Source organism: Schistocerca nitens, chromosome 5 (assembly GCF_023898315.1).
Source record: "Schistocerca nitens isolate TAMUIC-IGC-003100 chromosome 5, iqSchNite1.1, whole genome shotgun sequence".
Classification (NCBI taxonomy): Eukaryota; Metazoa; Arthropoda; class Insecta; order Orthoptera; family Acrididae; genus Schistocerca; species Schistocerca nitens.
In genome coordinates this window covers 170,108,116-170,396,473 of record NC_064618.1, presented here as the reverse complement: position 1 = coordinate 170,396,473, position 288,358 = coordinate 170,108,116, and the positions used below count along the sequence as shown (strand labels likewise).

The 288,358-nt window shown below is 40.2% G+C and overlaps 4 protein-coding genes across 7 annotated transcripts; 3 read left to right on the top strand and 1 right to left on the bottom strand.

Annotated features, from left to right (window-relative positions):
- The first annotated feature begins 10,672 nt into the window (after nt 1-10,672).
- On the top strand, nt 10,673-11,696 carry LOC126260188 (U3 small nucleolar ribonucleoprotein protein IMP4-like). The gene is given in 1 exon segment (XM_049957464.1): nt 10,673-11,696. A coding segment is annotated over 1 exon segment (942 nt). The 5' UTR covers nt 10,673-10,725; the 3' UTR covers nt 11,668-11,696.
- Nucleotides 11,697-91,679: 79,983 nt separating this feature from the next.
- On the top strand, nt 91,680-99,523 carry LOC126260082 (ubiquinol-cytochrome-c reductase complex assembly factor 2). The gene is made up of 2 exons (XM_049957289.1): nt 91,680-91,834; nt 99,253-99,523. The coding sequence occupies exons 1-2, from the start codon at nt 91,764-91,766 to the stop codon at nt 99,521-99,523; spliced, it is 342 nt and encodes a 113-aa protein (XP_049813246.1). The 5' UTR covers nt 91,680-91,763.
- Nucleotides 99,524-99,534: 11 nt separating this feature from the next.
- On the top strand, nt 99,535-100,757 carry LOC126260081 (probable methyltransferase-like protein 15 homolog). The gene has a single exon (XM_049957288.1). The coding sequence runs from the start codon at nt 99,535-99,537 to the stop codon at nt 100,621-100,623; it is 1,089 nt and encodes a 362-aa protein (XP_049813245.1). The 3' UTR covers nt 100,624-100,757.
- A 16,606-nt stretch (nt 100,758-117,363) lies between these two features.
- LOC126259245 (C-1-tetrahydrofolate synthase, cytoplasmic) lies at nt 117,364-288,132 on the bottom strand. Of its 4 annotated transcripts, none has more exons than XM_049955870.1 (20): nt 288,047-288,132; nt 223,534-223,601; nt 209,681-209,879; nt 202,441-202,577; nt 197,434-197,526; nt 183,653-183,794; nt 173,362-173,473; nt 173,004-173,229; nt 172,726-172,899; nt 172,501-172,637; nt 168,220-168,434; nt 166,009-166,126; nt 165,635-165,852; nt 165,061-165,271; nt 164,833-164,981; nt 161,121-161,224; nt 150,245-150,403; nt 136,662-136,788; nt 119,015-119,167; nt 117,364-118,099 (listed from the first exon to the last, which is right to left on the bottom strand). In XM_049955870.1, exons 2-20 carry the CDS (start codon nt 223,590-223,592, stop codon nt 118,010-118,012), a joined length of 2,823 nt encoding a protein of 940 aa, XP_049811827.1. In that variant the 5' UTR covers nt 223,593-223,601; nt 288,047-288,132; the 3' UTR covers nt 117,364-118,009. The 4 variants fall into 4 exon arrangements, with proteins under 4 accessions (XP_049811827.1, XP_049811826.1, XP_049811829.1 ...); XM_049955869.1 differs by lacking the exon at nt 288,047-288,132 and adding an exon at nt 287,193-287,228; XM_049955872.1 differs by lacking the exon at nt 288,047-288,132 and adding an exon at nt 248,156-248,293.
- Between the last annotated feature and the right edge of the window lie 226 nt (nt 288,133-288,358).

The following is a 288,358-nucleotide window of genomic DNA, read 5'->3' as shown; positions in this document are numbered from 1 at the left end:
GCGTCAACAGCCACCCACATTCATGCATTATGGCGGCGGTACTCCAATCCATGCGAAGCGGAAATTTAAATCTGCCATCTTATTAGCCAGTCAACAGAGGGCGACAACTGTGGCAGGGACAGCAACAGCTCCAAGGCGCTGCGCGCAGCCCCCATTCAGTGCAAGCAGGCTGAACTATTACCTACATCCGTCGAAACTAAGTTTGAGCCAATCGAACAGCAGTGCCACTACGCGAGACGACTATTTACGCCTACGCCGCGATGGCAGCTGACAGTCCCAGCGCAGCCACCCGCATCGGGAAGACCTCGGCTGGACAGCACGCTGCCACGATCAACGCCTTTACACTTCGCCATCAACATGGAGTGGGACTTTCCCAACGGGACGCCTCCGAGTGGAGAGGGTTTTTTTTTGTTTTTGTTTTTTTGTTTTTTTAATATCACCCACTTGGAAGGTTTCGGATTTGGTACCCTTATAACAAACTTAATTCATACAGGCTCTAAAGGATTCAACCTGTCACTGTTATTTTGGGAACTCAGTTTATTTGAGCATTCACTCAGTCAAGAAAATTTCTTTGTGTTTCTGTTTTCTTCAGAAGTTAGTAATATGTTAATACGGTATCGGTGTTGTTTTGCAAATAAAACTGTTTAATGATGTACCTGGTGAATGTTTCACATGATATAATAGAAGTAAGGGACAGTTATATGGCCGCATGGAATTTAACTTTGTCACTCTTCATGAGATTGTATCGGTGCCGAATGAACATCAGACTTATTATTCCTATTATAAACTAGTTCAGTGACTCCAGTCATCATGATTCCTTCTTAGGTCCTAAAATTTGACAATCGCTTTCATGGACGGAGACTAAGTGATCTAAATTGATTTGCTTCTCATATACAGGGTGATTCACGAAGCTGTGCAAGTATTTTAAGATGTTATTCTACAAGTAAAACTAAAGAAAAAATTTCAGATAAACATAGGTCCGCAAATGTTAATTACGGAGTTACGGCTAATAAAAGATTTTGCCTGAAATTTAGCAACTTCGCTAATATGAAGCCGTCGCAAACTATACGGGGTTGAAGTAAAGCACGATTTCCGTTTATTTTGTTGTTATTCGTTTGGTGAATGTAATAAAACATGTCCCAGACGTGTATTTGCAGTAGTCTTCCAGAACATGCAGAGAAGCAAAGATTATTATACAAGTAAATTTGTTTACTTTCCATTCAAATGTAGAATCGTTTATGTCATTGTTGTCTATCGTTAGTGAGTTGTTTCAGTCGTTTCCTAACCTTGAAATAAGTTAGTTTTCTGCATTGTTCAGTAAAAGAACAAAACAACAGCAGTGTATTTAAGTGAAACCACATAGTAACTGTTGTAGTTTGTAGATTATTTATGAAATAAGGACGCCTTTCAAATTTACGACATAGGAATACGCCGATATGGTGTTTATTTATGGTAAATGTGATGGTAATACTACGGCTGCAGTTAACGAATAAAGTGTACGTGAAACTGAAACGAGCAACAAAACCTGTTCATACACTTGTAGGTAATGATTGAACTCAGTGGAGACATTTTTGAACATTTATTGTGAATGTATTGTGAAATTATATGTACACTGTACAACTTCCTTAACACTGAGCTTTATTTTTTCCGGTTTAACATGAATTCACGTGTGCTGTGGTATTAATAGAAGCACATTATCTGACACATTCATACAGTTACAGTTAACGTTATTATCACCATTTTTCCAAAATTAAATTATCTGCAAAAAAAATGGCTCTGAGAACTATGGGACTTAACTTCTCAGGTCATCAGTCCCCTAGAACTTAGAACTACTTAAACCTAACTAATCTAAGGCCGTCTGCCGCGTTAGTCTAGCTTACAATCGCGAAGCCGCAGCAGCTGAGCACGGTCCCGGCGGATAGCTGCTATTGCAGGGTTCCATACCGAACTTAAATAGTAGCCCTCGTCACTGTTGACGAGATTGTCATGTAATCTTATTTCCACTGATTACCAGAAGCCACTGGCTCGGCAAAGCATTTTCGTTTCTTGAAAGGCTACATTCACTGACGAAGCATGTCCCCAAATACCCTCTCTCTCTCAACATTTTTTCCCACTTCCGACTGCCCTCTCCCAATTCCCTAGGTACCCAACCCAAGGTGTGGCGCAGCAGAAGATGCGTCGTGAATGGTGCCTCAGCGACATTGAGTGACTTGCCTGACTATTTAGGCCTACACTGCGGTGGGACGCCGCTGGTGTCGACCTAATACATCCACAACTCTTGTGGGACCAAAATGGACAACACTGGAAACAATTAAGAGACTGAGGGACTTGATGTTACCTCAAACACCCAAACATTGGATCTGGAACTGATGGAAGCCGTTTCTGCTACTGTATCAGGTGACTGACCGGTAAAAGACGTGGAAAATGCTACTGAGAAGTTCAACTGAGCAAGACCATACTGGTCTGTTGCTCAGAGGAGGAAACTTCTCAGAGAACAAAAATAAAAGGAGAGAATTAAAAGTTCTTGCACCTAAGACCTCTGAAAGTAGGCTGATTCAGACTGATAAGGGGTAACCAGACCCTTTCTATCTCCACGACGGGGAACAAGAGAACAATGGAGTATACTAGTACCCCTATTTCTCAGGATAATTGGAAACAGAAAAAGCAGAGGCAAGAAATAGGGAAATGGACCTAAAGTACTACAGTCGCAGTTTTTAGGATGGTTGTTTACCAACAAAAATACTTGCTGCCCAACATAACCTCATAGCAAGAGAACCTACTGCAAATGATTCTCTCTGCGAATATTGGAGGGACATAAGTCTAGTCCCATATTGAGGAAGATCTATTTGGACGAAAGTGCTCTAATCTTTGTCTATGAGTGGATGGAAACAATAGACTGCCTTAAGTAGATGGTGTCCAGGATATATCCATGGAGGAGGTGTAGCTGCTTTTCAAGACATCAGTGGAACTATTCAAGACTGCGAAAATTTCTAAATCGAAAGACACTGTTCGAGAAAATATGAGTGCAGAACCAAGCTATCTCGACACGAACTGGAGGATAATCAATTGAATGGTTGTATCTTATGGCCAAACCCTTAGGGTGGAAGTCGACGAGGAATCTCTGAGGGCAGTGCATTAACAGGGCCTAAAACTGTATTTAGGGTTTATGCATATTACTGTCAAGATAGTAAGGATACCAGAAGCAAAGAAAGAATTGTAGATAAACCTGATCACAGTAACACTAACATCACTAACATCACTAACTAACACTAACATCACTAACTGCTAACTTAAGTGACCTTCTGGGACTACCTGAGGTGGATGTCAGCCTTATCCAGGAGCCCTACTTACAAAAAGGAGCTTATGAGGCCTCTGAAGAACTGGAGATAAGTTCATTTATGCCGGTAATCTTACAAACCCCGGAAAATACAGGTCAAGAATGGAATTTCATTCATGCCAATGGAGTCTTGTTGCAGGGACACAGTGACCATAGCATGCTGTTATACCGTTGATAAAGAAGCATATTCAGAACACGTACTGGACTCTTTGCTCTTTGATGGAATTCTACCAGTAGAAACAATAGTGAGATATCTACAAGTAGCTCAAATGGTTCAAATGACTCTGAGCACTATGGGGCTTAACATCTGCGGTCATCAGTCCCCTAGAACTTAGAACTACTTAAACCTAACTAACCTAAGGACATCACACACATCCATGCCCGAGGCAGGATTCGAACCCGCGACCATAGCGGTCGCGCGGTTCCAAACTGAAGCGCCTAGAACCGCTCAGCCACTTCGGTCGGCTATCTACAGGTAGTCCTGGATGCGAAACTGTCATGGGGCTCTCATTATAAAGGGTATATGTTCCACGGCAAAAGGTGCTCTTATGCACACCAGAAGGGCCTGCGGCAAAAACTGGGATCCAGTACCCAGGAGTAGTACTGGACCTACACCTCTGTAATAGGACCTACACTATGGAGGAGAAAAGTAGAATTTATGGTGGCTGCTAAGGAGTTTGGGAAGGTACAGAGACTGGTCTGTCTGCCCATTACAGGCGGAATTAGCAGCACACACAGTGCTGGGATGGAGACCATGCTAAGCATGCCTCCCGTTAATCCTCTGGGTTACAATGGAGCCAATGGAGCTGCGGGGTAGAGGTTAAAAACTGGAAAAATCTGGACACCTTAAGTATATCCAGGAATGACAACAGTATAATGGATGTGGTAAATATTGGAATGATAGGGGAAATGTTGACTGATGATATAATAACATCCAGCTACTTCAGTAAATCTGATGGCCAAACCTTTAGGGTGGAAATAACGAGCAACTAAAGAATGTACGAAGATATGTTCAGGAGACATAGTGTGGTTCATTGACAGGTCGAAAAAGGATGACGTGGCAGGGGATAGGATATTCAGGGTACAGCCTAGAGTAAACAATCTCTCTACAGAAACTGGCCACAGTGTTCCAGGTAGGGAATCAGTTATCAGAGTGTGTATGGAGGAGAACGTGCTTAGATACTACAAGTACCGTGGCATCAACATTCATTTAGACAACCAAGCAGCTCTGAAATCACTATCAGCCTCAACAAAGAGATCAAACTTCGTTTCAGAATGCCATGTACCCCTTATGGGGACAGGATAAAACAACAAAATGAAACTACTGTGGGTCGCTTATCATTCAGAAGTCAGTGGTGATGGTGAAGCTGATAGGCTGGCCAGGACAGGAGCGAAGACTCCACTTGCTGACACAGAAAGTTTCCTAACCATCACTAAGCCATTGGAAAAATCAAAAATATGAAGCTGGATCAATAGACAGCATGTAAAATATTACTCTCAAACCTGAAAACAAAAATATGACAAACTAATGATGCTGAAACCATGATTCAATCCTGGTCTTCATAAGGAGAAAGATTTAACCCATGGTAGGATTAATGATGGGCCATGGGAGCCTTAGGAAACACCTGTACATGTTGGGTATGATGTTTGTCTACCCTAAACATCATAAGTAATATTTGATAAACCAGAATAACATAAATTGTGACCATTTATTGAAGGAAATGAACACATATAACGCCATCAGTTAACATTTATTTAACCACCAGTAACCATTCTTATAAGGACAACAGAAGAAAAAGCAGCTATGGACTTCAAATCAACCTAATGAGAAAAATAAATCTAACATTAACATCACCTCATAAACATAAAGACACTCAAAATAATTAAACCTCAAACTCAAATAAGTAATAATCTTTATTACATGAAAAATACCATATCCACCCAACTTCATTGAGACAACAACAGAATTATTCTACCAGAAATAGGAGGCTCTACATAAGCCTTAGGAAGCCAAAATGAAGTAAAACATTGCCATCTTAACCAAAAAGCCTAAATTGTACAAACATAATACAAAATAATAAGAAATAAATCAAATAATAAAGGAAAGTAGAGAGAATAAACCAATAATAAAGATAATCTAGCAACTAAAGTATAAAAAGTGAAACAAACATTTACTTGTAAATGCTCAGGTTGAAAACCACAACCAAAATCTAAAGTAAGGTATAAATCATCTAGCTTAAAAGAAAATATAAAAAGATTATAAATTATTTTAGGAAAAGAAAAATTGAACATAATTATTAAAATTAAAACCATAAAAATAGGGAAATTACAATGATAAGAAGATAAATATGCCAAACATCTAACACTAATCATTAAAGAACACATTCAAAAACTCAACAAAAATAAACTAAAAGAAAAATAATCAGTGCCAAAACAATATCTAATTTTATTTAAATCAGCATAATAATAAATAAAAATTCCAAAACAAAAGTTGACAGGAACATTAACCAACTATCAATAATTATTGAATAAACAAAGAGGGGTAAAAATAGTTATAAATAAATACTTTCACATAAAAACTAACCAGATGAATTAAAGATATCATTACCATGAGAATGAGTCACTGGACAGCAAAAAAAAACAGAAAAATAACAGGGAAAAAGAATCACAATCAAAGTAAATAAGAATAATACTAATTAATGCAAACAAAGAAAGAGCAATATATTCTAATCAAAAAATCAATAAACTTTTATATTTTGAAGGAAAAAAACCTAAATATCAGCAAAATATACTAATAAAGAGCTAAAAACAGATAATATAACATTCAGTTTTAATAGTTTAAAATATCACTAGTTTTGTAAACAGGAAATAAGTCTAGTTAATGCTTTTAAAACTCTGGAGGTAGGAAACATTTCCTAGCCTTAGTCCTCAGATCAGATATTTTGGTAAACTAATCTCTGAAATGATTATAATAATTACTGTAGCTATATCAGATTAATAAATGCTAATTTTATTAAATTATGTCATCTAATGTCAGTAATACTTTGTATTATTCTTCAAGCCTTCTTTATTGGTTTAATAACATAGAAAACAATACAAAGTTTCTGAATGTCATATATTTTATTTTTAACATTTCTTGGTGGTATACTAGCTTGACTTATCTACATTACAAGAATTGCAGCAAATGAAATATTTCAACCAAAATAAATAACTCTAACCTTTACTTTAACAGTATAAATTATATTTACATTTATACTAATCAGTTTAGATATGCTAATATTTAAAGACTGTTTTAAAATCCCAAAGGTATAGACATTAATAATTCAATTAATTATCTAGAAATAACATAATCTTCAGAAAAATTATGTAATAATCCAACATTCATTATTATAATAATTATTATTATTTATTTATTTCCAACATTATTAGCAGCAGTTAAAAACAAACATTAATCAAGGATCTATCCATTAAAAAGATAATTATACTAATTAATAAGACCTTAGAATTAGATCACACTTTAATTAATATTATTAATAACTCTTTAGTTGACTTACCAGCATCAACGAATATTTCACTTTGATAAAATTGTGGATCATTGTTAGGATAACGTTTCGTAATTTAAATTCTAATCAGATTATTTTTAGCTATACATTACATATGGAATACTGAAACATCATTTAGAAGTAGGTCGGGTCGGTTGGTCGGTTTGGGAAAGGAGACCAGACAGCGTGGTCATCGGTCTCATCGGATTAGGGAAGGATGGGGAAGGAAGTCGGCCGTGCCCTTTCAGAGGAACCATCCCGGCATTTGCCTGGAGTGATTTAGGGAAATCACGGAAAACCTAAATCAGGATGGCCGGACGCGGGATTGAACCGTCGTCCTCCCGAATGCGAGTCCAGTGTCTAACCACTGCGCCACCTCGCTCGGTCATTTAGAAGTACAGTTCATATTTGTTGAGATGTAAATAATGGTTGAATTATTTGAACTTTACATGCAAATGAGTTTCTTTATTTTTCATTTCTATTTATTTACATATAGAATGGGGAATTTATTGTGGATCATATATGTAGATAGACATATAAATAATTGGAACAGCAATTTTATTTTCAGCTATGTTAACTGCATACATAGGATATGTTTTACCTTGAAGTCAAATATGTTTCTCAGCAACAACAGTGACTAGAAATTGAGTATCAGCAATTCCATTCCTAGAACAGATTTGGTTCAGTAAGAATGAGGAGGTTTTGCTGTGGATTATGCAACTTTGAATCGATTTTCTACATTCAATTTTGTATTGCCATTTATTTTTACAGCTATAGCTGCAATCAGTTTAATTTTTCTTCTCAAATAGTATCTAATAATCCTTTATAATTAAATGGAGATATCGAAAAAAAATCCCATCCCATGCATATTTTGCATTCAAGGACTCAGTCACTTTCTATTAATAACTTCATTACTAATTATATTATGCTTAATTAATCGTTACCTTCCAGGAGATCCAAATGATTTTGTATCAGCAAATCCTCTTATAACACCAGTTCACATTCAATCAGAGTGGTACTTCCTATTTGCCTATGCAATTTTATACTTATTTCTAAATAAGTTAGGAGGTGTTACTGCATTATTTGGATCAATTAGACTCTTAATAATTTTACCATTTAAAATAAAAGACCATTCAGGGCAAGTTCTCATGGAATTTCAGTCACCAGCTTTCTCCTCTGAATGTGAAAACATATTGTAGGCGCCCATCTACATCAAGAGATATTATTATTTTAACAAATAAGATGAATCAGAGCTCTCACAGAAAGATTTCTTTTTCCATGCACTGTTCAAGAGTGGAATGGTAGAGAAATTGCTTGGAGGTTCAGTGAACCCTCTGTAGGCACTTAATTGTGAATAGCAGAGTATAGATCGAACTAAGCTGGTTGAGTAGCTAGTTAACCAGTAAATTCGATGACCAGTAGTGTCATGTTAATTTTGATAAATAATGCCTACATTTTAGACAAGGAAATAGTGTAACTTACATCAGTATTGTAAATAACTTTATCTTTTTTTTTGATAAATAATCAAATTCTTTTGAAGATAGCAATAATTTCAGGTCGTTTGGATATTTTCGAAAATGGTGCAAAATTCAGATTGTTCAGGTACTTTTGAACATGACTCCAGTTTACATATTTTAAGTGAAACCTATGTGCTTGTATACATAACACTGGTAGCCGGACCTTTTTAAGAGTGCCCAGACGTCAGCTCTGGGACTAAATTGTGATTGGTTGTTTTGCTTTAAAGGCCGGTAAAATACTGTACTATGGTTGGCTGACTTGTAGGAGTCACAAGAAAGAGGCGTGGATTGTAACATCATGATGATGACGTCATGGATAAGGGGCATGGCTTCCGATGCATGGATAGGGCACTGAAATGCACAAGTGGTCAGAAAAGTAAACATAGTGTGCCAGGTCCGACTGACAATGTCAGCTCAATTGTTACCCTTTATTCTGTTGTTATATACTGTTATACTGTTGTGAAGTTTTACCTAATGGAAATATTTCTATAGGAACTTTTCAATCTAGTAAGTTGTCTTAGAATTTCTTTCGTTGGATGTTCTATAGTTTCCTCAAAGCCATGCTCGGAAGGTTTACCAGAGCCCTCATGGTACGAGTACATATAGGGTGTTTTAGTGTTGCATACTCCTACAGGGCAGCATTGATCAAAACTAAAAGGAAAGTTCCTATAAAGATTTGTCTGTAAACCAATACCTGTTGTGATATGAGCCAGTCTCTCCTCTCATTCCCATCTGTCTGTCATGCAGAAGTAGACACTATAGGCAACGCTATGTGTTGTTACCATGCATCTTGAGACATCTATCAACATTTTCTTGTAGCGAATTACGCACTGTTTCAAATACACCTGGTTCCACTTAGACTGCAGGATGTGCATTGGTCACACACTCCTGTAACCTCTGCACATAGTCGATGGGTTGGGCATACACCAGTGACTTTGCATGTCCCACCAGCCAGAAATCCAACGGATTCAGGTCCAGTAAACGGAATCCACCCTGCTGTACTTCCTCGACCAAATAATCGCCCATAAAACGTTACACTGAGGTACTGCCATACAATCCATACGAAAAGGGATGGTGCCCCATCATGAACAAACCACAGTTGCCTTTCTGCGGTTGTCCTTCTCCAATAGCGCTGATAAATCATCGCACAGATATCAGTGAAAAACAGCATCTATTGGTATATTTGGTAAAGTGTATCCCGCTATAAGTTTGCCTCTGCCCATACATGTGCACTGATGTAATTTACTATGCCACCTTTTGTGATCCCTAGCTCACCACCGAATACTGTATGTTACTCGTCACTAGTAAACAGCCCAGATCTCAGCAGGTATAGGCTCCCGGACACGAAATTATAGGAACTTTTGTTTTAATCCTGACCAGTACTACCTCCTGTAGGAATATGTTACACTTACTAAGCGCCTTCTATAAGGCCAATGTCGTCTTATACCTCTGTTTACCTTTGTATAATATAGAACAGTCTGGAAAATTCCAAATAATTCAATTGATATGAAGTAGAGCAGCTCCCACGGAGATATTTCGTCTTTTTCACCCATCTGGAAGCATGCCGTACCAGCCATTCCAGATCTGATTTACGGCTCTTAAAGCCTCATAAAATCCCTGATACTTAAAGTGGATTTCGTGCATCTGCTTTGCATCTCTGTCACGACCTATCACAAAACATTTTGAATATGTATTTATAGTAACATCTCAGTTTCCAATGTTCGGCAGCTAATGTCTTTAGCCAGTGTTGAGGCAATATTTTGTACTTCGCATTTGAACTGTGAAAACAGCTTTTGTAGCTGTCACGGAACTTATCTCTCCCTGTGGAATAAAGGTTGAGACAAGAGCACTGCATCCACATAGTCAAGCGGCGTGCGCACTACTGATTTCCAACCGATAATACACTCTACATGCGGGCGGCAGTTCGTCCACTCGTCTTCACAAAGACTAGTTCTCATGGTTACGAACCAACATGTGCTTGCCCAGTCACGTAGCTAAGGCCGCGTCCTGAAGCGACAGAAGCGAACGACAGCGCGCGACGGCTTCCGACGACGAAACACAACAGCACTTGTTGTTGTTGTTGTTGTTGTTGTTGTGGTCTTCAGTCCAGAGACTGGTTTGATGCAGCACTCCATGTTACTCTATCCTGTGCAAGCTTCTTCATCTCCAAGTGTCTACTGCACCCTACATCCTTCTGAAACTGCTTAGTGTATTCATCTCTTGGTGTCTGCCCCGATAGCTGAGTGGTGTTGTGTACAGCACGTGGATGTTGTTTGTAACTGCTAGTGCGTGCGGTATGTGTTGTGTTTAGTGGAAATAGTGTCCGAACATGTTACGTAGGCAAGCACGGCTGAGGAGGGAGTGCCTCTACAGAAAGTCGAAGGAGAATATGGTACGAGCTATTCAAGAGAAGAAAGAAAGACTGAGTAGGTGCCTGGATGAAAATTTACCGATTCACACAGATCTTAGGAAGAACGCAATAGACCTGCAGAAGAAGTTGGAATGGGAAGACAAAGGGCAGGAAGTACCCGTTGCAATTGGGACTGAAAGTGATGGTGGTGGAATTTCACATGAAGATGACGAATACCGTTGGGCTGGTGTCGAAGACCCGAAGATCATGATAACGACGTCGCGTGATCCATCTTCGAGATTAAAAATGTTCGCCAAGGAGCAAAGATTAATATTCCCCAATTCCCAGCGTATGAACCGCGGTAATTACGAAATGAAACAGTTAATTAATGCATGTCGTGCGAATGATGTTACAGATTTCGTAGTCGTACACGAGCACAGGGGTGTACCTGACAGTTTAGTGATTTGTCATTTACCCTATGGACCAACTGCGTATTTTACAATGTCCGATGTTGTTATGCAGCACGACATACCAGACATTGGAACAATGTCCGAACAATATCCTCATTTAATTCTTCACAATTTTAAAACTCAGCTGGGAAATCGAGTCATGAATATTTTGAAATACTTGTTCCCTGTTCCAAAAGAAGACAGCCATAGAGTTATAACATTTGCAAATCATGATGACTATATATTATTTCAGCACCACACGTTTAAGAAAGTAAATGGATAAGACATTGAACTGACGGAAGTGGACCCACGATTTCAACTGAAACTGTATGAAATTAAACTTGGGACGTTGGAGCACGCTGATGCAGCAGACACAGAATGGGCATTGCGGCCTTACATGAACACATCGGCGAAAAGGAAATTTCTTTCTCCGGATGATGGCTGGGACCAGGATGACGATGTTGAAATATAACATATTCAGCAAAAACATTTGTATCAATATAAGCCATATTCATCATGTTTTGTACCGTAAACAGATAATTAAAATGTTTAACACAGATTCTCTCTCAGTTATGGACTAACTGCAGCCTTTTAATACCGCTTCGCCTTCTCATAAGCAATCTTCGGTATATGAGTTTTATTTTCCCGACGAACAGAACATTGGAAGAACTTTCGGGTTTGCTTTCGGTCGTCATCTGCAATCCAAGTTATTTCGACTGGCACATGCTCAGTTGCAATATCGCTGATTGGAAACGACGACCGGTGGTATGCTTAAAGCTTCTTTGAATAAACTATCACCATTCAACCTAACCTAGACCCGACTTATACACTGTGGATCAGTTTGTCACCACAATCTACATTCCTAAAACTAATATAGTGTGGGTTCTTTTCCTTTCATGTTTGCACACACATTAAATGACAGTACCATGGGATGCAGCTGACGTCAGATATCAGTAGGTTCAGTTGACCATTGTTTTTCGGTGTAGCTACAACAGTGGACATGTTAGCCACAAAGAGATGTGTTTACGAATGTATCAGTCTGGTAGGGCCTAACTATTGAAACCATAGTGTCTTTGTAACATGCATACACATGTCTTCGCTCGGTATATAACTACAGGTTATTACACAGTGAGGGGAGAACAAAAGTATACTCAGCTTCTTCCACTGTTCCTTCAAAACTGTTCTAATCTTGTTACAAACTTTAAAGTATTAGGTGGGTGCTTCAGACAGAATTTTGATGGCATCTTCTGAACAGCTAACAGAAATAGTAGCTTTCTGTAAGGTAACAATGTTATTGATGCAGGATTGAGCCCTGTCAATAAAGTACCATGAATGGTGAGTATATTTTTATGTATCGCAACCCTTTGACTGTGACAGTTGCCAAAGCATGGTGACCCCGAGTGCCGCAACAGTTGAACGCTGATACGAGGTGATATGTTTGACTACCACAGACTTGTTGAGAAATTAACTTCTGTAGCACATACTCGTTGTTTAATAAGAAATACATTGGGTTGTTGTATTACTGGTTAACTGTGAGCACACTTTATTGCTTGCTCTAAAATCAACTGATGGTATTTCAATCAATACTGCATGACTGTGTAATCAGTTAACGTTAGCAGTTTCAGCAGACTTACATCAGACTCTGTAATTTGCTGTGAACGCAGCACACGGTGTTTTGAGGTCTTGTCAATTTGATGTAAGCACTTTTGGTTAAATTTCACTCTACTATCTAATTTGTTGTAAATCCAGTTTCAGTGAACAGCCCATGATTTCTGCCAATTCTACATCTTGATTCATTGCTTTGGGACTGTATTGTCGTAATAAAATGCAGTTAATATTTTAAATAAATATTCCTACCTATACCAGTAGTAGTTCAAAGCCTGGAAGAGTAAAAAGTAAAAAGCTGAGAACTGAGATGCATGTCTTCAGTGCACAGTGTATGGGCAGAGTTGTGACAGTACAGCACCTGAGCCATGGTCACCAAATCTCACATGTAGCAGTCAGAGCTAAATGCAGTTGCCAACATATAAATATTCCTTACAGTTAAAAAGCAAAGCACAGGTGGTAGTGATAGTAGATTAACCCAGAAAAGAATGTAGGAAAGTGTCTGGTAATGGTGGAGCTGAATGACAATAGGATATAGTAAAATCGCAAGGTTTATAATAAATATGGAACACTATAGTGGTTTGTTAGGTATGAATGTATTGTATCTTCTTGTCTTAGTAAGAGTGACATGAAAAATGCCTCACCGGACCAGTTATAACTACTTTTTTGAAGACCTGCAATTTAACATTGAATTTGAATAGTGATTCATTCCACTTTATTTCACACATTACCCGAAAAAAAAAATAGCCGGCACGGTAGCTCAGCGTGTTCGGTCAGAGGGTTAGCTGCCCTCTGTAATAAAAAACTGAGTTAATTGATCAAAAACGAACTTAAACGGATGTCCTACGACGTCCGCCCCAAGCAGATGTAACGAACAAAAGCGAACAAAATGAGACTTAACAAAAAAAAAAAAAGCTGAGAACTGACAAGCATGTCTTCAGTGCACAGTGTATGGGCAGAGTTGTGACAGTACAGCACCTGAGCCATGGTCACCAAATCTCACATGTAGCAGTCAGAGCGTGACGGATTGCCACCCTATGGGCCCGGGTTCGATTCCCGGCTGGTTCGGGGATTTTGTCCGCTTAGAGACTGGGTGTTGTGCTGTGTTCATCATCATTTCATCCCTATCCGGCGCGCAGGTCGCCCAATGTGGCGTCGAATGTAATAAGACCTGCACCAAGGCGGCCGGACCTGCCCCACAAGGGGCCTCCCAGCCAATTATGCCAAACGATCACTTCCATTTCCATTTATTGGTCTCCCTATACGATTTTTACCCTCCACGCTGCCCTCCAATACTAACTTGGAGATACCTTGATGCCTCAGAAAATGTCCTACCAACCGATCCCTTCTTCTTGTCAAGTTGTGCCACAAACTCCCCTTCTCCCCAAATCTATTCAGTACCTCCTCATTAGTTATGTGACCTATCCATCTAATCTTCAGCATTCTTCTGTAGCACCACGTTTCGAAAGCTTCTATTCTCTTCTTGTCTAAACTATTTATCGTCCAATGTTTCACATCCGTTCATGGCTACACTCTAAAGAAATACTTTTAAAAAAGACTTCCTGACACTTATATCTATTCTCGATTTTAAAAATTTTCTCTTCTTCAGAGACGCTTTCCTTGCCATTGCCAGTCTGCATTTACAATCCTCACTACTTTGGCTATCATCAGTTATTTTGCTCCCTACATAGCAAAACTCATCTACTACTTTAAATGTCTCATTTCCTAATCTAATTCCCTCAGCATCACCTGATTTAATTGGACTACATTCCATTGTCCTCGTTTTGAATTTGTTAATGTTCATCTTATATCCTACTTTTGAGACTCTGCCCATTCCGTTCAAGTGCTCTTCCAGGTCCTTTGCTGTCTCTGACAGAATTACCCCCTGTCATCGGCAAACCTCAAAGGTTTTATTTCTTCTCCGTGGATTTTAATACCTACTCCGAATTTTTCTTTTGTTTCCTTTACTGGTTGTTCAATATATATATATTGAATAACATCGGGAATAAGTTACAACCCTGTCTCACTCCCTTCCCAACCACTGATTCCCTTTCATGTCCCTAGACTCTTATAACTGCCATCTGGTTTCTGTACAAATTGTAAATAGCCTTTTGCTCCCTGTATTTTACCCCTGCCACCTCCAGCATTTGGAAGAGAGTGTTCCAGTCAACATTGTCAAAAGCTTTCTCTGAATCTAGAAATGTTAGAAACGTAGGTTTGCCCTTCCTTAATCAATCTTCTAAGGTAAGTCGTAGGGTCAGTTTGCCTCACGTATTCCAACGTTATTACGGAATCCAAACAGATCTTCCCCAATGTCGGCTTCTAGCAGTTTTTCCATTCGTCGGTAAAGAATTCGTGTCAGTATTTTGCAGCCGTGACTTATTAAACTGATATTTCGGTAATTTTCACACCTGACAGCACCTGATTTCTTTGGGATCGGAACTATTATATTCTTCTTGAAGGCTGAGGGTATTTCGCCTGTCTCATACATCTTGGTCACCAGATGGTAGAGTTTTGTCAGGGCTGGCTCTCCCAAGGCTATCAGTAGTTCTAATGGAATGTTGTCTACTCCCAGGGTCTTGTTTCGACTTAGATCTTTCAGTGCTCTGGCAAATTCTTCACGCAGTATCGTATCTCCCATTTCATCTTCACCTACCTCCTCTTCCATTTCCATAATATTGCCCTCTAGTTCGTCGCCCTTGTAGAGACCCTCTATATACTCCTTACACCTTTATGCTTTCACTTCCATGCTTAGAACTGGTTTTCCATCTGAGCTCTTGATATTCATATGAGTGGTTCTCTTTTCTCCAAACGTCTCTTTAATTTTCCTGTAGGCAGTATCTATCTTATCCCAAGTGATATATGCCTCTACGTCCTTACATTTGTCCTCTAGCCATCCCTGCTTAGCCGTTTTGCATTTGCTGTCGATCTCATTTTTAAGACGTTTGTATTCCTTTTTGCCTACTTCATTTACTACATTTTTATATTCTCTCCTTTCTTCTATTAAATTCAGTATCTCTTCTGTTACCCAGGGATTTCTACTAGCCCTCACCTTTTTACCTACTTGATCCTCTGCTGCCTTCATTATTTCATCTCTCAAAGCTATCCATTCTTCTACTGTATTTCTTTCCCCCGTTTTTGTCAATCGTTCCCTAATGCTCTCTCTGAAACTCTCTAAAACCTCTGGTTCTTTCAGTTTATCCAGATTGCATCTCCTTAAATTCCCACTTTTTTGCAGTTTCTTCAGTTTTAATCTACAGTTCATAACCAATAGATTGTGGTCAGAGTCCACATCTGCCCCTGGAAATGTCTTACAATTTAAAACCTGGTTCCTAAATCTCTGTATTACCATTATATAATCTATATGAAATCTTCCAGTGCGTCCAGGCCTCTTCTACTTATACAGCCTTCTTTCATTATTCTTGAAGCAAGTGTTAGCTATAATTCAGTTACGCTCTGTGCAAAATTCTACCAGTCGGCTTCCTCTTTCATTCCTTACCCCCATTCCATATTCACCTACTACTTTTCCATCCCATCCTTTTCCTACTATCGAATTCCAGTCCCCCATGACTATTAAATTTTCGTCTCCCTTAACTATGTGAGTAATTTCTTGTTTCTCATCATACATTTCTTCAATCTCTTCGTCATCTGTGGAGCTAGTTGGCATATAAACTTGTACTACTGTGATAAGCGTGGGCTTCGTGTCTATCTTGGCTACATAAAGCGTTCACTATGCTGTTCGTAGTAGCTTGCCCGTGCTCCTATTTTGTAAGTCATTATTAAACCTACTCCTGCATTACCCCTATTTGATTTTATGTTTATAACCGTGTATTCACCTGAGTAGAAGTCTTGTTCGTCCTACCACCGAACTTCACTAATTCCCACTATATCTAACCTTAACCTATCCATTTCCCTTTCTAAGTTTTCTAACCTACCTGTCCACTTAAGGGGTCTGACATTCCACGCTCCGGTCCGTAGAACGCCAATTTTGTTTCTCCTGGTGACGACGTCCTACTGAGTAGTCTCCGCCCGGAGATCCGAATGGAGGACAATTTTATCTCCGGAATATTTTACCCAAGAGGTCGCCATCATCATTTAATCATACAGTAAAGCTACATGGTCTCGGGAAGAAGTACGGCTTTAGTTCCGGTTTGCTTTCAGCGGTTCGCATTACCAGCACAGCATGGCCGTTTTGGTTAATGTTACAAGGCCGGATCAGTCAATCATCGAGACTGTTGCCTCTACAACCTCTGAAAAGACTGCTGCCCCTCTTCAGGAACCACACGTTTGCCTGGCCTCTAAACAGTTACCCCTCCGTTGTGGTTGCACCTACGGTACGGCTGTCTGTATCGCTGAGACACGCAAGCCTCCCCACCAACGGCGTGGTCCATGGTTCATGAAGGGAACCGCAGTTATGGTTACGGAAGTATCCTAGGTGGGCGACGTCCGTTGCGCTGCCTGTCCTCTGCTACAACTTGCGACGTTTGCATTCAAATGTTTTTGAATCTTATTATTATTAAATTTAAATTTCAGCTTCCAGATTCATAAGCAAATAAACTTTACCTAGGTTTCGGCTACGTTATAGCTAGCTATTGGCGTAGATAGAAGACATATAAAGTAATGGATTTATCGGATAATAGGTGCCAGTGGAAAAGCCTTAAACTTATAGAAAATAAGAACTATTGCGTGCAATGCGTATGTAAACATAAGGATAAGGGAGCAATGGCATCGGACGACATACAAAGTTCCGCATCATGGTGGTAGACGAAGTAAAGGCTGAAATCCTTCGAAGAAGTTCTTATTTTTCAACTGAAATTGATCATAAGTAAGTTGTATTTATCGTAAAGGAGGTGTTTCAAAATTTGCGGTTCTTCGAGTGAATCCAGCCTGCATCCTTTAGCTTTTTGGTTTAAGAGCTCTGTGTTTGTAAGGGGCATGGGCCATTTGGATTAGATGTTCTGCAAATGTCGAGCCTCGGGTGCCATCTACACTTTTTGTCGGTAAATGCTCTTTGTATGTAGCCGATAAAGTTCTTCCTGTCTGGCCTATGTAAAAACTAGGGCAATCGCTACAGGTAAGCCGGCCGTTGTGGCCGAGCGGTTGTAGGCGCTTCAGTCTGGAACCGCACCACCGCTACTGTCGCAGGTTCGAATCCTGCCTCGGGCATGGATGTGTGTGATGTCCTTAGGTTAGTTAGGTTTAAGTAGTTTTAAGTTCTAGGGGACTGATGACCTCAGATGTTAAGTCCCATAGTGCTCAGAGCCATTTTTGAACTACAGGTAATTTTGTAAACACCTGATCGTGACAATTTATCGTTAGTGTTACTTAGAGAGTGGATTAAGTTCTTTTTAAGGCTATAATTAGTGAAATAGGTGACTTTAAAGTCCCGATTCTTTAAGATGCACCCTACTGTGTAAGAAACTTTGCCTATAAACGGTATAGAAATGAAATTAATGGAGTGCTCTTTATAAGCGGTACCTAGTTTTCTACGTGTTTTCTTGTCATAGATCTGTTTCCCGATATTTGGATTGTAACCATTATTTTGGGCAATATAGTCAAGTGTCCTTAATTCATTCTGTAAATTGTCTGTTTTGTAGCGTTGTACGAACCCATTATCCGATAAATCCATTACTTCATTTGTCTTCTATCTACGTCAATAGCAGGCTATGGCATACAGCCTACTGGTTTTCTTATGTATTAATTGCTGATCACGTACTGTATATCTAACCGCTAACCTGTATGAGACAACTGTCCTTATTATCATTCACAGGCGTTATTTATTAACTGAGTCCCACATATTTCAGACACTGTTAACCTTTAGCTATGGCCTTTTCTTATTAAAAGGTTCCCTATGCTATATAATCTCATTGCATCTCATAAAACTATAACTTCAGTTATTATGGTTTATTTGCAGTAACATTTTTAGCTGTTGTAACAACTAATGTTATCAATTAATGTTTATTCATACTTACGAGGTGCAGTACACTTTTATATGTCTTTTGCCTTTTATGGTACGGCAATTTCAGTCACTTATGGTCTTAATACCATTAATACTCCGAACTATTATAATAAACTATTTTCCATAATCATACCAGTTAACATTTACTGATGTTACTCCGCACGCGCATGCGCGCGACCACCAGCTGAGGTCGCTGCGCTGCCCGCGGCCCCAGCTACGACTCAGCGCCCGCGGCCCACCCGTCTGGCCCATTGGTGTGGCCTATCGGCAAAATATCAGTGAAGTGACGCAGTTTTTGACTATGTACTGTAGTACTAACATTTTAAGTTTGACAAGGCCATTATCTGGCATGTTTTAATTTTAATTTTATATTGTGACATTCTGAAGAAGCCTACATTATTGTAGCCGAAACCTAAGTAAAGTTTATTTTCTTACGCAACTGGAGGCTCAAATTTTACATAGTTATATTTTACGTTTGCTGTCTCTGCTGCACCATGCTAAAAATATTTAAGTTTTTGAATCTCGTAGCTAATCACGTGCGACAATGAGAGCGACGCGACGCGTTTTCTCGGCAAAGCGTTGGGTAGACATGCCGGTTGCTGTAAAATACTTATCATTCGATTTTAAGAAAACTATTCGGGGAAAAAAATTATTCCTCCGCATCTTACAGCTTGGTATCTTCGGCCAATGTAGGACTGAATTTATTTTCGTTCTTCGCAATAGTTACTGTGCTGTACGAAACTCTGTAAATGACGGCACTAAATTCTTAAGACATTGCAGAGCTATAATCACACTCCGTAGGCTTTGCGTATAGTTTATTTTAGGCCACACATTATTGCGTATCAAATGTAGCCACAATATCGAAATTGTATTTAAAGTTGAGTGCGAAATGATATCTCTCTTCATTCCCGAGATATTGGTTCTTATATCCGCGGATGATTCGCTCACGGCGCACCCGAATCGTTTCCTGCGTATCGCGAATGAAGTGGTCGAAAACATCGTCGTATTTCAAGATATCGAAGTGATGTTTGTTGGGAACGATAGCACGCGGAAAGGACATATTTTACAGTATGATTAACAATCGAAACGTTTTGGTCAAACGTTTGAGCGGAGCGAAAACAATAATAATGTCGCTGAATGCTGCAAGCAGAAGAGCTAGAACGAAGAGTTACTCCATCCTCTCTCTCAGTCAACAGACTCCCCGTAAACTACACAATAAGTATTTTTCCGAATTTTCATAGCCAAACAGAGAGTGAGAAGCGGGCAAATGGATATCAAAGCGACCAGCATGAGGTCTGTTAAAGCAAGAAAATGTTCAATTTCTGGAAAGTAACCAGGGTAATTAAGGAATACTTAATTACCTATTTGAGGAAGAAACTGAAACATTTCACAAGCAATGACAAAAAGTTCATCTCTTCAAGGCCTAGCTATCTTGTACATTAAAAAAATAGGATTGTTTGATATTTAACTGTAAAAAAGGCTTCCTTTGAATTAAGTACTAAATTTAGGAATTTCGAGAAAACGCTAGGAATCCAAATGAGGTGTCGATAAGATATCCACTCTCTGACAAAAATTTGAAAATAAAAAGAAATTAAATAAATCGGTCAAATATTTTGCGAAATGATTTCTCTTCAAAGAAAATCAATGAGAGAAACATTTGACATCCCTTTGAACGATGCTCGAAATCATGTACAGAAAATGAGGCTCATCAAATGTTTCTCTAATGTGTTTTATTTCTTAGTTTTATACAACTTTGACTTTGTTTACAACAACATGGATGCTTTACTTATGCAGATCATTTAGATTAACTGAAATGCTTGGCCTTTACATTAATTGCTGATAAATTACGTTCTCAACGACCAAATATCAGTAACATTTCATGGTTGCCGGCTGCTGTGGCCGAGCGGTTCTAGGCGCTTCAGTCCGGAACCGCACTGCTGCTGCGATCGCAGGTTCGAATCCTGCCTCGGGCATGGATGTGTGTGATGTGCTTAGGTTAGTTAGGTTTAAGTAGTTCTATGTCTAGGGAACTGATAACCTCATATGTTAAGTCCCATAGTGCTTAGAACCATTTGAACCACTTGGTTTCATGGTTGCTCATTGTGTTCTATTTCGATTTGAATGTGTGATGTTTTGAGGTAGGTGTGTACATACTTGAAGATCAAGTACTTCGGTGAGGTCTAAAAATATACATTGAGATGCTGTGTAAACACTATAGATAAAACAAGTACACAACATTAGCGACAGGATTGTAACGGAGTCAGAATGTAAGTTGCACTTAGCATCAAACCCAAGACCCACCAAGAGCTCCCTATAGGAACCTACAACGCTACCTTTACACCACGGATACCATCTGCGGAGCGTCACTCATTCTTCCGTATATACCATTGTCAGTAATTTTGCCGCACTATATGGTCGTTAAAAGCTCTTGGTCATGTAAGAATCATTTGTCTTTAATTTCCTGATGAGACAGTCGAACGTCTCTCCTCGTTAAGATCCCTTCGTTCGAAAATTTTATGCACAGTGCTCCTATACCGTCTTATTTTTCTTAGCAAAGCTCATTTTGTTGCCTTATATGTATGTTAACCGGGGATCTAGAAACAACGGAGAAGCTCCGTCCCCGCCGTAGCCGCAGTCGTCCACAACCCCACAACTACTACCGCAGTCCACTTCATCGGCCGGCCGGAGTGGCCGAGCGGTTCTATGCGCTACAGTCTGGAACCGCGCGACCGCTACGGTCGCAGGTTCAAATCCTGCCTCGGGCATAGATGTGTGTGATGTCCTTAGGTTAGTTAGGTTTAAGTAGTTCTAAGTTCTAGGGTACTGATGACCACAGCAGTTAAGTCCCATAGTGCTCAGAGCCATTTGAACCATTTTTGAACCACTTCCTCCCTCCGCCGCCCCACGCCGAACCACTCTTTCAGGGTTATTGTGCGGTTCGGCCGCCGGTGGATCCCCCCCAGGGAACGTCTCACACCAGACGAGTGTAGCCCCTATGTTTGCGTGGTAGAGTAATGGTGGTGTACGCGTACGTGGAGTACTTGTTTGCGCAGTAATCACCGACATAGTGTAGCTGAGGCGCAATAAGGGGAACCAGCCCGCAGATGGAAAACCGCCAAAAACCATCCACAGACTGGCCGGCTCGCCGGATCGCGATAGAAGTCCGCCGGCCGGATTCGTGCCGGGGACCAGGCGCTCCTTCCCGATCAAGAAAGCCATGAGTTATAACTCTCGGCTAACCGAGCGGGCTTTTGTTGCCTTACTCTCGAGCTGCACTATTCTACTGTTTAGGGGCGCCGTTTTACAGAAGCAACTGGTCAGCCCTAGCAGCCATCTTGTAACGGGAGATCGTCGCACGCACGTAGGATGCCCGAGCGTATAGTCCGATGCTGCTGCTTCTTTTTGGAGTGTCGCCTATCCAAACGTCGCTCGCTGTCGGTCGCTTACGTAGGACGCGCGTAATGAAGCAAGGCACTTAGCTACGTATCAGCGAAGCGCAAGGCTCGTTGATGAGAAAGACCAGTCCCCACACGTTATGGATCCATCGTAGAGCAAATTGGACTTTTCGATAGTACCTTTCTAGATGTTTCGTCAACCAACAATGCAGCCCGGCCGAACTCGTAATAGGTATATAATAAAAAGTTTAAAAAACTCGCTTCTGAAACTTGTGACATGTGGTATCTACTTTCCAGCACGCCCCCGTAAGTAATACATTCCTATATTTTTCACTGAAGTCGCTCGGTGCTGTAAGGCTTGTGCTTTTGAGGCCATAACTGCTGCGAGAGATATTATTTTAAGGCTAAACAAACAAACACCGTCCGAAGCCTTGTCATTCTCAGCCCTTAGGCGTCACCGAGTGTGAATAAAGGGTATGTGGTCAGCACATCGTTCTCCCAGCGGTTGTCAATTTTCGTGACCAGTGCCGCTACGCCTCAATCAAGTAGCTCACCAATTGGCCTCAAGGGCTGAGTGCACCGCACTTGCCAACAGCACTCAAAACGACCCGGACGCTGACCTATCCAAGTGCTACCCAAGCCCGACAGCGCTTAACTTCTTTGATCTGACGGGAACCGGTGTTACCACTGCGGCAAGGCCGTTGGCTTTAAGGCTGAAATCAGTCATATTTACTCGTGTTTCCAAGATATGCTAAATAAATATTACATAGTGGAGACATCCCGCATCGCGCCGCTCCATTCTCGAGACTGAAGATGGCCGTATATTTATCTACAACATTTCATCAGAAGTGGCCAGCGGTCATGCCGCAGTGGTAACACCGATTTCTGTAAGATCTTCGAAGTTAAGCGCTGTCGGGCTGGGCTGGCCCTTGGATGGGTGACCATCCGGTCTGCCGAGCGCTGTTGGCAAGCGGGGTGCACTCAGCCCTTGTGAGACAAACTGAGGGGCTACTTGATTGAGAAGTTGCGCCTCCAATCTCGTAAACTGATATGCGGCCAGGAGAGAGGTGTGCTGAACACATGCCCCTCCATATCCACATCCAGTGACGCCTTTGGGCTGAGGATGACACGGCGGTCGGTCGGTACCTCTGGGTCTTCCAAGCCCTGTTCGGACGAAGTTTAATTTAGTTGTTTATTTCATAAAAAGTATTCTGGCACCCATATGTAACAACAAATGGACCACTAGATGCCACGAGAGGTGCATCTGCCGATACAAAAGAAGGCAGGAGTATTGTATTATCAACAGAGAAGCAGTAACAATGGAATGGGTCAGTCAGGAGACTCAGTGACTTCGAATATGGACTAGTTATTGGACGTACAAGAGCAAGAAATCCATCAGCGACATTTTAACTCTTTTAAAGATAACTCGTTGACTGTTGGGGATGTGATCTGTTAACTTGAAAGAACAACCGCAGCTAAAGCAAGACCAAACAGGCCTCATGTTCTGACTGTCAGGGAGCTTCGAGAATGTATACACCTTTTATAACATTGTGTGCCGCGTACAGTAGAGGACGAGTTCAGAGACAACGATTTGTTTATATCAGCTTGACAATACACCCTGTCATAAAGTAACATCTGTGAGGCAATGGTTTGTGAGCAATAATATTCCTGAAACTGACTGGTATGCCCCGAGTTCCGACCAGATGCCAATGGAACACCTTTGGGATGAGTTATAAAGTCGACATCACTACCTTTTCTGGTTACGACTCTTAAGAAAGCATGGGTTGCCATTCCTTCAAAAACATTCAGATACATCTCTGAAAGTCCCCAGCACAGTTCAAGAGGTCGTAGAGGCAAATGGTGGACACACCTCGTATTAACGTCCATTAACAGGTGTCCAAATACTTTTTATCATAAAGTCTATATTACAGGTGTTCCATTTTGCTGCCTGTAGTATGGAAGCTCTATGAAAACTACATCCAGTTACTGATGTTGATAGTAATATGTTAACACCAGTTTAAAGACTTCGTAACTAAAGATGACTTTAATAATGTTCAATACTTACAGTATATAAACTGAAAGAGAAAAAAAATTGTTTCTCTTCCTTTTAGTCAAAAGAGAGGGACATTTAAGACTGTCTTTTTTTGTTGGCGCCTTTAATGTGGGACTAATTCAGCTCACGGTTAAGTGATGGAATATAAACTTAAAGACATGTAAAATAATAGCCAAGTATTTTTTGAGGCTGGCAATTGACGATGATTCATGCCCTGTTCTCAATGTGATTAACGAGATTGTAAACTGATGAAAACGCTGTTCTTCAGTACCTACATATCGCTTCAGAGGGGACAGTAAAGACAAGATTACTTACAGCACACATAGAGGTATTAAACAGCTGTTTTTACTACGTTTCATACACAATTGGAATGGGATGAAATCCAAAATGTGGTATGAGGATAAGTACCCTTTGCTGTGAACTTCTCAGTGGTTAACAGAGTGCTAATGTAGATGAAGACTTATAGCCAACGCTTTGCAACTGCATACCCTCTGGTTCCATAGTCTACGCACTAGACGGCACAGTCAAGTGAGCGTAGCATGGTCATGCAAGCAGCTGTGTACACTTGTGTCAAGGAGAGTGGTCGCCCGTTTTGAATTCACAGTGGAGCTGAGTATCACGGCCACCATAAATGCACAAAGCAGTGGACAGAAGACAATCTCTGGTTTTAGTGTTTCTTCTATGCACCAAGCAACGTGGACATGCAAATCCATATTTCTTAATAGCATTCAGACTGTAGTGTCCTTAACTCACGACTAACCTGTCCTCATCCCTCTCATATCGATCTCCTTCCATTAACCTAATTGCGTCCTCTCCCTCCACTCTATATACTACAGAAGAGAAAGTGAAACTTCTATCATTTTGTGATATAATTATTCCTGTCGTATGTTTTCGTTGTCAGAGATAGACCAGTGTCTCAACTAGCAATAGGAGTGTGGAACATTACGAGTACGTGACCGAGTTATACGTCCACCTAGGGCTGATACTGAGGAGAGCTGAATTTGCTTGTTTGGCTGGGTACGAGTGGCAGGGATGAAGACATAAGACGGACGCCCCAGGGGACAAGGGATACATCACCAAAAATTAAATCCCAAAGCTGGGAATTTGGACAGCTCTTCCTCACATGGCCTTTGTGTAAAACAGACAACGCTCCAAGAAATGGTGAAGTGTCAGACAAGCTGAAAGACGGCTTCTTACACCTCTACAAGAATCTGTAATAATTCGTTGTCCAGTATTGAAGTAAATCTGAATACATTTGTGGTCTCAGAAAAATGAGCCACATCCAAAGTCACGACAATATTTCAATATCTGTAAAACTACAGAAGTTAATATTTCACAGCAAATAAACATTTCCACAATGAATCTCTGAACTGACAACTTTCAAACACTTCTTGTGGTTTAAACTTACTGTATCTCTGATAGTAGCATTGCACAATAGCTACCGTCCTGGAAAACCACTCATCTGTATCCATTTTATTTATTAACTCATGATGTCTTTATGCCTCTTTTATTACGCAAAGATTTGTCAGAACATCATATCCTCCATTACTACATGGCAAAAGAATACAGTATGAATGTATCACATTTTGTCATCCTTGTGTATTTATTTAATGAACAGTTTACTGTTTCGCCAGTGACTTTATTTAAATATTAATTACAACTGATAAAACAAAATCATGGTAATTCAAGAAGTGGTCAACTGCAGGTTTAGCTGACACTACCTTTGCAAAAGAATACCAAAAGACACTTCTGACGAGTAAGCCTAAATAATTGTTTAAACGCTATTAAGCGGCAATCTGTAATCATTTTTCGTGAGTGCACTTGCGCAAGAATACTGGCTTATTTACTGATCGACAAACATTTATTTATATTTATTGTGAATGGTCTGAGTGTGACCAAATGTTTATAACACTTCGATTGTTGTAATATATTAGTTTAGTCCAGGAAGTGGTTGAGTCAAATGATGTCTCGAGAATGCACTAATGACATCTCTTGGTGGGGACAGCAGTCAGACAATGGAAAAGCAGAACACTTGATGACTCAAATGGGACTGGAACTTTTCGAAGGAAGAGCTCAAGGAAGCTTTACATTCGTTCTTAAAGAAGGCAGACCTGCTTGTGATACAGTGTTTTATTCGATAGTGTGGCTATTATATTTTGAATGGTGAACTGCTGTTATAATACTCTTAACTTTTAAAAATAATCTAATTCATAAGAGATCTGAATGTACTGCAGAGTTGGACTTTAACTTTTTCCACTTGTATTGTGGAACTGGGGATACATAGCGTATGAGTTACAATTCTTTGTATCACATGTGTTATATGGGAATGTAGGCTTTCTCGGCGTATCTCGACGATGTTCTCCAGCAACGTTTCAGCAAGTTTCTTAGTTGCCATCTTCAGGCGAAGTGTCAGGTTCGCTTTTTCTTTTTTTTTTGTTTTTTCCTTTATTGATTTTCAATTCCCCCCGAAGGGGGGCGGGCTGGCAGCAGCTTAATACGCTGCTCTACAGCCTACAGACTTTTATTTTAAAGAACGGAAGAAGAAAAGAAACAAGAAAAACAGGCGATAAAATGGTGACGTCAAGTGAAAAATGGCGGAAAAATGCGGAAAGTTAAAACAGAAAGCAAAAAGGGTTGGCAACGTTAATAAAAGCCACAGGAATCAAACAAGTAACATAGTACACACACAGTTTAAAAAAACACGGCGACAGTCTGGTTTCTGTTCGCAAGAGACAAAAGGCACACCTAGCGACAGTATGATGGCCGTTCGCAACACTTCCCAAAAAACAGAACACGGAACACTCACTGTAAAACACGCACTGTAGGACACTCACTGTAGAACACTGCACAAAAGTGGCGGCACAAAGATGACACTCCCGAGCCAAAGGCAGATGGGGGAGGGGGACCTGGAGGAGGGGGAAGAACAAGGAGGGAGAAAGAAAACAACGAAAAAATGGGGGGAACCAAGGAGGGAGAGGATTAAGAAAGGGGGAGAAGGGCAGACGCGAGAGGGAATGAGAGGAGGCAGAGGAGGGAAATGTAAAAGGACTCCGGGGAGAGAAGGGGGCAAAGAGAGGGGAGGTGGGGAAGAAAGAGGATGGAAGGGGGGGGAGAGGGAGCACGGGAAAAGGACAGAGGAAAGGAGGGGGAGTGAGGATCAGAGTTGATAGGAGGGATAAATGGAGGGAGAGAGGGTTATCATCCGGGAGGGGGAGTTGATGGAAGCCACCTTGGGAAAGGAGATGTAGGGTGTAGAGATGGAGGGTAGGGGGACACAACAGTGAAGACGTGGCAGGGGGTCAGGTTCGCGTCTCATCCAGAACTTTATAGCTGCTGAACCACGGGCTTCTCTGTATCTTCAGCGCCGGTCGGCCAGTGAGGTGCGAGCGGAATCGGCGCAGTGCCGCCGTGAGGGGGGGGGGGGGGGGAGCCTCGGGCGACGGGTCCTGGCGTCTCGTCTCGGTGCGGTCTGATTATTCCATCCGCCAACACCGACGTGCCTCCGTCGGTGCGCTCTCGTCTTATTCTTGACAATGTTGTGTTCCACGTGGTGCTCAGTTGGAAGCCACTACCCCGATTGACCAGTTTATCACTGACCTGTATCTCCACTGCCTCTTTAAAAATAGAGTCCCTGAAAAATTTCGCTGTACAAAGTCTCTTGGTTTTTTTCAAATTGAAACTTGTGTTCTCCTCTGAGGTTGTGCTCCGCTACTACGGATTTTTCTTTTTGTCGAGGCGAACGCTTCTCACATGTTCAGAGATGCGTTGTGTTACACAATCTGTCCTATATACCGTTTCCCACATTCGCAGGAAATGCTATGGACACCAAGTGTTCTTAGACCCAAGTTCTCCTTAATTGAGCCCAGCATATTTCTGATTTTTGCGGGAGTATGGAAGATGGTTTTTATCTTGTTCTTCTCCAGTATCCTGGTAATCTTTACCGTGGGCGGCGCTGCGTACGGGAGGAACGCCAGACCTTTGTTGTTCTCTTCTTCCTGAAGGTCCTCCTCTTTCTTCTTCTTGCTCATCTTGAGCACGCGTCTAATCTGTGTTTCGGTGTATCCATTCTTCTGGAAGGTTTTCTTCAGGTGCTGTATCTCAGTAGGTAAACTGTCCTTGTCGCATATATCATGAGCTCTGAGGACAAGGGTAGTGAGCACGGATTTCCGTTGTGCTGGGTGATGGTAACTGTTGGCCTACAAACAAGTGGTGAAGGACCCTACAACAGCTGTGACTAGAAACACCATCGTACTTCTCAACAACTAAGGTCTGAACAGGACCTGAGAAAAAGGCTTTACACCAGAGCTCCGGTTCCACCACAGTTATATGGCCTCCCCAAGATACACAAGAGGGAGATACCACTACGCCCGATAGTAGACACATTGTAAATGTAGCACAGATGCCACCAACTAGCCTGCAGTGCTATATTACACGTCCCGATCGATGCATTTGGGTCATAACTAACTCAGCGGTAAGAGCTTGTGATGTGCTGCAATCCCTGTGTACAATTTGCCCGACTGATGCGCTGTTTACAGAGTTAGTGACGGAATGATTTGTAATTTTCACATGTCGGACGCTGCTGATATGCGTTTATCTGTTTCCTTGTAGGATGTATCCCTCGCTACTAGCTATCATTTTATGTAGGCCTTATGCAGGCATATTATAATTTCTGAACCGTGATCGGATGTGAACAGTGAACACCATACGTCTCTGCAAAGTTATATTGTGCTCGTATCATGCAAAGCAAATGCTTTACGATTCGATAAGATAGTTCAGTGTAGAGAGACTTTGAAGAAGGATCTAAAATTATAGCCCATTTTTAAGTGCAGAACGTCGTAGTCTTAGGAGTATGTGTGTTTATGTTCTCTATCTTACGAATACCTTCCAGGTACAAATCCTAGACTCTAGAACAATAATTTAGAGTTGATAGCTTCGTTGATTTAGGTAAAAATGTGTCCAACTCAATTCGTCTCGAACTCCATTGCGTATAAAAATAAGTCTTTTCTTGGTCTTCTTCATTGTATGCTATTATATTAGGGCACTTTGAAATCTGTTACTATACATCGATAAGGAGTGCTAACCTCCTCGACATGGTCACATCTCGAGAAATCTCGTGCACTTGGATGAGTTGGGATTTGGAAAGCTATATACATTCACGAGAAGTGGGGTGTAGTGCTCTTCTTCTGATCGCTTGGAGATTAATACTCTAACGGTGCTGCAGGGTGGGTTGGTCAATGACTGTGTGAGGTTGGTCTTTTACCCTAAGACGGGGAGAAAGCTCTATGACTCCCATACGCTGAGAGAGAGAGATCATAAATTAAACATTATGCTCTAGGTGATAGAAATATGTGGAGCACTGTCTCGTATACTTTGATGATTTATGTGTTCGAGAATTAAGAGTTAATGGACGTACTGCTCAGTCATTTATCAATGTTCGCAATGATACTCGCAACGTGGAGAGGGCGTGGTTTAGCTGTGATACTGAAATTGGGGAAACGTGCTGTCACATCGTTGGTCGGTGCTGAACTTAGTGTAAAATTCTTCACACTATCAATTCTGTTGCTTAATATTACAGTACATCGACGGCGTCTTTTCCACCACATCCGCGCATGGGCACCACATAATGATTGAGTGGCATAGGTTGTTTGAGTTGGGGAAGAAGTTTTGTGGATGGATGACAACTCCTAGGGGTTGCCAGCAGCTAAACAGCGATTACGTACATGAGTGCAAAATTAGGAATAACTCGAAATGGAACGCCGAGCCATCATCTATTCCGTCACTGTGAGATATGAATTTAAATGTAGAGGTCATGAATCACTTTCGGACGGTAGTTTGAAACTCTCCACAACGCTGCCAAACTCCTCTAGTTTCCTTACGTTGTAAGTGCGTTTTATTTAAAAATCATTCAATGTTATGCTATCTGCGGCAAGAATATGATTTACATCGTGTGATGTCTAGTTTTCTGTGAGATTTAGTTGTAAGTATAATGATAGAAGAAATACGTGAGGGGTTTTCTAAAATGTGTTCGTGTATGCAAAGTCTGTGGTGGTATTGATTTGCGTTCCCATGTTACTGGTAGCGGACTTCCGAATACAGAGGTCTGATGGAGTGTTCAGAAGCTGACACAGACTTCAAAGTCGTGGCAGAAAACGAAATCTTTGGCAATGTACAAAAGCGTGCTAGAAAACAGTGTTTGAAACAGGAGCAGAGGGAGCGCCTCATACGACAATTCGCTTAGAGCAGGGATATCCAAACTTTTTAGTCCGCGGGCCACATTGACTCCTCCACGAAGTCATAAGGGCCAAGATCTACCTAGTGGGATTAAAGCACCCTAGCACTCCATGATCACCGTAATGTAAGACTAAAGGAAATATGAAATCGCAAAAATCTAAAGTTGTTGAATAGCTAGCACTGAAACGAACTACGATTTTTATTTAATTACATAATTTTGATTGGTGGACGTACCTGACCGAAATTCTGGCGTATTTTACTCTGGCGAATTTCACCGGCAAAAAAGTATTTCACTGCACATTCTTCACGAAAGCGTCCTGCAAAGTTAACGAAATCTCAAAATCATTGTTAGCAACACTATTACTGCAAGACGTAACAGAGGTGGAGTATGTCAACGCATTGTTATTTCAAGCGGCGCAACAATAAGTTTAGTTATGTAGTCTTGTAGCAAGTAGCAGAGCCAATGTCGCGGTGTATTGGTCGCGATAGGCCTCGAAACTCAATTGTTGGCAGTATAGGTACCACCTCAAATATTTGGAGGGCCGGATACCGGGGATGTCCGGCCAGCTAACGCGGGCCGGTTTGCCGGCACTCGCGGGCCGGTTTCGGCCCGCGGGCCGTAGTTTGGAGACCCCTGGCTTAGAGTATAGGTGATGAAAGCTTAAAGTGGTCTATGCCGCGTTTGTGTATTTACTATGATCGTCTTCACATAGGCAGCTGTGGGACTTGGTGAACCGTTAGGAATGCCGGGATGGGTGCACGCTGCGCTATTCTGGGGATGTATTGTGAAATGTCTTTCTTCTCGCTGGAGGCCCACCTTAGCTATACGTCACTGCGCTCACATCGACACCTAGGTGACTTGTAAATAGGATGAGCTTTTATAGTTAGTAATTTTTCTATGTTGGGGTGGGTATAGAATAACGAAGATAGCATGTTGGGGATCTAGTTTGGGTACGCACCACATTGCGCGCATTTCCACCGAATGCTCAAAACACGGTCCTGTTGCAGTAACTCAGCTCGAACTGTTTCTACAAGGGTTGCAGAATGTGTTGGATATGTCTTTCTCCGACTTAAATCGGAACTAGTACTTGTGGAAAGCTGTAGAAATGGGTGCGACTGGAGGACGTGTAGGGTGTACTTAAAAGGAGATTGTAATTTTACTGTAGCAGACGGATTCGAGGAAGGTGACTTGTTTAGAGATATGAGAGTGCATGAAATATGGTTGACTTGTGGGTGTGAGTCTATCCAAGTATGTGTTTGAATGGACGTAATTTATAATATATAGCGTAAGGCTAAGGATCTGAGAAGTTAGTGTATATTTTTCTTCTTAAGACCTCAATCAGCACATCATCTACTACTACTGTTTGTCATCGCCTATAACTCAGCGGATATATCACGGAACGTCTGATATGATCTCGAGACAAAATGCGTTGCAAAAACTAATGAATTATGCAGTTGCGTGCGGTGTGATGAAGTCGCAAACAGCGCTTGCATACGACGTTGCTTAGCCGAATGACTTTAAAAGTTCATTGAGTTTATCGCGAGGTTTCATCGTTGGCTCTTAATGCACACATTTCTACAATCACTGTCATGGTATTTGTCCGGAAAACACCAACTCATTCAGAGGTAATATCGTGCCTCGATTTGTAAAGCGGTTATAGGTTTTAACATGGATACTTGGGTGCACCTGTAGTACGATTAGCGCTTGTGAGAGTAACATGCAGTAGTTGCTGGGATCGGGATTTTTTCTTTAACATGTGCTCGATTACGCCTATGGCATAGTGGTATGACTCGCAGGAAAAACGTAAGAGACATGCACACACATTGTTGATTTTTCGTCGGTATTATGTGGTATCGTATGCATCCAGCTATTGAGGAGGTAATATTATAGTTAGTACTAGTGCTGGGTGTGTGATATGTTCGCATTTGAGCATCAAGTTTATAAAGTATATCTGTTTGTGTAAAGTAAATGTCTATGTGCTGTTGTAGGGAGGGTATGGATTTGACTTGGAGTACTGTAATAGCGAAGGGAAGAGTATGTCTAGTGGTAAGGAAGGTACAGGTATTTCCAGGGCCACAGTGGTCAACAGAGTGTATTTCCGATACTTCGCTCATTGCCGATTACCGTACAGTTGAGACCTAGATCGTAAGATTTAATTTTAAGTATAATGATGGAAGAAATACGTGAGGGGTTTTCTAAAATGTGTTCGTGTATACAAAGTCTGTGGTGGTATTGATTTGCATTCCCATGTTAATGGTAGCGGACTTCCGAATGCAGAGGCCTGATGGAGTGTAGGAATGTATGTTAGTTAACTTTACCATCTTCTAGACGATCGACTAGCGAACTAAGTATGTGCTGGGCGGCTTTCGTGGTCAAGCGTAACTTTGAGAAGATGGTGCATTTGCGGTGGAGCGTTATTCCCTCCCATGTAAATTGTTCGGTCGACAGCTTCTACACATTTGGTGCCTTCATTTAGTTGAGGGAATATCGACTGTGGTGTGTTGGACACACGTTTGCCTGTTCTCTAGAAATGGGAAAGAACCTAGTTGGTTTGTAAACAATATTGATCAAATGGCTCTGAGCACTATGGGACTTATCATCTGAGGTCATCAGTCCCCTAGAACATAGAACTACTTAAACTTAACTAACCTAAGGACATCACACACATCCATGCCCGAGGCAGGATTCGAACCTGCGACCGTAGCGGTCCCGCGGTTCCAAACTGCAGCGCCTAGAACCGCTCGGCCACAACGGCCGGCAAACAAAATTGATCATCTGGAATCTCTTAGATCACCGACTTCGGTATTCGAGAGTGCGAATATCAGTTTACTCTACTTGTTTCTAGTTAGTCAATGGTTTACAGCACGCTGCTCCTCGCTAAAGTTTGGTGTTTGTGGAGAAATAATTTACAGTCTACATCTTGCACATTATGTTGCGTTAGCGATCGGGTGGCTACTGCTGTGTGCTTGATATCGAGAAGTACGGCGAAAATTGTATAATATTATGGCGAAAATACGGGTGTTCTTGTAATCGACGAGTCTGGAGATGTCTGTAGAAACGCAAGCAAGAAAGCGGAAAGAGTAACGCGTTTGTGCCAGGGGGAAACGAGCCTGTCTTTGAACATCAGTTCTGAGAGTGACTTCGGTTCGCTGATGTAAAGGGGATGATTTGGTATGGTGGGGGATATGAATTGCATGTTTACTAGATCGAGACAGTACTCTGTGATATATTCCCTGGTTGGAGATCGGTTTGATGCTCCAATATTCTTGCTAGTATGGTATGCATTTGATGACTTCTAGACAAATTTCCCATATTTAGTTGTTGGCGCAAAATGGTGGTCAGTGTAAAATAGTTTATTACCACTGAGTGTAGCGTCTGTAGAAATAAAGAACAGGTTGGGGGTGTATAGACTGAAGGAACTGTTTGTGCAATTTAGCAATCTTTGCAAAATGATGACAGAAAGTCTCAGAAAGAAAAGGTGGATGGTGCTTCGATACTGACGGAGTTAGTAATTCGACTGGTAAATTCCATAAGAGCCATTGAGAATGCTCGATTGATTGTGGTGGGATATAGGAGCGGTGAGAACATTTGCGTATGTTGAGAGCAGGAAGGCTGTCACGTTATGTCCGTGAGGAAGACTGGATTAGGTGATATTTTGGTAAATAGGTTCTGTTAGGGTAAGAATTTCCGTGCATACAAGCTGAGGCATCAAGAAAGCAAGCGTTAACTATTTCTGGGACGCTACACAATTCCCGAGAGGTCAACTTGGCTCTTATTTTTTTACAAAGCGATGTGAAGTAAAAATAAGATTGAGAAGGTTGTTAGATGAGTTTGTAATTATGCACGTGCACTTAGCAGCGTTGCGTCGGTCACGCTGGGGCGGGTACGTGCTGTTGAGCGCGTGTCTCAACATGCTCTGTGCTATTCTGTCTTCAATGGTAAATTGGCGCCTGGAGATGCCTCGAATATGAGACTGGTGTGAACGCGCTTTGGAATGCTGTGACAGTATAACAGTGACTGTATAAAGGCACCCAACTTTCACCGGTGTTCGGTGGCAGCAGCTGGCAGGTGCGACAGAGCGCGTGGGACCTGAGCTCTGGCTGCCTCACTTCATGGGGGTTGTGGCACGCACGGCCCTAAATGGATGCCTGTGAGTGCTTTGACAGCTGACGGCCACGTCGACCATACGTGCAATCATGTCATCATTGGTGTCTAGCGGATCGGAATTTCTCTTGTGTTACGTATGAATTGGTATGCCGCCACTTCATGCTTGCGGAAGCCAAGCAAGGGGCTGTGCGCGGTTTGACATCTGACGGATGTCACTTATCGCTACCTCCTGGGTACAGGAGGCGGTGGACTGTGCTTGCGCCCAAAATCAAATGGCTCTGAGCACTATGGGACTTAACATTTATGGTCATCAGTCCCCTAGAACTTAGAACTACTTAAACCTAACTAACTTAAGGACATCACACAACACCCAGTCATCACGAGGCAGAGAAAATCCCTGACCCCGCCGGGAATCGAACCCGGGAACCCGGGCGCGGGAAGCGAGAACGCTACCGCACGACCACGAGCTGCGGACGCTTGCGCCCATTGATTGCATTATTTTGCGAGCGGCTCTGTAGGCTGTGCCATGCGCTATTTGGACAGTTTACGAGTACTGAGCGTGTCTACACATCAGTGTGAAGAATTATTTAGGAGCAGTTTTCTATTGTGTACTGAAATTACAAGTTGTTTGCGTGTCTGTGGGCTGTGCAACATGACCCCTGACACATCTGGGTGGATGTTTTGTATCAGTGTGATAGATATACTCTATCATTAAATAAGTTGTTTGAAAATAAATAGAGTGCAGTCAATCGTTGCTGTCCCCGGAAGCCCAGAGTAGGCTGAGTCGTTTTCCCTCACCATCTTGGTTTACGTCATGAAAGGGACGACAGCATTCTCTGCTGGTGGTACTGAGTACTAGACCTCGTGGAGAACACACTGTTTGCCGCCATCAGGGATAACCGTACTTGCGTCATCAGTTGGTGTCACAGTGGCGTCCTCTGGCGGCGACGAAATGTACTAAGACAGTTGGGGTCTGGAGTTCGTGGTGAACACACTAGGTGGCGCCATTTTAGATTACGGTACTTGCGTCATCACCTGTCGACACTACAGCGTCCTCTAGTGGAATCGATATGAACTACGTCAGTTGGGTTATGTACTCAGTGGCGAATACAATTGGTGGTGGTGCTACCTCTAATTGTTTAAATAAAGACTGTTGTATGATTTCGACAGTTGACAATTAGCAAGGAGAGTCTTTTAGATGGATTATTACTTAGACAACTTAAGAGTTGTTTGGCTATCTCGACGTAAATTTATTGCATTATTTAGGAGTGGTTCGCACGTCTGTAGGCTGTGCAATGCGTTATTTTTGATGGTTTACAATTAGCAAACGTGTTTGCAGAGACTTATACATGAGTTGTGTAGGAGTAGTTTGCAGGTCTGTATGCTGTGGGACATGTCAGAACATGTGTTCTGTGATAAATATCCTCCATCCCTAAAAAAATTGCTCCCAAATAAATAAAGTACACTCCTTCCTCTCTCCATCAGCCTAGTGCAGGTTGAGTCCTTTTACCACCTGCCCCTAGGAAGAGGTGGCGGCCTGGTGACTTAGGTTAGTGGTGGTGGAGAGCTTCGTTTGCAACAATTTTCTTACATTGGTAGCGAAAGCCCAAGTGACCTTTCTTTATTGCCAGAATACAAACTCGGCGGTGGTTCCTAGGAAGAGGTGCCGGTATGGACCTTGAAAAGTAGTTTAAAGTATAGTGAACACCTTTTCCTACCTATATAAAGTCGAATCACGTGACCTATTAGTCACGCATTCTAGGGTTGGGGGGCTGGGGGGGGGGGGTTGGTGCTGATAGTGGGAAAATGTGGAACTTATCATTTGATCATTGAATATTGAAATCGTAAATTGAATTATTGAATATGATTATAATTGAAATGGAATTAAGTACTTAGGTAATTGATAGGATAGATGCGCGATTTGGGTGTTACTTTAGTTAGCATATTTACAGAAGAATATGTCCGGCGCATGTATGGAGGTGGCAGCCAATGGTGTGTGACGTAAGCAGTCGGACACCCGCGGGCTGGTGGCACAACACGTGTCCGGTTATAACGGGCATGCACGCGAGAGAGCAGAGGATCTTGTCATCAAGCGACATCATGCTAGCATCCTCTGGTGGCCACGATATGAACTAAGCCACTTGAGCTCTGGAGCTCATCGTGGATACATCGGTTGCAACCATCTTGAATGGCGGTACTTGCGTCATCACCTGACGTCAGGAAAGTGCCCTCTGCTGGCATCGAAATGAACTAAGTCAGTTGCAGTCCAGCTGCAGTGGCGAACACACCTGCCTGAAATTCGTTAAATAATAATGACAAGTCCTTTTTTCGCGTCATTTTCTTTGCTTAGCAGAGATAATGGGGGTGTGATGCATTATCATGTTGGAATTTGAACTTCCCGCCATTTCCTGGAGGGAGGGGGGCTAGGTTAGTGGAGGTAGCCCAATTGTCGTATCTTCCCGCCAAAATCCACCACCTTGGATGGTGCTGCAGTGGCGCTCTCTGGTGGCGATGATATGAACTAAGTCAGTTGGAGTCCAGACCCAGTGGAGAACACACATGCTTGAAATTGGGTACATAATAAAGACAAGTCCTTTCTTCCCACCATTTTCTTTGCTTAGTAGAGATAACTGGGGTGTGACACATTATCATGTTGGAATTTGAAATTCGGGCCATTTTTCTGGGCGAGGGGGGCATGGCACTTTCCCGCCAAAATTCAAACTTCCCACAAAAATCCGTCATCTTGAGTGACGTCACGGCCGCCCTCTTGGATGACGTCATATCCGCCATTTTGGATGACGTCATCGCCGCCATCTTGGGTAACAGTACTTTGTTCCAGTACTCTCCTTGTCCCAATACTATGCTGTCTTCACAGCCAGCAGTTCATGTGAGCAGAGATACACGTCAGTGGGAAGCAAGTCCAGGCTGTACGGTGAGTAATCACACATACCATCGATAATGCTGCATGGGCGGCTGCATTGCCCCTGCAGTTTGCGGACGAAAATTGACATTATATGTATACAAAGATTATACGGAACACGAAATTGGATAAATCGGAAATGAAATACACAACAACCAAAGATAATCGTGACAAAGTTTAGTTAGCCCGCCCAGTTAGTTGTGTGGTCTACCGCACGGCTTTCCGGTCAGGAAGGAGCGCCTGGTCTCCGGCAGGAATCCACCTGGCGGACTTGTGTCGAGGTCAGGTGAGGCGGCCAATCTGTGGAAGGGTTTTAGACGGTTTTCCATCTGCCACAGCGAATACGGGCTGGTTCCCCTACACTATGTCAGCTACACTATGTCAACGATTGCTGCGCAAACAAGTTCTCCATGTACGCGTACACAACCATTACTCTAGCACGCAAACATTGGGGTTACACTCGTGTGGTGTGAGACGTTCCCTGGGAAGAGTTCACCGGGTGCCAAACCGCACAATAACCCTGGGTTCAGTGTGGGGCAGCGGACAGGTGAAGTGGACTGTGGTAGGCGTCCTGGGGTTGAGGATCACTGTGGCTGCAGAGGGGACAGAGCCTCTCCGTTGTTTCTAGGCCCCCAGTTAACATACAATACAACACAATACAATACATACAAGTTTAGTTGGTTCATTTCAATAATCCTTGTAAACATTGACCACAGATAACGTTGACTGCCCGTGACATCGTTACACTGAAACCAACATCTAAGTCACGTGACTCGGGGCAGCACACCGAGATTCCGTTATTGCGCACTGTGTGGGAAGATTTGGCTCAGTTTTTCCCATGTATATCTGAAATGAAGTATTGATTTTAACACGAAAATAATTTGTCTTGTTGCTATTACACATGTCGTAGCGCAGTTAATCCGATTTATCCGAAATTCTAACATTAATGAGATGGTTATCGTTTTCACGTGCGGCCAGGCGAAACGTACTGACAGTTCTGTCTACAAGCAACAAAATTACACTTATTCAGTGAATATATGCCCAGAGTAGTCTTGTTTTGATCCTAAACACTTCAAAAACGGGTGAAAATCTCAATTGTGAAAGGGAACTATTTCAAAATACTTCCAGAGGGATTTCCATGAGTTGAAAGTTAGGATGGCTGCTGGTCCTTGGATGCAAAACTTGATGAAATGACTAAGATTTTAAGATGACATATTGTTAATATCTAGCTCACTACACAAGTGTAATCAACGTTTTGTAATATATTACGCTTCATATTTTGATACGGTTTCGGTATCTGTATTGAATTAAGCAAAAGTCAGAAATTATTTGCGCTTATTTTGCGTAAGTATCTGACATTAATGCACATAAATGAACTTCCTTTCTTACAAAAGCTTATAACATTTCACACAGATTCTTGCGGAATCGTTAGAAAACTAGTGCTGCGTGCGAAATTGTTATTTTGTTTTCCACTCCTGTGGAAGCGGTGAACTACAAAATTCACAGCGCAAAAAAAAGTATTCACTAAAAAACAGTGAACCGTCGCTTGTTACGTTTCGGTTTGACCACGTATAAAAACTATAACCATTGCTTTATTATCAGGAAATTCGGAGAAACTAGGTGTACTGCACTCCTGCATGCGTAACAGTAGTATTACAGTTCGCTGAATTGATAAAATCAATGCTGTAACTATCAGCTCCACCTCACACAACGCATAATGATAGGAACTCGGCTTTCTGCCCCGAGTCACGTGACTTAGATGTTGGTTTCAAGCCTAAACACGGCAGAGAAGGGGAAATGCGCCGTCTATGTTATATATGGTCTATGATTGTAAACTTATAACGTCGTAAAGTAGAACTGTCGAGCTACTGTAAAACCGTAATTAACGCATAATTTCGATAAATTTACGTCGGTTACTGTCTAATCAGAAGATTGACGGTTATAAGACACAAGAGATTGATGAAATGTATGATGAGTTAAAAGAAATTATTCAGATAGTGAAGGGAGACGAAAATTTAATAGTCATGGGTGACTGGAACTCGACAGTAGGAAAAAGAACAGAAGGAAACGTAGTTGGGGAATATGGAATGGTAGTAAGGAATGAAAGAGGAAGCCGCCTGGTAGAATTTTGCACAAAGCATAACTTAATCATAGCTAACACTTGGTTCAAGAATCATGAAAGAAGGTTGCATAAATGGAAGAGGCCTGGAGATACTGGAAGGTATCAGATAGATTATATAATGGTAAGACAGAGATTCGGGAACCAGGTTTTAAATTGTAAGACATTTCCAGCGGCAGATGTGGACTCTGACCACAATCTAATGTTTATGAACTATAGATTAAAACTGAAGAAACTGCAGAAAGGTGGTAAACTGAGGAGATGGGACCTAGATAAACTGAAAGAACCAGAGGTTGTAGAGAGATCCGGGAGAGCATTAGGGAACGATTGACAAGAATGGGGGAAAGAAATTCAGTAGAAGAAGAATGGGTAGCTTTGAGAGACGAAATAGTAAAGGTAGCAGAGGATCAAGTAGGTAGAAAGACGAGGGCTACTAGAAATCCTTGGGTAACAGAAGAGATATTGAATTTAATTGATGAAAGGAGAAAATACAAAAATGCAATAAATGAAGCAGGCAAAAAACAATACAAACGTCTCAAAAATGAGATCGACAGGAAGTGCAAAATGGCAAAGCAGGCATGGCTGGAGGACAAATGTAAGGATGTAGAGGCGCATATCACTAGGGGTAAGATAATACTGCCTACAGGAAAATTAAAGAGATCTTTGGAGAAAAGAGAACCACTTGCAAATCCAGTAATAAGCAAAGAAGGGAAAGCAGAAAGGTGGAAGGAGTATATAGAGGGTCTATACAAGGGCGATGTTCTTGATGACAATATTATAGAAATGGAAGAGAATGTAGATGAAGATGAAATAGGAGATATGATACTGCGTGAAGAGTTTGACAGAGCACTGAAAGACCTAAGTCGAAACAAGGCCCCGGGAGTAGCCAACATCCCATTAGAACTAATGGCAGCCTTGGGAGAGCCAGGCCTAACAAAACTCTACCATCTAGTGAGCAAGATTTATGAGACAGGCGAAATACTCTCAGACTTCAAGAAGAATATAATAATTCCAATCACAAAGAAAGCAGGTGTTGACAGATGTGAAAATTACCGAACTATCAGTTTAATAAGCCATGGCTGCAAAATACTAACACGAATTCTTTACAGACGAATGGAAAAACTGGTAGAAGCCGGCCTCGGAGAAGATCAGTTTGGATTCCGTAGAAATGTTGGAACACGTGAGGCAATACTGACCCTACGGCTTATCTTCGAAAATAGATTAAGGAAAGGCAAACCTACGTTTCTAGCATTTATAGACTTAGAGAAAGCTTTTGACAATGTTGACTGGAATAGTCTCTTTCAAATTCTGAAGGTGGCAGGGGTAAAATACAGGGAGCAAAAGGCTATTTACAATTTGAACAGATACCAGATGGCAGTTATAAGAGTCGAGGGGCATGAAAGGGAAGCAGTGGTTGGGAAGGGAGTGAGACAGGGTTGTAGCCTATCCCCGATGTTATTAAATCTGTATATTGAGCAAGCAGTAAAGGAAACTAAAGAAAAATTCGGAGTAGGAATTAAAATCCATGGAGAAGAAGTAAAAACTTTGAGGTTCGCCGATGACATTGTAATTGTGTCAGAGACAGCAAAGGACCTGGAAGAGCAGCTGAACGGAATGCACAGTGTCTTGAAAGGATGATATAAGATGAATATCAACAGAAGCAAAACGAGGATAATGGAATGTAGCCGAATTAAATCTGGTGATGCTGCGGGAATTAGATATCTGGTGATGCTGCGGGAATTAGATTAGGAAATGAGAGGCTTAAATTAGTAAATGAATTTTGCTATTTGGGGAGCAAAATAACTGATGATGGTCGAAGTAGAGAGGATATAAAATGTAGACTGGCAATGGCAAGGAAAGCGTTTCTGAAGAAGAGAAATTTGTTAACATCGAGTATAGATTTAAGTGTCAGGAAGGCGTTTCTGAAAGTATTTATATGGAGTGTAGCGATGTATGGAAGTGAAACGTGGGCGATAAATAGTTTCGACAAGAAGAGTTTAGAAGCTTTCGAAATGTGGTGCTATAGAAGAATGCTGAAGATTAGATGGGTACATCACATAACTAATGAGGAGGTATTGAATCGAATTGGAGAGAAGAGAAATTTATGGCACAGCTTGACCTGAAGAAGGGATCGGTTGGTAGGACACAATTCTTAGGCATCAAGGGATCACCAATTTAGTATTGGAGGGCAGCGTGGAGGGTAAAAATCGCAGAGGGAGACCAAGAGATGAATACACTACACAGATTCAGAAGGATGTAGGTTGCAGTGCTGGGTGATGAAGAACCTTGCACAGGATAGATTAGCATGAAGAGCAGCATCAAACCAGTCTCTGGACTGAAGACCACAACACACATAACAACACAAGACATTTCACTAACGACATAATATGGGCGTCGCATCATTGTAGATAGGAGTACATTTAGTCACTTTAACATAAATGACATCCACATCCATCTACGTTCTCACCAAAATTGTGTTCGTAGGGACTTGACAATGGCGATAAATGCCGAAACAGGCTGTCGTTAACAAAGATTAATTATTATAAGCAGCAATTCTGGTTCATCTATCTAATAATCATTTAGGTGAAATGCTTTTATATCGTTATTATTGTCTGATTACGTTTATACATGAAACACAGAGCAGAAATAAAATTTTCGTTAAGTGTCGATAAACTGTGACAGATAGTAGTTTTGGAAAGTGTATTTATTAATTCTGATAAGCATAATGGTCGAAATGCAGCAATATTGAGGCCAAAGGTGGAAGGCACCAAGTTCTAAGCTGCACGCCATGTATTTATTACCCTGTGTCAGAGTGACTCTCGTTTTTTCTTTTTAAGACTACGTGTTCTCGGAGGCCGCTATCAGCTAGCCTGCCTAGAGACTGTTGGAGCGCGCAACAACAATTACGGTCGGCTGGCGCGGTCCCCGGGCGGTGCTTAATATATTCGGCACCGTCAACAGCAACAGCGGCCAAGTTGTCGGACGGCAGGCTGCCAGCGGCCGCTAACCAAAGTCTCGCTAAACACGATAAATTAGGCGGTTATCGCGCGGCTGTTGCAGCTGCGGCCTGCGCCGGCCAGATTAGGCACACAGAACACACAGAATAAAACACGGCGCGCTATCGCGCCCCCTATGCAGATTGCCTGTCGAAAGGCGGGCGCGGTAAATTAGCTGCGGATTCCGCGACAGCACCGGTGGCGGCGCCACCTGCAGCCCCCCCCCCCCCCCCCCGCCGCACCTCTGCGTCCTTGTTTGAATGTGAAAGGGGTGGGGGCCCAACCAGGCTGCACCGCTGCAGTTAACCGGCAGGTAGTGCAGGGCTAAGTAGCCGTACGATATACGCGAGCGAGACGAGCTGGATGGAGAGGACCAAAAAAGAAACAGCTTCACACGATCGGCGCTACGGGAGAAAGTGCGAAAGGTTCAATCATTTTCTGTGCAAGTATTTGTATTTTGTCAAATCTACGTTACCTGGTCACAATACATCAACATCAGTTCGACAAATCAGTCATAGAATTTGAATGTTTGATCTGTCAGATACCACGTATTCATGTTTAACCTTGATGCTTGCGGATCCTTGGCCACTACGAATTTTCTGACTTCATGGTATTGCAATTCAAAAATGGTTCAAATGGTTCTGAGCACTATGCGACTTAACTTCTGAGGTCATCAGTCGCCTAGACATCACACACATCCATGCCCGAGGCAGGAGTCGAACATGCGACCGTAGCGGTCGTTCGGCGCCAGACTGTCGCGCCTAGAACCGCACGGCCACTCTGGGCGGCGGTATTGCAATTGGCTGAGTTTGTAACCTTTATTTGTAATGTTGCAGTTTTAGTTGTTATGCCGTTTTCAAAGACCTGGAGGTACACACCAGAATAACACATAATTTAAATATTTACAAGGTTAGCTAAAAACAAGATGAATACATAGACTAGCTTGAAATGAAGTAAGCTCCGTAAACACGCTGTCTGTGCAAATTACACAGAATCAAAAATAAAAGATAAATATAAAACGGACTAACTTTAACTGAGACTTGTCATAGAATACCAGTGCTTGTGTCCATGATCAACCACATACTTAGAATATATAGTCATTTCGAGAAACCATGACTACTCAGAGGAATAAAGAAATTATGGCGCTCGCGTAAGTTTGCTGTTTACTGACATGTGGCACTGCAATTTGTAGTTCTGATAGGAAGGGACGACGACAACCTTTGAAAATTTGTGGTAAGTTCCATGGGACCAAACTGCTGAGGTCATCAGTCCCTTAGCTTACATACTACTTCACCCAACTTAAACTAACTTACGCTAAGGACAACACACACACACCCATGCCCGAGGGAGGACTCGAACCTCCGATGGGAGGGGGGAGCCGCGCGAACCGTGACAAGACGACCGAGACAGCACAGCTACCCCGCGCGGCACGATAAGCTTTGCTTTACGTCTTCATCACAAATGTCTGTTGGAGAAACTCGTTGGTTATCTGATTATGCCTTTGAATAATTAAGGTTTCTCTAAATGTCTATGCCGTTGATCATGCTCACAAGCATTGTTACTGTACAGATGTCATACATATTGCGTTTTGAAGAGAAACTCAAATTTTTTTTTATATGGGAACCATGAGTGACACGGCAGACGTCAATACGGAACTAGAATTGTCTCTCATACGCTCTCCACATTCACTTCACTCACACTGAGACGTCCACATCTCTTTGCCAGGCACAAGCAACCCGTCGTAACAAATCTGCTTGCCAGTGGTAAATGGCCTTCCTTATTGGTGGCTTCTTACCGTACTTGGTTCTAAACATCCGTTGAACAGCTGTAGCACACTTGTTTTTGTCGAACTCCAACACACAGAAAGGTCGCGCCGCACCTGAACTCGCCATGTTTGCCACCAGCGTTGACTATCGGCAAATTACCAAACTACGCTGTGGCGGTAAACATGAAAAAAAAAAACTTTCAGGGTTTCTCTTCAAAATGACATATGTATGATATCTGTACAATGTTTGGTTCTTGTGTAATAAATAATTTAACCTGTTCCCAGACTTTATGTACACCACAAATCTATGTGTTGACAGAGCTTACTTCTGTTCAAGTCAGTATACGTCTTCATGTCGTTGTTGGCTGCCCTGGTAAGTATTAATGTATTCTGACAAACCGCTCCAAGTGGCCTAACAACCGCACCTGCAGTAACAAAAATAAACGTTACAGATTCAGCCAATGCTGTAACTATGTCCTTATTTAGAAAATACTGATGTTTATTAAATACGTTTTACGAGATCAGTCAAAAAGTAATGCTTCCTATTTTGTCTCTGCTTAAATAAAGTTTGTTAAGTGAAAAATTTGAATTTGACGCTATTCCGAAATGATGCCTCTCCAAACCACTGTAGCAGTAACTTTCTGTGTCAACAGATGCCAGTACTGCAGCCGCTTGCAAAATGACCGATGTCGATGTTTCTGTTAGTGAGCGTGCTGTGATAAATTTTTTTTAATTCAGAAGGTGAAACGCCCATTTGCATTCATGAATGACTGAAAAATGTGTATAGTGATGCAACAGTACGTATGTTAGACGAAGGGTTCGTAACGAAGTTGAAAGGCGAACATCGTTGGTGGCCAAAACCTGGAGCGGCCGTGCAGTGACTGCAGTGGCTCCACACAACATTCAGCGAGTCCATGACATCACTCATGGTGACTGTCTAGTAACTGCAGATGATTTGTGTCGCACTACCTCCCTCAGTAAAGGCAGTGTGATGGATGATGATGATTATAGGTTTGTGGAACCTGGGTACCAAGAAATTAACCAAACTAGAATAAAAAGACAAGAAAAACTATTGCAGCTCTTCCATTTGGAGCTAGAGGAGTTTGTGGAAAAATCTGTGACAGAACTCGAAATATGGGTTCATTTTTTTGAGCCAGAATCAAAGAGGCAGTCATCAGAATGGTATCACAGAAACTCACCAAACAATAAAAAGTTCAAAACTGCATGATCGGCGGGTACAGTTGCAGCTATAGTGTTCTGGGATGCAGAGAGTGTGGTTATGGTTGATTTTTTTGCATCAGGGAGGCACAATAAATTCAGTTCAGTTTGTCAGAACAATCAAGCAACTTAAAGCACACCTTCAGCAATTTCGCTCAACAAAAGCTATGATGGATGGTCTCCTTTTGTGTGACAGTGCAAGACCACACACCAGCCGTCACACCACTGAAGAGATTATGAAAAGTGGATGGGAATGTTGCCTCATCCCCACAAGGTGAAAGAGACTCATCATAGGATTCACTTTGAAGATGAGGATACCATGAAAACGACTGTGCATCATTGGCTTTGGTTGCAGGACAATAAGTTTTACCACACTGGAACAAATGCCCTTATTAAAAGAGTGAGCAAAACTTGCAAATGGATGGAGATTATATTGAAAAGCCAAAAATTAATCATCAGTTTTGTGGTTCAACCTGTGTAGCTGCATTTTGGATTTAAATAAAAAAAATGAATAGGAGGCATTACTTTTTGACCAACCCTCGTACCGTTATGAGCAAAATATGAACATTTCCACATGCTTTACTGTATGAATGTAAACACACAGTGTGAAATTGTTTGAACTTGACGATGATCCTATGTAGCTGACACTGGCTGCAGGCAAAATATTTGACACAGCAGCAAGTTAACTTAATTGTTCCAAATGCAGCGAAGCAATTCAAAGAAAATTTCCAAAGAGGAGTAAGAAAAAGGAAACAGGAACCAGCGGTATGGTTTTGCAGATGACACAGCCGGTAAGGCCTGAAGTAAGCAAGGCTAAGGCATTCTAAAACGGGAAAAATATGAAACCATCTTCAACATCAAAGATGGCTTTACTACAGTTGAGATGGCGTAAGAAGTTCCCTGACAGCTCGCATCACTGTTGCCAGCTTTCAGCTGTGAAATGCTAACAGCTGCTGGCGAAATCAGTATCTTTCTATAGAGCTGTAACAACAATGTGGCGTTCCCATAGAGATGTTTACAAAATCTCATTATGTTATTGGTTGAGGCAGGCACACGAAACTGCCATGCCCAGCCCACTGCAGCTGTCAGCCAACTATAGTCATGTCCACCTGCGGAGCTGAGTGGTCAGCATACCTGACCACCATGTGGAATGGTCAGATTCGATTTCCAGTACTGCCATGGATTTTTCTATGGTGGGAGGACTGGTACGGGGCACACTCATCCTCACGAGGCCAACTGAGCAGCTACTCGACCGATTACTAGCACTTCCAGGATCAAGAAACGCAACAACGACCAGGAAAGTGGTGTGCTGGCCACATGTCCCTCCAAACCGCGTCCAATAATACCAATGGCACAGGATGGCATGGCGTTTGATCGGGCAGAATTGGTCCATCTAGGGCCAGAACGCAGAACTTTACTTTTTACCTTCACTAAGCATGGCCCTATAGGAGGTGGTATGTTCCTGCCTTTTTCGACCTTTAAAATTATTTATCTAACCGGTTTATACAATGATTATGAACGCTACATGGTGACATTGATGGCACTTTGTGGCTTTTTGGGTATGTGAAGCAATAAGGAAAGTATGTTAGTGGAGCAGCGACAAATAGGGTATCATTTTAGCGTCGATACAGGCTGCAGATTAGGAAATCCACTACCATAGTGATTTTAACACAGGGCAGATCGCTAGGGCATTATGTCTGGGAATGAGCACATCGGAAGTGGTGAATCAGATCGACTGTTTGCATGCTGATGTCGTGAGCTTCTATGGGAAGAGGTTGAAGGACAGTGAAACCAGGAGAAGGTGACAAGGCGTTGGACGTCCACAACTCATCACAGAATGCGCAGGTTGGAAGCTTGCCTGCTCTGTAAAGGAGGATAGACTAATGTGATGACAGAGTGTGATGATGGTACAGGCACATCTGTCGTAGAGCACACCGCTGAGTGCATATTTTTGAAACATGGTGCTCCACAAGAGATGACTCCTACGTGTTCCCACGTTAACCTCTCCGATGACGTCAATAACCATTGCAGTGGACTCAGACTTGATGACCGTATCTGGATTGCTGTCATTCAGGCGAACAGATGTTCGAATTATTACGGACTGAGGTTGGTGGGGGCAATGTTATGCTTTGAGGGGACTTCCACCTGGTCTTCTGTGGGACATGATAGTTGTGGGCTACATGAAAATTATTTCTCACCACTTGCATCCCTTCAAGCTTTAATTCGTCAACAACGACGACGACATCTTCCAGCAGGGTCAGAGTCATGCTAGTGTGGTCTGAGGAACATGACAGTGAACTCACTTTGATGTCTTGGCTTCCAAAGTTGCCTGATCTGACCGCAAGGGAATATATCTGGGATGCTACTGAGCGCCGGCTCCAAGTGCACAAGACACAGTACTGTAAATCTTAATGAATAATGTTTAACTCGATAATTGTGGTTTACGCTATGGGTTCCACGACCCCATCCTGACAATGCAGAGGTGTCTCCGCTTGGCACTCCTACATCATGTACAGCACACTTTGCCACACAATATGGGTTGAGGTAAACAGAGAAAAGAAGAAGGTAATGCTGAATAAAACATTGATGACTTGACTGCATTAAAATGGACTATACCACAGCAATAGAGGTAGTGAAATAATTATCTTGTTTAAAAAGTTGTGCCTTTTGCACTAGTTCATTGAACCTTGCTTTGAAACTTTTATCAGTTTGTCCATTGTAGAAGCTTCGACACTAGTTGCAAATGAGTTTGGTCGCATCTGACTTTTGGAAGTGTTGCATAGTAGTTTTCGCACTCTGGATGATTTTATTTTTATTTTGGTGTAGGTAAAGAGGCTTATTGGCTCTGAGCACTATGGGACTTAACATCTCAGGTCATCAGTCCCCTAGAACTTAGAACTACTTAAACCTAACTAACCTAAGGACATCACACACATCCATGCCCGAGGCAGGATTCGAACCTGCGACCGTAGCGGTCGCGCGGTTCCAGACTGAAGCGCCTAGAACTGCTCGGCCACCAGCGGCCGGCAAGAGGCTTATTCTTATGTTGTATGACCAAAAGAGATTGGTAAATTTGGTAAGAAATCTTCCATAGGAAAGGTAGATTTAAAACTATGGTTTTGTTGTTTGTGGGTGATTCTTGAGCAATTGGGTGATTTAATTTTATTGTATGGTTTAGTTGTATCTGTTATAGCATGATTGCGTCCATTATTGGAGACAACTGATTTTATAATTGTGTTTCACGTGAATTCTTTGGATTCATAAGCGTTAGATTAACCATTGATCTGAAGACTGCTTTTTCTGTGTTAGTCTGGATGGGAAGAAGAGTTATGAATGTTGGGTTTACAGATGTGAACTTTCTGAAAATTGCGCTTTTTATTTATACCAGAGATTTTAAGCCAAGATAGCCAATGCCATCCCGTGTTTCATGTTCTACAGTGAACTGCATTTTTGTAGTGTAACTTACTAAGTTCTTTTGCCAGATGTTCTATTTCTTCTGTTGGTTCAGCATTAAACATAATAAGGGTGCCATCGACTATATATATATATATATATATATAAGCAAGCCTACAAGACAACTTTTCATATATTTCTGTTCTATCTATTGTGCTGTGTTTTAGTATGTCGATTCTTATTATACTGACTTTGTCAGCAGGTTAACATAACTGTCAAAAAAACACACTGTGAAATGGTTTTTCCTCATCTGTCATCTCAGTGCTCACATTGCATCAGGCAAATACCATCAGCCAATTGCAGTTGTGACCAGAGTCCTCGCACTCTGGTGCCATGTCGTACATCAGATAAATTCATGGGATGTGTTTCTCCATAGATGTTTATTGGCAGGTGTGAATTAGTTCTGTGTAGAGCTGCACATAAATTATCAATCTAAATAAGGGCCCCCAGCTGCGCAAGACGAGATTAAAATACTAAATGATGCAACCATTTTAAAACGACCGCAGGCTGTCAGTTTTATTATGCTAGATGCCTTTGTTGCACCATTTATGCAATGTGGACGAAAAGTTTCTCCTTTTTTGTTAATGGAGCCACCGAAGTTTTATGCTCGGAGGAGATAGTGCCGTTTTGCACCAACAGATGGTGCTGGCTCTATCAGCTTTATGCCAGACTGTATTACCTAATGTACAGAGCTGCGCTCGACCAAAACTATGGTTTGGTAGATTACTAGTAGTTACCGGCAGGAAAAGAAATGGTTCAAATGGCTCTAAGCACTATGGGACTCAACATCTGAGGTTATCGGTCCCCTAGACTTAGAACTACTTAAACCTAACTAATCTAAGGACATCAGATACATCCATGCCCAAGGCAGGATTCGTACCTGCGACTGTAGCAGCCTCATGGTTCCGCACTGAAGCGCCTAGAGCCGTTCGACCATAGCGGCCGGCAGGCAGGAAAAGAAAAATAAATGAATGTGTGAGAGAGAAACTGGGAGCCGACGATTTTTTGTTTATTTCATTGTTTGTTTTGCACGTAAGTACAACTGCGCTTGTGCAGTTGTTCAATGAACTAGTGCACTTTTGTGAAATCAAAGCAATTACTTTTGATGCAAGTACAATGTTTACATGCACAAACTTAAAAAAGTCTGTATAGTTATTGGTGTTGTTGAGTACTTCATAGAGCATTGTTCATCATGATCAGAGGCAAGAGTTTCCTATTATTGTTGATAAGTGTGAAAATTGATTATGAATAACTAAAACATGTTTTGTATAAGCTCGACGAAGTGTTGAAGATATGTTTGATATATTTTTGTTTTGCAGTTCTTTTTAATTTTACCTTTTTTTCGAGAAAACTGCGTTTTCTTCCTCAATATGATAAATGTGTAATTTTATTTATTTTTATTACAACATCACTCTGTTTCACGATACAAATCAATAATTTTCAAAGAAAACCTGAATTAAACATTGAAAATTTCAGTTTTGCTATACATACTGTTTATTTTTAAGCAAGAGACAGGAAACTAACTATGTAAAACAAAAGTTTTACATGGGTTATATGATCCTTTATACATCCTCACTAAGCTTCTAGACAGTTCACTGCTTCCAGTTTCTAGGGGAATCTAATAAGACACTGGTTGCATAGGCAAACAAAGAGATCGAAATAAGGTAAAGCCTCATAAATATCCAACACACCTAGTGTACAGGTAATGCAGTTACGATCGTAACTGACCAAGGCTACTAAGAAAACTATCATAGTACGACAGTCTGCTGCAGCCTACATTAGTTTTCAACTCTATCGATGAATCATAGTAAACACATTCCGACTGTTGTTTGTCCCCTGCTGACAAGTGGTGCACTTCTTTCAAGCAAATTATTTTCCGAAATTTAACACACCTATACTTGATAAGTTACTGAAAATTTTTTGTTCAGTATTTTTTTGCGTATTCTTGCGTTTTCACCTAATAAAAGAACTGAGAAATAATTAATTTTATGTCTAAGTTCTTGTTAGAGAGATAAAAAAGATAGTGTTGTAAAAGTTTAATTTTCTTCAATTTAATAGATTTACGCATTCCTCATTTAAATTAATTTTTAACTTTTGTCTGTATACTGCTCTGCGTTTATTTGCATTCTTCGTCATTTTTAAGAGAGTAATTAAAAACTGGGACCAAAACGTGAACTAATTCGTTGCCAGAATCAAGACCCCAAGCCAATGGGAATGTTTAACATCAAAATTACTTAGTGATTGCATGTTTATCCAATAACCGTTTGACTTAGTGTTAATAGGGTTGAATGTAATGTAGGGTTGAATGTAATATTAGTGATAGTATCAGAGTTGAACACCAACAGAACTCACATCAAACACTAAAAACAAAATTAGGGGTATGGTATAGGATAAAAATGGATTAGGAATGCAGGTTGTTGCCAACTGTCTGTATTTCTCAGGTGACTACGAATAAAGACAGAAGACCACTGGCAGAACAGTTGTAAAAACCTCTGATCGTAGACAATCCTACTTATGTCCAAGCAATAAAACCCATGCCATCAGAAAAAATACTATTGGGCGTCAGACATTTTGTGAAAGATGGTCTCTTTTCCTGAAGGAAAGAAGAAAGACAAGTCTCCAATAGAGCAGAGCTTTATCCAAAGCACAACAAATAAAACATCCAAAACCGTACAAAAGAACCAAAGAAAATTTCCCCAGCCCACACACCACACCAAGGATTGAAGATAATGGTCGCTGCTGGCATCTGTGGCTATGGAAAAATTACACTGCATGTGGTTGATGCAAAAAAGGCTCTCATTGGTGTTTATTATCGGGAAATAATTGTTCCTGTCTATCCTCCAAATCTGGCCTGGAAGTAATCCATAAAGTTCAAATGTGTGTGAAATCTTATGGGACTTAACTGCTAAGGTCATCAGTCCCTAAGCTTACACACTACTTAACCTAAATTATCCTAAGAACAAACACACACACCCATGCCCGAGGGAGGACTCGAACCTCCGCCGGGATCAGACGCACAGTCCATGGCTGCAGCGCCCTAGACCGCTCGGCTAATCCCGCGCGGCAGTAATCCATACCTAAACCCTATAGGGCACCTGTGGAACAGATTACGGGATGCAATCGTCAAACAACGTTGTCGACGCAACGGAGACCAACTTATTGCAAACGTTCAGGCGGAAAAGAACTCAGTCACTCCTGAAGAGACAAGAGCCAGTACTCGCGGATAGTTTTATCAGATGAGATGAAGAATGTCTTCATAATCACGGGCGCCATATAAAATACTAAGAAGTGAGGAGATGACTGCCCAAATCATTCATTCACATGTCGACGTATTTTTGCGAAAAATTCTGTGTAATAAAAATATTCTAAAACGACTTTACGAAGAAACTTTCTGTCTACTCATTATAAATCACATTACTGGCCAGTTTCAGCCTCTGGCCATTTTCAAATGCCTGCAAATACCAAAAGAACGACCAACATGTAAGATACACTAGCGAATATCATTATATTTACATATTATAATTGTTGCTAAATTACTTACATAGAGTTGCCGATATGTGTGTCACATTTAAAGCCTGTTTCTTGCTATGTAAGGACAGGCGCACACACACACACACACACACACACAAAGTTTACATACAACATTTTGCTCATCACAACCTGCTTCCAGACACCCATTATACACTACTGGAAAGTGAAAAGAGGACATCATGTACTTTGTCAGTCCAGCAAAGCGATATTTTATTGACACACTCTTGAGGATGTATACAACAAACAATCACATCAGCAGAGCCACACGCACCTGAGTACAGTCAACAGGGCGTGTAAAATGTTAGCGCTAGTCTATCTACATCCACATCCACATAATGCTCCGCAAGACAACGTACGGTGTGTGGCGGAGGGTACCATGTACAACTAGTAGTCGTTTTCTTTCCTGTTCCAGTCACAGATAGACCGAGGGAAAAACGACTGTACATATGCCTCCATAGCAGTTCTAATTTCTCGTATCTTATCTTCATGCTCCTTAAACGAAATGTATGTTGGCGGCCGTAGGATCGTTCTGCAGTCAGTTTCAAATGCCGGTTCTCTACATATTCTCAACAGTTTTCTTTGAAAAGAACGTCACCTTCCTTCCAGGGGTCCCTATGTGAGTTCCCAAAGCACCTCCTTAACATTTCCATATTACTCAGACCTACCAGTAACAAGTACAGCAGCCTGTCTTTGAATTTCTTCAATGTCCTCCTGTAATATGACCTGTTACAGATCAAGGATAGGTCGCACTACGTTCTTATATGTGGCCTCCTTTACAGATGAACCACACTTTTCTGAAATTCTTCCAGTAAACTGAAATTGACCACTCGCCTTCCCTACCACAATCCTAACACATTCCTGCCATTATCTATCGCTTTCCAACGTTACGCCCAGATATTGAAACGATGTGACCATTAACGCTGTATCCGAACATTACAGCTTCTTTCGCACTCATCCACATTAGCTTACATTTTTCTAAATTTGCAGCCAGCTGCCATTAATCACAACAACTAGAATTTTTTTCTAAGTCTTCGTGTATAATCCTACATTCACTCGTCTCCAACACCATCCTGTAACTACAGCATCATCAGCAAACAACTGGTAATTCACGCCCGCACTGGCCGCCAGATCATTTATGTATACAGAAAATAATAGTGGTCCCAATACACTTCCCTGGAGCATTACTCTCGAAACCCTTGTCAACATTAACAACGGGGTGATGGTGGTACTGGGAAACATTTGTAGTCAAATCGAAATTCACATTACTTAAAATGATCAATTAATTATCCCCCACTCCACCCACACCCCTGGATGATGTCATGGGTTTTGCCCCAGCCAGCAAGTGGGACCCGCTCCCTACCCCCCCCCCTACTCTTCCCCCTCCCCCATCTGTCCTACTCGGGTTAATTTCGAATTTTCGTGAGAATTTCGAATTTTAGTGGAAAATTCAACCGGCCAGAGTGGCCGAGCGGTTCTAGGCGCTACAGTCTGGAACTGTACGACCGCTACGGTCGCAGGTTCGAATCCTACCTCGGGCATGGATGTGTGTGATGTCCTTACGTTAATTAGGTTTAAGTAGTTCTAAGTTCTAGGGGACTGATGACCTCAGGTCCCATAGTGCTCAGAGCCATTTTTTTTTTGAAAATTCAAAAAATGATGGAAATTTTAAAATGATGCGATTTTCTTGGTCCAGAGGCTTCGCTGATGACCTACCTCGCGCAGGAATTCACGGGAAATTCAAAATGGCAGCTGCCCTTACTGAAACGTGAAACCCGATCCTTCTGGATGGGAAGCCCAAGTGCGACCTCCTACACAGAGAAACTGTCCAGATGCAGAAGAGGAAAGCTAGGTTAGTGTACTTTATTTACTTTGGGTAGGAAACTGAGGTAAAGAGTGGTCCTAATTATGTAATTAATAATAAAGATCGAGCCGAATTACACATCAATATGCACAATGTTACACATGGAGCGCCTAAAATCGCAATACAGCCCAAAAATTGACGATCTCATACAACTGGTCTTACCCTGCTTGGAAAAGAATTCACAGTACCACTCGAAAATAGTGGCTGATGTCCACAAACTCTACATAGAATGATCCCTCTTCACCTAAAAGGTGGTGGGAATAAGGCTGGAGTGGAAGATTCTATTTTCACTAGTAAATATGTGCAACTGACGAGATGTTGTTGCTGAACAGAGAGAAGTTTAATCAGTGTAAAGATACTTTGTCTATCGCTGATTGACGTCGGAGGTCGCTACAGACGCCTCCAACTGCATTGCTCGACAATTACCCTGCATCCCTGGTGTTCGAAATTCAGGAAGGCCGATACACGCTACCACAACTGATAAAAACTGCTTCACTGCTCTAATTACACATCAAAATTGTCGTGAAAAAACCAGCACTCGAAAACAACATGTCATAATGCAACACATGTACTTGGGGATTGAGAAAATCATTATAATAACGCAACTATCACAAAAACCGACCCCAAAAGATTACACTAGGAGAGAGAAGTGGCAGTTGCATATGTGTTCTCCTCGATTTGTGGTCACTAACTAACCAGCTTACAGCGAATATTACCTCCCCCTCCACCACCACTCAACACTCCCTATTCTCACCGTAGGTAGGGATACAGGTATGTTCTATACTGTCGCTGATAATCCGAAAAGAGATCCAACTGGTAATGTTCATATACTGTCTCCAGTCTGTGGAAATCAGTCACAGAAGGACAAAAAGAATGTGATGCTTCCTGCAGTCTGTTAAACGTATTCCTCGAAAACATGGCTCCCACCACCTAGAACAACAGCGAAATTCTGGATAACTCTGCAGAATGCTTTTTCAAACGTCTACTGGTTGTGAAACAGGCAGCTAGCACCACCATCGACCACGCGCCACCACCTGCCATAGCTGAGTGCAGTCTCCAGCAGGCAGTGTCTTCGATCAGCCTTCCCAGTGGAGCACAATGTGGTCCAGGATGTCAGCACTATCGATGACGGTATAAGCTGTACAAATACAATAGACCGCAACGCCGGCTGGCCACAGAACAAAGCGAGACAAATGACGAGCTACCCCAATCATGAGTCGTTTCTCTAAAAGTGCAACTGCAGCCGCCTATAAAGCACGCCCCATGATGCCAGCACCCGACCTTGCAAGCGCTCGCCATTCTGAGAACGAAAACACTTCAGTGTAACAATTGTATTTAATGTCAATGTACCTCTTATGAGTAAGCAACTGTTAAAAAGGAAAACACAATCACGACGATAATAAATGTCCTGTAGGTGCAGTCCAAGTTCTTTTAGTTTTATGAGCAAAATCGGTATAGTTTGAGAGCATTCCCCATGTTCAAATTATAAATTGTCATGCACGAGGGCATTACATTGTTAACAGACGATTGAATTTTCTATATAGAACGGCATCTATACAGTCATTCTTTTATGTTCGAATGCTGGATACTCCCTCCCCCCCTATCTCTCTCTCCACATCCCGTTATTCTGCGATGCGACATTCAAAGATATGTAAAAAAATAAAACAAAAACGTTACAGCTCTCCTGCCCATTACAGATGAACAAACTGCAGAGGACGAAGCTCTATAGTGATACATCTGACAGATGTATTAGCTTATCCCACATGTCCTATACAATATCCACCCTGCGTAACATTGAAAAAACTTTTATTATCTTTCTGCAAAAACTACTAATCCCTACAGAATGTCCTCTTTATTTCGAAAATTTCGTCGGAGTAAAGAAAAAGCGAGAATTTAAACTCCGAAGAACAAGCGATTTCTTTCAATTTGACGGACAAAATTACATGGTTTGAGAGTGTCCTGGCATTCAAATAAGTGTCCATAAATAAATTATCATGCATGTATGTACTACGAACATTTCAGACACATGGAATAACATTACAGAATACAGCCTTTCACAGCATTTGTTAACATGTCAGAAAAAAGCAATCATCTTACGTCTGGCAACAACAGCAACAATTCAAGATAGACATACAAAAAATAGAGTAAGTGTTCTGCATCTGTAGAATATATGGTTGTAAGTTACTGGGTGCATTCAAGTACAGTGCTATACTATACCATCAGACTGATGTGCTGTTTTATCTCATACAAAAGTATAATACTCATTAAGGACTGTCTCACTCCATCCAATGTATACCATGCAAAATAGCGGAACTGAGATGATCATATGTAATTTTTAAGAGTATAGAAGGACGTATGATGGGCGCAGCATTATGCCTTGGTTTGTTGTTATTACTGGAGAATCTAAACAATCTTGTTACGAAATATTTGTAAAATACCTTGCACCGAAGGTGTTATGCTCTTTAGCAGGAGGAATTTAAATGTGCTTACATGTATGAGACAGGCGAAATACCCTCAGACTTCAAGAAGAATATAATAATTCCAATCCCAAAGAAAGCAGGTGTTGACAGATGTGAAAATTACCGAACTATCAGTTTAATAAGTCACAGCTGCAAAATACTAACGCGAATTCTTTACAGACGAATGGAAAAACTGGTAGAAGCGGACCTCGTGGAAGATCAGTTTGGATTCCGTAGAAATGTTGGAACACGTGAAGCAATACTAACCTTACGACTTATCTTAGAAGAAAGATTAAGAAAAGGTAAACCTACGTTTCTAGCATTTGTAGACTTAGAGAAAGCTTTTGACAATGTTAACTGGAATACTCTCTTTGAAATTCTGAAGGTGGCAGGGGTAAAATACGGGGAGCGAAAGGCTATTTACAATTTGTACAGAAACCAGATGGCAGTTGTAAGAGTCGAGGGGCATGAAAGGGAAGCAGTGGTTGGGAAAGGAGTGAGACAGGGTTGTAGCCTCTCCCCGATGTTATTCAATCTGTATATTGAGCAAGCATTAAAGGAAACAAAAGAAAAATTCGGAGTAGGTATTAAAATCCATGGAGAAGAAATAAAAACTTTGAGGTTCGCCGATGACATTGTAATTCTGTCAGAGACAGCAAAGGACTTGGATGAGCAGTTGAACGGAATGGATGGTGTCTTGAAGGGAGGATATAAGATGAACATCAACAAAAGCAAAACGAGGATAATGGAATGTAGTCGAATTAAATCGGGTGATGCTGAGGGGATTAGATTAGGAAATGAGACACTTAAAGTAGTAAAGGAGTTTTGCTATTTCGGGAGTAAAATAACTGATGATGGTCGAAGTAGAGAGGATATAAAATGTAGACTGGCAATGGCAAGGAAATCGTTTCTGAAGAAGAGAAATTTGTTAACATCGAGTATAGATTTAAGGGTCAGGAAGTCGTTTCTGAACATATTTGTATGGAGTGTAGCCATGTATGGAAGTGAAACATGGACGATAACTAGTTTGGACAAGAAGAGAATAGAAGCTTTCGAAATGTGGTGCTACAGAAGAATGCTGAAGATAAGGTGGGTAGATCACGTAACTAATGAGGAGGTATTGAATAGGATTGGGGAGAAGAGAAGTTTGTGGCACAACTTGACTAGAAGAAGGGATCGGTTGGTAGGACATGTTTTGAGGCATCAAGGGATCACAAATTTAGTATTGGAGGGCAGCGTGGAGGGTAAAAATCGTAGAGGGAGACCAAGAGATGAATACACTAAGCACATTCAGAAGGATGTAGGTTGCAGTAAGTACTGGGAGATGAAGAAGCTTGCACAGGATAGAGTAGCATGGAGAGCTGCATCAAACCAGTCTCAGGACTGAAGACCACAACAACAACATACATCCCCTATAGAGCAGTTTTGCGTGAATGGTTCAAATGGCTCTAAGCACTATGGGACTTAACATCTGTGGTCATCAGTCCCCTAGACTTAGAACTACTTATACCTAACTAACCTAAGGACATCACACACTTCCATGCCCGAGGCAGGATTCGAACCTGCGACCGTAACAGCAGCGCGGTTCTGGACTGAAGCGTCTAGAAACGCTCGGCTACATCGTCCGGCAGCAGTTTTGCGAAGAGTATTTCGCTACTTGCGGGGCTGTCGAAAATGACATAATAAGTTTAAATCGAGACTTAGCGATTGGTAATATGCCTGCAGAGTCTCTTTGTATATGTGCTTAGAGCTATCAGCGGCAGACGATTGCGGTTGGAATGCATAACTTGCTTACTGTTCGTCTATAAATTACGCTGCCAGGGGGACGCACTCTGTAGGTAGGGGGGAAGGGAAACTCTTATGCTCCAGGATGCTAAATGCAGTTGACACACTATCAATTAACGAATAACGTAATACTAGGGTAAAAAAAATACCCGAAATCTACAGTTTGTAGATGTCCTGACAGGGTTGTGGCAATGTAACATAGTTGTAGTATAAATAAAAGTAGCGAAGCTCATGTGGTAAGCAATAAGAACATATACGTATGGGAAAAATTTCAGAGCAGCTCCCTGTTGCATATCCCTACACAATAGAGTGGAAGTCAAATAAACATACAGAACTGTTTCCAGACTTTGGGTTTCCATCAAGTGCATTACTACGTGAGTCTACAGAGATGCTCTCTGACGTGTTGCAGCAGTACATGGAATTGTTTCCAGACTTCGAGTTTCCCATCTGCGCTACACAATGAACCTCATCTAGGTACGAAGTGAATGTTACTATACCTTTCATACCCCGCCCGACTAGCCGCACAGTCTAACGCGCTGCTTCCCGAACGAGAAAGCATGCCGGTCCCCTGCACAAATCCGCCTGGCGGATTATTGTCGAGCTCCGGTGTGCCGGCCATCCTGTGGATGGTTTTTAAGGCGGTTTTCCATCTGCCTCGGCGAGTGCGGGTGGTTCCCCTTATTCCGCCTCAGTTGCAGTATGTCGGCGATTTCTGGGCAAACAGTCTCCACGTACCCTACACCATAATTACTCTACCACACAAACATTGGGGTTACCCTCGTCTGGTACGTTCCCGTGGTGGGTGGGAGGGGGGGAGGGTCCACTGAGGGCCGAACCGCACAGTAACCCTGGGTTCGGTGTGGGGCGGTGGTGATGTGGGTGGACTGCTGTTCTGTGGCCTGTTGTGGGGTTGTGAACCACTGAGGGCTATGGCGGGACAAAGCCTCCCATGACACAATACACAGTACCTTTCATGATCGTCCTGTCCAAAATTCATGCATCTAGATCATCGGGAAGAGGGGACTTCTTACAATTTTTTAGTAGGCTGGTACATAAGACACGCAAATATCCTCGTATCAAATGAAACAATGCATAGGTATGTCAGCAACATGGCCACATGCATATGGAAAACTGTAGAAAAAATATGAAAAATGACATAAAATAGGTAAAAGTCGAGGAACGCTTAATATAATTACGAGAAACTGACGGAAAATATGTAAAATTGAGGGAAAGACGACGAAATATGTAAAGTCACGAAAATCTTGCAAAATTACGTAAATTGACTGAGAAGACATCGAATTAAAGAAAAAATACCATGAAATGCGGGGAAATGATGTGGTTTGGGGCTACTTGGACACTCATTACGGAGAAAAACTTAAACGTTATGCTATGTCTGCAACCAGTTTTAACCCTCCCCCTCCCCCCTGTAAACTACGTGGGTTTTCCTGACATGTACTTCAACAAAGGGGGTGTAAGTACTACACAGAAGTGCTACATTGAAGCAGGCGAAACATATGTATCCCAAACCAGGACTGTATTCTCACATATGCAGTCAAATATAGATATTACCGAATCACTGTTGGTTCTCACAAGCAATTTTATTCTCTAACTGTCAAGGAGAAGAACCAGTGTGTTTAACATACTTAAGCCATTCCCTAGCGTGATTTGTAGGAAAGTGGACTTGTGCCACATATATCTGCCTTAATACTATGAGGAGGTTGTGTTCTAGAGATGTGGTGTTTGGACGAAAATGCTATGTTATCCTGATGATGATGAGGTCCCATACTCTGACGAGCGTAGGGAACGATGCGGGAGAACCGCACCGCCATAGGTCCTAGTGGAGGTGGTTAGCCATTGCCTTCCTGGGGAAGAATGATGATGATAAGACGACACAACAACACCCAGTCATCTCGAGGCAGGAAAAATCCCTGACCTCGCCGTGAATCGAACCCAGGACCCCGTGCGTGGGAAGCGAGAACGCGACCGCAAGACCACGAGCTGCGGACGATGTTATCCTACACATGAGCAAAACTACCTAACGTCAGACCATGACTTCTGTGTGAAAGAGGAGTGCTGTCAGGGTCATGGTGACGCTTCTGTGAACAGCAGCAAGACTGTTACATCTCCTTTGGTTACTGACCGTGGTGCTTACTCCCTCATAAGAAGTCTCTGCTTCTTCGTGTGTAGCAGGGCGTGGGTGGTAACTCAGTATATCAACTATCGAAATATTCATGTCGATTATCCTCGCTCTCTTTCCTAGTGAGGCATGGCCACATTCGTCAAAATCGCTACTACTAATACTAACAAGCATGACTGACACAGGAAATGTGACTGAGGGTACGTACGTTTCCGACTTAAAAAGACGTATAAAATCCGTCCATTTTCTAAGAGACAGAACAGCAGTCTCCCAACTTCGTTCTAGTTCGAGCGGCGGATGTACACTGACGATACCTTCATAGTGATGAACAGCTAGGTCACTTCCTGGGACACCAGAACAGTGAAAAAGGAAGTAGTTGTATCATCTTAAAGTTGGTCGCCGTAGTGATTGAGGTAGAAAACTTGCCAGGTAGTTGTATTTCAGACGATGGACAGATATGCCCTGCATTTGAGTATTAAAAGTGTAGCACTCTACACGGCTAATACTTCGGAAGCCATGGCTTTAACAATATAGCGTTTTTAGGTACAGAACCGTGTAGCCTTAGGCTAGGCGCGCACTGGCGATTTTCCGTCGCGCGATTTAATTGTCGCAAGAATGAAACACAGTGACTCGAATAGGAGCGCGCGCACGTGCGACAAAAAAGTAGCGGCGATTTAAAAGACGCAACCGGCTCTATTTCACGCGCGACGCGATTGTCGCAGGTGTGGAATGATTCTCAGGCACTGGCATGGGCCCGCGCGCACTAGCGACGAGATTTCTGTCAGTCGCTCTCGCTCTGTGTTGCAGACACACGAGTTCAGTGCGCCAGCAGCAGGTCTGATAACGGGAGTTGCGCTACGGATGACATTGTAGGTTGTGTTGTCGATTCAGAAAGACTAATTGCAGAAGTAGAAAAGCGACCAGCTCTCTACAACAGGAAATTAAAAGAATACAGTGATCGCAATTTGAAAGAGAAATTATGGGGAGAAGTATGCCGCAGCCTAATTCGGAACTGGACTGAACTGCCTGGACCAGAAAAGACTAACAAAGGTATTTCATGGTTCACTTATTTTATTCATTCATGTAGACATCACAGTTACAACAATTTAAATTTTTTCATAGTGCCAAGATACTAATCCTTGTGGAGTCACAAAGTAGTTTGCATCAATAAACCCGTATCTGCATACCACACGCATCAGCTGTTATTCCTACAGGCTCACAGGCTTTCAGATGGCATTCGTACGACTCGTACTCAGTTCGTACACCGTCATTTCGTCTTACGAAATTATGCAGAATACAACATGCTTTTATGATTAAGTCTGAAAAACCAACATCCACATCCATAGGTCGATGAAATATTCTCCATTTGTTAGCCAAAATCCCCAAAGTACATTCCACCATTCTACGAGCACGACAACGTCTATAATTAAAAACACGCTGTTTCATTGTCAGTACGGCCGCAGAATATGTCTAGACAGTGCAAATGCTTCATCTCCTACAAAATTAAAAGGTTGAGGCTCTCCTTCCTCGTCGTGTGGTAATTTTTGAGGATTTGGAATGTTTAACTGATTAGATTTCAGTTTTTGATATAAGTTGGATTTCTTGAACACATTAGAATCCCCATTGGCTCCGTACAAGCCCACGTCTATCACAGTGAAACAACAGTCAGCGTCCACTACGGCCAAAAGTATTGTCGAAAAATAATTCTTGTAATTATAAAACTCTGAGCCACTGTCAGCAGGCTTCTTCAGTCTCACATGTTTCCCGTCCACAGCACCAATGCAATTTGGAAAGTCAGTTCTGTCTAAAAACTGTTTGGTAATAATCTTCCAATCATCTTCAGTTTTTTCCGCCATATGAATAGACTGTAGACATTGCCACAACCGCTCGCATGTATCCTTCACAATTTCTCTGATTGTAGTGGCTCCCAATAGATATTCGTAGTGTAATGAGCGAAAGCTATTTCCAGTTGCAAGGTATCTGGAAGAAATAATATTCAGTAACAGCATTAATATTTACTCATAAAAGTATTACGGTAAATACTTACAATAAATTATATACAGTGATAATTTCATTTATGACAGGTAAAGAAATTCAAAGGAAGTGGAAAAATCTGAAGGACTGCTTCGCGAGAGAACTGGCATCACAGAAAAAATCGTCGTCTGGCAAGGCTGCAAGAAAACGGAGGAAATATCTATACTTCGATGCAATGTTATTTCTGCTCCCTCAGATGGAAGACAGACCGACCACCAGCAACATCGAAATCATGCCCAGTAGCAAGTAAACAAGGAAGTAGTTTCTCCCCCCCCCCCCCCTGTTTGTCTTCACAAAACAGCAACGATACTGCACAGAGCACAAAAGTACGACATCCTACGAAACGAGAGGCCAAGAAGGTTACGTCCTACGAGGAATCTCTATTAAATATATTAAAAGACAGACAAAAAGAAGAAGTTAACGAGGATAAGAATTTTGCATTAATGCTTGTCCCCATGCTGGCGAAGTTAAACGAAGAACAGAAACATTACGCGAAAATAGAAATACTGAATGTGATGAGGAATGCCAGATATTATCAGCTTTCACCGATTTTTCCACAGCATCCGAACATGTGCTATAACACCACTCAAGCAACTTATTCTCCAGCATCTTCATTCGTTCAACCGTATTCTTCAAATGTCCTAAATGAAAGGGAATCTCCACAAAATCTGTTCGTGTGCCCCTCTCCTGACAACCGCAACAAGACCACAGAAACCTCTATGCGCAACATGGTTTTGCAGTTCTCTCATGAAACAAGTTCGCCAGTTTCGACTTGCAGTAGCGATTTTCTTGATGTATCTGATCAGTAATGTAAAATGGCAACAACAATTGTTGAATGAAACGATTCTCTTGATGTATCTAATCAATAATGTAAAAGGGCAATAAAAACTGTTGAATGAAATAATGTGTGCTCACCTCAAAGTCACTGTCTGAAGCAGTGTATCAAAACTATTCTTATTCATTCGATAGTATTGAAAGAATTTATTTGGGTGATTTTGTAACTGTTCGTGTAATTTGTAAAACTGCCCTTTCACTAGTCTTTGACTTACAATCGGATGCACCCAGTAACGACATTTGCGCTGTTTTCTCGCTCTTCGTAGTAAAAGCGCCACCAAACAAGCTGTTTCGATGAAATCCATGCTGGTACTGAGAGAAGTTGCGATTTTCCTGCCGCTGTGTGCGCACCACAATGTACTTCCGCGACAGCGATTGTTCAGTCGCGCCGACTGAAAAATCGCCTGTGCGCGCCTAGCCTTAGGAGTGTATGTGTTTATGCTCTACGCCAAAGAAACTGGTACACCTGCCTCGTATCGTGTGGGGCCCCCGCGAGCACGCAGACGTGCCGCAACACAATGTGCCATGCACTCGACTAATATCTGAAGTAGTGCTGGAGGGAATTGACTCCATTAATCCTGCAGGACTGTCCATAAATCCATAAGAGTAGGAGAGGATGGGGATCTGAACAGCACGTTGCAAGGCGTCCCAGATATGCTCAATAAAGTTCATGTCCGGGGAGATTGGTGGCAAGCGGAAGCGTTTAAACTCAGAAGAGTTCCCCTGGAGCCACTCTGTAGGAATTCTGGACCTGTGGGATGTCGCATTGTCCTGTTGGAATTGTCCAAGTCCGCTGGAATGCACAATGGGCATGAGAGGATACAGGTGATCAAACAGGATGGTTCAAATGGCTCTGAGCACTATGGGACTCAACTGTTGAGGTCATCAGTCCCCTATAACTTAGAACTACTTAAACCTAACTAAACTAAGGACATCACAGACATCCATGTCCGAGGCAGGATTCGAACCTGCGACCGTAGCGGTCGCGCGGCTCCAGACTGTAGCGTCTAGAACCGCTCGGCCACTCCGGCCGGCTCAGACAGGATGCTTAAGTACGTTTCACCTGTCAGAGTCGTACCAGGGGTCCCATTTCACTTCAATTGCACACGCCCCACACCATTACAAAGCCCCCACCAGCTTGAACATTGCCCTGCTGACATGCAGGGTCCATGGATTCATGAGGTTGCATGTCCATCCGCTCTATACAATTTGAAACTAGACTTGTCCGACCAGGCAACATGTTTTCAGTCATCAACAGTCCAATGTCGGAGTTGACGGGTCGAGGGGAGGCGTAAAGCTTTGTGTCGTGCAGTCATCAAGGGTACACGAGTGGGCCTTCGGCTCCGAAAGTCCATATCGATTATGTTTCGTCGAATGGTTCACACGCTGACACTTGTTGATGGCTTAGCATTGAAATCTGCAGGGTTGCACTTCTATCACGTCGAACGATTCTCTTCAGTCCCGTTCTTTCAGGATATTTTTCCGCCGGCAGCGATGTCGGAGATTTGATGTTTTGGTTCAAATGGCTCTGAGCACTATGGGACTCAACTGCTGTGGTCATAAGTCCCCTAGAACTTAGAACTACTTAAACCTAACCTAAGGACAGCACACAACACCCAGCCATCACGAGGCAGAGAACCCGGGCGTGGGAAGCGAGAACGCTACCGCACGACCACGAGATGCGGGCATTTGATGTTTTACCGGCTTCCTGATACTCACGGTACACTCGTGAAATGGTCGCACGAGAAAATTCCTTCATCGCTACCTTGGAGATGCTGTATCCCATCGCTCGTGCGCCGACTATAACGCCACCTTCAAACTCACTTAAATCTTGATAACCTGCCATTGTAGCAGCAGTAATCGATCTAACAACTGCGCCAGACTCTTTTGGTCTTATGTAGGCGTTTCCGACCGCAGCGCCGTAGTCTGCCATTTTACATATCTCTGTATTTGAATACGGACGCCTATACCAGTTTCTTTGGCACTGCAGTGTATGTAGCATCAATTTTGAAGGGTTTGCAGCGAAGAATGTGGTCTCTGGTTACATACATTACGTTTTGCTTGTCTTAGAGGGCACACTGCTACCTACTAAACGTAGTTAACATATCGAAATTATTTTTAAAGTTAAAATGAAAGCCGTACATCGCTACAGTACTGAGAAAATAGAAGTTAAAGTATTATATTTGTGCGTGCTGACGCCGAGCACGCAGCCTGAGTACGCCACTGATAAGCATTGTAGCCTACAGTTTAGTCATGAGCAGTTCTTACAAGTAGTTGCACGTTTCTCAAAACGAGTGATCGCGATTTATTGTTGTATTTACTGCAGTACGAAAATGATGCAGAAGATATTCTACTCCAAAAGCTGCATAAGGGAAAATCTGAACTACAGTACATCCCATCTTTAAGGCAAGGCTTGACAAAAGTGTTTTTACAACACTTATCAATCGTCATTTATTAAACGAAGACAAAGTTTTGTGACTTTTTCATGATAAATATTTTCCAGTTAACTATGTCCTAACCAAGCACGACTCACGCCCCGTCCCCACAGCTTTAATTCCGCCAGTACCTCGTCTCCTATCTTCCAAACTTCACAGAAGCTCTCCTGCGAACCTTGCACAACTAGCACTCCTGGAAGAAAGGATCCTTAGCTACAAATAACTCTTACAATTTTAACACGCACCGGAATGTACCAGAAGAAGTTGAAAGCGGAACAGTTAGTAAAAAATGATAAAACAGCGCTGTCAAAAAAGCAGATAAAGGAAACCTACAGTACCCTGTCATGCCATACATGGGAACTATTTAAGATAAAGTATAACGTGTGTTTCGTTAGGCTGTCATGTTAGTTTCAGTACCGCCAATATGCCGAATAAAATCATCTGTCATAAAACACAGAAGGACCTGACTTTCAACGAATTTGCAAGAACCAGTAAGTTTGTCGTTAGTAGTGTTTTTACTTGTACGATGTACTGTGTAATGTGTGCTTGAAAGCAGATTGTCATATGCAAGACCATATATATGTAAACGACGCGCGCGCGCGTGTGTGTGTGTGTGTGTGTGTGTGTGTGTGTGAAGGGCAAACACCAGGAAACAGGTTCTGAAGTGACACACACATCACCAGTGCTACGTAAGTAATTTAGCAATAACAGTACTTTGCAACCAAAATGATGTTCACTAATGTGTCTTATGTGTCTGCCCTTTTCTGGTATTGTATTCGCAGACATTTGAAAATGGACAAATGCTGATTGGTGTTCATGGTGCAATAAAGGCGTCTTGCATAATAAAACTGAGAGCCTGCAGTACTTTTAAAATGGCTTCATCGTTTAGAAGTTTCAGTGAGGTTTCGAAGTTACAGTCAGGCTGTGGACACGTACATAAAGAAATCAATGGGTTTAAAATAGTCACTGCTTCCATACCAATAGTCAGTGCCCTGCATCAATACAACTACCTGCAAAAGACTCCTACATGCGACAACTAGACTGGAAAACGAGCACCACAAACAGTCACTACACTGTGATAAACCAGCACTGGATCACAGTACAAAGTCAAAAAGGAAAATGACACAAACGAACTGCACACTTCAAATTTCCATTGAAGCAAAACGGATTTTACTATCTTCTAATAACTCCCGCCAAGTCCGCTTCGTTCGGTAAACATCACCTCGAACCAGCTGGTTGCCCCACTCTCTTCTAGGAGTCATCTTACTACAAAGTCGTTGTACGCCCACTGGACAGCAACCCCTCTCTCAAAATGGACAAACAACTGAACCAGTTCCTATGCCAGCACACCAGAGCACATTCATGAACTCTTCGAAAACTGTCCTCACGCGGAAACGTCTTCGTTGACCACTACCAACTTTCAATACACAGTAGGCAACACTGCCTCCGCCCCAGAGGGCACAAAACTCGCATCGTGTCCCCACGACCCTTGCCAGCCGACACTTGCTTTGTGAGCTACCAATACCGCTCCACCAAATTATTTTGTCATGCAAATCAGCCCCCAGATCAGAAAGTAAGCACCTGGCCATGTCTTGCTAATGTTCATAATTCTTACTGCAAGATGCTTCCTGACGACCGTCGGAGTTGTTTCTTTTCCAAAAATCATTCGGAAACACGGCCCATTCCAATTAAATCATTCGCCTTTTAAAACAGCGTGGTCGGTTTAGACCACTCCCATTTAGCCAATTAAGAGATCAGTAGTCCCGAACCTGCACACCAGGAGTTGCGTCTTTGAGTAGTCGTCAAAACGTCCTGGATCCCAGGTTCGAACCCAACCACTGCTTAAATTCTGAATAAAGATCATCAAAAATGGAAGCCGAAGACTCCGGCATAACAAGTCACTCTCATTCTGCCTACGACCTAGTCAAAGAGGGCGGATGATCGAATAGAGGTTGAGAGCACTCTCTTGCCCCGGGGTTGGGAAACCGCAGCTAGAAGGTGGAAAAATCAGCAATGTTCAACAGCAAGAGGATGGAGAAGGCAATGAAAATCGCTGCATTAAAGACACATAATCTATATCCACAGGAGGCCTGTAATTTAAAATGTGTCATAATGATCTGTCCAATGGAAAAAGATTCCAGATTAGTCTCCCATTCAGATCTCTGGGAGGGGACTGCCATGGGGGAAGTGATCATGAGCAAAAGATAGAATAACCAACTACGGGATAACATTCTACATGTCGGAACTTGGAATGTCAGTAGTCTGAACGTAGTAGGAAACCTAGAAAATCTGACAAGGGAAATGCAAAGGCTCAGTCTAGATACAGGGAGGGGAGCGATCTTGGTGAAGTGAACTGGAAAGAAAATAAGGATGGATTTCTAGTCAGACGAACAACATGAGCAGGGAAAAAGGTGTAATGAGAGAAGAATTCGTTATTTATAACGAAGGTGGAGCAGAGAGTGAGCTACTGCGAACAGTTCAACGATGAGACTGTTCTCCTCAGATTCGACAGCAAACCAAGACCACCAATGACAGTTCAGTTCCACGAGTTAACCTCGCAAGCAAAAGATGAAAAAAATTGAGAAAGTATATGAGGATACTCAATGGGAGATTCAGTATGTAAAGTGAGACGAAAATCTAGTAATCATGGAGGACTGGAATGCCGTTGCAGGGGAAGTAATAGTAGAAAGGGTTATGGGAGAATAGGGGATTGACAGCAGGCATGGGAGAGGAGAAGGACTAATTGAATTCTGCAATAAATTTCAGATAGTAATAGCGAATACTCTATTCAAGAATCACAAGAGGAGGAGGTATACTTGGGAAAGACATGGAGACACGGGAAGATACCAGCTGGATTACATCACGATCAGACAGAGATTCCGAAATCAGATACTAGGTTGTAAGACGTACCCAGGTGCAGATATAGACTCATGTCACAAGTGATGAAGAACAGAATGAAGTATAAGTGAATCATCCAGAAGAATCAGTGCGGGAGGAATCGGGATAATAAAGTACGAGGTGCAGTCAAGTTCTAAGGCCTCTGATTTTTTTTCTCCGGACTGGAAAGAGATAGAAACATGGGCATTGTTTTAAAATGAGGCCGCGTTCATTGTCAATACGTCCCAGAGATGGCAGCACCGTACGGCAGATGGAATTTTACCGCCAGCGACGAGAATGAGAACTGTTTTAAATACTTAAAATGTTGATGTTTTCCTTACTTGAACAGCATGCAGTCATTCGTTTTCTGAATTTGCGTGGTGTGAAACCAATTGAAATTCATCGACAGTTGAAGGAGACATGTGGTGATGGAGTTATGGATGTGTCGAAAGTGCGTTTGTGGGTGCGACAGTTTAATGAAGGCAGAACATCGTGTGACAACAAACCGAAACAACCTCGGGCTCGCACAAGCCGGACTGACGACATGATCGAGAAAGTGGAGAGAATTGTTTTGGGGGATCGCCGAATGACTGTTGAACAGATCGCCTCCAGAGTTGGCATTTCTGTGGGTTCTGTGCATGACGACCTGAAAATGCGAAAAGTGTCATCCATGTGGGTGCCACGAATGCTGACGGACGACCACATGGCTGCCCATGTGGTATGTTGCCAAGCAATGTTGACGCGCAAAGACAGCATGAATGGGACTTTCTTTTCGTCGGTTGTGACAATGGATGAGACGTGGATGCCATTTTTCAATCCAGAAACAAAGCGCCAGTCAGCTCAATGGAAGCACACAGATTCACCGCCACCAAAAAAATTTCGGGTAACCGCCAGTGCTGAAAAAATGATGGTGTCCATGTTCTGGGACAGCGAGGGCGTAATCCTTACCCATTGCGTTCCAAAGGGCACTACAGTAACAGGTGCATCCTACGAAAATGTTTTGAAGAACAAATTCCTTCCTGCACTGCAACAAAAACGTCCGGGAAGGGCTGCACGTGTGCTGTTTCACCAAGACAATGCACCCGCACATCGAGCTAATGTTACGCAACAGTTTCTTCGTGATAACAACTTTGAAGTGATTCCTCATGCTCCCTATTAACCTGACCTGGCTCCTAGTGACTTTTGGCTTTTTCCAACAATGAAAGACTCTCTCCGTGGCCGCACATTCACCAGCCGTGCTGCTATTGCCTCAGCGATTTTCCAGTGGTCAAAACAGACTCCTAAAGAAGCCTTCGCCGCTGCCATGGAATCATGGCGTCAGCGTTGTGAAAAATGTGTACGTCTGCAGGGCGATTAGGTCGAGAAGTAACGCCAGTTTCATCGATTTCGGGTGAGTAGTTAATTAGAAAAAAATCGGAGGCCTTAGAACTTGAATGCACCTCGTACTGATGAATGTTGAGATGCGTTTGAAGTTCACCAACGATGTGGGTACTACGATAAGGAATACTAGAGTATGCAGCTCAGTTGAAGAGGAGTCGACGTCTTAGAAAAGAGCAATCACAACTTGGACAGACAAGCATAGGTGCAAGAAAGGTAACCATGAAGAAGCTTTGGGTAACAGAAGAAACACTTCAACTGATCTACGAAGGAAGGAAGTACAAAAAAGTTCAGGGAAAGACAAGAATACCGCAATATAAATCCCTTAGTCATGAAATCAATAGTAAATGCATGGCAGCCAAGGGAAAATGGCTGCAGAAAAGATGTGAAGAAATAGAAAAAGAAATGATCGTTCGGAGGACTGACTCAGTATACAGAAAAGACAAAACAACCTTCGGCGAAATTAAAAACAATGTTGGTAACATTGAGAGCGCAACGAAATTCTACTGTTAAACGCAGAGGAGAGAGTTGTAGGTGGAAAGAGAACAATGAATCTATGACGTGATGGAGGAAGAAACTGGAGTCAGTGTGAAAGACTTCGGGATCCAGTATAAGAGAGAATTTTTGAGCTCAGGAAGACTTGAGATCCAATAAGGCAGACAGATAGATAACACTCCATCAGAATTTCTAAAATCATTGAGAAAAGTGACAACCATACGATTGTTCAAATTGTTGTGTAGAATCTGTGAGACTGGCGACGTAACATCACACATTCGGAAAAATATTATCCACACAATTCCAAAGATAGCAAGGGCAGGTAAGTGGGAGAAATAGCGCACATTCAGCTTAACAATTCATGCATCCAAGCCGCTGACAAGAATAACATACAGAAGAATTGAAAAGAAAAATGAGGATCTGATAGATGATGATCAGTTTCGCTTTACGAATAGTCGAGGCACCAGACAGGCATTACTGCTGTTTAGCTTGATAATGGGAGCAAGACTGGAGAAAAAGGCAGGGAGCAGTCTTTCATTCCTACTTTTCAGTTTATACATCGAAGAAGTAATGATGGAATTAAAAGGAAGGTTCAAGAGTGGAATTAAAATTTAGAGTGAAAGAGCGTCAAAGATAAGATTCGTTGATGACGTTGTTATCCTCAGCGAAAATGAAGAAAAACTACGGAATCTATTGAATGGAATGAACTGTCTAATGAGTACCGAATATGAATTGAGAGTAAACCCAAAAAAGACAAAACTAACGAGATGCAGTAGAAATGAGAATAGCGAGGTAGGCGAAGTTAAGAAATTCTGCTATCTTGGAAGCAAAATAACGCATGACGAACGAATCAATCAGGACATAAAAAGCTGGCTGGCACATGCAAAGAGGTCATTCCAGGCCAAGAGAAATCTAGTGGTATCAAACAAAGGCGTTAACTTGAGGAAGAAATTTCTGAGAATGTACAGTTGGAGCACAGCATTGTATGATGGTGAAACATGGGTAGTGGGAACACCAGTACAGAAGAGAATCGAAGAGGTTGAGACTTACTGCTACAGAAGAATATTGAAAATTAGATGGACTAATAAAATAAAAAATGAAGAGGTCCTCTCGAGAATCAGCGAAGACAGGAGCATGTGTAAAACACTGAGAAATAGAAGGGACAGGATGATAGGACATGCGTTAAGACATCATGGAATAACCTCCATTGTACTAGAGGGAACTGCAGAAGGTAAAAACTGTATGCATATATAAAGGTTGGAATATATCCAACAAATAATTGAAGAGATAGAGTGCAAGTGCTACTCTGAGATGAAGGGGTTAACGGAGAAGAATTTGTTGTGGGCAGCATCAAACCAGTCAGAAAACCACACCTAACAATTGGTTATCAGTTTCTTTCATTCCAGATCTCGGATTCACCTTTTAATTCTGACTTCGGTAGAGAATTTATTTATTATAAACTGTCGTTGCCAACTCTTCATTTATACCGAACTGTGACGTAACTATTTCAGAACCTGGTATCGTCCCTTTAAATACACCCTCTGGGTCTGGTGGATCCCTCTCTTCTTCGGTTTCCAAACCTTTAATATTCTAGTCTAGAGACAGGTCTTCATCCAGTTTTTTGTGGGTATAAAACATTATCTTTCTCCAGATAATTTTCGGAAAGATCATCACCTTTTGGGACATAATCATTATTGCCTTTTACAACAACTGATGTAGAATTTCTGCTTCTAATTGCTCCCTTTTCATCCCATTTGTTATTTTAGTCCCTTTTAACACACTTCCTGCCCTAATGTGAACTGCTATCAATCCCTTCAAGCCACTTCTTTCTTTCTTCTTCCCATTCCTTCATCTTGTGCTCTTTCTGGAACACCTTCTCACCTCGGATTCCTTTGTTTTCAGCCTCCTTCTGTGTCCTCCTAGCTCTCTGTTTCTTATGTGCCCAGAATTGTGCCAGTAATTTTGCTATTAGGTCCTTTTATCTGCACCAATTTCTTTCGGTCACCCCCCCCCCCCCGCTCCCCCAATCAGAAAAATAAATAAAATAGATATCCTTAGCTACGTATTTCAACATTTGTCGTTTAAATGGTACATCTTTGAAACAAATTCCACCAGTTGTTCATACTACAGAGTAACAACTGACAAAAACACAACAGTGAGAAACGACACCCAACAAGTGCTCAAAATGGTGCCATAGGATATATTTTTCTGGGTTTCCTCCATTGTATAGCCAACAGTCGTTACTTCTAGCTGGTAAAGATGACATTCTAAGCAGTGATTCCAATCCTGGCAGTGGTTACCAAGTGAAACTTTCTATTCCTCTGTGCCTTGGAGCGTCCATAGCATAGCATCTTGTCACACTCACGTTCGCAGCCTGGATGTACACACTCTCAGCAACGTGCAGTGTGCTGAGCAGATTACGTGACACACTGTTCCTCTGATATGATTGTAAATATTTATTTGTGGACTTGGATTATACACTCCTGGAAATGGAAAAAAGAACACATTGACACCGGTGTGTCAGACCCACCATACTTGCTCCGGACACTGCGAGAGGGCTGTACAAGCAATGATCACACGCACGGCACAGCGGACACACCAGGAACCGCGGTGTTGGCCGTCGAATGGCGCTAGCTGCGCAGCATTTGTGCACCGCCGCCGTCAGTGTCAGCCAGTTTGCCGTGGCATACGGAGCTCCATCGCAGTCTTTAACACTGGTAGCATGCCGCGACAGCGTGGACGTGAACCGTATGTGCAGTTGACGGACTTTGAGCGAGGGCGTATAGTGGGCATGCGGGAGGCCGGGTGGACGTACCGCCGAATTGCTCAACACGTGGGGCGTGAGGTCTCCACAGTACATCGATGTTGTCGCCAGTGGTCGGCGGAAGGTGCACGTGCCCGTCGACCTGGGACCGGACCGCAGCGACGCACGGATGCACGCCAAGACCGTAGGATCCTACGCAGTGCCGTAGGGGACTGCACCGCCACTTCCCAGCAAATTAGGGACACTGTTGCTCCTGGGGTATCGGCGAGGACCATTCGCAACCGTCTCCATGAAGCTGGGCTACGGTCCCGCACACCGTTAGGCCGTCTTCCGCTCACGCCCCAACATCGTGCAGCCCGCCTCCAGTGGTGTCACGACAGGCGTGAATGGAGGGACGAATGGAGACGTGTCGTCTTCAGCGATAAGGGTCGCTTCTGCCTTGGTGCCAATGATGGTCGTATGCGTGTTTGGCGCCGTGCAGGTGAGCGCCACAATCAGGACTGCATACGACCGAGGCACACAGGGCCAACACCCGGCATCATGGTGTGGGGAGCGATCTCCTACACTGGCCGTACACCACTGGTGATCGTCGAGGGGACACTGAATAGTGCACGGTACATCCAAACCGTCATCGAACCCATCGTTCTACCATTCCTAGACTGGCAAGGGAACTTGCTGTTCCAACAGGACAATGCACGTCCGCATGTATCCCGTGCCACCCAACGTGCTCTAGAAGGTGTAAGTCAACTACCCTGGCCAGCAAGATCTCCGGATATGTCCCCCATTGAGCATGTTTGGGACTGGATGAAGCGTCGTCTCACGCGGTCTGCACGTCCAGCACGAACGCTGGTCCAACTGAGGCGCCAGGTGGAAATGGCATGGCAAGCCGTTCCACAGGACTACATCCAGCATCTCTACGATCGTCTCCATGGGAGAATAGCAGCCTGCATTGCTGCGAAAGGTGGATATACACTGTACTAGTGCCGACATTGTGCATGCTCTGTTGCCTGTGTCTATGTGCCTGTGGTTCTGTCAGTGTGATCATGTGATGTATCTGACCCCAGGAATGTGTCAATAAAGTTTCCCCTTCCTGGGACAATGAATTCACGGTGTTCTTATTTCAATTTCCAGGAGTGTATTTATGTACTCTTATACATATTATGTAACGTCGCTAGCCTCTATTTGACCTGTTATACAGGGTTAAAAACGTCAGTTCTTCTATACCACTAATCAAGACTCTGTAGCAACTCAACTACTGTCAAAAGATTCCCTAGTCTGACCACTGGACTGGAGAGCTAGCACTGCAAACAGCCACTACCCCATCTCCAGATGGTTTATAGTATCTTCTGCGTACACAATCCAAGAAAACTAACTCAAAAGATAGAAGAACACAGTGAGAAACGCTGTAAGTTTCCACTCGAGCTAATGGAATTTATTGTGCTGATGGAATTACATTTTCCTGGCGACAAATTGGTCTCAACTTTATCTTCAATACATACTGAAACTTGAGTAATGAATTACATTTTGTGCCAAGCCCACGACTTGAACCCAGGTCTTCTGCGTATTAGGCGGATGTGCTGACCACTATATCACCGTGACATTGTGGCTATCACTGCTGAATCCCCCATTACATACAAAGCTGGCCTGCTTTTCCAGTATCAGAGAGGCTCAGCAATACTGATGATTTAAGAAAGAGAAAATGGGATGAAGGTGTGAACTGATGTTTTTGTTAGGGATGGTATTTGACTAGCTGTGGTAGTCGCAATACCCTGATGATGTAGTGGTTAGCATATCTGGCTAGTAAGCAGTCCTGGTATTGGTACTAATTATAATTCATTACTTCAGTTTCTCTCCTTTGCGAAGGAATTTATTGTCTTCTACAAGACGTCATAAAGTCCTCCACGTTGCTATCAAACAATACCTCCAACTAACTGATGTCTACTCATTGTAATATGAGACGATCTCGCAAATTCTTACGAAGTCGATTCCTTTTCTCAGAAAAATCGAAAACCAACTTTATTAAGCACCGAGGATCACTCACACCTGTCTTCAAACACACAACGCTTTCATAATCTCACCTGTGCCCCACAGGACTCACGATTCCCATGACACCCTCGGAGGACTGCCGGCTGACTCCTCCATTTCGCAAGCTCCCTTAACGCTCCACGAAATTATTTAGGGGTATCAGATATAGTTATCTGGGCTCAAAAAACCTTATTTTCAAAATTTCTTCAGAAAAAAATCTTCGCTGCCTTAGCTTTACACAATGTCTGTGATACCAGCAAAACTGGCGTCCACCTGGACAAGGGCTGCTGTTCATTATATGAGAGTAGATGGATGCTCCTCATCGTCTTGTGATCTCTCACCATCTGTTGGAAACTTCCGCCTATTCTTGTTGCGCCGTTAACGTCTCCACAGCGTGTCCCATGGCGGATGGTCGATTTTTAGAGATACAATACAGACGATCTTTCGAAGTAAGAAACTCCAGTAAACAAGGGTCTTAAAATGCATACCTTAAGAGTATGAACACTTGTTGAACAGAAGAGATGTGTTTCACAGTAGCAAAGATCAACGACTGCTCAAAGCTCTTAAGGTATGCACTTTAGAGACGAATTTCACTGGACATTTTTCTTGTTTTAACCTATACTACCACTTCTCAAAATATGGAAAGGACAGAGCATCCAGTAGATGAGATTTGTTTCTCAGTATCGAAGATGAAGTGCTCATAGCTCTTACACTATGCATTTGAAGGCACATGTTTACGTTTTTGCTTTGAGTTATCGTCCCTGTCATAGCCATGAATATTGACTGTTCCTCCTGGGATAAAACTGTATATCACATGGCACTGTTATATTGTATCTCTCATTTATTGCAATTCTTCCTGGATGTTTGTAGAGCTATTTCGGTGTAATGCCTTGACTACTTTTGTTGTTACTGTTTCCTGTTGCTGTGGCAACTCCGTAACTACTGTTGGTGGATGTAAGAATATTCCCTGTACTAGATCAACAACCTCTGCCTGCATATCTAACGTAAGCTCCAATCTGTGCATGAAGTTATGATGGTTTTCACTGATACTGGCAAGTGGCAGGTGGCAAGTGACACCCAAAGCCATGAGTTTGCCACTGAGGGGGGGATGCACGGTATTTTGTTCCCCATCTCTTTGTGATATAATAACTGGAGTATTTGCTGTTTTACTGATGTAGAGACCTGTTGTATCGATGCTGACTTCAGTTGTTCGCAGTAATTACATGTTTTTTGGGGTGACAGCGATATCTTCCACCACTGATGCGAAGTTTCGATCAAGTTGGCTGACCTCACAGACGAACTTCTGTTATTATTTATTGTTCCATTGCGGAAAAAATTTGCCCTTCTTGTGTGACCCAAGGTTTTGGGTCTGTGGCCAAAACAGCGATAAACAAAAGAGGACTACTAGCGAGAATTAACCTGTGTCTGGTCCACCAATGATACAAGCAGGTGTAGATGAAATTTCGACCTGTGCAGCTTGTATCTCACTGTCTCCTTGTTCCTTCTATCTTATTTATTTATTCATTTACACGTCAAGTTCCGTAGAACCAAATTGAGGAGCAAATCTCCAAGACCATGGGGTGCATCAGTACTTGAAATTACAACTTAAAAGTAATAACAGATAAAAATAACATGTTTATTAATCCAAAAAAGTCAAGCTATAAGTTTCAGTAAAGGCAATCAACAATATAACATAAGAATCAGCTTAATTTTGCAAGGAACTCCTCAACAGAATAGAAGGAGTGATTCATGAGGAAATTCTTCAGTTTCGATTTGAAAGCACGTGGATTACTGGTAAGATTTATGAATTCTAGTGGTAGCTTATTGAAAATGGATGCAACATTATACAACACACCTTTCTACACAAGAGTTAAGGAAGTCCGATCCAAATGCAGGTTGGATTTCTGCCGAGTATTAACTGAGTTAAAGCTGCTTATTCTTGGGAATAAGCTGATAGTGTTAAAAAGAGAAGACAGCAAATATATATATATATATATATATATATATATATATATATATATATATATATATATATATTTGCTGTCTTCTCTTTTTAACACTATATATAGGCAAAGGTGGAAAAATGGGCCCCTGCTGGCATTATGGGCCCCATACATATTTGGAAGTACAGGCCACGAATTCTAGCGGAGAGCACATGAACTACTAAAACTAGTTGCCAAACTTCACTGTACAGTGCGCAGACGTAGTAGCTGTCATGGTTTGTGAGTAGTTGTGCTGTGAATCTTTTCGCTGTCATCAAAAGTTTGAAAGGTTAGTGTTTACTTGAATAAAACTCAAATTTCTAACATGTTATTAGTAGAACTAAGGTAAGGTACGTATTTGGCTTGCTGTTGGGATACCGTTTTACGTTAATTAACGTCGGTTGCGAACCAAACTAACCGTAGGCAAGATCGTTTTCCCCAAGATGGCAAGGGTGGATATATGGGCCCCTTTTGCTGCTGGTATTATGGGCCCCGTAAAATCAATCAGATATTGCTGCTCTTTATGTTTCAGATGCCTCGAACACATCTTGTACTACCAAAAAAATCGAAACGGCAATCGTGGGACAAAGCAAATATGGCAAATGCTATTGTAGCTATGAAAGAGAAAAAAATGGGGTTGAAAAAAGCGGTTAAAGTGTACTCTGTCCCTCGTTCTACGCTCCAAAGGCTTTCCACCGGTTTTACCACAGGGACTTGAGGACGAACTGGTTAAATATCTTCTCATTATGGAATTCAAATCCTACGGCCTTACCAGAAATGACATCAGGCGCATGGCCTACCAGCTTTGCACAAGAAATAAAAAGTTGGTGTTTCTGTCCCTGATGTTGACGACGCTGTATGTCTATTTTGTGAAGGGATTTTTTTAAAGGACACAAAAGGTGAACTTTGGGTCCAGTGTATAGCCTGTGAGATGTGGGCTCAAAACGAATGCGCTGGATGCGAAAAAGATGCTTATGTGTGTGACTATTGCAAATAGGCTAGGCGTAGCTGTGAAAATCATCCCACTAGTAGGCTAATTAACAATGTTCAGAGTGAATCTTTCTTTCATTATACAGAAAAATTAAATAAAATTATATTTTTCAAATATTTGTTTCTTTTTATTTCAAACTACCTTGGGGCCCATATTACCAGCACAAATTCTTGCCGCAACAAAATGCAGAGTATCAGGAAAAAAATAAAATTTTGTTTTAAATATTAAAAAGTTGGACCAAAACATGTCGTAACTATTGCAGGACATACTAGAGAAATGTTTTACGTTAATTTCAGGTGATTATACTAAAAATAAAAGATGTTATATAAAAAAACAGAGTGGGGGCCCATTTATCCACCTTTACCTCTATATATTGAGAAGACAATGTCAAAATATTCAGATTAGTGAACAGGGGTCGACAAGAAGTTCGCAAACTTACCCCACTTATTGCCCAATATGCCTATTTCTGAGTCAAACATATCCTTTTAGAATGGGAAGAGTTACCCCAAATTGTAATACTATACGACATAAGCTAACGAAAATAAGCAAAGCAGGCTAATTTTCGTGTCAAATGATCGATTAATTCTGATACTGTCCAGATAGTCTTTGAATAAGATCCTGAACATGGGCTTCCCGTGACAGTTTACTATCTGTCTCAAAACCTAGAAATTTGAACTGTTCAGTTTCATTAATCATATGCCCATTCTGTGAAATTAAAACATCGCAATTTGTTGAATTGTGTTAGAAACTGTAAAAGCTGACTCTTACTGTGATTTAGCATTAGTTTATTTTCTACAAGCCAAGAACTTATGTCATGAACTGCACTGTTTGAAACCGAGCCAATGTTGCACATAACATTATTTACTACCATACTACTTTGTCATCAGCAAACAGAAATATTTTAGAGTTACTCATAACACTAGAGGGCATATCATTTATATAAATAATGAACAGGGTTGGCCACAACACTGATCCCTGGGGCATGCCCCAATTTACTGTACTCCACTCAGTCCCAACATCTCAGCCATTATCAACACTGTGAGTAATGACCTTTTGCTGTCTGTTGTTAAAGTAAGAGATGAACTAATGTGAGCTACTCCCCATATTCCATTATGGTCCAACTACTGGACCAATATTTTGTGCTCAACACGATCAAATGCCTTCATTAAATCAAAAAATATGCCTAACGTTCGAATCTTTTTGTTTAATCCATCCAGTACCTCACAGAGAAAAGAGAATATAGCATTTTCAGTTGTTAAGCGACTTCTAAAGCCGAACTGTACATTTGATAGCAAATTATGTGATATAAAATGATCAATTATCCTTACATACATTGCCTTTTCAATAACTTTAGCAAACATTGATGTCATAGAAATAGGTCTTAAATGGTCTACATTATCCCTTTCTCCCTTTTTATAAAGTATTGAGTACTTTAATTGTTCAGGAAACTGACCATTCCTAAAGGGAAAACTACAAATATGGCTAAGTACAGAGCTAACATATGCAGCACATTACTTTAATATTCTGCTAGGCACTCCATTATATCCATGAGAGTCCTTAGTCTTCAGTGATTTAGTTATTGATTCATTTCCCCCTCGTCTGTATCACGTAGGAGTATTTCAGACATCAATCTTGGAAAGGCATTTGCCAAGAGAGTTGTATGATTCCCTGTAAAAACTAAATTTTTATTTAATTAACAAGCAATGCTCAGAAAATGATTGTTAAATACTTTATGTATATCTGATTGATCAGTAACTGAAACATTTTTACTAATAACTGACTTTATATTGTCGACCTTGTGCTGCTGGCCAGATACTTCCTTCACAACTGACCATATGGTTTTAATTTTATCCTATGAATTAGCTATTCTATTTGTGCACCACATATTATTTGTCTTCCTAATAACATTTTTAAGCACCTTACAATACTGTTTGTAATGGGCAATTGTAGCTTGATAGTGATTACTTCTAACATTTTGATATAATTCCTACTTTGTTCTACATGATATCCTTATCCAACTAGTCAGCCTCGTAGGCTGCCTTTTACTGCTAGTACCCCATTTAGAATGTTCTACTCGAAAGCAACTCTCAAAGAGCATGAGAAATATGTTAAGGAAAGCATTATATTTATCATCTATGTTATTGGCACTGTAAACATCCTGCCACTCTTGTTCCTTGACAAGTTCTCAAAAACTCTATTGCCATTGAATTAACTTTCCTACATAGGTTGTAATTAAATGTGACATTTGATTGAGTACAAAAGCCTTTTAGTGTTAAAATTTGTGCATCATTGTCTAAAATGCCATTCACCCTTTTACTAACAGAATGCCCTTCTAGTAATGAAGAATGAATAAAAAAATATCTATGGCTGTGCTACTGTTCCCCTGCAGCCTGATTGGAAAAAACATTGTCTGCAACAGATCATATGAATCTAAGAGATATACCAACATCCTTTTTCTGGCACAATCATATTAAAAATTAATATTGGACTCACCACATATAACTAATATTTGGTACTTCCTTTAAAGTGAATCAAGAACCCTCTCTAGCTTGAGCAGAAATGCTCTGAAGTCAGAGTCAGTGAACCTATAAACAACAAATAATAGAAGTTCAGTTTCATTAAATTCAACTGCCCCTACACAACATTCAAATATCTGTTCAGTGCAGTGCCGTGATGCATCTATGGACTCAAATAGAATGCTGTTTTTTTACATACATGGCCACCCTTCCACCCCACAAAGAAACCCTAGAAAAACAGATTCATTAAATTTAACTGCCCCTGTACAACATTAAAATATCTGTATCCTGTTAAAGGAAGCCTCTAAACTTTCAAATTATTTTAGTGGTGCTCTGATATACCAATAATTTCAGAGCCAACATCTATAAGCAGTTCACTAAATTTATCTCTTGTAACTGTCAACAAGGACATTGGTTCAGTTGTTATCACAGTGGTTAGCACATTGGACTTGCTCTCAGAAGGACAATGGTTCAAACCCACATATGACTATCCTGATTTATGTAGTTCGTGATTTCCCTAAATCACTCCTCATAAAATCTGGGATGGTTCCTTTGAAGTGGCACAGCTGGTTTCCTGACCCATCGTTGAAACAATCCAAGTATATGATCCATCTCTAATGACCTCATTGTTGATGAGTCGTTGAACCCTAATCTTACCTCCTTTTTTGTACCAATCTATAAATTCAAGTCTTCCATTGTCGACTTGATTTACATGTGTGTAGTTTATGTTCATAAAACTGGTACTATTTTCATAAAAGTTGAGTCACCAGTAAAGTTACTGTTTTTCTATAACAGTTAATGTAGACTATAAACGCCTTTGCAGAATACTAAATTGCTTTACTAAGTAGTAGCTTTCATAACTTCACTGAGATAAAGAATATTCGATAAAAGAAACTACATTTCCGTAAATATGAAAACTAAGAACAAAGAATGAGATGCCAGGAACACAACTGTACTTCCATGGCTCAATAACAATATGCATTTCACTTAGCATTGATCTCACTAGGTGGAACCATTGTGATTTCCGTGCTGCCACATCAATTCACTGACATATCACAGATCTCAGGCCATTACAAATTCGAAATACAAAAGCTTGCATGAAATTTAGAATGAGGACAAATCATTATACATAATTAAAAATAAATTTTATTCATTGGCAAAGTGTTCTTACGTAATATACAAAAAGATACTTATTTGTAAGAACAAATGGTGGTAGAATTGTGATTCAAATGAAAAATAATTGTCACTGTACTAATGGTGAAATAAGTGTCTTGCATTTAAGATCTTTATTGTGAAAGGGCTCTTTAGTATTTGTTTTGAATGTAATAGTGTGGTAGGTAATTTAAATATTGATTGCTGGATACTGATTAATTTGCATGAGTGAATTTGTTTTAAAATGTGAATCATTCACTTATTCATTAGCCCTTAACACAGCTTACAAGCTGCGTTAGATACCATGTATTATTACATATACACATGTGCATAATGTGTTTTGAATTACAAGCTGTATTGCACATATCAAATTTTATATTACACTAGGTTAAATTTACTTAAGCTTCTATACAAAATTATTATACGCACACTCTTAAGTATAATAAGGATGGAAGCTGTTTGTTTATAATTAAATTAGTGGATAATAAGGATAACAGCAACTTGTTTACACGTAAATTTCTAGATCTCTTATGCCACTATTTACAAATTTATCAACAGTGTAGAACACTCTTTCTTTCAGCCTGAACTTACTAGTATTTAACTTCCTTATTTTACTTTGTCATTTGTTAAAATGAGGCCTTTCTGCATGCAGAAAGTTTTTTTTTAATTTTTGTAAGTTTGTTCCAGGATATATTCAAAAAGTTCCCATGCCTAGTTCTGTAGCTTATCACAATTGTTCTTGGTGTGCATAATGATGTAAAAACGTATAATCTTGGGTCAGTCATCGTCTTGTTATTAACCCTTTGAGTACTGCAGACGCGATATGCCACAGCGCTCCACCTTGGCGCAGAGCCTGCGGACGTTGTTTGCCGCTGAAGTTGGCTTTCCCGTGGGCCCTGCAGACGGCATTCGCCTCGCGGCCTGGCCAGTCCTTGAGACCTAATGACGGCTTATACCGCAGCCGTTTTCACTGCCTGTGGGCCTGCAGACGTCAATAGCCGCTCAGGGCTGCATGCCGGCCCGTCGCAAGTTCTTTTGTCCTGTACACTCCCTGGGATGTATGTACCCTATTTATTGTTCTGTTCCACTGTCCCTGCTATCTGGAAAACACTCTGCTACGAATTTCACATTTGCTGTTCGACATTCGTGCTATCTGGTTCATGTGATCTGCATTCTGATTCTGTGGTGTCGTTTAGCTATCTGCCGTTTCATCAGGATTTTTAGAGTGCTGCCATTTTTGAGTTCCACAGAAAAATGGCACATCGGCGTCGTTGCACTGACGAAGAGATACTGGAGATACCGACAAGGAATGACAGTGACAGTGAGTATGGCATTTTCAGTGAATGTAGTGACGATGAAGATTCATCAGAAGAATCTCGTAGTAATACATCTCCACATACTTCACCTAGTAGAGCTCGCCAGGACAGTTCTTCTTCAGATTCTGAAAGCGAAGACGAATCGATCCGTAAAAGGCCACACCATAGTGAGAATGAGAAATTTGATTGGCAAAAACGTGCTTTTAGTCCAGCACTTCATGCATTTGATGACTGATCTTCAGGACATAATTGCCAACTAGCGCCTGATTCAAGTGTTCTATCCTTTTTCATGCTATTTCTATCAGAAGATCTGTTGAAATTTATAGCACTTGAAACGAACCGATTTCTCACTTTCACCATGGCAAATACGTCGTAATCAGTTCGTTCCCGACAATCCACCTGGAAAGATAAAAATTTTTAGGAAATGTATAGCTTCATTGGTATTTGGCTTCTCATGGCTCGTGTTAAAAAGTTGAGAATAAAGGAACATTGGTCCAGAGATGTAATTCTGAGTACTCGAATTTTTGGCGACCGTTTTATGTCACTTTTGAGAATGTTGCATTTTAGTGACAACTCGGCCAATTGTGGAGGTGACAATTTGTTTAAAATTAGGGAAATAATTGATATAGTTCGTGTGCCGTTCCACAGTGCCTTTAATCCGTACAGAAAACTCTGTGTCGATGAAAGCCTATTATTGTTCAAAGGTCGCTTATCTTTTAATCAATACAGTCTTTCGAAACGAAGTAGATTTTGAATCAAAACATTCGTATTGTGCGACTGTAAAACTGGATACGTCTTGGATTTCATTGTATACACAGGCACATCAACAGAAATTGAACTCCATAATAGGGAAAATCTGGTGATATTGTGGCAACACTAATGAAGCCATACCTTGAACGTGAACGTACCCTGTATGTCAAAATTGGTATACAAGTTGAACCTTGTTCCTCTGGCTTCACAACCAGAGAACAGCAGCATGCGGTACTGTATGTAGGAACAGGCGCAGCTTTCCGAAGCTACAAAAGAAACTGAAACGAGGAGAGGTTGAGTTTATGTGAACTGACACAATGCTTACCATCAAGTGGTGCGACAGGAGAGAAGTGTTCATGCTGACTACCTGCAACACTACAAAAATGTGTCACACGGGAATGACGAAAAAGTAATGAAGCCGCAATGTGTTGTTGATTACAATGCAAACATGGGAGCAGTAGACCACTCTGATATGCTATTAAGCTCTGTTGCATCTGTGCATAAATCTGTTAAGGGGCTCCGGAACGCCCTATACTTGCAATGTTAAAATAACGCTTATAAATTACATCTTTCGTCAAAAAGTATTTGAGGTAGGAAGTTGAACTTTTTACAGATTATTTATTGGAATGTGGGCTACAACTTAACACAGGGATTTTACAAAATTTTAGTTCAGTTATTAAAGATAATTTTTTTCAATTGTAATGAAAATTCACAACATTTTTTTTGCAATTTTTTATTTATATATTCAAAAATATACAGTTTTTTGCAAAAAGGCTGTGTTAAATTATGCAGAAGGTACTGTGTAACATTTACTGAAAGTTTGAAACAAATATGTTTGGAAGATCCTTAGAAAACATGTAATTAGTATGAGAAAATAAAACTTTTGGGAATCGAGCGACAAAGATTGGATTAACTTTTTAGTGCATTCCAGGTCCATAGGATGGATTATCTTCATCCTCTGCAAACTCCTCCTCCAGCTTCCTCTTGTTCCTCCTCCTGTTTACTCTTGCTTGTATTTCTAGGCTCTTTACAGCCCTGTCTGCAGCCCGAAGGCGTTCCTTGTCTAAAGCAAGCATCCCTCGTACCATGTTAGAACCTATCTTCATTCCCATATTTCTAAATACCTTGCACCTTACAATGTTGCCATCATTGAAAGTCGCAACAGCATCATACACACCAAAGTGAAGTGTTTCTATTCCAACAAATACAGTCTTGGGGATTCTCGACCATATAACACTATTTACACTTTCATTGGGGTTTTGAGTTTTTCCGTGAATACTCTTTTTCAACAGTTCAGGTGCTACTAAGTCTCTGAAAATAGGTTTTATCACCTCCATTATTGCATGAGGCAGACTATGCTTATGAGTGTACACTTCACCAGTTAGCAATCCTTTGTTATATTTACACCAACTGTCTTCTTCTTTGGGACACAAGCTATGTTGGGGATTTTCATCGTCTTTATTGTTTACAGTAATAACAAAAGAAATGGCTCTGAGCACTATGGGACTCAACTGCTGAGGTCATTAGTCCCCTAGAACTTAGAACTAGTTAAACCTAACTAACCTAAGGACATCACAAACATCCATGCCCGAGGCAGGATTCGAACCTGCGACCGTAGCGGTCTTGCGGTTCCAGACTGCAGCGCCTTTAACCGCACGGCCACTTCGGCCGGCCAGTAATAACACATACCTTTGGCTTTCCAACATTTCTCCTTTTCTTAACACCCTTCAGAGGATTTCTAATAACTTTACTTTTACTCATTATTATACTTCAACAAAACAGAGACTCAAGAAACAGAATTAATTACGAATATTTTCGAGATAACGACAGAGTAAATAAACATGAAACAATCGACAATCACACCAGCGATATATATTGAACCATCACAGGTTAGCCACAACACATACTTTATCTCACATCACTAAAATGTACCTGATGAACACGGACGTTAATAATAACACCATTTGACAGCAGTTTAACAGCGCCACAGTGGGTCACGCCCATGTAGAATGTGGTGTCACCGCCAGACACCACACTTGCTAGGTGGTAGCTTAAATCGGCCGCGGTCCATTAGTACATGTCGGACCCACGTGTCGCCACTGTCAGGATCGCAGACCGAGCGCCACCACACGGCAGGTCTCGAGAGACGTACTGGCACTCGCCCCAGTTGTACGACGACGTTGCTAGCGACTACACTGACGAAGCCTTTCTCTCATTTGCCGAGAGACAGTTAGAATAGCCTTCAGCTAAGTTAATGGCTACGACCTAGCAAGGCGCCATTAACCATTTGTAACGTTGCATGTACCTCAAGATAGAATCTCACTTGTATCATCCAGAATGCTGTATACCAAAGGACAATATAAAAGTTAAGTGTTCTAGTAGCTACGTTCTTTTCTTTATCACATTCATTACGAATCCTGTTCCAGACTTAACGCCAGACGGCGTGAGTTGACGCGTGCCCTTTCGGCTACTTCACTGTGGACTGGCTGCCTTAACAGTCCACTACATAGAACACATTTCAAAAAAATTTTAAAAATAGTTGTAGTCTTCGGAATTTAATAAATTATATATCTATTAAAAGGTAATAGTCTGCAGATTCAGAAAACGCAAAAAAGTAAAAATTGAACTTTTCATGATTTTGAGCCTTTCCGGAGCCCCTTAAATGATACAAAAAGTTTTTTTTCATGTGTGGACATTGGTGTTTTGAATGCTCACACACTTCACAGATCGGTTCAAATGGTTCAAATGGCTCTGAGCACTATGGGACTCAACATCTTAGGTCATAAGTCCCCTAGAACTTAGAACTACTTAAACCTAACTAACCTAAGGACATCACACACACCCATGCCCGAGGCAGGATTCGAACCTGCGACCGTAGCAGTCCCGCGGTTCTGGACTGCAGCGCCAGAACCGCTAGACCACCGCGGCCGGCCACAGATCGGTGACAGGGAGCAAAATATCATTAGCAGATTTTCATTTATGTCTGGTACCAGAGCTTGTGGAAAAATTTGCTACAGAACAGAGAAGACACAGGAAAGGAAGGCGCTCTGACGACGAGAATCCTCTTCACTTTATTAGGAGGCAATTTCCACATGTCATTCCAATTGACCAGTCCAAGAAACTCGGACTATGGCGTAGATGTGCAGTCTACTCGAAACAGAATGTGCGTCGAGAAACGAAATATAAATGCAAAACATGCAATGTATCTCTGTGCGTTGACCCATGTTTTGAAACATACCACGCAAAGAGGAACTTTTAGCCAAGCCCTTAATTCTGAAAAAATTACTTAAAAATTAAAAAAAATTAAAATAATTACAAAAATTTTAAAAAATATATTTTTAACTTCGCCATTGACGGTCCAAAGCCAGGATGAGAAAGAGGGATGGGAAATATAACTATACAAAAAGAACACGGAATTATCTGAGCTTGAATTGCCTCTCTAGATGAATTACTTTGCTGGCAAACACCTTATGTACGAACAAGTGAAGCATCCAGTCTGTGCTGACAAACACAGGCTGTCTGCTTCAGATGTTCGTACAGAAGGTGCAAAAATAAAAACTTAGTACAAATTTATGGATTCTTCCATAACTTCTTGGTAGAAGTTAAACTTTAACTTAGTGCAAATATCATTAATTGAACAAAAAATTCTAGCATTATTATTACTACAAAATTGTAGCCTGGGGTTGCGGTAAAAGATATTTATTTAAGTGGTGACGTTTTGGGCGAAGCCCATTTTCAAACCATCACGCAAAACAAAGACTGTGAGAACTACATTATAGCCGTTAATAAAACCGTAGAAGATGGATAGCTATCGATATTCCATGGTTTTATTAACAGCTATAGTGTATTTGTCACATTCCTTTTTGAAATGGTTGTCTGAAAATGGGCTTCGCCCGAAACTAGTCACCGCTTAAATAAATATCTTTTACTGCAACCCAGGCTACAATTTTCTAGTAATATTAAGTAATGGATTGCTGTCCTATTTTTTCAGGACACTGGATTCGTGAAACAATTCTAGGCCTACAGTTGGAAAGGGCGCTTCGGCACACGTGGGTCAGTTGCACACACTCGCCTGTTTCTGAAGCACAATAGGTCATTAGGAATTAAAAGTGACGTTTAATTAGGTAGTTCAGAAACTTGAGTATTTCCTTATCTAATTCTTAAACAAAAGTTATAAATCATTGTTTATTTCTACTGTACAATAATGCATCCCATATAAAAAATTCAGAAATGTTTAGTTTTTGATTTTGAAGTTTCCTTGGGGATAATTTATTGGGTTAATCCTATCAAAATATGGTGATTAGCTTCAAAAGTGTGTCTCAGCATCCAGACGCTTCCCTCGAAGATTGTTTGAAGGCAAATTATTGCGCTAGTACAGAAAAACGTCAATGTTTGGTCGTTACAGATTCTACAGCATTTACATCGTAAGTGGCGTACAAGAATCTGATAATTACGTATCAGTATGCCAAACAAAACACAGATGTAGACTGAGACCTTATGACGATTCTCAAGAACTAATTGCAAATGAAAGAAAGCCTTTGATGAGGAGTTACATGTTAGCAGAGTAAGCAGTTTCGGTGTACACTAGGTCTGTCGAATAAATCATCTCCAGATTCAAAGCTATGGAATACGTATCCAGATATCCTGCGTTTATTTTTAACGTCGACGATCACACTAACTGCCATACTGTCACGACCGCCGTGGTTCCAGGAATACTCAGGCCAGGGCGAGGACGGCTGAGCAGAGTGCTCAGGCACACACAATAATCCGTGGAAGTTGCTGCCAGTGCAGTTACACGGATTAGGCGGTCCCAAGAGCAGGCTTGACATGGCCAGCCGCACGTGCTGGTGCAGCCCTCAAAGGGTTAATGAAATACATTTTGCACAGAGTGTGGCTCTTAGACGATACATGGCTCTAATAGCTTTTTTGGCCAATAAATACTCTTCTGTCTCCAGCAGACTACCCCACGCCATCATTACATAGTTTATGTGTGTGTAGAAAGAAGTGTAGTATGCAAGGAGTAGCTGTTTTGCACTAATACAGGTTTTCAGGTTCCTGATAAGGTGCAACATATAGTATAGTTTGCTACATAAATTATCTGTATGTGTGTGTTCCAGTTCATTTTTGTGTTGAGGTAGATATCCAGCAATTTGACAGAGTCTGTGCAATAGCAATCTATCTTTTAGGGGGAAAACTATATTCTTTGTTTTGTTATTGTTTAAATCATTTACCTTAAACCACCAAGGTGTCTTGTCCATCATAAGTTTGTTCATTTGCTTCATAGTATTTCTGTCATTATGGGGAGTAATAAATGTGGTGTCACCTACATACATTGAAATAGCAGATCATTAACATAAAAAAATTAACAAAAATGGCCTGAACACTGATCCCTGAGGCACTCCTCTTAGGATGTTCAGAAAGCCTGACTTTTCATTTCAATCAGTTAGGTCCATTTGCTTCCTACTGGATAAGTATGATTGTAGTAATGGCACTTTCTTATTGTTTATCCAATACTGATGAGGTTTATTTCCTCAAACATACAGCTTATAAGGTAGCACAGGGAAATGCTTATTATTTGTATAATTCGTTTTATAGTACATCAGGAGAGGCGATAATAGTCTTCAGTTTTTGAGTTACAGAGTTTTGCTGCTACATCTACTATGTCCTTAGAGGAGACAGATTTACATTGAAACTCACTATTGCTCTGGTGGTTGATTTCAAAGTCTGCACCCACTTAGGTAACTAAGGCTGCTTCACTGTCATTATTGGTTACTGTTTTCATCATTGACCTTTATTTAGATCTGCTTATTTCCTTTCTATAATATCGCTTCATTTTTACAGTCATTGGCTTGTATATACCACTGCTACATGACAGTTCACAGTATTACTTCAGCTATATTACATTTTTAGTTTATATGGGTAAGGAGTGTACCAATTAGTTATGTGTCAGATTCCTGCCTATGATTCGTACTGACAGTAATTTTTTGTATAGCTGTATCTGTATTCGAAATAAACCCCTATACAATGTTTCTGTTGCTATAGAAAAAAAGTAATATACCATGTTAAGCCCGGTCCACACGCAACGATCTGTCTGCGCAGACATCGGCGCAGATGTCTGTACATGCAAAAGATCGCTGCAAATGTGGTGTGTTCTCACGACACAAACCCCAATCTACTATTCGCCCGCCATCTGTCGGTGTGGAAAACAAATCAGTAGCAAGCGACTACGCTCCCCGTAAACGTCAAAAATTTAATTCAGTTATTTTGAAATATAGAAATTGAGGAAGTTCTATTGTGGCCTGTGTTCGCAACTTGTGTTGCAAAAAACATTCAGACCAACCGCAGGAAACAGAGAAAGCGGTCAAAATGATGTAGACAGTGGCTGCTAAAGCGAAAGCAGTTTTCTCACGTAAACTTACTGCGAGAGTTGCAGGGCGAACCTAACGACTGGTGAAATTATTTGCGGATGGATGTCGAAACTTATAATTATCTCTTTAAAGCTTGTAACCATATTATGAGAAAAAATACTTGTATAGAGAAGGGCAATTTCTCCTCATGAACGGCTGGCGGTAACATTAAGATTCCTAGCAACAGGAAGGAGCTACAAGGATTTGGAATTTTCAACTGCAATATCGAAACAAGAGTTGAGTGAAATAATACCCGCAATTTTTCAATTAGAGCATTGTATGCTGCTGTCTTTTTGTCTCAGTCACTATATTCTTTACTTTAATCTGCCACAAACATGGGTGGTTTCTATATATTTCAATGAATTCACTTACAAACTCTCGAGAACACTGACGACTATCAGCCGTTTTAATGCCCTGTGCGCACAAATACAAACACTAGACTGAACAAACAGCTGTTTCGCGCCAGATTTGCGGCGATCTCCTGTCCACACGCTCCAACTTGTCCGCGCAGATGTGGTTTGAACCCACAGATTTGAGAGGTTTCGCTCAAACCTCCAACTTCCAGTTTTGCACACACCTCATGTTGGTGCAAATCTTCTGTCCACACGCAACGATCTGTCTGCGCAGATGTGATGTGCGCAGACATTTGCGCAGACAGATCGTTGCGTGTGGACGAGCCTTTAGCAAGTCTGGGTAAGAGCACCATGCGTTTGCACCTTTTTGCCTACACATTTTATGACATGCGTTCTTTTGTTAATACTGACAAAAACTGATCTATATCAGTTCCATTTGCTCCTTCATGCCTTATTTGAAATACTTAAATCTTTTTTAAAATAAAACTACAATCTGTAAAATATAATTTCATACACTCGACCTCTCGTGTCTCGGAAAACCATCGATAGCTCGATCTTATATTTTATCGAGAATTGGCGTACTTCGAATTGTTTATTTTGATTCAAGCTAGGTTGTGTAGTAAGTGGAATTATTGAACATTTATAAGGCATGACACGTTGTTGCGATGGCAAATAACTATCGAAAATTTCTTAAGATATTAGAAAGCTGGCCTGTGGACCCATCTAAAACTGAGCGGTCAGTACTTTCACATTAAAAATTTGTTAAGGTGATGCCAAATTATTTACGTAACAAGTACACTTTTAGACAGCGTTATGATTTCAATACTGAAATTTTGTTATAACAGCGATAACTCGCAAGGAAAGTTTGTGTTTGAAACTCGGGAATATTTACGCTACCGTTTACCGATAGTTATCTCACACTCATCACAAAAGCATTTATCTACTTACCAGATTTGATACCTCAGTAATTGTAGTTTTTTTTATTTAGCGCAACAATGTGTCCCAACGATTTCAATTTTCATTCTGGCTATCAAGAACGACACAAAAAGGGATTGTGACTTTTGTATATATGTCGTCATTGTTCGAGTGTGAGTTGTCTGTTCAGGTTTTCTCATCTGTATTTAGCGTTAGTTTTCTATGCACAGTCATTAAAAAAAAAAAAAAAAAAACACGTTTGTTCATAGGCACTATACTACTCCGTATAGCCACAAACTCAAAAATATAGGGCAGGGAAACCTTATTTCTTTAGTGTTGGACCAGTAGGTCAAACCTCGACACCCACTGTATCGCAACAAACAATATGTAGCAAATACCTTAAGGTTTTTTAAAAAAATTATAATAATAAAAATATCATTTGCTCAAATATGCGTTGAACATTTGTGGTTTTTTTATTGGTGCCTTAGTAGGTAAGTGATAAAGTGTCAGGCTACAAATTGAAAGATCCGTGATACAGTCCTCACTTTTTCCAAGGATTATTCATCACCTTTGATTGTGTATGTGAGAATGCCAGATTAACTGAAGTGTTCCATACCGCTTTACAAACTCACAACCAAATTGTTACATCTCAGTCTAACCACTTGCATGGAAATGAAGTCCCATGCTTCTTTACAGAGCATAGGGGAACGATGCGGGAGACCTCTTTGCAGAGCTTAGGGGAATGATGCGGGAGACCGCACCGCCTTACTAGGCAAGGTCCTAATGGAGGTGGTTTGCCGTTGCCTTCCTCCGACCGTAATGGGGATGAATGATGATGATGAAGACGACACGACAACACCCAGTCATCTCAAGGCAGGAAAAATCCGTGACCCCGCCGGGAATCGAACCCAGGACCCCGCGCTCGGGAAGCGAGAACACTACCGCGAGACCACGAGAACCACTTGCATACTTCCAACAAAACTGCCACCTTTTAACCTAACTGAAACCTCGGGCTATGCCACAAATCAGTCTGTCATCACCATCTACAATTAAAAACTGTTTCTATTTGCATACATATGGTGTCATATGTTGCATTGTCATTTTATTACAGCCGAAGCTGACTCTGGTATTGTTAGGTTCAGTTGACCCAAAGTAACAAGCTACACCTTGGTTTGGAGTCCATGTTAATCTGTAGAAACCACTGTAACTGACTAGGTAAAACAGTTTAAAACCCAGAGGCAAAGAAGGGAATAGCAAAGCAATGGTATTCAAATCAACATAAGCTGATTTTTTTTAGGCAAGCTATTTGTTGCAGAAGTCGCCATTCCTTTGCATGCTAACTATGTCAGAAAAGAGCCTTTTTCCATTCTTTATTTTTTATTTCTTGGTGAGTTTATGGGTGTGGCATACAGGAATACTTTGATTAACCTGCATAAAGAAATAGAGGGCCAGCCCAGACATATATTATAAAATAGAGGAGAAGTGATGGAGAACAAAAATAATGTAAGCCTTGGCACAAGGAAAATTAGTAGCGTAACAAGAGACAAGATAAGGTTATGTTAGGAGTGAAATTTCAATATACACAACAGGAATGGTAGTATGAAATAATACCGACATTCCTAATTTTGCACTATATTCGACACTTTAGAGTAGCCACTGATGGAAATTGTAGACCGATAGTGTTTGTTCCTTGCAGTGATAGACTTTGTTCTTTTCAGAATAAATACATCTGTTGTTATAATATTGCTGTTAAAGAACAATATCATTGTTTACAACTGTAAGTAGATATTTTTGATGCATTTTCTTCATTATCATTACATCTAACATGTATCTCACTATGTGACTGTCTCTTATTGTAAACTACTCTCTCATCCATTCCCCCCTCGTAAGTCTTGTCCATACACCTACAGCTAAGGTTTTTTTTATTTGTTCTGTTGATTCTATGCAGTTAATTATTGCAACTGAATCAGTCTGATCAAGTTGACCAATTTTGGTTAATTTTTGGACTTTGATGTCCCAAATTTTTCTTGTTATGACAGTACTTATCCTATTAACAGACAATTCTAACAGCTTTTGCCAATGCCATTTTTTTTCCAAAATATGTAAAATTGCATTTTCAAAATATTTTGAAGAATATATTTTACTACGTAACACAAAATAAATTAATCTTGCAAAGATGCATTTTTTATCTCGAAATCACCCATGTAATCCATATGTACATTTCTTACATATTTCTGATTTTTCTTTAATAAAGTTTGAAGCTGGAGGAAGAATGGGTTGAAGGAAAAATGCATTTTTAAATATAGTACTGCACCACACTTATTTCTCTAAGCAGTTCATATTACAAGAAATAGTTAACTTTAACAAGTATGGAATTTTTGTTTTGTTAAATGAAAGTTTTTTTTACATTGTCTTGTTGACACCTTTTATATTCTGCTCTATATATGACTGATTATTGCCTAAAATTAAAAAAAAAAGATGATACATTTTCTGATGACAGTGCTGCACAATATACAAACAGAAAATTCCTCAACTCATTGATCCACAAGACTGATTACAGAATTGATGCACTATGGCATTATTTTGCTCCAGCACATTGTAAAAGTGTTTTTGATCGACTTTGTGTACACTGTCAGAAGACTTGCTGCTGAACCAAGCTTACAAAGGCCTTTTGAAATTCAAATTGTGACACCCAATAGCTGTACGACTCTACTCAGGAAACCATTCCTGGCATCCATTCTGAATTATGCACAGCTGGGTAATAGCGCTAAAATGTTATTTTCCTTATTCAGTAATTCACAAAACTATTCTAGGGTCTCATACTACCTTCTCTTTTTCTGGTGTCTTATTTTCAGGCTTTACTATTCAAAGACTATGGTAAATCAAGCATGTAAGCCATTTCTTAACAGCAGACTTCCTCATTTGAGCATCACAGAGGCTGGGTTTGTTACAGTTGCCTTAGATAACAGAGCCAGTTCTCAAAGTTGGTAGTAGATTGGTTACATTCTTGACAAGGACAATCAGTGTAAGAAGTTCAGGGTTAGTGTTCATCATCCAAAGGGACGTGCAGCTTCATTATTTATACATATTGAAGACATGCAACCTTATTGTATTCTAAGTAAAGTATAGTCCAGGATGTCTTACTGGAAAAGTTGACACATTGACCTTTGATGAAATCGTAATTATTAGTATAACCAAAGCATTTTTTTAGTTTATTTACATTATTTTCATCCCATGTATCAAAAAAACACCACTTCAAACTGTTTTAATGAAAATGCTGATGATGATCATTAGAGTCAGTCTTGTTAAGTTTTTATTATAAGATTAATAAATATTATTTTAATTAATAGTAAGCTCAATGTCTTGTCTTGTTTCCCATGGGGAATTGCTGATTTTATGGTTTGTTACTAAGATATCTTAGTTCTTTTGCATAATATAATGACCTTAATTTTATACATAGCCTGACAAGAAAAGTGAAGCATCTAGAAGGGAGGGAGGAAACAAAATAAAACTTCATGGGTTGAGAAGCTATGTGTATGCACTGGTTTGGATGGGAGGGTACCATAAAGCCATTGTATCCTCTGCTGAGGCACTCTGGCCTACAAACATTGCAACAGGTCCTTTATATGCTGGATACGGGCACTGGAACAGAGTTGATGTCTGAGCTGGTTCCACCGTATTTTGTCAGAGACAGAATCTTGCTGGCCACAGGAATAGACATACCTCAACATTATGCAGACAGTTCATAGGCATTTGACATATTTGGATGAGCAAATGGTACCACTATACTGTTACACGAGAGGTAGTCTACAAGAATGCAGGAGGTCCTTGACATACCATTGTGCCATCAGGGTTCCTTGAATCACTGTCAGCCATGATCTGAAGTCACATCCCAATTCCCCCCACACTATGACACCAGGAGTAACACCACTGTGCCTCTCCAAAACATTGGAAGAATGGGATCTTACCCCAGGTCACCACTATACTTCCCAATGATGGTCATTTGAGTTAGTGCAGAACTGCAGTTCATCACTGAACGCAATGCGACACCGTTCGTCAGCAGTCTGTGCTTCCTGATCAAGAGCCCGCACCAAAAGCAAGTTTTTGTGTTGCGTTAACTGCACCCTATGCATGGGATGCTAATTCCCAAGTCTGGCTGCTCCTTATCTCTGACTATTGTTGCAGGATGACACACAATGTTGCAGGGAGCCTATTACTTGTTCTGAGGTGGCAGGTACAGAAGTGAAGGGCTTACAGTGTTCTTAGAGTGCAATATGGCAATCACCTGTTGTGGTGGTCGGACTTGGTCATCTGGAACCTTGATGAGTATATCTGCCCTTACTTTTCCACGCAATTCAACATTGGGACACGGTCACATCTGAATGCCCCACAAATCTGGATATTGCATGATTCGACCAGTCAGCTGAACAAACCTCCACAATGAGGTCCCTTACAAGCTCTGTCAGTAGTTGATAACGCTGTGTCACACAAGTATCTCTGTTTCCTTCACAGTGATCACTCAACAGCTGGCACTGTTCATGCCCCTTATACATCCTAACAAGCCTGGTAACAGCATAAATGCACTGTTGTGGCTGTTCTATTTGTTGCAGAAAATTGCAGCTCCATTCAGTTATATACTGATTGATTATGTGTATTTGGTCAAAGTTACATTGACATCCAACCATATGTTCTATGTGCTTCACTTTTATCTGTCAGGCAATGTATCTTAACATACAAAAAACACATTTTTTAGGGAGTACAAAGGGAATGTTTTTTTAGATTTTCCAAAATCTAAATAAATTTTTTTTAGTTCAGTAAAATGAAGCTAATGTTACAGCATTACTGTATCATAGGTGGCAATCAAATGAAAAACAAACAACCACCACAATGAAACCATGGAATGGTTTCATTAAAAAGTAACCATCACATGTGTCAAGACAATCTCACAGGGAAATGAGACAATCAGTTCCGCATAGAACCCAATTGGTCACTGACGGATGCGAAACCACACCCACTTCTGCACTTCCCTGCCCGACTGAAACAGACGACCATGCATGTCTTTCTTCAGGTTGCCAAAGATGTGAGAATCACACAGTGATGGATCCAGGCTGTATGTATCATGTTGCAGTGTTTCCCAATCAAATCACCAAAGCATATCCTTCGACTGATTGGCATTGTGGGGGGTGGTGTTATCATGCAGCAGGATGAATCCAGCCAACAGCATTCCTAATTGTTTTGATGTCATGGCATGTCGCAATTTGTGCAGTGTCTTCATAGCGCTGGGCTTCGATTGTGGTTCCATGCTCGAGAACTAGACAAAGGTCCCCTGCAATCAGAGGAGGTCATGGTGACCTCATTGAATCTGACGTGAACATCTTTGGATTTCTTTGGGGGGGGGGGGGGGGATATGGAAACATTCCATTGTTGACTTTGCCATTTGCCCTCTGGCTGTTGGATTGCTGGATGGAGTCATCCTGTTGCATGATAACACCTCCCCCGAAACTGCCAATTATATGAGGGCTATGCTTCAGAAATTTGGTTGTAAAACGTTGCAACATCCTCTGTTCAGACATGATCTTTCACCATGTGATTTTCATGTCTTTAGCAACCTGAAGAAAGGGATGCTTGGACATTGACTTGGGTCAGGTGAGGAAGTACAAGAGTGGGTGCATTTGTGGATCCATTGGTGGGTGACTATGTTTTATGAAACAGGAATTGATCATCTTGTCTCCCAGTGGGATAAATATTTTAACACTTGTGGTGATTACTTTTGAATGGAAGTATTTCATGGTCCTACTGTGGCGGGCACTCGGTTTTCAGTTGGCAGACCCTCATACAAATAAATTTAAAGCTTAAACCAAACATTTACAGTGACATCAGTTTCAGCTCCATAACATCAATGATTTTGAACTTACAGGTGTTTTTGTTTCACGGCACTACCAGATAAATGAGAAATTTTTATTTCTTGAAATCCGAAAAAGAAACTGCTCCATGCATAAAAAAGTATAAAATTTTGTGCATTTTATTTACTCTGTGGGTACATAAATAGAAAATCAAAATATTTGACTCCACTATGTCCAAAGCTTTGCTTGAGTTGATATGAACTGATCCTACTGTGAATTTGAATCTCAGCTGTGGTCATCATGACCTATTACTTCAGAATCCTACTTTCTCTTCTGACTGAGATTGACAGAGTTGGCAGAAAGTTTAACACACTGTACTCTTATTCAGGAAGGGTGAGGTTTAATTTCCTGTTTCGTCATCCAGATTTATGTTTTCAATAATGTGCCTAAATTGCTAATGATAGTTGCCAGGATGTTTCCTTTGAAAAGCCTGCTGCCTATTTCCTCCCCCATCCTCCTCCAATGTAAGCTTCTGCTTTGTCACTAATGACTTCATCACCAGCAGGGCTTAAAATTAATTTTTTGTTTGCTACAGACCCTCAGCAACATATACTCACTTAAGTATTTTCCATCTGCTTTGTTGGATGAAGCAGACATTTACAAGTATGATTGCAAGGGATCAGCAATAGAAATTTTTGGGTGGGGAGGCAGAAGGATAGGCCACTGACGAAGTCAGTATGTCAGCATTAAAAGATCAAGATCATGACATTTTTACTCCCATGAATTATGAATGATTAATTTATTCCCAAAGGCCGTGTGCTTAATTTAATTAATACTTGGAGATAAGGAAATATTTGCATGAAAGAGTTTATCTGAAGAAGCTTGATTTGTGACAAAGACAGGCGTTGGGTACTTCATTATAACAATGCACCTGCTGACACAGTCATCATTGCGTGCTGCTTCGAGTCCAATTATCTCAAACTGTTTTGCAAATTAAAGTTCCAGGATCACAGCTCATTCTCAAGCAGTCATTCCTGCTATCATGGTGGAGTGCAGAACCATTGCTGATCATAGCCAAACTAACCGTATTCCTCAGATTTGACCCTTTGTGAATTTTTTAAGTAAAGGGTGCAATTCTAAGACAAGAGATACCATAAAGAAACTATAATCCGTTGCACCCTCAGGGGTCCTGAAAGATCAGTTTTGCCCATGCTACAGAGGCTGAAATTGCTTAAAGATTAGGGGATGATTTAAAAGTAGTTTATATCTATCTAGTATCTGTTTTGATAAAAGATTTTTCACACTAGTCCATGATCTTTATCATATTTCATAAGTTATCCTCTGCATTATGTAATAAATTATTTAGTTTAACAAAATAAATCCTTTTTTGCTCCAGTGACATTGGATTTCATCTTAGAGAAAGAGTAAAAAAGGCGTTTACTGCTGGAGAATTGTTTCAAGGAGATGAAGAAAAATGTGCCAGAGAGCACGCAAGCTTGAAAAGACTAGCTGATAATGTATATGGGAAGTTATACAAACGAACAATTTCGTCTTCTGCCACTGGATTGACTGCAGAACAGTGCAACTCTGTGTTGTCAAGTGAATTTCTTGACTTGTTACAAAAAGAAAATCGTAGTATCTTCTCAAGACTATTTAGGGGAAAGTAATTTTGTAAACAATGTATTTCAGACCTGTGTACTGTTATTTGAACTCTAGATGCTGTGATATTGCTAGGAGATACAGCCAAGTATGCAACATCACTGTAAACAATGTTCATCACATCCCAGTAATGAAAAATGAAGTTATTGACTGCTTCCAACCAAAGGAAAACCAGTTGTACATAGACATGACTTTTGGTGCTGGCGGACATACTGAACAGCTCCTTAACTGTGCTCCCAACTTGAGAATATTTGCATTGGATAGAGATCCAGTAGCCTTTGAGATGGCTAAAAACTTATCCATTAAGTATCCCAATCAGGTGGTACCTTTATTGGGAAAATTTAGTGAACTTCCAAAACTTCTTAAGAGACATGGAATACAACAAAACATGGTTGATGGGATTTTATTTGACCTAGGTTGCTCCTCAATGCAGTTTGATACTGCCGAAAGAGGTTTCTCAATAAGTAAGGATGGTCCACTAGACATGAGAATGGATGGCACTCGTTTTCCTTCCTCCCCTACGGCTGCAGATGTTTTGGCTCAGATCGATGAACCTGATTTAGCAAAGGTATTGAAGATCTATGGAGAAGAGAAGCAAGCTAAGAAGATAGCAAGAGCTGTAATAGAGTCTCGGTATCAGTTTGTTAGACTGAAGACAACGAAAGACTTGAGTGATCTTGTGGCATCTGTGTGCAATGAAGAACATAGGCTTGATAAACTTCAAAGGCCTTCCCATGCAGCTACAAAAACTTTCCAGGCTTTAAGGATATTTGTAAATAATGAAATCAATGAGTTAAATTATAGTTTAATTTTGGCTCACAGGTACTTGAAAGTTGGAGGTAAAATTGTAACACTTTCATTTCATTCACTGGAAGACCGTATTGTAAAGAGGCATCTCTGTGGCAATGTTATAGGAAATGCTATAAATCCTTTACCTCTTAAATATACTGATCACTCTTTGTGGTATAATAGAGACGATGTTGACAGTTTGTTACATAGCAATTGGAAGCTTCTTCATAAGCATGTTGTAGTACCAGCTACAGAAGAAGTGGAAACTAACCCGAGAAGTCGTTCTGCCAAACTTAGATGTGCTGTAAAGATCAGTTAAAGCTAATTGTGATGAAATAGAAACATGCAATAAGTCTGTACCCTATGTGTAAAGGACAAAATGTTTAAAACAGTATTTAGTTTTCAAATCTGAAAATATGTAAATTAATGTGTAATAAAGAGTGTCATTATATATCTGCCGTAATTTCTTTACCTGCCTTATCCCAACTTTGCAGTAGATAGAGAACCATCAGCATGTATGTTCTTAATAAGTGACACATTTCCAGAGGAATTTAGTAGTAGTGCTTATTTGGCTATAACTCAATGAAAATTTTTAGTTTATTCATTTGACTGACGCAGATGCTACAGTAATATCATTAGTACAAATTCATATATTCAGTAATTAATATTAAAACTGACTTAAGAATTTAAAAATTCCTTACTGTTCTCTGTGGAAAGTAAAAAGTAGAACTGTATAAAAATTACTGTAACTTGTTTGAGAAATTCAAAATATGAATGTTATACAACTGTAAAATGATGGCTGTATATACAATTTTCATTAGCTATACACTGACAACTAGAAGTTAAGGAAATGTAATTCCTCTTTTGCACAAAAAATGGACAGCTGTATTTTGAACCAGTTTATTAAGTCACTATCAGTTTTGTGGCTTCCATCATCAGGTGCACATCTGAGCAACAAGAAATAAATAATGATAGTGATTGAAGCGCAATACACCAAAGTAATACCAGAGCCTTGAGCAACTAATTATGAGAACAGATGAAAATGCAAGTGTACTTAAAACACTAAAACATGGTGGAGAATACAGAAGGCCCAACCTTCATAGTTAAAACCATAATGCCCATTGGGTGGATAGTCAGTGGATAAAAATATGGGTGACAGAAAACATCTTTTGTTATGTAACTAGGATGTGCCTATAACCAAAGAGCAGAACTGAGGCACCAGACCAAAACCAATGTATCGTCAAAGCAAGAAGCGGAAGGCTTATCAGCAAGTTAGCACAAGACAGAGCCACCCAGGTGAGCCGCAGCAACCATCAATCACACTGCACGTGCGGAGGAAGGCGGTGAGCCGAAGTGTATGGTGCACGAGTCGCTGGCACAAAGAGTGCCACCATGATCTTGGACGGGAGAAACCAAATCCATGTCCCCTATAATCTAAGCATACTGTGAAAGTCAGGCCTTCATTACATCAATTCTGCAAGGTAGGAAATCTAGAGGATAGAACCAGATGCTAGAGCAAATTACATTGCACATACAATGGTGGCATAATAAAATACACAGTAAGGAAAAGAAATCACAAGAGCAAAAAACATGCCTAAGGGTGAACAAGGGAGAAAAACAAAATGTGATAAACCAGGTTTGAGGTACCACTAGGCTCTTGCAATACTGTCAAAATTAGGTAAAATGTCCCATGCCATAGCGTGATGTGGTTGCTTGACATGAGTTGCGGATACGATTTCAAGCAATGCATAATTTCCACCTCTTCTATAATATCAAGGTGCATAATCTCCACCTCTTCTATAATATCAAGGGTAAGACTCTTTTCCTCCATATTTAAAATTCTTAAATTTTTAGGCATACTGACCAAAAAGTGACCATACTCTCGAAGGTGCATTCTCAAGGCAGACCTTGAATTTCTCAAATTTATTTGTTCCCTGAACATCACATCAAACCAACAAATGACTCTGTTCCATGTAACACATAAGGCGATTGTCACACTGGATACAATATATTCCTTTGGCCTGTTATTTTTGACAGGATGTCTACTCTCTCTGTCTCTCACACACCCAATTTCCCAGGGATAAAGAAAGGAGGTCTTGAGATGCTTACCAATTTTTTCTGAAATTAGACTGTAATACGGAATCCTATGGTAGCCTGTATACTTCTCATATTCGACTTCCCTCCGTAATGTAAGACTATCCCCCCCACCCAATCCTTATCCAGCATCAAACATGGTTTTTTGCAGAGTATGCCCAATTGTCAATACCAGTCAAAATTCCTGGGCAATATGAAGGCTGACACAAAGTGTGTTATCAAAGGCCTCACGTGATGGGGAAACATTACGGAGTCCATATAGCATGGACCAAAAAGCCTCCATCTTATATGGAAATGGTGGCTAAAACTCGGATGAATAACTACATCGGTGGTGGAGGGTGTCATGCTGATAGCTCTCGCCTAATATATCGGCAATCCTTCAGGCAGCTCCATCATATGTGGAGCCAACACTGTCCCTGCATGCCTCAGCAGTACAAGTACAACACAACACTGTCAAGACCGGCCACCAGGAGGCAAGGCTGGCACCTGTAAAGGGTGCCGCCGACAAGGAACCTATTAGCATCTGTGTGCCACGTAACAGGGAAATAGTCCCAACAATATTCTGCTGCAGGCAGCTATATAAGCCAGTGCCAGGACAGCATGAGTCTGTCTGGCTGTTGTCAAGAGCATCTCCTGATCCAAGAAATGGGAGCTACTCAGCCCAATAAACATGCAAATTGTGAGCTACAATGTGCTAAACCTCATCAACAGGGATGTTGGTATACATACTCTCAATATCCAAAGAAGCCATGTGTGTGCCTTTTGATGGATAGGGAAGTTAGTTTACAAATGAGCTGTACTCTATTTACTAATGTTGAAATTAAGAGGCTGTACATAATGTTCAGTTAGATACATAGCTGTGTGATAACAACCCTGGGTGCTAACTAAAGGCCTATTCGAATCCCCGTACTTGTGAATCTTAATGGTGGCACATAATGTTGAAGCTGTGGGTGTCATAGGAACCAGACTTTTAAACCTAAACTGACTAGGGAAAACCTTGGTGGCTTTCAGTACATTTTCCAACTGGTCAACATATTTAGTAGTGGGATCTATCATACTGCACACTGTGACTATCTATGAAAAACTAACAAACTTTCTCAATTTATTGGGTCTTCTCCAAAATGAACACTGCCTTTCCTTTATCTGGTGGGATAATTAAAGCTTGGTTGTCTACAATTTTCTGTTTATACTACTAAGTATCACCCTTTCTTGTTCTATACCTAAAGCTCTGCACCTCCCTATTCCATCCTCAGCAGTTTTGTTGAGACTGCAGCTGCTACACCATTATGTTCAGCCTTCATTAGATAGCCCCATCTAAAACTGCAACTGTATGTGCTCTCAACAAAGTAATATGCTGTTTGCATACTGGGACCATGCACATTACGTGAAAGACCCTTTCCCCAAAAGATTCATTTCACCCTTGTTAAAAACAGTATTACTATGGGTTATCTACTCGAGGTGCAAATCTAAAATGACACCCAGACTGCCCCTCATACTTAACCTATGTAAGAGTACATCTTAATAAATTAATTCCCGTGGGTGCAAATAAGTTTATCCTTAAGGAAACTTAAAATAGAATCAATGTTTTCCCTGACCCACTCTCTCAGCTGTACATTTATAAGTTAAGTTAATTCCAGATGGATAAGATACATCCCTTCAACACATCTCTTCTGGAGTATAGCTGGTGTATTTCCTTTCTCATACAGGAAAATATAGCATCACATAAACAACCTATGGATCAAGTCATATGAAAATGGAACATATTTCTAATATATTTAAAAATCACCCTGCTCTTCAAACAGATTTTATTAAATAAAATATGGGCTTTCACTTTAACCATAGTCTTAATAAAATTCAAGAGACGAAATTAAGCTCACGTAGCTCTGCAAGGCAGTTGATTGCAGATGACTCTGTAGTCAGGTCATCCACTGTTGTGATAATTTATTTTGTGGCTAGAACTCTGCAAACAGCTGTATTTTGTATCTGCAACTCAAGTTGAACAACGAGATCAATCTCTGGCATGGGGGTGCAAGAGCCTAGTGGTTTCTTTACCCTGGTGTATTACAGTTTTTTTTGTCTCCCTTATGTACCATTAGGCATTTTGTGGTACCATGTTTTTTCCTTACTGTGCATTTGGTTGTGCCACCACTGTATGTGCAAAGTAATTTGCTCTTGTGTTTGGGTGTATCCTCTGCATTTTCCATATGTGGTATCTGTTGCTCTGTTACTCTTACTTTGCCAAAAGTGATGTAATGAAGCTCAAACTTTCATAGTACACTTAAAGTAAAGGGGACATAGTTCCCGTCTTGCAGCTGGTGGTTGCTGCAGTTCACCTGGGTCACTCTGTGTTGTGCTGACTTGCTGTTATGCCTTCTGCCATTTTCGTCAATAGCATGTTGCTTTCGGTCCAGAGTCTCACTTTCTCTCTTTGTCCTTGATACATAGCACAGGATGTTTACCATCACCCATCTTTTTATTCATTGTCTACCCGGCCTGTGGACATCGTGGTTTTAACTGTGAAAGTTGGACTGTCTGTATTCTCGATCATGTTTTTTACCATGTTTTAATGTTTGTAAGTACAAATGTATTTTTATGTATCCTCATAATTAGGTGCTTAAGACTCTGGTATTACTTTGCTGTAAAGGGTTTCAATCACTATCGTTGTTTATTTCTTTTGTTTAGATATGCAGATGTTTTCCCTCAGCTAACTTTTATCCATTGATTATCCGCCCTACAGATATTACTGTTTTAAACATGAAGGTTGGGCTGTCTGTATTCTTTGCCTTAATGTTTAAGATGCTTTAATGTTTGTAAAGCACTTATGTTTTTATCTGTGCTCATAAATGGGTGCTTATGACTCTGGTATTACTTTCATGTAAAGGGATTCAATCACTATTGTCGTTTATTTCTTGTTGTTTAGAAATTCACCTTATGGTGTGGCAATAAGCCACAAAAGCAGTAGTGCTTTAATAAATTCTTTCAAAATACATTTTCGAAACAGCTAAGTTTGTAAACTGTTCACATGCCATCGTGATTAACATATACCGTGCATGGCAAAATGGCACTATCCAAAACTGGCACCGAGGAAATTGTGGTGCACCAAGCCATAGATGACGGGAGGGAAATATGGCTGCAGAGATGTATAGGGGTGAGTAGACGTGCAACTGTTCAGTAACTGATCACAAAGATGAACCAAGGGGCTAGCAAACATTGCTGTAAATGGGCCTCCACAACAGTCGCTTGCTACATGTACCCATGCCGAGTGCTGTTCATTGGCAACAAAAGCTGGAATTTGCACACCAGTATCACAACTGGATGTCCACTGAGTGGTGACAGATGTAACTTTCCAGTTGAATCACACTTTGTGTTCCTTCGGACAAAATGCCATTGGTGTGTACGGCATGAAGTGTTTGAAAGCAAATACTCTGCCACCAGAAAGGAGCGTTATGGTCTGGGGAATGTTTTCGTGGCATTCCCTGGGTGGTCCCATCATTCTGGAAGGCTCAGTGGGCCAACACAAGTATGCATCTCCCCTTGGGGACCATGTTGTTCGTTGTTGTTGTGATCTTCAGTCCTGAGACTGGTTTGATGCAGCTCTCCATGCTAATCTATCCTGTGCAAGCTCCTTCATCTCCCAGTACCTACTGCAACCTACATCCTTCTGAATCTGCTTAGTGTATTCATCTCTTGGTCTCCCTCTACGATCTTTACCCTCCACGCTGCCCTCCAATGCTAAATTTGTGATCCCTTGATGCCTCAGGACATGTCCTACCAACCGATCCCTTCTTCTAGTCAAGTTGTGCCACAAACTTCTCTTCTCCCCAATCCTATTCAATACCTCCTCATTAGCTACGTGATCTACCCACCTAATCTTCAACATTCTTCTGTAGCAGCACATTTCGAAAGCTTCTATTCTCTTCTTATCCAAACTATTTATTGTCCATGCTTCACTTCCATACATGGCTACACTCCATAAAAATACTTTCAGAAACGACTTCCTGACACTTAAATCTATACTCGATGTTAACAAATTTCTCTTCTTCAGAAACGCTTTCCTTGCCATTGCCAGACTACATTTTATATCCTCTCTACTTCGACCATCATCGGTTATTTTGCTCCCCAAATAGCAAAACTCCTTGACAACTTTAAGTGTCTCATTTCCTAATCTAATTCCCTCAGTATCACCCGACTTAATTCGACTACATTCCATTATCCTTGTTTTGCTTTTGTTGATGTTCATCTTATATCCTCCTTTCAAGACACTGTCCATACCTGGTCACAAGGGACGGCGAAAACCTGGGACACAGCGTGTATCGGAAACTGACTCACACGGACCGATACCTGCACAAACTGTCAAACCACCACCCGAGCCAGAAAAGGGGCATGATTAGTACGCTCGTAACGAGAGCAGGACGAATATGTGAGCCGCAACACCTCAAACGAGAAATGCAACACCTGGAAACAGTCCTGAGGAGCAATGGGTACTCCACAAATTATATTAGAAGTGTAACTGAGCCAAACACTCGGCGAAGTAAGGAACCAGAAAAAGAAATGTCGGGTACGGCCTTTCTGCCATACATTCCCAGAGTGACGGACAGAATCGGCCGTATATTGCGCAAACATGGCGTAAAGACGATCTTCAAACCGACAAGGAAGATCAAAGAGTGTCTTAGATCGGCGAAGGAGAAAAGAGACCCACTTGCAATGTCGGGAATATACCGCATACCATGCACATGCGGAAAAGTTTATGTCGGGATGACTGGACGATCCATTAACACCAGGATCAAGGAGCATAAGCGACATTGCAGGTTGGGGCAGGTGGAGAAATCGGGCGTGGCAGAACACGCACTGAATGAGACCGACCACGTAATAAAATTCGCCGACACGGAAGTTCTGGCTGTAGAGAACCACTATCACACGCGCTTGTTCAGAGAAGCTGTAGAAATACAAAAACACGCGAACAGTTTGAACAAGAAAGAGGAAAGCCTTAAGGTAAACGGATCCTGGCTTCCCGTACTGCAGCGAACGACCGTCGCAGGTAGCAAGAGGAGAACCGCACCGGAAATGACCGCGGAGAAGCCCTCGGACGTTGGCGCGCCAGGTACATATAGTCTGCGCCCGCGAGCTCAGCTCCAGTTCACCACCGGCAATGGAGGGTGAAGCTTTGACAATGCCAGCCACTCGTGCTGGCGAAACGTCAGAAAAATCATTAGATGAACGTCGGCCGAAGAACCCGAGACAGAAGCCAATAGGCAGTTTGTCACTGTCCATACCGTTCAACTGTTCTTCCAAGTCCTTTGCTGTCTCTGACAGAATTACAATGTCATCGGCGAACCTCAAAGTTTTTATTTCTTCTCCCTGGATTTTAATACCTACTCCAAATTTTTCTTTTGTTTCCTTTACTGCTTGCTCAATATACAGATTGAATAACATCGGGGAGAGGCTACAACCCTGTCTCACTCCCTTCCCAACCACTGCTTCCCTTTCATGCCCCTCGACTCTTATAACTGCCATCTGGTTTCTGTACAAATAGTAAATAGCCTTTTGCTCCCTGTATTTTACCCCTACCACCTTTAGAATTTGAAAGAGAGTATTCCAGTCAACATTGTCAAAAGCTTTCTCTAAGTCTACAATTGCAAGAAATGTAGGTTTGCCTTTCCTTAATCTTTCTTCTAAGATAAGTCGTAAGGTCAGTATTGCCTCACGTGTTCCAACATTTCTACAGAATCCAAACTGATCTTCCCCGAGGTCGGCTTCTACCAGTTTTTCCATTCGTCTGTAAATAATTCGTGTTAGTATTTTGCAGCTGTGACTTATTAAACTGATAGTTCGGTAATTTTCACATCTGTCAACACCTGCTTTCTTTGGGATTGGAATTATTATATTCTTCTTGAAGTCTGAGGGTATTTCGCCTGTCTCGTACATCTTGCTCACCAGATGGTAGAGTTTTGTCAGGATTGGCTCTCCCAAGGCCGTCAGTAGTTCTAATGGAATGTTGTCTACTCCCAAGGCCTTGTTTCGACTCAGGTCTTTCAGTGCTCTGTCAAACTCTTCACGCAGTATCGTATCTCCCATTTCATCTTCATCTACATCCTCTTCCATTTCCATAATATTGTCCTCAAGTACAGTGCCCTTGTATAGACCCTCTATACACTCCTTCCCCTTTCTGATTTCCCCTCTTTGCTTAGAACTGGGTTTCCATCTAAGCTCTTGATATTCATACAAGTGGCTCTCTTTTCTGCAAAGGTCTCTTTAATTTTCCTGTAGGCTGTATCTATCTTACCCCTAGTGAGATAAGCCTGTACATGCTTACATTTGTCCTCTAGCCATGCCTGCTTAGCCAATTTGCACTTCCTGTCGATCTCATTTTTGAGACGTTTGTATTCCTTTTTGCCTGCTTCGTTTACTGCATTTTTATATTTTCTCCTTTCATCAATTAAATTCAATATTTCTTCTGTTAACCAAGGATTTCTACTAGCCCTCGACTTTTTACCTACTTGATCCTCTGCTGCCTTCACTACTTCATCCCTCAGAGCTACCCATTCTTCTTCTACTGTATTTCTTTCCCCCATTCCTGTCAATTGTTCCCTTATGCTGTCCCTGAAACTCTGTACAACCTCTGGTTTAGTCAGTTTATCCAGGTCCCATCTCCTTAAATTCCCACCTTTTTGCAATTTCTTCAGTTTTAATCTACATTTCATAACTAATAGATTGTGGTCAGAGTCCACATCTGCCCCTGGAAATGTCCTACAATTTAAAACCTGGTTCCTAAATCTCTGTCTTACCATTATATAATCTATCTGATACCTTTTAGTATCTCCAGGATTCTTCCATGTATAAAACCTTCTTTCAAGATTCTTGAACCAAGTGTTAGCTATGATTAAGTTATGCTCTGTGCAAAATTGTAACAGACAGCTTCCTCTTTCATTTCTTAGCCCCAATCCATATTCACCTACTATGTTTCCCTCTCTCCCTTTTCCTACTGTCGAATTCCAGTCACCCATGACTATTAAATTTTCGTCTCCCTTCACTACCTGAATAATTTCTTTTATTTCATCATACATTTCTTCAATTTCTTAATCATCTGCAGAGCTAGTTGGCGTATAAACTTGTACTACTGTAGTAGGCGTGGGCTTCGTGTCTATCTTGGCCACAATGATGCGTTCACTATGCTGCTTGTAGTAGCTTACCCATACTCCTATTTTTTTAATTCATTATTAAACCTACTCCTGCATTACCCCTATTTGATTATGTATTTATTAACCCTGTATTCATCTGACCAGAAGTCTTGTTCCTCCTGCCACCGAACTTCAGTAATTCCCACTATATCTAACTTTAACCTATCCATTTCCCTTTTTAAATTTTCTAACCTACCTGCCCGATTAAGGGATCTGACATTCCACGCTCCGATCCGTTGAATGCCAGTTTTCTTTCTCCTGATAACTACGTCCTCTTGAGTAGTCCCCACCCGGAGATCCGAATGGGGGACTATTTTACCTCCGGAATATTTTACCCAAGAAGACGCCATCATCGTTTAACCATACAGTAAAGCTGCATGCCCTCGGGAAGAATTACGACTGTAGTTTCCCCCTGCTTTCAGCCGTTTGCAGTACCAGCACAGCAAGGCCGTTTTGGTTAATGTTACAAGGCCAGATCAGTCAATCATCCAGACTTTTGCCCCTGCAACTACTGAAAAGGCTGCTGCCCATCTTCAGGAACCACACATTTGTCTGGCCTCTCAACAGATACCCCTCTGTTGTGGTTGCACCTACGGCACGGCTATCTGTATCGTTGAGGCACGCAAGCCTCCCCACCAACGGCAAGGTCTATGGTTCATGGGGGGAGGTTGGGGACCGTATCTATCCAGAAATGGAATTTATCCATGAAAATAATTTTTGAAAATATAATGTAACTGGATGAATAAAAAATCTACTCACCAAGTGGCGACAGGAGAAGACACATTTATAGGTATTAAAGTATATAAAATGTATTAATCAGCTGCATTGGCAAGGCTATGACTTCCTAGAATCGTGCCATGAAATGAGGCACATTTTTGTCCGACATTTTTCCCACCATACTTAAAACAGCTTTTCATTGCCCTCCCAACCTACATAATATCCTTGTCAGACCCTAGGCTCTTTCTGCACCCATTTCCCTACTCTATGGCTTCCATCCCTGTGACTGTCCCCGCCATAAGACTTGCCCTACGCACACTTCTTCCACCATTATACCATCCCTGTAACTGGCAAAACACATACTATCAAAAGGGATAGCCATTTTTGAAATGACTCATGTCAAATACCAGCTGTTGTGAAAACACTGTTCGGCCTTGCACATCGGCTTGATTACCGTTATGTTATCCTTTATGGGAATAGGCAGAGGGTGTATATTGGCAACACACAATATCCTGTTGCAGGGCATGCTCCACAACTTAATAGTCATTATGTCAATGCCCGTTTCACCACACACGGATTGTTCACCCCGACACCAGTTTCTGGAGGTGGGAACTGGTGTTACAACAAGTCCTTAGTTCTCGCCTCCCACCTGGCCTTAATTTATGTTAATTTTTTTGATCTCGGCATTTCTTCACTCCCATTTAGTTTTCTACATCTTTCATTTTCTGACCTGGCTTATTTTCCCTGCCCGCTCTCCACCCCTCCCCTCCCACCTATATCACATGCAGTGCACTTAGCTTCCCACTCCTATTAACTCATGCACCATGTTTTTGCAGTAATCTCTGTCTTAAGTGCTACCCTGTCTTCCACCTTTAAGCTCTCAGGTTTCCATATATCATCTGGTGCAGTCCCCAACAAACAGTATATTCTCCTCATCCCACCTGGTAAATCTCCCCTGACCCGGTGTTATGGGTGACTTTTCAAAACTCTCCTCATTACCTAAACCTCACCAGATTTTTTTCTTCACCTCTCTCGCTTCTGCTTCAACCTTTCTGCCAGGAGGAGGATCCACTGGCCCAGAAAGCTTTCAAATTTTAATATCTTTATATTTGTGTTTTCCTCCCGCCGCTTTGTGAGAAGCTTTTTTCATTTATCCAATTACATTATATTTCCAACAGGGAATTTATTTTTTCTTGGCATGATAGCACCTACCAGCAGGACAATGCAACGTGCCAGACAGCTTGCAGTCTACATGCATGGTTCTAAGAGCACCAGGATGAGTTTACAATACTCCCTTTGCCACCAAACTATCTGGATTTAAACGCAACTGAGAATCTGTGGGACCACCTAATTGGGCTGTTTGTGCCATGGATAGTCAACCGAGAAACCTGGCACTCCACATACCTCTTGATACCTTCCAGAAGCTCATAGATTCTCTTTCTGCATATCTTGCCAGCAGTCCATGCTGCAAAAGGTGGGTATTCAGGCTTTTGACACTTGGTCACATTAATGTGACTGGACAGCGTAGTCTGAAATTAGAGATGATAATGTTTATTCCATTCTGAAATAAGTGTAGTTGGTACCAGATTTGTTGTGCAGTGGTTTGATAAATTATGGAAAAATGATCAAAGTAACACTTTAGTTGGGAAATCATAAAGCATTACACTAGCGGTAAGTATATCATTTCTACAGCAGTGTTGCTAAAAACTATCACATTCAAATCAGTGACACTGCAATTGACTTGTGTTATAAATACATGACAGTTGACTGCATGGTTGAGAGAAGGGTTGTAGTTGGTTTTGTGAGAAAGAGAGCAGACAGCTATGAAAAGTCAGCTTGGTCCTTCGAGCTGAAAGTAACATTTACTGAATGGAATGCAGTGGAGCCTCTCATAGGTAGATTGGACCAAGTCAAACTGGAACAGAGTTGGCTAGATGGTTAATACATTGTTTCTCTTCCATTTTTCATGGAGCGACAGAGCACTTCAGAAACAGCAAGGAGAATATCGCAATTAAGTTTGCTGATCATGCTGTTGCAGTAGGAGAAAACTTCAACTTGGCAGCTATAGAATGGGAAAATCATTTAAGTAAAATTGGTTTCACAGAAAGGGATTTGTGCGAGATTTTTATGAATGTGTTGCCTAAAAACTACTTTGCGCAGATAGTTAAAGGACCGACGCATGATGGCAATGTCTTAGACCTCCTAGTAACTAACAGACCTAAACCTTTTGAATCAGTTAACATCAAGGAAGGTATCAGTGATCATTAAAAAAAGAGATAGTGTTTATGACTAAGGATATCACAGGGAATGCTAAGAAAGCTAGGAAAATATTTTTGCTCGGCGAGAATGACACGATACAAACTGCTGCTTCTTTTCATGTTGGCAACCTCCAGACCAACTGCACTTTTCTTTTTCCATGTGTCTGGGCCTTAACTTTAGCCCAGTATTCCCACATTGTCTCCTGTATGTTGTCCCTTCCTTGCTTCAGCCTATGTTTTCCGGTTTTTGCTTTTGGCTTGCCCTGGATATCAAAGTGTTCTTGGACTTTCTTCTTGAGTGGATATGGTTGCCTTCCACTGTTACCCCTACTTCTTGCTGGTCTTTTTCTGTCTTGGTAGACCATGCCTCCATATGTAATGAAAGATCCAACTACTCAATCCTGTAGGTTCATACAGACAATGTGGTCACAAAAAATAATCCTCCTCCTTCAAGTGGTATCTGTGATCTTTCCTACTGTGTGTAGATTTCATTTCCTCAAGGTCTGCCTCTGTCGTATCATGACATTAGTTGTTATTTCTTCTTGTAGACACTTTGGGTTAGCTAATACGCTCTTCCCAATTTTCTGGTCTGTGACACTAAGGCTTGTTCCTACGAGGTGTTTGGTTCTAACCACTCTCCTAGATATTTAAACTTCTCCATACATTTGATTTCCCCTTCTTCTACTTGTAGCACTCTGGGTGATGATTTCATGTTTGTAATAAATTCAGTTTTATTGAAGAAGATATGGAGTCCTGCTTTTGCAGCTATTGTATCATCATACACATTATTGTGTAGAATAGAGCACCAATAGTCCTGTATCATAATTATTACTACGCAGATACTGGGCCTGTACATAGTAGCAATGCAGTATTATTCTGGAGAGTCTTTAGTTAAATTCCTGGAAGTCTAAAACAACACATAGCTGGTGTTAGTCCAGCTTTCCAATTTAATGAGCTTATGTAACATTTTGAAATGTTCAAACAATGGAAACTTCAGGTTGTAAAATCAACAATATTAGGAAAAGGATAGTTTGCTATGCACAGCAGAGATGACCCTCTGAATTTCAGACAGGCACAGTGGAAAGACTCATTGTAGCTTTTGGCCAAAGCCTTTAAAAAAAAAAAAAAAAAAAAAAAAAAAAAAAAAAAAAAAAAAAAAAAAAAAAAACCACACTCACAAGCACACGTTGTGCACACATGAGCACTAGCAGCACTAGTAGCTCCAACCGGAATTGTTCATAAGATATACAAAATAACTAAAGAAATAGACTTTGCAAGGCCACAGTCCCTTGCATAGATTGTAAAATTTCACCATCGCCTTATAATTTTCTATTGCTATTATACAGTGTGTCCCAGCTATCTTGTCCACCCAAAATATCTCTGGAACAATAACAGCTATTTGAAAACGACTTTCACCAGTATCAATGTAGGGCTGGGGCCCATGAATGTACATATTTGGAAACATTCTAAAATGAAAGCATATGTTTTTAACACAAACTTATGTTTTTTTAAATGGACCTCCTATATTTTTTCTTCAGCAATCCATAGCATGACAAAGCACATACACAATGGCGTTGATTGCATCGCAATATTCCCATTACATCCCGAGATATTAAGACGCGAAGTTGACGCTTGAAACACCCGACATGCGCTGCTAGCGCACGTCCAGAAGCTCAGGCGTGAACCCCATGCTGCCTGTAATCGCAGCAGACCATATTATTCGTTTCGGACCTCTTGATAAGTATGGAGGTGTGATTACACATGTCAATCACATCACGATTACGGGCAGCATGGGGTTCATGCCTGAGCCTCAGGACGTGCGCTAGCAGCGCATGTCGGGTGTTTCAAGCGTCAACTTCGCGTCTCAATATCTCGGGCTGTAATGGGAATATTGCGATGCCATCAATGCCATTGTGTATGTGCTTTGTCATGCTATGGATTGCTGAAGAAAAAATATAGGAGGTCGATTTAAAAAAACATAAGTTTGTGTTAAAAAACACATATGCTTTCGTTTTAGAATGTTTCCAAATATGTACATTCATGGGTCCCAGCCCTACATTGATACTGGTGAAAGTCGTTTTCCAATAGCTGTTATTGTTCCAGAGATATTTTGGGTGGACAAGATAGCTGGGACACCCTGTATAATAACATTCTTCACAGTCATGTGCTTAAGTTTTTTTCACAGCAGCTAACTCAGTGACATTGAGCGTCATTCAACCACTAGATTGGTGCACCTTGCCCGTGCTCTTTTTGACTGAGACTTTAGTGAGCAAAATATGAGCTTACCCACATCAAACCAGATTTATGACTGCATTCCTTGCAGATAGAATTCAACACATTGTTCTGTTAAGGGAGTGTTACTGGGTCATTCCAGTTTATATTAATGATCGTGGGTAACATTCAATGCTCATGAAGGCTGTTCATGGACAATGCTGTTGTCTATAGGAAGGCTGCAACACAAGAAGACTGTAATGAAATGCAGGAAGACATGCAGATGACTGACTGGCAGTTCAGTTCAGGGACTAGCAGCTGAACATGAACATAAATAAATCTAATGTATTGCACATGAACAGGCAGAGATATCCATTACTGTTCAATTATGCTGTTGGTAACAATTTGCAGGAAACAGTAACTACCACAAAATATCTATGTGTAAGCATTGTGAGTGACCTAAAGTGGAATGACCACATAAAACAAAACAAATATCACAGTAGGAAAAGCAGATGCCAGGCTGAGATCCATTCAGAAAATCTCAAGGAAATGTTATGCATCCATGAAATAAGTGCTTACAAAACACTCATTTGAGTGGTTCCTGAGTACTGTTCTTCACTCTGGGCCTCTCACCAAGCGTGCTTAACATAAGAAGCAGAAAAGATACAAAAAAGGAACTAAGCGTTTCATCACAGGACTCTGCAAGAGGGGCATTGTGCATCATAACAAGTTTACTACTAATATTCTGAGAGTGTACCTCTAAGGAAGAGTCAAGCAGCACGACTTCCTCCCACATATGTTTCATGAAATGAGGTGCCAATTTCTAACCAAGACAAGAAAATCAGATAAATTGGAACTCATATAGAACTTTACTGATATTCATTCCTCCCACGCACCATCTGTAATGAAGCAGAAAAGGGGGAAAAGGATAGTAGTACCAGAAGTGCCCTCTGCCACACATTGAAAGGTGGCTTTGAAGTTCAGGTGCAGATGTAGACCGTGGTGAAAATTTATAACTACGGATTTCGGCACACTAAAGACCAGTTCATAACACTCAGTGCACTAGCTTTTTACACAGGTGGTTGGTCATACTCACATTGAATCTGCTTGGCAGATTAATGAGCATGGTTGGTACACCAGAGAGCCTGAGTGTTTTTAGACACTGTCCCATCCTTGCTTAGGCAAATGCTGGGCTAGTCCCAAGTTCTGACTCAGAAGGTGCAATACACAAATGGTAAAAATATGATGAGACGCAGAATAAAGCCTATACAATCCATAGTCAGGTCACACACATGCTTCCCTCTGTTAGGTAACTGACAACAGTGGCAGCAGGATGAGTACAGGGGGCCACTTACCAGACGGGATTAATGCTAAGAAGAAGAGGAAGATTTGACACATAAAAGATTAAGCCAGGATTTATGATACATACTAACCATCAACATTATTTATTCTCCACTCGGATGTACGGGTTGTCCCAGGAGGAATGGTAAGTATTCAGTGATAGGAGAGGAATGAGCATTCAGAGCAAAACAGTCAAGTAAACATGGGCTGTAAAATGCATACTGTAAAAGTTATGAGCACTTGTTCATCTTCGTTGCTATGAAAGACATCTCTACTACTGGAGAAGAGTATTAATTTTAGAGCCCTTGCTTACTAGACTTTTTTGCTTTGAATAACTGTTCCTGTCACATTCCTGAATATTGACCATTCATCATGGGACACCCTGTGTATATACATGATGCTGTCTAAACTATGGTCTGCCCTTGCTGCAGCTACTGGAAAGCTGCTGTTATCAAATACTGTGAACATGGAAGCCTTATCTACAGTATGCAAAGCAATCATCTATAAATGTACTGTTCATCATAATTGGGGCTGTGTACAGTGGACTGTCCTTTTTACAAATGAGTCTCATTACCCTTCGTCATGTAGCCAACATTTGTGAAAGGTGCATGACTTCCGCCAAATTAATCTCTGTGTGTGATGCATTATATCTTAGGGTGTATGACAGAACTCCATGCCTTTTCATGTGGAACTGTGACTGTGCAACTCTACAATGATAAATGCTCCTAAAACCTTTACCCCAGACCAAAAGGTAATGCACAATTTCTTCTTACATGATAAAATGCTCACCCATTCAGGTCTTGTGTCATAACTACTTTAAACAGCAAAAAATTCACTGTGTGAAGTGGCCAGCTCCGTTTCCTGATCTGAATTCCATTGTGTGTGTATGTGTAATTTTATGTGTCTTCTTATGGAAACTATTTTGGTCCCCATGTTTCACTTTGTGTTTCCACTGTACACTGAACCAACACACTGAAAACTGGAAACACACACACACACACACACACACACACACACACACACACACACACATCGTCCAGTCACAAATAAAAATAAATCACTTCATAGCAGTAATTGTAATGGTTGGCAAATTTTGTTTTTACAGTGTGTTATATGCAGATAATACTTTTTCTTTGATATCCAAACTTCTTTAATCCCACATTGTACTATTTCATAATACAGACAACTCTGGCTAAAAATAGGTAACATAAAATCAGTCTATAGTTAAGTTTCAGTACTCTTCCTTCAGTTTTCCAGGAATATTAAAAAACAATCAATATTTATTTTCTGTTTTGTAGTGCACCATAAATTCTAACAACATTAAAACAAATATTTTTGTAACTTAATTATAGTTTTGTATTACAAAATCATAACAACATTGAGCACTCAGATGTAACAGTTACAGAAATGTGAGCATGGAAAGTAAAATTAATAACCTCAGTCCTGTTTCATTTATTTGAAGTTTCCCACACTTACTCTGCACTAGTACACGCAGGTATTTATTAGATGCTTACACTTTGTTACAGATGCATGAAAACAGTTAAATTATCATTCACAGGATACTTAGGTGGCTGCCATAAGAACTGAAATGTTATTGGTTTAAACACAGAAAAACTTTAAAACATGTTTCGGTGATTTTTATCATTAATGAGCAACTGTATAACATTCCTATATTTTATAAAAATTACTCTCAAGAGATAATAAATGCACTGTCTAAGAACAACAGCTGCATTGACATTACAAAATTCATATGGCACATTTCATTCACCACTTATAAAAGTTTAATAGTTCACTTTTACAGGGTTATTGTCTTAAAAATTTATAATAATTATGTAACATAAGTTGTAGATGTCACTAAAAAATAAATGCAATACAATGTTTTAATGTTTCAATTTGACACTTCCATTTAAAACAGTCCTTGAATTTCTCCTGTCTCAGTGTTTAGGTCCATATCATATATGTTTGGTCTCGTTCCCAATCCTGGCATTTTTGATATCTGCAAAGAAGCAGTAACACAGATTTCATTAGCTGCAACAGAATGATTCCATCTGAGATTTTATAATCTGATGATACACTGTTGGAAGCAAGCTATCTCTCATGACACTGTGGGTCAAATGTTCTTTCAACCTATGAAATACATTGCTGTTGGTTATGAGCAATTGAGAGACCCATCTTGTGCACACCCTCCGATATGCTAACTTTTTGGTCAAAGTCCTATGACTCACTCCCATGTCATTCTTTGTTGTTAATTTCAGTATGACTAGCTGAAAACTTCCTCTACCACTAATCAGGGTTGTTGACAATAGTGCATAAATTTTAATACGTTTCTTTCAGTTTTGGGGAAATTTTGATAGGCTTAATGTCTTTGAAATTATACAGTCATAAAAAAAACACGAAAAAGTGGCTGCATTAGCTTAATAGCTGGAGGTAGTGGCAAATGGGACCTCTGTTACATGAATAATTTACCTCCCATCCCAGCACTTTGTAGACATTATTTTTGGGACTGGCCTTGTATTTAGATCAAAGAAAGGGCGATAACTAGGTAAAATCAATATCTGTATCAAAATAACAAAGTGATTAACAGCAAACCCTGTTAAGGATGGAAGACAGCAATGCTATCCGTTCACTGTCACCTACATGCTCACTATAGCTATGGCAGCAACAGCCATGTGATTCCAGTCTGAATACATTCACAATGAGGTTTCTAATCCACAAGTCACAGTAAACAAATAATTTTAATATTTGCTTTTGTTTTCTATCTGGCTTCACAATGAGGTATGTCTTGCAATAGTTGATTGAAACAATAGTCACCACACAATAGTGGTTAAAAGATATTCCAGCAGTTGAAAGAATATGTGAATTTTAAAAGCAAAAGTCTAGACATGGTAAGTAATTTCTAAGTTTTTCTTACCTCTCCAACAACAGGGACAACAAATCCTGCTCCAGCTGATGCAAATACATCTGTTACAGGAAGAACAAAGCCAGTAGGTGCACCTTTGACAGTTGGATCTCCAGTCAAAGACAACGATGTTTTGGCCATGCACAATGGCAGTTTATCGTAGCCCTGAAAATTTTTAAATGTAATAAACATGTAGTGCTTTTTTTCAGAAAGTTTTGTTGAAAGTCTCATATATTGACAAAATATATATAATAACTTCAGAGAGACTTTGTTCTCATATCCTGAATAAGAGAGTAGAGTAACTACCTTATTCTTTATATTATAACTCAACTCATTTTTTTCCACACAACCACTCAACATTCTTCATTCTACAATTTTTAGCTATTTTCTCTCAGGTGTCTCAATCTTCAATTGATGAAATAGTTATTTCTAAAATATTGTAAATAAATCTGTCAGTTTTTCATTCATCTTATTGATGTTTCATTTTTCAACCAGTGCACTGAAGACTGAATCATCCATTTGCAAAACATCAAGGCCACTCATAGAACAAATGGAATAGTACAGTCATTCTTCACTGAGTAAAACACGTACAGCATAAACTAAAATGCAAGTCTTAAATAAAACAATTTATTCCTGATATGTGGCTGGGTGGTCATGTTGATATGTAGACCAGCACTCTGGCCACTGTTACAAGTGGCTGAACTGTTGCTATATACAACACAATGACACATTCATATACCCGGAAAAGTTTTACTGAAGACGACAACTATGGATACCTACATTCTTTCATGGAAAGCAACTACTTGCCTTTAAATGTAGCACTTAAAAATAAATTCTCATCACAATACTGTGTCTTCAAATTCCGTTTACAGAAATACAGTTTTTTTGAGATAGTTGGTGAATGACAATCTGTTTGAAATCCGTGATTGCATCGGTGCCCACCACAGTGTTTAGGTCAATACCACAGACATTTACCAAACCTAATGGACATGCTGCAGATATGCCAAAACCTTTCGTAACCTACTGTCTGACATTGCCCATGTAGACTAGTGGCACAATGATGCACAAGAACTCATTGGTACTTTCATGAAACGTGTATTAAGCAGATTGGATACAGTGTTGCCTGCCCGTATTGGACACATCACACCATAGTGCAGTGTTCCATTTGCAAAATAATTTTATTTTCATATCTTGTTGCCTATGAGTTTTATAGGTTTTGTACATAGAGACGTAACAATCTTCCACTATACCTGAAAGCCAGTGGCAACTTAAGATAATACATTCTGGGTTTTTACAAATTTTTAGATCCAGATAAATTTGTGAGTGTGAAATTAATAGCATCTGCTGTATAACAGTTATGCTTATCAATAAGTTTATACAACTACCACCACTGCCAATAATAATAATAATAATATGCATAACTGTTCTGAAAAAGAAAGAACTGTTTTGTGGAATTTTGTTGTTTTGTACATAATTAAGTACAATTTAGGGCAAGAATGAAATAATATTTAAGCTTTTGCTACTCCCCATTTCATATTTTTGTGTAAGGGGAGTTTCTGTGCATTTTTATTTTTTCGGACAAAAGTACAAGATCCTTAACATATGTATTAATCCACGAATTAACTTCCGGGACATTCTTACATTGCACCTACACAACAACTTACACTTATTATATACTTCTTCCTAAATGTTCACTTGTAAGGACGCTTATTTGATTTCATTGCTTTCTGGATCAACGGATCTGGTCTGGGAGGCTTTACTTCCTTTGTGACTAACTTATTCGGGTAATTCTTCTTTCTGTTAGCACAAACAGATTCAACAGAGTTCATGCTGACACAGCAAACGAAAGCAGATTCCAGCACAGCAAACAACCAACTCCAAACTGTTGGTTGTGGAAATGATTAAATTCGGGTAGTAATGTCTACCAGCATGGTCACTTGAGTACAATACAAATGAGGCACTGAGAACCATAAGGACCCAAAGCACATATTTTAAGTGAACATCAGACAAAAAAGTAAGATAGCTTTTTGTGAATACTTACATACACTAAAGTACCAAATAAACTGAGTGCAGATTTTCCCTGTATGACGTTTTCACGAGTGTACTATGAATTATCAGGAATCTGGTAAAACATCAAATCTCTGACATCACTGTGGCCAGGGTGTGTGTGTGTGTGTGGGGGGGGGGGGGGGGGGGAACAAACACTGCAAGAAAAGGACAAATGAAAACTGAAGAGAATCATTCAATGTGACATAAGTGCAACCCTTCCATAAATTGCTGCAGATTTCAATGCTGGGCCATCAACAAGTGTCAGCATGCGAAGCATTCCACAAAACATCAGCAATATGGGCTTTCAGAGCCAAAGGCCCACTTGTGTACCCTTGATGACTGCATGACACAAAGCTTCATGCAACGCCTGGGCCTGTCAACACCGACATTGGACTGTTGATGACTGGAAACATGTTGCCTGGTTGGACAAGTCTCATTTCAAATTGTATCGAGTGGATAGACAAGTACAGGTAGGGAGACAACCTCATGAATCCAGTGGACCCTGCATGTCAGCAGCAGACTGTTCAAGCTGGTTGAGGCTCTTTAATGGTGTGGGCGCGTGCAGTAGGAGTGATTTGGGACCCCTGATATGTGCAGATACAACTCTGACAGGTCGAACGTACATAAGCCTCGTGGCTGATCACCTGCATCCATTCATGTCCATTGTGCATCCTGACGGGTTTGGGTAATTCCAGCAGGACAATGTTACACACCAAACATCCAGAATTGCTACAGAGTGGCTTCAGGAACACTCTTCTGAGTTTAAACGCTTCCGCTGGCCACCAAACTCCCCCGACATGAACATTTTGAGCATATCTGGTAGGCCTTGCAACGTACTGTTCGGAAGAGATCTCCACCCACTCATACGCTTACGGATTTATGGACATCCCTGCAGGCTTCATGGTGTCAATTCCCTCCTATACTACTTCAGACATAGTCGAGTCCATGCCACATCATGTTGCGGCACTTGTGCATCCTCCCACTGGCCCTACACAATAGTAGGCAGGTGTACCAGTTTCTTTGGCTCTTCAGTGTGGAGCTACACCACAGATAAACCTGACTCGCCATAAGACCAACAGATTTCAGAAGCAGGAATAAATGCTACTATCCCAGAATCAATGCCTCAAACGGATTACTGTATGGTAAAATTCAATACTTAATATACTACAACGCATTCAGAAACCCACAAAATAGGTTTTTCTGTCAGTATAAATGTAATGTATATGGACATTTGATCTAATTTTACTATATAGTGAGTGAATTGGCATATCAGAGTAGTGTGCTGTCGTCTAGCAGTATTTATGCCATGCGAATGGCGATAAAAGTCTGCTGCAGTGTGCTATCACCTGGTGGCATGGAGGTAAACTTGAAGTTGAGTAGTAAGGGCTAGCTGTGCATGCCATGAATGTTGCACGTTGTTTATCAAATCCGTACGTATTTGGCCCATAGGGCAATTGCATCACACCAGTTTCACATGTGCAAAAGCTCCTTAAAATGTGCACAACTGAAAGTGTGCTCACAACCCTGATGCATCATCCACGAAGTATCAACTGTGGTGCAGCGATTGCAGCTGAATGAACAAGTTGCCGGCCAACCATGTCCTAAACATGTTTGATGGGTAACATGCCAGGCAAACAGGCAGGCCAGGGAAACAGTGGTACCCATCATTCTTCAAAGAAGGCTAGCACATTCCTCACCACATGCGGTAGGGTATTGTCCTGCTGAAATATGGCACATGGAGCAGCCTGCAGGAGGAGCAGTGCCTCAGGCTGTAAAACCTCCCTGATGTTCAGATTGCCTCAAGACATAGGAGGCCAGATTGCATGTTATAGGCAATGGTGCCCCAAATCATCACACTTGATATTTGTTCGCTATGCCACTCAACAATATAGTCTGCCCGATTGTGTTCACCATGACGGTGTCCAAATTGTGCAACCATCACTGTAGGGCAAGTTGAAGTGGGATTTATCCAAAAACACTACATTTTGCCACTCAGTACACCAGTGACAGCATTCACATGCCCATTGCAGTCTGTGGTTTTTGTGGTTTCTGGTCAATGGAAGCCGACGCATCATGCATGCCACCAGTTTAGCCCACAGAATATGTCATCAATCCATTGAAACAGACATGTCCACACTCGTTGCAGTGCTCCAGTGTCATGCCAACACTGTGGACAAAGCTGTTTGTCTGTTATGGCCAAGCAGACAAGATGGTGGTCATCTCAGTGTTCTGGGCACATTGTGTCATCCAGTCACAGATGTGTATGGCCCTTTCTCTCCATGGGTTCCACATATGCCTCACTGTTCAAGCAGCGTGCCCTGTATAAGCTGCAATATCATGGAATGACAGACCCACCACAAGAGACCAATCGTTCTGCCCCATTTGAACACAATCACATGCCGGTCTTCCACCCTGTCATGTCAGCAAGGCATAGTGCCACTTGGTTACACATTTCCACTTCATATGACAGCTCTGCACTGACTGAGCATTGCATAAAACTGACGTTTCTGGCCATATATAAGAGGTTGCTGTTGGGCCTATGTGCATGCTACATCTCTGCCATCTGAATCACTCATTATGGTTCCACTGTTATATATGTTGTCTTATTGTAGCATGTTGTAGACCATTTCTATTGAGTGTTTCACTTTTTACAAAGAGTAGTGTGGTTTTTAAAGCTCAGAACATTAAAGTCTCTTGAGGCAGAGACTGCAACCAGCAACAAATGCCTTTAAAAAGCTAGGAGTACTAGTCTTATAGTTAGTAATGCATCCCATTAAGGTAAGTATTAGTCATCCTTCCTGTAACTTAAACAAAAATGCATGCTAAGAAATGCTACATCTGGTTATGCAATTGTCTCTCATTTTTGTGACTTTCCATGCGGATCACAGCACAACGTCAAATTTGTACATTAACAATTTTGAAATTATATATAATACAAATAGAACTTGAAACTAAACAAAAATAATCAATTTTTGAAAATATAATGTACTCGGATAGATAAAAAACTACTCAACAAGTGGCCACAGGAGAACACGCAAGTAAAGGTACTGAAATTTGCAAGCTTTTGGAGTCAGAGGCCCTTTCTTATAGCCCATAGGTTGAAGGGAAAGGAAGAGGAGTGAAAGAAAAGGACTGGTGAGGTTTAGGAAATGGGGAGAGATTGGAACAGTTATTCTGATCCCTGGGTCAGAGGAGACTTGTGAGACGAAATGAGACTGAAAGACAGACTGTTAGGAACTCTATGGGATGAGATTTGAAAACCTGAGAGCTTAAGGATAGAATTTAGGATCATAAGAAACACACGAGTACTGACAAAACATCGCACAAGAGTTAATAAGAGGGGAAAGTTTAGTGCAGTAGGAAAGTTAAGTGCATTATACATGGTAGACAGGTGAAGGGGACAATGAATATAAAGATCAGAAAATAAAAGATATAGAGAACTAAAGGGGGTGAAGAAAAGAAATAGTTACTGAAAAGAATTGCTGAGACAGTAACGTAAATTTATGCTAGGTGGGTGGCGAGAACCAAGGACATGTAGTGCCAGTTCCCATCTGGATAGTTACGAGAAACTGATATATCAGGGGGGAGAATTCAGATGGCTAGTGTGGCAAAACAGGCACTGATGTCATGACCGCACTACTGTAGAACATGCTCTGCAGCAGAATACTGTGTGTTGCCAGTATACACTTTTGGTCTTTGCCCATTCAACGTAATTGATAACTTGGTGTTACCCACCAAGTTACAAAGTTAGGACCAACTGGCACAGACTATGTATACTGGCAACACAAAATATCTTGTTGCAGAGCATGCTTCACAACAAGGTACTTATGACCTCAGTGCCTGTTTCACCACACATGCCAACAGAATTCTCCCTGCTGATATCAGTTTCTCAGAACTCCACAGGCGGGAACTGGCATTACATGTCCTTGGTTGTTCCCACTCACCTGGCCTACATTGGTGTTAATTTCCTCGTTCTCGGCATTTCTTTCCAGTAGCTATTCCTTTCCGTTGCTCCCTTTCACTTTTCTATACCTTATTTTCTTATCTGTCTATTTTTCCTCACCTGCCTTCCTCCTCACTCCACCTGTCTACCATGTATCATGCACTTAGCTTTCCCCTCTTATTAACTCTTGTGTGACATTTTGTCAGTAAGCTGTGTCTTGCTTACCACCTCATTGTCATCCTTTAAGTTCTCAGGTTTTCAAAAATCATTTGATGCAGTCCCCAGTCAGTCAGTCTTCCCTTCTCATCCTGTCTGGTAAGTCTCCTCTGACCTAAGGTTCTGAACGACTTTCCCTATTTCCTAAACCTCTCCAGTTATTTTCTGTCAGCCTCCTTCCTTTCCCTTCAGCCCTTCCTCCAAAATAAGGTGCCACTGGCTCCAAAAGCTCACACATTTTCGTAACTGTTATGTCTGTTTTTTCCTGCCACTGCTTTGTGAGTAAATTTTCTCTATCTAGTTACACTACACTATTTGATCAAAAGTATCTGGACACTTCCCAAAACATACATTTTTCATATTAGGTGCATTGTGTTGCCACCTACTGCCAGTTACTCCATATCAGCAACCTCAGTAGTAATTAGACATCGTGAGAGAGCAGAATGCGGCTCTCCACGGAACTCACGGAGTTTGAATGTGGTCAGGTGATTGGTTGTCATTTGGTCAAATGTCTGTACCTGAGATTTCCACACTCCTAAACATCCCTAGGTCCACTGTTTCTGATGTGATAGAGAAGTGTAAATGTGAAGGGACATGTGCAGCACAAAAGCATACAGGCCGACATCATCTGTTGAATGACAGAGACCGCTGGCATTGAAGAGGGTCGTAATGTGTAATAAGCAGATATCTATGCAGACCATCAAACATGAATTCCAAATTGTATCAGAATCCACTGCAAGTACTATAACAGTTAGGCAGGAGGTGGGAAAACTTTGATTTCATGGTTGAGCAGCTGCTTATAAGCCACACACCAAGCCGGTAAATGCCAAACGACACCTCGCTTGGTGTAAGGATCGTAAACATTGGATGATTGAACAGTGGAAAAACATTGTGTGGAGTGATGAGTCATGGCACACAATGTGGCCATCTGATGGCAGGGTATAGGTATGGCGAATTCCAGCGTGTGTAGTGCCAACAGTAAAATTCGGAGGCAGTGGTGTTATGGTGTGGTCGTGTTTTTCATGGAGAGGGTTTCACCCCTTGTTGTTTTGCATGGCACTATCACAGCACAGGCCTACATTGATGTTTTAAGCACCTTGTTGCTTCCCGCTGTTGAAGATCAATTCGAGGATGGCAATTGCATCTTTCAACACGATCGATCACCTGTTCATAATGCACGGGCTGTGGCAGAGTGGTTACACAACAATAACACCCCTGTAATGGGCTGGCCTGCACAGAGTCCTGACCTGAATCCTATAGAACACATTTGGGATGATTTGGAATGCAAACTTCGTGCCAGACCTCACCAACTGACGTTGATACCTCTCCTCAGTGCAGCACTCCATGAAGAATGGGCTGTGATTCCCCAAGAAACCTTCCCGCATCTGATTGAACACATTTCTGCAAGAGTGGAAGCTGTCATTAAGGCTAAGGGTGGGCCATATTGAATTCCAGCATTACCAATGGAGGGCACCACAAACTTTTAAGTCATTTTCAGCCAAGTGCCCGGATACTTTTGATCACATATTTTATATTTTCAAAAATTGGTCTGCTTTACCTAGAACTGAGCATAGATGATTGTTCCATTCCTACAAATTGTTACACCCATGTATTTGTAGTAGTTGCATGATTCCAGTAATGACTCATTGATAATGTAGTCATACAAGACTGTGTAATATTTATTTATTTATTTTTTATTTCTTTATTTTGAGTGTTTCAATTGAGCTGGTAGCCTTTGCGACACTTTGAAATGTTATCAATATGACACTGAATATTTGTGCAGCTTTTATGACATGTCTTCAGGGCTTGGCTTTACCTGAGTTTTTTGTTCTCAGTTTGTGATAGTTTATTTGTGAGGACTTTCTGTAAATATATAAGAGTCTTGTGATAGCAGTTATCAGAAGTGTCTACAAACAGCAGCGTGAGTGTACCTGTGAGAGCTGAGAGATCAATCTCCGCAAGGTTTTTCTGTCCTGGTTCCATATGTGAAGGGAGAGGTTGCAATGGAAGAGTGTCGGGCTGCAGCTGCACTTTTAATAGCAAGAAAACATAAACAACCATATTCATGTTGGATAAGAGAGTGGCTCAGGCAATAGGACGATTTTTTTGAGCATGCAGGAATCTCATTGTAGAGCTTGTGATAAAAAATCCACAAAAATATCAAAATTCATGAGAACAACAGTTACAGCAGTGGAGATGGAAGAAATACCTTTTGTAATTGTAACCAAAATAGTCAATTTACACACTATAAAGCATAAATCCATTAGTGTTAGAGACACGCAAATATTTCTAGCATCAGCTACATTTATTCTCTTTAATATTTGGCAAAGAAACAATTATGATGAAATAACATTACGCCAAATTCATCGTGATATCTATAGATGTTCAAAAGTCAAATAGGGCGAACATCTGATAAATGAAACATTCCTGGATATACATTTATTTGAACTGACTTAAGGAACCACTCATGAATTCCTAAGGTCTGTTCTTCAACAGCCAGTACAATAATATAATCAATAAATACCATGTCATGAAAAATTATTGCTTCAAGTTAAATGGCAATTTTGTGAGTTCCAAAATGATTACAGCTATTTTCAAACATAACTTCACTTTTTTCTCTATGCTAATTAATCTCTGTTATAAAACCGTAAAACTACTTTGCCTTATTTCTTGAATTGTGGGTATTCCAGTAAATTTCTTCTGCAGAGATTAAAAATTGTAGCCATTTCAGCCAACAAACTTTGCTTCTGATCTCAGTTCTTGTAGTCCAGTAACTGTACATTGCAAGATGCTGGCCTTTCTTTGTGCAAACCAATGTACAAACTAATTAAATGCACAACTTCATCCTTGAGTCCAATTCCTGACAGCTTTCTTCATTGCTTTTTTTCCCTTCACATTGCTGCCTTTCACTCACAGTGCATATCCATCGTGACAGTACACTCAACTGTCGCAATAATGCTAGTACACATTCATAAAGTGGCTTATTTTAGTGTTGATGTGGTGCAGTGTGTAGCGTGATAGTCTTTCATTCATATTTCCATATTAACATGGAATTGAGTCTCTTCAGTGATTTTTTTATTTTCATTTGTTAATAATAAGGTCACGATGTTTTTACATTTTATATTCTGTGTAGTATTGTTTAAGTACAGATTATTCATTTAGGAGGTAAAATGAGCTATTTCATCACTCAGAAATTTGCAACAGCCATATATTATGGCTCAAAACAAGCAGTTTTGCGGGTAATTCGATTTGATGTATGCATGAGTATGGCAAAATATATTATTAACATGTGGTAGTGTACAAACTGTGACATATGGTAAAAATCTGGGATGCAATAAGGCCACTCAGCACTCTACGAATACTCCTAGCTCTCCCAACAAAGACAGTATAGTTTTTCGTCTCTGAGAACTTCGGTGAGCAGCTCTCGAGAGATGGAGGTTGCCATGTACAGGAGAGGTCTAAACCACAGACCATGACTATGTGAAGCAAGGTGTCCATGCAAAAGATTTTCACTCTCAGAGAGCTTTTGTGAGTAATATGCGTTGCGTAAACTGCACCAAGAGTCAGCTCAACAGCAGTGTCAGAGAGTTGGGCAAGGTTTCTGATAGCCCTACTCTCTCATGTAGGTGGCAACCTCTGTCTTTCGTGAGCTGCTCATAAAAGCCCTCAGACAAGGAAAACTATATCGGCATTGTTGGAAGAGCTGAAAGTCCTTGGAGAATACTGAGCAGCGATATTGCATCCCTAAATTGTGCCACATTTCAAAGTATTACACCTTGGTAATATACTTTACCACACTTGTGTACTCATTAAATAAAAGTACCCCTGAAACTGCTTGTCTTCAGCTGTAATATGTGGCTGTGGCATGCTTCTGAGTGAAGAAATCACCCGTTTTACCTCCTAAATTAACATCACAAGCAGTTAGCCAATTTCAAAAGTTCTAGACTTAAACAATACTACGCAGCAAATAACTTATAAAAACATCATAGATGTATTACATACGATCAACAAATGCAAATTAAAAAACAAAAATCACTGATGATACTCAGTTCCATGTTAATATGAACATGTGAATGTTAATATGTGCTATGCACTGCACCACATCAACAGATCACAGTATCAATGTATACTGGTTTTGTCAGTACAGTTGAGGCTACTGTGAGTGAATGTCAGTGATGTGTCACAAAAAATATAATGAAGAAAGTCGCCAGGAAGTGGACTCAGGATGAAGTTGTGTATTTAATTAGCTTAGAAGAGGAAAGACCAGCATTATAGAATGTACAGTTACTGGACGACAGTAACTGAGACAAGAAGCAAAGTTTGTTGGCTGAAATTTCTACAGTTTTTTTAACGCCCCCAAAGAAGAAATTTACCAGAATATCCACAATTCACAGAATCATGTCAATTGGTTTTACAGCATGGATTAATTAACATAGAGAAAGAAATGAAGTTTGACAGCACCGGTAATCATCATGGAACTCACAAAACTGTCATTTAACTTCAACCAATACAGCTGTATGTACAATTTTATGAGACATAGTATGTATTGATTATATTATTATACCAAGTGTTGAAGAAAAGACCTTCAGGAATACACAAGTGGTTCCCTAAGCCATACAAGTAAAGACATTCAAATAATTGTGTGTCCAGAAATGTTTCATTTATTAGATATTTGCCATATTTGGCTTTTGAATGTCTATAGTATCAAGATGAAATTGGTGTAATGGCATTGCATCGTAATGATTACTTTACAAAATATTAAAGAGAATAAACATAGCTGATGCTACAAATACACTCCTGGAAATGGAAAAAAGAACACATTGACACCGGTGTGTCAGACCCACCATACTTGCTCCGGACACTGCGAGAGGGCTGTACAAGCAATGATCACACGCACGGCACAGCGGACACACCAGGAACCGCGGTGTTGGCCGTCGAATGGCGCTAGCTGCGCAGCATTTGTGCACCGCCGCCGTCAGTGTCAGCCAGTTTGCCGTGGCATACGGAGCTCCATCGCAGTCTTTAACACTGGTAGCATGCCGCGACAGCGTGGACGTGAACCGTATGTGCAGTTGACGGACTTTGAGCGAGGGCGTATAGTGGGCATGCGGGAGGCCGGGTGGACGTACCGCCGAATTGCTCAACACGTGGGGCGTGAGGTCTCCACAGTACATCGATGTTGTCGCCAGTGGTCGGCGGAAGGTGCACGTGCCCGTCGACCTGGGACCGGACCGCAACGACGCACGGATGCACGCCAAGACCGTAGGATCCTACGCAGTGCCGTAGGGGACCGCACCGCCACTTCCCAGCAAATTAGGGACACTGTTGCTCCTGGGGTATCGGCGAGGACCATTCGCAACCGTCTCCATGAAACTGGGCTACGGTCCCGCACACCGTTAGGCCGTCTTCCGCTCACGCCCCAACATCGTGCAGCCTGCCTCCAGTGGTGTCGCGACAGGCGTGAATGGAGGGACGAATGGAGACGTGTCGTCTTCAGCGATGAGAGTCGCTTCTGCCTTGGTGCCAATGATGGTCGTATGCGTGTTTGGCGCCGTGCAGGTGAGCGCCACAATCAGGACTGCATACGACCGAGGCACACAGGGCCAACACCCGGCATCATGGTGTGGGGAGCGATCTCCTACACTGGCCGTACACCACTGGTGATCGTCGAGGGGACACTGAATAGTGCACGGTACATCCAAACCGTCATCGAACCCATCGTTCTACCATTCCTAGACCGGCAAGGGAACTTGCTGTTCCAACAGGACAATGCACGTCCGCATGTATCCCGTGCCACCCAACGTGCTCTAGAAGGTGTAAGTCAACTACCCTGGCCAGCAAGATCTCCGGATCTGTCCCCCATTGAGCATGTTTGGGACTGGATGAAGCGTCGTCTCACGCGGTCTGCACGTCCAGCACGAACGCTGGTCCAACTGAGGCGCCAGGTGGAAATGGCATGGCAAGCCGTTCCACAGGACTACATCCAGCATCTCTACGATCGTCTCCATGGGAGAATAGCAGCCTGCGTTGCTGCGAAAGGTGGATATACACTGTACTAGTGCCGACATTGTGCATGCTCTGTTGCCTGTGTCTATGTGCCTGTGGTTCTGTCAGTGTGATCATGTGATGTATCTGACCCCAGGAATGTGTCAATAAAGTTTCCCCTTCCTGGGACAATGAATTCACGGTGTTCTTATTTCAATTTCCAGGAGTGTATTAATGTCACAAGCAGTCTGTTTTTAACACTAATGGATCCATGTGCATAACAGAATCTAGATTGCAATTTTGGATCGTATTACAGAGTATTTGTTCCTTCCCACCACCTAAGCCACTCTCTTATCCATCAAGAACATGGTCGTTTACACTTTTTCTTTGCCATTAAAAGTATCAAAAGTGCAGCTGCAGCCTGACACACATCCATTACAACCACTTCCTTCATGTACAGAACTATGACAGCGAAATCTCATGGAGAGTGGTCTATCAGCTCTCACAGTTACTCCCACCCTGCTATGTGTAAACACTTCCAACATCTGCACTCACAAGACCCTCAGACACACACGGAAAGTATTTTCAAGGAATTATAAGACAGTAACTATCAGCTAAAATTTACCCCTGGAGTAAACAATTTTGTGAGTACTGTTCGAGCGTACCAAACTGTCGGAGAGCAAAAAACTCTCACGTGTATCCCAGCCCTGAGATCTTGACTCATTCTAGGACCCTGCGGATGAGCTAACTTTGGCCACTGTTCACATGATACGTATTACTCAAAAAAGTTCTTTGAGAGTGAAATACTCTCACATGTACATTTGGCTTTAGAGATAATTCCATCATCTGTGAAAAGTCTGAGGTTACTATTAATATAGTATTAATCCACTTAATGTTGCATGTGGATTAATACTATATTAATAGTAACCTCAGACTTTCCACAGATGCAATATCAAGTGTATTACAGAAATCAAGGAAGATATGGATGAGCTACAGATTACATTGGAGGACATAAGAAACAAAACTGAAAAATATTTCCTCCCTTTTCAGGCAGTTTCTTCCCTACTCTCTTCACATAGTCTACTAAAGATACATTCCACCTACTATTGTTTGTGCAAGATGAAACTAGTGACTGTTAATATAATAAATAAGAGGAAAAATAGCTTTTCCCACTACTTCAAAGTCTTTTGGGCAAATGAGTAATAGCTGTACACTGATCTGCTCTGGGAAAGCCAATTTTGTTCTTACTGTAGTCAATGTTGTGGCATCACCCAAACATCTGCATAAGTTTGCAGTTGGGTATTGCTATAATGCTAGTATATCATTCTGCAACACAGTTGTCGACTGTAGCAGTATAGACTAAATTGCTACAAGTTCTAGCCTAAAACAATGTTTCACAGCTAGGTATGAGAGAGGTGTGATCGCCTGTCACTACACCTTGGCCAAGCATGTATAAGAGGCTTTCAACAAGAAACAAGCTGGAGGCATAACTACAGAAACCAGTACCCGTATGTTACAAGTATTGACCCTGGCTCTTGAGACACCGGTCGCACTGTGACACAAGGTGGTGAATGGCTGTTCCAAAAATTCCCAGGGCTGCATGTTAACCAGTTCCGCACATACAGCTGGACGTCGTCGTCCAAGGTGAATTGTTTGCCCCCTCAGAGTCTTTTTAAGGGGACCAAAAATGGCAAAATCACAGGGAGATAGGTCCGGACTGTATGGAGGGTGAACGAGAACCTCGCATTTGAATTTCTGCAGGAGTGCCGCGACTGTGTTGGCATTATGAGGCTTTGCATTGTCGTGGAGCAAAATGAGCCCATCGGTGAGATTGCCTGGTCATTTTGATCTGATCGCTTGGTGAAGGGTGGTCAAGGTTTGCGCGTAATGCTGGGCTTTCACTGTTGTCCCATGCTGCAGGAAGTGAGTCAGAAGGGGGCCATCTTGGTCAAAGAAGAATATCAGCATAGGGGCAAATGATTCACCTCGGATGACAACATCCAGCTGTAAATGTGGAACTGATTAACATCGCAGCCCCGGGAGTCTTATGAAACAGCGATTCACCACCTTGTGTCACAATGGGACAAGTTTCTCAACAGCCAGAGTCAATACTTCTAACATACAGGTACTGGTTTCTGTAATTTTGCCTCTGGCTAGTTTCTTTTTGAACACCCCTTATATAAATACTTCCAGCGCATTTGCCCAGAGTAGTCTCCGTGCCAGTCATCAGTTTTGGGTGCAACAAAGCAGCTATAGCTTCATCGAGCAACACCATCTGCTAGGTGCAGCCACTGGTCTATGCATCATAATGGACACCACTGATGGTCCTGGGCTTCGAACTGCATCTGCCTACAAAGGTGGTCTGATAAGGATGGTAAATACCCATGAATAATGGCACATTTCTATTGCGCCTTAATGGCTGGTAAGCTTGATTATTCGAAGGATCATATAATTAATCTCAACAATGTACAGAATACAGTTCATTGTTGACAACCATCTGAAATGGTCAATGTGTCATTGCAACCAAAAAATAAGAAAAATGTTACTAAACATTTTCATGTGAAGGATTAAACTGACACACAAATCAAAACAGAATTGGATGAAGTTCACATGGACTCTGCAACATCATTGAAGACCATTTACTTTTGGATTAAAGAATTTAAACATGGTCAGACAAGCACCGAAGACAAAGCATTCTCCAGCCATCCAATTGAGGTCACCATAAGGAAAATCACTGACAAAATCCATGAGATGGTAATACAAAACATCAAATAAAAATTCGTGAGATTTCTGAGACTGTAGGCATCTCAACTGAGTGAGTGCATAATATCTTGCTTGGGGAACTGGCTATGAAGAAGCTGTGCATGAGATGGCATCTGTGGCTGTTCACAGTAAACCAAAAGCGCATCTGGGCACAACATTTCGATGGCTGGTGACATTTAACAGTAAACCAGAAGACTTTCTGCACCGATTTGAGACTGATGATGAAACCTGGACCCATTATTACACACCAGGGACAAAAACAGTCAAAATAATGGAAAAAGGCTGGTGAAAGTACACTGAAGAAGGCAAAGACCATTTTATCAGCTGGTAAGGTGATGGCTACTGTCTTTAGGGATTCTCAAGGAATAATCCTCATAAATTACTTGAAAAAAAGCAGAACCATAACTGGACCTTATTACAATTCATTGTTGGGTTGTTTGAAACATGCTTTGACTGAAAAAAAGACCCGGGTTGGCATGCAAAAAAGGACTCTTTCATCAGGATAATGCACCATGCCACACATCAGTGATAATAATGGCAAAAGTGGGTGAACTGGACTTTGAATTGGTTCCTCATTAACACTATTCATCATAATTAGCCCAAAGTGACTTCTTCCTGTTCCGTAACTTGAAACTTTGGCATGCTCGGAAGAAATTGTCATCACATGCGGAATTGGTACTTGCACTCAACAAGTATTTTCCAGAGTTTGACAGAACCTATTTTTCTGGCAGCACGGAAAAGCTGTAGTATCACTGGATGAAGTGTGTAACCCTTAAAGGAGACTATGTTGAGAATTAATGTGAGTTGTTTACAAAACAAACATTTTTTCTTGCTTTTTTACCAAACTTATCAAACCATCCTCATAGGTGAAGCCACCCATCAGACATCATTGTCTGACACCCCAGGCAGCTTTTGAGAGTCCCCAGCTCAACTTTAGGCGTCTTCTTCTTGTCCCTGCCACTCACTTTGAGCCACTGACAGTGTACAGGACTGCCATACGCTCTCTATACTACAGAGGTACGCACCTATCTTGTATCAGAAAAGCCATGCCGCTGCCAGTTCTACTGCTACTGCAGACCCGCCCACTGCTACAGGCCACAGTCAGTTTACGGGCACTGCCATCTATGTACTATATGAGAAATGACAAATAATAAAGAATGTTTTACTCAGTCAGCATTCTTGAGTTCGCACTCACTGCAATACTGGAAGATTCTATTTCCATAGTCTTCCACAGATGCCCATTCTGTAGGCACAAGTGGTCCAGTGTAGTGATCGGTACAAATGTGACACCGTTACATGTGGTGTCTGGCCATTACATTAATGAAGATGTGTGGCTTTATGACTTATACTGATACTCTACAAACAGTCTTCAATAAAACTGTTGTGCTAGTAACCTTACATTTTCTGGAAAGAGAATAAAAATCTTGATTTGGCTTCACTTCACTGTCAAGGGGTGTTCTATCCTATGGAAAACAATCCAAATCACAACTCACATTTTCATCTGGAAAGAACAAATCTACATCACTTTTATCTTATCTTTCCAGTCCTGTACCTCCTCCTCCTCCTCTCCCCCCCCCCCCTCCCCCAAAAAAAAAAAAGAAATATTAATAATTATTTCAAGTTTTTCAACTCTGTCTATGTTGTAGTTGTATAAATCACCACCAGTGCAATATACCTGGTGAGTTTAGCGCTCTGACAACTGGAACTGATTACACATTATAAGACTAAGTGGCTTCAGTGTAATGCTAACAGTCCCTCAGACAGCAGGTACTGTGTTTTGAGAATGTAGGAGTGTGCGCATTTGCATGATGTATGGGCATGATATTAATATATGTTTCAACCAACTCAGTGTGTTATTTCAAAAACTTTGTTGTTGTATGCTGTCTGTAGCTTCGGTTTGTTTTGGCAGCTTACTAAACAACATATACATTTGACTGACCTCTCATTAATGTTATTTTTTATTACTAAGACAAAAATTACTCAGATACTTAAATTATTATAGCATCCTAGTATAATTTAAGGAGTCAAGTTATATACTGTAAGTGAGGAAAAAATCAAAATCCTAAGTAACCATTAAAAGTTGATGATTAAGAAAAGTAGTAAAGCCTTAAATAACTACCAATATGAGGGGCCATAGGACAAAGGTGTTCATGTGTGCAGGAAGCATTAAGTTGATTACAAACTATGCTGACATGTTTGGCAATGGAGCACCCATAAATGCACAATGAAAATTAAATCATTACAGAACTGATATCAGTCATAAAACAAATTTTACTTTGTGCTAGTCATTGTAATGACATGTTTTAGTTAGCAGTAGAATGCACACAGTACAATGTTAATACTTGTATTTGCAGTGTAGTAATGTAAATATTGAATTGATTGATTGAGTTTTTAATCTGAGGCCCTTGTGTTAATTTACTATAGGTATAATTGTCATACATGTCATAAATGTCTAATACATTTTGTGCATGTACAGATGCATACCAGAAAAGTCTAATATTGTGCTGTAATTCAGTTTATTATGACATGAAAGAGGATGGCTGCTATTGAGAATCAAGTCATAGTCATCAGGTAAAGGAAACTACAAGCACCAGACAACAGCATCAATATGCAACAATACTCCTAGGTAATGTATGTGTGCATATCTGTAAATCACAGCTGCAGTTAAACTATTAAACTTCTACAGGGAGAAGCTTTATTTACCTGTTTAGCATATTTTTCCAGAATTGCCTTTACTTCAGGAGTCAGCTCTACTGATCCAGCACCATACATTTCCCTAGCAATGGTATTAATTTTGTCCTCCAGTGGGATATCCAGTTCATAGAGAAATCTGAAATGAGGAAAAGACTCACTATTTATATTCAGATTTAATAATTTTACACACACACACAACTTGATATAGCAATTCAGTGCCACCACTGCTACTGAAATTGTGATTACAATGAATACTTAGGATTACAGTAAAACAATGAAAATTCCAGGATGAAATAACAATATGGATATTAGAATAGATTGCTACCCACCACATAGCTGAGTCTACTATTAAATGTGACTGTCTGTTATTCTACACCACCTCTTTGTCGTGAGTAGCAATACAAAATTGCAATAATAATTGTTACTTCACTATTTTCAGGATCAAAACATATCTACAACCCATTAAAATTTTAGTCTTAGGACATACTTTATACATTGTGCAATGGAATTACTGGCAAAAAAAGTCAAATCAGGCACATGACAATGAAGATGGAAGGCAGGCATAGGATATAGATGAGATAAATTAACTCAGTAATTAAAGTTCCACACTAAAAGGGACCCCCAAAAACCATGGACCATGCCACAGTGGGTCGGTTTGCATGCCTCAATAATAACAATAGCCATACAATATGTGCCACCACACTGAATGGCTATCTATGGAGAAGCCAGGCTAACATAAAATTCCTGAAAAGGAACAGCAGCCTTTTTACTTTTCAGCACTTATAGTGGTGACAGTATGGATGACTGACTTGTGCTTCTAACATTAGCCAAATTGGACCTGCTACATTAATACTGCAGATGGCTGAAAACAACAGGAAACTACGGCTATTAAATTTCGTGAGGACATGAAGTTCTATTGTATGGTTTAATGATCCTGGCATCTTTCTAGGGTAAACAGTATCACATTCAGATCTTCCAGGTGGGGAACAACTCAGGAAGTAATTGTCAGAAACTGCATTTTGTGAATCGAATCACTGAATTTTATGTTCCTCAATTATGTAGGTATATCTGGATCAGAGTAACAAAGTGATATACAGGTGATCATGGAAGGGGAGGAATCATTGGTTTACTGTTTTGTGCAAGGATAGTATGGCTCTGGTAGCAGCAGCTGTCCAAATTCTGTCCCAAGTACCTTCATACATAAAGAGTTCACTTTGCAGGATCATAATAGTCTTATCACTTTCCTAAGCAGTTTCACAGTGAGAAGCAAAGCATAGAATAACAAATCACAACAGTTATGTTAGACCCCACTGTTATGCACAGCTGGCTGGTAACTGGCAGCTGAGGTAACAGAGCAATATGACAACTCTTTGTAGGACAGAAGGTCTGACCAAACCCATACTCTGGTTCTTGTTGCTATGATAGCTCTCCAGTAAACAACTGTCAGTCACTTTGTTATTCTGATCAAAATGTAGATCACAGAAAGGGAAATGGAGAGGCTGAAGTTAGATATAGTGGGAGATAGTTAAGTGTGGTGGCAGGAAGAACACGATTTCTAGCCAGTTGAGTACAGGATTATCAACACAAAATCACACAGCAGTAATGCAGTATTAGGTCTAATAATGTTTTGTGTGTGAGTGGAGGGATTCTGGAGGGAGGAGGGGGGTATACTACAGTCAGGGGTAAACCTGGACCTTTTATATGTCTGGAACAATTCTACTGATTGAAAATAAATAGATTTTAACAAATCTTACTTAAATTTCACTAAAAGAGGACTAGATCATAGGTAGTTTCATTCTTTTTATATTAAAAAAAAGTGGCAAGCATGCTTAGATCCTCTCCTATACAATTAGAGGGTGTTCCAAAATTATTTTTACAATGTTGATCACTAAATTTCAGAAATGGGGATAGGTAGAAAGGTGCAGTTTGTGTTGTGGCACAATTTTCACACAAACTTAAAAGTTCCTTGCCACCCCACTCTTCCAGCTTAGTGAATCATTAAAATGGCTACCTCCCCTCCAACAGATGGCATAGTGTGTGGAAAGGTTGATGGAGCCTTAATATAACACACAGGTCCGTCAGAAACCCTATTAGATTTTGTGCTGTGTATCAGACTCCAGTGCAGGAACTGCAAGCTCACATCAGAGCAGCAATTGCACACATTAATGACAACAAGCTAGGCCAGACATGGGAGGAACTGGAACATTGCTTAGACACACTATTTGCTACAATTTGAACTCAGTTAAATGGCACTAAAACTTTAGGTGTGAGTGAATATTATGCGGCAAACCCAACCTTTCTACCTATCCTCATTTCTGAAATGTGTGTGATCAAAGTTGTAAAGATCATTTTGGAATACTCTGTATTTTACATACTTCTTTATTGAGAGCAATGAGAAGCCACCGACAATCAATGATTGCATGCACTGTGCCACCACCCCACCCACCAGATAGTTGAATGTTTTAAATGTTGTATGTCTCCTACTCACTTGTCTCCTACTCACTGAGTTGTGTTACAACTGACTTAATTTAAGTTCATATTCATTACTACAAATAAGTACTATCTTTGAACAAGAACATCTCTGTAATGTGATTTCAAAAATCCTTCTTACTTTTCATGCATAGTATGGATCACAGCTGCTGATCAGTACAAGGTGTGTGCATGTTGATGCCATCACTGAAAGACAAACAAGGAAACATGCCCCCCAAAAGGTCCCCAGTCCCACAGGGTACTGTGGCCACTGGCCAACTGGTCTTCAACAGATTGTATATGTTTGGGAAAATAACCAAATTTGACTGAAATGTCTGCGGTTTTTGAAGATTTTATCCCAATTTAAGAGATGGCAAGCCTACTGCCAATGATACATAAGCTTAATTAGTTACATGCTAATTGCAGCTGGAACAACTCAATTCCCTGTTTTGAAGTGAAATGTTTATATTAACCTCTTTACTATGTAGCATATCGCTGTATGCAATGTCTTTTGTTATTGTCCTAAATATATGTGTCATGCTGTGATAACTACACCATTTATGTGCTTTATGTTGTCCCCTTCTCTTTGAGTTTATGGAAAAGGCTACGGGCCCAGTCTGTAGTTGAAGAAAGAATTTGGGTACTGTTTTAGTGCATATTATGACATCCTTAATGCATTTGCAAGTGTTGTGTGAATTGCACAGTTGGTATTATATGCGAACAATTTTGTGCATAATTTTTGCAGCTTTAAATCTGAACTGTTTTATGGGCTACAATGGATTTCCATGGCACTGAGAAACCGTGTTGCACTGAAAATTACATGATAATATGGAAGTTTGCAGTATAAGACATATTACGTGCATCAGACGATGCATACGAGACGTGTATTGGCAATGTGCAAGAACTGACGGCTTTTCCAGGAGATGCTACAAAATCCCAAATAAATGTGTTCAATGCTTTGCTAAAAACATGGGGCAAATCTGATTGTCCAGCAAGACAGATTATTATTAGAAATGTTGAAGCAAAATTCATGCTGTTGTTGGTTGCATGTGAGAGTGTATGAGGTATGTCAGATAGGCTATATGCCATGTTTGAACAGAAAACAAAGCAAGCTGCACATCCTATTCAGGCAGAATTTTTCAATTTTTATATGATTTCAAGTGATGACATGGTGACAGATCTCACTCTTTTCAAAAACTTGGTTCTTTGTATGCAGCAATTCAGCATGAAACCCAATTAATAGTGTGATTACTTGACACACTGCCTGAATTTATCAACCTCTGTGACAGTCATGATGGGCAAGATCTGAAGATCAAAAGGCATTAAAATATTCGATGGATTTGGTAACATTTGATGGAAATCGTTGTGCTTATCACAGGGAGAAATGTGATGAATTAGTTGCACTGTTTGCTACCAAAGCAAATGTTAAAGAAATAAGAAATGCAGACAGTGTCACTATCAGGAATGTTACTTCATAAAATAAGTACAAAAATTTGACAAACAAAATAAAGCCTAAAAGTTTTGATTGTAGTGTATTTGGTCATATTAAAAGAATGTGTCCAAGTGTCAAACAAAAACAAAAAAGTGTCCATAAAAAATGAAAGTGAACTGCCTGACCAGACTTTCCTTGGTGAAGTAATGAGTGTGAAATCAGATTAGGACTCATGGATCGCTGATTGTGGAGTAATGAATCACACGGTTAAGAAAATCGAGTGGTACAAATCACTTACTAAGTTTGCAGACCTACTGCAGATATGTATGGGCAATGATTTGACTATAAACACACTAGAAAAAGGGAATATTTATTTTGAAGCTTTTGTCCATGGACAGTGGAAGTTACGCCATATGGATAATCTTTGGTATACTATAGAAGGGCGAAGAAATATCTTTTCTATGTCGTACTCTGTGGCCAATGGATTAGCCTTTAATTCACTGAAAGGCAAGTGTGAGTTTCAAATCTATGGCTTCATTAAAGCATGTGGGATACACAGGGCCAGTTCATTGAAGACACTGATTCGAGTGGCAAAATGAATTCATCTGTGTTATCCTGAGGTAAATCTTGCATGAAAGGAACCTCTGCAAATTTTGCATGAACACTTGGTTCATCAAAGCAAACGTCAGGTCTAATAATTCTTGAATTTGAAGACTTTGGCGAAGAATTTTGCGAGACCTTTGTTAAGGTGAAGCAGCACTGGACCAGTTTTCAGTCATGATAGCAGCATGCTATCCGACCTAAAGAAGTGATTCACACTGAGCTGTGTGGACCTATAGAGAGTAAATCTCTGGGAGGAGCTGAATATTTTGGATATTTTACCTGTGATTTTTTAAGGCTATGTATGGTATATTTTCTCAAGCAGAAGTCTGAGACTGAAGAGAAGATTGTGGAAACGCTGACCATTGTGAAGAATTTCTGTGGTCAATAGCCAAAAGCATTTCAGTGTCATGGAAGAAGGGAATTTGAGAATACTGGAGTTCAAGATTTGATGAAATTAAATGGTGTTCAACTCTTCATCATAAATATGTATTTTCCAGAGCAGAACAGATGTGCTGAGCATACTAACTGAACTACTGTGAAATTCACTGTAAGCATGTTGCTAGCTCAGGGTCTGCCTAAGCTTTTGTGTGCAGAAGCAATAAATGCAGCTGTTCGCTATTTATTTGTTGAATAGAAGTGGTACCTGGAACCCTACGAGGTATGAACTGGAAAGACAGTAGTGAAGGGACACCATCCTCTAACATTACCTTTATTCAGCAGAAGTAATCAATACCAAAAATATTTTCAAATCTTGTGTAGGTTAATATTAACTCATCTGTTTTTCTAAAATATTTTCATATGATTTTGTACACGATGTGGTATATTTCAGGCTAAAAAGTATAAAAAGACACAATTGATACATAATAGCTCTAAATGTACAGCTAAAATTACTTTTCTTTTAGAAACATTTGAAATTATGAAATGTCTAGCATACTTCAAATTCCTGTTATTATAATTGTCCAATCTGACGATATTCATTAAATTTATTTCTGGATTCATTTATAAAACAATGACATAAATTGGTGGATATTCATTTGTCAACAAAATTTGTAAACTCTGTGGAATACAGTTAGTACTGCAGAATGAAGTAGTGGGCATGCCCCTTGTTTGATTGGATGTGCTTATGTTTAGCAATAACAATGTAATTTTTGAGAATGAAATGGAAATTATAAAGATGGTGTGATATAGAAAAATGTGACACAATAAACATTACTTAAACATTATCATATCATTTGGAACCTACAATGTCAAAAATTTCAGCCTCAAGAACCAATCCCTAGACATGACGAACTGGTGCCAACTACAAGTAAAGAAGATAAGTAAAAAAGTTTATTTGTAAATCTTACTCCTCTCAAAGCTATTAAAAAATTAATTAGGAAATGAGTGAAAATCAAGAGGTGATGTGAAGGAGGGTAAGATTACACAGTACAGCTGAGTAAGCTTCATGTTTTTGTGTTAAAGTATTTTGTTCATATTCCAAAGAATAGGTACAAGAAATGGGATCCAAAAGGAAAACTAAGAATTTTTGTTGGTTGTTCTCATCACACTGAAGGCTTTCAAGTGTGGACTGAATTGGAAAAATGAGTTATTCAGAATAAGAACATTGTCTTTGAACCTGAAAAAAACTGGAGAGAGAATAGCATTAGTCCTAACTGATACAGGTGCTAAGAATTCGAAATTCACCATGAAGATGATGCAAGTGTGTTTAAAGAACCAGCAGAAGCAAGTTCTATTGAAAAATAGGCAATGGCTGAAGTAATAAGTTTATCTAATTGAGTAAATGAGCCTGAAAATTATACAGAGGCTGTTAAATATGTAGACCATGAACATTGGATAAAAGCAATGGGGGGAAGAAATGGCTTCACTGGAGGGGAATGCTCTATGGACTTTGGAACCCTGCCACCAAATAAAATGTTCATTAGAAACTGTTGGGTTTACAAAAGTAACTGTAAATCTAATGATAACATGTTTAAAGCGGGGTTCTCTGTCCAAGGATTTAGTCAACAAGACGTTATTGACTATAATTAAACAATTAGTCCTGTTGCTAAATATGATACAATTTGAGCAATTTTAAGGATTGCTGCTGGTGAACATCATCATTTGCTGCAGTTCAATGTAAAACCTGCTTTTCTGAGTGGATTCCTACAAGAAGAAATACATATGCAGCAGCCTGAGTGATTTACTGATGGGAATGATTGGGTGTGCAAACTTCATAAAAATTTATATGGACTAAAAGAATCTCTGAAACACTGGAATCAATCTTTCAAGGACTTCCCGGTGAATCTTGGGTTTATGGAAAGTAAGGCAGATCTCTTCTATCAAGAAGACTGCAATTATAAAATTGATCTTATTTCTGTATGTCAATGATGGATTAATATCTGCAAGTAAGAAGGACATGGAGTTTTGCTATTTGGGGAGCAAAATAACTGATAATGGTCGAAGTAGAGAGGATATAAAATGTAGACTGGCAATGGCAAGGAAAGCGTTTCTGAAGAAGAGAAATTTGTTAACATCGAGTATAGATTTAAGTGTCAGGAAGTCATTTTTGAAAGTATTTGTATGGAGTGTAGCCATGTACGGAAGTGAAACATGGACGGTAAATAGTTTGGACAAGAAGAGAATAGAAGCTTTCGAAATGTGGTGCTACAGAAGAATGCTGAAGATTAGATGGGTAGATCACATAACTAATGAGGAAGTATTGAATAGGATTGGGGAGAAGAGAAGTTTGTGGCACAACTTGACCAGAAGAAGGGATCGGTTGGTAGGACATGTTCTGAGGCATCAAGGGATCACCAATTTAGTATTGGAGGGCAGCGTGGAGGGTAAAAATCGTAGGGGGAAACCAAGAGATGAATACACTAAGCAGATTCAGAAGGATGTAGGTTGCAGTAGGTACTGGGAGATGAAGAAGCTTGCACAGGATAGAGTAGCATGGAGAGCTGCATCAAACCAGTCTCAGGACTGAAGACCACAACAACAACAAGAAGGACATTGAATTCAGGACTATTATTACTTTAGAGCCAGTACAGTATATCTTAAATATTAACATTATATGTGAAAGAATGTTTCAATAGAGATTAATCAAGAAAATTGTGCTAAAGACATGCTTTGATAGTTAATATGACAGGGGCAAATCCTATGTCAACTCCAATTGATTGATATCTACAACCAGATGAATTGGCTAATGATAAAATAACAAATGCTCCACATGGAGAAGTAGTTGCTGTCTAATGTATTTAGCTTTTGGTACAAGGCTTGATATAGCATGTGAAGTGAACTGTGTGTCAAAATTTTTAGAGAATCATCAGGAAAATCACTGGTTTTTGCTAAGAATTCTAAAGCATACAAGTACCAAAGGTTCAATGTCACTGGGTATTAAGTATGTAGCTAGTCATGCAAATTAAAGACCCGAGATATATACTAATGCTGATTATTCTAGTGATCCTGTAGCTTGACGCTCGCTATCAGAGTTGTTACAAGATTTTGTGGGGAGCAGTTTTACCAGGGCAAGAAAGCAGCAACAATGCATATCATTGTCAACAACTGAGTTGGAATATTTGGCTGCCAGTGAAGGGGCGAAAGAAGCAATATGGCTATACAAACTCTACGAAGAAATTTCACTAGTGGAGAGTGTTCTTATTCTCCTTGTTGATAATGCAACTGGTCAAAAATCCTAAATTTCATCAGAGATTAATGCACACTAATATTCATATGTGCTAAATCAATGAGAAAATTCGAGAAGGCCAGTTAGCCATCAAGCATGTACCGATAATAATCAAGCTGCAGATATTCTCATGAAACCAATACCATATATCTGGCTTGAATATTTAAAATCAAACTGAAATATGTCAAGTGCTGTACTTAGAAACTTTAACATTTACGGGAAGTGTTGAAGTGAAATGTTTATATTAATCTCTTTGCTATGTAGCATATCTCTGTATGCAATATCTTTTGCTGTTGCCCTAAATACATGTGCCACACTGTAAGAACTAAGCTGTGCCTGTGCTTTATGTTGTCCTGTTTCTTTGAGTTTCTACAATACACTGAAATATATGAATCAGTCTTAAATGACAAAAAGAAAATAACTCCTTTTAGTACTTAGTTAAGATGTATTTACTTACCCTGTCAGTATAAGGCTACCTTCTGGGAGTGTGTGTACCTTGATTACATACCATTGCTTCAGTTCAATTAATGAAAGTACAGCAAATTAGTTTTGCACTCAAAAGAATGAAGGATCGCTCAGGCAGTTTAAACACTAAAGAGTGGTTTCAGTTGAAGAAATGACTGCACAGCTCAACCAACAGACAAACTAAAGATTGGTTTCACTTGAAAAGAAAGAATGAATAATTCAGTCAACATAAAAAACTAGAATGGATTGTGTTGGGTGCTTTCATTTGGTTGCTTCCACAGACTGAGTCAAAAGAATGAGTGAATAATTCAACTGATACATACAATGACAACTGAATGAGTTGACCGTCTTCCAACAACTGACTGAATTGATTGTTTTCATTTGGTTGATCCCATTACTAGACAGGATAGTGTGCTGGTAGGTGCAGCATCGATGGAGCTGTGCGGAAGAAGGTAGTGGGGATCATAGAAAGTGTGTGCGAGGTTGGAGTGAGAACAGGGAAGGGTAAGAGGCAGATGGCAGTGACTAGCAAAGGTTGACATCATGGGGAGGGGGGAGGAGGAGAGGAGGGTGGTGTTAAGGTAATGAAGGATGTGTTTCGGGGAAAGTTACTGCATGCGCAACTCAGAAAAATCTGGCGATGGTGTGAAAGCAGTTATGATGCAGCCATTGAAGTCGAGCACACTGTGTTGCATGGCATGCTCAGCAGTTGGTTGGTCCAGCTGTCTCTTGTCCACAGTTTGGCAGTGGCCAATCATGTGGAAAAAGAACCTATTAGTGGTTGTGTTCACACAGTTCACTACACAGAGATTGAAGCTAAGTTGGTAGGCTATATGGCCCACATTTGATGCAGTGGAAATGCCTGTTGCAGAGCTGGAGTAGATGGTAGGCATAGGATGTATGGGACACGCCTTGCATTTAGGTCTTTTATAGGGTTATAAGCCAAAGAGCAAAGAGTTGGAAGCAGGTGTAGGATAGGTGTAACAGGCTGGGCGGATGGCAGAATACCACAGTAGGAGAGGTGGGGAGGATAGTGGAGAGGATATTTCTAATTTCAGGGAATGGCAACAAATAGTCAAAAACCTGGCAGTGAACATGATTTAGCCACTCCAGTCTAGGGTGATACTGAGTCACAAGGAGGGCACTCATTTGTGGCCAATCAGTGGTTGTGTGAGGGGGAGAAAGGGCGCAGGAGTTCTGTTTCTAGACAATGTGATGACAATAACTTTGGTTTGCAAATGCCTCTGCCATAGCCTGAGAGCATTTAGACAGGGACTGCTTGTGACAATACAGGTGGCTAGGCTGTATTAAATGAACTTCTTGGTGTGGAAAGGCTGATAGCTGTCAAAATGGAGGTATTACTGGTGATTGGCAGGTTTGATGTGAATGGAGGTACCATTGGAGCCATCCATTAGCTGGAAGTCAACATTGACGTGTGTGGCTTGCTGGGCTGAAGAGGACTAGGTGAAGAAAATGGGGAAGAAGGTGTTGAGGTTCTGGAGGAATATGCATAGAGTGTCCTCCTTGTCGGTCCTGATGTCATCAATGAACCTGAACCATGTGAAATTTTGGGATTCTGGGAGACTAGGAAGCATTCCTCCAGACTGTCCACAAACACGTTGGCATAGGATAGTGCCACACAGGTACCTACGGCTGAACTATGGATTTCTTTTCACATAATGACTTCAAAGGACAATCAATTATGCGTGTGGATTGATCATGATGACTGTGAAGGAGGGTGTGGGTTTAGAGTCATGGAGTCAGTCAGGCACAGCAAAAGGTAGCGTTCAATGACAGTAAGGCCATGGGCATTATGGATGTTAGTGCAAAGAGAGGTGGCACTGACAGTGACAAGCACAGCATCGGGTGGTACAAGGACAGGAAAGGTGGATAGTTGGTAGAGTAATTAGTCAGTGTGTTTTATGTAGGAGGGTACATTGCAGGAAATAGACTGATGGTCTTGGTCAACAAGATTGTAGTTGCTCTCTATGGAGACACAATATCCAGCTACAATGGGGCTTTCTGACTGGTTGAATTCATGTATTTTAAGAAGCATGTAAAAGGCAGAGTCCTGGGAGTGGTAAAGGTGAAGAGAGAGATAGTCAGAGAGAGGTTCTGAGATGCATCTATGGATGTGACAAGAGACTGGAGATCCTGCTAGACTATTGGAATAGGGTTAATGTGGCAGAACTTGTAGATGGACATAGCTGCTAGCTGGTGGAGGCTCTCAGTCGTGCAATCCCTGCAGTTCATAACAACAGCGGTGGAGCCTTTTCCAGTATGTAGGATTATAAAATTGGGATAAGTTTTTAGGTGGAGGATTGTGATTCTTTCTGCTAATATGATGCTGGTTTTCATAGTGAGGGATTTGGAGAATGCTTATGAGGCAAAGAGGTTCGGAAATTATGGAAAACTCATCAAGGAATGAGTCTGGAGGACTTGGGGTGAATCACTGTTAGAGGGAGGAGAAAATTTAGTGAGGTAGAGTTCGGTATTAGCTTTGGGATGAGTCTGATTCGTAGGATTTGTGGCAGAAAGTGCCTACACTTAAGAAACTAGAAGGAGAAAAGATGTCTAACAAGCTCAACAAGACTGAACTAGGGAGTGGGGTAAAAAGTGATACCTTTGGAAAGGTCATACATCTGTGGGACTGAGGCTTTTGGAGGGCAGGTTCACAACTGTGTTGTTGTGTCTGTTTCTGTTTAAGTTCTGGGTTCTAGGATGGTGACATTAGTTTCTGAAGGTAGAGACTCTTGATTTGGTGATGGATAGTGGTATTCCAAGGTTGAGTATGAGTTGAACAGATTTTTTTTAAGGTGGCATACTTGCTCTAAGGCTAAAGTTTTCAATCACAGTGATGGGATGTAGAACTCTGGGACTCCCAAGCACGAGTATTTTATAGATGAAGTAGAGGCAGTGCAAAGATGATTGGGCCCAAATTACAAGGATTGGAACTTTAACAGTGGCAACTATTTATTTACAGCTTGTACAAAACAGATATGTGTTTCAAAGTTTTACTGACCTTCAAAGTAGTCATGAGCATTGTGTATAACCCACTGCCAGTGATGTGGAAGGCATAGGATACTCTTAGCAGTGCCAGTTGTGTTGACAGTTCAAATGGCGTGGTCTATTGCCCAGCGAATTTGTAGCAGTTCTGAAGCGAATGCCGTGAAGTGTTTCCTTCAGTTTAGAAATTGAGTTGAACTCACGAGGGCTTAAGTCAGGGGAGTGCAGTAGGTGGTATAGCACTTAACAACCCCGTCAGTCAAACAAATCAGTAACAGCTTGTGCTGTACGTGCTTGAGCATTGTCCTGCAAAATGATGGTCAGGTCCTGCAGAAAGTGTCATCGCTTCTATCTCTATGCTGTTCATTTTCGGAACACAACCTATGACCAGCTGGAAAGAAACCTTTGGATGATTGGGTGAAGCTGATCTGGAAGATCAGTTTGGGTTCTGGTGAAGTGTAAGAACATGTGAAATGATACAGACCTTACAAATAGGCTTTGACAGTAGATGGAAGAAAGGCAAACCCACTTTAACATTTGTTGATTTAGGGAAAAAAGATTAAAATGGTTGACTGGATACACTCTTTGTAATTCTGAAGTTATCAGGGATAAAATACATTGGGCAAAAGGTTACCTGCATCTTCTATTGAAACCAGACTGCAGTTGTAAGAGTCAAAAGGAAGACACTCGTGAAGAAGAGAGTGAGTCATTCAGTCTGTACACACAGCAAGCAGTAAAGGAAACCAATGAAAAATTATGAAAACAATATACAGTTCAGAGTCTTTCCTCCTCATCTCATCAGTAAGTCTCTCCTGACCCAGGGTTCTGGGCAACTTTTCCATAACTCTACTCATTTACTAAAACCTCACCAGCCCTTTCTTTCATCTCTCTTCTTTGCTCTACCAGTCTTCTGCCAGAAGAAGGAGCCACTGCCTCCAAAAGCTTACAGATTTCCATGCCTTTCATAATGTGTTTTCTCCTGCTACTACTTGGTGAGTAAAGTTTTTATGTATCCATATTATATTTTCAAACATTGGTAGTTTTCAATGATGTATGTCTGGCAGTGTTGAATGTTAACTGCAATGACATTTTTTGCACTGGCTCCCATATCATTACCAGTATTCTGATTGGTTTACCTATACTACAAAATAATGTTTAATTTCATGTTATCAAACCCTTTTTGCTGAATGGAGCCAGTGAGATTACTAGAAAAAAAATTGAATTTTAGTAGTGGACAACCACATTGCTTCAGCAATAAGTCAATAAGCAACAATAAATGCACGACTGACTGCTGATGTTTTGTGTTTTATATTAGAAAACACTAATGTGATGTATTTGATAAAAATTGTTGATATGTTTAACGTATATTTTTGCAATTCGCTACAAAAGTATGAAATGAAATCAGTAATTTTTCTACCTCTGACAAATGACTTTACTTCTTGTTTCTTTATCTTGACTTCTGATGCCATTCCTGTAATTATTGACTTTTACTATACTATGCTCAGTGGGAGTAGGTGCCCGGTAGAAAATTTTTAAAGCTGATCTCTTTTAAATGAACCATATTGCAAGGCACTATTTTTCTATCAGCTATATTCACAACCTATTGTGATTTGAAATTTGAAACATGTTACCAATATATGACTCGGCTGAAAAGCACTGTGAGACTAGATGTCAGGCAAAAAACTGAATATCTGTCAGAGATAACAGAAATGGACAATGAAATTCAATTAATAGATTATGCTGTGCCCCCTTCCCTCCAAGTATTAAACTCGTAAAGTAAAATGTTCAGTCACATTCTGTATGTGTCAATATTATCATAGTGATGTGAAGGAAAGAGAAATTAAATATTTGTTAAAGTTCACAATGTATGTTATGACAATTTAATATTTTTCAGCTCTGTAACATTATTTTACAGTTTCATTTATAGATAGAAAACAAAACATTATTAAATACCTGAAACTGGAAGGCTGGTCACAAGCTTCAACAACAGCATCAGCCAAATCCAGTGCTCCCAGACCACCAAGGGCCCAGTGGTTACATACTACAGCTCTGAAAGCTCCGCTTGCCAAACTAGCTTCCTTCAGCAGTTGGAGTTCAGCATCAGAATCCGTTCTGTAGAATACAGTTATTGTTAGTGAAAAGTTAGGTTTTCCCAGTGGTTGAAACATAAATCATCAATTCAATCATATGGCTACCAATACTAAGAAAATTCCCTGCTACAATCTCCACTTTACAACATTTGTCTTTACTTATAAATAATGGAAATGTCACTCTGCATAAAATACCAATTAGTGCAATGTAAATAAATATATAGTCAACTAATGCAATACCAGAAATTTCATATCAACACCATTTAAAAAATTTCTCAACATAAATAACTATGATGTTTCAATCAAGTCCATGTCTTTCATAATTTTCAGGTTACTGTCGGTTTTTTTCAAATTCATGTTTCTTTTCTTGCTTTCACATAACATGTGGTTTCTCTGTGCTAAATATTGTCACTAAGTAAGTGAAATGTTTTCAGACAGAAAGCTAGTCCAATACATGCTCTTAAATATAAGTGTAAGAACAGACCAAAAGGCACCACACATCACTTTCCTGCTACCAGTTTAATGTTTTAGGAAGCTGGAAGTAGGTAGGTAGCAGTTCAAAATGGATGGAGAAGTTTGTACAAACTACTACATCATCTAGATATGGGGTGCATTGTTTGCTGCAGATTGTGTCACCATTCTAGGAGACTGGTAGGTGCAAAAACAACTCTAGGATTCATCTAAAAACTTCAGTGTACAATACAGAGTACAGGAAACTGCATGCTTCAAAATTCAATCTCCGATTGATGTCAAAGAACCAAAAATGCTGTGTGTCTTGACCACTCATGGCAGCAGGCCACTGGTGATAGACCTGGGCATGCCACTACACATTCAAAATGAAGCGGGCGCCCAGCATGTGAAAGCATTCCTCTTCTCTAGTATCAAAAGGATTGTAAAGGACATATCTGTAAATTAAGTCCTCACAATTGTGTTCTGAGGCAAAGATGGTGTTCTCTTAAGTATATTTCCTACCATTACTATTTCTTATCAAATAACTTATGTTTTTTTAATCCATTTTCACATAACACTTAGAATTTTGTGTCTTATTTAAAATTCATTTCATGTCCTCTGCAAATTGCAATCTCATACCTGAAAGGAAACATAAGCTTCAAGCACTGTTGCTATCAGTATCACCTGCAGCAATTTTATCACATGGAAAAGAAGCCATAGTAACCTACCTAAAAGGCTGAAAGGAATTATTTCTTCCATTTGCTATCAAGAACTTCAATTCTGCAGAATGAAATAATTGAAATACAAACACAATCAAATCTTTTCACTAAAGTCATTGACATTGTTTTGCATACAATGACTATGCACTGTTGACACCCCAAATACACTCCTGAAAATTGAAATAAGAACACCGTGAATTGATTGTCCCAGGAAGGGGAAACTTTATTGATACATTCCTGGGGTCAGATACGTCACATGATCACACTGACAGAACCACAGGCACATAGACACAGGCAAAAGAGCATGCACAATGTCGGCACTAGTACAGTGTATATCCACCTTTCGCAGCAATGCAGGCTGCTATTCTCCCATGGAGACGATCGTAGAGATGCTGGACGTAGTCCTGTGGAACGGCTTGCCATGCCATTTCCACCTGGCGCCTCAGTTGGACCAGCGTTCGTGCTGGACGTGCAGACCGCGTGAGACGACGCTTCATCCAGTCCTAAACATGCTCAATGGGGGACAGATCCGGAGATCTTGCTGGCCAGGGTAGTTGACTTACACCTTCTAGAGCACATTGGGTGGCACGGGATACATGCGGACGTGCATTGTCCTGTTGGAACAGCAAGTTCCCTTGCCGGTCTAGGAATGGTAGAACGATGGATTCGATGACGGTTTGGATGTACCGTGCACTATTCAGTGTCCCCTCGACGATCACCAGTGGTGTACGGCCAGTGTAGGAGATCGCTCCCCACACCATGATGCTGGGTGTTGGCTCTGTGTGCCTCGGTCGTATGCAGTCCTGATTGTGGCGCTCACCTGCACGGCGCCAAACACGCATACGACCATCATTGGCACCTAGGCAGAAGTGACTCTCATCGCTGAAGACGACACGTCTCCATTCGTCCCTCCATTCACGCCTGTCGCGACACCACTGGAGGCGGGCTGCACGATGTTGGGGCGTGAGCGGAAGACGGCCTAACGGTGTGCGGGACCGTAGCCCAGCTTCATGGAGACGGTTGCGAATGGTCCTCGCCGATACCCCAGGAGCAACAGTGTCCCTAATTTGCTGGGAAGTGGCGGTGCGGTACCCTACGGCACTGCGTAGGATCCTACGGTCTTGGCGTGCATCCGTGCGTCGCTGCGGTCCGGTCCCAGGTCGACGGGCACGTGCACCTTCCGCCGACCACTGGCGACAACATCGATGTACTGTGGAGACCTCACGCCCCACGTGTTGAGCAATTCGGCGGTACGTCCACCCGGCCTCCCGCATGCCCACTATACGCCCTCGCTCAAAGTCCGTCAACTGCACATACGGTTCACGTCCACGCTGTCGCGGCATGCTACCAGTGTTAAAGACTGCGATGGAGCTCCGTATGCCACGGCAAACTGGCTGACACTGACGGCGGCGGTGCACAAATGCTGCGCAGCTAGCGCCATTCGACGGCCAACACCGCGGTTCCTGGTGTGTCCGCTGTGCCGTGCGTGTGATCATTGCTTGTACAGCCCTCTCGCAGTGTCCGGAGCAAGTATGGTGGGTCTGACACACCGGTGTCAATGTGTTCTTTTTTCCATTTCCAGGAGTGTATTTTGAGTTTGAATTTCAACAGATCCCTGACATTTAGGAAACACCTACAAGTAACAGGACAGAAGCTAAAACTGAGTAGCAGTATATATTTCCCATCCAGTAAGCCTTCCAAGACCCATGGTTCTGGGTGACTATTCTGAACTCTACTCCTTTCCCTAAACCTCTCCAGTCCTTTTCTTTCGCCCCCTTCCTCCACCTTCAGTCCTTCTGGCAGAAGAAGGAGCAACTGGCTCCCAAAGCTTGCATTTATGACTTTTCCTAATTTGTCAAGTTAGTCATAATTCTGGAAAAAAATTATAAAAATTTACTTATGGCTTTGTGTTAAAGTGTTGGTGCACATTTCCTCCTGTACGGGCCTCACAGGTCCATGCGGTTAAAAGCAGTTTTCACACAACCAGATGTCTGTCTGTGCAGCATCTGTTATGTCATTTTCCATTTTTGGCTCGCGCTGTTATTCTTTTAGTGTTCAACAGTCCTCCTTGTGAAAAGCACATGTTTATTTTGGTGCAGTATTTTATAACAGCTGTCTGTTCTACAAACTGAAAATGTTACGGAGGACTATTAGATGAGGAGAAAAGGGAATTGTTGGATAGGTGATAATGAGGTAGATGTCACTGAAAACTCATAATTACACAAAGATGAGGAGCATGAAGAATTCCTTTACAAAGATGGAGAAAACAAATTAGTGCAAATTCTGTCGAGTGTGACTTATTCTTTTCTTGTAATGGGAATGAAATATTCCTCAAGCTGGAATTTCTGGTAGGTGGGGCAATAAGGGTGTACTGAAAGAAGACCAGAAACTTACAGGTTATTCAATTAGAAACTGTGATAATGAAGAATCTTGTTTTGTGTTGTTGTTTCATTGACAAAGTGTGTATGTGGACCAACAAAGACAGTCAAATCGTTTAAGAGGACTGGGTGGATATAGATATGCATGAATTCAATATGTTTCTTGGTGTTATGATCCTGGTTGGTGTTTACAAGTCAAGAAATGAAGAAATCAGTCAGCTTCGGAGTGTTGAGAATGGCCAACCACTGTTCAATGAAATTACACCTCACAACCACTTCCATGCTATTCTGAGGGTGTTGCATTTTGACAATGCAGCAGCCTGATGTGAATACAGGTCAAGTGACAATCTGGAACCAATCAGAGAAGTTTCTGAGATGTGGGAAATTACCTTTTGGGATGCCTACATTCCAGGATGGTGCATGGTCATGGATGAGCAGCTGGTCACATTTTGAAGTTACTGTCTATTTTGACAATACATCCCACCAAGATCTGGTAGATATGGAACAAAGTTCTGGGCAATTTGTAACAGTGCAAAAAGCTACTGCTGGAAGATGAAAGTGTATTTGAGAGAGAAGGAAGAAACCAGAGCTATGGGACTTGGAGAGAATGTTGCAAAAACCTTGGTGGTTGAACTTGAAAAGTCTGGACATAATATCATCTGCGTTAATGTTTTTACATCTCTTGATTTAGCTCATTATTTGTTGTCAGGAGATCTGAAGCTAGATAGTACTATCCAAAAAAACAAAGGTGAACTGCTAGCCGATTTTATTACACCATAAGGCACATGAAGTAAACATTATTTGGTTTACAATCAGATGTGATGATAGCCTCTTAAATTCCTTAGAGAAATAAAGTTGTTACCATCCTTAGCTTTCTTCAAGGCCAACCAATGGTGTCATTGTCACAAGTAAAGGAGCCTGAAGTTATAATGAAATACAGTGCCGCAAAGAGTGGCGTTGATACCGTGGACCAAAAGACACAATGCCACAGTGTGAAGAGAAAACATAGGCACTGGTCATTGGTGGTTTTCTTCAATATGATCAGTTTAAGTGTAATGAATGCATACATAATTTGGATGCTGCTGGCTACCAATAAAAAAAAGAGACATTGGACTTTCATCATCAATCTGGGAAAGCAACAGCAGGAGTAAAGAAGTCAGTGAATTCATTATTAGCACCAGTTCAAGGAAGGGCACTGAAACCACCACCTAAGAAAAGGAGATGTGCATATTGTGTACAGAAGAAAGATAGAATAAGTCAAATTACATGTTACATGTGCATCACACCTGTATGCATGGAACGTTCTGCTATTGTCTGTAGACTATGCACACATTTGTAGTAAGAATAAAAGCCACCAGTAAAAGTATAAAAATTGCACACACATACTGATTTATATCATTTTATCTTATCTCATATCAACTTATTTGTCTGTACTTGTAAAACATAAATCTGTAAGCCACACACTAAATAAATTATGCATCTGCTTCTTCTGTCTTCCCAAAGTTTATGTTCATTGTTCCCTTGGTTGAGCTGTTGAAAAGGGGCTACCTTCCCATCCTTATCTGAAATTTCTTCCTCATGTCAGCTTGAATTTTTCAGTTTATGGACTTTATGCTGTTATGTTTCTACCCAGTTACAGTAGTAAACTGCCCTTTAAGAAATTAGTACTAATGAGTTCACTATCTCAGATTAAGTTCCCCATTAATGTGTTACCCGATTTGTATTAGCAACTAAGGGGTTAATAAACCATTTTTGAAATTTTGTGATGTGAACTGCGCAGTCATGTTGCATCACATATTCTTGAAAATTTACTTCTCCCCTATTTCTGAAAAGCTACGATGTTTATTCATTATGATTATTTAAAATGATAGTTCTACTTGAGAGCAAACCAAAATACTGTTAACAATATTTTATTCAAAGTGATTTGTTTATAATTAACTAAGATGTAATTTAAAATGTTGTACTCTAAAGTTCATTGAAATTTTATATGAAATTAAGTAACAAATTGAATATCAGAACAGGTAGGACAATATGTGGCTCATATTTTTATATAAGTAACTAAAATCATCTAATGACTCGCAATCATTATTTTGTAAATCACACATTTAACAATGTGTTTCATTGTTTAGTTTTATGTAAAAGGAAGTGACTATAAGCCATGAAGTCAGTCTGCATTATTGTCTTTCAGAAGCTGTTTGTGCGAGAGAGTTTCGGAGGCTGTCAGATGGCCAAATGTTTATTCCACCAATGTACATGATAATCAGTCACAATATAGGACAAGAAAAGTGTTATACTCTGAGTTTTATTTGAAAATTAGTACAACAGCAACACCAAATTCTGGGACTTCCTGAAGCAACAACCCCTGAGGATATCAAAATTGAGTATGTCATTATATGGAAAAGTTAAGTTATTATGTGAACTTTCATTAACTGTGATTGAAATTTTCTAGTTTTCACTCATCTTCATACTTGTGAATGGTGGAAGACCAAACAATTAAGTTGCTCCAATGATATGACTGAGAATTCACTATTACCACTGTCCAACTATAGACAGAACTAGAGAAAGTGCATGTTTTTTCTCACTCAGCATCAGTGCTAATTAAAATGTTTCCCTCCTCTCGCACATTTAAGGGTGGCATTTTACTGTCTATCTCTCCTTTCTTATGGGTTGTAGTTCAGGATTTTCTTAGGTTTCTTTAATCTCTCCTACTCATATGTTATTTCCACCTGCTGCCACTGTTGAAAAATTCAATTTGTTTCTTTTCCTGTTTAGTGTTCCACAGATTGCTTGAAATTTAGGCAGTTTTTTCATCCATATCATTACCATAATAGTGCATAGAGTCACAGTTCAGATAGTTAAAATGTGACATGTAACACCTTTTCAATTATTTAGTTGCTAGGCCATTCCTTTATCTTATGTAATGAAATTTTTCGACTGTTACTGTACATATTTGGTTTATACAATGTATTGCTAGCTAAAGATAATCTTCACTTCCTTATATATTAATTTGTTACCTGCAAGTAGTAATGCACTGAAATTAAATGGACACTTTAATTCCTTGCTAACTCTCTGATTTCCAGTTTTTATGAAAATTGTTGATATTATATTTTTAAAAGTGGGTCATAGAAAATATCACTCTCTCAGAGCTTGAGTGATTTTTATTCCCCCCTCTCCTTTTTTCGGATGCATTTATTGCTATTTTTGTTTCACTTTATAAACTTCTGGCTGTTCTTATGAAGTGTGATGAGCAGCCACTGTCACTATTATTGTCCATAACTTATTTTGATCAAAGTCTTTCTCAAAATTTATTACAGCAATGTGCATTTTAAAATAAAATTCTCTTTGTCTTTCTCTGTATTTTTTATTGCACTAATATTGTCACTACATATACTCACTTTTCTAAATCCACTTGGATCATTTTGATGTAGTGTGATAGTAACAACTGTTAATCTACTGTTTAAGTTTTTTGACTAGATTTTGTGTGCAACACTCAACAGCCTATTGTTCTTTTTAGATAGAAAGTTAGCTTCCACCATGTTCCTTAAGTTTGGGATCTCATACTAAATCAGCAGAACTTGATAAGATATAGAAATCCTAGATGAAAGGAAGTGCCTGCACATTTTTTTCACTGTACATTTATTCCACCTATTTCTGCAGCTTTCCTATTTATTTTTTCTTTCCTTTTTTGTTACTTTGTAGTTAATCATTTATTATGCTTTCAACATTTACAGGTTTTTTTCTTCATCAAAACTCAGCATCACAATTTTTGCACCCAAACTCTTGATAATGTCTAACCCATTTATCATCCTTAATTATTTTCACTTTACCTATATCTTTTTCCAGTTGGTTTGTATGTCTCCTTATCTGAAATACCAATAATTGTTTTCTGTGTACATCATGTTCAATGATGCGGACAAATTTGTCCAAAGATTTCTCATGAGCCTGTCATACAAGCCTCCTAGCATTGTTTTAGGTTTTGTTTATGCTGGTTTCCTGCCATTTGTACATTCTTCTGCAATAGGTCTTCACATACTTTTTGCTTCTCCTCTCAATAGCTGTTCCCAAATATTCACTTGATACTCTTAATTTTCTTTTGTTCCAAGCTCCTTTTTTTCTTTTCTCCATTGTTTATTTAGCTGTATTTACAATATTGGTTCCCTTTATTCTCTTCACAAATATTGTTCATTGTTAGTTGTAGTAGTTGTCAAGTTAATCTGTTCTGGTATAGTGGTTTTACATCATCATCTTGGAGAAGGTGTATCTTGCATACTACCCAACCATGATATTATTGCACTTGGCCAACTGTGGCCATTATCAGAAACAGGCTCTGACATTACAGTAAACAAGTACAGCGATGACAAAGGAAAACCCATCACATTGGTAATGCTTTCAGGACAGTTGTGTATATAATATCAAGTGGCTCAGCATGTTCCCGTGAAACACCACGATAAAAACTCTCGATAAGCTGACCAAAGTGCCCTCACTCCCTGGTGCAATAATATTGTCCTCAACTAATACTTCCTGAGCTACCGATGAACTGTTCTCCCCCCCCCCCCCCCCCCCGGTAACATAACAGTAGTAGACAGTGGTAGAAACATACGGCACATCCTCTATAAGCATATGCATCTTGAACAATGTTCTGAACATTAATCTTTTTATGACAAAATGATTTTAAATGGCCTTTGTCCTTTTGAACTCTATATCTATTTATGGATATTTTATTTCCAGGAAAAAGTCTTAGGTTAGTTTTAGCTTACTGCATGTTGAGAAGTGTCCTGAATTTTTGTCCATTTGATTTTAATCAAAAGTTCCCAGCACTCCTAGTACTTGCAGAGATCCAACGTGAGCATAGGTTACTTTTCTAATTGCACTTCCTTGTCACTGAGCTGCAAATGGTTGTAATCCCACCTGGCGTATCGATATACCATTCAATAAAATTACGCATGTCTGGTGAGTCCACTAAGCGTGGCACAGACGGATACATCCATGTGCCAGGTCATCCAGAAAAACACCTGTGGTAAATTTTAGGGCTGCCACAGTTTTACTTCTCAACCAGCTACTATTTACAGCAAGCTCTCCATGGTATCTACTGATGATGAACCTGTGCTATGTGGTTTCCTGCTGGACTGTGATTTGAACTTTGCTGCTACACTTGGCTAGCCCATGGACTTTCCCATCTGCCTAAAGTACTGTTTTTGCCCACCACTCAACTGACCATTCTGCTTTCTATGAACAAACTAACAGCATGATATACAGAGTGTCTGATTCATATTTGAGGGATTCCTAGTCAAAACTGCAAACAGTGTTCTCCTGGATTAAAGTGTGAGTCATTCAACAAACTTCCAGAATACTGTATTAACCAACTGGTTCCACCTCCTGATGTCTCTTGTTTTGTGTATTTCCAGAAGAGTCAGTAACTACTACTCCTGTGATTACTCTGTACATAATTTCTGCTTCTGTTTGTTGAAAATATAGACTTACAATGGAAATATTTCTTTTTCTCATTTTATTGTTTAACTTGCCGATCTTTACATACTCTATTATTGCAACATTTCTTCCCAGATTCTAAATATTTAACAATAACGATTTAAGAATTATAATCCAGTTTGAGAAGACTAATAATGCCCATACTTATAGTGTGAGAAGAACAAACAAAAAATGTTACTCATTACTTAAGCTGTCTGTATCTCAGAGCTTCTTAAATAATAGAACCCAGTATGTTGTCCTCAACAGCAAGTGTTCATCAGAGGAGTGCCTCAGGGGAGAGTGATAGGATCGCTGTTGTTCTCCATATACATAAATTATTTGGTGGTCAGGGTAGGCAGCAGTCTGCAATTGTTTGCTGATGATGCTGTGATATCTGGTAAGGTGTCAAAGTTGAGTGACTGTAAGAAGATACAGGATGACTTAGGCAAAATTTCCAGTTGGTGTAATGAATGGCAGCTAGCCATAAATGTGGAAAAATGTAAGTGCGGATGAGTAGGAAGAACAAACCTGTAATGTTCAGATACAGTGTTACTAGTGTCCAGCTTGACACAGTCAAGTCATTTAAATATCTTGGTGTAACATCGCAAAGCGGTATGAGGTGGAATGAGCATGTGAAAACTGTGGTAGGGAAGGCAAATGGTCAACTTTGGTTTATTGGGAGAATTTTAGGAAATTGGGAGAATTTTAGGAAAGAGTAGTTCACCTGTAAAGGAGACTGCATATAGGACACTGATGCGACCTGCTCTTGAGTACTGCTTGAGTGTTTGGGATCTGTACTCGGTCAGATTAAAGAAAGACATCAAAGCAATTCAGAGGAGAGCTGCTAAATTTGTCACCGGTAGGTTCGAACAAAACTTAAGTGTTACAGAGATGCTTCAGGAACTCAAATGGGAATCCCTGGAGGGAAGGCAGTGTTCTTTTTGGGAAACACTACTGAGAGAATTTAGAGAACCAACATTTGAAGCTGACTGCTGAACTATTCTGATGCTGCCAACAAACATCGTGCATAAGGACCATGAAGATAAGATACAAGAAATTAGGGCTCATACGGAGGCATACAGTCATTTTTCGTTTGCTATACTTGTGAGAGGAACAGGAGGAGAAATGACAAGTAGTACTGGTTACCCTCTGCACGCACCTTTTGGTGACTTGAGGAGTATAGCTGTAGATGTAGAGTTCAATGTGTGTTCAGAAAAGTTTTTGATAATTTGCTCAGTACCATGAAATTCTCACAGATAGCAAAGCAAATTTTAAATCTAGTCTAAAATCTTTTTTTTTTTTCTGGACAGTCCTTATACTCCACAGTTTAATATTTGAAAACAGTTAGAACAGTACAAAAATATGCTTACTTTGTTGTTACATCTTTGTTTCACAAGTAATGAGTAGTGATGAAGACTAGTATGCTCATTTTTTAAAAAATTTAAGGCGCATTAGTATTTATTGTTCTATAAATAACCTATACATATTCATACACACACAAAAATTGTGCTTACATGGCCTGTAAATTGACTTGTTTCACACCATTTCAATAGAAATCTTTCAAAGAATCAATGAAAAAATACGTTTAGCATATATGTACGATTTATGTTTATGCGTAATGCAGACATGACTTGGAAAGCAAATCCGAAGTAGTACAGACACATATTCTACACCTATATTTAAAAAAATCATAATAATATTTTATATAACACACAAAAATACTCACGCAAAAGTGTTTATTGCAACGACAACTGGAACACCATGTTTACGACCATTACTAATGTGCTTCTGCAGATTTGGCAGACCTTTTCTCAGCAAGTCAAGATTTTCCTGAAATGTAGTGATTAACTTATAACACCACTTTCTTTAAAAATACTACAATATCTGTATTAAAACATTGTAAGCATTGATTTCTCACTTTCACTTCAGCTACAGCTGTTTTGGTGGGACATTACATTGTGGTGCAGGTCGCTTTTCAAAATTTTATAGGCTTTAAAATCTTCACATTTTCCAAACTGACTTTGGAAACATAGTCCATGACTATTTCTGCAAACTTGTTTATGAAAAGTGAAGTAAATAATGTGCATACCATTTTTAAAAGTAGATGGGAGAGATCATGCAGTTAGTGAAATCCTGTACAGTCTACTTCTACTTCTACATGCTCAGTTTCGACTTAAAAATCAGCAGACCAGTTTTTACCATAATACACATGCTTTATTAAAGGCCTATACTCATACAAATAGTATAGAGAACTTGTGTTTTTCCCCACAGGATAAAAAGTGGTTGTTGTGCCCTACTAAAATTCAAGAGATTTACACATGAAAGAATCCAAATGTCATAACAGCATGCTACTTTATTCAATCTCTAACATCCACCATGAAATTACTTAATAAAGGCTATTTCAAAGCAAATTGTATCTGGATGAACTATATTATCATAGTTTGGAATAGCTTTATTTCCTGCATATACAGGATGTATAAAAAAAACCAATTTTCAATTACTGGTATTAGACACCATCTGGTGAAGCCCAGTTTGGAAAGATTATGTTCGTAAGAACATGTTTACAAAATAAAAAGAACATGACCACTATGACATATCAGTGCTCTCAACGCTCTGGAGCCATGACAATTGTGAGCAGCTCAAGCACCTTAGAACAAGCCCGTTCAGCTAACTGTGTGGTCTAACAAGCTGTTTACCGAGCGGGAAGGCATGCTGCTCCCCAGCACGAATCCTTCTGGAGGATTAGTGTCAGGTCCAGTGTGACGGACAGTCTATGGATGGTTTTTAAGGCAGTTTTCCATCTGCCTCAGTGAATGTGGGCTGGTTTTCCTTATTCTGCCTGAGTTACACTATGTCAGCAATTGCTGCACAAACACTGCCTCCATCATGTACGCGTACACCATAATTACTCTACCATGCAAACATTTGGGATTGCACTTATCTGGTATGAGACGTTCCCAGGGGAGGAGGTGGGGCGGGGGTGTCCACTGGGGGCCGAACCGCACAATAACTCTGGGTTTGGTGTGGGGCAGCAGTGGGGTGGGTGGACTGCTATAGCCTGTTGTGGGGTTGTGAACCACTGAGGACTAAGGCAGGATGAAGCGTCTCCATCATTTCTAGGTCCCCAGTTCAATATGCACAATACACACACAGTACCTTAGAACAAAGAAATGCATGTCTTTGTCCGCTAGATAAAGTTAAGTAGTTCAAGACATGATGGTGACAGGTGTTTCTGAACTGTGGTTGCATCAAATATAAGTACACGTCCTGAACTACCTCATTTCCAACACAGCCAATGTCAGCCACCAATTGCTGCACAGTAACCATTACCAAATGCTTTGTGTAGTTCATTGCTAATTGTTTCCCTTTCTTCATTTGAAATGAGTGAAGAGACTTAACCGTCTTTGAGTTCAGTTATGACCCTCACAACACATGAAGGGATTAGTGAAGCCTGTGACCATGTATCAGTTCTACTCTCACTGAAATGTAGAACACATGTGCATGCTGGCTGCCCTGTGAGAGGGAGATGGGTAAAACCTATCAACAAATTTTGACCAAACAAAAGTTTTTGCCTAATGTGTGAAGAAAGAGCTTTTTCTTGCTTCTTTTTTTGATTTACTTATCCATGAAGTACCTTCTCAATTCTATCTGTAGTGTTGCCAAATATGTGCCACATGGCTATGAATGCCCACAAAAGTTGAAATCGATATTCTGTATATTTTGTAATCAAATAATTGTGTGCAAAAAGAAAAATACATCAACAAACATCTTAAATCAGAGAAGCACTCTCCTTCACCAGCAGAAAAAAGATGCTACTTCTAAATACAAAAAAATCATTTGTTGAAAGATCAAATAAAGACAGAAGATGATAAAAAGCAAAGATCAAAAATATGCAAAAGAAAACAAGCTAAAAAGCTCCCCAATTACCACATTTTTTTGATAGTCAGTTTTGAAGCTTGGAGGCTTCACCTTCAGGCACCTAACTTCACAATCTTTTAAATTTGTATGCTTAAATCATTTCCAAAACAAAACAAAAAATAAGTTTGAATTTCGCCAAAAATAGATGTGAATCTTTCCAACAATAGATGCTACATTTCCAGGTCATCATTATTAAAGGAGGTATTTGGATGGACGGGCTAATTGCGCTCTCTCTCTCTCTCTCTCTCTCTCTCTCTCTCTCTCTCTCTCTCTCTCTCTGTCCAACAAACTTTATCAAATGAAAATGAACATCATCTGTTCCAATACCTTTTTTGAAGGAAATATATATTTATACACAGAGATGTAAAACAAGAGGACCGAAAAATCCAGCCAACAACAACAAAGTGATTTACTGTCCATGAGACCTACAACTGAGAAGTATGGATTTACTTGTAGCATAGAAACTAAAATGAATAATAAATCCTATTCTGAAGAGCAATTCACTAAAAAAATGTATAATAAGGCTCTACAATATTTCCCAACAAGGCTTTTGAAATCACTTGCAATCAAAGCTCTCCATATTTTTCTTTATTTAGTTAGTTACTGCTATTTCAGCAAGATCTGCCCTCCTGAGTCTCTACTGCAGATTTTTTAACACACAAGGGCATTCCATCACAATCCATTTCTGTACAAATGTTGTACGTACATAAATAAAATTCTTCAACATAATATAATTTGTATGATAAAATGAAACGAAACTGGTATAAATACACTATCGATTAAAGAAAAGAAACTAAATTTTACCTGTGTACTACAATTTATGTATATGGTACACACATTAAAGGTTTCATGGGTTTATTAGATATATTTCAGTCTTGTCAGTCTTTTGAGAGGCATTCAAAATTATAATTTATGTCTCCATATAAATATATATCACATATAATATTATATAATATAATTCAGTTGACTGATTCTATAACAGTGATTGACTTCATATGGAAACATTTTAAAATTTGATATCTAAAATTCTTTCTAGCCAAAAATCACTACAGATTTTAATTGCAACATCCAATGCATCAATATTATTTGTGCCAAATGTATTATTCATTCCTGGGAGGGTCTAGTAATTTACAGTATTATACTTTTTACTTACTTGATTCAATATTTATAATCAAAAGAAGGAAGGGTGGGTGCATCAACTGGCTCACATGTCCAATGTTCCATTAAATTATTACAGGGTTTTTAATCATACATGAACTCTGTCTGTTACCAAACTATGGTATGAATGGGGATTCATTTGAGCTAAATACTATTCACACTGACCTCCTCTTTTTTAAGTGGTTGTAAAAACAGGATGTGACTTGTCATAAACTGAATTTTGACCAGTAGTAAATCATTAGCACGCAAGCTGCATACTTATAATTTTTTGGACTTTTATCATTTTTATTTTCTCCAAACAAGTGCAGAATGTCAATATCTAAGGTCATAGGTAAGAAGGTAATTACTGCCATAGTACTTACCTCAACATAAACTTTGTCAAGTGGTATTCCAGGAGTTACAGTCGGTCCTCCTCCGTGCATCTTGAGAGCTCTTACTGATGTGACTAGCACAGCTGCATTAGGAACATCTCTGGACGATCTGCATTTTATGTTGAAGAATTTTTCCATACCTGAAGTATTCAGTTGACACATTAATATGACAACAAATTACGGTATTTCATAAAAACAATATTTTTGTTCTGCCCTTACCAATATCTGACCCAAAGCCTGCTTCAGTAACAACATAGCCATTAGGACCTACAAGCTTGAGAGCTATTTTATCAGCTACTACTGATGAACAGCCATGTGCAATATTAGCAAATGGGCCAGCATGCACTAATACAGGTGTTCCTTCGAGTGTCTGCATGAGTGTTGGATGTATGGCATCTTTCATAAGAATTGTCATCGCACCAGTTGCCCCCTACAATTATATACATCAGACAACTATAAATTACATGGATTGATTATTAGAGATATATTTTATTTGTACTTGTATTACAATGATGTACACAGTCAGTTTATTACAACTACTGTCTAAGCTATCATCTTCAAATTCTTACAGTGAAAACATCCAATATTACTATTTGCTGCACCAGTTATTAAAATAATGATCAAAAGTAAATCCCATAAATAGACTAAAAACCTAGAAAGTAACCTTTTTTTAGTCTTTAAATGCAGTTTGCAAGCAGCAAATAATCAATTTTTCTCAGCATAATTCCACAAGACTAATTATAAATGTAAGTTACAAAACTGGGTACTGAAACACACAAAAAAATTTCAATACCAGATCATCAGCAGTCACAGGATTGCCTTGTTTGTCAAGACCAACAACAATTCTACTTATTCTTTGCTTCATATCCTCCAAATCAGTGGCAAGAGCAAGTATAGCCATTATTTCACTCGCTACAGATATGCAGAAACCGGTTTGCCGAGTGTGCCCCTTTTCTGTTGGTGCTTGCCCTACTGTAATTTTTCTCAGGAATCTGTCATTTGTGTCAATAACTGGAACACAATAAAAACAAATTATAAATAATGGAATTGGTGAAATATCTTCTCATAATTTCAAACCAATCTTGAAAGCAATATTAACAGCAACAAATATATCACCATTATATACATTATCTTAAGCAACATGTATTTCGCAAAAATATTACAAACCTCTAGTCCACGTTACTGTCTCAGGATCTATATCCAGCCGAACAAATTTCCTTATTTCTTCAGGTGTTAAGGAGTCGGGGTCAGTCTTTGAAATTCCCAGTCTCTGCAGCCTTCTCAGCTGCAATAAATGAATCAGCATATTAATTAATTTATATTTTTTCCTACTAATAGTAAATATTAATTACAGTTACAGTAGCACTCTGTTGGTTTTTCATCTCTTTTGAGATCTACGATACTGCCAGCGGAAATTACTACAATATCTCATAATGAATATAGCTGCAGCAAAAGATTATATGTCACTTGGTGAGGAATTTTTTACAGTTAATCTGTGTGAAAATAGAACTACTATTCCTAAATGATTGCAGAAATATTTGAGGTGAACAGCTTAGCTGAATAACTCTGTATAATACAATATCTGTAAATACACAGAAAGACCCAATATGGTGTAACTGCTGAGCAGTTAATTGAATTGGTAACAAATATTAAATACCTAGGAAGACCCAGCCTGAGTGATTTTACTTGGAACCAAATCTAAGGTAGTTGTGGAGAAGTCTAAATGCAGAGTGAGATGCATTAAAAGAACACTAAGGAAGAGTAACTCAAAATGGTTGTTCAACATGTTCTTGTATACTGACTGGCCACTTACCAAGCTGGACTACTGGAAGAGATAGAGGAACAACATAACAAACAATTGTGCAATTTACCGTTGTAAGGAGTTACGAGAAAGCTCAACAATACCCAGTGGTACATACTACAGGAAATAAGACACACAATACATCATATGAAGGATTGGTATTACAATTTCAATGGTGAACATTCCATGAAAACTTAAGAAAAATATTACTTTTTCTTTCTTTTAACAACCAAGATGGCTAAGTCAGAGAAATCTGATATTAGATAAAAGCATACTAAAAACATTTTTTTCCATGCACTGTCCACATATTAAATACAGGGTGACAGTTATTGAACTATCTGAAATAAACTCTCCATAACTTCTGAACAGTTTGCATTAGGATGTTCAAACTGCACGGTTGGTCGTGGGGCATGATGGGGGTTTAGTATGTGTATGCATGCATGGTTTAGCAACAAAGCTCACTTTCATTTGGATGGGTTCGTCAATAAGCAAAATTGGCACATTTGGAGGACTGAGAACCCACATTTTGCGATCGAGAAGTCTCTTTAGCCTCAATGGATGACTGTGTGGTGTGCAATGTCCAGTCACACAATAATCAGTGCGATATTCCTTGATGGTATGCTGACTACTGAATGGTACGTGAAGGTTTTGGAATATTATTTCATCCCCATTATCCAAAGTGACCATAATTTTGACAAGATGTGGTTCATGCAAGATGGAGCTCTACACATTGAAGCAGGAGTGTGTTCGATGTCCTGGAGGAACACTTTGGGGACCACTTTCTGGCTCTGGGTTACCCAGAGGCCGCTGGTCTCAATTGGCCACAATATTCTCTGGATCTGAACAAATGCGACTCCCTTTTGTGGGACTATATTAAAGACAAGGTGTACAGCAATAATCCCAAAACTATTGCTGAGCTGAAAACAGCCATTCAGAAGGTCACTGACATCATCGGTGTTCCAACACTTCAGCAAGTCATGCAGAATTTCATTATTCATCTGCGACACATCATCGTCAATGATGGATGGGTTTGTCAATATGCAAAATTGGCACATTTGGAGGACTGAGAACCCACATTTTGCGATCGAGAAGTCCCTTTAGCCTCAATGGATGACTGTGTGGTGTGCAATGTCCAGTCACAGCATAATCGGTGTGATATTCCTTGATGGTACGCTGACTACCGAATGGTACGTGAAGATTTTGGAAGATTATTTCATCCTCATTATCCAAAGTGACCATAATTTTGACAAGGTATGGTTCATGCAAGATGCATATCAAACATGTCATAAGCTGAATCCAAATATCTGCAGTGACGTTTACATGTTGAATAAAGTGTGTGCACATTGTAGCTTGGAACAAATTTACATTTTTTATTCATATACTTCAATAATTGTCACCCTGGAAGATGGGTATGGAATTTATGTAGATTTTGCCACACAAAATCTGAACATGGTGTAAATATAGCTAATGGTGTCAGGAGCTGCAGAGTATGTTGTATAAAAATTGATACTGAAAAAAAGACAGACACTTAGAAAGTAAGCTTTTTTCTATGTGTATGCTTATTACTATAATTGTACCTGAATTTCTGAAAATGCACGTGATCCTTTAACTCGTGGAACCAGCCGAATGTACAAAGAGTCATCCTTCTGTGTTGTTTCATGAAACATTCTTGCATCCAATTGAGCTGCCAAAAGATTATTAGCTGCAGTGACAGCATGAATGTCACCTGTCAGATGGAGATTAAATTCTTCCATGGGAATAACTTGAGAATATCCACCACCTGCAGCACCACCTGAATAATATTTGAAAACTTAAGTCAGTGTGTTCCATGACACAAACCACACAGTAGTGTGATAAAAACATATTCCACAGCAGCCTTTTATCTATAATAGACAAGTTATTGGTAAGTACATGGTAATAAATACTTATTACTGAATAAGTATCATTACAAAAACAGGTCCCCACAGAAATTTATAGAAGTGGAGGCAAGTTTATAATGTTGCCATTTTGTAAATGAGTCATTCACTGAGTTTGAGAATGTGTCACACTCCAAGAATAAAATTTGACAAGATATACAGGGTGAGTCAGGAGGGAAGGTACGTGTTTTGACGGGTGATAGCATTACTGATTCTGAACAAGAAACTTGATGTGGACATATGCCTTATTCCGAATAGTTTCTGAGATAGAACACTTTTAATGTACATTTCTATTTATTTTCTCTATTATTCATTGTCATTGTTTATAATGTACCACAGTAATATAGAGGAAGTTGAGACGAACATTTTGATACAGGACGGTTGTGGTCTATCAAGTCAGAAAACTATCTCAAACTGGCCTACAAAAAGTACCTAAGCTACAGCGTATGCATGTTGCACAAGATTTTCAACACTCTTGCAATCTCTCTGTGCAAACTGTTAATCCTACACAAAAAATAAATAGGACCTTTTTTTGTAGCAAATTTAATTTAGTTTAATTGTGTACTGAGACATGTTTTCATTGGAGTGTGCGATTTTTGAGTTATTAATGAAAAACATACGAAAGTGATATTAAACGTGTTCTATCTCGGAAACGATTCACAATAGGGCACATGTCCCTATGAAGTTTTTTGTTCAGAATCACTAATACTATCACATCTCAAAGCATGTACCTTTCCTCCTGACTCACTCTGTATATACAAATTTCATTTTATCTCAAATCATTCATAATTATTCACTCAGTATATTTTTTGAAAGATAGATTACTTTTGACAAAAGAAAGGAAAACCTACTTCATTAGCATATGTAGAGTAGAGCTTTTTATATTATTACTATGAATATAGTACTACCTTTTTCATTTAATGGTCTGGTATTACATGTGTTATTAAATCCAGTATATCCAGTGAGTACAGAAATAAAGCTTGAAAATATTCACTACAGATATTTCCAATCATGTAACAATGATGTTAGGTTCACACAGAACATTGGAAATTTGGAACAGAAGAGTAAAATTACCTGTCTGATTGAGGAAACTTTTCCAGATATCAATAAGAAGAACCATCGAAAATAACACTGATTAATAATCCTCTAAGTGGGGAGACATAAAATAATTTTTTAAGTTTATTCAACTTTGATGGCATCTATAATACTGCTTGATTTACCAAACTACTCATCTGATGATGTTAAGGAATTTATTGTGTTATTTTCATGCTATCTACTTTTCTAATGTTGTTTGGCATAATCAAAGTTAAACAGAATGTGGTCTGAGAGCTAATTTTTGAAGGTTAATTTGATAAAGTGTAACCCATAGCTGGATTTGAACCTCCCAAAACAACCCTCAAATTACGTGATAGAACTGACTCTCAGAAACCTAGGACTGATCAAGGTGGTCCTTGTCTCCCAGTTTGACATATTATTGAGCAGCCATGCCAAATGGACTGAAGAATTCGTAACTCTATAGCTGCATGTTGCTCTGTGTTGCACTGAATAGTGTATAATAATGGAGAGAAGATATTTTTAATCTTCAAATTTCAAAATGTTCCCCATTCTCCAAGACAAATGACTGAGGTGTGCACTGAGGAGAGGGTGCTGCTTCTTTGTGGGAATGAGGGATTGATGTCAGCCATCACACTGCAGCCATGTTTACTTTATACCTCAAATCGAGGATCATTGTTTTTTTTTTTTTTTTTTTTTTTTTTTTTTTTTTTTTTAAATTCTCGTTTGTAATAAAAGTATCACTCAATGGCTCAATGAAAATATGACAAAACTGAATATTTGCCATTGTAAAATGTGCTTGAATATAGAAAATTTTCAAGCTGGAATATAGAAAATTTTCAGGAAACTCGACATATCATTTTTCAAGATCCCACAAAAGTCAACTAATATTTGTTTTATATTGAATGGTTGAAACTTAAAACATAAAATTTAAAAGTTAAATTTAATAGCTTTTACACCCTCATGTGTCTACTGTTTGGCAATCACATCACATTCTACAAGATAAAACAATAATTTGCTATGTGTTTGTTGGACAATAATACATATTGTCCCACTTAATTACCTTTCATTTTCAGACATTGTTTTACTACTAGATTAGTAGCTGTAGTAGTACACTCTTGTTAGATCATCATTAGTAAGATGTTAGAACACTCCAAATATTCTGAAACAATTCATGAGGTGAAAAGTGCAGAACAATGTAGGAGTCATCAACGTCAAAAGAGTGCGAACTGCACAATTGAACCCACAAAGGTAACTACATGCAAAGCAGAATGTTTGTGTTTCAATGATCTTATTTGTTTTAGAAATAGCCTGCATATGAATAAATGGATGAATATGAATTAGATGGTTTCTTATAGTAGTCTTTTGCTTGCCAATAAATATGCAAAAGCTGGAAGTAATTTTAATCAATGTTAGGCATCCCAAATAAGATTTAAATGAGTATATGATGATTTCTGGCTTGTGCTAAACTTTTTTGGGCCAAAAAACCACAAAGTTTTTGGATTTTTTCTGTTTTTCATGTAAAAGTTGAAAACAATTCTTCTTACAAAAAATTTCAAAAATACCAGAATGAAAGGGCATAAAATTTTGCATAGAATGACCTCTTAAAAGAGTTAGAATCAGCTCAGCCATTTAGTCACAAACGATTGTCAAAGATTGGGAATTTTTACCAATTCGAAGTAATGTGTTACAAGCCACCAGCAATACTATGAGTAACACAACTTTGTTTCTCTACCAGTTTTGGTCCATAAAACCATCATCACTGGAGGAAAAGCTGAACATCAGTGATTTACACTTACATATCAATACAAAGCCAGTTAACCAGTAGACAAATCAAGTTGTGTTGGTACAACTGATCATTTGCAATGTATTATTTCAAGTACTTGATAGCTGTAGACTGTAGCTTCAAGAAAATTATTACACTAATTTGGTGGAAAAGTGAGTTATGTTCCTGTGCCAACACCCCTAACTCAAAAATAGCTAGTCCAAATGAAAAGTGTTATGCATGAACGTTGTAGAGCATCGATTGCGGCAGGAAAAGAGCTCCCAAATTTTAAAATTCACTCACCCCTTTTCAAAGATATAAATAAAAAAAGTGAAAGTATTTGTAGTGCTAAAGAAGAAACAGGTCAACTAGACTGATGAGTCATGTTACATGCAGATGTTAATGTGTATGTTGGAACTCACTTGAGGTGACAGCATCCTTGCAGCAGAGAACCATTCAAGGCAAGATCGTTCACCTCTGACATCCTGCAGGTGACCTGTGTCTTCTGATAAATACACCCCCAATTCATCCCCAAAATGCATCAGCATGGTTTTAGAAACAAACTACAGATATGAGGGTGCTTGTATGGCCACGTCACCTGGCCTCAATCATATTGAACATCCTTGAGAAACCATCCAGTGAGATTTGTGCACCTAAAATCTAACTGCAACCAATTTCTTTGAGCTGTGGGTGGTAGTTTTAATGGTTATGAAACAAAATCGCACCAAAACATTTTCTGTCTCCCCTGACATGACACATTATGAGAGTGAAGGGGGCGAGACAAACTACAAAGTATGTGTGTCTGATTCAATTGCTCACTAGTGCACTGAACGATCCTAATTTCTTCTGTGGAACTTATATCTTTTGATAGAACCTAATAATAATGCAGCACAGGTAAAACATATTTTGTAAGTAATTTCCTCCCACCATGAATTGCAACTTTCTGGTATCTCACAATGAACAAACTCTACCAGTTTCTTAGCTCCAAGTTGCTCAACCCCTCATTTCATTTCACATCTCATCACAACTTTGCTCAAAGTTGTGTTACTACCTATGACTTATCCACAATTATTAAAAATTACACAAAGCTACAAGACCAATGAACATGACAATTTTTTTCAAACCTTTAATTCCAAATGTTGGTCCCTGTGATGGCTGCCGTACACAGGCAAAAGCATTTTTCTTTTTATGGCCAGAAAGAGCTTGGACAAGACCTATTGTCGTCGTACTCTTTCCTTCCCCAAGAGGAGTTGGAGTGATACTGGAAATAGAGTGAAACAGCAAATCTCAAAATGCTTTGTTAAAATGTTTGTCACAATATGACTTGTCTAAAAATAATCTGTAGTTACCCAGCAACCACAATGTATTTCCCATCTTTCTGATGCTGCAGACGTTTTAAAACATCTAGTGTTATTTTTGCCTTTTTGTGGCCATACTGCTCCACTTCTGATGGGTGCAGACCTATTTCTCTTGCTAGGTCGCTAATATCTTTTGGCTCCTGGGATCTTGCAACCTCTATGTCACTTTCACAAGAATACAGAATACAAGATCAATAATATTGTAAAAATAACTGACTCAGTGAAAAGCATAATGTATAATATGCCACACTACAATTTGTTTAACTTACCTTGGGACAGGTTTCTTTAATGTAAGAGGCAAAATACTTAGATTCCATTGGACATTTAGAATTTTGTTGGCAGCTTTCTGTGCAGAAAGGACAGTGTTTTTCATTAGCATTGCAACAGTCATTGGCCCGACACCTCCAGGAACTGGAGTTATGTATGAAGCCACTAGCTTAGCTTCCTCAAAAGCTACATCACCAACAAGTCTCTGATTGTTTTTCTTTGTGGGATCTGAATCATAAGAGTCCAGTTATTAGGATAACATAAATATAACAATATTAATGCTACTTCTATTTTAGGCATATATCATTTCAGCATTTAAAAAATGTAGACTAGGCTGTTCCACTCAGAGTATTCACTTACCTGGAATTGCATTTATACCACAATCAATGACAACAGCTCCTCGTTTAATCCAACTTCCTTTCACCATTTCAGCTCTACCAATAGCTACCACTAGAATATCAGCATTGGCAGTCTGAAATTAGAGAGTCTGGGAATAATTCTCAATACAGATATGTAGGGATCTCAGAAAGCAAGTTACACATGTCATCCGCAGATAAGACCATTGCATGATAAGAATGGTGCTGTGTCCGAAGAGAATACACGTTCTGGGTTTCCTGTAGTATGGATAACTAGGGCATCACAGTGTGCAAGTGAAGTGATGCAGAAACTGGAAATATACTCCAAAGTTGAAATATGTGTGACATTGCAATTCTTGTGCGCAAAACATCTAAATTGCACATAGATTCACCATGAAATTCCGGTGGTATATGGGCCAAATGCAATGTCATGTATACATGCAGTGAAACGGTGCCAACAGTTTTACCAAGCCAGGACAGACATGAATGACGTTGATCAGGAAGGAAGGCCATAGACATTGACCACAAATGACAAAGGCCAGACAATCTTTATGGCAACCTGAAAAAAACGTGTGAAGGAAAAGAGATTTTCCAACAATGAGGACATTTACAAAGCAGTTCTCGAATCATTTAGTGACCAAGGAAAAAATTTCAGTTGTTGAGGAACTGAACGATTGGTAGAACATTTTGGTTAGGTTAGGTTAGTGTTGTTTAACGTCCCGTCGACAACGAGGTCATTAGAGACGGAGCGCTAGCTCGGGTTAGGGAAGGATGGGCAAGGAAATCGGCCGTGCCCTTTGAAAGGAACCATCCCGGCATTTGCCTGAAACGATTTAGGGAAATCACGGAAAACCTAAATCAGGATGGCTGGAGACGGGATTGAACCGTTGTCCTCCCGAATGCGAGTCCAGTGTCTAACCACTGCGCCACCTCGCTCGGTAGAGAACATTTTGACTATTGATTACAAAGACCTGGTGATTATGTTGAAAAACAATGCCATGGATCTGTGTCACTCTGAAGAGTGGTGCAGCATTCAATAAAGGTTATTTGGCCTACCACAATAATGTGTAACTTACTTTTTGAAGTCCCCTTATAATAAATTAATCTAATGTTCTTATAATTATGATTAAAGGCAGCTGCAAAAAGAAAGTCCATGGTTTACAAATGTGTTACTCATGTTTTGTAGTTGTCTCCCCTGTCGTATACAGTGAATCAATATAATCGTGTGAACATAAACATACCATTTGCAACTAAATATCGCAGCCACACATGACAGAAATATGAGAATTTTGTGGGAAAATAATTTACTGACAAGCCAGAATAAAAGGCAGTTGATTTCCTGAACGAACCTACAGCAGAAAAAGATGTACCAGTTTGCGAAAGGTGATGGTGGCAAAGAGGTACAAACAAAGAATAACAGTTTGAGCACAGATTTACAGCAATAAAAATCAAGCAACCTTCTCATTGAAAGTAAACGTATGTTTTGGCGTATGTAATATTTGTATACAGCACCCCTGCCCCCCCCCCCCCCCCTCCAGTCTCCTTAAATTGCCCTGCAGTGTTTTGCTGTTGGTTGCATTCTTTGTTTGTTGTTGACATGTGATGGGGTCTCCTCTAGACCTCGTCTGGTGTATTGGTTAGTTGGTTGGTTTTGGGGTTTGATGGGGGCTAAACATCGAGGTCATCAGTCCCCTGTTCCAAACAGACATACATGTAAAAGGCCTATACAGTAAAAGCGTAACCTCTGCACCCAGAGGGAGGGAACACCATGGGGTACAGAGCTAAAATGAACACCACAATAACACAAAATAGAGGACACTTAAAAGGAGCAGAGCAAATAGTTGACTAGAGCAAAACAGCCTACAGTGGTTGGTGGATCAGGTAAAAGGTCAACCACTCAACTACAAATGAAGAACCTCCAGCTGGAAAGCGTTGATAGCCAACACAATTTGTTACCAGAAAAGACACTATTTTGGTATCCACGTCACAATTAAAGGTCACTGGAGTGGGTGTAGCCTGAGAAATCAGGCGAGAGCGCCCACACTAGAGTGAGTGATAAAACCCAGTTGCACGGATAAAACGTAAAACTGAGTTAGCTATAGAGGCATCGTCACCTAGGATTAAAGGAAGTGCAGCTGGTAAATTAAAGGACTGCACCAAGGGGGCTAAAAGGGGGCAGTCCATCAGAAGATGGACCACTGTCAGCCCTGCATCACAGCGACACTTGGGCGGGTTCTCACGGTGAAGGAGATAGCTGTGGGTTAACCGTGTATGTCCAATTCGGAGACAGCAGAGAACAACTGAGTCCCTACGCGTGCTCCTCAAGGATGAGTTCCATACGGCCATGGACGACTTTACCATGCGGAGCTTATTTGGCATGTTCAAGACATCGCGGACCTTGCGATGTAGGGTTGACCGGAGGTCTCTTTCCATGAGACGAAGCTCCAGGGGTGGCGAAGTGGTGGCCTGCTTGGCCAATCGATCGACACGTTCGTTTCCTGGAATGCCGATGTGGCCTGGGGTCCACACAAACGTCGCTGAACGACCACACTCGGTGAGAGCAAAAACAGTATCTTGAATACCGCGCACCAAAGGGTCCCGAGAAAAACACTGGTCGAGTGCTTGCAATCCACTCAGGGAGTCACTGCATATGACAAAAGACTCCCCAGGGCAGGAGGAAAGGTGAGCGAGTGCACGATAAAGAGCAACCAGCTCCGCAGTGAAAACACTGCTCCCACAAGGCAGGGAAAGCTGCTCAACATAGTCGCCATAGATGAAAGCAAAGCCAGTGCGTCCTTCGACCACAGAACCATTGATGTAGACTACATCTGCATCGCGAAACGAGGCAAGAAGAGCCAGGAAGACGAAGACTGGCAGGTGGAACGGAGGACTTGGGGTCACAGGACAAATCCAGGCAAAGCCGCAAGAGAGGGAGGGACCAAGGAGGGGTAGAAGAAGAGGGCCGGAAGGATGGAGGAAGGAGAAAGGACTCGAGTGACAAGAGAAGGAAACGAACGCAGACCACGATCGGGAGACCCGACCTAGGCTGCCGTCGTGGGGAGGGGAGTGGAGAAGATGGAAAAAGAAGCCTGCGGTTTGGGTGGTCGGGCGAGGCATGGATGCGGGCGATGTATGACGCAAGCAACTGTTGTTGGCAGAATCGTAGGGGAGGGATTCCAGCTTCTACAAGAAGGCTGGTCACCGGACTGGTGCGGAAGGCACCTGTCGCCAGTCTGACGCCACAATGGAAAATCGGGTCGAGGATCTGGAACATTGAAGGTGCTGCTGAGTCGTACACCCACATTCCCGTAGTCGAGATGGGACTGGACTAAGGCCTTATAGAGCTGTAGGAGGGATGTTCGTGCAGCCCCCCAAATGGTGTGGCTGAGGGAGCGAAGGATGTTGAGGTGCCGCCAGCACCGTTGTTTAAGCTTGCGAAGATGAGGTGTCCAAGTAAGCTGAGCATCAAACAGCATGCCAAGAAAGCGATGCGTCTCCTCAATACGAAGGAGTTCATTGGCAACGTAGAGCTCTAGATGGAGGTGGACTGTTCAACAACGACAGAAATGCATCACTCGGGTCTTGGAGGCTGAGAACTGAAAACCATGGTTAGATGCCCAAAAATGTGCCTTACGGCTAGCTCCCTGCAGCTGCCGTTCAGCAACACTGATGCTTGGGGAACTGTAATAAAGACAAAAGTCATCGGCATATAGAGGGGAACAGACCGATGAGCCCACCACAGCCGCAAGGCCATTAATCGCCACCAAAAAGAGGGGAACACTGAGAACCAAGCCCTGCAGGACACCATTCTCCTGAGTATGAGCAGAGCTAAAATAAGTGCCAACTCTAACCTGAAAGGAGCGATTGGAGAGAAAATTCCGTAGAAAAATCGGAAGTGGACCCCGTAAGCCCCATTTGTGCAGTGTAGCAAGGATATGAAGGCGCCAGGTGGTATCGTATGCCTTCCGAAGATCAAAGAAAACAGCAACTAGATGTTCTCACCAGGTAAAAGCTGTATGAATAGCCGACTCTAGCGAGACTAAATTTTCGATCGTTGAGCGGCCCTGACAGAAGCCCCCCTGTTGTTGGGCTAGGAGGCCCCGAGCTTTGAGGAGCCACATGAGCCGCCGACTCACCATCCATTCCAGGAGTTTGCACATAATGTTGGTAAGGCTGATAGGGTGATAGCTATCAACCATCAGCAGATCTGCACCAGGTTTCAGCACTGGGATGGTAACGCTATCCTGCCAACGAGTTGGGAAAATGCCCTCCGTCCAGATGTGGTTAAAGAGGGCGAGTAATTCACCCTGACAGTGCACTGAGAGATGGTGAAGAAAGTGGTTGTGAATTCGGTCTGGACCTGGAGAGGTATCGGGGCAAACTGTAAGGGCACTTTGAAACTCCCATTCACTAAATGGGGCATTGTATCATTCCCAACGATGCCTGCGAAACAACTGCGTATGCTTAGCCTGCTCTTTAATGGAGCATAATTCTGTGCTATAGCCTGCTGTCAGGGAAATGTGAGTGAAGTACTCTGCCAGATGTTCGGTGATGGCGATTGGGTCAGTACAAAGTGTACCGCGAAGAAAAAGGCAAGGGACAGACGCATGAGGGTGAAAGCCGAAAACGCGCCAAACCCGTGACCACATCTGAGATGGGGAGGTGCGAGAACCTATGGTGGCAACATATCGTTCCCAGCAGTCCTGTTTGCTCCGCCAGATTAACCGCCGAGCCCGGGTCCGCAGCCGTTTAAAGGCAACCAGATTCTCTAGGGAAGGATGATGCCGGTGTCGTCGTAGGGCTTGCCGGCAGTCCTGGATACCTTCTGCAATCTCTGGTGTCCACCAAGGGACTTACTTACGCCTTAGAGTACTTGAAGAGCAGGGGACAGTTGCCTCGTCAGCAGAAACAATGGCCATACTGACCTCGTCCACTGCCAAATCAATGTCACCAGGAAGCGGGGCAATGGCCATAGTAGCTGAAGTGTAGGCTGCCCAATCAGCTCCACGAAGAGACCATTGTGGCAGCTGGTCAGGGGGTTGAGATTGAAGAAGAGAAACCAGGATAGGAAAGTAGTCGCTGCCACAGAGGTCGTCGTGGACCCTCTAACTGAGGTATGGAAGAAGACCTGGGCTACTAAGAGAGAGGTCAATGGCCGAGTATGTGCCATAAGTCAAGCTAAAATATGTGGGAGGACCAGTGTTAAGGAGGTAAATGTCCTGCTGTGCCAAGAGAGCCTCAACGTTCCTACCCTGGCCCGAGATCTGGGCCCCACCCCATAAAGGGTGGTGGGCATTAAAGTCCCCCAAAAGGAGGAATGGCGGGGGGAGCTGGGCAAACAAGGCAGCTAGGTCATCAAGAGGGACAACCTCATCCGGGGGAAGGTAGAGGGAACAGATGGTAAGCTCCATTCCTGCCCGGATTCTAACAAGCCACAGCCTCGAGAGCCGTGTGAAGTGGCACTGGGGCACTAGCAACAGTGGCAAGAACATAAACACAGACACCGCCAGACACCCTGTCGTATTATACGCGGTTCTTTTAGTAACCCCCAGTAGCCACAGAGGCAGGGGGGCCGCCAAACAGGAAACCAGGTTTCCTGTAGGGCCAGACAAGTGGCAGGGAAGTGGCACAAAAGCTGTTTCCAGAAGGTGGTGGAAAAAACCACGGCAATTCCATTGAAGGATAATGGTATCTGACTGTGAAGACATGAAAGAACATGGGGGGGGGGGGGGGGGGGGGGCGCCTGAGTGGACACTAGATGCTCCACATCATCTTCAGGTGCAGTGGTGAACTCCTTTTCTGTCTCTATGTCCTTCTCCTTTAGCTTTTTCTTCTTTTTGGTAGGGTCCCATTTGTCCCTCGGTTTATCAGGCTGAGTGGGCTTTTCCGACACAGCCTCATGACCCGAAGAAGACCTAGAAGCCCTACGGCCCTCAGGTGGTGGCTTTTTCAGCCACTGGCTGACAACTGGAGGGGCAGTAACCATGGAAGGGAGGGCACCAAGCGATCCATTTCGCGGGAGGGGCGCCGGAGGAGGCGGGCACTTCTCCGGCTTAGAGGTGGGGACTGAAGTCCCCAAAGGAGGAGGGGTTGTTACTTCCGAAGTTGATAAAAGGAGAGCAACGGAAGAGGGTGTTCACCCAACTACCTGGGGGGCAGGAATAGACGGCCAGGCTGGAGGGCCCACAAAAAGTGGCTGAGCTTGGGGGCTCATCACCAGGGATGGCGACATCGAAGTTGCTGCAGCAAACGTCGATTAAATGCGCACAGGGTGAAGTCGGTCATACTTGCGTTTAGCTTCTATGTAAGTGAGCCTGTCCAAGGTCTTATACTCCATTCTTTTTGGTAAACCATGCAGACTGACAAGCAAGTTGAATGTTTCTGTCCGAAGTTACACAAACAGGGGGCGGCGAACACGGTACGTTGGGGTGTGAGGCACGTTCACAATCCCGACAGGTAGGGTTGGCGTCACATCTCGATGACATATGTCCAAACCTCCAGCACTTAAAGCAGCGCATGGGAGGAGGGACGTAAGGCTTAACATCACATCGATATATCATCACCCTGACCTTCTCGGGCAGGGTGTCTCCCTCGAAAGCCAAGATGAAGGTGCCGGTGGCGACCCTACTATCTTTAGGTCCCCTGAAGACACGTCGTACAAAGTGGACACCGCAGCATTCCAAATTTGCATGGAGCTCGTCGTCAGACTGCAACAACACGTCACGATGAAAAACAAGGCCCTGAACCATATTGAGGCTCTTATGAGGCGTAAGGGAGACTGCAACATCACCGAGCTTGTCACAAGCAAGCAATGCCTGTGACTGTGCTGGGAATGCTGTCTGTATGAGGACTGATCCAGACCTCATTTTAGACATGCCCTCAACTTCTCCAAACTTGTCCTCTAAGTTTTCCACAAAAAACTGAGGCTTTGTGGTCAGAAATGAGTCCCCATCTGTTTGGCTGCAAACCAGAAATCAAGGAGAATACGTCTCACCAGGTAATTTAGACCGCCGTTCCTCCCCTGGTGTGGGCAGGGAAGGGAATATTCGGGGGTCATACTGTAAAGCATTGAACTTTCCTTTCTTAGAGACTCGTGCTTGCACACTATTCATATTTCTTTTCATGGTGGTCCCACGAGCAGCTAGGGAAAGGAATGTCCACCCAGACAGAGCCCTGCTTGCCTGGGTAAGCCTAATACAACCAGGGGGTGGCAGGTTCCCCAGAGGTCACCTGCTAGCAACTGTTCTACTTCAACAGCCATGCACCTCCTCGGCACGCAGCACGCCTTGAGATTGAGGTTCTTTTTATACAGGTTTATACCATCCTCGCGACCCAGGCAGTTAAGCCAAGATCCCCGGGCTCTGTACCGTACAACATTCCACCATCGCGCATTACGGTGGTCGTTGAAGCACGCTCAGAGCTTACGGTATTGAGGACTGGTGGCGCCTCCCAGTCCCTAGCTCAGGGACCACGGGGTCGCCAAGCCCGTACCCAGCAACTAAATGCTGACACCCCTGAGGGTGTCCAGTGTATTCCGTACCTGTTTTCTTCAGTATAACACAAAATGTGTTCATAGGAATATGTCAGTTTTAACTATCCTAAGTCTGATGGAATTGTTAGTCAATGGCTGCAGAAATATTTCAGTGATATATGAGATCAAGAGGTATTTTACAATAGGCAGTGATCACGGTTTTGCTTGTGGAAGTTCATTTGGAGGAATAACTTCAGGACAATGACAGGAATCTTCCTGTTTCCCCAATAAAATACAAAATACTTAAAGTTATTAATATAATAGAGAGAAACATTCCACGTGGGAAAAATATATCTAAAAACAAAGATGATGTGACTTACCAAACGAAAGCGCTGGCAGATCGATAGACACACAAACAAACACAAACGTACACACAAAATTCAAGCTTTCGCAAAAAACTGTTGCCTCATCAGGAAAGAGGGAAGGAGAGGGAAAGACGAAAGGATGTGGGTTTTAAGGGAGAGGGTAAGGAGTCATTCCAATCCCGGGAGCGGAAAGACTTACCTTAGGGGGAAAAAAGGACGGGTATACACTCGCGCACACACACACATATCCATCCACACATATACAGACACAAGCAGACATATTTAAGGTAAGTCTTTCTGCTCCCGGGATTGGAATGACTCCTTACCCTCTCCCTTAAAACCCACATCCTTTCGTCTTTCCCTCTCCTTCCCTCTTTCCTGATGAGGCAACAGTTTGTTGCGAAAGCTTGAATTTTGTGTGTATGTTTGTGTTTGTTTGTATGTCTATCGACCTGCCAGCGCTTTCATTTGGTAAGTCACATCATCTTTGTTTTTAGATATAAAATACTTAAAGTGTTAGTTAAAAGCAACGTGTTCTGATTGGTGATGTAGAAAAATGTAGATCTCAGCAATGAATGTCTATTTTGCATTACCTACAGGGGACAATTTTTAAGTGCCAATTTAAACCCTGGAATTTACTTTAAAGCGCAAATTTATTTGATATAGAGATAAAACAACTTTTCAGAATGTAAAGTTCAGGTTTCTAACAGTACTTTTATGTGTATTATTTAAAAAAAACACACAAAAGTATGTGATTTTGTGTTGTAAAATACTGCAAGCTCTATTTAGTGCAATAAAATCAACAAGAAGTATTTAAACAACAATTACATAATTGTAAGATTAAATGTTATATAACATAAATTAAAAACTCCCAAAGATTTGTGCCTTATCTGAGTTTAAACATAGAGGTTCCAGAAACCCCACCTCCTACATTACAGGAGGTCATTTCATGAGTCAAGGGTTAAACTTCCTTTAAGATTAAAAAATATGTTAAAGAGAGCAATGTAATGTTCAACAAACATCTACCTCATGCAAACCAAACAGCTTTCATTACAACAATCTGCAAAAATGTATTTATCTTTGACATCCAGCTATTCAGACTGACTCTTATTTCCTTAAACAATGGAATAACAATAATATGAAAAGGATAGACTCCTATCCACCATATAGAGGGGGCATTGAGTCGCAGACAGTTACAATGAAAAAGACTGATAAAATATCAAAGTTTTTGGACAAAGTGCTCCTCCTGCAGTGGTAAACATGCCCACTTTAACACAAGCACCACTCACCAAACATCGCCACTGTCTCAGGGCTCTAGAGCCTACCAACCTTTCTGATTTCTGAAGTCTACTGCTCACACATCGGTGGAATCAATTTCAATACTTAAGATATTTTAAATTAACATACTTACAGTTTGTAGTTTTCAGACATTATGAATGTTACCACTAACACCTTAGAGTGGCAGAGAGAAGAGACTTTTTACAGTATCTCTATGTTTCTATATAATAGTGAGAGGCAAAACATATCTGCTGATATTCTGCAGACCTTTTGAAGCTAAGCTCACATGAGCCTGAAATTATTACAATGTATCAATCAAACCTGACATCTGAATTATTGCCTGCAACAGTTTTCCTAATCATACAATGTGCAGTTATCAGGAGAGAGGATAAAGCAACAACTGCAGGCCTCATATTATTGTCTGTGTATTGGGAAACTGAAGTCACAGCTGGAAGAGCTTCTAACCCAGTCTACAACAGATTCTCATTAGTAGTTCAACAGCTGACTTCTGCGTAATTCAAAATCTACCAATAATAATAATAATAATAATAATAATAATAATAATAATAATGATAATAAAACTATGAAATGCTTTACATGATAGTGAAGTCTGGAACGCAGAATTCCAAATTAAAGAAATAAAAACTGTGTGACAATAGTCTTGAAAACCCAAAGGAAAACTATAGCTTTTGTTTTTGTATGTAGTTTCACAGGTTCCTAAAAAACAGGTAATGCAGTGCTAAAGTGGAGTGAGTATAAGTCCTTTCAAGTGACTCACCAGCCTGTACTATTTACTCCATATATTGGGTAATAATTGTTGACTCATGTGAGCTTAGCTTCAAAATATAGATAGAACACATATGCTTAGACATATTAAACATATCTAATGCCCAAACTAACTACAATTCTAGCTAAATGATCCACACACATTGTATCTCTCACTGGACTTGCATGGGATGTTTGAACAGATGTTCAGGCTCATTATTGCAATTACGTTTTTTCACAGAGAATGTGGTATATTTTGTACAATGACCTCACTACTTAAATAGAAATTAATATGATTACTACAAATATATGAAGTTTTCTTTTTTCTTTCAAAAATCTTTAGACATGCAACAGAACTAAATTTTTAAGAAATTATGAAACTAACTGAATAATGGCAGTGACCACTACACACTCACCAGCTTATCAAGACTTTTTGTTTTTGAATGACACACTGTTACTGTTGCATGGTGCCATTTTAGTAACTCCGACACTGGGGTACCTACAATTTTACTCCTACCCAACACCACAGCATTGCTTCCAGCAATGGTAACACCACTCCTAAAAAGAAACACAGTTGTAGCAAATGTAATGAATTTGTCTCTGTTTGTAAAGTTATAGAAGACAATAATTAAATACAACTCCAAACAAAAAATATTCCAACCCTTTAACTATGAACAATAGATAGATCCATCCATGGTTTGGTCATTCTCAAGGGGTTCAACACCCAACACCCATCCACAGAACTCCGTGGACATGAGCTTCAGACTGGCAAGTGTTATAATACTATCTTTTACTGTTTCCTCCACTACATTGTAACTCTCAACACTAAATATATGTACTCTCAGTCACTTATAATATTCATCTCACGAGTGTGCTTTATGCGTCGAATGACAGTCAAAAGCAGCACTTTTTGTGCTGTTAGCATTTTGTTTACTTGATGGTAACCTTTCACAGGAGCAAAAAGGAGCTATTTGTCAGATTCAGAACTAAAACAGCTGCTTTTTGAAAGCGATGATAATTTGAATGACAACTCTGATAGTTGGCAAGACATCAGTGAAGAAAATGAAAGTGGCACGGATTCAGAATCATCTCATGACGATGCAGCATTGCAACAGATGCCATAAAATGCTTTTGGGCAACTCAGTTCACCTAAACAGCATATTTTGTTTACCAATGAAAGTGGTATAAATGTTCCCCTTATACAGAATGATATGAGGAATTATTTTCAGCTTTTCGTAGAGGACTCTTTGTGCAAAACAGTAGCTGACCAAATAAACTTACACACACACACATCAGTAAATAGCTTCTCGTCTCAGTTTAGGAACAAGACCTAGGTTTCACTGCTGAAAGACAACGGGTGATGAAATGAAGATATTGTATGGAATATTCATTCTTCAGGGAATTTTGCACAAGCCAGAACACAAACTTTACTTTTCACAGAGCAGTCACTTGACACACCATTCTTTAGGAAACTTATGAAAGAAAAATTTCGAACTTTTATTAAAATCTCTCGGCTTTGCAGACAATATATCACATGATCCCTTAGCAGCTGTGAGCAGAAAGCTGTTCAAAGTTTAGTGGATAATGAAACATTTGAGAAGCAAATTCAGATCTCTTTATATGCCACAAAGGGGCATTACTGTTGATGAATCTCCATTGCTCTAAAAAGGACAACCCGGATGGATGCAATTTAATCCTTCACAGTGTAGCAGATTTAGTTTCAGATTGTATGAATTGCATCACAGCTGCTCTGGATATAAATGGGACTTCATTGTGTATGGTGGTAAAGACACATATTAAGGCTGTTATTATCCCAATGGAAACATTTCTATAATTTTTTGGAGGTTGCTCATGAGTGGCTCAGAATGGGTTATGGTTTTACCCTGGCATCTGGTACACTAGTTCAGATCTAGCTGATGAACTAACGAGTAAGAACACCACCATTTTGGCATAGTGTGGCAAAACAGAAAGGACTTTCCTGATTTCACGAAAAATGGCAAAATGAAGAAGAGTGAATCTGTAACATTGTACAGAAACAAGAAAATGTTGAAATGGAAGGACAAGAGCAACATCATAATGGCCATTCACATTTCAAGAAGTAAATTTGAAGAATGGCGATATGCAAAATCCAAGGGTTGTCATGGATTACAACAAGAATCAGATGGGCATTGATAGGATGGATCCACAGCTGCAAAACTACCAAATGGCCAGGAACAGACTGAAAAAGTATTATCATAATATTTTTTTGTCACTTTCTGAACACTGCATGCTCCAATGTATGTATTCTGAACAAAAGCAAGGCAACAAAAAAGTAAAATAAAATAAAATAGAGAAATTAAAAAAAAAAAAAACAGAAATTCATAATTAGTCTCTGGGAACAGTTGGCTGTGTCGTCTCCAGTACTTGGGGCATGAATTGGATGTCCAACTCAAACCCCAAAAGCGGCTCACATTTTCCATAATTTTTGTCAACCGCAACAAAGAAAAGACCAATAAGTGTGGAGTATGTACTAGAAGAGATATTTTACTGGTGTACAGAATGTGAAGGTCCTCATGTGCAGTACTAAGTTTTAAAATATTTCACACAGAGAATAACTTGTAATTATAAGAAAATAAAATTTCATTGTTCTCTTTAAGCACCATTCTTCTCTTTAAGCACCACGTTTTAAAATATTTCACACGGAGAATGACTCGTAATTGTATGACAATAAAATTTCATTGTTCACTTTAATGCATTCTATTCAATCCTGAACTACTTTAGTTTTGGTCTGTAAACTAAAATCAACAACAAGACATTTTTATGAGTCAGCAAGGCAGGTGACGTGGCTGCCCTGACCAGTGCTAGGAGAAATTACCTACTGAAGCAGGGGAAAGCACACAAAAAATACCCACTTAAGGATTTATACAGAAACATCTGTATGTCAACAAAATAGTATGAACAGCTGTGGCAGAACGTAAATAATTTAAGAGTAAAGGTAACAGCCTTTGCTACTATATTAGTAACAATGAAACTGAATTATTACAAACTGTAAAACAGTCAAACAGTGGAAAATGCAGGATGTAAACTGTAAAACAGTACTTTTATGGACAAAATAGCTTAATTTATCAGACAAAAATTAGAAGTGAACCAGTAGAAACTGAACCTACTGAATACAGACTATTAAGTTCATAAAGAAAAGACGATAACTGTGAAAAAATAAATTTAATGGGACAGAATGATAAACACTTGGGTGATGGTAAAGTGACAGTTACTTAGCATCCTAGGTCAAGGTAACTACAAAACGAAATGGAAGTTACAGTAGGCAGTCAAAAATTAATAATCTGATTTTGGAAAGTGAACAATTCATTAACCAGAAGAAAGCGGCTACTTATGACGAAAAACACGGAGTTACATATGTTGGTATGATGTCAGCAATGGAAAAAATAAATAAATAAGTAAAAAAGGTTGGCATATCAAATTTGAAGTGTAGAAGAGCTCAAACATAATGAGGAATGCCAAATGCCATTCTCTCCTCCATACCAATCAGTATTAATTCCAAAAACATCAGACATCTGAAACACAACTCCCACTTTTCTCAGACAACTTCTTTAAAGCCACAGACCAAGTCAATCGGGTGCCTGCAGTATTTCTTGACTTCTGAAAAGCATTTGACTCAGTACCACACCAATGTTTATTAATGATTGTATGACCATTTGTTCTATGAAATAAATTTTTGTGACGGGATTAGGGATTTCTTGGCACGGAGGATGCAGTATATTATCTTGGATGGAGAGTCACTGACAGATGTAGAAAGCATGTCTCAGGGAGGTGCGTTGGGATCTTTACTGTTAGTGACCTGGCTGACAATAGTAATAGTAACCTCAAACTCATTGCAGATGTTATCTATAACAAAGAACTATACGAAAAAAATCTATACAAATACCCATTCAAATTTTGGTAAGGCTTCAAAGAGATGAAAAGATTGGCAACTTGCTTTGAATGTACAGAAATGTATAAAATCATGCACTTCAGAAAAGACTATGATTATGTCATCACTGACTCATAACTGGACTCACTGAATTCGTAAGAATGCCTGGGTGTATCAGTTTATAGGGATAGGAAATGGAATGATCACATATGGTCAGTCATAGATAAAGGTCATGGCATACTTCATTTCATTGACAGACTACTGGGGAAATGCATTCAGTTTACAAAAGAGGCTGCTGATGATACTTGTGCAATCCATCCGATGATATTGGTCATGTGTAGGGGCCATACAAAATATGACTAACAGGTGATACTGAACATATACAAAGATGGGCATCATGAATGGTCACAGTTTTGTCTGACACATGAGAGTGTGTCACAGAAATATTAAAAACTTGAACTGATAGTCACTTGAGTACAGGTGGGTGCCAACAAACACATAAAAGTCAACTTGTAACGTTTCAGGAACAAGTATTAAGTGACAAAACAAGGAATGAACTACACCCTCCTATTTATCATTTCCAAAAGAACTGGGAAGACAAGATTAGACTAATTACAGCACACACAGAGACATTTAAGTAGTCATTCTTTCCACACTCCACATTAAGCTGTAATGAGAAGAACTGTTACAGTGAGAAGTACTCTCTGCCACATACCTCAAAGTGGTTTGCAGAGTATGTATATACGGGGTGAACATTAATAAAACCAACAAACTGCAGGATGGATTCCTGACTGGAAATGGAAGAAAAATAGTGCTATGAACACCTGTGTCCAGAAATGTGTCGTTGCCACGGTAGCTGGCGCTGACAAATCGAAGTTCCTCTGACCATGTGACATGTTTTCCTTCTGTGTTGTAGGCTCTGTGATTGACACAGCATACTGTAAGCAGCTGAATGGTCCAGTATTCAAGTCAGGAACAAGCTGAGATGGTATTTGTGTAAGGCCAAACAAATGGAAACGGTCAAGAGGTTGCACGGCTACACCAAGACAAGCACCCTCACAGACACCAATACATCACACAACATTTCAAACCTTTTTTGGACGTTTGTTTGATCATAAGTCCTTTCAGACAGATGAACATGCAAGGAGGTGGCAAGTTGTGCATAAACCAGATATGGAGAATTGGGTCCTACAGAACATTGAAATGAACCCTAATTCAAGCTCCAGGCAACTGGCCCACCAACATAGTGTAAGCCAAAGAACAATTATGTGTGTCCTGCATGACAACTGCTACTATCACAATCACCTGCAATGGGACCAAGGATTATCGGCAGCAGATTTTGCTCTATGGGAATGATTTTGTTGATGGTTTTGCACTAGACCATCATAATTGTGGGATTTCTGTCATCAGTCCTATTTACCAATGAAGGAACTTTTACCAGAACTGGCATCATCAATCTGCATAATCATCATCTGCGGACTACAAAGACAGCACATGGTCAGAGAAACTTTTATTCTTCAGTGCAATCTACTGTGACAACAATGCATTTTGAAATATGCTCACTATTTTTATTTACTTACATTTGGCATATTTCGTGACAGTACCTTTTCTGTGAAATGGTTACAAGATGATATCTGTCTTGGCTTCAGTTGTCTAGTGGAAGTATGATTCCACAATGCAGTTTTGTCGGCTGCAGAAATGACCTGGTTCAATGCGTTTGCATTTTTGGCGCTTCAAATACCATTTCTTCAAATGTGGTTTCTTCTTAAAGTTTACATAAAAAAATAGTAACATAATTCATTTTTTCCTGTTCACTAGCAAATTATTTATGATGGCGACCTGCACATTGTTCTACCGTCAACACACACCAAGAGTTCACTGCCGAGTGACTACAGTCAAAGACGACTCCAGCATCAAAGACATTTTACACAACACACAAGCTTCCACTTGTAACCAGTCTCTTTGATATTCTTCATCACATTTACTAATAGTAATCAATATGCTTTCACTCTCAAAAATATAAGTAAATTAGCATATAATAAGGCAAATTTCAATAAAAAATTCTGACAAAAATATAAGAAAACATTAACAATATGGTATCGACAAATCCGGTAGAAAATAACTCATCTCCCAGATCCATTACAATTTCCAGACTCATGTTCATAGGACCTTTTTTCCTCCATTTCCAGTCAGAAATCTGTTCCTGCAGTTTGTCGGTTTTATTAATGTTCACCCTGTATATGCAAAAAACATGAACTTGCTATAATTTATGGTCTGCAAAAGTTGAATCTGAAGCCAAATTATATTATGCAAATAAATACACTTCATCATCATCATCGTCATCATCATAGTCATCGTCATCTGACAATCAAATTACCACAGTGCAGTTACATGTTTGTATAACTTAAGTATGTTTGTTTTGTGAGAACATTACCTATCACACTGTTGTTATCTTGAGCAATTCAAAATGGCTCTAAGCACAATGGGCTTAACATCTGAGGTCATCAGTCCCCTAGACTTAGAACTACTTAAACCTAACTAAGGACATCACACACATCCATGCCCTAGGCAGGATTCGAACCTGCGACCGTAGGAGCCGCATGGTTCCAGACTGAAGCGCCTAGAACCGCTCGGCCACTGCGGCCTGCTTGAGCAATTCAAATAAAGAAATAAGTCTGATACTAAATTATAAGCATAACAGCATATCTACATCACTTTCCATGTCACATTTCTGTAAGAAAAAAATCAGACAAATGAAAATCCAGGATGGGATAGTGACAATATTGTGAAAAAAATAGATTACTACCAATAGTGAAGATGTTGAGTCACAGACAGGTACAATTAAAAAAAATTGCTAAACAAGTAAGCTTTCTTCCGAATTAGGCAACATACAGACACACAGTCACTCAAACACATCTCACACACACGTGACCACTGCCTTAGCAGCCAGAGACAGTGGTCACGTGTGGAAGAGATACATTTGTATGAATATGTGAGTATATGTTGTCTAATTCAGAAGACAGCCTTTTGGCCATAAGCTTGCTTCTTAACAGTCTTTTTTGCTGTGTCTCTCTGCAATTCAACATCTCTGCTACATGGCAAGTAGCAATCTTTTCATAATATTGTCATTGTTGTGAGGAAATTACATTAAAATGTTTGCATGACAGAAATCCTTCCTTTTTGAAGGTATCAATATTTCAATCCATTAAAGATCTATACATTGTAATAATTATACGTAGTAAATTTTCCCAGTGTTAACTTGGAGCAACAATATCAGCTACTGCAACAAGACCAATATATGATGACAACTTTCATTTTTCTTTGAAACTGATGTTAAATATCATAAATAATGACAAATTATGGCTCTGTATGCCCCAGAGAGAAGACAACAGTCATGTGCATGGATTTTCTTTAAAAGTCTCACCAACTAAAGTGAAAAGGCCGGTCACGGCTGCTTGGGTCTGCCTCAGTCTGGGCCCACATGTTTATTGCCGCCACTGCCACTTCCTTGTGCAAGCTATATGCTGTCCCAGTGTGCACATCTTGTGACACTGCTGTCACACCACTCCATGTTTCAATTTGGTCACCTGCTATCTGAGAAGCTCCAAAAAATTGTGCTATTTGCAGAACTTCTACCAAAAGGGATGTTCACAGAGTAAAACCATATGGTGCACTACCTTGTCTGGAACCAGACAGATAACTGCACTGCACATCATAGTCTTCATAACTGTCATTAAGGGCATCAGTAATGAATTGACACTTATGGCAAAGTATGTGAAGTTTGGCTGCCCAGGCACTATGTGACTGGTTCGGTTTCTTGCAGTATCATAAAATTCAACTTGCGCCACTATGACATGCATTTGTTTGCAATGATAGTTGGACAATAAACTGCACACGTGATCAAAACTAAGAACTGCCAGTTCTTGTAAAGGGGCAAGCTGACATAGTAATTGATACACTTTAGGTGGAATCCATGATAGGAATAAGGCTTTGCACAATTTCGAGTCTGTCAAACCAAAAGCCAAAAAATGCTGTCCGAGTATGAATCATCATATGAGTGAAAAGTGGGTGGATAGACCAATGTATCGGTATCCTGTCTGTTTATGGAAGCTGAAAAAGTAGTCAGGGCTGGTAGCACGGCATCCATAATGACTAAACCTGATGAAACTGCACTTAAAAACTGCACATGCAGAAACTGTTCCAAACTTGTTGCTAATCGTGTAGTAGCCAAGTAATATGTGGAACTGATCCAAGTAACACAAATATGGATTTATTCATAAACCTCTGAACAATAACAGAAATAAGCCTCTCATGACTCCACATGTGACAAGGAAAAAGAATCATACAGAAGGTGCACCATAAGTGATACTCAGAACAGCTGATGTGAATGGTAAGAACTAAAAGAACATGGTGACGGTGAGCAAGCACTGCTCCATGTGTATGTAGGCGTGAGTGGCCAATAGTCACAGCGGTACTGACCAAACCGTGTGCAAGCTTCCTACAAGTGGCATCTAGTGACCTAGTGACCAGCCTGCGCTGATACAGTTGGCAGTTTATTTAAACACACATGCGGGGTAACACTACACTCGGCACACTCTCACTCACACACACTAGTAATGGGAAACAGCAACAGGAGTTAGACCAGGGCTGCAGGGTAAATGTTGACGAGAGACATCACGAGTGGGAATTCAATTTTTGTCACTCTGTAGTAAGAAACTATTTGTCATGGTGTGCTTGTGTGAAACTTCTTTTACAGTTTGAATTGTGTCATGCTGTGGTGAGTTTCATTACAATTGACAAAGAAGATGGTAGTAGATGACTAGTAGTAGATGGCAAAAACATTGGATCAGCACTGCAGGTTTGTGGAAGACAGCATGCAAAAATATTTTGAGGAGTAGAAGGAATGAATGCAGTTGTGTGTGGTCACAAATTGGTTTACTTTGAAGGCAACTGTTAATAATTGAAGTGTCAGACCTTACATATGATGTTTTCCAGCAGAGCACAGGAAAAGGTTTGTTGTAAACTGCTTGTCGACTACTAATTACCTCATTGTTTTGATGAAATTTGCTACAGGAGAGGGACACAGTCCAAAGCAAAAAGGCAGTCATGCACTGATACAGTCCAACAAATAGTTTATTAATAATGTGAACAGTCTTTTGTCAGTATTACGTAGATGGGCTTTTGACCATTACTTCTTGATACATTTGGCTCCCTTTTGAGAAGACTAGAGTTAAAAATCCCAATCTGCTCATCAAGGATTAGATTCTCAGTAATTTTCCTATGTGAGTTTAAGCTTCCTGCTGTTGACATCGGTCACATGGAAGCTGGTCAGTACAACATACAGGTTGCTGAAGTGCTCCCACTATACAGTGAGAAATGATGCAGCATTTCAATGCCCATCCTAAAATATTTGTTATTTTATATTGAACTGCGAGAAGGAGCACAATCATTGCCTCTGAAACCTGGTGATACTTGATGGTACAGTTGCTCAAAGGTTGCAATCAAGCACTGAGTTATCTATTACAGTGTGACCCCTCTCCTATCACAATCCAAGTCAGTAACCCTGCTATCTTCACACTGTTGACTGTTTCCATGACTCTTTAATGAAAGTTTTTATTCAGATCACAGTACAGGGCTATTACAAATGATTGAAGCGATTTCATAAATTCACTGTAGCTCCATTCATTGACATATGGTCACGACACACTACAGATACGTAGAAAAACTCATAAAGTTTTGTTCGGCTGAAGCCGCACTTCAGGTTTCTGCCGCCAGAGCGCTCAAGAGCGCAGTGAGACAAAATGGAGACAGGAGCTGAGAAAGCGTATGTCGTGCTTGAAATGCACTCACATCAGTCAGTCATAACAGTGCAACGACACTTCAGGACGAAGTTCAACAAAGATCACCAACTGCTAACGCCATTCGGCGATGGTATGCGCAGTTTAAAGCTTCTGGATGCCTCTGTAAGGGGAAATCAACGGGTCGGCCTGCAGTGAGCGAAGAAACGATTGAACGCTTGCGGGCAAGTTTCACGCGTAGCCCGCGGAAGTCGACGAATAAAGCAAGCAGGGAGCTAAATGTACCACAGCCGACGGTTTGGAAAATCTTACGGAAAAGGCTAAAGAGGAAGCCTTACCGTTTACAATTGCTGCAAGCCCTGACACCCGATGACAAAGTCAAACGCTTTGAATTTTCGGCGCGGTTGCAACAGCTCATGGAAGAGGATGCGTTCAGTGCGAAACCTGTTTTCAGTGATGAAGCAACATTTTTTCTTAATGGTGAAGTGAACAGACACAATGTGCGAACTGGGCGGTAGAGAATCCTCACGCATTCGTGCAGCAAATTCGCAATTCACCAAAAGTTAACATGTTTTGTGCAATCTCACGGTTTAAAGTTTACGGCCCCTTTTTCTTCTGCGTAAAACACGTTACAGGACACGTGTATCTGGACATGCTGGAAAATTGGCTCATGCCACAACTGGAGACTGAGAGCGCCGACTTCATCTTTCAATAGGATGGTGCTCCACCGCACTTCCATCATGATGTTCGGCATTTCTTAAACAGGAGATTGGAAAACCGATGGATCGGTCGTGGTGGAGATCATGATCAGCAATTTATGTCATGGCCTCCACACTCTCCCGACTTAACCCCATGCGATTTCTTTCTGTGGGGTTATGTGAAAGACTCAGTGTTTAAACCTCCTCTACCAAGAAACGTGCCAGAACTGCGAGCTCGCATCAACGATGCTTTCGAACTCATTGATGGGGACATGCTGCGCCGAGTGTGGGAGGAACTTGATTATCGGCTTGATGTCTGCCGAATCACTAAAGGGGCACATATCGAACATTTGTGAATGCCTAAAAAAACCTTTTGAGTTTTTGTATGTGTGTGCAAAGCATTGTGAAAATATCTCATATACTAAAGTTATTGTAGAGCTGTGAAATCGCTTCAATCATTTGTAATAACCCTGTATTTATGGTAAAACTTGTACATGGTAGCTGGTGAAAGTCTCAGAACTTACATGAGTTTGCCATCATCAAACATACTGCAGTCTTGTGAGTGTCCCAAAGCCAATACAATGTCCAAAATTGTAACCCTAACAAACTAAGTTTGCCAAACAAAACACAGTCTTCCCCTTAAAAGAGCACACTGATCACTTTTTACCCCTGTAGATATGGTACAGCAGTACCACGTGATAATGTGATCCTCCAGTTCTGACAAGTCATGGCAGAGAAGTGCTATATAAGTGCCAGTCAGTTGTGTGGCAACAACACAGTAAGATTCATCAACATGGAGATGTGATAGAATGGCAAAAAGAAACTATCATGTCTGGATGTGCCCATGTTCATCCCGTGAATGAAGTCATCTGATCTGGTGGTGTATCACAGTTTCTACAGGGAATCATATAACTCTTTTGAAAAATGCCTTTCTGAGAATGATGTCTGAAATATGCCACTGCGATACTAACAAGGGAACCTCCCCATTGCACCCCCCTCAGATTTAGTTATAAGTTGGCACAGTGGATAGGCCTTGAAAAACTGAACACAGATCAATCGAGAAAACAGGAAGAAGTTGTGTGGAACTATGAAAAAAATAAGCAAAATATACAAACTGAGTAGTCCATGTGCAAGATATGCAACATCCAGGATAATGTGGGCTCAAGAGTGCTGTGGTCCCGTGGTTAGCGTTAGCAGCTGCGGAACGAGAGGTCCTTGGTTCAAGTCTTCCCTCGAGCGAAAAGATTAATTTTTTATTTTCAGACAATTATTATCTGTCATGTGACGCACATGCCGTCTTCGTATAGAATATATCAGATGTGTTTTCCTGAGGAGGAATCTGTTGACCTATGACCTTGCGATCAAATGTTTTCGGTTCCCATTGGAGAGGCACGTCCTTTCGTCTACTAATCGCACAGTTTTGCGGTGCGATCGCAAAACACAGACAGTAAACTTATTACAGTGAACAGAGACGTCAATGAACGAACGGACACATCATAACTTTGTGAAAATAAAGAAAGTAAAATTTTCACTCAAGGGTGTACATGAACCAAGGACCTCTCATTCCGCAGCTGCTCACGCTAACCACAGGACCACGGCGCTCCTGAGATCAGATTATCCTTGATGTTGTATATATTGCGCATGGACTACTCAGTTTGTATATTTTGCTTATTTTTTTCATAGTTCCATACAACTTCTTCCTGTTTTCTCAATTGATCAGTGTTCAGTTTTTCAAGGCCTATGCACCGTGCCAACTTATAACTAAATCTGAGGGGGGTGCGATGGGGAGGTTCCCTTGTAAGAAGTGGGAGATTAAGTCACTAATTAAATCACTGAAGACTAAGGGCTCTCATGGATATGATGGAGTACCTAGCAGAATATTAAAGTACTGTGCTGCACATGTTAGCCCTATACTCAGCCTTATGTGTATTTTTTTCTGTAAGAATAGTGGGTTTCCTGAATGATTAAAGAACTCAGTAGTAAAGCCATTTTATAAAAAGGAAGAAAGGGATAATGTAGACAATTTTAGACCTATTTCTATGCCAGCAGTGTTTGCTAAAGTTACTGGAAAAGCTGTGTATGTAAGTATAAATTATCATTTTATTTCGCATAAATTGCTATCAAATGTACTGTTCGGTTTTAGAAATGGTTTAACAAATGAAAATGCTATATTCTCTTTTCCCTTGGAGGTACTGGATGGATTAAACAAAAGGTTTTGAATACTATGCATCTCCTTTGATTTAATTAAGGCATTTGATAGTGTTTATCACAAAATTTGCTCCAGAAGTTGGACCATTATGGAATATGGGGAGTAGCTCATAACTGGTTAACCTCTTCTTTAAAAACAGTCAGCAAACGATCATTCTCCAAAGGTCTGAGAATGATTATGATGCGGGGCCTGAGTTGGGTACGGTTAAATGGAAGATGGCCCAGGGATCAGTGCTGGGGCCTCTCCTGTTCCTTATTTGTATCAATAATATGCCTTCTAGTATTACAGATGATTCTAAAATGTTTCTTTTTGCTGATGATACTAGCTTGGTAATAAAGATGTTGTGATTTCATGTACCAACTCATTCCATGACCTTGGAGATTTGCTCCTCAATTTGGTCCTAGGGGACTAGACGTGTAAAATAAAAAAAATAATAAAAAATAAAAATCAATGTACACTGCCCAACAAGTTTACGAGGAGTGGTGATCACTCGCAGCCACATAACACAGCATAAGAACAATGATCATAAAAATATCCTAACCAGCAGGGACAATTTCTCAGTAAACATAGTGCAGTGAACATCTGGAATTGATTAACCTGCAAAAGGCCATTGATCACATTGTACATAAAGATTCTCATATTCAATGAGCCATACAACACAGAAACTGGATGATAGCTGACTGGAAGCAAGTAGTGTGGTCCAATAAGTTGCAATTTTGCCTTTTTCCACAGCACACTATGTCCTGTGCATCAACAGCCCAATAATGACTTTAATCTCTAGCATCCGAAGGGTTAGTTCAGGCCAGAGGTTGTTCTGATGTTTTTTGTGCCATGACTTGCACCACCTCAATTAGGTGGGTACACTGAACATGGACCAGGATGTTTTTTTATTTATTTCTGGGTGACCAAGTGTTACCCACTCATCTACATCTCCATGATGAGTATGCTGAGGGCACCACCATTTTCCAAGATGACAACATCCATGTTCATAGAGCAGCACACTTATGTTCTGGGTTTGATTAATTCTCAGCCATCCTATCACACCTTGACTAGCCATGTATATCGTCTGATCTTAATCCCACAGAAAACATCTGGGTCTGTCCAGAACATCAGATGAAATGTGTCAAACAACATCCCAGTAGCTCTATGGGATCTAATCATCAACAAGTGGTTTCAGTTGAATAGGCCATACCTGAAGAACCTTGGGAACTCCCATCATCACTGCATTCAGACAATCATCAAGGCCAGAAATAGTGTTTTAACACTATTAATAGTGTTGAACAGTATTAACAGTGATGTCTCCTGGGGGTACTAATTTTTTGTCTGATGTAGTAGCTATTACCTTCATTTGGGAGATGGTGGTACTAAGTCTCCAACACAGCAGCAACTTCTGATTCAGTTGATGATCAACCTATAGCTTACGGTGCCATCAGGACCACAAGTAAGATAGTACAATTTTTCCACATTCCTCAGTACAGCTACAGCTGATTATACATTACTACTTCTATTTCTTACTCTAGTCCAATGACCTTATTTTTACTCTTTTCACTTGGTATTTCAAGTGCACCTTAAAACTACTACATACCTTTTTATTAATTCCATGACACCATTTGGAGTGCATGGCAGGAAACCTGTCAGATCACCAACTGCTACTTTTCCTTCATTAACTGTGTTCAACCTGTAAGAAAATAAATACTTCATTTCTTTTGGTAAATATCCCATTCCACACGCAGTGACCACTCTAAAATGTTGAAAACATGTGAACAGAATAACATTGTATCACTAAAAAAAGTGATACCCTTGGATATTTTTTTTTAACGTAAATATGAAATGAAACTTTTTTGTTGCTCATGAAGTAGAGGCATTCTTTCAGCATGGTAATTCAATCTATCAGAATAGGACTAAACATTGAGTCCTCCTGTGATTTTTCATTACTCTGCAACTCATTTGAGTGACAAGAGAGACAGAGCACACAAAGAGTTGACTGCCTAATTCCAAACAACAATCTTTCATAGTGTCAAAATGTCTCCTCTTTTATGCTGAAGAAAGAAAGTTCACATACTAACCTTGGCACATTTCTAATATCACCAAACTTATGAAAACAAACACTAGTTCCTATTGCTTTTATCCACAGAGGTAGTTATTATTAATACTGCATCCCCACCACCCTGGAGCATGATTTTATCTTGAGTCCTCACTGATAGTCTTGTGCTGTTTGTCTGCATTACATTGATGGAAAACCCCAAGCAAGGCATTTGTACTAGTACAGCATTATTCAGGCTGCCAATTAAAAACAAGATTCAAGAACAATCACTAAAGCAAAGCAGCCATTGTATTTCCACAAATCAGAAGCAGCGCAACTGTGGCTCAACTTCCAAACATAGTTGACCAAGTACTGAATAAATAATTATCTAGTAAAACAGTTCACAATGGGAAGGATCATCCATGATACTCAGTCTCCATAAATAAACTCCTAAAGAAAGAGAGACTACTGCATAATAGGAAGAAGATAAAACATGGTGCTATAGAATCATAATAGGAGGAAGATAAAATATAGTGCTAGAGAGAGTGATACTAAATGAAAAGTGTGGCTGTAAGAAGGGCAATCAATGTGTGTAGTTTTAAATGACTACCGTAGCAGGAGCATGAGAGATTTCTCACATAACCCAAAGAAATTCTGATCATGCACAAAGGCTATCAGCGGCACCAAAGTTAGTGTCCAGACCCTCATGAACAGCACAGGAACTGAGGGTAGCAAAGAAAAAGCAGATATGCTGAAGCTGTCTTCAAATGTTCCTTTACTAAGGAATGTACTGAAGTAGTCCCCCCCATTTTTAATTCTCACATACCTGCAAAGATGAATGATAAAGGTATTAGTGTCAGTGGTGTTAAGCAAAAACTGAAATCACTAGGATTGAACAAGGCACCAGGGCCCAATGAAGTCCCTATCAGATTTTATACAGAATGTGCAGTTGAGTTAGCATCTCTTAACAATAATTTTCTGTCAGTCCCTCAAGCAACAAAAAACTATGACTAATAGTTGGAAGAAAGCACAAGTCACACCTGTTTACAAGAATGGTAACAGAAGTGATAAACAAAACATCATCCAATATCATTAACCTCCATCTGTTGTAGAATCTTAAAACATATTCTGTGCTTAAACACAATAAGGTATCTTGAACAGAGCAACCTCTGCCATGCTAACCAGCATTGATCCTGAAAATTTTTGTCATGCTAACCCCAGCTCATGCTTTCCTCACATGAATTCCTGAAAACCATGGATCAAAGCAGCCAGGTTAGATGCAGTATTTCTTGACACTTGAAAAGCTTCTGATTCAGAATCAAATCACCATTTATTAACGAAACTATGACCACATGGGGTACCAAATGAAATTTGACTGACATTAGCATTTCTTGGTAGGCAGAACAGAGCACTTTACCTTGGATTGAGAGTCACTGACAAGAATATATTACAGGGAAGTGTGTTGGAACACACCCTGCTAATGTTGTACATTAATTATCACAGCTGTCCCCAGCTCGTGGTCTAGTGGTTAGCATCACTGCCTCTAGATCACAAGGACCTGGGTTTTGTTCCTGCCCAGATCTCATGGACTGAGTGTTTGTGTTGTCCTAATTATGACATCTCATCCTCTTTACAAAGACATGAAAGTTGCTAAAGTGGTGTCAAGTACAAAGACTCCAGATAGGGTCTCCAAGTCAGTAAAGCATGTCTTTTTTTTCATCTTTCACAATCACTTTCTTACAGGTTAACAAAGAAACATTGAAAAAATTGACTCTGTAGAATTTAGTTTTGGCATGATATCAAGTATATCCAAAGAGTAATGTAAACTGAAATAATATGGGGCTGGTCAAGATCCATATTTTACTATAGTCATTGCACAAAACATTGTTTTCTCCACACTTCTGAACAATAAATAAATTTTTGCTGGTTTCATTTGTAGTTCCCTTGGATTCCAGTAGCTAGATAACTGGTTTTATCATACATCTGCCCAAATAAGTGGATTATAAGTCATTAATGTAGTCACTAAATGGTAAAACATGTGTCTTGACTGTCAACATAATTTTATTTCTGATCACATGATCCATTCACCCCCCCCCCCCTCTCCCTCCCATCCTTAGCCCTTATCATCAGATCTGTGGCATAAAACATTGGGTATAGGATAAGATATTAAAAGGAATACATTGCATCAGAGGTCGTACCTACCTGAATCATTGCAGTGTGTCTTGTCAGTTACTATTACATCACATCATCAGTGGGCAGCTTCTCATGAAGGGTGCAAGAAAAAATACTATGATTAACAGGAACCACTGACATTTATGGCCTAGCAGCAAATTACTCTTATAACACTGATATCACCAGTCACTGCAGTTAAACTGCAAAACATTGAGGGAATCAGTCATTGTAATTTTGATATGTGCTGCCATGCTATGTTTGAATTCCAGCTTTGGGGCACTGCAACTATGGCTTTGTTGGTGAAAATTTGATCCCTGTAATTAACAATTTTTTCTTATAAATACAACCTAAATGATAGGTTTTTCATTGTTATTTGTTTTTCCATCTTAATAACAATAACAACAATAATTGATTAGAACAGCAGCTACAAAAGACAGCCATCCAAACAAACAAAGACAGCCATCCAAACAAACATATATTTTATTTTGCTTTTAATACACATTTTTCATATAACTATTATGCCTGATGGCACTGCATTACTTTCACTGACAGCATCATAGCAGTTGGGCACTGATGGTGTTATGGAGCAGTAAGTGACAAGGCACTCTGTATGTTTTCTGCTGTGACAACTAGAGATGGGCAAAACTGTTCTTTTCAGAGATTGGATCAGAACTGTTCACTCCCTGAAATGAATTAGCTGTTTCTCATGACTCACCACTCATTTACAAAAGAAAATAAATGAAAGGCACATTGCCCTTTAAACTTGGTTTATTCCAGTACTATACCTGTATTTTGATCTTATTTGATCCTATTTTGAAGTAACATAGATAATGAGTAAGAATTTTGTATTGTTTATTGAAATTTCCACGATATGACAAAGTTTTTGATTATTGATTTATTTTGCACTAGCGTGGTTTTTTGGGTGATCGGAAAATGTTGTAACTTGAGATTTACATTAACAATATATTTGGCTATAATGTATTAAAATTTCATTAACCTCATACAAATACATCGCAAGCCATATATTTTTCCTTTCGAAGACGCCTAAAATCGCAAAATCCGTACCAGAATAAGAAAAAAAAATATAAATTTGACTGTAAAACGAAAGTGCTGCATATAGCCTTACGCAGAATAAAACAAGGAAAATATTGGTGTATCACATTTTGCGATACGTTTATCGGTTCGCTCGTAATTAAAGCGTAAATTCGAGTGTCCATAATAAAAATCCTATAGTAAGAGTAGTCATCAGGAACCTAATCTAATCAGTTTAAACAAATAAAAATAAAATAAAAACAATTGATGTATACATAACATAATAATGTAATATACATAGCGGTATTACTATGAAACTATGAAGAACAATATCCAGTGGGGGCAAACTCCGATGCAGAGGCGCTGAGTCGAGCAGGTCGAGCCGCGAGCTGTATTACTGCGTGAGCTGAGACCGCAGAGACCAGAGTGACACCAGAGTCGCTTTGCTCGACGCTCTGGCTAGAGTCGAGACGGTGGGGTGAGCGTTGAGCGGGCGAGTTCCGAGGGTGGGGGGAGCTCACCCGCTCCGAGACAAAAATTAATCGTCCGCTCCCTTGCGAGCAGGTTTTTGCAAGTAGTTCCTATGTTATCCGCTAGGTGGCTCTCTGTCCTGTTGCTGGCATCAACTGCCCAGAGGGCAGGACGTGCGACTGAAACGATCGCCGACAGAGTGCGATGCGAAGTTAAGCTGCGCCTGACACTGCACAGTGCACACGGCAGACGACGCACAGAGACGGCCCGGCATATGTGAAACACAAAATCCAATGGGGCACTGCACAATGCAGGCAGCCAAGGTAGAAGCAGGGCAGAGGCCGGCGCTGGCTGTGTTGTGTGGCGTGCACTGTGCTCTGACCAGCAGAGGCGCTGCTGATATGCTCCGTCTCTCTCTCTCTCTCTCTCTCTCTCTCTCTCTCTCTCTCTCTCTCTCTCTCTCTCTCTCTGCCTGGGAAACGTTTGGAGCTACCGTTCTTTTTTTCTGAATCACTGATTGTTCACTCCTTTGAAAGATTGAACTCTATGAATTAGTTCAAGAGCGGATCCCCCATCTCTAGTGACAACGTTGCTGAAATGTACTCCTTGTAATGTCTTGCTTCATATCCTATCTTTTATGCCACAGGTATAATAATACTGTTATCCTAAAATGCTTCATCATACAAAAACTAAAATTATTTTGGCACTCAAAGAAAAATTTTTACCATTTAGTGGCAACATCATTGCAAATCTCCTTACAGGCTTTTCACCTAAAGTTATAATATTTATCAGGTCTTCAGATAATTCAGTGCTACTGAGAAGGATGTATTCATATTTTTGAAACTTCCTGAATGGCTGTAAAGTGAATATTAAATATGAAAAAACTTGGCTTACCCATCAACATCCTTGTCAGGAGAGACAGCATCAGTTACACGGTGTGAGTCAATAGGATTATCGGAATCCAATGGCATCTGGACTATGATACCATGTATATTTGGATCATTATTCAGTTTTGATATTTTATTGAGAAGCTGAAAAAATTATCATCCTATATAGATACATGTGTCACAATGTTCATTTCTGACTTTCTCACCTCATTGTGCAAACATAAATGATTACATTTTCTCTTTTCCAATCAACAACAGATATAACATTTATTGTGATTTTACACACAGAAAAATAAAATGTGAACATAATTTTATTTTACAAAATGCACAGAACATTTACATATTTTGCATGAGTTTCATCTTTCCACAGTGTCACACAGAAGAAGCACCCCATTATCCTATTTACTGGGGCACACACAGTTATCTATGTTAAACAGATACAATGAGAATGAAAGGTTCTCAAAAAATTGAAAGATCCAGCAACTGAAATTCACAATCTGCTACTTTGCTAGGGTGGGAGGTGGCAGGGGTGGGGGGTAGGGGGGGGGGGGGGGGGGAGAACTGGAAAAGGTATGGTAAGGAAATACAGAATCACAAACTACTCTGTATCTTAAACAGAAAACTGTACAAGTGAAGAAACATGATTACATCCCAAACAAATATCAGTCCACTTCAGCCTGGCATTTTTGTGTCATCAATCTTCTGGCTGGTTTGATCTGCCCCGCCATGAATTTCTCTCCCATGCCAACCTCTTCCTCTCAGAATAGCACTTGCAATCTATATCATCTATTATTTGCTGGCTGTATTCCAAACTCTGTTTTCTTCTACAGTTTTTACTCTCTACAGCTCCCTTTAGGGCCATGTAAGTTATTGTGTGATATCTTAACAGATGTCCTACCAACCTGTTTCTCCTTCTTGTCAGTGTTTTCCTTGTGTTCCTTTCCTCACCGATTCTCTGGAGGACCTCCTCATTTATTACCTTATCAGTCCCCCTAATTTTCCACATTCTTCTGTAGCACATCTCAAATGCATTGATTATCTTCTTTTCCAGTTTTCCCACAGTTCATGTTTCACTATCATACAATGCTGTCCTCCAAATGTACATTCTCAGAAATTTCTTCCTCATATAAGACCCATGTTTGACACTAGTAGACTTCTCTTGTCCAGGAACACCCTTTCTGCCAGCACTAGTCTGCTTTCTATGTCTTCCTTGCTCTGACTGTCACAGGTTATTTAGCTGCCTACAGAGCACAATTCCTTAACTTCATCTACTTCATGATCACCAATCCTGATGTTAAGTTTCTTGTTGTTTTTACTTCTGCTACTTCTCATTACTTTCATTGTTCTTCAATCTACTCTAAATCCATATTCTGTACTCATTTCACTGTTTGTTCCATTCAGCAAGCCCAAAACTTCTTTTCATTTTCACTGAGGATAGCAATTTGATCTGTGAATCTTATCATTGATAATCGTGAATTTTAATTCCACTCTTGAATCTTTCTTCGATTTCCATCATTGCTTCTTCAATGTATAGATTGAACAGTAGGGACAAATGACTGCATCACTGTGTTACACCCTTTTTAACCTGAGCACTTTGTTCTCGGTCTATCACTCTTATTGCTCCCTCTTGGCTTTCATACATAGTGTGTATTACTCATCTTTCCCTATAGTTTACCCCTATTTTTCTCATAAATCCAAAAATCTTATGCCATTTGACATTGTTGAATGCTTATTCCAGGTTGACAAATCCTATGAATGTGTCTTGATATTTCTTTAGTCTTGCTTCCATTATCAACCACAACATCAGATTTGTCTCTCTGGTGCCTTTACCTTTCCTAAAGCCAAACTAATCATCATCTAAAAGGTCCTCAATTTTCTTTTCCATTCTTCTGTATATTATTCTTGTCAACAGTTTGGATTCACTAACTGTTAAGCTGATTGTGTGGTAATTCTTTCCAGCTCTTACAATCTTCGGAATTGTGTGGATGACGTTTTTCCGAAAGTCAGATGGTATATCACCAAAATCATACATTCTACACGTCAACATTAGTAGTCACTTGTTGCCACTCAGCACCCCCAATGATTTAGAAATGTTGATGAAATGTTATCTATCCCATCTGCCTAATTTGATCTTAAGTCTTCCAAAGCTCTTTTAAATTCTGAATCTAATAGTGAATCCTCTATCTCTTCAATATCTACTCCTGCTTCTTCTTCTATAACATTGTCTGGCAGGTTTTCCCCCTCATAGAGGCCTTCAAAGTACTCTTTCCACCTACCTGCACTCCAATCTGCATTTAACAGTGGAACTTCCATTGCACTCTTAATATTACCATCCTTGCTTTTAATTTCATTGAAGGTTTGTTTTGACTTTCCAGTATGACTCTGTCCTTTTCGATTTCTTCACATTTTTCATGTAACCATTTTGCCTTAGCTTCCCAGCACTTCCTATTTATTTCATTCCTATGTGACTTGTATTTCTATATTCCCAGTTTCCCTGAACGTTTTTGTACTTCCTTCTTTCATCGATCAACTGAATTATTTTTCCCATTACCCAAGAATTCTTTGAAGTTACCTTCTTTGTATCTATGTTTTCCTTTCCAGCTTCTGAGATTGCATTTTTTAGAGATCTTCATTCCTCTTCAACTGAACTGCTTACTGAGCTATTCCTTATCACGGTGTCTATAGCATCAGAGAAGTTTAAGCATATCTCTGCACTCCTTAGTACTTACGTATCCCACTTGTCTGCACATGAATCTTCCTGACTAGCCTCTTAAACTTCAACCTGCTCTTCATCATTACTAAATTGTAATCTGAATCTATATCTGCACCTGGGCATGCGCCTTACAATCCAGTGCCTGATTTCAGCATCTCTGCCTGACCATGATGAAATCTAACTGAAACCTTCCCGTTTCTTCCAGCCTTTTACAAGTATATCTCCTGCTCTTGTGATTCTTGAATAAGGTATTCCCTATTAATAGCTGAAATTTACTGTAGAATTCAATTAGTCATTCTCCTCTCTCATTCTTAGTACAAAGCCCATATTCTATGTCTACATCCACATCTATACTGGGCAAACCATGGCAGAGGGTACATCCCACTGTAACAGTTGTTAGGGTTTCTTTCCATTCCACTCACATACAGAGTGGGGAAGAATGATTGTCTGAATGCCTCTGTGTATGCTGTAATTATTCTAATCTTAACCTCACAGTCCCTATGTGAGCAATATGTAAGGGCTTGGCAGGCACCCCCCAGAGATCTGACTGGAGGACTAGTCTGGAGTCTTTTTCCAGTGGAGAGATCATCACAACACTTTTCCAATTACAGACTACATGTCTTGCAGATAAACATTAAGTGTCTTTAATGTAGTGGTTTGCATTGCCTCCTGCTTCCTCAAGCCATTGATCATTGCTGATTCTTTTGCCTTTGGGGCAGTTTCCTAACCCATGGACAAGCGAGTGCCCTGAACCTCTGTCCACTCCTCCGACCTCTTTGACATGGCCATTGGTTGAATGAGGGCGACTTCTTATGCCATCGGTCACCACTGCTGATGATTTTTTACTCAAAACATAAACAGTGGTAGGGTTCAAGCCCGGAAGTGAGGAAGGTTTGATTACTAATCTAAGTTGCTACCCCTAGACCATGGGTGCGGGTCTGGCATTGAAATAAAACATTCAACTGGACAACCCACCAGATTCTCTGGACCAATCCATTCAGATAAGATCAGAGTGACAATCGATAGCTACAGGCAAAAGTTGTTAATAGCATTTATCCAGAGTTCACTATAGTCCACTTCTGGAGTCTGAGGCACAGGCAGTGACTGCAGTGTTGCCAGTTCGAAGCAACAGTTGCGGTACATGTATACACATGTTTTGTGCTTGAAGACTGCATGTTGCCTGCAAGTTATGTATGTTGCTGGCTTAGGTACAATATGTCACTTACCGCCACCATCAACGAAGACAATTCACAACAAATGGAATAAAAATTCACTAAATAACTTGTCATGATCACATGTAATGATCACATGTAATGCTCACATGTAACAGTAACACGTATATTTGAAATAAATTACGTAAATACTGAAGAAATTCAGAGTAGGAATTTAACCCCATGGAGAAGAAATAAAAACTTTGAGGTTCACCGAAGACATTGTAATTATGTCAGAGACAGCAAAGGACGTGGAAGAGCAGCTGAACGGAACGGACAGTGTCTTGAAAGGAGAATATAAGATGAACATCAACAAAAGCAAAATGAGGATAATGGAATGTAGTCAAATTAAGTCGGGTGATGCTGAGGGAGTTAGATTGGGAAATGAGACACTTAAAGTAGTAAAGGAGTTTTGCTATTTGGGGAGCAAAATAACTGACACTGGTCGAAGTAGAGTGGATATAAAATGTAGACTGGAAATGGCAAGGAAAGCATTTCTGAAGAAGAGAAATTTGTTAACATCGAGTATAGATTTAAGTGTCAGGAAGTCATTTCTGAAAGTATTTGTATGGAGTGTAGCCATGTATGGAAGTGAAACATGGACGGTAAATAGTTTGGACAAGAAGAGAACAGAAGCTTTCGAAATGTGGTGCTACAGAAGAATGCTGAAGATTAGATGAATAGATCACATAACTGATGAGGAGGTATTGAAGAGAATTGGGGAAAAGAGAAATTTGTGGCACAACTTGACTAGAAGAAGGGATTAGTTGGTAGGACATATTCTGAGGCACCAAGGGATCACCAATTTAGTTTTGGAGGGCAGCGTGAAGGGTAGAATTCATAGAGGGAGACCAAGAGATGAATACACTAAGCAGATTCAGAAGGATGTAGGTTGCGGTAGGTACTAGGAGATGAAGAAGCTTGCACAAGATAGAGTAGCATGGAGAGCTGCATTAAACCAATCTCTGGACTGAAGACCACAACAACAACAACAACAACAACAACAACAAATACTGAAGACATTTAGAGGCATTTTTAATGTAAACCAAATGAATTTTTCTATTTTTTTTTTTTTTTGCCCTCTTGTGGAAACTGTTTCAACAAGATGAAAATAAGAATTTAAAAGGTCTTATGTCACTACATATTTATATATATATGTGAATAATACAGTATTCATGACAACAATGGAGAAAGTAAAAATACCCACTCACTCACCACACAGTGGAGACACTGGTAGACAGGACACACAATAAAAACAGTAATTTGGAAACTCAGTTTAGAAAATTATATGTTGTTCTTCAGAGCACACATCTAAACCTACAATCTGCAAACCAGTGTGAAGTGCATGGCAGTGGGTACAGCCTATTGTACCAGTTATTACAGGTTTTTTTTCCATTCACATACGGAGCACGGGAAGAATGACTGTTTAAATGCTCCTGTGCACACTGTAACTAGCCTAACTTGTCTTCACAATCCCCACATGACTGATATGTAGGGGCCTATTGTATATTCCTTGAATCATCATTTAAAGCCAGTTCTTGAAACTGTAAGTAGGCTTCTTTGGATTGGTTGTGTCTATCTTCAAGATTCTGCCAGTTCAGTTTCTACAGCATCTCTGTGACACTTTCCCATTGGTCAAATAAACCTTTGATCATTAATGCTGCCCATCTCTGTACACATTAAACATCCCTGTTAGTCCTATCCAGTACGGGTCCCACACATTGTATGTGTACTCTGAAAAAAAGAGCATAAGCTCATAAGCTAAGCCAGTCCTAATAATGGAATGTCCAGGTTGGAATATCAACAATAAGAAAAGGACAGATTACTACTCACCATAAAGATGGCATGTTTAATTGTGGACACACATAACGGAAAGATTCTTTTACACTGAGCTTTTGACCAAAGCCTTCTTCAGAAAAGGAAACACATACACATTCAAACAAGCAAGTGCTCCTCATGCACACATAACTGCTATCTCCAGCCCTTCTGACCAGAAAGCAACTGTCGCATTGTACAAATGTGGTAACCCAGAGTGGAGCAGGGTACGAGTGAGGGCAGGGAAGTCAGGCACTGTCTGGCAGAGCGTGCAGGGACTAAATGGTGGCAAGACAAGGCTGCCAGGCACAGTATCAGGAGGCTGTGGAGGAAGGGAGTGGGGGGGGGGGGGGGAGAGAGCAAAAAAGATAAAAGACCAGTGAGTGTGGTGGTGCAGCATTGCACATAGTAAGGGTGAGTGGACATGAACTGGGAGATGATGATACAACAGGCAGGGCAGAAACTGGTCGGTGGAGGGAGTAAGGATGGTAGGTTACCGTAGACTGAGGCCAGGATAATTTCAGCATTGGCTAATATGTTGTAATGATAACTCCCATCTGTGCAGTTTAGAAATGAGGGTGGTGGAGGGGAGGCCATCTGGATTCTCCACAACTTTTCTGAACTGCACAGATGGAAGTTATCATTACAATATATTTTCCACTTCAAAATTATCCTGGCCTCTATCTACAGTAACCTACCATCCCCACTCCCTCCAACCATCAGTTTCTGCTCCCTCTGTTGCATCACTTCCGCCCAGTTCATGTCCACTCACCTTCATTGTGTGTTGCTCTCTGCCAACACACCCACTGATCTTTTCTCTTTCTCTGCTCCTCTCCTTTTCTGCTCCCCATTTTCCCAGCCCCTCTCTCTCCCACACAGCCTCTCAATGCGGCACCTGGCAAGCCTTGTCCTGCTGCCATCTGGTCCTGCTCCACCAGACAGCACTGACTTCTCTCCCCCATATGTCCACCTGTACCCTGCTGTCACCCTCTCCCTACTGACTCCCGCCTCTCTCTGGACTGCTGCTTTTGTACAACGTGATAGTTGCATTCTGGCTGGGGTGTCCAGAGATAGTGGTCGTGTGTGTCTGAGATGTCCTTACTCATGTGAATGTGTGCATGTTTTCTTTTCTGAAGAAGGCTTTGGCAAAAAGCTCAATGTGTAACCATCTTCTCATTGTGCCTGTCTGCAACTCAGCATATCGTCTTTATGGTGAGTAGCAATCTATCCTTTTTGTAATATTGTTAACTAATTCTAATATTTGTATTGGAAACAGGATTTCCAGTATCATTACAACCATATGGAGTAAAGACTCTACTATTTTGAAATATGGAGTGACATTACTATCAGGAGTTTTATTTCCCATGTTTAGCTGACAGCCATAAATTAGGAACAAAATTCAAAATTTTCTGGGAAATTGCATGTGATTAAAATATAGTTATTCAGAAGAGCATTAAACATTTTCATACATTTAAATGATTGTGATGTAGCAGCTGAGAGTTTCATACCTCTATCTCTGTTATGCTCTTTGGCAGCTTGATATGAGTAGCTTCTATTCCAATTTCTGTAGCAGCTTTGATTTTCATTCGAATGTAAACATTTGAATCTTCACGGCCACCAACTTGAACAATGGCAAGTCCTGGTTTGAAATGTGGTAATTCATTCTTTATATTTGCTACATCTTTTGCCAACGACTCTCGTATTTCTCTGTGAAAACATAAATTTACTTAAGCGAATAGAAAATAAAGGCTGGAATAAAATAACATGTTATTCTATCACTTTTATTAGTTACTTTGACAAAATCTTTGATAAGACATCAACAATGTTAACGCAAATACAGAACTTTCAACATTACGAACAGTTAATGAGGTTCAACAAGAAATAGTACAGTGTTGACAAAAATATACTTATAATCATTCAAATAAAGACCACCTGAGCTTTTAGCACTGACAGTCCATTTTCATGATAGTGTTCTCTATCCATCTCTCTTAACATGGAGTACTTGCATGAACTATTTGAAAATGGTGCACACAATATAATTTTCTAAAAAACTATTTAAAATAGTTTCTCTGACAAACAGTTAGCAAACCTCCCCACTCCAAATCTATTGATTGCTATAGGAGATAAGAAGGAAGATTAGGGCTTAATAGCCCACAACAACCAGGTCATAGAGATAGAGCACAAGCTTGGAATAGGGAAGGACAGGGTAGAAAATCTGTCGTGTCTTTTCAAACAAACCATCCTGAAATTTGCATTAATAGATTTAGGAAAAGACCCATCTCTGAGGACATTAAAAGTCAATGCAGTTGTAAGAGCAATGAAACTGTATAGTTAAAACAACTGTAACATCGTCTGAAAGGTCCATATGTACTTAAGTAGACCAGGAGGCATTTTAATAAAGAAGATTTTTTGCAATTGAATTCTTGATTAAACAGGTCACTGATTATGTTCCACATCAAAATTAGATAAAAATTCTGAACTTCTGATTTGTCTATCTATTGCTATGCTGGAAAAAGCAACTGACTGGCAAAAATGCACTTGGGAGCTCTAAAGCCCAAAACCTACTTCTAACAGGTCAACTATCACCATCATGAGTCTATATGGATGGTAAGAACCACCTATGTGGATCCCACAATCCCTGTTACATTACAATAATGTAAGCTAAAAAATTAGAAGTTTGTTTTTGGCTTTAAAAGTATTCTTACTTAGGTACAGTATAGACAGTTGCTTTTCCTGATGAAGACACTGGAGAAAGTTTGGGAACAAAGTTTCTAGCATCAACTTTTTTGTATGAATAATATGGGATATCACATGAAATTTGAAAGCGAGTTGAGAATTTCTTGGTACAGATAAAGCACCACTTTATCTTGGAGGGATAGCCATTGACAGATGTTGAAAGAGCTTCTGATGTGCTCCAGCAAAGAGTGTTGGGATCTTTTCTCTTCGAGCATATTATTGACCTGGTGGACAATACTAGTAGTAACTTCCAGACAATTTGTAGATGATTCAGCTGTCCAGTTCAGTTCACTGCACGTTCCATGGACAGCTGCACCAAACCAGTCTTCAGACTGAAGACCACAACAGCTACATACCTTACCTAGAACAGAATTGAATCATACCTTTCAATGTTTCATTTGTTAGTCCTTTCATTCTTTTAACTTTGCTGGGCTTTATTATGGTGCTTGCATCATCAGAAAAGAGCACTATGTCTGCTTTATCAGTGAAAGACAAGTCATATAGCAAGAACAGGTGTTGTCTTAGAATTGAACCCTGTGGAAAACCAGTAGTAACCCCCCCTCCCCCTCCCTCAGAGCTGCACAAACTGTCCAGCAACCATTTGCAACCACAAGTTTCTCCATCAGCACATTGTGATTTACACAGTCAAATAGCTTCAACAAACCTCAAAATGAAATGATGAAATCTTGTCATTCAGATATTTTCATACATGGTCAAATAAATAGTAGATCAAATGCTCAGTGAAGAGGCCATTCTGCAAATCAAATTGTGACTGACTCAGAATCTTATATTTTCAGATATGCTTAACCACTTTTAAATGGATTACCCTTTACCAAAACTTTCGAAAAGGATGTTAATATTAAAATGGGTCAATAGTTATCAAAATATGACCTAGTGTTTTGTAAAGGGGAGTCCAACAATGGAAAAGGCTGAGTACAGTAGCTATAATGGAAGAACTTGCTTTTAATATTTGCTTGAAACGTTCAACCTTGTGAAAATTTCTACTTTCAAGAAGTTATTTATTTTCTTAATTTCCCTGGAAGAGGTCAGAGTCACCTCACATTGACTGAATGCTTGTGATATTTATTTTCACATATTACTGCAATGCTTTTTCTTTCCCCTATTATAACTAATAAGCCATCATGGTCTCACATGCCATTTAAAACTGGATGAGAACAAACTTTCTGAACTATGTCCTCACAGACAAAAATGTTGTCTGTTAAGTTGCTAATGAACTGCAAAATTCTGGTGGGAAAGTTTACAACTGAGGCTGTACTGTAAGTCTCAAATACAATTTCTATCCCTTTCCCTCCTTTCTTTTCTTTAGCTAACAAACCTGCTAAGCTGTCTTTCTCCTTCCTATTAACTTGCAGGTTATGCTTCATGCATCGTCACTTCCCCTACATCATCAATTTGAACTCACTGAAGCAATCATCTCAGTTCTCAGGTAACTCACTGAGCAAGTTTGTAAAGCCAAGGCTCATCATTCTGCCAAATAAACTTGGCAAGACTCACATTTGTGTTCATATTTGCTGCTTTTAGTGTGGCTAGGTCACTCCTAATGCTAATCTCACGTATGAGCTGTTCCCTGCTCAGACCCTGATCCTCATCCTCTAAATCCCTAGTTAATGCCTTAATGTCCTTTATGTCCAGGCCAAAATTTGCACTTAATTTCACAAGCATTGTTAACTGGAACCCTGATTCTAAATTTTGCTACAGATGTTGGCCTACAGTCCCCCTCCAATAACTGCTGCCTGGCAACAAAGCTGTTTGTTTTTCCAATTAAAAAGTAACTGTCTCAATCTGGTTATAATTATGTGATCGATCTTAGGTTTAGTAAAGAACTCTGTACATATGTACGTTTCTATTGCGACAGCACTGACCACAGGCAGTGCCCACAACCACAGCTGAAGACTCTACCATCAGCTGGACTCAATGACCTGCTGACACAGCAACCCCAGTAAAAGCAGCTGCTACTGCACTGTCCCCTTCCGCAATGCCACGATTGTGTCTGGGATGCTGACAAACTTTTGGGGAACTTCCATACTAGCCAGAGGGTTAGCCAACAGAAAGGGATTCAGCAGAAGTGTGTCTCCCTTATGGTCATCTCCAGACACCTGTATTTAAATGTTAGAGGCAGCTGAGCAACATCAGGATAGCTGGGTCATGCTACGGTGCTCAGCCTGTATTCATAACACAGCCACCACCGTCATGTTCACGCAACAAACCATCGACCACTGCCTGATCATCCGTGCCCCTAGCAGCCAGCACTCTGCTACACCTTACGGTCCGAGGCACAAAGTGAGGAACCCACCTTCTCTGCACTGTGAGGGCTCACTGCCACTCTCCAGTCTGTGTTCCACGTTCATCACCATGGCCACTTCTGCCAGGTAGGCCTGCGTAGCCCCACTGACCAGTCTCCAAGTCACTGTCCCACAGTCCTAATCAAGCAACAGCAGTCCAGCCCAATGTAGAGGTAGCAAAGCTGTGTGCAACCATTTGGCTCCACAGGAAACACCTGGGTCAGAACATCCGTGTCTGAGTGCTTGGGTCCAATGGTCAACACATGCTGTCTGTTGTTGGCCTGCTGCAGACATACTGCTCTATGTTTACTTATGTGTGAAAATAGAGAACCTGAGCAATAGATTGGCTGCCTACATCATTTGCACCTCCTCTCACCTCCAGCAGAGAGCTGCTCACCAATATGGACACCCATTACACAATCTACAGCTTCTCTTTTTCATATTTTGGTATTTTCATATGGTTACATCATTTTCACCTCCACTCACCTCCAGCAGAGAGCTGCTCACCAATACCGACACCCATTACAAAATCTATAGCTTCTCTTTTTTGTATTTTGGTATTTTCATATGGTTTTGAGTAGATAATAGGTACTTCTGGTTGTTGATTAGATGATTCTGCTTCATTTTGTTACTAGACTGCAATTTTTGGTGCAATTAATAATGTCGATAAAAATACACTCCTGGAAATTGAAATAAGAACACCGTGAATTCATTGTCCCAGGAAGGGGAAACTTTATTGACACATTCCTGGGGTCAGATACATCACATGATCACACTGACAGAACCACAGGCACATAGACACAGGCAACAGAGCATGCACAATGTCGGCACTAGTACAGTGTATATCCACCTTTCGCAGCAATGCAGGCTGCTATTCTCCCATGGAGACGATCGTAGAGATGCTGGATGTAGTCCTGTGGAATGGCTTGCCATGCCATTTCCACCTGGCGCCTCAGTTGGACCAGCGTTCGTGCTGGACGTGCAGACCGCGTGAGACGACGCTTCATCCAGTCCCAAACATGCTCAATGGGGGACGGATCCGGAGATCTTGCTGGCCAGGGTAGTTGACTTACACCTTCTAGAGCACATTGGGTGACACGGGATACATGCGGACGTGCATTGTCCTGTTGGCACAGCAAGTTCACTTGCCGGTCTAGGAATGGTAGAACGATGGGTTCGATGACGGTTTGGATGTACCGTGCACTATTCAGTGTCCCCTCGACGATCACCAGTGGTGTACGGCCAGTGTAGGAGATCGCTCCCCACACCATGATGCCGGGTGTTGGCCCTGTGTGCCTCGGTCGTATGCAGTCCTGATTGTGGCGCTCACCTGCACGGCGCCAAACACGCATACGACCATCATTGGCACCAAGGCAGAAGCGACTCTCATCGCTGAAGACGACACGTCTCCATTCGTCCCTCCATTCACGCCTGTCGCGACACCACTGGAGGCGGGCTGTACGATGTTGGGGCGTGAGCGGAAGACGGCCTAACGGTGTGCGGTACCGTAGCCCAGCTTCATGGAGACGGTTGCGAATGGTCCTCGCCAATACCCCAGGAGCAACAGTGTCCCTAATTTGCTGGGAAGTGGCAGTGCGGTCCCCTACGGCACTGCGTAGGATCCTACGGTCTTGGCGTGCATCCGTGCGTCGCTGCGGTCCGGTCCCAGGTCGACGGGCACGTGCACCTTCCGCCGACCACTGGCGACAACATCGATGTACTATGGAGACCTCACGCCCCACGTGTTGAGCAATTCGGCGGTACGTCCACCCGGCCTCCCGCATGCCCACTATACGCCCTTGCTCAAAGTCCGTCAACTGCACATACGGTTCACGTCCACGCTGTCGCGGCATGCTACCAGTGTTAAAGACTGCGATGGAGCTCCGTATGCCACGGCAAACTGGCTGACACTGACGGCGGCGGTGCACAAATGCTGTGCAGCTAGCGCCATTCGACGGCCAACACCGCGGTTCCTGGTGTGTCCGCTGTGCCGTGCGTGTGATCATTGTTTGTACAGCCCTCTCGCAGTGTCCGGAGCAAGTATGGTGGGTCTGACACACCGGTGTCAATGTGTTCTTTTTTCCATTTCCAGGAGTGTATGCAGGTATGGAGCACTTCATAGCCTACAAAATAGAAATTCTAAAATTTTTTAGTCAATTTTGACTTATTTATAAAAAAAACATTAAATTACTGTAATTAAGTGGGCAAATGTCAAAGCCTTTAAAGAAATTTAAAATAAACAATACTGAAACTGATAAAAGCCATAGAAGGGAAGAACATGTATTTATACTGATAAAAAGAAATTTTGATAAATACTATAATTATAATGATTTTAAACAAAAATATTAAATAATAATTAAATCAACTAAAACTGATATTCTTATGAACAAGTGAGAAATCATTATTGTTTAGAAATTCTAAATATGTCACTGCAAGAGGCCACAAGGGCTGTTCTTGTCATGGTTTTTAGTTCTGTCTTTCTTATTGTTTCGGACAAATCTGGTGGACACTGTACAAATTTTTCCTTGTGTATTAAAATAGCTATTGTATAAAACACTTCAAGATTAAAGGAGACCACTCAATGAAAAGCAGTAGTGTTGGGTTGGCACCTATGAAAGGAAGAAAACTTGCTAGCTTTTGGAGTTATTCTTTGACGACTTAGGGGATTTACGTTCTACAAGGACTTGTAATATTTATTGTATGAAACAGCGTATTTTTACTTTTTAAATTTCCATGGACCAACTCATCTCACTACCAAAGGTAAGTATACCTTTAGTACAGTTAACTCCATGACTGGCATATGGTAACGATGCATAGCTTTTGTTCTAGAAAAAATCACTGTGCTGTTTAAATTATTTCAGGCATTATTAATTCTCAATAAATTTGGATGGGGTAGCAATGTTACATTAATCTCACTCAAGTCTGCTTTGTGCATGTCTTATGCACCCAATTTCCATCTACTGTTGGATCAGGCTCTTCATCTCCTACTTCAGAGAACAGTTCATATTTATTGTCCAGTCAAGGACAGAATGAGCTCTACAAACTAAACACTTTTTGCCCATTACCTGTTACATTTTCTCATGTCCAAGTTTCTTTCCCTTCCTGAATTGCCATTACTCAAATTTCATGCCCTCGAGTTCCATATGAAGGGCAGGAACTCTAGCCTATACTTCAGCAATTTTTCTGGCTATAATAAATTACTATTTGAAAAAAGTTTCACAAAAATTCAGTTCTGATCAACGTATGATTTCAATGAATGGCAACTTGCTAGAAATGTTGAGAAACAAAAAAATACGTACTTCACAAAAAGCAAAAACATAGTATCTCATGACTACATCATCAATGGAACACAATTGGGATCAGTCAACTCATAAAAGTAAGTGGGTGTAATGATTTGTGACAATATGTAATGGAACAGTCACATAGGCCCAGTTGTAGGTAAGGCAGGTGGCAAACTTCAGGCATTGGTAGAATACTGGGAACATGCAGCAGACTACAAAAGAGATTTCTTCCAAAACACTCATATGACCCATATATTGCTACCTCCTAAAAAATCTTTAAAAAAAAAGTGAAGATAAAATTAGAGAGATTCAAGATCACATAGGGGCTTATCAGCAATAGATTTTCCCTGCAAACCATATGCGACTGGAGCAAGGAAAGGGCCGCACACCACACTGGCTTGAAGAATGTAGATGTAGATGGAAATCGTTTAAGTGTATGATATGCACATTGAACAGGTCTAATTGAAATAAAACAATCCCATGTTTACAGCCCTGTTTCAATAGCCTAACGAAATACTCTCCGAAGAGACAATTCATTGAAAGCTCCGTAATTCCAATTGTACCTAATAAGTGATTTTGCGTAATACATTATATCTCATAAAATTTATTATTTCATTTGTTTACTTGTGTGTACTGTTTGTCAAATATATGTTCGCAATATTTTGCTTTCAGTAATGAAGCCCTAAATAAGAAAAATTAGGTTAGCATTTTTGTTTTTCAGTATTTTATAAAATATGATGTATATCCCATGTAAAAATCTTTTTTATTGTATACGCCAGTTTTGTTAATTTTATAAACTTGGACTGTAGTTTCGTTGTCTTCATTGTTAAAAATATAGAAATAGGAGGGGCACAAGGCTCAGAAGAGGTGAGTTGGAGACAGTTTTGAGACACAACCACTGTGTCGCACGTCTCTGCAATAATCTAATTGTTGTAATACAGTACTGTGATTATGTAGCCTGTTATGCGGAGTGGGTTCCCACTAAGAAGAAGTGGTGCAGTTTGTCATAAATAAACCACTATAAAACGACTTGGTACCTGGATTATTTCATGGAATTTATGTAACTTGATCCAGTTAGCAGATGAAATGGACATGGACAACGATGGCTCCAGCAGCAGCAGCAGAAAGAGGAGGAGGAAGCAGATTACTCTGAGTTACACCAAACTAAGATACATATGAACAATGAACTGAACTATATATGTGCCACTGCAAAACTAATTACTAACGTGTAATGTTTGGAAACTGTTATAGCTGTTTGAGACATTGGCATTTGTCTCAAAGTTATCTTTGCGTGGTGGAGGCCAAAGTGATCAAAAGATACTCCCATGATCACGCATTCTTGATGTCTATGGAAGACAATTGTAATGACAAACTTTTGAGATTTCTTGTCTAAATCAAATAATCTCTTTTAATGTTGTAATTTTTGCAACAATCTCAGTCTTTCACCCCACCAGTAAAAAGCACAGTTCCGTTACATAATGGGGGATATTGAACAAATACAAAGAAGAACAGCTCAGTTTGTTTGAACCACAGGAGAGCATCATGGAAATGTTGAGATAGCTGAACTGGTAGAAACTACACTGCAAAAGAACCAGTAATAAGTGAGGAATCTAGAAATACACTACTGCCTCCTTTGTGTTGCTCTCATAGAGACAACCAAGACAAGACAGACCAAATACTGTGAGCATGAAGACATTTAAACAGTATAGATGTAAACAGATAAAATACACTCAAGAACCTTGCAATGTCCAATCAGAATGAAAATTTTAGCTTCTTATGAAAACCCATATTGACCATCATCGTGCTGGCAGACACGTTATTGGGTGCAGTGCTCTTAGTAATACAAAGAACCCTGTGGATTTCTTTTTATTTTCTCAACGTGTGGCACCCACTTTGATACACCATAAAATTACAGCTTAAAAGTTACTGTTGCACATTCTGATCTCCGTGAAATCTTTGACGACAGTCATGTTGGTACATGAGACAAGATTTTTCTTTCATCGTCTATAAACATGTTTATTCACAAGGCTCGTGCAGTTACTGCTTATACTCTTAAATCACAATTTTTTAATATGTAACTGTAAAAATGTGAACATATTATCCACATTTGATGTTGCAATAAAGTTTATAATGTGTCATTCAAGAAATTAAATATTTTACTTTTGAAACAGGGGCTAAGAACATTTAATTATGCCAATGAATAAACAGAAGAATTGTGACTCAAGTCACTCTAATCTATATTTGTACTTTTCAAGAGAATTAATTATTTTCTTCCCTCCCTTCACCAATGTTCTTTATAAAGAGTGATCACCTTGTAAACTGCAGATCAAGTTCTCTAATTTTACTGTTGTGAAAATTACATGGTCAAGTTTGTGGGAGGAAGCAATATATTATATGACTCATCTTGAAAGGTATAGTCTTAAATTTGTAGGAGCAATGCTTTTCAAAACACATAACAGCTTTTTTGTGTTAGAGGCTTCCTCTGGAGTTGTACATGTTTCTGTGGCATTCACTTTGAGCAAACCCATGATGAATCTTATAACCCTCTTACATCTATTTCTACATATAATCTTCTTACACCTACTTCTACATCCATACTCGGAAAACTGCTGTCAAGCCAGTCAAAGCTCATGCAAAACTCAGCTTGCCATTTTCTCATATTATATCCCACAGAACACAGATGGAGAGCAACAGGCAGATACCATATTCCTAGATTTCCAAAAAGCGTCTGACATGGTGCTTCATTGCAGACTGTTGACGAAGATACGAGCATATGGAATAGGTTCCCAGACATGTGAGTGACTTGGCTTCTTAAGTAAAGAATCCAATGTGCTGTCCTCAATGGCAAGTGTTCATCAGAGACAAGGGTATTGCCAGGAGTTCCCTAGGTAAGTGTGATTGGACCACTATAATTTTCTTTATACATAAATGATTTGGCAGACAGGGTGGTCAGCAATATGTGGTTGTTTGCTGATGAAGGCTATGGTGTACGGGAAGGTGATGTCATTGAGTGACTGTAGAAGGATACAAGATGGCTTAGAAAGAATTTCTAGTTGGTGTGATGTATGGCAGCTAGCTCTAAATGTAGAAAAATGTAAGTTAGTGCAGATGAGCAGGAAAACAAACATGTAACATTCAAATACAGCATCAGTAGTGTCCTGCTTGACACAGCCACCTCATTTAAATATCTGGGCATAACACTGCAAAGTGATATGAAATGGAATGAGCCTCTGAGGATCGTTGTGGGGAAGATGAATGATTGACTTTGGTTTATGAGGAGAATTTTGGGAAAGTGTGTATCATCTGTTAAGCAGACTGCATATAAGATGCTAGTGTGACCTATTCTTGAGTACTGCTTGAATGTTTGGAATCTGCTCCAGATTGAATTAAAGGAAGACATCAAGAGGCACGCTGTCAGATTTATTAGTCGTAGGTTCGCCTATACAAGGGCGATTTACTTGAGGACAATATTATGGAAATGGAAGGGGATGTAGATGAAGATGAAATGGGAGATAGGATACTGCGTGAAGAGTTTGACAGAGCACTGAAAGACCTGAGTCGAAACAAGGCCCTGGGCGTAGACAACATTCCATTAGAACTACTGACTGCCTTGGGAGAGCCAGTCCTGACAAAACTCTACCATCTGGTGAGCAAGATATATGAGACAGGCGAAATACCCTCAGACTTCAAGAAGAATATAATAAGTCCAATCCCAAAGAAAGCAGGTGTTGACAGATGCGAAAATTATCGAACTATCAGTTTAATAAGTCATGGCTACAAAATACTAACGTGAAATCTTTACAGACGAATGGAAAAACTAGTAGAAACCAACCTCGGGGAAGATCAGTTTGGATTCCGTAGAAATATTGGAACATGTGAGGCAATGCTGACCCTATGACTTATCTTAGAAGCTAGATTAAGGAAAGGCAAACCTACGTTTCTAGCATTTGTAGACTTAGAGAAAGCTTTTGACAATGTTGACTGGAATACTATCTTTCAAATTCTGAAGGTGGCTGAGGTAAAATACAGTGAGCGAAAGGCTATTTACAATTTGTACAGAAACCAGATGGCAGTTATAAGAGTCGAGGGACATGAAAGGGAAGCAGTGGTTGGGAAGGGAGTGAGACAGGGTTGTAGCCTATCCCCGATGTTATTAAATCTGTATATTGAGCAAGTAGTAAAGGAAACAAGAGAAAAATTCGGAGTAGATATTAAAATCCATGGAGAAGAAATAAAAACTTTGAGGTTCACCAATGACATTGTAATTCTGTCAGAGACAGCAACGGACTTGGAAGAGCAGTTGAACGGAATGGATAGTGTCTTGAAAGGAGGATATAAGATAAACATCAACAAAAGCAAAACGAGGGTAATGGAATGTAGTTGAATTAAGTCTGGTGATGCTCAGGGAATTAGATTAGGAAATGAGACACTTAAAGTAGTAAAGGAGTTTTGCTATTTGGGGAGCAAAATAACTGATGATGGTCGAAGTAGAGAGGATATAAAATGTAGACTGGCAATGGCAAGAAAGGCGTTTCTGAAGAAGAGAAATTTGTTAACATCGAGTATAGATTTACGTGTCAGGAAGTCGTTTCTGAAAGTATTTGTACGGAGTGTAGCCATGCATGGAAGTGAAATATGGACGATAACCAGTTTGGACAAGAAGAGAATAGAAGCTTTCGAAATGTGGTGCTACAGAAGAATGCTGAAGATAAGGTGGGTAGATCACGTAACTAATGAGGAGGTATTGAATAGAATTGGGGAGAAGAGAAGTTTGTGGCACAACTTGACTAGAAGAAGGGATCGGTTGGTAGGACATGTTTTGAGGCACCAAGGGATCACAAATTTAGCATTGGAGGGCAGCGTGGAGGGTAAAAATCGAAGAGGGAGACCAAGAGATGAATACACTAAGCAGATTCAGAAGGATGTAGGTTGCAGTAGTTACTGGGAGATGAAGAAGCTTGCACAGGATAGAGTAACATGGAGAGCTGCATCAAACCAGTCTCAGGACTGAAGACCACAACAACAACAACAGGTTCGAATAACACCCAAGTATTGCAGAGAAGCTCAGGAACTCAAATGGGAATCCCTGGAGGGAAGGCAACACTCCTTTTGTGAGGCACCACTGCAGAAATTTGGAGAACTGGCATTTGAGGCTGCGTGTGGAATGATTCTACTGCCATCAACATACATTTTGGTTGGTTGGTTTTGGGGAAGGAGACCAGACAGCGTGGTCATCGGTCTCATCGGATTAGGAAAGGATGGGGAAGGAAGTCGGCCGTGGCCTTTCAGAGGAACCATCCCGGCATTTGCCTGGAGTGATTTAGGGAAATCACGGAAAACCTAAATCAGGATGGCCGGACGCGGGATTGAACCGTCGTCCTCCCGAATGCGAGTCCAGTGTCTAACCACTGCGCCACCTCGCTCGGTGCCATACATTTTGCATAAGAACTGTGAAGACAAGATGCAAGAAATTAGGGCTCATATGGAGGCTCTTATACAGTAGTTTTTCCCTTGCCCTATTTGTAACTGGAACTGAAAAGGAAATGAATAGTAACAGCATGTGGTATCCTCTGTCATGCACCATACAATGACTTGCAGAGTATGTATGCAGACACAGATGCAGATATGTAAGTGCATGGCAGAGTGTACTTCCCATAGTACCATGTATCGTGATGTCATTCCATTTATAAATGAGACACAGGAAAAATGACTGCTTAAATGCCTTTGCACACACTTTACTTAGTCTAATATTGTCTTCATGATTTCATTACTATGATAATGATTCATAACTGGTTGTACCATATTTCTTGATACCTCACTTAATACTGGTTCTTGAAACTTTGACAGGATATGTGACAGCTATTTTCAAACAGCTGTCAGTTCAGATTTTTCAGCAAACCAATGGGACTCTAACCATTTGTGTTGCCCTTCATCATATACAATTAATTTCCTCTGTTAGTCCTATTACTTACACACTTGAGCAAGAGTCTAGGATGGATCACAAGAACATTTTGTAAGCAATTTCCTTTATACATTGACTGAATTTCCCCAGTATCCTACAAATGAACCCAAGTCTGCCACCTGCTTTACCCATGTGATCAATCCACCATATATCAGCACAAATTGTTGAAACCACAAGTTGACTGATTCCAATTATGATTCACTGTTATTGGGGTCTTAGGGTATTACCCCATGAACTTTTTTTTTTTTTTTTTTTTTTTTTTTTTTTTTTTTTTTACAGCCTCTTCACAGATATGTTACATTTTCTTATAATTCCTCCTACAAATGTTATCTAGATATCTACTTTCCCAAAACCTAGAATCAAATGGTTATTCAATCATAAATCCATTTCATGGCATTTTACATATGCATACTGTTACTTATCATATAAAATAACTACAGTATCAACTAACTCATGTGTTTCCATTTGTAACAAACTGTCACAGTGTCACTAATTTTTTCAGTGGTTTCTTGTGCGACAATTTCAACTGCAAGGCCAGAACATATTTTTCTTCTGTATGTTTATGACCACAGTTAAACTTATTAACAAAAAATAAGTGGCCCTAATAGTTTTCAGTGGCAAAGCAGAGTCGATATGCGAAGTTCTTCCAAAATGATTCTCATCTGCGCAACTGAAAATTCTCCAAATTAAACTGTTAGGAACAACATAAAATTCACATTCTTCTTCTACTTTACACAACACTAATCCCTTATCAGAGTTTCCAAAATATATGTCACAGAAATTTGAAACTTCCAACAAAAGTATTGTAAGAATTGTGCTTATCGTTACACATTGACACAGTTTAACAAAATTTCTCACTTTTCACAGAAATTCATCTGACTTGTGAAACTATCTTCAGACTTGGTGATTTGTTACTACCATCCACAAAAATTTAATTCCTGTTTACATTCTTTACATTGTCTCATGAAACTAAACTTATATTTATTTTCTTACTACAGGTTACTAAAACAATTCCAACATGAAAAAGTTGTATTGCTGACTGATACTGAAATGTGGAAAGTAAAACTTAATATACTTACTTTGCCACCTGCGTCCCTGAGAGAAGATTTCCATAACTTTCTCCACCTGCTGAAGTCATTGCTGCTATCTGAAAATATAGATTAGTGGCTTCACAATACATATCTCTGTAAGAATAATCTTTTCAAAATATCACATTTTATGTTCACAGGAGTTCAAAATACATAAGGGTACGCTGAAAAGTAATGCCTGCAAAATTGTTATTCTGTTCTTAATATCGGTTGAGGTGCTACAAGTCATGCATATTACTCACTGAATTTTCCTGCTTCACTAATGCAAGCTGCAACCTCTGCCACCAGAGAGCTCTGTATCATAGTGTGTAAAATGTCAGTGTGTAACACAAGTTTGTTGGTGCATGAGAAGCAGTGTGTTGTAATCAACTTTCTAACTGCAAAAAACACTTCTCCAATTGAAATCCATAGAGAATGAAGGCTGTATACATTGATGATTGTATTGATATCAGTAATCTGCAACAATCCAATGCCTTGGGCTCACTGTCATGGATCGTCCACTACACAGATCCAACTTGATCCCACCTGATTTTGATTTCATCTGTTTCCAACATTTAAGAACACCTTTCTAGGACTTAACTTCAATACTGATGAAGCAGTAGTGTAAACGAAGGTGGTGATGTGGCACTGTCAATAAAGTCAAACATTCTACAGTGACAGTATAACAAAGTGGTCTCTCATTGAGAGAAATATGTCCATAACCAGGACGAATACATTGCAAAATAAATATGCAGACATGAAGAATAAAGATGTGGATAAAGTTTGCTTCATTTAAAATGCTTTAAGAGTTTTCACATAAAAGTTCTGAGGCATTACTCTCAGAATGCAATTGTTATCAACAAAACTATAACCTTCATTTAATAAATAATAATATACTTTTCTTTCACAGAAATTATTTCTGTCACATTTTTTAAATAAGCTTATTAGAAGAACATCATGGAAAGATTTACAAAGTAAATAGTTTTAACTCTTTCTTATACATATCCCATCATTTTGAATGCCATATCTGCTTAATAGGATGCAGATAAAACGAAAAATGGTTTATAACACATTAGGTTGCAATGATCTAATTCAGAAGTCAGACTGCAATCAATAGTTGAAAATCCTTCATCACCAGAACTGTCAAGTCTCTTATAAAAAGAATGAAATGTGTCCTACAATCAAATGTAAACCATCAGAAGAACAAAACAATTATACATCTAGAAACAAAACCAATGAGGCCAGACAGTAGCTGTGGCAGAAATACCAACATGCTTAATTTGTTGACCACAAAATTCAATGATTACTTACTAACAATCAACAAACATTGTAAGTTACAAAGTCTACAAACTGCATTATATTTGCTCCAACAAAAACTGCACTCACCAACAATAGGGAATTATTTCAAAGTCTCAACTCCTACACAGATTACAAAAATATTTTTGATAGCCTTGACAGACTGTTTGTTGTGTGAAGAACAGAAGTCACACAAACAATAACATAGGAGTAAAATAATTGTCCTGGTGCAAGTAGGTCTCATACTCTGAGGGTTACACACAAACTTAATTATGTATATAGACAGTTCATAGATCCGGAGAATTGAGAATCTCAATCATTTTTGGCTATAATCAATGCTGACACACAAGATATTGGTCCCGAGAATCCCAAGGCTTCTAAGCATGTTTTAATTAGCAGGATAACAAATGACAAAATAAATACATTTTTCATATTATATGACTAACTACAGATTGACAATTTTTTTTGCTGTGAAACCTTGCTTCTTGATCTAGGTCAACAGGAGGAACAGCTGTGATGAGTGAATTTGCAAGTATCAAAATATGTGGCATGCATGTTATCTTTTGATGGCACTGATTTAGAAGCTTCAACATTTTACACTGCTAAGGAACCACAGACCTTATGATGTGGCATTCATTTCAACATGATACTTCTAGCCATTTATGAGAAAATGCTTGTCAACAGTTGGACAGACACAGACAAACAGACAGACAGACAGGGAAGAGAACATTAAAAAATGCAGTACCGCAAGGTTTACTTCTATATTCACTCCTCTTCTAATGTACACAACTGACCTAGTTATTTTAAAGTTTTGTTCAAAAACTGTAATATTTGCTGGTTTCACAAACATAGTATCCAAGATTCCAAATACAACCACTCAAGACACAGGAAAATGATTATTGCACAGGCCTTAACTGTTTCACAGTGAAAAGTTTTAAGAACTGATCTCACATATACATATTACACAATTTCCAACAAGTAAAAATGACTTGCTGGGTGCATAAATACAAATTAATAACTAGGGATTAAATGAAACACTGTCTGCAGAATTCCTTGCCATCCTCCTGAATAATAGGGTAAAATGACATCAACATCAAAACAAACTAACCCATAAACTTGGTGTGGCATGCAGAATGAATATTTCTCCAATAGAATGTCCATAATTGTGACTCTTCTCAACAGAGTAACACTGTGTGCTGGACTGGGACTTCAAACTCAGTTCATTGCCTTTAATGGACAATGATCTTACCAACTGAACTATCAACAAAACTAAGAGCTACAATTTTGTCAGTGCTATTTACCATTTTGCAAACCTCATAAAAGCTCTCCTGCATACTTCTCTGGACATGCATTCCTGGACAAACAATATCATCTTAAGGGTTGTTTCCAAACAGAAGTTTGCACTGCCATGAAACTTCCACCTTCCTGCAAGATTAAAACTGTAGCATGTTTTGTATGTGGAAGTATATCTCATTGTGATGAATTCAAGACCACTAGTTTATTTATAATTTTTGCACTCTACTGATTATGGAATTATGTTCTGCACTGCAGTTGAAATAAAGTAAGTAATTAGCAAATTAGCAAAAAGTATAATGACAACATAAGGAAAAGGATCGATTGCTACTCTCCATAAAAATGAGACACTGAGTTGCAGACATGCATAACGAAAAGACAGTTACACATTTAGCTTTAGAAAAGGAAAGGACTGGAATGCAACTGTCATGTTAAACAGAAGCAGCAATTTGGAGGGGTGGGGGAGGGGCAGAGGCAGCAGGGTACAAGTGGGGACAGAGAAGAGTGCTGTCTGGAGGAGTGAGCAGGGACCAGATGGAGGCATGACAAAATTGCCACCAGCCACAGTGTCAGGAGATGTGCAGCATGGTGGTAAGGAGGGGAGGGAGGAAGAATGAGAAGTGAAAAAGGAGAAGAGCAGGGAAGATGAAAGACGGGTGAGTGTGTTGGCACAGGCTGGCACACAATGAGGGTGAGGGGTCATGAATAGGAGGAGGTGATAGCACAAGGGGGGAGGGGAAGAAACTGTTGGGTGGACAGTGGGGGGGGGGGGGGGAAGGGGGGGGGAAAGGGGGGGGGGCTAGTAGGTTGAAGGTTGATGCTGGGATTATTTTGGAAGCAGAGAATGTGTTGCAAGGATAACTCCCATCTGCACAGTTCAGGAAAGCTAGTGGTACAGGGGAGGGTCCATATGGCCCAGGTTTGAAGCCACCACTAAAATCAAGCATGTTATGTTCATCTGTACGTTGTGCCATAGGATGGTCTATTTTGCTCTTGGCCAAAGTTTGGTGGTGGGTGGTCATTCTGGTGGACAGCTGGTTGGTAATCATATCAATTCAAGAATCTGTGCAATGATGGCAGCAGAACTGGTATATGACGTGGCTCCTTTCACAGGTGGCTCCGCTTCTGATGGGGTAGGTTACGCCTGGGACAGGATTGAAATAGTAAGTGCTGGGTGGGTGGGTTGGGCAGGTCTTGCATGTGGGTCTCCCATGGAAATACGATCCCTCTGGCAAGGGGTTGGGGTTGGCGATTGACACAGGGATAGGCTAGGATGTTGTGGAAGTTAGGTGGGCACCAGGAACACTTTAAGGAAGGAGACGTGGGAAGGATTTTGGGCTGGATGTCCTTCATTTCAGGGCATGATAATTGGTAATCCAAGCCCTGATAATTGGTAATCCAAGCCCTGACAAAGAATGTGGTTCAGTTGTTCTAGTCCAGGGTGTTATTGGGTGATGAAGGGGGTTCTCCTTTGTAGCTAGTTCTTGGGGGTGGTGGGAGGATTGAGACTGTGTGAGGAAATGGCACAGGAGATCTGTTTGTGGACTAGGTCTGGCAGACTGTCTGTTTGTGAAGGCCTTGGTAAGACTTCCAGAACAATGAGCAAGAAAGTTCTCGTCACTGCACATACGCTGTCCCCGGGTGACCAGACAGTATGGAGGGATTTTTTGTTGTGGAAGGGATGACCATTATTGAAATGCAGTTGCTGTTGGTAATCAGTGGGTTTAATGTGCACAGAGATATGGATCAAGCGAGAGGAGGAGGTCAACATCCAGGAACGTAGCATGCTGGTTTGAGGAGGACCAGCTGACACAAATGGGAGAGAAGGTGTTGAGGAAGTGAAGGAATGAGGACAGAGTGTCTCAGCCCTTAGTCCAGACTATGAAGGTATCGTCACTGGGCCTGAATCAGACTAGGAGTTCGACGTTCTGAGAGGATAGGAAGGTCTCCTCTAGATGATCCATAAACATGTTGGCTATGGAGGCTGCCATGAGAGTGCCATGGGGTTCCCCATGGCTGTGCCAAGCATTTGGTTATATAACTTCCCCTCAAAGCATTAGTAGTTGTGAGTTAGGGTGATGTTAGTAATGTGTTTGTGAAATAAGTAATGGGTTTAGAATCTGTTCGGAAAGGTAGTGGAGTCTGTTGGGAAATATAGTGTTCACTAGCAGCTAGACCATGGGCACAAGGGATGTTGATTTACAGGGATGGGGTGTCAACAGTGACAAGTAGGGATCCAGGAGGTAAAGGGGGTGGGGATGGTGGAGAACCGGTGAAGAAAGTGATTGGTATCTTTGATGTGAGAGGCAAGATTATGGGCAATTGGTTGGAGCTGTTGGTCAATGAGAGCGAAAATTCTTTCAGTGGGGGGCACAATAACCAGTGACAGTCCGGTGTCCAGGATTGGGGGAGGGGAATTTGTAGAAGGTACCTTTTCTTGCTGACAGTATGGGTAATGTAACAGATGATGATAAACAGAAGGCCAAAATTCTAAACCTAGCTTTCAAAAACTCATTTATGGTAGAGGACTGCAGCACCATTCCCCCTTTCAATTATCGAACAAACACAAGGATGGCCGACATAGTGTTTAGGGTATCCGAGATTGTAAAACAGTTAAGATCCTTAGATGCCAGGAATGCATCTGGCCCAGACAGTATCCTCATAAGATTATATGTTGACTATCCTACAAATATAGCACCATTCTTATCCATCATCTATCAGAGATCATTGGAACAGCAGAAAGTTCCACGGGACTGGAAGAAGGTCAAGGTTTTAGCAATCTATAAAAAGGGTAGAAAATTGGATGCACATAATTACTGGCCAATTTCACTGACATCTATTTGTTGTAGAATCATGAAACATATTTTGTGTTCAGACATAATGACCTTTCTAGACTCTGAGAAGCTCATCTGGAGAAACCAGCACAGTTTTAGGAAACAGTGGTCATGTGAGACACAGCTGGCCCTCTTTGTGCATGATATGCAACAGGCTCTAGACACCGGCTCCAAGGTTGATGCCATTTTCTCGACTTTCGAAAGGCGTTTGACTCATTTCCGCACTGTCGCTTGCTCCAAAAAGTGCGCACTTACAGTCTATCTGATGACATATGCGGTTGGATAGAAAGTTTTCTAACAGACAGGGAGCAGTATGTCATCCTGAATAGGGTGGCTTCAACAGAAATGAGCATAACTTCAGGAGTGCCCCAGGGCAGATAATAGGTCCGCTGATTTTTACAATTTACATAAACGATCTGGTTGGTGGTATTGGCAGTGACATTAGACTGTTTGCTGATGATGCTGTAGTCTACAGGAAAGTAGTATCACACGAAAGTTGTGAACAAATCAATGAGGATTTATAGAAAACAAATGTGTGATGTAATGACTAGCAGTTATCTCTCAATACAAGTAAGTGTAACCTACTGCGCATAAGAAGGCAAAAATCCCCATTAATGTACAAGTACAAAACAAATGCCCAGTCTTTGGAAGCAGTAACATCTGTCAAGTATCTGGGTGTGACTATTCAAAATGATATCAAATGGAATGATCGGATGACATAAGTAATGGGCAAAGTGAACTCTAGATTGCGATTTATTGGTAGAATTGTGAAGCGATGCAGTCCTTCAACAAAGGAAATTGCTTACAATACGTTAGTTCGTCCAGTCTTTGAGTATTGTTCATCTGTATGAGACCCTTACCAGTTCGGTCTGATTCAAGAGCTTGAGAAGGTCCAAAAAAGAGCGGCAAGATTCGTGGCTGCTACATTCAGCCATTGCAAGAGTTTTACAAATCTCATAAAAAGTCTGAAGTGGGACACACTTGCAGATAAACGACGTGCTAAAAGGAAGGGACTGCTCACTAAGTTCCGAAATCCGATCTTTGCCAAAGATTACCAATCACATAATGATCCCCATTCAAAGATAAAGGAAATTAGAGCTCGTACTGAGGCATTCAGACAGTTGTTTTTCCATCGAGCAATCTGCAAGTGGGACAGACGGGGGAGGGGGATGGAGGGAGGGGGGGATATGACCTTGGCGCAAATTGTCTCCTCCGCCACACACCGCTTGGGTGGCTAGCGGAGTATATATGTAGATGTAGATGTAGATGATCGGTGTGCGGGGTGTTATAGGAGTGGGAAGGGAAATGGATTCAAGGGAGAAGTTGTGGAAAGGTCTAAGGCTTTAAGCAGGAGTTGGATGTTACATAAAATTTCTGGGATGGGAACACTCTGCCAGAGTTTATAGGCGGAGGAGTCAGATTATAGGCAGAGTCACTATTATTGTCAATGACAGTGGTGGAATATTTGTCCACAGGTGGGATGATTAGTTAGGATTTGTTTTGAGGTTGTGTATGGCTGTCCTTTCTTCTGCTGAAAGCGTAATGTTGTTAGGAAGGGCCCTGGGGAAAGATAGTGAGGCAAAATTGGAATAAGGAATTCCTGGAAGGTGACCAGGGGATGGGTAGTTGGGAGGGGGTGGGGTGGAGGGAGGATCATGGTTGGATGGTGATATCAATTGGAGGAGGCACGGTTCAACGTTGGGATTAGGTTGGCTGTGGTTAGAGGGATTCGTGGCCGAGAAGTGTCTCCATTGCAGGAATCAGGAAAAGGAGATTAGGTCTTTGCCACCATGGTTAAAGATGAGGGCTTAAGGTGAGGCCTATGAGCAAAGTAGACCACTTTGTGGCACATCATGCAGCTGGATGTAACATGCTTGATTCTAATGGCTGCTTGACAATCTAGGCCATCAGGATCCCTCCCTCCACCACTAGCCTTCCTGAACTTCACAGAGGGGAGTTGTCCTTACAACACATTATCCACTCCCAAAATTTTCCCAGCCTCAACCTACGATAACCTTCTGTCCCCAAAACCTCCAACCAACAGTTTCTGTCCCCTCTGTCCCAATACCTCCTCCCTATTTATGGCCCTCACCCTCACTGTGTACCGCACTGTGCCAACGCAACCACTCATATTTCCCCTTCCCTGCTTTCCTCTTTTTCCACTCCTCATTCCCCCTCCCCTCTCCTCCCCTCCATGCCACCCTGCTGCAAGCCCTCCTGATGCTGCACCTGGTGGCAGTCTCATCATGCCTCTATCTAGTCCCTGCGAGCTCTGCCAGACTGTGCTCTTCTCTCTCCCAACTGTACCCTGCTATCCCTTCCCTTCCACTCCCCCTGCAGACTGCTACTTTCGTTCAACATGAGAATTGCATGCTGGACCAAGCTGCTGGCGATGGTGGTCATGTGTGGATCAAGTGTGCTTGCTTGTATGAATGAAAAGTGAGTGAGTGAGTGAGTATGTGTGTGTGTGTGTGTGTGTGTGTGTGTGTGTGTGTGTGTGTGTGTGTGTGCGCGCGCGCGCGCGTGTGTGTGCATGCGCACGCACTTACGTGCGTTTCCGTTTCCTTTTCTGACGAGGGCTTTCGCCGAAAGCTAAATGTGTAACAGTTTTTTGTTATGCTTTTCTGGAACTCAGCATGTCATCTCAATGATTATTAGCAATATTTCCTTTTCCTTATATTGTTGATACTCCAATCTAGATTTCCGATTATTTGATTTTGCCTAACAGCTTTTCTTCCAACCCATAACTCTGTGATTTTTTCCTTTGTTACTATTCTCTAAAGCATCACTCTTCTCAGCATCGATTCTCTCTCTTCTTTCCTGTGTTTATTCATTGCATTCCAAATCACACACGCATTCATTTCCAAGCCTCGTTGCATCAACAATCTCATCCACACACAACATATGGCTACATGACCATGGATTGTTGGTGTAGCATCTCATGCACCAAATATTTCCCAACAGCTATTATTATTATTATTCTTTCTTTTCTCAGACGTTATGTCTGGTCAAAAATGGAAAGTGACACAGACCTTGATCAAGCGTGACTTCCTTTTAACTGTACGGTATATGTTACATTGCATTTAGGAACTTTCGGGTAATTGAACATGTATCAATAATTACGGATTTCTGTAGTTGTATATATAAGTTTGGATGTAGCTGTATTGCGTTGATGTACTGGTGGATATTGTGTGGTATTACTCCTGTAGTCGATAGTATAATTGGTATAATGTCAACTTTATCCTGATGCCACATGTCCTTGACTTCCTCAGCCAGTTGGATGTATTTTTCAATTTTTTCTCCTGTTTTCTTCTGTATATTTATTGTATTGGGTATGGATATTTCGATTAGTTGTGTTAATTTCTTCTTTTTATTGGTGAGTATGATGTCAGGTTTGTTATGTGGTGGTGTTTTATCTGTTATCATGGTTCTGTTCCAGTATAATTTGTATTCATCATTCTCCAGTACATTTTGTGGTGCATACTTGTATGTGGGAATGTGTTGTTTTATTAGTTTATGTTATATGGCAAGTTGTTGATGTATTATTTTTGCTACATTGTCATGTCTTCTGGGGTATTCTGTATTTGCTAGTATTGTACAACCGCTTGTGATGTGATCTACTGTTTCGATTTGTTGTTTGCAAAGTCTGCATTTATCTGTTGTGGTATTGGGATCTTTAATAATATGCTTGCTGTAATATCTGGTGTTTATTGTTTGATCCTGTACTGCAATCATGAATCCTTCCATCTTACTGTATATATTGCCTTTTCTTAGCCATGTGTTGGATGCGCCTTGATCGATGTGTGGCTGTGTTAGATGATACGGGTGCTTGCCATGTAGTGTTTTCTTTTTCCAATTTACTTTCTTCGTATCTGTTGATGTTATGTGATCTAAAGGGTTGTAGAAGTAGTTATGAAATTGCAGTGGTGTATCCGATGTATTTATATGAGTGATTGCTTTGTGTATTTTGCTGGTTTCTGCTCGTTCTAGAAAGAATTTTCTTAAATTGTCTACCTGTCCATAATGTAGGTTTTTTATGCCGATAAATCCCCTTCGTCCTTCCTTTCTGCTTAATGTGAATCTTTCTGTTGCTGAATGTATGTGATGTATTCTATATTTGTGGCATTGTGATCGTGTAAGTTTATTGAGTGCTTCTAGGTCTGTATTACTCCATTTCACTACTCCAAATGAGTAGGTCAATATTGGTATAGCATAAGTATTTATAGCTTTTGTCTTGTTTCTTGCTGTCAATTCTGTTTTCAGTATTTTTGTTAGTCTTTGGCTATATTTTTTTTTAGTTCTTCTTTAATATTTCTATTATCTATTCCTAGTTTTTGTCGGTATCCTAGATATTTATAGGCATCTGTTTTTTCCATTGCTTCTATGCTGTTCTATGCAGTCGCTGCGGTTATCCAATACGTAATCTTCTTGTTTAGAGTGCTTTCTCTTGACTATGCTATTTTTCTTACATTTGTCTGTTCCAAAAGCCATATTTATATCATTGCTGAGTACTTCTGTTATCTTTAGTAATAGGTTGAGTTGCTGATTTGATGCTGCCAGCAGTTTTAGATCATCCATGTATAGCAAATGTGTGATTTTGTGTTGGTATGTTCCAGTAATATTGTATCCATAATTTGTATTATTTAGCATGTTGGATAGTGGGTTCAGAGCAAAGCAGAACCAGAAAGGACTTAATGAGTCTCCTTGGTATATTCCACGCTTAATCTGTATTGGCTGTGATGTGATATTATTTGAATTTGTTTGGATATTAAGTGTGGTTTTCCAATTTTTCATTACTATGTTTAGTAACTGTATCAATTTAGGATCTACTTTGTATATTTCCAATATTTGTAGTAACCATGAGTGGGGTACACTATCAAAAGCTTTTTGGTAATCAATGTATGCGTAGTGTAGCGACCTTTGTTTAGTTTTAGCTTGATATGTCACCTCTGCATCTATTATCAGTTGCTCTTTACATCTGCATGCTCCTTTGCAACAGCCTTTTTGTTCTTCATTTATAATTTTGTTGTGTGTTGTATGTGTCATCAATTTCTGTGTAATTACTGAAGTTAATATTTTGTATATTATTGGTAGGCATGTTATGCGGCGATATTTAGCTGGGTTTGCTGTGTCTGCTTGATCTTTAGGTTTCAGATAAGTTATTCCATGTGTAAGTGTATCAGGGAATGTGTATGAGTCTGCAATGTAACTGTTAAATAATTTAGTTAAATGTGAATGTGTTGAGGTGAACTTCTTTAGCCACAAATTTGCTATTTTATCTTTTCAGGGGCTTTCCAATTGTGAGTAGAATTAATTGCTTGGGTGACTTCATGTTGCAAAATTATCACTTCAGGCATTTGTGGTGTCATCTTGTATGCGTCTGTTTCTGCTTGTATCCACCGTGCATGCCTGTTATGCTGTCCGTGGTTTGACCATATGTTGCTCCAGAAGTTGGTTGGTTGGTTGGTTTGGGGAAGGAGACCAGACAGCGTGGTCATTGGTCTCATCAGATTAGGGAAGGATTGGGAAGGAAGTCGGCCGTGCCCTTTCAGAGGAACCATCCCGGCATTTGCCTGGAGTGATTTAGGGAAATCACGGAAAACCTAAATCAGGATGGCCGGACGTGGGATGCTCCAGAAGTGTTCCATGTCTGTTTTGTTTGGTGGATTGTCTATTTTAATGTGTGTGTTATCTATTGTCTGGTAAAATTTCTTTTGGTTTGTGTTGAATGTTTGGTTTTGTTTCCTTCTATTTTCACTTTTTTTTGTATCTTCTAAGTCATTATTATTATTATTATTATTATTACTATTATTATTATTATTCCTGTTGATCCTGTTCCTTCCCTCATCCTCGGTTATTTTCGCATTTTGTTTTTCACACAAACTTGTGAACCTCGACCTAATGAATCCCCCCTTCCTCCCCCATCCTCCCTTATCCACACGCATACCTACATACCTCATCAATTCCTTTTCTCCCACTTTTTTGACATTTCTTAAGTATTTGTGCGTATTTTTATGAAATTTGCACACTTTTTCAAATTTTTACATATTTGTGCATAATTTTATATATTTGTGCTCATTTTTGCATGTCTTTACATATTTTTACACATCTTTTCTGTTATTCAGCTTCCCCACAACCATATAACACCTTCATTTGCCCATTTCCGCATCATTTCCACTATGCCGCCCCTGCCATAATGGACTCCTCTTCCATCTTTCTGCACCAGATCAGGAAAGTATCCCTTTCCCTGGCTGAAGTCCAGTCCCATATCCTGTTCTTTAAATGCTGTCTAAACCATGGAATTCCCCCCCCCCCCCCCCCCCCCCCCGTTGCCCTCCAATGGCATAGCTATAAAAATTCCTTTCTTTGCATCCCATTCTTCTATCACAATGACTTTCACCAACTCATATTCTGCCTGTCCTGTCACAAACCTGGTGTTGCAAAAACACATCTCCATGGCACAGGCATCCCAGAAGCACCTCCACTCTTTCCGCAAGATATTGCTACTGTGCAATGCCTACCAAATACATCACAGCTCTGAAATCAAATTCTTTACTCTTCAGCATCTTAAGGAGCATTCCAGATAGAACCTCCATAAGTTGTCCAACCCACTGACATCCTACCGCCACCTCAGGGCACCACTATCCAAACCCTAATCCAATTCAAAGTGTTCCTTCTCGTCAACTCCTCATTGCACCTAGGCCTGGCCTGGTTGACCTTTTCAACTAGTGACATCCCCAAAACTCCCTACCAACAATCCACCAAATCCAGAGTTGAAACATTCCCTAACAGTTTTGTTAACCTTTCCACCAAAATCCTCAGCTCCAGAGAAGTTTCAGTCCTATCCAAATCCTCACCTTTAGACCTACAGCCAAATTTAACCATGCTAGACTTGTCAAAGACCTACTCTCCTCCTCCCAATCCCTGCAATGGAAACACTTCTTTGCCACCAATTCTTCCAACCACAACCAACCTAATCCCAACACTGAACCCTGCCTCTCCTAGTCCATACCACCACGCAACTATAATCCTTCCTCCCCTCTCACGTAACCACCTTCTGGTCACCTGCCATTAATTCCTTACCTTCACCTTTCCTCACCATCCTCCCCCAGGTCCCTTCTATGAACAGCAACCATTCAGCAAAAGAAAGGACAGGCTTAGATTACCTCAAAACAAATCATGATCTAATCATCATACCTTAAGACAAAAGTGGCACCAATGTCATTATGAATCACAGCGACTACCTGGCAGAAGACCTCCACCTATAAACTCTGCCAGAGTGATCCCAGCCCATAAGTCTAACATGACCTCCAAAAAAAAATGACTTAAAGCCTTATGCCCTTCCCAGAACTTCTCCCCTGAATCCATTTACCTCCCCACCCCTACGACAATCCACATGTACAACTTCTACATGCTCCCCAAAATGCAAAAAACCAACAATCCTGGACACCCCATTGTAGCTAGTTATTGTGTCCCCACAGAAAGAATTTCTGCTCTCACTGATCAACACCTCCAACTAATTGTCCACAACCTAGCCTCCAATGTCAAAGATACCAACCATTTTCTTCAGCAACTCACAACCATTCCCACCCCATGACCTCCTGGATCCCTACTCGCCACTGTTGATGCCACTTTCCTATACTCCAACATCCCTCACACATACGGTCTTGTCACTACTGAATGTTACCTTTACCAATGTACTTCAGACCCACTATCTCATTCCTCATACACCTTACTAATTTTATTGTATCTCACAACTACTTCTCCTCTGAAGTGACAGTATACAAACAATTCCATGGCACAGCCGTGGACACCCACATGGCACCCTCCTATGCCAACCTGTTTATGGGCCATCTAGAGGAGGCCTTCCTCGCTTCTCAAAATGCTCAACCCTTGTTGGTTCAGGTGCATAGATGATATTTTCATGACTGGACTCAGGCACAAGACACGTTATTCCCATTCCTTCACAACCTCAACACTTCCTCTCTCATTTGTGTCAGCCAGTCCTCTTAAACACAGCAATGTCACCTTCCTGGATGTTGATCCCCTCCTCTCTAATGGTTCCAACCACACCTCTGACATTAAACCCACCGCCCACCAACAGTACCTGCATTTCGACAGATGCTATCCCTCCCACACCAAAAGAAGTCCCTCCATACAACCTGGCCATCCAGGGATGGGGTAACTGCAGTAACGAGAACTTCCTTGCTGATTATGCTGAAGCTCTTACCAAAGCCTTCATATACAGACACTGTCCTCCAGATGTAGTCTGCAGACAGATATCCCATGTGATTTCCTCAAACACCCCCAATCCTCCCATCACCCCCATGAACTAGCTACAAAGGAGTGCCCCTTCATCATCAAATACCACCTTGGACTAGGAAAACTAAACCACATCCTTCATCAGGCCTACATTATGAATCATCATGACCTGAAATGAAGGATATCCAGCCTCTTTCCACTCTTCCTTACTTAAAGTGGTGCCCATCTAACCTTCCCAACATCCTAGCCCATCCCTATGCCACTCCTAATCTCAACCCCTTGTTAGAGGGATTGTATTCCCGTTGGAGACCCATGTGCAAGACTTTCCCAACCCACCCATCCAGCACTTGCTATTACAGTCCTTTCACAAGTTTATCTTACCCTTTCAGAGGCTGATCCACATGTGAAAGAAGCCACACCATATACCAGCTCTGCTGCAATCATTTTAAAGCTTTTTATATTGGTATGACTACCAACCAACCGTGCACTAGGCTGAATGCCCACAGCCAAACTCTGCCCAAAAGCAAGGTACGCCACCCTACGGTACAACGTATAGCTGAAACATAATGTGCTTGATTTCAGTGGCTGCTTCACAACCCAGACCATCAGGATTCTCCCCTCCATCACCAGCTTTTCTGAACAGTGCAGATGGGAGTCACATTCACAACACACTCTTCATTCCTGAAATTATCTCGGCATCAACCTATGATAACCCACTATCCGCACACCCTCCACGCAACAGTCTTCACCCCCCAGCCCCCCAGTGCTATCACCACCTCCCATTCATTGTGTGCTGGCTGCCCTCTGCAAACACACTCACCCATCACTCCCCTCTGTCCTCCTATCCTTTTCCACTTGCTGCCCCACCTCTCCCTGTCCCACAGCCTCCCAACACTACATCTGTTGGCAGTCTTGTCATGCCTCTATCTATTCCCTGCACACTCCACCAGACAATGCTCTTCTCTTCCCCCACCCATACTATGCTATCTTTTCTCCTTCCCCATGCCCTCAAGATTGCTGTTTCCGTCCAACATGACAGTTGCATTTTAGCCTAAGCTGCTGGTGATATTGTGTGTGTGTGTGTGTGTGTGTGTGTGTGTGTGTGTGTGTGTGTGTGTGTGTGTGTTTTCCTTTTCTGAAGAAAGCTTTGGCCAAAAGCTAAATGTGTAACAGTCTTTTCGCTGTGTCCGTCTGCAACTAAACATGTCACCTTCGTGGTGAGTAACAATCCATTATTTCCCTTATATTGTTGATACTGTTCCATTTTTCAAAAAGAATATTGTATGAACTGGGTGATCACACATTTTGCAGACTTCTTAAGCGCTCTTTTAACTTTTAGATCCACTTTCCAAAACATTTAGTCCTTCAAATAACTAGTGACTTGCTATAAAAACTCTGCTTTTGATAACCTGAGAATTATATGAACATCTTGTCTGAAGTGTAGTGTGGGGTTTTATATTCTAGAGGAAATCTTTCTAACATACTGCCAGCTGACATAAACCAAGAAAATGTAACCTTTGCAGTTCCCACAAAAATTAAAAACCTGTCTCATTAGCTACATCTGATCATCTATATTTAAGAACTGATGATCCCTATTAATAGGATGAGAAGTATGATTGCATTAGATTAAAGCTAGCAGGAAACCCAATATATGACTATGTACACTTTCCTGTTATATTAATTAACGTAGGAAATTCACTACCTTGAGGATGATAATGCTTTATCACTTTTGGTAAGTAGCCATTGTTTATGTACCATTGCTTGTTTAATATTTATATTTAGTTCATTATATTTACCAAAGAATAACAGCTAGAAAAAAATATATAACAACAGATACTGATATGAGGAATCATCTACACCTTCTATATTGTCCATTACAGTGGACTGTGAATGAGATGATAATTAATGGAAAGAACTCTTGCATTAAACTTGGTTCCTTTTGTAGTTTAATCCAGCAAACCAAACAGAAGTTCAAACAATAGCTAAAGCATGGAGTGAAAGAAAGTCGAGGCCTCCAACAAAAACAACAGTAGAAAAGCCACAGACTTTACATCTCTTTCATCTTGTTCTTTCTTTGGTTGGTTTAGCATTTTTGCTCACAATTCTCTCTTAATCTGATATTATGAATATCCATTTTTACTGAATACCTTATCAAATAGCACCTGTTACTCTGGTAAACTGTTAAGTTTTTGATACTACATGGGCCCTATGTACTAAAGTTTTAAGTAGACTCATAGTTTGTGAAGAGTGGTGGTAGCTAAATATCTGGAATCATAAATCGGTGTGGTTGGGTTTACTGTACATGCAGTGCCCTGAAAACCCATTCTCCTTAAGTTGAACTAATGCGTAAACAGTCATGCATTTCTGTTTACAAGGTAAATCTGGCACTTTCATGACTGGGATTTAGATTCTCAAGAAATTCTATCAATATGTCATCATCATGGAGCCAGACACTGAATGTCTCATCATCAACATATTTCCAGAACACTATCAGTTTTAAAACTTCAGAATTTAGTGCTTTTCTTTCTAAATCCATCATAAATAAAATTTGTTGCTGTGGTGAGAGAGGCCTATCCTTGGTGACACTATTAATCTGTTCAACATGTTTGTTATGAAATAAAAAATAAGTGGAGGTAAGTGTATGCTTAAATTATGCTGTTAAGTCTTCCTCAAACTTGCAGCTAATCAATGACAGAGAACAACAAAAGCTAGTTTAATAAAGAAGGAGATGATATCAAAGCTAACTAGCAAATCAGACTGGTCAAGTTTCAAAATTTTTTATAGTTCACACATGAAGCAGCTTCTTTTGATCAAGGGTTGTGGGTCGTCCGTATCAGTCTTACAACATACTGTGTCCTCAAGTAAATTTTACACCATCTTTATGAAGACATCTCTTGGCAGCAAAACAGTGGCTTTACCTCTGTCTGCACAAAGAATCGCCACCTGGGAATGCTCTGCAAATTACAACACACAGTTCTCTCAGAGAGGATATGTTACTTCGTTAAAGACTGTCCACAAGCCACTCCATGGATTATGGGGAAGTCACGATACTACCTGCAGTCTCAGACTACTGTGATTAATTGGTCTAGGAAGCTAAATAAATACAATTAGTAGACAACCTGCTCAACTGAGACGAGGGTTTCCAGCTTGACAAAACATCTAAAGCACTCATTTCATTTCTATGTTAGAATACAGTATGCTGACCTCAACGACAACTGTTAATCAGCAATAAGGGTATCGTCAGGAGTGCCTCTGCACACATGAATGATCTGACAGATATGGTGACCAGCAATCTGCATCTGCTTGCTAATGAGACTGTGGTATATGGGAAAGTATTGTCACTGAGTGACTTGTAGAAGGATACAGCATGACTTAACAGAATTTCTATTTGATATGATGAATGGCAGCTTGCTCCAACTGTATAAAAATCTAAGTTAAATCAGATGAGTAGGAAAACTGGACCTATAATGTTCAAATACAATATTAGTGATATGCTTCTTGTCACAGTCACATTAGTTAAATATCTTGGTGGAATGTTGCAAAGTGACATGAAATGGAACAAGCATGTAAGGAGGGTACTAGGGAAGGCAAATGGCTGACTTTGGTTTATTAGGAGAATTTAAGGACAGTGTGGCTCGTCTATAAAGTAGATCACATATAGACTATGTGATCAAAAACATTCAAACACCTGACTGAAAATGACTTACAAGTTCGTGGTGCCCTCCATTGGTAATGCTGGAATTCAATATGGTGTTGACCCATCATTAGCCTTGATGACAGCTTCCACTCTCGCAGGCATATGTTCAATCAGGTGCTGGAAGGTTTCTTGGGGAATGGCAGCCGATTCTTCATGAAGTGTTGTACTGAGGAGAGGTATCGATGTCGGTCTGTGAGGCCTGGCATGAAGTTGGCATTCCAAATCATTCCAAAGGTGTTCTATAGGATTCAGATCAGGACTCTGTGCAGCCCAGTCTATTACAGGGATGTTATTGTCATGCAACCGCTCCATCACAGGCCGTGCATTATGAACAGATGCTGCATTATGAACATGTGCTCAATCACCATCCCCGAATTGCTGTTCGACAGTGGGAAGCAAGAAGGTGCTTAAAACATCAATGTAGGCCTGTGCTGTGATAGTGCCACACAAAACAATTCCACTGTTCAATCATCCTATGTTTACATTCCTTACACCAAGTGAGGCATCGTTTGGCATTTACCAGCGTGACACGTGACTTATGAGCAGCCACTCGACCATGAAATCCAAGTTTTCTCACCTTCTGCCTAACTGTCGAAGTACTTGCAGTGGATCCTGATGCAGTTTTGAATTCCTGTGTGATGGTTGATGCAGTTTGGAATTCCTGTGTGATGGTCTGGATAGATGTCTGCCTATTACACATTACGACCCTCTGCAACTGTCGGCGGTCTTTGTCAGTCAACAGACTAATCGGACCATACGTTTTTGTGCTGTATGTGTCCCTTCACATTTCCACTTCACTATAACATCGGAAACAGTGGTCCTAGGGATGTTTAGGAGAGTGGAAATCTCACGTACAGACCTATGACCCAAGTGACACCTAATCACCTGTCCATGTTCGAAGTCTGTGAGATCTGCAGAGCGCCCCATTCTGCTCTCTCAGATGTCTAATGACTACTGAGGTCACTGATATGGAGTGCCTGGCAGTAGGTGGCAGCACGATGCACCTAATATGAAAACGTATCTTTTTGGGGGCGTCCAGATACTTTTGATCACATAGTGTAGAAAATTTGGTGACTCATTCTTGAGTGCTGCTGAAATATTTGGGATCCCCACCAGGTTGGATTTTTAATGCTGACTCTGTAAATCTCATCACAAAGGAGAGCCTTAAGGGATGTGGAACGAATCAAGTCACACATTAACAGCAAGATGCAGCCACTGCTGGCTACACCTATAAAGTATACTAACAGCAAATTATGACTAGTGCTAATCTACTCAAACTGATACCTATGGTATTTACTTCTACATGTAACTTAGCACAGACCACTATCAGCAGTCTATATATTGAAAACATCCGGATCCCTTTAATACTATTATTATAATTATGTGAGTATTCCAATAAATTGTAGATGGGGGATAATGAGGTATTCTTTTTTTCTTTTTTTTTTTTTTTAATATTTAGGATTTTCAATTATCTGCTTGATACCCACTGGCGAACTGTGCACTTTTACACCAGAATATAAAACTCCATTATTAACCCTATAAAGAGATGCCTGTCATCAAACCAAAGATTATTTTGAACACCACACTGCTTTACTAGTCATGGTCCTGTTGGAAGTGGTATGCCACTACCTTCCTCTCACCTTTGGGGGATATACAGTTCAATGTGGATTCCTAACCATGGAGCAACTTGGCATTTTTCATATCAATAAATGCTGCCAGAGGTGAAAGAAGTGGCAAGTGACAGATAAAAATTCTAGGATTAACCGGGGATTAAACCAAATTCTTTGGATTTGTACCACTGAGCAACCATATGGAAATTATTTCCACTTCTAGTACTGTGGTAGTGAATTGCTGAGTTCATCCTAAATTCATTCTCATTATTAAACACAAATACCATTAGGGAGTCTACTTATTGGCATGTAAGTGTAAGAATCTCTCTCTGCTGACACGTCAAGGGTAGCAGAACAAAGGTCACTGTTCTGACAGGCCATAAATACTTCTGATATCGTCGAATTGTCTGTGTTAATATTTGTTTGCTGTAACACGCTCATTTTCTGACTCAAAATACATGACACAACTGTACAATCCTACAAGGCCAAGTGAACAATGTATCTGTACATTCAGGTACCGGTGGTGTGTTGCCACTGAGATCTTACATAGCATTGTGTGTGGGTATCCTAAGCCCACTGATTCCATATTCATGGGTAGCAGGATAACTGCATTTTTCACAGGTCATGCCCCCGCCATTGTCAAATTCCAGCAAATGCTGGGAGATGTTTCTCCTTTTTACATGATGCATTAAACAATCTCATAAATAAACATCTTTCACACATCAATATTATGAAAAGGAAAGTTGCTGCTTACCATATAGCAGAGATGCTGAGTCGTGCATGGGCACAACAAAAAGACTGTCATCATTCACATATGTTTTTTGAGTGAGAAATGTGCTATTCAATCTTTCAAACAATGGAAAATTCAGCATAGGATAGTGACAATAATGTGAGTGTGAGCTGGATTTGCGCGAATTTGTATGTGTATGCTGTCTAATGCAGAAAAAGTGCGTTTGACCGAAAGCTTAACTTGTTAGCAGTCTTTTTGTTGTGCCTGTCTGCAATGCAGCATGTCCACTATATGGTGAGTAGCAATCTATGTAATCTTTTCTTGTATACAGAACATATATGTCTTTACTCCTATCTACATTTTGGAGTTGTGCTGAAATGCTACACATTTGCTTAACGAAGCACATAGGACACTTCACACTGATTTGACATTTGTAGCATGTCATTTTAATGACACAATTTGAATGGCCAGTAGGGTACAAGATGGTCCCCTTTTAACTTGTTATCCAGGCAGAACCCAATGAGCACATAGTATTTTGTTTAGTGTATCACTATTAACGTTTGCTTCTTGTGCGAGAAAGTAAGCTTTTGTTTGTTTGAAATTCCATAATATAGGTCTTTGTAGGATTAAGACTTAACATGACCATAACAAAGCCAGAAGTAATAATTAGCACAGGAGTTGATGAGCATACTGTATTGACCCAAAAATAAGCAGCATTTTTTATCCAGATTTCACCCTTGAAAAGTTAGGGTGTGGCTTATATTCGCTACCTTGTATTTTTACAAACGATTGCTGTGTAACATTACAACTAGCAACTGCAGCTGAAACTGGCGACAAGGCATCTTATTAGGCAATGATGCAAAATTTTATTGGTGTTTTAGTGGCATTAAAATTGTGTAGGTTTATCAGTATTGCTTCCTTAGATTATAATTCTGTGTGTAGGTCTACCAGTACTGTTTCCTTAGCTTATAATTCTGTTTCATCTAGGTATTGGTAAGAAAGCCTAATTTATGACAATATGAACAACCATTTAGAGCAAAAAGCATCTTCAAGCCAAGAAATTGTGTGTAGTTACAATGCAAGCTTCAAACTTACAGTTGCCCATTATGCCAAAACCCCAACAGAGAAGCCGGAAGAAAGTATGGACTGGTCAAATCTAATGTCCAACATTGGGTTGGTTCAGAAGAAAAATCAAAGGATGCACTTTCAATGAGAAAATCATTCAGAGAACCTAAATGTGGCAAAAAGCTTAAGTTATTACATACATGCAAGATAAGAGGAAACATGGGATGCCTGTCTTATGAGAAGTTATCCAACTCAAGGCCTCAGATTATGGTATGTTGATACTTTTTACTTTTGGACCATCTAACTACAACTGAATGAAACACAATTTTTGTGCCATACATGTTTCGCCTTTATTCTTTGCAAGGCGTCTTCAGTGGAAGGTTGCGCGGATTATGATCTACAAGTTGTGTTTTTGTTTCATTTTTGGCAATGTTGTTCTTCTTATAATTGCCATTCGGGTTTTTGTTTTCCACACTTCACAGTGCCAGGAACTGAACACTTGCTTGGATGCTGTGTTTTGGTTTCTGTTATTCAACATCTGACAGTCAGCAAGTTGTCAGCAGCACAAACCAAAACATAGCATCAAAACAGATGTTCAGTTCCTAGTGCTGTGAAGTGTGGAAAACAGAAACCCAAATGGCAATTATAAGAACAGCAACAAAAATGGAACAAAAACACAACATGTAGAACATCATCCATGGAACCTGCCATGTCTTGCAAAAAATAAAGGCGAAAAACATATAGCACGAAAATTGTGTTTCGTTAAGTTGTAGTTAGATGGTCTAAAAGTAAAAATTATCAACATACTACAACATTAAACACAACTGCAGACAACAGGACAAGAAAAGTTGTAAATGTGAAGACCTTGGAAATTGCAAAAGTCTTAAACATGCCAGTACAAGAATTTTGTGCGAGGGTTGGTGTCATCAGTTTATGCAGAGAAGTGCTAGACTAGTACAGAGAATGCCAGCAGATTTCAAGGAGAAGCTGGTCCACCTGCAGTGTTACGTCATCCAATTACGAAACTGTCACTCATCCCCTCTTCATCAGACTGGTAATGCTGACTAAATGCCTGTATTTTTTCACATCCCAAGCAGTACAATTGTAGACATAAAATGGAACAAAGTATCTCATTAAGAACAAATGAGACAAGGGAAAAAAATAGCTGTGATGTTAGTTGTTACAGTCAATGGGGGAAATTTATCCCCTTACGTTATTCTGAAGAGAAAAACTATGGCCAGAGAAAACTTTCCTATGGGCTTAGCCACTTGCTGCCAAGAAAAGTGCTGAATAGTGGCGCAGCTGATGGTTGACCAGTTGTCTGCTGTTTGGAATCACAGACCTAGAGCACTTCTTGGTAAGAGAGTCATGCTAGTTTTGGATACTTTTAAGGGATGTCTAACTGCTGAAGTAAAAGATAAACTTGCTGCACAAGAGAAATATCTTGTCATAATACCTGGAGGAATGACTTCAAAACTAGCGTAGAACAATTCTGTGAGAAATTTTACTTCAGAAATAAGTGGCAGGTGTTAAGAATTCTACTGACCACTGGTTAAGTTCACTAAACAGTGGTTATGCAGTAATGCCCAACCACTGAACTAGCTGGTTCAAATTCTGGAGGGGAGACTGTCTGCCAGGGAAAGAACACTTTACAATTATTTATTTTCTGGCACAGCCATGCATAATTTCAACTGCCTCGAGTGCTTCTTGGTAATTTTTATGGAACAGTTTGTTATCTACTTAGAAGTGTGTAGGAAACTGTTCCATGAAGCACATTCTTTGTAAAGTACGAACAACATGTTTCCAGGCTGCTTAGTCTAATATCCACGCCTCAAGCACATACTATGTCTCAAGCATCATACTAAAAACATTTATACCTTTATTACAATAATTAAAACACTCAGTTATTGATAAAATTGTTTAACTGGATGGATAAAAAGTCTCCTCACCAAACGGTGGCAGAAAACACACACACACACACACACACACAAAAGACAGTTGATTTGGCAAGCTTTCGGAGCCAGTGGCTCCTCCTTGAGGCAGAAGGGTTGAAGGGGAAGGAAGACAGGTGAAGGAAAAGGACTGGAGAGGTCTAGGACGAGGGGTAGATTTTGGGAAAGTCAGGGGAGACTTACCGTACAGTATGAGAAAGAAAGACTGTATCAGTCCTTCCTTCTCATCCCATACGTTTTCCGATGAGTTATGTATTGGTGACACTTGTTTTAAGAGGTATGTAACACTTCTAAAAATGTTGGTTGCTATTACTTATCACCAATATTTGGATTACTTACAGATGTTTGTGGTTGTTATTACATAACTGGATTACTCTGGATTGTAGATACCATACCAATACTGGCCACATTATAGTAGTCAACCTTACTCAGTTTACCCCCGCAGTTCGCCTACCGACTCCACTCTGTGCACTTCTATCTCATCATACGTCACAAATTCTCTCCAACTCCATTTAAAATTAACTGAAACTTTTAACATAAAATTACATTCTTCATACAGAATTTCAACTGTTGTGTTTTGACACACCTTGGGTAATTGTGCTCTACTTTCCTTTTTTATACTTGATGATTACTAGTTAATATCTGTAATATGCACACACACACACACACACACACACACACACACACACACACACACACATTCTGCTAGCTGGATACAAAGATCTGATAATATTTTGTAGCTGCTTGTAGTTCCTTTTAACTTGAGGGAGGGTGGTTAGTGTTTAACGTCCCATCGACAACGAGGTCATTAGAGACGGAGCGCAAGCTCGGGTTAGGGAAGGATTGGGAAGGAAATCGGCCGTGCCCTTTCAAAGGAACCATCCCGGCATTTGCCTGAAACAATTTAGGGAAATCACGGAAAACCTAAATCAGGATGGCCGGAGACGGGATTGAACCGTCGTCCTCCCGAATGCGAGTCTTTTAACTTGAATAGACAGTCATACTTAATCTAAAAAATAGTCAAGTATTTCACACATACTGATTACAACCCATGTAATGTTGGCAGCAACACACCAAATATAACAGAAGTACCAAATGCAATTACATGTATTGTACAATAAACGTGTTGTTGTTGGGATGGCAGGGTTGAAGTGACTATGAAAGAACACTGTCTTAAAAAAGATCTTAAAATCGAAGTGCTGTACCAAGTAGCATAATTAAAAAACTATAATTACTACCACATGGCGTCTAATAACAATTTTTCTTCATTTAAGTATCAGGTCAGATACATCCACACCCCACAAATTCCCCAATTCTTGAGCAAAGATTTGTCGTCTTCAATAAAATTTCTGCTCCTTTAAATAGTATGACAGATCCTACCACATCATCATTTGAATACTTTGTTGTGGCCCAAGTTATAATTAATACCAATTAACAACACCCAAAATTTTCTAAAACAACAACAAAATACTAATGATCACAAAATCCATGCGATTTACGAGCAATGTGTACGAAAACACACACGAAATTAAATATTTTAAAAGAAATAGAAATAATATAATTAAATACTGATAACTTGGTATCTAAGTTCCACTTCGTTCATACCAACTATAGTATTTGTAACACTTCTTCTTTGTAGCAATTATTTTCAAATATCAGTGCACTGCTACTGGGCGTAATACCACAAATTAATAAAAACCGATCTTATCATAATGCATTTTCAGTAATCGAAACTAAAAGATCTTGAAGTACCTGCAGAACGCGCTAATGTTTGTCAAGCAAACCGGCAAGCTTTCCTTCGGCGTCCTGACGAATGGGAGATGTCGAACGCATAATTACAGTTATGTAATACTCATAACACCAGATGTCGTAAAGAGATTAACAAGAGCACATACCTTAATGGGGATCGTGTTACTTTCTTTAGCGTTACTTCACTCAGATCAGTTAGTAAACAAATGATTCTATTCAAAATAAGCCGCTACAGCAACAGGTGGTTCAGTAATGTCGAAGTTGCTGAGTAGGCTCTTCTATGATTTGAGTATCCATCACATTCGAAAAATCTTTCTTATCACGTAGGGCAAGAGGGCAAATCTACATCTTGTCTGACCTTTTGATAACCCTTGAAATTTAACATGTAATCCAACTCAACTAACACTCGCATGCCAACGAGCAGATTTTTATTCCACCAAATCCTTTGGACCCTAGATCCGTATAACAAGTCTTCGGCGTCTGCAGTTCTTTATGTAAATTTTAGTTGTAATATAAAAAGTTTTCGGCGTCTGCAGGTTTTGATATTTATTTTAGTTGTATGCATTATGAGAAATGTGTCTTGAAAACACCCTGGTGCTTACGCGTTTCAAAAATAAATTTATAAATAGCCTCCCCTAAGCACTCGGCTATTATTACTTGGGAGGAACATTTATTTTTTTTAAAAAAAAAAAGATCTCAACCATCATTATGCGTGATTTTACAGCTACATCACATTTCTGTACTATGCGGCGTAGATACAGCGAATGTGCAAAGATCATAAAATACTGGATTTGCTGAGAAATGACGAAGAAGTGAAGTGCCGTAAAAAATAAATTTAAATGTTATTTAGGTAGATTATGTACATTTAGTATTTAAGAATAGCTTGAAGCAAGACTTTAGAACTATCCAATTTAAATTAATAAAATTTTCAACTCATAATTCAGTATAAATACTCTACATTTCTGCTTCAAAATATTCTGATTGTCTTTTTTTTTCTTTGCGTCAAGTACCTGCAGAAATCGACAGTTTAGCTCAATCAACGGAGAGCAAATAAGGTCGAGGGAAAATCGTGTTGTCAAAAATTTTTGCTCAGTGGGAGAAAGAAGTGTCCGGAAAAACACTAAAAATCCCGACCAGTGGGGTGTGACCGGGAGGGCTTTTAAGGGTAACTTTTTTTATATTTTTCTTGAATAACTCGGAAAAAGTGGCTCCTGGCGAAAAGGTTTTCGAGGACAATGTTGAACTACACAAAATTCCCTACAAAAAAGTTTCTATTCATTTTTCTCTATGACTAATAGTTTCTGCATTGCAGGGGACGAAAAAATCGCATTTTATTAAACCCATTGTTCGAACAGTATGAATTTGATGTTTTCTTTAATGAAGTGGCCTAAAAGTATTACATTCCATATGTTTACAGAAGTTATGTTGTGAGGATGGACCATGTGCTGTGTTTGGGTGGGCCTGTTGGTAGAGCACTTGCCAGCAAAACGCAAGATCCCAAGTTCTAGTCTTGGTGTGGCTCACAGTTTTAATCTGACAGGAAGTTTCATATCAGTTCACACTCAAGTGCAGAGTCAAAATTACATTCTACTTGCAAGAACTTCGTGCCACTGCAAGTTCTTTGTAATGGTTTAAACACTGAGGCAGATCATTTCGTTTTCTAAAATACTTGCAATTTATATTTGCGCCATCTAAAGTGTTACAGATTATTTAAATGGTTCCAAATACACGCACATGCACAAGCACAAAATTTAGTTTATTAAACTATTTAGTGGAGTTTGGTCCAGTTTAGGAAGATTTCAAATGTGATACAGAGGGAAATTGTCTTCAGAGTTGACAGCACTGATTGACTTTTGATCATCGTGTATGGCAAGTGTAGTGTTCTGCAGAAGGTGACTTTCTCCACCACGACTTCATTTTACAGGGAGACTATACCTCCCACATTTCCTGTCCCGTTGTCATATGTGAATAGTCAAAATAACTTCACTGAACACATGTTCATGTAGTAGAGTTATTTAAAGTGTATTGAATGACTTCTTATTTGCAATTATAAAGTGAGCTTTTATGTAAAATACGTTATTTGTAAATGTGATGTTGTCAGTGGCCCATATAGTGATGGTGGGAAAGGGACTGGACAGATGTGGCAGCTTTCTACTGTTGATCGTTGACAGCTTATTGTAAAGCCATATAATTATGACTTAGTCACTTTCTGATGAATTAATGAATGACCAAAAAATTACTGCAATTCTCTCAGCATCAGTTGTGTTACTGGTAGACTGCACAAACCTTTTCCATTCAGGAAGTGCTAGCACTTGGAGAGTGGGCTGCACTGAGAGAAGCCACTTGCCACACATCCATATTGTATTTTATCTTCCAAAAAGGGTGTGAATATGTCTCATTGAACAGTAATCTGCTGTAATGCATTGCTTGACTTAGGTTGAAATACCTGCAATTTTATAGCATCTAGGTGACCAAATTCTGTTGCAAAATGGAGACAGTATAAGCCTCTGGCCCTCTTCAGGTTTTGGGAGGGCTGAGGTTGGGTGACATATTTGATACCCTTCAAGCTGTGAAAAATATCCCAGACAGTGATAGTCGAGACAGTGAAATCGACTTTGTTGAATGCATATTTACAGCATGTCACCCTTGGAAAATTGTCTTCAGTGTGTTAGATAGTTGACAACTCCAGCTGTTAAGCTATCTTACGTAATAGCAAATAAGTAATCAATAAACTTAAAATATCTCCAGTATATAGACACAAGCCCAGTGAAGTTATTTTGTCCACTCACACAAGAGAAGTGGACAGTAAATGCTGGGGTGGTATAGCCCATCTGTAAACTGAAACGTGAGCAGTGTTCGTGACGAGGAATTTGTCTTTCTCAGAAGAATACTACTGTTACTGTACAGGGTGACCAAGAATCAATTTCCCCTCTAGCAGTCTAGAACTGTATGCAGAGACTTACATAAGTTCTGTCCATATGCATTACTAATGTTAGCATTGTTAGTAACTCATATCTGTACTCTATGTAGTGTTAAGGCATAATGTTTATTTTGTGCAAAATAAACATTCTCCATGCCTGTCTGTGCACTATGTCTCTAGTGATTCGTAAGGCACACTGTGGAGGGTAAAATAACGTTGTGAAACATCTTACAGTTGCTTCTTGTGTCGTATTGCATATGGTACATGCATTTAATATTTCTTTTTAACTCACTTTATTTGTAATTAAACATTAATTTATACCTAGAACCTATGTTTAATCATCGATTTTTCTATCCCCTGTAATACAGAAACTATTAGTCCTAAAGAAAAATGAATAGAACAATTCTGTAGGAAATTTAATGCAATTTAATTCTATACTGTGAAACACATTCTGTAGGAGCCGCGATTTTCGTGTTCTTTGAGAAAAATATAAAAAGTTACTTTTAAATGCACCATCTCCCCTAGCACCCCAATGCTCACACCCCACAGATCAGAATTTTTAGTAGGCCTATGTTGTTCCTTCTATCACTGTGTAAAAATTTGCAACCCACCGATTTTTCCCCAGATTTTCCTTCAGTGACTTCACTAGTGCTGCCAGTCAAGATAATGATTGGAGAACGTATGGTTTTACAGGAGAAAAGGGTGTGCTGTGTATTAGTTCGTATCTGTTAGAAAATTTGCACCGTAGTTTACCCAAAATTTGTTTTCTTGATTGTGTGTCTCGGATTACATACGTTTCATGGTTAGCACTCGCAGTTTGTCGTGTTGAAGCAATACTTCTTAACAGTCAGAAATTTTGTCTGCTTTATGTGTCTAAAGTATGGTTTCTCGCTAAAACTTTTTAATGAGAAATTTCTAACACTAGGAGTACATTAGACTTGACATTTAGAAGAAAGTGGTCCTATCTTTCACTTATATGTCCCAGTCTTTTGTGACACATCTCATGTCAGTGTAACTTAAGATCCAAAGCCAAACAGAATTATTATTACTACTTCCAGCTGTTAGCAGCCTGAGTTAATTGTTGATTCTCTATGTGGCTTAAGCACAGATGCCAGTATGTACGTTTTCTATGATACCCTTCCATCATTTCTTGTGAAAGGCGCAATGATTTTTCAGGGTTCACTATAGGATTTCTTAATAACCAATTACTATTCGCAGATGACTCCATAAGGAGTCATAATATTTTCATTGTGAAAGAAAAACTATTTCATCAATTGAATAGATAAGTAACTTCCATAAATGGAAAAACTACTTAACACTAGCAATCCCTCTTCACTGGGAAAACTTCGATTTACTTCGAGAAATGCTTGTACTGTTTAAAACATTATGTTAAATTCAAAATAAGAGAACTACTCTTGTATTAAATTAAAAGGGGCAATGCTGTCAGGGTAGAGGCAAGGCTACACTTCCTTCATATTTCAACTTCTTTGAAGTTATGACAGTTGGTGTAGTGATTCAGATGCTCTACTCAGTCTTCACCTTCAGTGCTGTTTGCGTTTCTAGGTTCAAGGTCTGCTGACCTAATTTTTTGGCTAATTTGACTCTATTTTTCTGTTTCTTTCTTTTTGCAACTATTATACACACAAAATATATTACCTTACATGGACGTATCACTTATTCACATATTATGGGGTAGCAACCCAGAGATATCAATTATTTGTAGTTATCAATAATTTCATAACTGTCACCATTTTTCGTACTACTTTCATAGACACATGGACAGATGTTCCAGTTTTTCCCCCAATAACAGAGATAGCCCAGTTTGTTACAGTCATTATTTTGGGTTCCTCATCGTGTCTTTCTCTGTTTTAGGTGATATTTCATTGTGGGTGATACATGGATAGGATAGCTTGAGTAAAGGTTTTTGTTATTTGGGTCCAAAATTGACCTGAGCTCATTACCAGCCATTGCGCTTATATTACCACTGATATAAAGACTGAAATAGGAAAAGAGAATGGTAAGTGGAATACTATTCTCTCACCATGATTAAATGTAGCTGTTTCTTATTTGGTGATATATTATTTCACATAAACAGATATTTACCATCTGTTATAAGATTCAGATTATATTTACAAAAAGAGCTAATTCTGCTGTTCATTTGTGAGCACTTGGCTCTGTAGAATTGACTAACATCTTGAACTAATGTTATTCAAGCCTCTGAAAGTTTTGAAACCGTTGATGACATAGTGATAATGTGAACAATATTAAAGTTGAATAAGTGAAGTGTATTTGATGTGCTATTTCAGTAAACGTTCCAAAACGAAATTATTCTGACAGCCTCACAGTATGCTGAACATAGTTTGAAAAATATGTGTTAAATATGGTTGGCTACAAACGTAAGTGTACAGGTAAGAACTTGTTTGCTGATTACAATAGACGTTCTTCAGTTTGACATATAAGTGAAAGATAGGAGCACTTTCTTCTAAATGTCAAGTCTAATGTACTCCCAGTGGTAGAGAATCATAACAAGACGAATAATTGTCCTGCATAACAACCATTCTTAAAAAAAGGTTTTGACAATTGTTAAAACATGCACCAATAAGTCATAAACGCAACAGTAGGTGAAAGTAACTGAGAAAATAGATCAACAGCATATGAATTGACCCAAAAAGTAGAGAGGATGGCATGAGATCAAATGGGATATGATACAGGGAGATTTGTGTGTTGAATGGACTCAATCGTGAAAGTCTCACAAAACAGGTTTAGCAAAGTCTGTAGAACCAACTCGACCATCAATGATCAGAATACAAAACTCTAGAGAGCTATGTCCTGTAAAACATGGTTTCTGACAAGATGTAACCAACTTCATTTCCTAATTAAGACACTGATATGTTTTTGTAGGAGTGCATATACTACTTTTTTTACGTTTCTAAGTGCTGTTAGGCACTATCCAACGCCCTTTTCTGCCTGTTAGCGATTAGTGCTGACCCTAGTAGTTTTTACAACAATGTCAGGGAGAACCAGTTTCGAACATAGCTGGAGACAGCTTTAACCATCTTGTTTTCAGCTGCAATTTGCGTGAAAATGCTGTGAGATGATATGGTCATCTGAATGCACTTTTGATAACTTTACTTATGTCTTGACCACACTTGTTTTTCATCAACCTTACGAGTTTCCATTTACCATCATTTTCAAAGGCTACAACATACAACACAAAACTAGTACACTATGTGATCAAAGTACCGGACACCTGGCTGAAAATGACCTGAGACTTCGTGGCGCCCTCCATCGGTAATGCTGGAATTCAGTATGCTGTTAGCCTGCCCTTAGCCTTGATGACAGCTTCCACTCTCGCAGGCATACGTTCAGTCAGGTGCTGGAATGTTTGTTGGGGAATGGCAGCCCATTCTTCAAGGAGTGCTGCACTGAGAAGAGGTATCGTTGTCGGTCGGTGAGGCCTGGCACGAAGTCGGCGTTCCAAAACATCCCTAAGGTTTTCTATAGGATTCAGGTCAGGACTCTGTGTAGGCCAGTCCATTACGCGGTTGTTAGCATCGTGTAACCACTCTGCCACAGGCTGTGCATTATGAAGAGACGCTCGATCGCGTTGAAAGATGCTGTCACCATCCCCGAATTACTCTTCAACAGTGGGAAGCAAGAAGGTGCTTAAAACATCAATGTAGGCCTGTGCTGCGATATTGCCACGCAGAACAACAAGGTGTGCAAGCCCCCTCCATGAAAAACACGACCACATCATAACACCATTGCCGTCGAATTTTACTGTTGGCACTACACACGCTGGCAGATGACGTTCACCAGGCTTTCAGTATTCCCACACCCTGCCATGGGATCTCCACATTGTGTACCGTGATTCATCACTCCAAACAGCGTTTTTCCACTGTTCAGTCGTCCAATGTTTATGCTCCCTACACCAAACAAGGCGTCGTTTGGCATTTACCAGCGTGATGCGTGGCTTATGAACAGCTGCTCGACCATGAAATCCAAGTTTTCTCACCTCCCGCCAAACTGTCATAGTAATTCCAGTGGATCCTGATGATGTTTGGAATTCCTGTGCGATGGTCTGTACAGGTGTCTGCCTAGTACACATTACGACCCTCTACAACTGTCGGCAGTCTCTCTCAGTCGACAGACGAGGTCGGCCTGTACTCTTTTGTGCTGTATGTGTCCCTTCACTATCACATCGGAAACAGGGACCCAAGGGTGTTTAGGAGTGTGGAAATCTCGCGTACAGGCGTATGACACAAGTGACACCCAATCACCTGCTCACTTTCGAAGTCCATGAAATCCGCAGAGCGCCCCATTCTGGTCTCTCACGATGTCTAATGACTACTGAGGTCGCTGATATGGAATACCTATCAGTAGGTGGCAGCACAATGCACCTAATACGAAAAATGTATTTTTTTAGGTGTCCAAATACTTTTGATCACATAGCGTATCAGACAATATGCAAAGATGATACAGTTCACCATCGATAAGAGACATATTACAACAACTAGAATATGGCTTCCTACCTTACCAGTGCTATGTCAGACATATAAAAACATTAGATACATTGTATCACATCAGCATTCTTTATCATGAGACAAGTGCAAACTGCTACCAAGTGAAAATTTTGGAAGCCGAGTGGACTAAATGACTACAGGTGTTGGGAACATGGTACATGCTGTCGTTTGTTTCTGCTTACAACCACAATTTTCATCGTTATAACGTATAAAATGATTTAATAAGTCAATTTATTTTTATTTTATTTATTTATTTATTGATTTATTTAACCTGGCAAGATTAGGGCCATCAGGCCCTCTCTTACATCTAACCAGGCATTCTACTTATTTTACATTCATATGTTTTAGTAGGCATGTTAAACTACATCTAGTATAAAAAGTGAAATAAACAATTTGAAAGGTACACCTGGAAAAATACATACATATAGAGTTTATATTCTTAGATCATAAGTACTGTTATAATTAGACATTATTGAAGAGACAGATTTTAGATAGGAGTGCTGGCAGCAGGGAGTATGAGGGAGACTCATGGTGACGGGAGGAGAACAATAGAGAGACATGATGAAACATAATTAAGGAAATACAAAGGAAAAGAAGATTGCGTGGCTAATAGAGATAGATGAAGAGGAAGGCATCTCAGGAGCAAGATAGGAGACACTAGCTTTGCTATTTGACGGATGAGAGGATTGGCCTTGTACATCAGTTTTGTGGAGAACTTTATCAGGATGATAGTAGGAAATGCTTCAGATTCTTCTTAAAAGCAGCAGGAGATTGAATTTTGCGGAAGGTAAGGGGCAGTTTGTTCCAGAGGCGGACAGCGGCAACTGAGAAGGAGTTTGCAAAAGTTTTTGTTTTGTGAGTGGGCACAGTTAGGATACCAAATAAGAGTGACCTCATGTTTCGATTATGATGACATGACAGGTTTTTAATCTCTGAAGCAAGGTACTGGGGTGCTTGCGCGACGAGGAGTCGGTGGAGTAGACATAGAGTGCGGTAGTCACGCAATTTGTCCGGCCGCAGCCACCCTGGCTCGGAGTATGAAGCACTAACATGATCATATCGGCGAATGTTGCAGGTGTAACGCACACAGGCATTCATGGTTAGCTCTAGCCGTCTTTTGTTTTCACTACTCATGCCTTGATGAATCACATCACAATAGTGGAGGTTCGGTAGAACGAGTGCTTGCACGAGCTGGCGTTTCAAGTCCTGTGGAAATATGTTCCGAAACTTTTTGAGAGCATAGAGACAAGCAGACGTCTTTCGGCACACTGCGACTGTATTCTCCGCCCAGTTGAGATGCTCATCCAAAGTTACACCCAAGTTCTTCACTGTTTTCTGATATGGTATTGGAGTACCGTCGAGCAGAATAGGAGGTGGCCGTTCGCGGAAATCTGAATTTATTAATTTCTGATGGGCTATTAAGATTACTTGCGTCTTTTTTGCATTTAGTTTAAGCCCCAGGTTTTTCGCCCATGTCAGTACTGAAGACAGATCATCATTCATCTGAGCGATTGCAGTGTTTACCTCTTCAGGTCTGACGCTTAGGTAGAGCTGGAGGTCGTCAGCATAGAAATGATATTTACAGGAGGACAGAACCGACGAAATATCGTTGACATATAAAGAAAACAAAAGTGGTCCTAAGACTGATCCTTGGGGCACTCCCGAGGAAACATGTTTCCAGGAAGATTTTTCATTTACGCAGACAACACATTGCTGTCTGTCTTTTAAGTAGCTTTCAAACCATCTCATTGCACTATCAGAGAAATTAAGCTGTTGCATTTTTCTGAGCAATATGTCAAAGCTAACAGTGTCAAAAGCTTTGCTGAAGTCCAGTAGCGTCAAAATTGTTGCCTTTCGATTGTCGATGGCATATTTCAGGTCATCAGTTACTTTAATTAGAGCATTGTTTGTGCTGTGATGTTTACGGAAACTGGGTTGAAATTTGTCATATAGGCTGAATTCATGCAAGTGTTCAGTGATTTGGTCATGAACAATATATTCAAGTGCTTTGGAAACAGCAGGCAGTATGCTAATTGGTCGGTAATCACTAGGCAGTTGCGGGTTTTCGATCTTAGGGATGGGTCGAATTAGGCTTCTTTTCCATGCAGTGGGATATATTCCGTTCACGAGGGAAAAATTAAATATGTCAGTTAAGGCAGGTACTAAGATATCGGCAACATTCTTAATCATGGTTATACCGATACTGTCGTTGCCTATTGCATCAGAAGGGATTCTCATTATTGCTTTTCTTGCCGTATTTGTTGTTACATGTTTTAGATGGAAGGTATCGTTGATAGTTATCCTGTTTGGGGATTCTTGTGGACGGTAATTATCAGCTGTGCTGGTATTCAGATGTGCACAGAAGAATTCATTTAATTCGTTAGCTGACACATGAAAAGTAGTTTCCGATTTTGCCTTTCCGACCCCCAAGCTACGGAGATTGTTCCATAGAGTCGTGGGCGTCAGATCGCTGCATACAAGGGAGCGAGCGTGCCTGATTTTAGCATTGCGAATGCATTGTTTCACTCTGTTCCGTAACTTTCTATATTCTTCGAAATGCTCGGGTTTCGGATCTGCCTTGAAACGCCTGTGGGCAGCATCCCTATTAGTCATCATTTGACGTAATTCAGCTGTCAGCCATGGAGCAGGAGATTTTCTTACACGGATGTGCGCACAGGTGCATGTTTATCATAGAGGGCAGTGAGTTTATCTCCAAGTTCATTAATTTTGCCGTCGATTGTGGGTTTTCTGATTATTTGATGCCATGAGATTTCTGAGCAATCGGCTCTTAGAGCGTCAAGGTCAATACGTTTCATGTTCCTACAAGTTATGTAACGCGATTTGATCCTTGGGGGCTGCACAGAGTAGGCCAGGAGTATTACATCATGTGCTGAGAGGCCAGGGGCCGATGTTTGACCAACATCTCTTACTTTGTCAGTCTGTTTCGTTGCGATTACGTCTATAAGAGTATGACTGTACGCCGTATGGTGTGTAGGTTGTAATGGAAGAATGTTCATGCTATTGCAACTAAACAGTCTTCTTAGGTTTATTGCAGAGGGAGTGTCTCTTAGCAGGTCTATGTTCAAGTCACCCATTACGATGACATGTTCGTATTGACACTGAAGTGAATGTAATTCCGACTGGAAGGAACTCACTGAGCTTATTTTTGGCGGCTTGTACACGACGCCAGTCAAGAATTTCCGACTTTGTATATTTATTTCAATGAACATGAATTCAGCCTCTTTTTCTTCAGCAGGATTTGACATACATAAGACTTTCGCTTTGAGATCTGTTCGTATATACGCGCCGACCCCGCCACCTCGCTTTTTTGATCTGTCTGCCCTAAGAAATGTGTACCCTGGGAGATGAAAAGATGCAGAGGATATGTGTGGTTTCAACCACGTTTTGGATAGGAGGATTACGTGGTAGTTTAGTTGGTTGAAGAGGAGGCTAAGTTCTTCGTAATGTGCAGGTAAAGACTGGATGTTGCGGTGAGCTGCTAAAAGCTCTGACCCGTTCCGCTGAGCAGCCTGTAGTAGGGTGGCAGACTGGTTTGTCCCTTTGTTAGGCACTACCTGCCGCGAGGGGCACTGGCCGCTGCTTCCGCCAAGTGACATAACACAGGGGTGTCCGAGATTTTGCGCGTCCTGTTTGTGACACAGCGAGTGCCGAAAGAAAGGCGACTGCTAGAGATTTCCTGAGGTTGCGGGAGTATAGAAAATGAATTAGTGGTATTCAGTGCAAGGAGAATATGACCAAAATAGTGACGGCTGTGTGTCACTGTGTATCCTCTGTCGTAAGAGGAGAAATGTAATTAGCGTATTTGAAACAGCTTAGGGTGGAAATAAGGGAAAAGGGAGTGATTTAAGAGGCCGATGCTGCCAGCAGAGAGAAGTAAGCTTAATAATTAATAGATTATCGTAGGAAGCTAGAATTAAATTGAAATTTACTAAAGTGATACTGGTAGTGATTATCGTAGGAAGCTACAATTAGATTAAAATTTGCTAAAGTGATACTGATAGTGATTTTTGTTATGAACAATTTAAACCGAAGAGATGGGTGATTAATGAACTAAAGGAGAGACTAATAATTGCAATAGAACTATTGCAGAACGGAAGAGAATAAACTGAGAAAATGAAAAAAGTATTAGCAGTAACTAAAATTAAGTAATGGTTAGAGCTACAGACACAAAAAAAGTGAAAAGTTAATACAGTTACAAAAACAATTAGTTGAAGGTACAAATATGGGTATAATTAAAAAAATAATAAAATTACAAGACTATATCTGAGTATAGGGCTGTTACAATTTGCAAATGGTGTTAAGTTTGCACTTTTGGCTCGAGTAGCTTCACTTAATACTATTCAGTTCTGTCATGTTTGTGACTGTCTTCTTTCCAGCTGCTGTCTTAATGATTACTCTGCCATCCTGAGTCCACACATTCTGAAGACCGAAATGGGATATGGCACTGTTTAAAATCTTTAGCCGTTCGTGTGTCAGATCTTCCCTTATTGTAAGCCCTGTCCTTGCTAACTACTTCTTCTGGGTAAAGATCTCTGCACTTTTTCGGTACGAGACAAATTTAATTATTATTGGACGAGGTTTGGTGGCACCTGGTAGTTTTCGTCCCACCCGATGGCTCCTGTCAATGTCTGCCTTGGTCACTTCAACGCCTAATTTGTCACGCGCAACCTGTACAAGCAGGTTGTCCGTGTCTTCTTCCTTGGTTGAAGAGGAGGCTAAGTTCTTCGTAATGTGCAGGTAAAGACTGGATGTTGCAGTGAGCTGCTAAAAGCTCTGACCCGTTCCGCTGAGCAGCCTGTAGTAGACTATTTCGCCTTTGGTACTGTTCTAGTTCGTCAGTTGCGGCAGATGGTTTCACTTCCAACTCTCGTGCCTTTTTCTCGTATTCAGACACAGACTTTTTTAGTGCTGTAATTTCGGCAGTATTGGCCTCAACAGTTTCACGCATTTTGGCCAATACTGCTGCCGTTACAGTATCTGATATCGTGCCTGCTATCAGATCGAGATTGTTTTTATCGCGAAGCGCAGCGTTTACCTCAGAGCGGACCAGCTCCGCTATACCGGGAGCCGCGGCCGCACCTTCCGCCAAGAGCGGGCCCGCCGCACCTGCTGCTTCCCCGCTGCTGGACGCGCTGCTGTTGACTCTTCTGTTTACCATTTTCTCGAAGATATTGGCGGAGCACAGAAAAAAAATAGCACTACTGCACAGAACACTGTTGTTTACACGATTTCCACTTGTACTAGACAACACCACCTGCGAGAACACCTTCGAATTCGACTAAATTTCGCGAGCCGAACTTAACACGTGTTACACTGTAGCCGCCATGACACCCTCTCAATTTGGATATCACTTACAATGTATCACAAGACGTGTAAATAAAACAAAGGATCTGTTCGTTAACAGACGCCGGTCAGTGCGTTTTCCCAATGTATTAGATAAAAAACTGTAACACTTTGTTTTTGTAAAGTAATTTTTTTTGTAAAGCATTGTAAGTGATTTCCATGTTGACTGATGAAATCATTTAATACATTGCAACGATGAAAATTGTGGTTGAAAACAGAAACAAATTGCAGCATGTACCACATGCCCAGCAGTTTAGTCCACTCGGCTTCCAAAATTTTCACTTGGTAGCAGATTGCATTTGTCTCGTGCTCGATAATGTTGATGTGATGCAATGTATAGGAAGCCATATTGTAGTCGTTGTAATATATCTCTTATCAATGGTGAAATGTATCACATTTTCATATCGTCTAAACCAGTTTTGTGTTGTATGTTGTAGCCTTTTAAAACGAAGGAAAGTCGAAAAGCATAAGATTGATGAAAATTATGTGTAGTCAAGACATAAATAAAGTTGTTTTCAGTGTACACTGAAAGAGGCACCATAAGTGACTTGATGGTTGGATACTTCTGATACGAACCGAGCGAGGTGGCGCAGTGGTTAGACACTGGACTCGCATTCGGGAGGACGACGGTTCAATCCCGCGTCCGGCCATCCTGATTTAGGTTTTCCGTGATTTCCCTAAATCGCTCCAGGCAAATGCCGGGATGGTTCCTTTCAAAGGGCACGGCCGACTTCCTTCCCCGTCCTTCCCTAATCCAATGAGACCGATGACCTCGATGTCTGGTCTCCTTCCCCAAAACAACCAACCAACTTCTGATATGCTAGTTATTAGTCATGGGACAGTCGACTGTTTTTAACAGTCGATTGGTCAGTCGATTGTTCTTTCGTTCAGTCATTTTTTCTTTTCAGTCAAATGAAACAACCGAATGATACTAGTCTGAACAGCCATGTCAACTACTGGTATATGAATGTTTTCACTCATTCACTGTGTTTAAGTGGTTTCATTCAGCGTGAAACAACCCATTGAAAAAAATCTCCGCCGGTTTCGCTCTTTATATGATGTTTTCACTACATAAATACATAATACATTAATACTTGTTCCTTAGATCTTGAATGTGACATTTCGTAATGATATGGAATGTGTCACTTTAACGTAAGTAATTCTGAACAAAAGATGTTATATGAGCATAGGTCTGCAAAATGCTTCGTTAGGGAGGTATGGGTATCGAAAGAAACTTTAATTCTACAAAATGGATGTGCACAACGTGAATGTATACGAAATGCAACTGGACCGTAACGTGATTTTCTTCAAAACAATGTTACAGAGAAGTATAGTTATGTTACACATTTTTACGTAATGTTTATCTACTTTGCATTTAGTACATAATGCATTACAACATGCACGTTTCATGTATTCAGTTGAAAACGACGTACCACGACCATTACAAACAGCTTTAACACTTGCCGTACAGATGTTGCACAGTTCAAAGAACAGGTTCAAATATCCCTCCACAAACGTCACACTTCTGCGCTCTAGCGATAACATGTTGTGTTGCTTGATCAGCTGCCTGTGACTGGTTCCTAATCAGTTCAGCAGCGTCCTTGACGCGAAGAAGCAGTTCATCTCGTGTATTTGCCTTCACTTTGAGCACCTTTGATTTCATCCAACCCTATAAACAAAAATTTAAGGTGTAAGGTCAGGTGATCTTGCAGATCAGTTAATAGCACCGCAATGGCCTATCAAGCAATGAGGGTAGGTGCGGTTGAGATGGTCCCTCACATGTAAGGTAACATGTGGAGGGTCACCGTCACATTGAAAGTACATTCCAGTTCTCTTGGCTAAAGGAATGTCTTCAAGTAATTCCACAAATGAATTTTCCAAAAAATGCAGGTACCTCAATCCTGTGAATCGCTGATTGATAATAAATGGACCTATCAAAAGATTACCAATCATGCTGCACCAAACATTTATGGCTTGGAAATTCCTATCCATTGAAGCGTGTGTATTTTCCCGCGACCGTCGATGATTATTGCGTGTGTTGTGTAATCCATGTCGTAAAAACTGGGCTTCATCAGTGAATAGTATGTATGGAATCAAATGACTGTTCTCAGTTACCCAGCGACAGAATTGAAGTCATTGGGCATTGTCGCCAACGTTGAGATTTTGGACTTGCTGTATGTGAATTGGATACAGGTTTTCCATACACGTGTCTGTGGGTCATTCATACACAGAGACATTCTTCGTATGTTCGTACCGGGACTTGGCTCAACACTTGTGATAATTTCTTCCTGTTTTTGCAAAGTTTGTTGACATGCACGCACGGACGAAAAGTGTCTACTTGAGAGAGCCTGTTGCACGCAAAGTGGTAAACACCCTGCGACCAGGTAATCGTCGAGTCGAAAAGCGCCTGTGGTATTCTTCTCTTGCAGCGGTAGCACTACCGCCGCAGAAGCCATAAACATACATCGTATCTGCTTATTCCTCATTACTGTAGACGTGTGGCATTGTTAGCAGCACTTGTACGAACACAGTTAACAGTATGCACTTCACAGCTAACTGATACGTCGCCGGTACACTACACAATGCAGTTTACACGGCACAACTGCACAAACAATGGGTGTTTGTACTATGTATGTCACATGACCATAATATGTGGTAGGTTGAAGGGCGTAATTATGGCATGTACCCGCACATTGTTTGCAAGAAAATCAAGTTATGGTCCAGTTGTATTGCGTATGCATTCAAGTTGTGCACATCAATTTTACAGAATTAAAGTTCCTTTCAACATCCATATCTCCCTATCAAAGTTTTTGTGGACCCATGTTCATGTAACATTTTTTGTTCAGAATTGCGTATGCTATCACTGTGTAAAATATTGACATTTCCTATATAGGGCTATTACAAATTATTGAAGCGATTTCATAAATTCACTGTAGCTCCATTCATTGACATATGGTCACGACACACTACAGATACGTAGAAAAACTCATAAAGTTTTGTTCGGCTGAAGCTGCACTTCAGGTTTCTGCCGCCAGAGCGCTCGAGAGCGCAGTGAGACAAAATGGCGACAGGAGCCGAGAAAGCGTATGTCGTGCTTGAAATGCACTCACATCAGTCAGTCATAACAGTGCAACGACACTTCAGGACGAAGTTCAACAAAGATCCACCAACTGCTAACTCCATTCGGCGATGGTATGCGCAGTTTAAAGCTTCTGGATGCCTCTGTAAGGGGAAATCAACGGTTCGGCTTGCAGTGAGCGAAGAAACGGTTGAATGCGTGTGGGCAAGTTTCACGCGTAGCCCGCGGAAGTCGACGAATAAAGCAGGCAGGGAGCTAAACGTACCACAGCCGACCGTTTGGAAAATCTTACGGAAAAGGCTAAAGCGGAAGCCTTACCGTTTACAATTGCTACAAGCCCTGACACCCGATGACAAAGTCAAACGCTTTGAATTTTCGGCGCGGTTGCAACAGCTCATGGAAGAGGATGCGTTCAGTGCGAAACTTGTTTTCAGTGATGAAGCAACATTTTTTCTTAATGGTAAAGTGAACAGACACAATGTGCGAATCTGGGCGGTAGAGAATCCTCACGCATTCGTGCAGCAAATTCGCAACTCACCAATAGTTAACGTGTTTTGTGCAATCTCATGGTTTAAAGTTTACGGCCCCTTTTTCTTCTGCGAAAAAAACGTTACAGGACACGTGTATCTGGACATGCTGGAAAATTGGCTCATGCCACAACTGGAGACCGACAGCGCCGACTTCATCTTTCAACAGGATGGTGCTCCACCGCACTTCCATCATGATGTTCGGCATTTCTTAAACAGGAGATTGGAAAACCGATGGATCGGTCGTGGTGGAGATCATGATCAGCAATTCATGTCATGGCCTCCACGCTCTCCCGACTTAACCCCATGCGATTTCTTTCTGTGGGGCTATGTAAAAGATTCAGTGTTTAAACGTCCTCTACCAAGAAACGTGCCAGAACTGTGAGCTCGCATCAACGATGCTTTCGAACTCATGGGAGGAACTTGATTATCGGCTTGATGTCTGCCGAATCACTAAAGGGGCACATATCGAACATTTGTGAATGCCTAAAAAAACTTTTTGAGTTTTTGTATGTGTGTGCAAAGCATTGTGAAAATATCTCAAATAATAAAGTTATTGTAGAGCTGTGAAATCGCTTCAATCATTTGTAATAACCCTGTACAGAGAACATGCGGAAAGCCCTCTCCTTATCTAGCAGCAGTTTATCGTAGATCGCTGGAGCAACGATATATATATATCTGTCAGACTTTTAATGTTATTTGGCAAATGACCAAAGATTTTTGTAGCAGCATAATTCAGCCCTGTTCCAAAGTGAGATTTAATCCAGAATAGTGAAGATCATCCTTTTTCTAGTGTTGTAGCTATGCACTTCGCTGTTACTCTTGAATTGGGTGTATTATTAATAACAAATTTCATAAGTGAATATATGTATTGTGAAGGTACTGTGACTATCTCGAGTTTCTTAAATAAATATCTGCAAGGTGATATTGGGTGGACTCCAGCTGTTATTCTGATTACACGCTTGGGGGCAATGTATACTTTCTCTCTTAAAGACGAATTGCCCCAAAATATGATGCCATACGAAAACAGTGAATGAAAATGTTCATAGTAGGTTAGTTTACTGGTGTGTTTATCATCAAAATTTGGCATAACCCTAATAGCATAAGTATCTGAACCTAAACGTTTCAGTAGATCATCGATGTGTTCCTTACAATTCAATTTATCATCAATGCACACAACCAGAAATTTCGAATATTTTGCCTTAGCAACAGACTTCTGTACATAGACTATATTTATCAGTAGTCTTATGCCATTTACTGTACAGAATTGTGTAAACTTTGTTTTCTCAAACTTCAGTGAGAGTCCAAGAACAGAGAACTAATTCATTTCCTCAGCTGATTCTTGTTTGTTGAGTGAGTGCAATTACTATACTTGTATCATCAGCAAAAAGAATTAATTTTGCATCTTCATGAATATAGAATGGAAAATCATTAATACATATTAAATTACAATAAGGGACCCAAGACTGTACTCTGTGTGGCACTAATTTTGATGCCTCCACAGTTAAAAGACTGCTGATTTTTGCAGACTACCTATACTGTTAATTTCAATGTTCTGCACTCTTCCAATTACATATGATTTAAACCATTTGTGCACTGTCCCACTCATACCACAATACTTAAGCTTATCTGCAACGTTTGAGTGATCTTATTGACATTCTTGTTCTACCTTTTCGGTTATACATGAAACATGACTAGGGTTGACAACTTTTTTAGAGACAAATGAAGTATCTTATTTGAAAGAGATGTGAATAAAATGTGTGTCTAAAAGTAAAGTATATTCAAAATGCATGTATTCATAATTACTTATTGAAGTACGAATTTTGGCGTTAAATGCCAATTTTTGGTTGGTTATAGACGTTTAATATCTGGTGCTGCAATGTAAATTATTTAATAATAAATGAGCAAACAATTTTAATACATTTTTATTAGAACGTTTTCTTGTCTGTTATTTTTTTGGGGGGGTGGGTATAAGTTTTGCAATTTATTTGAAAGTAGTTTCCCTATAATCTAGAGTCTCAAAACTTTGAACATAGCTCAGAACTGGATGATGCTGTAATATTAAATCGCTTTCGAATCTGATGTGTGGCTGAGGGTACTTTGTTTTTGGTCTGTCTGTCTCTGTCTGTTTGATACAAATTTTGCAATGGATTTTAAACTAAGTTCTCGTTAAGCTATAGACTTGCCACATTCAGCTTAACTAAGAACAGGATGACAATGCAATATTAACTAGCTTTCTTGTCTGGTGTGTGACGCAGAGTAAGTACTTGCTGTAACATTGCTATTTCCCTGTTTTCTCGTTCCAGTCGCGAATGTTTCTCACTTAAGAACTATTGCTGCTGAGCTTCCCTGTCAACTCGATTCTCTCTAGCTTTTAAATTCGCGGTCTTCTCAGGAGAGATGCCTATGAGGAATCAATATATTGGTTGACTGATTTGAAGAGAAACTGAAATAAACCTGAAATTTACCACATATCCTGCTGTAATCTCATCCAAACATTTGAAATCAACTGAAAAATTTCACACACAAGACTAAAAAGCAGAAAATAACTATTTAAATAGGCAAACTTTTTAATACAACATGTTTTAAATGGACTAATAGATATTAAATAGTCTCTCATAGCGCCATACAGATTTCTAACGCCTTATAGGTATTACTGAAAATTTGTGCTTATAAATTTTTCATTAGTATGACACCACCTGTAAAACTGAAAACATAGGACATATGTAAGTAGCTGGTGACATAGTTTTTTGTACAAAATATTGACCTTCCACACTAATAAATGGCTGAATATTCAAATGATTTTGGATTTGTGGACGTCATCTCGCATTGCCTATAAAACGAAATGAAAACTGTCGCTTAACTGAGACAACGTTCTTTTCTTCTTTATATATCCTGAAGGGAACTATTGCCCTCACCTTTGCACCCCTGACTAGGGCTGCAGTACATCCAGATTTACTTGGATTGGTCCTAGTTTTGAGGGATTACAGAGGCATTCTGGAGGGATTCCTATACAACTGTCCAGGGCAAACTTGGATCTTTTTCCGTCCCTGTGGAAATTCGATTCACTAGAAATAAATTGTAATAAACGTCAGTTAAAATTCATTAAGGGAGGTCCTAACTATAGATAGTTTCTCCATTTTAGTCTATTAGAAACGCAGCAGCAAGCATGCTTAGCTGTCTTGCTATGCACATACAGTATGTTCTAAAATTGTCTTTACAAATTTGATCAAGTATATTTTAGGAATGGGGATATGTAGAAAGGTCTGGTTTGTGACATAATGTACTCATAGATCTAGAGCTGGTCTTTTCTTCATTTCGCCAGCCGATGTGGCCGAGCAGTTCTAGGCGCTTCAGTCTGGAACCGCGCGACAGCTACAGTCACAGGTTCGAATCCTCCCTTGGGCATGGATGTGTGTGATGTCCTTAGGTTAGTTAGGTTTAAGTAGTTCTAGGAGGCTGACGACCCCATGTTAAGTCCCATAGTGCTCAGAGCCATTTGAACCATTTTCCTCATTTCCCAGTGTTAATTATTGACTGACCACCCTCCAGCAGTCGGTGCAATGTTTTGAATGTATTGTACAGACCAGATCTGACACCTAGTTCCGGGAAATCCAATAACATTTTTTTCTTCATGCAGGACTCGCACGAACTGTGAACTTGCATGAGAGCAGTAATAGCACGCTTTAATAAGGATATCTAGGCTGGATGTAGAACTGGAATATTGCTTAGATGACAAGTGTGCTACAGGTGGTGCAAGAGCAGAAGATAATCATCTGTCCACCTGTCCCCCTTTTTTCATGTCAGTCATGATTTTTCCAGCTCTGTCCCGAATTTTTTCAAAAGTAATTTGGGATCCCCATTTGTCCCAGATTTAACAATTATGAAACGATTTATCCAAAATTGTATGTTCATTTCAACTGTATCGGTATGCTGTTACTGAAAGGGTATTTTCCCAAATGAGTAAAGTATGGAACAGTGACAAAACACAGTTAGTTGTAGTAACTAAAAAAGCAATGTTAGTGACTAGAGTGAATTATTATGAAACGTCAGCTGGAGGTTTTCATAAGGTTGTTGCAGAATACAGACATGCTACAGAAAATTTACAGCACTGATAAACACTATATGTCTGCTCACAAACCTTCATATTAGAAGGGACTAATAAAATCTAAATTAATGTACTTTTTGTAACAAATTAAAGTGATAGTTTGCATTTATTATGTTCAATTCAAACTTCTTTTGTAATATCAAAAAATTTTAATGTGTCCTGTGGACTCTAGACAATATGGTCACCTTAACACCCTGAACACTGTTAAGTGGCTACTAGAACCGTAGATGTATATGGATATTATGCCGTAAACGACACTTTTCTACCTATCCCCATGCCATAAACCACGCTTTTCTACCTATCCCCATCCCTTACATACATGTGATCAGAGCTGTAAAGACAGTTTTGGAACACTCTGTAGTTTCCATACTTCTTTACTGAGACAATGAGAAGCTGCTGGCAATAGGTGATCACGTACACTGCGCTGCTAACCCCATCCACCAGGCAACTGAATGTCTTAAATGAAATTTGCCTTCTACTCATTGAGCTGTGTAAAACTGATTTAATTCTCCTTACTGCAGTTTAGTACTATCTCTGAATATGAATGTCTCTATAATGCACTTTCACAAATCCTTGTTACTCTCATGTGTAATTTATATCTGCTGATCAGTAGGAGGCATGCACTGGCTGGCATTGTTAGCACTGAAACACAAACCCAGAAACATTTCTCCTCTCATGTCCTTGTTCTCCGTGGAACGTCGTGGTCATCAGCCAGCTTAGCGTCTACAGACAGTCTAAGTTCGGGAAAATACTCTGATTTACCTCACATGTCCAGTTTTCAAAGTTTTTGTCCGGGGTTGGCAATTTAAGTGATGGCATAGCTATCCCAGTGATATGTCAGGTTAATTAGCTATGTGCTTATGGCATCTAGAACAATTTAGTTCACAACAGTATATGGATCAGTTTTAAATGATGAAAAGAAAAATTACTCCATTCAGTTCATAATTAAATGAATATGTATACTGCTTATGTTAACTTTGGCATACTCCTGAGATATGTCTTCACTCGTGACCGCCATCTGTCACTATAATGCAGCACTGCTTTAGTTCAGCTAATTAAAGTATGGCAACAAAAGAAAAGTTTGGAGTAGGTATTAAAATCCATGGAGAAGAAATAAAAACTTTGAGGTTCGCTGCTGACATTGTAATTCTGTCAGAGACAGCAAAGGACTTGGAAGAGCAGTTGAACGGAATGGACAGTGTCTTGAAAGGAGGATATAAGATGAACATCAACAAAAGCAAAACGAGGATAGTGGATTGTAGTCGAATTAAATCGGGTGATGCTGAGGGAATTAGATTAGAAAATGAGACACTTAAAATAGTATAGGACTTTTGCTATTTGGGGAGCAAAATAACTGATGATGGTCGAAGTAGAGAGGATATAAAATGTAGACTGGCGATGGCAAGGAGAGCGTTTCTGAAGAAGAAAAATTTGTTAACATCGAGTATAGATTTAAATGTCAGGAAGTCGTTTCTGAAAGTATTTGTATGGAGTGTAGCCATGTATGGAAGTGAAACGTGGACGATAAATAATTTAGACAAGAAGGGAATAGAAGCTTTCGAAATGTGGTGCTATAGAAGAATGCTGAAGATTAGATGGGTAGATCACATGACTAATGAGGAGGTATTGAACAGAATTGGGGAGAAGACGAGCTTGTGCCACAACTTGACTAGAAGAAGGGATCAGTTGGTAGGACATGTTCTGAGACATTGAGGGATCACCAATTTAGTATTGGGGGTAAGCGTGGAGGGTAAAAATCGTAGAGGGAGACCAAGAGATGAATACACTAAGCAGATTCAGAAGGATGTGGGCTGCAGTAGGTACGGGGAGATGAAAAAGCTTGCACAGGATAGAGTAGCATGGAGAGCTGCATCAAACCAGTCTCAGGACTGAAGACCACAACAACAACAGGCTGGTTTCACTCAGAAGAATGAATGGATAGATTGGTCAGCTAAAACACTGAAGATCTGTTTCAGTTAAAAGAATGAATACATTGTTCAACTGAGAGGAAAACTACTGATTATTTTCACTTGAAAAGAAAGACTGAATAATTTGGTCAACATGCAAAACTACAGTATCGTCGAATCTTTTCATTCGATTACAACCATTGAGCGCTTTCACTAGAAAAAAAAATGAATATTAATCAAACTGACAGGTAACACTACAACCGACTCACATGATTGTTTTCATTCTGTTTCTCCCACGTACTAGTTTCATTCAAAAGAATGAATGAACAGTCTGACAAACTAAGCCATTGTTTTCATTCGGTTGCTGCCACAGACAGGTTTGCCTTAAAACAGTGAATGAATAGTCCAACCAACTGAATCAATTGTTTTCATTCGGTTGCTCCCACAGGCTAGTTTCATTCAAAAGAATTAATGAATAATTCAATTGATTTCTATAACTACAACTGAATGAGTTGATTGTTTTTCAATGACCGAATGAACCAGTTGTTTTCATTCGGTTGTTCCCATCATTAATAGTAATGGCTTCACAGAAATTCTGCTGTGCTAATGACATGGCAGTAACCATCCCAGGCATTCTTGGGCAGCGTATTTGCAACAGCTGAATGAATATTATAAGAAATGGCTATCGTGCTAGAATCCATCTAAAACTGAAATTAGTGCATCCCACCTCAGAAACCACAAAGCAGGATGTTCCACTTTCGAAGAAACAAATATATCATAGCAACTACTTTTGCATTACATTTTCTGATATATAAAAAACACTTGTAGCTGACTGGGCAAAAACTAAGGACTAGAAACAAAATAATAACGATATTTGTGGGAAGAGCATGGAGAGTGTAAGTAGATATGCTACTCGTAATTTCCGGTGTACTTAACTGCCAATTATTGTGCACCACTATGGTGCAGGAGCACGCATATCAACAAAATAGATGTAAATCTAAATGAGAACCACTTAGATAAGGCTCCATTACCTTGGCGATACTTTACCACCAGACTTAAGTCATCAGGCCACAATTAGAAATCAGAATAAGCTTCACATTTGTATACTTCCAAGAATATTTTCAATTCACATAGCACTGGATACACTCCATGCTACCCCTCACAGACCTATGTATGAAATTGACGTCCTGTTGCAGGGTGAACCCTTACTTCTGGAGGAAGCAAAGAAAGCCATATACAAGTCGAATAAGCTTTCTACTGTTTAAAAAGAAGAAAAAGACGCATCACGAAGGAATTAAGGAATTATTCGAATGGGTCGGAAATTAGTGGATGGTATGTACATATACAGACAAACAAATGATAACAATTTCAGGAAAATTGAATGATTTATTCAAGAGTAAGAGCTTTACAAATTGAGTAAGTGAATAACGTTTTGGTTCATTTCTGGCTCTTATACAAGCAGTTATTCGGCTTGGCATTCATTGATAGAGTTGTTGGGTGTCCTCCTAAGGAATATTGGGGCAGTTTCTGTCCAGGTGGCGTGTTAGATCTTAGATGGTTGGGGAACCCTGCCCATAGTGCTTCAAACATTCTCAACTGCGGAGAAATCCAACGACCTTGCTGGCCAAGATAGGATTTGGCAGATGGGAATTAACTTACTGAAATGTAAGCCCAGGATGGCTCTCATGAATGGCAACAAATCGGGTTGTAGAATATCCTTAACGTACTTTTGTGCTGTAAGGATGCCACAGATGACAATCAAAGGGGTCCTGCTATGAAGTGAAATGGCCCCCCAGACCATCACTCCTTGGCTGACAGGCTCTGTGGGAGGCGACACTCGGGTTGGTATTTCATTGCTATCTGGGGCGTCCGTAGACGCGACTTTGGCTCGAAACTCATTGATTGGATTAGAACTGTCTTCAGTGATAAGTCCCACTTCGAACTGAGCTCAGATGACCAGCAAAGACGTGTCTGGAGATTACCTGGACAGCAGTAGAATACTAACCTGACAATCGTTCGCCATACTGCCTGATAACCAGGAGGGATGGTAGCAGGACACCTTTGGTTGTCATCTGTGGCACTCTTACAGCAAGAAGTCTGTCGAGAATATGCTACACCCTGTTTTGTTGCCCTTCATGGCAAGCAATCCAGGGCTTACATTTCTACAAGATAATGCCCATACACACATGGCGAGAGTTTCTACTGTTTGTCTTGGTGCTTGCTAAACCTCACCCTGGCCAGCAAGGTCATCATATATCTCCACAATTGAGAACATTAGGAGCAGTAAGAACAGGGACTTCTAACCAGCTCGGGATTTTAACAATCTAACATGCCAATTGGACAGAATTCAGGACGATATTCGTCAGGAGGACATCCAATAAATCTATCAATCAATGCCAAACCGAATAACTGCTTCTATAAGACCCAGAGGTGGACTGATGCATTACTGACTTGCTCAATTTGTGAAGCTCTTTCTGTTGAATAAATCATCCAGTTTTTCTCAAATTATAATCGTTTCTTTGCCTGTACATGTAAACCACATCTACCATCCTTTGTGGCATGTTGTTTTCTTTATTTTTTCTTAGAGTGTATTTTCATACATTCTAGTGTCGATATAACCGAGATAATGAAAAAATAATCATTATGTGGTTTGATTAACACATTTATTAATTTATAATAAATTTGTATCATTCTTCTTCCCAGCATTACTGATTTCAGAAGATATACAAATTTTGTAGTACCTTGAACCACCTGTGTAATGGACACTGTAACTGTGTTCTGAAGCATTTTGTTATCACCTTGCATTAAATACTGATGCTCTAAAAATTTGAATTCAACTTGATCTATTTGCCTACAAACAACTGTGTTGTTGTACATGATATCATTAGTACATGTATAATTATACAATTGGTTTGCGTGTGTCAATATTATTATGTAGATTTTTGTATTATACTCATCACATAATTAATGTTGTTATGCAAATTAGATAGACTGCAAAGGAATTTATATGTCGGAAGCCAAAACTTGGTTTGTCCACAGTCACATTTATAACAAAAAGATCATCTTTTATATTATCTATAAAACCATTTTTCTTATAGAACACTTTTTCTTTCTTTCAACAATATCTCTACCACCATTTTAAACTTATTTTTGTGTCATTCCCTTGTTTTTACCAACATCTAAAAAATAATTTTTGAATTTATTTAATCGAGTCCAAGGAATGCCCTGTAAGTGTTTGTTTCTGCTTCTGATGTGAATTCACATCTGATCTAATTTTGTACATGTGGATATTCTGTTTGCCATACATAAGTACTTTCAATATGTATAGGTTGAGCAGTGAAAGTATGTTGTGCTCACAAAGTATTGTATGCAAAAAAGTTGTGTTGATTAAGCTAATAATTCATCTAATTCTGTATTCTACAGTGTAAGTCTATATTGAGACAGGCATAGTATGCTATAAGTAGGAGCTTTTAATTAACACAATGATTATATTTTTTTAGGAGATATAGGACTATTGCCATCTTACTGCAGAGAGTTTCTAAGTGGGCATTGAAGCATAATTTACTACTGAGGTAGATGCCTAACAGTTATACAGAGTGCCTGAATTCATTTTGCCCATTATTAACATTTCTAAGAGAAAAGAGTATATGTGTACAGTTTTGTGATTATATAGTGCAACCTATTTTGCTGGAAACACTGAACTTCATTTTCCATTATAGAATTGTTCATTAATGTGATGAAGTGAAGTGATGAAAGTTCTACCAATGCATCTCATGAATTTATCTGATAAAATTTTACACAATTCATAGTCTTAGATAATTAATAACATAGGTCCCAGCACAGATCCTTGTGAGACTTCATATTTTTCTCTGAGGTTAGCTCTTTTTCAGTTAGAAATAACTATTTGGTTTCCATTTGTTAAATACTATCTCAGTAGTGCTAGTTCTGTTTTAGTTATTCCAGATCTTTAAAGATCCTTAATTGAAATTCTATGGAAGGTAGTGTCAAAGGCCTTGGTTAGATCTACTAGAGTGGCATAAGTGTGCTGACTGTTTTCAAAATGGAATAGTACTGATAATACAACTTCTTCAACTGCATTAATTGTTGACAGCCCACTTCAGAACCGAAATTGCACCTTGTTAAGTAGGCAGTTACACTAAAAAAATTATTAAATTGGCCTTTCATTAAAGTGGCAATATTTTCGATATGACTGTTGTTGTTGCTATAGGCCTGTAATGTTGGGGCAAATACCTGTCATGTGTTATATGTGTGAGCAAGACAAATTATTTCAAGTAGTCTAGAAATGGTTCCTCTGTAAAACGTATTTTGATAAGGTTGAACAATGAAATACATGCAGCATCTATAATTTCTTTGTGATGAAATTAGATAAACCATATTTCTTCAATTCTGGAGTTGCTCAGTGATTGTACACCCAGTACATCTATATATACACTCAGCACACGGTGCATGGCGGAGGGTACCTTGTACCACTACTAGTCATTTCCTTTCCTATTCCACTCGCAAATAAAGCGAGGGAAAGACGAATGTCTAAAGGCCCCCATAGGAGACCTAATTTCTCGCTCCTTACGTGAAATGTATGTTGGCAGCAGTAGAATCGTTCTGCAGGTGGCCTCAAATGCCAGTTCTCTAAATTTGCGGAATAGTTTCTTGTGGAAATCCCTTCCATCTAGGGATTCCAATTTGAGCTCATGAAGCATCTCTGTAATACCTGTGTGCTGATAAAACCTACTTGTAACAAATGTAGAAGCACACCACTGAACTGCTTCGATATCTTCCCTTAATTCGACCTTGAGGAAATCCCAAACACTGTAACAGTACTCTAGAATGTGTCGCTCTATAGTTCTATATGCTTTCTCCTTTACGGATGAGCTGCACTTTCCCAAAATTTTCCGAATAAAACGAAGTCGAGCATTCGCCGTCTGTACCTAAACCTGACGTGCTCTTTCCATTTATATCGCTCTGCATTGTTACTCTTAGATATTTACTTGAAGTTACTTTGTCAAGTTGAATCCTACTAATGTTTTATTCGAATGTTACAGGACTGTTTTTCCTACTCATCTTCATTAAAGTAAGTTGCCATCATCACACCAACTAGAAGTTTTGTCTGAGTCATTTTGTATTTCTTAAAGTCACTCAATGATGGCACATTCCCGTACACCACAGCATCAGCAGCCGATTATTGCTGGTCACACTGTCCATCATGTCATTTATGTATACAGAGAATAAAAGCACTCCTAACACACTTCAATTGGGACGATACCTTTGTCTCTGATGAATACATGCCATCAAAGACTATATACTGTTTTCTATCACCTAAAAATTTGTGGGAACCTAAACTGTATGTTCAGACCTTGGGGCACCATGTCAGATGCTTTTCAGAACTGTAGGAATATAGAATCTGTTTGTTCTCTCCATTCTCGTTTTGTAGGATATCATGTGAGAAAAGGGCAACCTGTGTTTTGCACAAGCGATGTTTTCTGAATCAATGCTGATTTGCTGACAAAAGCTTTTCTGTCTCAAGGAAATTTAATTACATTCAAATTCAGAATGTGTTAAAGACTTCTGCAGCAAACCAATGTTAAGGATATTGGTCTATAATTATGTGGATTAGTTCTTTTATCGTTCTTATATACATGATCCACCTGTGCTTTTTTTCATTCACTTGCAACTTTTCATTAGGTAAGAGTACACGATAAATGCAGGCTAAGTAGGGGGCCAATGCCATGGAGTACTCTCTCTAAAACCGAATTGGGATTCCATCTGGATCTGGTGACTCTTTATATCGTCCACGCGGAAGTCTATATGACAGTCAAACGGCAGTACGTTTGTATGAGCCTCCTGCATGCATGACTTTTTAAATGTGAAATTTAAACCCTCAGCTTTCCTTTTTCTGTCTTCTGTTGCCACCCCAGACTAGTCAAAAAGTGACTGGATAGAAGTCTTTGACCCAGTCAGTGCTTTTATGTACAACCAGAACTTTCTAAAGTATGTGGCAAAATCTTTCGCTAATGTAAGACAGTGGATGTTGTATGTGTCAAGCATCGATCTTCTGACATTTGCACAAATATCTGATAACTTTCGCCTTTCAACATTTGCAGGCTCTTTTTTTTTAATGGAGAGTGTAACATTTTCTGTTTTCTCAACATTTTTCCGAATTTGATCATTAAACCATGGAAGGCCCTTTTCAGCCTTTATCCACTCACTTGGAACATATGTCTCCAGCTCACTTGGCACATATGTCTCCAGAACGTGATTAACAGTGAGTTCAAACTTTGCCCATAATCCCTCTACATTTGTCATATTGGAGCTAAATGATCTTCATCATCTTAGTTGGATGCTAACAACTGCTACAAACTTAGGATAAATTGCTCTTTACATTCAGCTATGCCTCTTGTGAACTAGGAAGTCTGTCCACATGATCATCTAAATAAATAAGAAAGGTCTCCACACAGTTTATCTCATTTTAAGGATTGGACTTCCTTGTTGTAGGTCATAAAAATCGTCACTTCTCTGTGGAATGTTTTTAGCCTCTTTGAAACACACACAGTAGGCTTATTTGATTCACTTGCAGCTGATTTGAATCACCTGATAGCACTTCAAACACAGGTTAAAGACGATGATTCAATAATTACTGTTATTAATTTCTTTTTTTCTGTAATTGTTGAATTTCTTGAGGCTACTGCTTGAGGCTCCATTTCTTTTATTATTAGAGATTTTGCTATAGATATTATTGATCATATTGCAGCTGTTTAAACTGTTTTGTCTGGTTGAACTCCCAGTTTACTGTTAGGTGGCAATAAAGCTGTTTGTCGAAAATTTTATGGGATTGGCTTTTGCCTGTGAACGTTAAGCACATTCATTAGATTCATACAGAGTTTCATTTTTCCTATTTTTGCCATGTGAGGGTCATGTCCTGTAAAATTCTCTCACTGCAGTAATGTGTTTACATGAAGAACTTTTAGGTGATTGCTAATGAGGTTCTGTGCTTCAAGCACCTTGTCATTTAACATATCTCGTGGTTTTCATTTCAAACATCGTAAATCAGCATGATATTATGTGCAGTATTAGTCACGTGTGTATTGATTTTTCAGTTATTTTGTTTAGTGATCTAGTCAATCCAATATTTATTTCATTAATGTTTCGTCTCAGCTAATATAATGACATAGTCATTTTCCTAAATTGAGTCATTTGCTCTTTACACTAGCTGTAACATCTTTCTACATGGCATTTGGCTTAATAAATGATGTACACTGGATGCTAAAATTTAATCAGTATATTTGCACATGTCCTATCATGACTCCATGATAGTAATACTATTTTATTCACTATAGTGATTCTTATTTTGTTATTGCTGTGGTCCTCAGTCCAGAGATAGGTTTGATGCAGCTCTCCATGCTACTCTATCCTGTGCAAGCTTCATCATCTCCCAGTACCTACTGCAACTGACGTCCTTCTGAATCTGTTTAGTGTATTCATCTCTTGGTCTCCCTCTACGATTTTTAACCTCCACACTTCCCTCCAATACTAAATTGGTGATCCCTTGATGCACCAGAACGAGTCCTACCAACAGATTCCTTCTTCCAGTCAAGTTGTGCCACAAATTCCTCTTCTCCCTAATTCTATTCAGAACCCCCTCATTAGTTATGTGATCTACCCATCTAATCTTCAGCATTCTTCTGTAGTACCACATTTCATAAGCTTCTGTTCTCTTCTTGTCTACACTAGTTACCATCCAAGTTTCACTTCCATACATGGCTACACTCCATACAAATACTTTCAGAAAGGGATTTCCCGACACTTAAATCTATACTTGATGTTAACCAATTTATCTTCTTCAGAAAAGCTTTGCCAGTCTACATTTTGTATCATCCCTACTTCGGTAATCGTCGGTTATTTTGCTTCCCAAATTTCGTTTAATTTAAGTCAGCTCCTGACTGTATAAGGTTAGTCAAGACTTTCACTCATTGAATCATTGACATTTCTTCTGAACCAGTACTTATAAATCTGCATTGCAAAACTGTGAAAGCAAGCAGTATTTAAAGAAAACTGCATATCTTAATGATAATTGCTGGAAATTGCACATATAAAAAATCCTGACACTCAATAGGTGTGGAATCACCTTCTTTGTCATAATCAGTTTCGTAGGAATTGGTTTAGCCTCCACTTTTCATATACAGCACAGGCAGCTAACATATGCATGAGATGGTTCTACAAAAGTTGAAGTGCCATAAAGGTGTTAGGATCACATCAAAGTTTTGTGTTGTTGGTTCATTGTATCTACTAATTGCGTTGTACAAACACTGACAAGTAAGTGCCACATTTGAAAGTGATTGTCTCTGTAATGTGCATTCACGAACGTGACAAAGGCGCCATCTGCTGCTGTCTTGACACACTTCTGTCGATATTGGCATTGCACTGTTTTCGGTAAGGTGTCAGCTATGATTATTAGCACTGGCATTAGTGCTGTCATTCAGGCTATGGTATTAGAACAAAGTGAAGAAACCAATATGAAGTCAAAAAAGCACAAATATTGGATATAAAACTGGAATTTACACACAAATAACACAGTAGCATCAAACAAAGTAATGGACATAGCACATAATAGAGATTTGGATAATGAAAGCTAATTTGAAGTATTTGTAGAGCTGTGATTTGAACTCTATTAAAAAATCCGATACTCGCATTAAAGACACAGTCCTAGCTAAGTGAAACTGGAAGTAACACTTCTATATTTGACATCTGGAGATTACGTATTTCCATTATTTTGACCTATATGACATTCTAAAAAGTACAGTTTCAAAGTTTTTGTGTCATATATTGTACGCTATTTATGATTTTCTAATGGCTGATGTAAAAGCTAATATTTTCACTCTTACACCACACATCAGGTAAATATAACGAAATATTACATTTATTCTATACCGGATTTTGGAGCTTTGCTTCATGCAAGTGCATTAAAAGACACTGTACTATAGTTAATTTCCTTTATTAAAAGCTACATTAAATCTGGAATAATACTACCACCAGAAACCCCATTACTTCCTTACTCAAATCCACTGGGCAAGTGTTTAAGAGCATTGAAGTTTTGAGTATTGGAATCTGATTATCTGAACATACTACCAGTATTGCATTAATTTTCACCAATTTTAGAATAAAATGAACTGTAGTGAAACCATAGATCACATTTACCTTATTACATAATACCTGCTTATACACATACAAATTTTTCCAAGCATCATATAATAGAAATAGCATATAATTTCATCCCTAAATTAACCATAATGAGTAACAACTGCAGTGGCAAAACTTTTGTGCACAAAAATCGCACATCCTACCATTGCAGCATAATAAACCATACCCAAGACAACTCATTTTGGAGAGATCTTTAATGTTGTGTATCATTGAAACTACATATTTTCGTAACACACAAGTATAAATATGAAAACCACCAATTATGGCATATTAGCTTCAAATGTAGCTGCCCCATCTGGCGCTAATTGGTGGTAGGAGAAGTTAAAGCATTTGTAACTTTTGTGGCATGGCTAAAAGTGGACTGGTACCACTGATATTTGTGTGTTTCCACAAGCACATTGGTGATGCTACTTGACAGGGGCCAAAGGGTGTCATTTTTGTTGCATGAGGAGATCTAGCTTTATGTTACTGCAAATACTGCTTGTTTAGTAGAATTCTGCATTCGCACAATGATGATATCATCAGGAGTAGTGAACAATGTTGCTTGCCATGGTGGCCTGGGAGTTGAGTTCTGTATGGACTGTGTGTATGAGCAAGCTTAGTTCAGATTGCTCACTGCCATACTTTCTCTATAATTATTCATGGTGCACTCTGACCATCATGAAGCATTGGTTTGAAATTATTAGTGTCGTCTGGTGGCATTCAGTGCACTGATAAAGCTGTATGTACTTAAAATGTTTGAAATGAACAATAATTTTGATAATAAACCACTCTCTTCATGATTTTCTAATAGCCGTTCTCAGCAGAAACTGGCAATGTTCACTTTCTAAAAGTTACCAGAAAAGAAAATATATCATTAGCTTCTTGGAGTGGAGAGAGTTTAATACACCATGGAATCAGGACATATTATACATTGAGTCAAGGCTTCAGCATATGAAGTTTTTCTACTTGATATGAGGCTCACCATTAACATTGCACCGCTGAAATTGATTTCAGTTCTGATAATCGAAGGGTGAAATGTGTTTTTTGTCACAAAATCAATACCTCTCAGTGCAACTACTTCAAACTTAATTATAAGTGAGAAATTCGCCACTGACAAGCATGGATCCAAAGGAAGGGGTGGGGCTTGATATCATGAGGTGCATGATCTCAACAAAACATACTAGTATAAGCATTCATAGTTTAATGTTTATCAAGTTATAAATTTAATAACAGCTTCTGGAGTATAAAGTAACATAAAAACGAAGCGTCAAAAATGACAAGGAACTCTAGAATTTACAAGCTAAGTTAAACACAGAGTCCTTTCTTAGGCTGTAAGGACCCCACTGAGATGGATGGGCTTGTGGCCTGGCTGCCTGCAGAGAACATTCCATCCGGGAGAAGGTGCATATGTACAAGCTGTCGCTACAAGCTATCAACAATGAATGCAACATAGTTCATGAGTGCACAGGTAGAATCGACAAAGTTAACTAAGGCAAGACTGATAAACTGCCTTTCTGAAAGTAGATGGAAATAAGGAAACTGCATCCACCCCACCCTCCACCACCAATTTACATACTTGCAGAGTCTTAGTGTGCACACCTGTGTTCACAGTCAAAATACTAAGTTAAATACTGATAATTAGGAATGTACACTTCCCTTTTACACTGCATGAATTTTGCCACTTTTAAGTGATGAGAAAGTGTTGCCATTATAGTTCTTAATTAATTTTGAGACACATGTCCTCCCCAAATATTTGAGGTGTATGCAGTTCAAAGTCTATATTTCTTTGATTAGCAATTTTTTGGATATTATGCTAAAGTGATTTATTATTCACTGATAAGAAAATTTATTATTATTACAGAAAACATTTATATATTTTATGGTGGTTAAACTATTTGTTTTTAATATATTAAACATTTAAATATGTTGTTGTTATTGTTATTAAAATTTTACAAATTTGTGACAGGTCATTTTGGGGGGAGGGGAGATAGAGACCGAAAGAAACTATGATCCCCCCCCCCCCCTTAGAACGAGCTCTGGATCTGCACCTGGCCTCTGAACTGTTCGATTACAGTGGGAACAACATTTTGTGTGCAGAGGGAAAAATAGATTCCACAACTGAATTTCAATGCAATAATTATTTCTGTAAATTACATAGTTCAATATTGACAAATTGGAAGATGGTGTTTATAGTAGATTCCCAAGATCAGTGAAGGTTGAAAAATTGTGGTTCAAAATTGAGGAAAAGTGAATAAGTGTCTGAATGCCTGAAAGAGTTCATAGGCAAAGTCAGGTATACATTTGATAAGAAAAATGCGACTGATTTTATATGTTGATTTCAAAAACTATTGATTTACTAGGTAATATACTATGATCAGATGACGTCTATGTATTGGAAAAATTGTGATACACTATACATGAAAATTGACCAAATACTTTACAGTAGGATGACATTTACCCATCAATCTAGAATACTGAAAAACTCTACTATCCAACTTATGAACAAAAAAATTACTGCTGTTTAATCTTTTTCGTCCATAAGGCTTGAAATAAAGAACAGAAAACGCGCAAATATTAATATAATTCAGCACTTTTGTTTTTGTTTCTGCCCAAAAACGGAATTCTCGTATATGCAATAAGAAGGTATTAAAATTATCTTAATTTGTAATGCAAAATAATGGTATAGAATTTAGAAATAATTTCTTTTTCAATCTCCATATATGTTTACATGAACAGACACTGCAGTAGATTATGGAACTAGAGAAACATGAAACCTAGTTTAACAAAAAAATGGCTCTGAGCACTATGGGACTCAACTTCTGAGGTCATTAGTCCCCTAGAACTTAGAACTAGTTAAACCTAACTAACCTAAGGACATCACAAACATCCATGCCCGAGGCAGGATTCGAACCTGCGACCGTAGCGGTCTTGCGGTTCCAGACTGCAGCGCCTTTAACCGCACGGCCACTTCGGCCGGCCAAACCTAGTTTAACATCATTGAGGTACACCAGCACTAATTATGACATTTTCATGTGTCCATAATACGTTGTAACTGTACCAAAGAAGAAATGACTGACAACATGTTGAAACAGAGGGATGCATTATTATTAAAAGTCACAATTTATAATTGCCTTCCATAACAATAAAGAATCACTCAAAAATTGCTATACAAAGTCATAGAGGAGCTTGGTACTAATTCGTCTGCCTTGTGTAAAATGATTTTAGTGATGACCATGTCATTAAGAGTGTTGTGAGTGCTTGTTCTAAGTGGTTGTGCAAAGGAAATTAAATTAAGGTTTAAAGTCATATCAATGACTAAGTTATTAAATCAGGGTGCAAGTTCTTGTTGCATTATCATGGGGAATGAAAAGGGCTATGCCCAGAGTAACCAACATGCTATTTACCCTAAATTAACAAAATCCACTGGAAAACTGAATGACTGGATTCCCTACTGTGTGTTCAGTGTTTCAACCACTGTGTAATCTCACGTGGCAGTTTCATCTGCATTGTTTGAGAGAATCTTAATATGGAGAGGGTAGAAACTAGGTACATTGCAAGCGGTTGGGCGCGTATAGCGATGAAAACTTAAACTAGAAAAATAGTATAATATATTTGCTCAAATGTATCGATTCAGCTACTTTCCCACTTAAGAATGATTGTCAACTTAGATGGCACAACAATCTACATCTACATTTATACTCCGCAAGCCACCCAACGGTGTGTGGCGGAGGGCACTTTACATGCCACTGTCATTACCTCCTTTTCCTGTTCCAGTCGCGTATGGTTCGCGGGAATAACGACTGTCTGAAAGCCTCCGTGTGCGCTCTAATCTCTCTAATTTTACATTCGTGATCTCCTCGGGAGGTATAAGTAGGGGGAAACAATATATTCGATACCTCATCCAGAAACGCACCCTCTCGAAACCTGGCGAGCAAGCTACACCGCGATGCAGAGCGCCTCTCTTGCAGTGTCTGCCACTTGAGTTTATTAAACATCTCCGTAACGCTATCACGGTTACCAAATAACCCTGTGACGAAAAGCGCCGCTCTTCTTTGGATCTTCTCTATCTCCTCCGTCAACCCGATCTGGTACGGATCCCACACTGATGAGCAATACTAAAGTATATGTCGAACGAGTGTTTTGTAAGCCACCTCCTTTGTTGATGGACTACATTTTCTAAGCACTCTCCCAATGAATCTCAACCTGGTACCCGCCTTACCAACAATTAATTTTATACGATCATTCCACTTCAAATCGTTCCGCGCGCATACTCCCAGATATTTTACAGAAGTAACTGCTACCAGTGTTTGTTCCGCTATCATATAATCATACAATAAAGGATCCTTCTTTCTATGTATTCGCAATACATTACATTTGTCTATGTTAAGGGACAGTTGCCACTTCCTGCACCAAGTGCCTATCCGCTGCAGATCTTCCTGCATTTCGCTACAATTTTCTAATGCTGCAACTTCTCTGTATACTACAGCATCATCCGCGAAAAGCCGCATGGAACTTCCGACACTATCGACTAGGTCATGTGAAAGCAATGGTCCCATAACACTCCCCTGTGGCACGCCAGAGGTTACTTTAACGTCTGTAGACGTCTCTCCATTGATAACAACATGCTGTGTTCTGTTTGCTAAAAACTCTTCAATCCAGCCACACAGCTGGTCTGATATTCCGCAGGCTCTTACTTTATCAGGCGACAGTGCGGAACTGTATCGAACGCCTTCCGCAAGTCAAGAAAAATAGCATCTACCTGGGAGCCTGTATCTAATATTTTCTGGGTCTCATGAACAAATAAAGCGAGTTGGGTCTCACACGATCGCTGTTTCCGGAATCCATGTTGATTCCTACATAGTAGATTCTGGGTTTCCAAAAACATGATAATCGAGCAAAAAACATGTTCTAAAATTCTACAACAGATCGACGTCAGAGATATAGGTCTATAGTTTTGCGCATCTGCTCGACGACCCTTCTTGAAGACTGGGACTACCTGTGCTCTTTTCCAATCATTTGGAACCCTCCGTTCCTCTAGAGACTTGCAGTACACGGCTGTTAGAAGGGGGGCAAGTTCTTTCGCGTACTCTGTGTAGAATCGAATTGGTATCCCGTCAGGTCCAGTGGACTTTCCTCTGTTGAGTGATTCCAGTTGCTTTTCTATTCCTTGGACACTTATTTCGATGTCAGCCATTTTTTCGTTTGTGCGAGGATTTAGAGAAGGAACTGCAGTGCGGTCTTCCTCTGTGAAACAGCTTTGGAAAAAGGTATTTAGTATTTCAGCTTTACGCGTCATCCTCTGTTTCAATGCCATCATCATCCCGGAGTGTCTGGATATGCTGCTCCGAGCCACTTACTGATTTAACGTAAGACCAGAACTTCCTAGGATTTTCTGTCAAGTCGGTACATAGAATTTTACTTTCGAATTCACTGAATGCTTCACGCAAAGCCCTCCTTACGCTAACTTTGACATCGTTTAGCTTCTGTTTGTCTGAGAGGTTTTGGCTGCGTTTAAACTTTGAGTGAAGCTCTCTTTGCTTTCGCAGTAGTTTCCTAACTTTGTTGTTGTACCACGGTGGGTTTTTCCCGTCCCTCACAGTTTTACCCGGCACGTACCTGTCTAAAACGCATTTTACGATTGCCTTGAACTTTTTCCATAAACACTCAACATTGTCAGTGTCGGAACAGAAATTTTCGTTTTGATCTGTTAGGTAGTCTGAAATCTGCCTTCTATTACTCTTGCTAAACAGATAAACCTTCCTCCCTTTTTTTATATTCCTATTAACTTCCATATTCAGGGATGCTGCAACGGCCTTATGATCACTGATTCCCTGTTCTGCACATACAGAGTCGAAAAGTTCGGGTCTGTTTGTTATCAGTAGGTCCAATATGTTATCTCCACGAGTCGGTTCTCTGTTTAATTGCTCGACGTAATTTTCGGATAGTGCACTCAGTATAATGTCACTCGATGCTCTGTCCCTACCACCCGTCGTAAACATCTGAGTGTCCCAGTCTATATCTGGTAAATTGAAATCTCCACCTAAGACTATAACTTGCTGAGAAAATTTATGTGAAATGTATTCCAAATTTTCTCTCAGTTGTTCTGCCACTAATGCTGCTGAGTCGGGAGGTCGGTAATAGGAGCCAATTATTAACCTAGCTCGGTTGTTGAGTGTAACCTCCACCCATAATAATTCACAGGAACTATCCACTTCTACTTCACTACAGAATAAACTACTACTAACAGCGACGAACACTCCACCACCGGTTGCATGCAATCTATCCTTTCTAAACACCGTCTGTACCTTTGTAAAAATTTCGGCAGAATTTATCTCTGGCTTCAGCCAGCTTTCTGTACCTATAACGATTTCAGCTTCGGTGCTTTCTATCAGCGCTTGAAGTTCCGGTACTTTACCAACGCAGCTTCGACAGTTGACAATTACAATACCGATTGCTGCTTGGTCCCCGCATGTCCTGACTTTGCCCCGCACCCGTTGAGGCTGTTGCCCTTTCTGTACTTGCCCGAGGCCATCTAACCTAAAAAACCGCCCAGCCCACGCCACACGACCCCTGCTACCCGTGTAGCCGCTTGTTGCGTGTAGTGGACTCCTGACCTATCCAGTGGAACCCGAAACCCCATCACCCTATGGCGCAAGTCGAGGAATCTGCAGCCCACATGGTCGCAGAACCGTCTCAGCCTCTGATTCAGACCCTCCACTCGGCTCTGTACCAAAGGTCCGCAGTCAGTCCTGTCGACGGTGCTGCAGATGGTGAGCTCTGCTTTCATCCCGCTAGCGAGACTGGCAGTCTTCACCAAATCAGATAGCCGCCAGAAGCCAGAGAGGATTTCCTCCGATCCATAGCGACACACATCATTGGTGCCGACATGAGCGACCACCTGCAGATGGGTGCACCCTGTACCCTTCATGGCATCCGGAAGGACCCTTTCCACATCTGGAATGACTCCCCCCGTTATGCACACAGAGTGCACATTGGTTTTCTTCCCCTCCCTTGCTGCCATTTCCCTAAGGGGCCCCATTACGCGCCTGACGTTGGAGCTCCCAACTACCAGTAAGCCCACCCTCTGCGACCGCCCGGATCTTGCATACTTTGTATGTCTTGATTCATTGATATTCTACGAGACACTCAGAATGTAATAATATGGTTAGGTACACTTATCTCACGTAACTATGTAATTAAAAATATGATGAGGTTAACATGTGTAGGCGTCTTTCTAGTAAATACCTGTTTCAGCATTGGAGACATTAACTGCAGCCTCGCAGTGCATATATTTCATGATGAAATCTATTAGCAACAATCTATTCAGGTTTGAAAGACATAATGATATTTGGAAGTAATGGAATACTGATACGTTCCACCTGCTAGTCATGTAGTAAGCAAAATTTCACTCAGAACGAAATGAATTATGCAGCTAAAAATCTCTTTGACATGCTAGCGACACAAATATAATGGTAAAGAGACAGCAGATGCTTTGTTAAAGGGGAATAAAAATCGTTTTTGTTTAGCAACTTCTCCTAGGTAGAATTGTCAGTTACATACCTGTAAGTAGCCAGCACGCATCTGTATAAGGGCATTTTTTAATAAATACTTGCATTTGTTGTTCATGTGGCACATTCCACAACATAACGTTTACTGTGAATATGGTCTACACAATACACAAGTAGCCAACCACTCCTTACTAAATGTACCGATGGTACAGCCCAGGCTGACGAATTGGTAGTTTTTCAACAGTGTCTATACTCCTCTCAAATTCTAAGACATTGTTGAGTTCTTTGTGAACTAAACACATCTAGAGATCAGGAACTGTACTTGCCTATTACTCGTTTTATAAATTATAGAGCGTAGCAAACAGTCGTCCTTTTTTTCGCGGGTTTTATTACGCAAATCGAGATTTCGTCTAAAAATAGTGCATTTTAATGGCTAGGTAGTTGCCGAAATCTTGATTTGCGTAATAAAACATGCAGGAAAAAAAAGAAAAAAGGACGACTGATTGCTGCGCTCTGTAATTATAAATTACGTTAACTGTCATGGAGTGCACCCACTTTCCTAATGGAAGGTAAGCTGACATTAATCATTTTCTAATCGGCCTTTTTCTGTTAATGAAAATTAAGTCGAAATGGTTTCTTCTGAGATGCGCAAATGCATCAACGAGTATTAGCGACTCTTACGACGGAAACATTTTCTATATTTCCATGCTTCCAACATTTTGGTGGCTATAGAGAATACTGAATTTTGTTCCAGTTATATCAAATGCAATTAATGAAAAAGAATAAATCAATGCACTTGCTACTCGGAACCCGATTCCGAAGCGCTATCAAAGGCGTGAACGAAGCATAGATCATACGATGTAGTGTACAGTGCACGCAGTAAATGCAATTAGGGACGGTTCTTACCTTAAAAAGCGAGCTGCTGTCTCCGTAGGGGTACACACACTGTTTCAATTGTAGGATACAGACTGTGGTAGCAAAGCTATCTTATCACAGCACGTCAAACGGATATGTTGTTCAGTCTGTAATCCCTAGATAACCCCGGTAATGAACTTAATAAAACACCCACTTGGTAGGCACAAAAAAAAAGGAATCCCCTCGCGCATAATTCATGACGTAACAGTATTACTATCAGTAATAGCAAGTGCCACGCTACTGTGAGAACAAAAGTAATCGTAGCAGCAAGTGCAACAAAAATGTTTACCGACTAATTTAAAA

Coding starts and splice junctions, on each gene's coding strand:
- LOC126260082 (XM_049957289.1), top strand. CDS start 91,764: ATGGCAAATAACTATCGAAAATTTCTTAAGATATTAGAAAGCTGGCCT. Junction 91,835..99,252: donor GACCCATCTAAAACTGAGCG/GTCAGTACTTTC, acceptor TTTTTGCTCCAG/TGACATTGGATTTCATCTTA.
- LOC126260081 (XM_049957288.1), top strand. CDS start 99,535: ATGTATTTCAGACCTGTGTACTGTTATTTGAACTCTAGATGCTGTGAT.
- LOC126259245 (XM_049955869.1), bottom strand. CDS start 287,213: ATGCGTGCTGGCTACTTACAG. Junction 172,638..172,725: donor AAATACATTGTGGTTGCTGG/GTAACTACAGAT, acceptor CTCTATTTCCAG/TATCACTCCAACTCCTCTTG. Junction 161,225..164,832: donor TTGACAAAGTTTATGTTGAG/GTAAGTACTATG, acceptor ACTACATTTCAG/GAAAATCTTGACTTGCTGAG.